This window comes from Pinus tabuliformis, chromosome 3_1 (assembly GCF_031772625.1).
Source record: "Pinus tabuliformis cultivar Carrire ecotype Pingquan chromosome 3_1, CPIR1, whole genome shotgun sequence".
In the NCBI taxonomy this organism is placed as follows: Eukaryota; Viridiplantae; Streptophyta; class Pinopsida; order Pinales; family Pinaceae; genus Pinus; species Pinus tabuliformis.
Window position 1 is genome coordinate 736,682,940 of NC_142301.1, and position 288,358 is coordinate 736,971,297.

Here is a 288,358-nt window from a genome sequence, read left to right on the forward strand (position 1 = left end):
AAATGAAGGTAGTGCAGAACTAGAAACTAGCCCCTTGATTTCACTTCGCGAGGGGACGAGCAAGAGCTCGTGAAGGTCTCACCAAGAAGTATGATCAATTTGATAAGGCAGAGGATTCTGCGCATACCACCCCCACCCACGCCACCACCATTTTCACCATCTTCACCCCCATCTTCGCCCATACCACCTTCGCCGCCACCACGAGTCAATATGGCAAGCATGATAAAGTTGTTAGTGTTCAAGGGAGTAGGAAATGAAGATCCGGACCAGTTTTGGTTCATGATAAAAGCTGTATGGGAAGCGCAGGGAGTTACGGATGACAATATAAAGAAAGAAACGTTGGTCAGCACTCTATTAGTGTCGGTATCTTCATCCCTCCGTCATAGATCAAATTCTCTTATTGCATTGCATATTAGGTGTCTCGCTCAGTCAGCTACATTCCATTAGGAGCATGGATCATCTGACGGTAGTGGCTTTTTGTACATTTTCCCTCATGTCCTTTACCTGTTGGCCCATTTCCATTCATCAAGATCATCTGCAATCACTTTTTGTCTTTAAATTTGCAAGAGTCATTTCTAGGGTTTCAGTTTCATTAGGTATAGGGTTTCATAAAAAAGCTCTTCAAAATTTCCAATAACAATCAGCAAGCGCATGAGGAGGTTGAATAAATTTCCAGTACCAATTTCATAATCACTTGCTCAGAAATGTATTTTTCCTCAAAACCCTGTTTTGAGGAAAAACAGAGTATTTTAGGTTTTTATTGTATAAATTGGTGTAATTTCAGTTCTCTCATATGTAAAAAACTTCAGTGGCAACCCTAGTCACCATGCCAAGCTTCAGCCGCTCCATCCCCTGCAAGGCAAACAAAAAATCAAGTCATTCAGTTCATCAAAGGCACAAATAAAGCAAACTGCCCAAAAAAACAGAGTTGAAAAAGCAAGTCACAATGCAAACATTACAAAAGTGGGTTTTATGAATGAAAAATCAAAAGCTCTTGTATATAAATCATTTTTCATGATTCAAAAAGCTCATTTGCATTCAAAGAAGAAATATTGAGCAAGAGAAGGCTGTGTTGAACAAAGGGAGCAAAATTGCAGCAAAACTATGCAAGTTCGTGGGCACGACGCATTGGGTGAGAGGCGCAGCACGTTGGGTCGCCCTCCACAGTGTAAAAAATACACTGGCGCGGCGCATATAAAGGGTGCGACACGTTGGGTTTGTGGCGCGGCGCATATAAAGGGTGCGACACGTTGGGTTTGTGGCGCGGCGCATAGAGCTGCAAGCCTGATTTCACCATAAACTCCCTCAAATTTCCAAAATTTCTCAACCCTATGGTGTGCAAGTAAGTCTAAATTTTTTCCCTTGCTAGTGAAAGAGTTTTTCTGAGAATTTATGGTGGTTTAGTGTGTAAAATCTCAAACCATACCTCTTTGCAATTTCGCTCAAAAACAATTGCCTAGGGTTTGTATTTATGTTTTTGTTACCAAGTCTATTTCATCACTCCCTTACTCTTTGACTCCATTTATTTTTCAGTTTCATCCACTCATTCCCTAATTCCTATATTCCTAAAATCATTCACCCCTATCCCCAATTTCCGTTTTCCCAAATCCTAACTACAAAATCCCCAAGCCCTAATTGATGTCCCTAAGCTTATATACTATTCCCTAAACCCCCTATTTCCCAAAAAAAACTTGTCATAATATTCCCAAACCCCTCATACCATCTCCCTCCACAGTGCCTCATACATTCTTACCCTTGGTGGCAGAAAACTAAAAACACCATAAATCTCTTCATACTCATCAAGGAAACTCACACATTAGCAAACATGGAATCTGATCTTCATATGACTGAGATGAAGAGACACACAGTGACTCTCCTACAAAAATGCATGCACCAAGGAGACCTCACAAGGGTGGCAAACATATACGAGAGGAGCCTACTTCACTTGTTGAGCTGCAAGCCTACCCTCTTGCTATCACATGCTTCCAACACCAATCCTGTTATCAGTTCTATGAGATGGTAGCTAGAGTCCAGTACCATCATGAGTTGGCCAGGTTGTTTGTGCTTCATCTACATAATGGCCATGCCACTCTAGTTGGTGTGACATTCACCTTGACACCGAAGTCTATTTCTCTAGAAACTGGCATTCCTAATATCGGAGAGCAGTGGAATAAAAGGCAGCAAATTGACAGGGAACATTATGAACCATACACCAAGCTCGCTTATTTGAGACAACTCAGCAGATTTTTTCCCTTTCAGTACCTGAAAGACTCATATGCTCCCTTGATGAAACTCATAATTAAGTATTTCAGCTGTGAGGGCCGGTTTTCTCGCCTATATGCCTATCATATCAGATTGTTGATGCACTTTACCAGGGTGAGAATGATGAATCTCCCCTACTTCATGTGCTGAAATATTGAGAAGATGACCACCCTAGTGCAAAAGAAAACTCCTCAGCAGCAGTATAACAGTATATATCATTTTTCACTCATCAAAATTGTGGTCATGCATCAACTTGGTTTGCAGGACATTTCATGGGAGGATTTCATTTCTCATGAGTTCTTCACAGCTCCTCAGGTACCTCCAGAAGCTTTTCATGAGACAGGTGGACCTTCACATCAGCAGGAGGGTCATGAGACACAAACCACTAGTGTGCCGGTGTTTGTCACCTATCAAAAGGGCACTAGAGGGTTGTTTGCAGCAGCAAAGCGAGTATTATCTCCACCCGGGGTGGAAGGGGTCTCACTTCCTTCATCAGCACAACAGGTTCAGGACAAGGGAAAGAGGCCATTACATGATGAGGGGCCTTCAGGTGAGCAGGAGACCGATTTCATTCTCATTCAGGATGATGACACTGATTTGGGCCCACAAAGCTCAAAGCTCAAGGAGGTCATCCAAGAGCAACAGGCGGACATCAATGCTTTTTCCCTCAACTTAGAAAGAGCTAAGTGGATAATAAAGTACTTGGAGCAAAGAAACAAGCAGCTAGAGGATCAACAAACCATTATGGAGTTGCAAAACATACGAGAAAATCGCCAAGTTGCCAAAAGGAGGAAGGTGAAGCTCACATCACTTGAACAAGAAATCAATGCTGATCGTGAGTCTTGGCTTGAGAGAGCTAATATCCACTTGGAAAAGTTGTTAGAGAAGGCTAACAAGGAGAAAACAATGTTGAGGCATATGGCCTATCATTACATGGTGAGAAATAAAAGTTACAAGGCAAGAATCAGAAGCTTGAAAGCAAAGTTGAAGAGGGCATCGAGGAGGTGAAAGGAGCAAGATAGACTTCAGATATTGGCTAAGGCTTCCTTGGCCCAACACAGCACTTGATGGAGAACACTCAGCCCAAATTTCAAAAAATTTGGGACACTTTTTGCATTTTTGAAATTTTTGGGCCAAAACACAGGTTTTTCTGCCCAATGCGCCGCGCCACCTGGCGCTCGCTTTTGATGGAGGCCTCCAAATGAGGAAAACTCAGCATTTTTGGATTTTTCATGAAGAAATATGCATGCTCACCAATGGCCAAGAAATTTTGACAAGTTTTGAGCCCCCAAAAGGGTCAAAAACACCCCAAAAATGACCTTTCTGCCCCTATTTGGACACACAGGAAGTAGTGTTGGGAAAACTTAGTTTTGGAGGGGCAAATGGAGGCCAAATTCAAAAATTCCACTTGTTCTAGAAAGTAGACAGGTAGACCTTTCCAACAAGCACACTTGGAGCAGATTTGGACACCGGGAAGGCCTCCAAAAGTGGCTGCAAACAGGTGCTACGCATAGGGAAATCAGCGTGGCGCATTGGGGAAATTTTGCTTAGTTTGACCAAGAATACTCTGTTTTTCGCCTAATTTTTAAACAGTTTGACTTTTCTCCTTCTTAATGTCAAACTTATGATGTAATTTAATGTAAATTTATGGATCTTGATGTAGTTATGTCAAATTTTCACTCATGGAGGTAGATTCATCTATTAAAAAGTAGCTTGCAACTGAATGAATCAATTCCCTAGTTTCTAGAGGCAAGCTGTTCCACTGCCTAATTTTTAGTTCTCAGTTTAGAATTAGTTGCAACAGCTCCTAAACTTATGAGCTTGACCCCTAGAGGCTAGGATGAGTTATTGTTTGCCTATATCTTGTGATTTTTCAGTCATTAGCATGGTTGGACTTTGAGAAAGCTTTGGAGCTTCATTGTATACTCATCTTAGCAGTTTTGGCTAAGGAATAGACCAGGGTTTGCAACACTTTATGGGATTCATGTGGCATATTGATTTGGTATTGTGTTTCCTTCTGTAAATTGTAATTTTATATGTGTTTTATGTATTCCATTATCTCTCTTGCTTCTTCTTAACTAAAACAAACAAGGATAAAGGTAGAATCCATTGAAATTGCAGTGCTCTACCTAGGGTTTGCTTAGTTATTGATGTTTTCAGCTGTTTGAAGAGGATCCCTGAGGTTTTCTTGCCCTCTTCAACTCCTCACCTGTCTAAATCTCTCCATTTCATTCAATTTGAAGTGCCAAATCAGTTGCCTACCTTGCCCCATAGAGATCTCTGCAAAACTGAGCCTCATTCCCCAGACCCAAATCTGCCTTTCCATTTGAGCCAACAAAACATCATTATATTCAATCAAGCTCTTTTGCACACATACCTAGCCTAAGATCAGTATTCATATCAGTCATCTCAAGCCCTCATTGATCATATTTTGCTGAGATTGATAAGGAGAGAGCCCTCTCCCGACCTGGTAGGGCTAGCTACCAGGTTAAGCGTGGTTTGATGTTATCCTAGATCCTACCTTTCTCAGCTTGAGGTAGATTTAGGCACTATCACATGCCACCACCGTTTTCACCATCTTCACCCCCATCTTCACCCATACCACCTCCGCCACCACCACGATTCAATATGGCAAGCGTGATAAAGTTGTTAGTGTTCAAGGGAGTAGGAAATGAAGATCTGGGCCAGTTTTGGTTCATGATAAAAGTTGTATGGGAAGTGCAGGGAGTTACGGATAAAAATATAAAGAAAGCAACGTTGGTCAGAACTCTGTAGGATCGTGCGCTGACCTGGTACATTAAGCATTCCAATGACAATCCGAATGCGGGGATCGCGAATATCCAAACTGCATTGAACAAAGAATTTAGCAGGCCGAAGTTAAAGGTGTAGTCAATCATTGGGTTCAAGGAGATCACAATGCTACCAAGCGAGACTCCTTGGGAGTTGGATTAGAGACTGAAGTGCACAATTCGCGAAGCTAACATGACCTTGACGATGGAAAACACCGCGAATGGTTTGTAGCATTGCTAACGCCACATTTAAGGAACGCGTTATCACAACAGAGGCTAACAACTCAAGCCAAGGCCTTGGAGATCACAATGAGGCTACATGAAACCCCGATACAGGATCCTAACCTGGGAGTTCAGTAGATCCATGTGTAGTTGAAAAACGTGTGCCTTGAGATGCAGAATCTGAAACAAGATAGGACATCTCACCCAGAAGTGCACGACGAGGTATGGTGCGTAAAGTGCAAGGGTCGGGGAGATGACAAGGACCACTGCCTAGTGTTCATGAATTACCTTGCGGGAGGAGGACTGATGTTGTTAAGACTGAAGGCACAAGCAGGACCCAGCGCAGTGCCTGCATTGTGGCGCGCAATTTTTCAAATACAAGGAAAGCATGCTACGAACAACTGCCATTTGTTACAGAAGTACACGCAGAATTCACAACAGATGTTCTGTAATTTCTGTAGGTCAGTAGGACATGATGAGTGCACCTGTAGAAGCTATGAACTGATGATGGATAGGACTCCCACCTACAGATTTTAGGTCAAGAAGCGGCCCCTTGACCAGAACGCAGGGATGGTGCAAACCAAATTTCAGGGGCACAGACGAGGCCGAGGAGGAGGAGGACCTGGAAGAGGTCGAGGACAGCTAATATGTTACAATTGTGGAGGGCCAGGACATTATACCCGCAATTGTATGAATCTGATGCATCCATCATGCTTGTATTGTACATTGTTTGATCATGAGATGGAGGATTGTCCCACACTAATAGCGAGGCTGCACGACAAAGGAGTGCTCCAACCTCCCCTGACTCAGAACCTGCAAATGATGAGGTCTGAGCCATGTGAGGAAGACCCTAACGTGAACATTGTGCTCTGAAGTGGAATTACGACAGGGGATGATAAAGGCAAGCAGCCTGAAGATAGTACTTGGGTTCGTAAGGCTCCGACGAAAGAACTAGAGTTTTATTTGGAGCGCACTAAGGAAACCTTCATGGAAGCTAGGAAGAGCTTCGTTGATGCCTCCACTTCAGGAAGAAAAGACAGATCGGAGTCAGACATGGACCCATCGATGCTCACAACGTTCCTGGAAACATGCATGAAGCTGCTATGCGACAGCAAGGCTGTAAAGGGACTGCAGGAACTCATAAATAGATGCGTTGGGACCGCACCAAGAGAACTGTGCATAGTCGGAAGATCAGAAAGCATGTGATGAGGACAGGGAGAGAAATAAGATTGACAGCGCAAATTGGAGAATATGAGATGGACCAAGTGATTTTGGACCTAGGATCGGACGCGAACGTTCTGCCAAAGGAGACATGGGAGCACATGGGAAGGCCTATTCTACAATGGTCTCCTATCCAACTACACATGGCGAACCAACAAAAGATCCTACCTATGGGAAGATTGTAGGGAGTTACCGTGGATATTGGAGGAGCAAGTACGCTGGCATATTTTGATGTGATAGAGATTGTTGATGACAGCAATACCTACCCTGCGCTATTAGGAATAGATTGGGCCATTGACATGAACGGGGTGATAAATATGAAGAAGCGCAAGATGATTTTTGAGAAAAAGTCTTTGTGCGTAGTCATACCTTTGGACCCTGCAAAAGGATCGTGCTACACGGAGCTAATGCGTGACTATGAAAGCGACGACGACTTGGACTACATCTACAAGATAACCACGCGAGAGAAAGACTGGGTAAATCCCACCGCGAATGGACGAATCTCATGGGAGTGCGAAAGCTCTTATACACCAGATTCGGACGAGGAGATAGAGCGATGGCAGAACCTTTACACGAGGTAACCACACTGAACTATAACATGATGATGAGATCGTTGCACTGCGTATTGAAAAAGGTAAGGGATCTGCCTACGTATGATCGGTGAAGCAAGGTAGATGCCTTCCTAAACAGATACGAAAGAGAAGTGTCGGAACAACAATGTTTCAAGGCTTTGAAATGGGTACTGCGCGCTACGCCCGCAAGGTAGTGGGGTACGCACCAAGGAAGCTTTGAAGATTGGCGCAAATGTAGGAGAATGATGCGCATGCGTTTTGGGAAGCCTCAGATGCGATTAACAGACAAGATTTCCGAATGGAACGATCTGTGTGCGCACCTGTCCAAATGGATACAGGCATATCTTAAAAAACCTGCGCAGATGCACACAGACTTCGCATTAGGAGACACGGTCAGTAAGCATGTGCGGGCAAGGCAATGGCGTGAATGACCCCTCCGGTTGGAACAACAGAGTATGGAAAGAACGAGTGTGCAAAAGGTTATCCACGCAGAAGCCTTTAATATATGTGAATCATTGAACAAGGTATATGATGCGTAGCGGACTGATTGGGACCTGCGCGTACCAGCGGTCTGTGTGCTTATAGGACCACGTGTAAGAAACTTACGGGACAAACACCTTTCCGGTTGATCTATGGAGTGGAATCTATCATGCCAATGGAGTATATTGTGCCTAGTTTGCGCATAATAGTGCTCACAGGTATGATAGACCGGGGACCCCTGGAGGAAAGGCTCGCGTAGTTGGAGGAACTTGAAGAGGAACGGTTTCTAGCTGGCTTCCATCAGTAGGTACAAAAGCAACGCGAAAAGGCCTAGCACGATTGACATATTAAGTTGTGCACCTTCAAAGTAAACGATTTAGTGTTACTATATGATAGTAAGTTTGATAAATTCCCAGGGAAGTTCAAGATGCATTGGCTGGGCCTGTATGTTGTTAAGGAAGTCATAGACGGAGGCGCGGTGCAACTAGTCAAGCTAAATGGAGAACCTCTCCCAGGCAAAGTGAATGGCAGTCGGCTGAAGCCCTACACGGGTGGCCCGGCTATCTGACTAGGTGACAGAAGCACAGTCGTCGTGCCTTAGGAAGCTAAAAGAAGGTGCGGGACTATCAGCAGATGCAGGGGATGCAAGAATAGATACAGGGAAGTAGTTCTGACACCACAGTCTCGGAACAACGTGTACAGGAGATTCAGCAGGAAGCCGCTCAGTGCGTTGCCGACCTTACAGTTGTTCGAGCAGAGTTGGAGGGTCTTTGCGCGAAGATCTCTACACCGATAGAGTGACTCAAGGGAAAGTCATGATGTTTGTGTTGGGGGCCTGTTGGACATGGACTCCCCCCAAGGCATGTTTTGGGGCTTAAAGCCCAAGTTTTCACTAAGTCCGTTGTAAAGACTCTGCGATTTGTGAGCACAGAGCGCGAAGTCATAATAGAGTCATAGGGTTGTCTGCCCTTGTTTTTGTAATGTAATGTCGGTTTGAAATATCTACCCATGGTCCGCGGACCATGGATTGTATAAACAGAGCGAGGCTCTAAGTGTAAGAGAGCAGCGAATCTAATAGAAGGAAATGAAGCATTGAGTCAAAGTGTAAGTCGTGTCGTTGGGTCGTAGAGTAGGAGAAGGCTATGCAGCTGAGTGCGTGGACCCCTGTAGCTGAGTGCGTGGACCCCTGCAACTGAGTGCGTAGGACAGGTTGAGTCTGTAACCCTTGGAAGTATTAATAAAAAGAAGTTTTACCATATTTTTGTGTATCTTTTCCTGTTCTATGTATTATTGGGTATGAAGTACAAGTTTACTATTTATTTGTTGCGCGAACTAATATGAATGTGTTGTATAAGTAAATATAGCATAAGGCATCCATTTACGTGAAGATAACTAACTAGTATAAGAAGATAAGTAAGATCTCGAGTGTGACTTAGGGAATTAGTACAGATCACTGCTCCAGTAGCGCGAAAGCCCCACAGCCCCTGGTTAGGGATATGTGAAGGCAAATATATCAAGGTGCGAAGGCCAGGGAAGTGCGTGAAGTAGCCCACGTGAAGGGACTAATAGTTGGATGGAATCAACCCCTTAGACATCTCCAGGGTGCGGAAACCTAGTTCCAGCACCCCCCCCATACTACTTCGGGTGAAACGTCAGTCCACGCTCCATGGACTATTTCCAAAAGGGCTAGTAGTACAGGGATTTGTTTGGCTAATTAACTCCGAACCTGGGTCAGGCCCCCACAAGCCAACAGTGCTCTATCAAGTATTCCTCCCAAAATGCCACCCGAAGCGTAATTAATTTAGCAAGGCCCATTAATAACTCAATTTTTTGAAAGTTATCGAAATGCAAAGAAATGAAAGGAAAATTGTGTGGATGATGGAATATACCAAGCGAATTCCATCGGACCTCATAAAAACTCCTCAAGACACAACCAAAAGCCTTGGGGCCTACCGATGACGTAAACATGCACCTGTGACCTATCTTCCCCCAACTCTATAGGTCCATCCTAACCATGCCATAAAGAACACCAGAAAAAGGAACATTACATGAACACTTTGTTGAAAATAGCAACAAGAAATGCTAAAAATAGAATTGCTATAAATAGCATTTCAGGATATACTCCAACTCTGTTGAAAATAGCAAAAAATAGAAATTCTAAAAATAGCATTGCTATAAATAGCATTTCAGGTTATATTCCAATTTTGATTTGTCCTTGAATCAAAATTGAGAATTAAAATTTGAATTTAGTGTCACTAGCTGTTTGAAAAATAATTAATTCATTCATCTTGAGTTAATTAGTTGGAGAAATTCAAACATGAAGTCTTTGTGAAGACATGCAACAGTTATCCCTTTGATTGAGGAATTTATCCCTTAATTAAGTAGATAAGGATGAGTTGTATTTGAGTTGTAATTATTTAGCTCAGTTAACTGTGTTAAGTCCAGTTAAATTAGTTCCAAACAGTTGGAGGAACTAATTGTGAGTTCAGTCAGTTAATGCATGCATGCATGCAACTAGTGTTCTCCAGATAACTGGATATTCTCTCATAAATAATTCATGCATGTCAGTTCAGACAGAGACCCTATTGAGATTAAAGACAAGGAAATTGTACTATCAGTTGGAAGAATTTTCATATAAAGGAAACTCATCCATGCAAAAGGAATTCATTCCTTCAGGATTGCGCAGTTACTACAGAGGTCAGAGCACTGTGTGAGGTAAGAATCACACAAGTGGCAGCTGGAGGACCTAGGAGAAACTGCACAAGAAAATAGGAGGCTTGGAGAATTGAAGGAAGGCATATGTGTTGTCTATTCTGTCTATGAGCAGCAGTGAGGGATTGTATTGAGAGCTGGATAGCTTGTGAGCTAAAGCTTTGTGTAATCCTAAGATATTTCCACTTGTATGATAATACAGATAGCGAGGTTTTTAGCTGAGGCTTTCCTCAGAGTATTCTTCTGTGTTTCATGTGTGACTGAATCTTCTTCTCTGTTATATGTGTTATGTTTGATCTTGCTCAAAATCGATTAAGCTTCCGCAAGTTTGATTGTAGAAGTAGATTAAGTATTTTTCTTTAGTACATTGCATGATCAGTTTAATCTACAGTGAGAATTTATACATGGTATCAGATCTAGCTGATCTATAGAGAAATTTCTACATGGTATCGAAGCTAAGGTGATCAAAGCGGAGAACAATATACAAAGAAGGGAGAAGTTCGAAGATTGAATTTCTTGATTGTAGGTACAGAATCGATTTCTTATCACATCTCAAAGTTCACCAATGGCGTTCAATGGCTTGAGACTCGAGTATGCCCTGGATGGCAGCTCGAATTACATAGCCTGGAAGGATCACATGGAAGTGGTATTAGAGGACAATGGGTTGAAGGACTTCATTGATAAGGAAGTCCCCAAGCCAACAGTAGCTAATGCCAAAGAATTGGTGGAATGGAAGAAATGTGTGGCGAGAGCGAGGAGGATTCTTCTGGAGGGAGTTTGAGACCATATTGTCTCGAGTCTCCATGGGAAGGAGACACCATTTTCAATGTGGAAGACATTGAAGGATCTATATCAGAACAGTAGTGATCAAAGGAAGCTGGCACTGAAAGACAAGCTTCAGAAAATCAAGTGTGAAAAGGGCGACACGATCTCTACATATCTGAACAAGATGACCACCTGCGTATATAAGCTTGGAAGTGTAGGAATCATGACAGCCGAGGATGACATGGTGAGTCTTGCTCTCCTCGGTCTTCCTAAGAGCTGGCATAACTACCAGGACTCAATGAATGGAAGAGAGAAACTACCAAATTGGGAACGAATATGGTCGGATCTGATGCAGGAAGAGATCAGGAGGAGCACTAGAGATGGTTCTTCATCCAAGGAGGATGAAGAAAATATAGCCTTAGCCAGTAAGGCAAGGAAAGGGAAGGAGAAGGATTCTCATTCCAAATCAAGTTCTTCCCATGGTGGGAAGAATATTGACAAATCTAAAGTGCGATGCTTTAATTGTCATGAGGTGGGCCATTATGCAACAAATTATCCATTGAATAAATCCAAGAAGGGATCCTCGGAAGGATCTGAAGGTGAGGCCCTAGCCTCTCAGTTCGAATTGGATTTTACCCTCATCGCATGCATGGTTTCATCGATGATGGGTTGTGGTTGGTTTCTTGACAGTGGAGCCTCATTCCAAATGACCGGCGATAAAATTTTATTTAGTATCTTGGAGGAGAAAGACCTCAAGATACTCATAGAGATGGGTGATGATGAAAGGTATAATGTTTCAGGAGTGGGCATGGTTACTTTTCAGAGGGAGCATGGAGCTTCTATCACCTTGACAGATGTGAAGTATGTGCTTGGATTGAAGCAGAACTTGGTATCGATCGCGAAGATGGAGGACAAAGACTACGATGTTGTTTTCAGTAAGGGAAAGGTTTTCCTTAGACACATCACCATGTGTCAGGTGAAACAAATCGGTTCACGGGTACAAAATTTGTATGCTCTTGAGGTTCTAGATGCATGCAAAGCCTTGAGGAGCAAGGAAAATGTTAGAGACCTGGTGGTTGAGAGGGAGAGTAATTACCTCTCAACATGAAATGCCAGAAGAAGTCTCAGACAATTGTGGAGGAGCAACAATTGGTGAAGCATCTTCAGGAGGTTGTGGAGCAGCCATAACTGGAGAAGCCGAGAGGAGACCGAGTGGAGGAATCCACTCATATAGAGATCTCCATTAAGGGGAAATTTCAAGCCAAGTGGGCAGAAGAATCACATGCAGCCATACCTCGAGGTGTGAGGTGGGGTGATGTGAAGTGATAGTCCCAAGAGGGTTGAAATAGGGGTAGGATCCTTGAGGTACCCAACCTCTTTGATTAGACCTTGCTACGGGAGCCCCAACAAGGAGTAGCAAGACTCATTGAGTGGGTAGAGACAGATGCGGATGGAGCAGCAAAGGGAGCTTCAGCATTAGAGGGTTTTTCTAGCCCAACAGGGAGGTCAAATGGGAGATCAGTTACTTACTTCTTAGTAACTGAGTTGTAGTGCAGCAGTGGGCAGCACAATGTAACATGATGAGAGGAGGTGCAGTGTGGATGCATGCTGGGAGATAGGACAAGCAGTGGCATGGATGCAACAGTAGGAATTAGTGTGATTGATGCAGTCAAAGATCAAAGTGACAGAGGTTAGAGCAGTCAAATACTAAAGAGCATAGAGGTGTAGAGTTTTCAGTCGACTGTAGAGCCTCTAACTTGCACTTGATTATCCATCATTACCTACAGTTTTCCCTCACTCATCTCTCTCTTTTGCCTTATTTTCCTACCCAGATCATTACATTTGATGTCTTTAAGCATGATTTAGTGAACTTTGCTAATGTGTGACTGTTTTGTTTAGATTTTGACATATTTACAGAGATTCCGCAGCTGTCTAGCAATTCCGCAGCCATTCAGCGATTCCGCAGCCATCTGGTGATTCCGCAGCCTTTTTGTTAATCTCAAGGTTCCACGTGTCATTTTGCAAAACGAGCCACATGGGCACGTGGGAATAAAGGTGCTCAAGGTTTCTGTGCTATTGGTTCGATCAGCCACATCATCTACACCTCCGGTCAACGAGGGTCAAGCCACGGTCAACAAAGGCAGCTTAACGGTGTTGCGTAAGCTGTTGGGTCACGTCAATGCAACTGGTGATTTGTCCGTGTTACGCAGGTTGTGGGAAACATTATCCAACTCTGGATTCAATTCCCATAACGACCAGAACCTCCAGCTCATCCACGAGGCTTATGACGTGTTGCTAAACCTTTATTACGCATGACAGATTAGTTAATTTTCAGTTTCTAGCTTTACGCATTAGGCAATCGTTTAGATGCCTATAAAAACTTGCGTCTGTGTACGCTTAATGTTATTTTTAGTTGCTGTGTTTTATGAACTCGTTATAATTTTAGTGCATTTCAAGACTCTGTTTTGATAGTGCTGTTCTAGCACTCTTGACTGTAATTTTCTGCATATGGAGTAATAGAAGGCAGTGTTGTTCTGACGTTTTCAAATCCTTGAGTCTTCTTTGGGTTGTATGAATGGAGGGCCCCTGTTCATGACTGCCCTTGTATAGTATTTTATGTTCATATTCTTGCTATTTCCTTATTTTCCATTCAGCATTTCCTTTTCTTTGAAACATGTACAGCTTGATTTACTTTCATTGTCATTTCATTTGCAGCATTCATTTTGACTGATCAGATTTGTTTTTCTGCAGGTTTTTTTACCCGGGATTGTTTTTGTCTTTATGTATTTGCTTTATATCTGATGGCATTTTCAGTTGACAGATTCAAAGTTGCTGCCTTTACTTTATTTTCATAGCTGATTTCTAGTTTAGTTTCTCAAAGTTGTCTGCTAACATATTGATGGTCTCTTTATCACAAATTGTTCATCTTTTAGAGATCAGAATACTAATAAATTTCAGCTGGCTTTGAGTACTTTTTAGACTAATCTTTAACTACTTTCTAATCGTGCTTTACATAGTACCATATGTTAGAAGCAGAGAGTTAGGAAGAGCTGAACATTATAACTAGTCTTTAAAGTAGATTTTTCTCATTTTTGATCACTTTTTAAACTCATCTTTAGCTACTTCCTAATCGTGTTTTACACAGTACTATGTGTTGGAAGCAGAGAGTTAGGAAGAGATAAACATTATCATTGGTTTTTAAAGTGATTTTCTTACCTTTTATTTGCAGCAGCATGAATGGTGTCTAGTGCCATTAGAAAGTGGTTCTTTGCTTTCAGTTCATTTTAAGTTATTTATTTCTTTCAAGCTTTTCCTTTTCAGCAAGTAGTTAGAAATCACCTTACACACACACTCACTCATCTGTTTATAAAAACTCCATTCCATCTTAGGAAGATAAATTAACCACAAACAACACCCCAAACGACAAAAAGCTCTAAGAGGTTGCTTAAGTACATATAGTACACCTTCACTTCATCAGCTTACGAGCCCCGGGTTGACAATTAATGACATCAATTTAGGAACACTAAATTGACTAAACATTTTGGCGCCGTTGCCGGGGAAGTGAAATTAAGTAGCCATATTCTTAGAAAAAAAAACATAAAAATTTCAAGGAAAGAAGTTGATAACCTATCAAAGTATGCTCTCCTCTTGCACTTCAAGGTGATCTGGAGGATCAGAAAAGAGAAAGTTATTGATTTGGTAGTTTCTTGAGTATGCTCTCTTCTTGCACCTAGAGTGAACTGGAAGATTAGAAAAAGAACTATTAACTTGACTTGAAGAAAAATAATAAAAAAATGACATGCATAGAGCTAGAGATTCTAGGGGAAGGTTTTTAGCTAGAGCTCGAAGTTCAATTTTTACAAGTCCATCTGTTTCAAGGGATAGACAAGAGACACCCCCCTTATCTCCAACCGACACTCCTAGTCCTAGAATTCCTGGAATTCAAGAGCCAAGAGTTGACTCTCCTACACCTTCTATTGAATTTGAACCAGGAAGAGACTCTTCTCTTTCTCCTACAGAAAGACCAATTGTAATTGAGGAAGTGGAATCATCTGAAGAAGAAGGAGAAATCTCTTCTCATTCACCTTTTGTAGAGGAACCAGAAGATTTTGAAATCCCTAGGAGAATCATCATGGCAAAGGAAGAAGGAGGTGGTAGAGGTAGAGGTAGAGGTAGAGGAGGAGGAGGAAACAACAATAACAATAATGGAGGAAGAGGTCCCCTTGGAGGAGGAAATAGAGATGGGGATAATTCATTTGGGTTTCCCATTGTTAATGAGGATTCCCGAGCCACTATGAAAAACATATCACCATCTGTCCTCCCAAATTTCCATGGGTTAAGGACTGAGGACCCTGAAACATTTTTATTTGAATTTGAAGTTGTGTGTCGAACTTATGACTATCTGGATGATACTCAGAAACTCAAATTGTTCCCCTCAACATTAAAAGATCAAGCTTTGAAATGGTTCATGGGGTTACTCACTCAATCCATTAGGTCTTGGGATGAAATGAAACAAACCTTTTTGGATAGGTATTTGGACTACTGTATGCCTACTAATCACAAGGACGAGGTATTTAAAATGATGCAAAGAGAAGATGAGAGCTTAGAAGATTTACTTGAAAGATTTCAATATAACTTGAAAAGAGAAAAAATGAGTACCTTGGATGAAGAGACCTTAAAAGCCCTCTTATTAAAAGCCATTAGGGATGAATGGATAGATATCTTAAACATGATGGGGAAAGGGGATATTTCTCAACTTTCACTCAATGATATAGCAGAACTCTGTATCCATCTCTCAAGGGGCAAATCAAAAACTCAAAAAGGGCCTAGAGATCCTTCTCTCCTTAGGCCAAATAAATCTGCAACAGGATCAGTAAGTAGGGCTGAAATCGGCAATATGCTTGATGAATTTAAAACTGACATCTTAGGGAGTCTTAGTGAACAACTAGATACCCTTAAGATTCACAATAAACAAAAAGCAGAAGCTGAGGCTTTGGCTATCTTTTGCCCGAAATGTAGAAAGAAACATGCTTTAAGGGAATGTCCCTTAGATGCACACGTTGTAGAAACATGTGTAATTTGCTCAGAAACTCATGAGACCAAGGATTGTCCTTCAATTCCTGGCCTCAAAGCAGTCTTTCAAGAGGATCCAGATACACTTGAATCTCTCTGTTTTATTGCAAGGAGACCTTGGCAAGGACAACAGAATCAAGGGTTTAACAACTCTATGAATTCTCAATCCCAACCAAATTGGAATCCTTGGCAACAACCTTGGCCTCAACCTCAAAATGCTTTTCAAGCATGGATGCAAAGCATGCAAAATCTTTATGGGAGATTTGCTCAATTCTATCAATATCCTCCATCATTTCAGAATCAGCAGGCTCTGCAACTTCCAAATCAAGGTCAACAACTATCATTGCCATATCCTCAACAACAACAACCTCCTCCACAAAATCAAAATTCTCAATTATCGCTTCAATCCCAGCAGAAATCAAATCAACTTCCCTCTCAGCCATTACCAAATCCAAATAATAGGAACCCTCAAAATGCTTACATGATGGAAGGTCAACCATTCCCTACCTATATGGTTGTTCCTCTCAATGAAGTACAACTCAGATCAGGTAGAATCCTAGATCAACCTTCTACAAGTGTTCAACAACCAAGCATTTCTGAGGAAGAATCTCTCAAAGTCAATAAAGGTTCTGAAGCATCACTTCAAAACCAAAATATCCAAAAAGAAAAAGAAAAAGAATCAACCTCCACAACTCCCATAGTTGAGCAACCTACACCTTTAGCTACACCTCCTTTTCCTGAAAGATTACAAATTGACAAAGGAGTGGAAAAGCAAATATGGGTGCCTGACTATAGTTTTCTAGATGAATTGAAGAATGTCTGTATCAAGATCCCCTTGTTACAAGCCATTAAAGAAATTCCCATTCTAGCGAAGACAATAAAGGAGTTGAGTTTGAAGAAAACAGTAAAAAGAACCAGAGATACCAAAAGGATACATCTAGTTGGAAAAATTGCAGACATTATGATGGGTAAGATTACCATGCAAAAGTATGTGGATCCCGGTAGCCCTATTGTCAAAACTCATATTAATGGGGTTGAAATCCCAAATACTTTGATTGACTTAGGAGCCGCTATCAACATCATGAGTAGACAGACCATGGATCAGTTAAAGCTTCCTAACCTTCTCTTTATACCTACTTTACTGCAACTTGCAGATAGATCAATCATTAAACCTGATGGTGTATTGGAAGACATTCCAGTCTCTCTAGATTCTTGGGAATATCCAGTTGATTTTATGATTTTAACTCCCAAGAACAATCTAGGAGGACATCCTCTTATTTTAGGAAGACCTTGGCTGGCCACAGCTGATGCTTTCATAAGTTGTAGATCTGGGGACATGTATATATCAGATGGTAATTCCACCAAGAAATTCAACTTGTATCCTCCAGCAAAGGCAATAACAGAAATAGGAGAAGATGAGTGGGTTGATGATGAGGATACTATTCAACCTGTTCTAACCATCTCTGAAATCAGTGAGGATAGTCAAATTCTAAATACATTAGAAAATTTTGAAATACCTTTAGAATATGACCCTACACAGTTTCAGTTAGATGCAGACATTGAATATCTCTCCTCTAGACAGATGTCTCTCTTCTCAATGGAAGAGTTTGGTAGTTCTACAGTTGAAATCCTTCCAGGAAAAACATTGAACATTAACAGAAACTTGGAAAGATCACAACAAGAAGAATTAACCAAACTTTTGCAAAAACATTCCACTGCCTTTGCATGGGAATACACTGACATGAAAGGAATCGATCCTAAGACTTGTATTCATCACATTTATATTGAAGAAAACAGCAGACCTATTAGGCAACCACAAAGAAGGATGAATCCAAACCTTAGGGAAATCGTGAAAGAAGAACTCCAGAAATTGCTCAAGGTAAACTTCATTTACCCCATTTCAGATAGCCAATGGGTTTCTCCCTTGGTTATAGTGCCCAAAAAGAATGGTAAATGGAGAGTTTGCATTGATTATCGAGAATTGAACAAGGCAACTTTAAAGGATCATTTCCCTTTACCTTTTATTGATCAGGTACTAGACACTCTAGCAGGTAAAAAGTATTTCTCATTCTTGGATGGTTTTAGTGGGTATAATCAAATTCAGGTAGCACCTGAAGATCAAGACAAAACCACATTCACTTGTCCTTGGGGAACTTTTGCCTACCGAGTACTTCCTTTTGGATTGTGTAATGCACCCGCTACATTTCAAAGGGTTGTACTAGGAATCTTTTCAGATCTGATTCATGATTGTGTAGAGGTATACATGGACGATTTCACAGTTTATGGTAATACATTTGAAGAAGCTTTGGAAAATTTGGAAAAAGTACTGGTAAGATGTAAGGAAACAAATCTTTCTTTAAGTCATGAAAAGTGTTTTATGATGTTTACTGAAGGGATTGTTTTAGGACATCATATTTCAGGAGATGGGATTAAGGTTGATAGATCCAAAGTTGAAGTCATCTCTAAGTTACCTATTCCAAATTGCCAGAAGGATGTTAGAAGTTTTCTTGGGTTTACTGGGTATTACAGAAGATTTATTGAAAACTTCACTAAGATAGCATCCCCTCTTTTCAAATTGCTTACCAAGGACTGTGAGTTCAAATGGGATCCTGAGTGTCAATTTGCCTTTGAAGCTTTAAAGACTAGAATATCTGAAGCACCCATCTTAAGGGGGCCAAATTGGAAACTCCCTTTCCATATTTCCACTGATGCTTCAGATACAGCTCTAGGAGCTGTTTTGGGACAAAAGGATTTGATCCCTTATGCCATTTATTACACAAGTAAGAATTTGACTCCCACTGAGTTAAATTATACTGTTACAGAAAAAGAGTTCTTAGCTGTGGTACATGCGATTAATAAGTTTAGACACTACATAACCGGCTATGAAACCTTTGTCCATACTGATCACTCTGCCATAAGATATTTAATGAACAAACCTGTTACCAATGGTAGAGTTACAAGATGGCTTTTACTCTTACAAGAATTCAACATTACTGTGTTAGATAGACCTGGAAAACAAAACACAGTAGCTGATTTCTTGTCTAGAATCCAAAACACTAATGAAGATTCTCCAGTAGAAGATAAGTTTCCAGATGAATACTTGTTTGCAGTGACTAACAAGACTCCTTGGTATGCAGATATGGCTAATTATCTAGTTACAGGGAAGCTTCCTCTACACTTATTTCCTAATGAGAAAAGGAAAATCATTCAGGAGAGTTCACATTATTCTTGGATTTCTAATGAATTGTTCAAAACAGGGCCAGATTGTATAATCAGAAGGTGTGTTCGGGAAGATGAAATGCCTGACATTCTTAAGGCATGTCATGATGAACCATGCGGCGGGCACTTTGCTGACAAGAGGACAGCCTATAAAATCCTTTCTCTAGGATATTATTGGCCTTCTCTCTTTAAAGATGCAAAGCAGTATGTTAGAAGGTGTGACAGCTGCCAAAGAGTTGGGAAACCAACTCCTTCAAATGAAATGCCACTACAGCCTCAGGTATGCATCGAACCCTTTGAGAAATGGGCTCTAGATTTCGTTGGACCAATTAATCCTCCATCAAAGCAAAAGAAGTATATACTGGTTTGTACTGATTATGTTACTAAGTGGGTAGAAGCGAAAGCATTGCCTTCTGCCACTGAAAATTCAGTTGTTCAATTTCTTTTTGAGGATATTTTCACTCGTTTTGGTGTCCCAAGGGAAATTGTAACAGATCAGGGCAGCCAATTTACATCTAAATTGATGGAGAAGCTGATGGAGGAATATAAGATCAAGCACAGAACATCTACTCCATACCATCCGCAATCAAATGGCCAAGTGGAATCTACCAATAAAGTTCTTGAAGGCATTATCACCAAGACTGTTCATCTTCATAGAAGAGATTGGGCGGAAAGGCTTCCTGAAGCCTTATGGGCCTATAGAACTACATGGAAGAACACAACAGGACATTCTCCCTATGAACTTGTTTATGGGAAGGAAGTCCTGCTTCCCATTGAGTTCCAAATCAAGACCTTCAAGATGGCAGTCCAATTGGGAATGAGCCTCTCAGAAGCCCAAAAACACAGAATGGACCAGCTAAATGAGCTAGATGAAATAAGACAAGATGCAATTCTAAGAACCGATCTAGTTCAGCACCAAAGATCTAACTGGCATGATCGTCATATCAAAGAAAGAAAGTTTCAGAAAGGAGATTGGGCTCTATTGTTTGATTCAAAGTTCAAAGACTTCAAAGGAAAGTTTCAAACTCATTGGCTTGGGCCATATGAGATTGATGAAGTCTTTAGCAATGGAGCAGTTCGAGTGAAAACTATTGATGAATTTCATACTCCTCTTATTGTGAATGGCCATCGCTTGAAAATCTACCAAAATCCATTCTCAAAAGAAGAGTTTGTAAAGTTGTTTAAAGAAGATTCTGTAATCAGGTTGGTGGAGAAGGATTCTTCTCCTCCATCAGCCTAATCTTTGGTTTTTGAAAAAAAAAAGAGAAGAAAAAGAAAAAAAAAAAAAGAAGGAAAAAAATAAATAAAAATAAAATAAATAAATAAATGTATAAGCCTGAAAACCAATCTCTGATTGGCAGTCTTATGCAGAAAACCTGAGGTGAAAATCAGGGTCACCTGACACCTCATGTTTTCCAAAAAAAAATCTCTCTCTCTTCCATCCCATTTCGCCATTCCATTCACTTCATTCACCATCTCATTCATTTAATCACTCTCACTCCACCTCATTTCTTTCCATCCATCCATCCATTCATTACATTTCATTCCATCAATAAAGTCATTTTTTTTAGGTAGCTAAAGTTGTTTTGTGCAGCCGGAGAGTACCACTGCAGTTTCCGCAGCTGTCTGGCAATTCTGCAGCCATTCAACCATTCCGCAGCTCTCTGCACCTGCATAAAAGAAACACAGTCTGTTTGAAAAGAAATTTACAGTTCAGAAGTCATCAACAATAAGTGGAAAAGAGTCATGCAACAGCAATAAAACAATGAAGGGTTAGTGGCAAATGATCAAAGGCAATCCAAGCGCGGATATGAGGTATGATCTGAATCCTAAACTTACGGTTATCTCATTTTGCAAAGTTTTCGGGTTATGTTTCTTGCCATTTAATGTAATGATTACCAGTCTTTCCCATCATGCGACCAAAAATCCACGTATCCCCCACACTTATCGGTCTTGTTCATCACGATTTTGAAACTCAACTGCGGCTGCTCCTCCATTAAGGTTTTCGTACCTAAGTGACGTAGACTACTGTACTATGTCTCTCTACGTCATAATCCCGCAGCCAAGTGTAAATTCATGACCGATACCTAAGGACCTAACCGTTTCTACCCATCATTTCATAACCCTCCTACTCTCGTATCATTCCATTCACGCTGTTTCATTTCCACAGTTCCCTTATTCCGCTGTGCTCACTACGCTGCTACCTTAGCCATACTCTGTTTTACTTCTTCCTCTCTGCTAATTCTGATTATCAGTGAAAGTATGTTACGGCTGTTACATTAGAGCCGCAAATTTACTGTGTTAAGGCCACTGTTGAAGCCGTGTAACCTTTTTTCCAAAAGTTTTAGAACAGAGCCGTAGAGCCAATGGGTAAACTCTTAAGAGCAGAACCAGAGGGTTCAAAATTTCTGGAGGGATATCCTCAAGTTAAAGAGGCTTTGCAGAAAGCAAACTGGCTCCAATGCATCCAGAAATTCAGAGGTTACCACAAAGAGGTTACGAAGGCCTTTGCACGTTCCTTTAGAGACAAAGACAATCAAGTGGAGATAGGGGACCTAAAGTTTACAGTCACTGAGAGCAGTATAGCACAGGCCACTTCACTCCCACAAACTGGAGAAAGATGGTTTAAAAACAGATCAGTACAAGACCAACAGTGGAAGCAAATCTTAAAGAATCCAGGTATGGATACCAGCATTTTTACAAAAGGGATTCCTGTTACTTATGTCAAGGAAGAATGAACAACTTTACTTTTATTAGTGCAAAAATTCTTTACTTGTGAGGGAAGGTTTGGAGTTTTATATGTTTACCATGCCAAAGTCATGATGCATTTCTTAGGAGATGATATTAACCTTCCATATTTTCTACTCTCAAGTCTTAGAAAAATGTGTTCAATTGTCCAAAGGAACCCAAGAAACATTGAACCACATCTGTATCATCATGGTCTTGTTAAGATGCTAGTTGAGGAACAATTGAAAGCAAAAAGAGATACCTGGGAGAGATTTCTTGTGAGAAACCACTTTGAAGAAGCGGGAGAAACCTCTGTGCCTAGAAAGAGTAGAAGAAAAAGAGAAGAGGCTACCCCTGAAACTGTCCAAGAACAGATTGAAGAAGAAACTGATGTACATCATTCTGAACATGAAATTGACCCTGAGCCTGCTGTGGACATTGATCAAACAACCCAAAGAATCATCACAGAAACCCTTTCAGAACTTGCCCAAGAAGTTGCTCAAAAGAGAAAAGAGAATAGGAAGAAACAAAAGAAAGATAAAGGCAAAGCTGCAGCCCAAGAAACTTACCTTACTCCTGAGAATTCTAGTGAAGAAGATACTCAGTCCTTAGCACAAAGGTTGGCCCAACTCCATGAAACTGCCATTTCCAAGAAGGTGGAAAAACAAAAGCAAAAAGCACAAAAAGAAAAGCAGAACATCACCACCGTGAGAAGGAGCAGAAGGATACAAGACAAAGTGGGGGCCACAAAGGGTAAAAAGTCACTCATCATTGACTTGAGCACACCTGAAAAGGTTGCTACAAGACCTGACTTTGAGAAAAGCCCTCCACACGCTGAGTATGTTGAGACCAGTCCTCCACGTGAGGAAAGTCCTTTTGAGCATGAGCCTGAATTTGAACATGAGCCTGAATTTGAGCATGAGCCTAGCCCGAAGAGGTCACCAGAGGTTGACCCAGATCAGCAAAAAGTTTATAATTACCTGGAGACGTTAGAACAAGCAGCTGCTGGTCCAAGCACTATTCAACCTTTGGAGCAACAAGTTCAATCACTGAAGCAAGAAGTATTTGAGCTGGAGGTACTAAATCGCCACATCAAACAAGAAAATGAAAGACTGAAGGAACAGAGCAATGTGGACAAGATGGTCCAAGATAATACCATGCTTCATATGGGCCTTTGGCAAAAGGAAAACAAAAAGCTCAAGAAGAGATGCAGGAAGTTAAACAGAGCCTTGATCAATTTAAAATTCAGATGTTTGATGAAAAGACCAAGAGTCAATGTGGCCACACAGAGGAAGAAGAGAAGGCTAGATGTCTTAGCAGAGGCATCTCAGCGGGTGGATTGAACAATGTTTTCGTTGCATGAGGACATGCAACACCCTCGTAGTGGGGGTATGTAGAGCCTCTAACTTGCACTTGATTATCCATCATTACCTACAGTTTTCCCTCACTCATCTCTCTCTTTTGCCTTATTTTCCTACCCAGATCATTACATTTGATGTCTTTAAGCATGATTTAGTGAACTTTGCTAATGTGTGACTGTTTTGTTTAGATTTTGACATATTTACAGAGATTCCGCAGCTGTCTAGCAATTCCGCAGCCATTCAGCGATTCCGCAGCCATCTGGTGATTCCGCAGCCTTTTTGTTAATCTCAAGGTTCCACGTGTCATTTTGCAAAACAAGCCACATGGGCACGTGGGAATAAAGGTGCTCAAGGTTTCTGTGCTATTGGTTCGATCAACCACATCATCTACACCTCCGGTCAACGAGGGTCAAGCCACGGTCAACAAAGGCAGCTTAACGGTGTTGCGTAAGCTGTTGGGTCACGTCAATGCAACTGGTGATTTGTCCGTGTTACGCAGGTTGTGGGAAACATAATCCAACGCTGGATTCAATTCCCATAACGACCAGAACCTCCAGCTCATCCACGAGGCTTATGACGTGTTGCTAAACCTTTATTACGCATGACAGATTAGTTAATTTTCAGTTTCTAGCTTTACGCATTAGGCAATCGTTTAGATGCCTATAAAAACTTGCGTCTGTGTACGCTTAATGTTATTTTTAGTTGCTGTGTTTTATGAACTCGTTATAATTTTAGTGCATTTCAAGACTCTGTTTTGATAGTGCTGTTCTAGCACTCTTGACTGTAATTTTCTGCATATGGAGTAATAGAAGGCAGTGTTGTTCTGACGTTTTCAAATCCTTGAGTCTTCTTTGGGTTGTATGAATGGAGGGCCCCTGTTCATGACTGCCCTTGTATAGTATTTTATGTTCATATTCTTGCTATTTCCTTATTTTCCATTCAGCATTTCCTTTTCTTTGAAACATGTACAGCTTGATTTACTTTCATTGTCATTTCATTTGCAGCATTCATTTTGACTGATCAGATTTGTTTTTCTGCAGGTTTTTTTACCCGGGATTGTTTTTGTCTTTATGTATTTGCTTTATATCTGATGGCATTTTCAGTTGACAAATTCAAAGTTGCTGCCTTTACTTTATTTTCATAGCTGATTTCTAGTTTAGTTTCTCAAAGTTGTCTGCTAACATATTGATGGTCTCTTTATCACAAATTGTTCATCTTTTAGAGATCAGAATACTAATAAATTTCAGCTGGCTTTGAGTACTTTTTAGATTAATCTTTAACTACTTTCTAATCGTGCTTTACATAGTACCATATGTTAGAAGCAGAGAGTTAGGAAGAGCTGAACATTATAACTAGTCTTTAAAGTAGATTTTTCTCATTTTTGATCACTTTTTAAACTCATCTTTAGCTACTTCCTAATCGTGTTTTACACAGTACTATGTGTTGGAAGCAGAGAGTTAGGAAGAGATAAACATTATCATTGGTTTTTAAAGTGATTTTCTTACCTTTTATTTGCAGCAGCATGAATGGTGTCTAGTGCCATTAGAAAGTGGTTCTTTGCTTTCAGTTCATTTTAAGTTATTTATTTCTTTCAAGCTTTTCCTTTTCAGCAAGTAGTTAGAAATCACCTTACACACACACTCACTCATCTGTTTATAAAAACTCCATTCCATCTTAGGAAGATAAATTAACCACAAACAACACCCCAAACGACAAAAAGCTCTAAGAGGTTGCTTAAGTACATATAGTACACCTTCACTTCATCAGCTTACGAGCCCCGGGTTGACAATTAATGACATCAATTTAGGAACACTAAATTGACTAAACATCGACAGAGGCAATAACAGTCAGAGACTTTGATGACAAAGGCATCATTCTGATTCAGGTTGGATATTTTTTGTTTTTGTAGTTGCTGGAGCAACAACACTTGAGAGAAGTGTTGCATGTAGAACATTCCAAAGGTTCAAGATCGGGTTCGAGTTGAATACCTTTCTTGCTGAGAGGGAGTATTGAAAATAGCAACAAGAAATGTTAAAAATAGAAATGCTAAAAATAGCATTGCTATAAATAACATTTTAGGATATACTCCAACTCTGTTGAAAATAGCAAAAAATAGAAATGCTAAAAATAACATTTCAGGATATATTCCAATTTTGATTTGTCCTTGAATCAAAATTGAGAATTAAAATTCGAATTTAGTCTCACTAGCTATTTGAAAAATAATTAATTAATTCATCTTGAGTTAATTAGTTGGAGAAATTCAAACATGAAGTCTTTGTGAAGACATGCAACAGTTATCCCTTTGATTGAGGAAGTTATCCCTCAATTAAGGAGATAAGGATGAGTTGTATTTGAGTTGTAATTAGTTAGCTCAGTTAACTGAGTTAATTCCAGTTAAATTAGTTCCAAACAGTTGGAGGAACTAATTGTGAGTTTACTCAGCTAATGCATGCATGCATGCAACTAGTGTTCTCCAGATAACTTAATATTCTCTCATAAATAACTCATGCATGTCAATTCAGACAGGGACCCAGTTGAGATTAAAGATAGGGACATTGTACTATCAGTTGGAGGAACTTTCCTATAAAGGAAACTCATCCATGTAGAAGGAATTCATTCCTTTAGGATTGTGCAGTTACTACAGAGGTCAGAGCAGTGTGTGAGGTGAGAATCACACAAGTGGCAGCTGGAGGACCTAGGAGAAACTGCGCAAGGAAATAGGAGGCTTGGAGGACTGAAGGAAGGCATATGTGTTGTCTATTCTGTCTATGAGCAGTAGTGAGGGATTGTATTGAGAGCTGGATAGCTTATGAGCTAAAGATTTGTGTAATCCTAAGATATTTCCACTTGTATGATAATACAGATAGCGAGGTTTTTAGCTGAGGCTTTCCCCAAAGTATTCTTCTGTGTTTCATGTGTGATTGAATCTTCTTCTCTGTTATTTTGTTCTGTTTGAAATTGCTCAAAATCGATTAAGCTTCTGCAAGTTTGATTGTAGAAGTAGATTATGTATTTTGCTTTAGTACATTGCATGATCAGTTTAATCTACAGTGAGAATTTCTACATGGTATCAGAGCTAGCTGATCTATAGAGAAATTTCTACAAACTTTTCTAGAGTATTTGGGAATTGGGGCTTCCCTTTTAAGTTGGAGTTAAAGCATATTATGTACTCATACAATTATTATAAATGTATTCAGTGGTTTCTCTCCTAGAAGGATTTCCACCTAAAATCTTTTGTGTAGTATTATTGTGATGTGTTGATTTTGTTTTATTTTTCTTGCTCTAATAATTTAAAGATAAACTAATTTTATGTGAGATATTGATTCACCTCCCTCTTAGTATTTCCAACAATTGGAATCAGAGGCAAGTTCCTTCACAAGTAGTTTAACCACTAGAAGGGAGATCATGGAGTGCACAAAGCCTGGAGTTTTAGAATTTAACGGACAAAACTATGCACTTTGGAGTGGAAGGGTGAAAGCATATGTGCAAGAAAAAGGATATGGTGTCTAGCAATCTGTAAAGACTGGATACACGGAAAGCTCAACACCTCTAGCAGATGATGTAGGTAAGAAGCTCTATGACAGTAATGTTAAATCTATGAGTACTATTTTGAATGGTTTAACAGAAAAGTATATGTGAAAGTGATGCATTGCAAATTAACAAAAGAATTTTGGGAAGCTCCAAAATATCTATGAAGTGGACAAGAAGGTCAAGGAAGCCAAGCTTCATACCTACCGAGGAAAATTTGAGCAACTGAAAATGAATGATGAAAATATTGTAGATTATTTTCTCCATGTTGATGAAGTAGTAAATGCTATAGAAGGACTGGGAGAACCAATGGATAACGAGGTAGTTGTCTGAAAAATACTAAGTTCACTTTCAATGAGATTCGATGTTAAAGTCTCACTATTGGAAGAAAGAGACAATTTATAAAAGGATAGCATAGACGAGTTGCATGGAATACTTATAGATTATGAAATTAGTACAAAAAAAGAGAGTTCGTCCAACTGAGAAACAACCTTCACAACATCCAATAAGACCAGGAAAAACAAACAATAATCAAATCCAAGTCTTAGTTGTTGCGATGACAAAATTTTAGATGAAGAAGTTGCCAACTTTGTGATAAATTTGAAAAGAGGAACATGTAAATACAAAGCTAAGCTTTCCTTAATATGTTTCAATTGTGGTGAGATTGGTCACTTCGCCTCCAAATTTCTTCATGAAAGGAACTCTGATGACAAAGAAGAATCTCCTAGGAAAGGAAAAAAAAACCAAAGAAGATTTAATATGCAAGATAAAAAGAAAGGCATTAAGAAAATCTTATATTCAAAAGAAGCCAACTCCTCATTTGAAGAAGAAAGTGATAGTGACAAAAAGAATGACATGGGAAGAGTCTTATTCATGGCTAGGGACAACATGAAGAAAGCTCGTAAAGAGGAAGAAGATGGTGAAGAAGAGGAAGATGAGGTTGATTTTCAAAAGGAGATTATCAAAGTTATAAAGGATCTCAAAGTTGAAAGAGGAAATGTCAAATCACTGGAAGTCAAGAAAAAAATTGAAGGAACATGCCAGAAGCCTCAATAAGAAGACTGAAAAATAAAAAAAGATCATCATCTATTAAGGTAGAGTTGGAAGAAGCCATAAAAAATGAAGAATCACTCAAAATATAACTCATAGAAAGCAACGAGGCAAAGTAAGATTTAGAAGCAGAGATAGTCTCTCTGTGGAAGGAAGCACAGAAAAGAAATGTACAACATAACTTTGTAAACAAATCCTAAGCATTGGATGATATCATCAACAGTTAAAGGCTATGCAGTGGCATAGGATTGGGATACAAGCAAACATTCATGAAAGGCTCAAGTTCCTCAAGGAAAAAAAAGGAGACGAACAAAAAACTTATGCAGAAATTATTAAAGGATCCATCACGAAGGAAGAAGGATTCGTAGTGAAACAAAAGCCAAAGAGTAATCAACCTGTTAGGTTCCTATACCAATAGGAGTCATAATTTATGAATGGCTGAGATTAAACTTGTAATATGTACATACCTTTGCTTTCTGCAAATTTTTTCCATATTCAAAAAAATAAAAAAAAATTAAAAAATGTAAAGAGGGTAGGTCCTAAAAGAAAAACCAAAGGCCAAAAAGAATGAAAAAGGTCAAAAAAGATGAAAAACGAACCCCAAGGAAAAGAAAAAGACCATGAAAGTGTGCAAGCCCAAATTCCACTACTATTTACTTTTGATGCAGAATAAAAGATTGTGTGTAGCTTGTTACCTTTGCCACAATCCATGGATGGTCAAAATGTTTAAACTTGGTTGTTTAATGTTTTCAATTTTATGCTTAGAGATAGAGAATAAAATCTGACCAAACTGTTTAATCTTGGCAGATAAGTAGATAGGTAGAGTGAATAAAAGGAGCTCAACAGTTCAATATGAGCCCTTGGATGTAATAAGGATAAATTTAAATAGATGTCCATTGTAAAAGAAAAGAAAAAATGTCAATAAGGGTTTGCCAGCTTAAGTGCACCTTAATAAAAAGTAGAAAAAATGGTAGGATGAGTAGATGGGTAAGTAGTTGAATGGTTGCAGAATTATGGTGAATGATTAGTTAAGATCATATCATTTGCTTTCATCATCAAGTTACTAAAGCATGGATGATAATTGAGCAGTTACATAAAGTCAATTGATTAATTTCCCCATTCATTTCACCCTTAATTTTACTAATTTCCCATAAGTGAAGACAAAAGTACCTCAAACCTTAAGTTAAAGGGGCTCAGAGCATTTCTTTGACTTCTGGAGGGACCAGACCCTCGACCCAATAGCTTATAAGGGTCTAAGTACTAAAGCCCCCTTACCAATATTCACCCCTGCATAATTTATTCATTTCATTTGAAAAATCCCTTTTCCTAAGGTGAAATCACCATTTACCAAGGGAAAGTTATTACCCCTATACTAAAAACCCCTCGTTCCATAAAAACCCACAAAAAGCAATTTAGCCTAAGTTATAATGTGCAAATGCAAATATGTAAACAAATGTCAAACACATTATACTTAGCACAAAAATCACTTTTCCGCGTTCATTTCATATTAACCTTTAAATTTAACTATAGTTATTAACTCCCAAAAATAAACCCTTCCCCTTATATTTTATTAAATCCCATATTATAAATATCTCGCTTCGAGGTTTCAAATATAAGCCTTATTAATGGATTAATTAGTCAATCAGGGACTAATTAAGGACCATAACCCTTCTGCACATAAAGAGAGTAATTAGTCAACCAGTGATTAATTAAATCTGTCCCCGCCAATCAAATCACCCCCGACGTCATTAAGCCTCCCTAATCCGCAGTTACTTAACCTTTCTGCTCATTAAAACCCCATCGAGCCCCTCCATTAAACCTTCGATCGAATCATCGTACGATCACCATGCGATCTGACCCCTTCAGATCCGACAGCTAACACTCATATCGGGCGGCCTCCGAAAGCCGAACATTACCCACCCGATGTGAGCGATTTCACTATTCACCCCAGCGCTACATGGCGCCTGATGAATGGCATCGGGCAGCCTCCGCCCAAAACCACTTTTTCCCAAAAGTGGTGTGATGGATTCTAATTACCGCCTTCGCTACACGCCAAAACATCACATCCCTTGTTGGCACCAACTGTCATTTTCCCAATGTACCTGCCAATATCATTGACTTTACGCGTAAAACCAAAAAACTTACAGGTTTTTTTTTTTTTTTTTTTTTTTTAAGAGCATTCTGAATTCCATGCAAAGCCTCAGAGTACGTCCAACTGTCAACTTGCTGCCAACTGTCAACTTTCCACAAGCCACCGAACTCCAGACCACCTTGCGGACTCGTGCGCTTCCTACCAACAGTGCACAATCGTCATTTCTCCGTTCAACAGCCAAAACCAGGTATTTACCCTAATTTCACCGAGAAACCATGTTTTCTTGCCAAGCCTAAAGCTGAATTTCTTTAAATACTAAGTGATTTAGTTAGATAAGTTTCCTGGTGACTCTCAAACACCCTGAAACAAACCAGTTCATCCCAATTTGTTGTAAACCCTTTGCCCCCGTCCTTGAATCCATAAGAACCAAGAATGGAAGCTCCAATCACCTTGAATATCATGCCCATTACGACTCCTCACAGATATTTAGACCACCTCCCACTTGCAGACAAAGACTTCTAGATTAAAGACACCTCTGTCTCTGAATCACCTTTGAAACTCTATTACAAGTACCAGGACCAATTCCTCAACCATGTAGACCACATAGGGCTTTAGGAATCAGGTTTACCCAAGTACTAGTTCCCCAGGGTTCATGTATTTCCAGAGATTCTACATTACTATCACATGAATTATGATCCTATCCAAAGGGCAGTAAGAACCCATGACCAATCTGTTCTATTTACTATTACTGCCAAATCTATTAATGAAATGTTACAATTACAACCAAGCCAAAGCCTGACTCCTCTTTCCATTGGAGATATGCTGAATAGATACCCTACCCTCACATCAATCAGATTGGCTCAGTTATTCTAGACCTTTATCAGAGAAGAACAGTACACCCCAAAGGACTCTCCCCCTTATCTCTGGACTATATTCTCTGACCTTGGACGAGACATCATAGACATGATTTCCAATGTGTTAGGTTATACCACAAGTGAATTTGTTGATGAAATCATTATAGCCTTTATGTCCATCTACTCTCCTAGGCAACCACCAACCATCATATTTGATTATGCCAAGTTCATTGCTGACAAAATGCATGATCAATTCATGAGATTAGAAAATGAAAGAGTGTTTAAGTATTCCTCAGTTCTGTATCATTTATTCTTGTATTATCAAGCTGATAGATTTCCAATTTCCCTCCAAAAGCTTGATACCAGAGGCAACCCCAGGTCAATACTCTTTTAGACTGTGTTGGTCCACCAATTTGACTCTCAGTACTCTTATAATGACTTCATAGACCTCTTTTTACATCCAATAGCAACTATGTTGCTAGGAAGCCCTCCACCAGAATTAGTGCAGACATCAGGAGGGTCCTTTAGTTATCAAAATAGTATAGAGTGGGGGATTGGTACTTGTACCAAAACCACACTGAGATAAGAATCTATGGATGTGAGCTGGCTCCCTACAAATTGCCCAGATACCTCCCTATGAGATTATTTTCTCTAGAGTACTACAGACAAATGATCAACTCAGATGAGGTGCACTTTGTCAAAGCCAAGAAGAAAGCACAGCTTAGAATAAAGGATCAACTTGGCCCATTCATTTGTAATAATAGGGAAGCAGGAAAAGTAGCAGAAGAGATTCTCCAAAGACTGAGATTAAAACAAAGCTTCATTTGGATATATGATCCCTGTGATTTCATTTGTAATAGGAGACAGAAGAATAAATTATCTCCTTACATCCACCATAGAATCCCTGAAATTGAACAATATGCAAATCAGTTTGAATGGAGGGAAAATACTTTGGTAGACCGGGATAGTACAGAGGTTGTTGTTGATAATGTATTGATAGATTTAGATAGAAGGCTTGATGAGGATTCGTTTGTACAGGTGCCAGAAGCAAGTCAATCACAAATACATAGTGAACACATAGCAGAGCAACCAGGCCCCTCTGAGCAAGCAGGTCCATCAGAGCAGCAACCTTCAGAGCAACCAGAATCATCAAAGCATTCAAAGAGGATAGAGCAGCCAGAGGAATCTGAACAGCCTGAAATTTCAGAAGAACTTGCTCCACCTAAGCAAATCATGAGAAATCCTCCTATCTTGCAGACTCCTCTAAATGAGGAGAGGAACCTAAAAAGAGATAGAGAGGAGGCCACCCCCTCTAGCAGGCCTGTTGCCCAAACCTATGCTAAGAGGCAAAGGCTGAACCCATTTTCAAAGTAGGAATACACTGAGGAAAAAGCAGCAACTTCAAGAGCAGAAAGGATAGAAAGCATGCATACCAGTCCTTCAAGAGGGACACAAGAACCTTCCACCTCACAAGCTCAAATGTTGGAAAGGCAAAAAAGTGTGGAGGTATCCTCCTTCAGGGCTCCTTCTGGACAGAGCCTAGATATCAAGGAAAAATACAAGGAAATCAAAGAAAGGAATGAAAGGCTAAAGGTGCAAAGTTATGTACATTATTTGGAGATGGCTCCAACAAACCAAACAAGGCTAATGTCAGCCTTTGACATTAAAGAAGGTAAGATGCAGATGAGCTTTATGAAGCCAACCATACAGCAACCTAAATCAATGGCAGACTATTCGAAAAACAATTTTGAAGTCTTGGCCAAAGAATTCATCCCATTGATCAAATAGAGCTTCATAAACAGACTGGTGAAATGGTTTATTCAACATTGACCAACAAAGCAATCACAGCCCACCAGCTCCAGAATTCATTGAACAACATATCATCAAATTTTCAATTGAAAAAGGACTCCTCATTTGCTAAAGACACCAGAATAAAGTCCTTGGAGGACTTGGTCATAGATCTGGGACATGATCCCAAAGATGTAAAAGCTGCAGAGAAGCTCATCAAGAAGAAAAATTATGATATAGCTGCACTAAAGAGGCAACTTAAAATTCCTCCACTACATCATCCTCAGACAATTGAAGTGTTAGAAATGCAAAAGGAGGAAGAGCTTATGGACTTAGTCCTAAAGATTAATGATCAGTTGAAAGAAACTGAAAAGGAGCTAGACAACCTGATACAGTCTAAGCAGAGTGAGTTGGCCACCACTCCTCAGACTGTAATTCCTACAGTCTCCACTGCAGTACCCTCCACATTAGTTGATGCTCTAGCTCCAACACTTCCACCAGCTACATCCTTGCCAGTGACAGGTACATCAGCAGGCACAGGGGCATCTACGAGCACAGGGACTTCAACAGAGAAAACAACTGAACTTGTAAAAGCCATGGAAGAAATGAGCATCCAGGCCACTGAACTTAAGAAACTAAGAGAAAAAGTATCCAATCTGGAGACTGATTGTAAACTAGCCCAGATACAGCAAAAAGAAGAAGTTCAGAAAAACCAGAGAATGGTTGAGAGGATAAAAGTCCTTGAAAAGGACTTAACATTGCAAGAACCATTGGGAGACATGAAAGAAATTCTGTGGGCCAACATCATTGATTCCATCAATGATGTTTGGCCATCTATTCAGATTATTTTTTAACAGACTGAATTAGTCAAGATGGCTACAGAAGCAATCCACAAGACAGTGGAAGAATTGGGAAATAAACCTGAAGAAGCCAATCAGTTAATCACATTTTTGAACAGCAAAAACAGATACCAGCTGGATGAATTAGAAATTGATGATAGAACAGTGACCATCATTGAAATAAAGAAAGTTCTCACCAAAAGAAACCTAATGCTCAATCTGGAGAAAAGATGTCAGAGCATCCAAGCAGACATTGACAGCTTTATGCTAAAGTATGGCATCTTAAGAGAAAAAGGACTTCCCAGTCCTATGGTGATAAATGACAAGTTGATGACCCAGGAAGATTACAATGAAAGGTTAAACAAGCTGGCCAGAGACCAAGCTAGTACTTCAAGGGTGAAATCTTTGCCCACTGGAAAAGTACTATATGATGGTCTTGAGAATCTATTTTACATAGAACATGAAGTCAAGCACTTGTTCACAAGCAAGCCAAATTTTGCTAAATATACAGAAGCTGATGAGATATACAGGAAAATGATAAGGATGAAGTTACCAGATAGTGAATGGTGGACAAAATTGACTGATTTACTATAAAGTTACTAAGGTAAATCTGTATGGTAAAACATGGCTGCCAGGTAAAACAGGTAATACAGGGTCAAAGAAGAACAAGTAAAGAGTATCAGTAGGTAGAAGATAGAAAGTGATTCTAGCACATAACTACAAAGCAACTGAAAGAGCCAAATCCAAGTTGCAACAGCCAACACAGTCACAATAAAAGGGACAGCAAGAAGACAATTCTCCATCTGTCTCTATCTTCTTGCTAAAGATCTTCTCATTCCCTCAAATAATTCTCATGTAGTTATGAGATATTTTTGTAAACATTTTTTGTATAAATACTTCACAAAATGAAGTAATTAGTGTGGATTATAATACATTTCTGTAGACATTTCATTTTTGAGCCAAGGAGCTATTGTACTCAAGACTGGACTGGTTTTGCTAGATATGAAATAAAGCTGAGGACATTTCACAGGATTCTTGTGCACAGTTGGAACAAATAAGTATCATCTCTTATGTTTAAATATTGTTTTCTCTTCATGTTATGAGTATTCATACATGTCTTTTATAAACTATGAAAGTGAACAAGGAATAATATCTCAGAATTTGCTTAAATGCTCTATGTTTTAACTGTTTGCTTTGTTTATGTTTTCTACTAAACTGCCTTGGTCTGGGAATTCTTAATTGCTCCCTTACTTCCATATTTTACCCCCCCTTTGGTCCATAGTAAAGGATTCTTCATTTCCCTTTGCTATTGATCATCCTTCCTTTCTTCATCTTAATCCCGGTTAAGGATTCTTCATTGCCCTTTGCCCTGGTTAGGACTATCTCATCCATTTAAACTTGCAAATTTGCTTTTGTTGTGCTAGCCTGCCCTGTGGACTCTTACCTTAGTGATAGATCAGATCCAGTTAAGCCTTTCTTGATTGACTCCATAGCCCAATGGCCTGAATACTTGCTCTGCCCATCTGTTTCCTTAATTCCACCACCCAATCAAAACAAAACACCTTGAGCACTAATAACTAGCGAAATCTACCCAAAACACAGATAAATCATAAAGAGAGAGCCCTCTCTGGACTTAGGTTGGCTAGAACCTGAGTCTAAAAGATTAGATTTGTGGTTACCTCGGACTCTTCCTTCTTTGATAACTTCTAGGGAAAAATTCTGAGTGATAACACAACCCACATTAAATAAATCTCAAGAAGAAGGCTCTTGGAGAACAACATCATGAAGAAGATTTCAGGTATCAAACCATTTTTCTTGGTGTTTTTTATTCTTGCAAAAAATTTGGACATAAAGTTGTAAATCCAAGGCCTACGATAGGAACAAAAGCAACATTGGAAATTACTCCAAGGATTATTATTCCAAAAATTCTAAAGACGATTGCAAGCAAAATTATAATAGGTTTGGATACTTAAGAAATGAAGTGCAATGTTATAAATGCAACAATTTTGGACATTTGGTTAAATATTATAGGTTAAACTCCCCTCCAAGGGAGTCACAACAAAATCAAAATGTCCCTCTAAAGGTCTGGAAGAAGAAAAATGAAATTGTGCACTTGCTCTAAAAGCTAAAAAAAAAAAGAATGTATGGTATATCGATAGTGGCTTCTCAACATATACGAATGAGGATAAAAAAAATTATATCTCTGAAAGAAGGACATGATGTAATAATCTCATATGGGATTGATGGTTCTGCAAACATTATAGGAAGAGGAATAGTAAAGCTTAGAGGAAAGGAGGCTACAACAAAACATGTGCTACTCGTAGAAAACATGAATCATAGCCTATTGAGTGTAAGTAAAATTTGTGATCAAGGACACACGTTGTTATTTGATTCAAAGAAATGTGAAATAAGGAAAGAGAAATTTAGCAAGCTAGTGACAACAGAAGCTAGGACTCCAAATGATATATACACATTGGATGAGGTTAAAAACAAGGTTGTTTCTTGGAAAAAGAGGATGAAAGTTGGCTCTGGAACCGAAGGATGGGACACATAAACTTGACAACCTTGTTAGAATCAGTAAAAAGGAAGTTGTAAGAGAAATGCATATTTCAAAACCAACCGACACCTCCTGCAAGCATTTCAAGCATGGAAAACATACAAGAGTTGAATTCAAGGCTAAGGAACAATCCTCGTCAAAACCATTAGAATTGGTACACGATAATCTATGTGGACCGATGAAGACCAAGGGATTGAATGGTGAACAACACTTTATGTTGATGATTGAGGATTATACCAGGATGAAAGAAGATAGATTTTTGAAGAAGAAGTTTGAAGCCTTTGAATGTTTCAGAATCTACAAGGAAATGGTTGAGAATGAAATTGATTTTAAGATCAAATGTTTGAGATCAACTAATGGAGGGGAATTCACATCTAAATAATTTCAACACTTCTATGAGGAACATGGAATAAACAGACAGTTCTCAACAGCCAAGAAACCACAACAAAATGGGGTCATATAAAGGAAGAATATAATGGTAGAATAAATGGCTAGAAACATGTTGAATGATTCAAAATAAAGCAACAAAATTTGGGTCCAGGTAGTAGATACAAAATTGTACATTTTGAACAAAGGGTTTCTTAAAAGCAACAGTGATAAGACTTCATACAAACTATGAAAGGGGAGACCAACAAATGTCAAGGATTTTGGTGTCATTGGAAGCAAATGCTACATTAAAAAGGAGGACCAAAAGATTGGAAATTTTGAATCTTGGGTAGACAAAGGAATTTTTGTTGGGTACTCATGCAAAAGTAATGAATAATGATGTTATAATATGAGACTCAACCAAATAATTGAAAGCATCAATGTAACATTTTATGAAATTCATGGACCAAATACTAAACAAGGAAGTTCATCCTCAACCAAACTAGAGACAAAAAAAGCAAAACAAGAAAAGGTTAAAGAGGAAGAACAATCAAATGAGGAAACAACTATCAACTAGGATGAGATAGGATATGATCAAGAAGCACCTTCTAAGACTCCTAAAAGATGGTATCAAGAGAACCATACTTCAGATCAAATCATTGGGGACATCAATCTAGGTATTTGAACTAGAAGAAATCGACAAATACACATGCTAAAACAAGCACATCTTGTGCTCCTATCCACATTTGAGCCTAACAACTTTGAAGAAGCTAGTCATGATGAGCATTGGATATCAATCATGAATGAAGAATTGGATTAGATTGAAAATAATGAAACATGGGAATTGGTTCCATGATCGAAGGACAAAATTTTCATTGTCACAAAATGGGTTTTCAAGAAGAAGCTAAATGACGATGGATAGGTCATCGAGAATAAGGCCAGATTGGTTTTTAAAGGGTATGTGTAGGTTGAAGGAATATATTTTGAAGAGATATTTTCTCCTATCACCAAGATGGAAGCCAACAGGGTGTTATTGGCCTATGTTTGCTCGAGAAGGATTAAGGTGTATCAGATGGATGTAAAGTCAACTTTCCTTAACGAAGAATTGGAAGAGCAGTTCTATATAGAACAACAAGAAGTACTTTTAATTACTGTCAAGAACGATTATGTTGGTTAAAGTTGGCTTTATATGGTATCAAACAGGCTCCTAGAGCTCGATATGCTCATTTAGACAGGTACTTTCAGAAAAAAAAGGGTTAAAAAATGAAAATGTTGATAGCAACCTTTATGTAAAGGTTGAACAAGATAGTTTGATTATCATCAAAGTGTATGTGGATGACATCAACTTCGGAAGCAATAATGACAGGCTAAGCAAGAAGTTTGCGTCAAATATGCAGAGCGAGTTTGAAATGTCATTACTTGGTGAGCTGAGTTTCTTCTTGGGACTTCTGATATCTCAGGAAGACAATGGTATATTCATCTATGAAACCAAGTATATTAAAGAAATGTTGGAGAGGTTTCATATGGAAGACAACAAACTAGTTAGCACTCCAATGGTGACTGGTTGCAAGTTAAGCATGGAAGAAATATCCAAGGATGGGGGCCAAAGAATGTATACATCAATGATTTGCAATCTATTGTATATGGCAGCATCAAGGCCAAATGTGATGCAGGAAATTGAGCAAGTAGCATGTTTTCAAGAAACATAAAAATAATCCCATGTTTTTGTAGTAAAGAGAATTTTTCGATACGTCAAGGGAACAACAAATTTTGTTCTATGGTATCCAAAAGGAAATAAGCTAACCATCACAACTTATGTAAATGCGGATTGAGTAGGCAGTGTTGATGATCGTAAAAGAACCAATGGAACAACCTTGTACTTAGGTGGTTGTCTTGTATCATGGTTAAGCAATAAGCAGTCTTCAACCTCCTTATCCATAACAAAAGCATAATATATAGAAACAACAACATTTTGTACTTAGGTTCTCTGGGTGAAACAAATGTTGCTCGTCCTACAGGTGAATTTTGATGATCCCATTTTGATGTTTTGTGGTAACACTAGTGCCATAAGCATCTCCAAGAATCACGTCATGCATTTGAAAACAAAACAAATTCCTATCAAATACCATTTTTTCCAAGAATAGGTTGCAGAAAGGAACTTAAAGGTAGAACGCACTAGGGCAAAGGAGAAAATAGTTGACATCTTCACCAAACCTCTACTAAATGAGCCTTTTGAGTATATTCGGGAAAAGCTTGTGATTCTACCATGTTCACATTGATGTCCATTCCATATAGCCAAGCAGATAGGGAAAGCAAACATATGTTACAAGTAGAGAGAGGCAGGTAGATTATCAGGTGGGGTCACCCTTTTCCATTGATGTCAAAGGTAGAGATAAAATAGGTCAAGAAGTTCAAAGGCATGCAGTCTGGGGGAGTAGTGATCATAGGGGGAGTACATGTGTTTCCATCAATGAAAAGGGGGAGAATGTTGAAATATGGTTCCCCACCTTTGGCAACAAAAATGACATCGAAAATCATGGTTTCTGGAGTCAAGATCACCTTTATTGGATTCTCCTCATCATGTCGATTCCAATGGTATGTGGCATGTCATGAGGGTCCTCAAGATTTGAGAGATATGCTTTTTCAAAATGAAGCCCCACCTTGTGGTCAGAAGCCCCAAACAGATGGATGATGTGGAAAATTATTTTTCATTGATTAACTTGTGATGGTCAAAGATAGAAAAGTCAAAATTAATATTTTGACCTCCAAGATTAATTTTTGGGCTCCAAAAGCAAGTCGATTTCCAAAAGTGGGATAAATCATTTATAAATCTCAAATTAGATTCAAAAATTATAAGCCTATGATAAGTTAGCCTCATATGATTTTTGGATCCAACAATTTTGAATTTCAAATCTTTTTTTTCCCTCCATATGAAATCAACCTATCTCTCCAAAAAGGGCACCTTGACCTTTATAAAAAAGAAGTGCATTTTCCCTCCAATGATCGTCATTTTTTATTTATTCTTTTGTAATACAATTATGTCCCTATGGAGTATTGGAAGATCATATGAGAAGGCATGAATTGGAAGGGTTTTGACTACATTTTGGCTTAATGGATTCATTAGGTTTTATGTTCATTTTGTTGGAAATACTGGGAGGGGGGTGAATCACTTCCAATTAGTTAATCTTTCTTTTCATAGCATTAACTATTTTCATCATTAGATTAAAACCATAAATCAATATTGCATAGAAACAAAGATAGTAGACACCAAGTTTTTAAGTGGAAACCCTTCCGGGAGAAAAACCATCAAATGCTTCTCTAATAATTTTATGAGTACATCAATGTGTGAGCTCCAAATGAAAGGGAATCCCAAACTCCCTAGTACTTTCTAGAAAGAATTCTAGTTTTATCAAGCATCTCCAACTCTTGAAAGGATGCTCTTACACCCTATTTTACCATTACCCACTAGAAGGACGCTACAACACCCTGCAAGATCCAACTTGCCCTAGCATAACTCTGCCACCCGGAAGTGTTTTCAAGCTACAACCTGAAGGTGAATTCAACCACCTACCTAGTACCACCCAACAACCCCAAAAATTATAATGATTTTGACAATAATTGTGGCCTCTTGTACCAGGAACAATGACCCACTTACAATGAATATACTTCTGCAAAATATTTGTGGGCTCCCATATTAGGGACAATGAACCACTTACAATCAATACTAAAAACCGATAATGGAAACCCTAAAAAACCCTTACTTCAAAAACCCTACTGAAATAGTGACAAGAAACAATAATAAGACATGGCAAATGATTCTTCCTTCCAAACTACTATAATATAATATATCAGTGAAGTGTAAACAATTGTACCTTGTTCAATGATACCCTTATTGATGATCGTATTGTTGAAGATGATTCAATGAGGCTTGTTGACATAAAGTGTTGCAAGCTGATGAATCTTGGTTGCAAGATGATGGAAACCCTTACTGTTGTAGACCTTAATTCTAATGACCTGGAGATATCTCTGAAACAATAACTTTGATGATGTTTAGTACAACATAAGTATTCAATGCTACTATACTTGATCCTTATTGTTGTGAATCATCTAATTGCTTTTTTGGTTGTTGTCCATGTGAGTTTTGGATCTCATCAACAACTCATATTCCATTACTAATATTGTTATTGTGATAGATTTAAATTGTTGCTTGAGTTTCCATAATTTATGAGTGACTCCAATAGGTAGACTTGATTTAAAGTTGCAGGATCATATACATATGTTAGGCTACTTCTGCATGGAATACTACTTCAATACTCGTGAATTTGTTTCAAATGGGAGGTCGCAGAGATTGCACTATTCTAAAGTTATCTTCAATCCCTTTTTCTCAATCTTCAAGGGAGGTCTTGAGAATACCAATTATAAGCCTTCAATTCCATCCACAGTTTTTCCATTGCAATTCATAAATATTGCATGAAACAACCTTCTTATGAGTCATAGGAATAGATCAAAACCATAAGATATTGCCTTCACATGATATACATTGAAGCCTGATGAGGTTGCTAATAAAACTTCTTCATTGCCCTTTTGCAATAGATCAAGGCCACATAGAAATAAAGACAAATTGATCTTATATTTAGAATCTTGGCCTGAGTATGATCATAGAGTATCTTAGTAATCATAAATTCAATACCGTGGGCTTGAATTGTTTCAAACTTGACAAATAAGTATGCCCTAATCTAGGTCAAACCAAACCACAAAATCATCGATTTGAGAGCTTAGAAAACTACCTCATAAATTGAGAAATTATTTTATTTCCTTAAACATTTAATCCTTCTTCTGAATGTCCTTGTTGTTCTAAGGAGCCACAAGGATGGACCTTTGTGCACAGAGAATAAATTCAAGGATAATAGCCTAGAGAATTTTATTTTATGCTTCAAATTGACAGGCGCATGGACTCTTGGGAGCCCTAATCAGATCAAATAAATTTTGTCACATTCTGCTAAGAAATATGCCTTAAGGAGGGCCGAAAAGTGCAAAAGAAAGAGGTGGCAAAGTTGCTTCAGGTCTTCAAATGAATTTATCTTTAGACTCCTTCAAATCAAACCCAACGAATCCCATAGATATGCATCATAAACCCAAAATACTTGTTGTTTCCTTTAGATAAACTTGACTCGGGATAGAGTCAAAGTTGACCAGATAAAAATTGATGGTTTTGGGGCACATGGTATTGTGCACCCATAGTATTCTGCCCATGGTATTATATGTAATGGAGCTTATAAAAGGCTGGAAGGACTTCATTGTAAAGCAAGGCCTGGAGGTGAGCGGTGAAGGCTCACTTGGTTGGATTGGCCAGGGTTTTTTGGCCAATGCTAATGAGATATCATTAGGTTGGGTTTTTCCCCGGATTTGGGGTTTTCCCAGATAAACATGTGTGTTTATGTGATTATGGTTGTTGCTGGTTATTTTTATATTTTTCATCTCGGTAAATCTCAATATTAATTTATGTTCTCTGGTAAATTTCTTAACAGTTTCACATATCTTATTTTCACAAGAAGAAACCATACCTCTCATTTGATAATTGTCTTCTCCTTAGGGTTGAATGTTTTAGATCTTAGATAACACAAATATTATACATTAAATGCATGCCTTATGAGATGAGATCTAGTTTCCTTGTATATTTTTTGGAGGGGCTCATAACAGCTAATCAAATTTGCTATTTTGGAGGGGGATTCACATTTGAAATTAAAAATAATGGAGGGAAAAATATTTTGAGGCTTTGAAGATTTTAAACTTCAATTGAATTTTCAAGACAAAAACCCTCACACACCCTTAATCTCTTCAAAAACAATTATTCACAATTAAGATTTTTCCATTTTAATTGATGGATAAGAACTACATTCCTTGACCATTTGACTTGACCAAAGAGGAGTTGCCACATCATCATCCACTGGGCTTTATGCCCACAAGTTGGGGGCTTCATCTTCAAACAAGCATAAATCTCAAACCATGAAGGCTCTCATGGCATTCCACATACCACCAAAATCATATTGACGAGGAGAGTTCAACAAAGATGATTTAGACTCAAAAAACTATGATTTTCCATGTGAATTTGGTCAATAAAAGGTGGGGAATCTTCTGGTGTTACTTGGGTTGACATTAATGACAACCACAATTCAAAAATATCCCCCTTTTTCATTGATGGAAACACACATACTCACATTGTGATCACTTATCCCCCTGACTCCATGCCTCTGATCTCCCTTTCCTATCTTCTCTCCCCCTTTGACATCAATGACAAAGGGTGACTCCCCCTAATAATCTACCTACTATTGTTAACCTGTAACCTACCTCTGCTCCCACTGTCTGCTTGGTTGAATAAAAAGTATTTCAAAGTTAACTTGGTATAATCCTAAGTTTTTTTCAAAGATACTCAAACATGTCACGTGGTAAAGGTTTAGTGAAGATGTCAGCTATTTTCTCCTTTGTCCCAATATATTCTACCTTTATGTTACTTTCCAAAACCTCCTCTCTATTAATTTGGCAACTCAGTGAAAAACTCCAATCATGGGATTATATTCCTCTTTTCGAGAGGACCAATTTTGATTATTGAAGCACCCAATTCAGACAAGGGAAAGTGTACTTATGAAGAAAAACCCACATATGCACATTTAGATAGGTCGACCCTAACAGGAAATTAGTCAACCTTGGAAGCCTATAAATATAAGTGACCTCAAGCTCATTTGGACATCACCAAGCATATTCCTATTCTCTTCTTCATTGTTTGGTTTGCACAGGTCTGAACCAAAGTCGAGGAAAGTGGTTTGCAGAGGTTCAAAAATATAGGGTCTGAAGCTCGCACGTGTTCTAGGGTTTTGGGTCCCAAACACAAGCTCATCACAAGAAATTTTCGGCTATAACCATAAGCTAGTATGCTGAAGGGTGTGGTTGGAGGGTCTCAACCGCATACACAACTCTTCCTCCATGCGGTTAGGCTCTAGGGCTAAATTTGATATCTGACCGCAGTTGACTGCAGATCAGAAAAGTTGTCTTTGATATATATAAAACCTTGGAACATATTTCTGAATGTTATTGGCCTATTTTGTTGTATAATTTTGTATTGGGCTCATTGTACTCTCTAAACATTTTATGACAATATAATAGAAGAATAAGTTTCAAAGGGTTTTCCTCCTTATGGGGTTTCCCTCCTTGTGGGGTTTTCCCCTGGTCTTTGACCAAACCTGGTGTCTCTTTCTGATGTATTGATTGTCTTTGTTATCATTGCATTTACTATTCTATCTTCAATTATGTTGATGATTGGAAAGATTAATGGTTATTGAAAATATTTATAATTGAAGAAGTGAATTGGGCTAAAAGTAATTGAAACAACATAGAGCAATGTGAAAATCAACATGGTATTAGAGCTAAGGTGAAAGGACAAGCCCAAAAGCAGACAAGCATTGAATAAATCATCTTTGAAAAGTAGAAGAAGCCTATCTAATCAAGTCAAGATGTCTTCCTCTTTTTTTAAGGAACATGAGAAGTTGGGTGACTCATATAACTTTGTTGCATCGAAGATCAAGTTGGAGATCATAGTTGATAACAATGATGTTTTGGAATACATTAAAATAAAAGTACATGAGCCTCCGGAAAATGCTTTCGTTGTTGCAAAGAAAAAGCACAAGAAAGGTGAGTTAAAAGCAAAGAAAATTATAGCTGATGGTTTACAAGATAATTTACTTGCATATGTTGGAAATTTGAGAAATTCTAAGGGCGTGTATGATAAGATAGTTGGCATGTATGAAATCAACAATTTTAATGAAATAATCTCCTTGAAAGATAAAATCAAAGACATGAAGATGAATAAGGGAGAGTTTGTGTAATCCTACATTATGAGGATATCTCGTCTTAGAGATCAATTGAAAAGAGTTGGGGAGACTGTGTCTGATAGGGAATTGGTGATTGTAACACTTGGACGTCTCCCTCCTATTTGGGAAACCTTCATTACTACCATAAGCAACAACAATTCCTTCCCGTCATTTGATGAGATTGTTGGAAAGCTCACTTAAGAAGAATCAAGGATGGCTTCTAGAGGTAGGATACAAAAGCATGAAAAGGAGAACATGTTGCATTCATCACTCACGACAAGAAGAAGAAGAAAAAAAAAGGAGTTCCATGAAATTCAAGAAAACCTCCCCTTCAAAATTCAAATAGAAGGTTTGGAAGATCCAAGGAATCGTTACACATTGAATGCTTTAATTGTCATAAGAGAGGCCACTATGCTCGAGATTTCCTCAAGAAAAACAATGGTCCACACTACAACACTAGAAGCAACAATAACAAGTTTTATGTTCAAAGAAGAAAAGATGAATGGAGGAATGATCACAATGGAAGATATGAAAGAAGAAGAAGGCACGCTCCAAGTGACCATGCATGAAGAAGATCATCGACCTCAAAATAAGTCAAGATACTCCAGGTATGAAAGTAATGTTGGCAATCAATTTGAATATATTCTTATTTCTTCCCTTACTAGTTCCTCTCCTTTGGATTCATGGGATAGTTGGTTGGTTGATAGTGGGGCCACTCATCATTTCTCTAGGTTTAAAGAAGTTCTCTCTAATTTGGTAGAGAGGGAGTCAAATTTGGAAATTACTCCTGGAGACAATTCCACTCATCCCATGAAAGGCTTTGGGTCTGTCAAATTCCATTAAGTCTAGGGAATATGATGTGCTCTATGATGTGATGTATGTGCCAGGATTGAAGAAGAATTTGGTATCAATGTTTGCTTTGGAAGACAAAGGGATGAAGGTTTCCTTCATCAGGGGAAAGGTTCTTACTTGGCCTGTTGGATCACCTATGAGAGATGCATTCACAATGGGATCAATATTTGAAGGGCTCTGTAGGGTTACTGGAAGACCTCTTCTATCATTGGTCCATGATACCAATCATCTAACAAATTTATGGCACCGAAGATTTGCCCATTTACATTATGATGCTCTTCTAAAATTGAAGAAATTGGTTTTTAGTATTCCTGATGTTCAAGCCCAACATGATGGAGTATGTCTAGGTTGTGCTAGTGGAAAGAAGACAATGGGACCATTCCCCTATAGCGAAAATAAGACAAATGACATCCTCCATCTCATTCATTCTGACACATGTGGAGCAATGCATGTGCATTCTATTGGTATCCATCAATACTACATTACCTTCATTGATGACTTCTCAAGAAAGACGTGGATATATTATTTGAAGCACAAGGATGAAGCCTTCGAAATGTTCAAGGAGTTCAAAGCTTTGGTTGAAAATCAAACAAGGAAGAAAATCAAGATATTTAGGTGTGACAATGGTCAAGAATACATTTAAAATGAGTTCATCAATTTTTGCAATAAGGAAGGTATCAAGAAGGAGACGATTGTGCCCTATACTCCCAAACAAAATGGATTAGCTGAAAGAAAGAATAGGTTTATTGTAGAATCCACCCGTGCCATGCTCCACGCTCAAAAGTTGCCAAAATTCCTTTGGGGAGAAGCAACAAATGTTGACATATATGTTCAAAACGAGGTGCCTCATCAAGCATTGGACAACAAGACCCCCGAAGAAGTATTCACAGGTTTCAAACCCGATGTTAGCCATATTTGTATCTTTGTTTATCCCATATATTTCCATGTGCCAAAGGACAAAAGAAACAAGCTAGAAGCCATGGGAAGAAAAGGTACGTTTGTTGGATATTTTGAAAATTATAAGGCATTTAGAATATATTTTACAGGTCAAAGGACAATTGAGATTAGTAGGGATGTAACGTTCGATGAAGTTGTTTCCCTTGGGAAAGCAAGGGACCTTCCTTCGCCTCCTCCTCCTTAAAAGAAGAATGATGATATGGATATTTTAGATGGTCCCTCCATGCCTAAATTTGAGATATATAATGTTGATGATCCCATGGAGCCCATGGATCCTTTATATCCTCCTCCATGTGATCCTCTTGCCAAGAGAAGGCCACTCTAGCTCTGTGACAAATTACAAGATGATGAGAGACGAGTTTCCATTCAAATATCATTTTGAGAAAGGAACAAACCATGCAGATACCAGGGATATGTTGTAGCCATGAGAAATATGATTCAAGCTGAACCTCCCACCTTTGAGGAATTTGTGAAAGAGAAAGTTCGAAAACATGTTATGGACAAAGAATAGGAATCAATCATGAAGAATGGTGTCTGGGATGTTGTGCCGATACCAAAGGGGAAATCTGTGGTGACTTTAAAGTGGTTATTCAAGACTAAGCATGGAGTTGATGGTAGCATTCAGAAATATAAAGCAAGGTTCGTGGCCCAAGGATTCTCCTAGAAAGAGGGAGAACATTATGATGACATATTTGCACATGTGGCTTGATATACAACCATTCGTTTGATAGTTGTTGGTGTTGCAATTCAAGGATGGACCCTACATCAGATGGGTGTGAAGACAACATTCCTCCATGGCATGTTATAGGAAGAAGTGTACATTGAGCAACAACAGGGATTTGAAGTAGAGGATCTAAAGACACATGCTTTTAGTTTGAAGAAGGCATTATATGGTTTGAAGCAGAGTAAGGTACACCCACATAGATAGTTATTTGGTGAAGTTGGGATTCACAAGAAGCAATGTCGATCCAAACCTCTAATTCAAGGTAGTCCAAGGTATGTCTTGACAAGTACTGAGCCCTTAATGATCGAGTGTAAAAGGGAGTTACCCTCTTAATTCAAGATGAAGGACCTTAGAATCATGCATTACTTTCTAGGTCTTGAGGTGTGGCAAAGGCCCAGTGAGATTTTCCTTTCACAAGGAAAATATGTCACGAAGATGTTGGAGATATTTGGAATGACAGAATGCAAGTCATTGCCCACACCAATGGAAATGAATTTCAAGAAGTTATGTCAAGAAGTTGTAGGACCCAATTTGGCAAATCCATCCAGGTATAGACAGTTGATTTGGTCTCTAATGTTCTTAGTAAACACTCGTCCAGACATATGCTATGCAGTGAACACGTTGAGTCAATTCATGACCGAGCCTATCCATGCACATTGGATTGCTTCCACACATATTTTGAGATATTTCATCGGACGATCACACTTGGTCTAAGATATTCTATCAAAGATGATCGACTTCATGGATACACCGATGTTGAATAGGTAAGAAACATTGTCGATAGGAAGAGTACGTCTAGATGTTGTTTCAGTCTTGGATCTACCATGATATCTTGGATGAGTAGGAACAAAAAGTCTGAAGCATTGAGTATTGTCGAGGCAGAGTACATTATCACTAGCATGGCTCGCTGTGAAGAAATTTGGTTCAAAAATCTCTTTGGAGAGCTATTTGAGTAGGTCCTAGACACCATAGTGATATATTGTGACAACAAGAGTGGCATCCGTCTGGCAAAGAATATCGTATTTCATGACATGTCCAAGCACATTGAGATTCGATATCATTCCATTCAAGACATGGTGTAGAGAGGAGTATATATGTGACAACACATATTGGCTCCATCACATATAGAGTCCATCACATATGAACTCTTTATTGAGTAAGCATATGCTAAGAACATCTAGATGGCTTCCATTTTGGCTACAAGAGCAAAGGTCTCTTTGAAATCAATTATTTCCATCTATGCATATCCTTTACAGACCATTCTGGATTTGTTCCTAGTAACCTGTCCATATTCATTCATTGTATTCCTTAAAAACCATTTTGTGCCTATGACATTTTTGTCCTTCGGTCTTGGCACTAGTTCCCATGTGTCATTCTTTTCAATTTGATCAAGTTCTTCATTCATGGCCTCGACCCAATGTTCATCATGGCTAGCCTAATCAGAAATGCTTGGCTCAAAAGTGGATAGTAAGACATAATGTTTTTCTTCTGCCACATGTGCTTGTTGCCTACTTTTGGTTCAAATTCCTGCAATTATGTCTCCAATTATTTGTTCTGACGGTTCATTTTTGTAACAGCCTCGGGTTAAAAGTTCATGTAATAAAAGTTAATAAAGGAAAAATAAGACCAAGGTCATGGGACACTTATTCCAAGCTGAATTTTGGGCAAAATATCGTAGTGGGCAACACTTGTTGTGTTTATGGCTAAGGGGAAATTGGCAAAGGCAATGGCAAAGGCTTTGAAAAGGAAAAGAGGCATTAATTAGCATATTTTTAATGAAAATAAAGGAAATTAGGATAAAAGGGAGTTGAAAGGTCACAGGTTGCATGTGAGGAGGAAAATGAAGAAAAATAGAGGAAAAATGAAGGAATTAGATGCATCAATAATAAAAAGACATCAGAGCATCAGTTGGTAGTCTTTTGTCGGTTCAGTTTTGGAATTAGTCTCAGAGAGGAGAAGGCATCAAGAGTAGAAGGAAAGCAAGGAAAGCAAAGGAAGGACAAGGAAGGAAAAGGAAGCAAGAATCAAGTAAGGGAAGGTTAGATTAGGCAGCTTCAGTAGGAATACTTGTAGGTAACAGGTTACAGGTATGATTTCCTAGCTGGTTTTGGCATGCATGGCATATGCATGTGTGTATTTGGTTTTCATTGTTGACGGTGGCATGGATTTTTGTTGGGTGTGTGTTATATTCTTTCCACGACTAGCCCCACTAGTGAAGCCGGGGGGTTAAAGGGGGTTTGGCTAGCCCTCCCTTAGTTGCATCGAGCGCAGGGGGGGTGGCTAGCCCTCCCTTAGTTGCGTCGAGCGCAGAGGGGGGGTTATAGGTGGGGTGGCACCCCCCCCCTTTCAAGGGGTTTAAGGGGAGCGGTATCCCCCCTCTAAGAGGTCCAAGGTAGCGCCCTGAGGAAAAAAAAGAAATTAGACTCTATATTAGGTGGGCAAACATACCTATGGTTTTGTGCTTTGTTTTCGCACATGGTTTTGGGCATGATGGTTCTTTGCCCATGGTATTTTGTAGATCCGGTCAAGGGAACTACGGTTATGTTCTAATCCGGGGTTAATGGATTGGGGTTTATGGATGCTTTAGCATGTATATATATGTATTGTAACATTGAAAGGAATATAATGAAAAATCAATATGGTAGTCCCGGTTTTGGGATCCAAAGAAAATATCTATGTATATACGTTTTATGTTTTATGCTCTCACCATTGTTTATTTTTTGTTTTTAGAATTTGTATGTAGGTAAATTCTGTACGGGGTTAAAAACCACATTTGGTACGTAGTTGTTTTGATTTCAAGGGGACACCTTTGCTACTGATGGATTTTTATTAGGCATGTGGTAGACCCTGTTCAGTGGGAGATCTGCAGGATCAATTATTGTGGTGAAAGAAGATGGTGAGTAGTGGAAAGATAAAGATCAACAAATTTAATGGTCAGAGATTTGAGTTGTGGAAACTCAAGATGGAGGATCCGCTGGTGGATAAAGATCAATGGATCACGATAGATCCAAGTACTAAACCAAGGGAAATGTCAGCTAAAGACTAGGAAAAGTTGGATCGGAAGGCAAAGATCACAATACGGTTGTGTATCTTAGATTCAATATTGTTGAATGTATCAGGGGAAGCTTCGACGAAGGCTTTGTGGGACAAGTTAGGGAATTTGTACCAATCTAAGTCTCTGGTGAGTAAATTGTTTCTATGGAAAAAGATGTATAACCTGAGGATGAAGGATGGAGACTCGGTGACAGAGCATCTGAACGCCTTTAATATTGTGGTAAACCAGTTATTATTTGTTGATATAAAAATTTCAGATGAAGATAAGTGCATCAGTTTGTTGTGTTCTCTACCATATTCGTGGGATAGTCTAGTTGTTGCAATAGGTAGCAATTTGACTGCCTTGCAGTTTGATGAAATAATCTCATCTCTTTTGTCGTAGGAGATGAGACGGAAAAATATGGAGGGTCAGAATGGTGATGCCTTGTCTGTACGAGGACAGTCCCATAACAAAAACAAAAATAAATCCTCAAGTGGGAGATCTAAATCTACACGAAAACTTGTAAAGATGTGCTGGAAATGCATAAAGGAACGACACTTCAAAAAGGACCGTAGATCTAAATCTCTGGAGAAAGGAAAGGGATCTGATGATGCTCCTTCTGCAGAGGAAAAAACCACCTCAGATGAAGGTGGGGATGTGTACTTGGCTTCTTCTTCAAGTACACATGTAGATCATGAGTCATGGTTGATTGATTCGAGTGCATCCTTTCACTTCACTCCCCACAGGGAGTGGTTATGTGAGTATGATAAATATGATGGTGGTGATGTCTTCTTAGGGGATGACAGGAAGGCTAGAATCATCAATCATGGAAAATTCAAGTTTAAGTTGCAAGGTGGAAGGATTAGAACACTTTCGGGTGTTCTGCATATTCTTGCATTGTCCAGAAATCTGATTTTTGTAAGCAAGTTGGATGATGCAGGTGTAAAAATAGTGTTCGAGAAATATACATGCAAGATGGTCCAGGGAGAACTGGTATTTATGTGGGGAGTTTATATTGGAACTTTGTACAAGCTTTAGGCTAGAACTCTTATTGATGGGTGCAATAATTATGTGGTTCCTGAAAGTGGAGCATAAAATCTAGTAGTCTCCAAAGAAAAAACCCTTCTATGGCATCAAAGGCTTGGACATATTGGAGATAAGGGCCTTCGAATACTTCATGGTAATGGTATGGTAGAAGGTATGTCTAATTTCTCTCTAGACTTTGATTTCTATGAAAATTGTGTATATGGGAAGCAGAATTGAGTGAGTTTCCCCTCTGGTGCTAAGAGGGCGAAACAAATATTAGAGCTTGTGCACAATTATTTGTTTGGACTTGTGTCGGTTCCATCATTGGGTAATTCTGTGTACTATGTATCATTATATATTACTTCTCAAGGAATACATGGATATATTTACTCAGGAAGGAATCTAAAGTCTTTGACAGGTTTAAATAATTTAAGGCTTTGGTGGAAAACCAAACAGAGAAGAAGATAAAGGTGTTGAGGACAGATCAACGAAGGAGAGTTTTTCAAGAAGGAATTTGAAGAGTTATGTAAGAAGTGTGGTATAGCATGGCAGAATACTACTCCATACACACCTCAGCAAAATGGAGTTACAGAAAGACTGAACATGAACTTGATGGAAAAGGCAAGACGCATGCTCAGTGGTGTCGGGTTAGGACATGAATTCTAGGCAGAGGCGGTGGATATAGCATGTTACCTGATCAATAGATCACCTTTATCAGTGTTGGAGGTGTTAGAGCTCAAATCTGCCTCAAGCTGAGGAAGGCAAAACTCGAGGCAACATCATACCACGCTCAGCCTCGTAGCTAGCCCTACGAGGACAGGAGAGGGCTCTCTCCGGGTCTATCTCGGCAAAAGGTTTTCAAAGGGGCTGAGATGACCAATAAGGAATACTGATATTAGGCTAGATATTAAGTGCAGAGGTTTAAAGGTGATTTTTTGGGATTTTTGTTGAATCAAAGGGAAAAGCAATTTTGGGTGCGGGGATGAGACACAGTTTCTGCAGAGGTCTGATTGGAGCAAGGTAGGCAATTGTTTTGATGCTTTTAAAGTGATGAGGTGAATAGATCAGACAGGTGAGGAGCTAAGGAGAGCAAGCAAGCGCAAGGGTTCTCCTTAAACTGAAGAAAACATGGAAAATTAAACAAATTTAAAGGCAGAGCATAGCAAATTTATGGATTCTACCTTAACACTTCATTTGTTCAATTGCAGAAGATGAGAGAGGGAAAATGATACACATAACAAACTTACAAGTACTGAAAGAAGCACACCATCAAGACATAAAGCCACAAGAATTCCAAATAGTGCTGCAAATCCCTGGTCTTCCCTTTGCCAAAATGCTGAAGTAAAATGTACAATAAAGTCTCCAAGCCTCTTCCCAAAGAGTCCAACCATGAAAATGACTAAGAAAATACATAATATAGGCAAGCTAACACATTCCCTTGCCTCTAGGGGTCGAGCTCATCATCCTAGGAGCTGTTTCAACCAATTCTAAACAAAGCACTACAATCTAGGCAGTCAAAACAACTTGCCTCTATAAGCTAGGAAACCAATTCATTCATTAAATTTTTGCTATTTTATGAATGAATCATCTAGAATAGGTAAATAAGTGTCAAGTCAACATAAAATTACATTAATTACATCAAGGAGGGTGAAAAATCCCATCACAAGTCAAAACTGGGCGAATTCCTGAGCTGGAAGGTGCAAAATGTGCAAAAAATCCTGATGCGTAGCGCGCCTGAGCCCTACGCGTAGCGCGCCTTTCCACCTACTTTTGGGGCACTTCCCGGCATCCAAATTGAGCTCAGGTTGGCTTGTTGGAAAGCCCTGGATGTCTAATTTCCAACCCAAGTGGAATTTTCCAATTTGATGTCCATTTACCCCTCCAAAAGTGCATTCTCCCAAGGCTGCTACCTGTGTGTCCAAAAAGGGGCAGTGAGGTCATTTTTTGCATGTTTTTTGACCTTTTGGGGACCCAAACCTTGATGAAATGCCTTGGCAGTGGTTGAGCAGGTGTATTTCATCATGAAAAATCCAAAAATGCAAACCTTTCGTGATTTGGACCTCCCAATCTTCAGGGTAGCGCGCGGCGCGCTACGCGTTGAGCCCAAAAACCTGTTTTTTACATAAAAATTTCAAAATTGACAAAATTTTCCCCAAATTTCTTGAAATTTGGGCTGGGGGTCCCCAATCAAGTACTATGCTTAGTCAAAGAGGCTTCGGCCAAAATTTGGAGTGGATCGGGCCTTTTCCACCGTTTTAGTGCCTTGCTCAATCGCCTCTTAAGGATCTTAATTTTTGCTTTGCAAACATGCATGCGGGCCCAGTAATGATTCTTCATGTGACGAAGCAAGTCTTTGTCTCTATTGGCTTTCGCCAAAAACCCCTCCAAGTGTCAGTTGACCTTCTCAAGCACAAATTTCCGCGCCATAGGTGTCAAGTCACCCGGTCTTTTACGGGCCAACCTACGGTCTTCACAGATTCGTTGCAGCTCTATAAGTGTGTGCTCGTCCTCTAACTGTTTATTGCGCTACTCTAGATACCTGATATATGAAGCTGTCTCATCATGACTAGTAACAAAACCTGATGGCTCACCTGAAGGCCTCTCCTCATGCTTGGGCTTCTTGCCCTTATCCTGTACCTGCGGTGCTGCTGTCGAAAGCGAGGCCCCTTCCACACGAGGTGGAGATAACACTCGCTGTGCTGATGAAGTCAACGAGACCCCTTCCACCCTGGGTGGAGATAGTACTCGTCATGTAGATGCAAATAAGGCCCTATGTCCTCGCTGATATGTCACACATGCTGGAGCACTGACATGCTCTATCTCAGGAATATCAAACTAATGTGAAGGCCCTCCATCGTCATGAACAATCTTAGGAGGTGGCTGTGGCACTGTGAAAAGGTCACGAGAAATAAAATCCTCCCAAGTAATGCCCTGCTGTGCCAACTGATGCATCACTATGATTTTGATCAATGCATAATGATAGATGCTTTTATGTTGATGTGTTGGGCTCTTCCTTTGTACTAAAGGCACCATCCTCTCTATGTTACGACACATGAAAAATGGAATGTTCATCATACGTACCCTTGTAAAATGCATCAACAAACAGACATGGTACGCGTAGAGACGTGAGAATCTGCCCTCGCAACTGAAATATCAAATGATGAGTTTCATCAATGGTGCATACTCATCCCTTAGGAATCTGAAAGGAAAAACTGCAATCAAGTGTCTTACACATCTTGGTTTAATATATGGCTCATAGTGAAATCTGTCTAACTGCTGGCGTTTACTCCATTCCTCCCCTACATTTGGTATCCCAGTGGCCTGAGCAATAGTCTCGGGTGACAAGGTGAAATTTACTCCGGCAAGGTTTACATGACCATCCTGCAAATGTAGAACAAATAAACGGACTAGTTCCCGATGATGCTGGATTTGTGAGATCCGCTCACAGTATTCAAAACATGATAGATACCGAAAACAGTCCATTGCAAGTGGACAAGCTTGCAATTGAGCCAAAGAGGTAGGCTCCTCCCTGACATGCCGACCACCTTTGCCACCTTTGTGATACCTCCTTGGCACACTTACCTCTGGTGTAGAATCACTATCATAATCCTGCTCATAAGCTGACTCGGTCTCTGACATGTTATATATGCTGATATACAACTGTGTGCAAAATTTGACTGTAGACTTTTTCTTTCTCTCAAAATGTTGTGACCAAGGGGACACAAATATACAAGGGAAATGTTAGGAAAGGGGAAACATTAGGGAAATGGGGACAATGGAAATAAAACAAGGAATTTAGGGAAGGGAAGGGACATGAAAATCTTGAAGTTTTAGGGTTTGGGATGAGGTAGGGTATGAAAATATGTTTGTAGTAGAAGGGAGGGGTTTAGGATTTGAGGGAGAATAGTGTAGGGTTTTAGGAGGAATTATTGGGGAAAATATTGGTAAATATAGGGGATGGGGAATCAAAAGGAAATAGGAAAATGAGAACCTTGGTTAACATTTACTTTTGAAACCCTACAGCAATCTTGGCATTTAAATCCTTACAGCAAATTAATGGACAAGGAGGGTTTTTATACTTGGTTTTCCATGGCAAATATATCATAATCTCTTACATAAACCGTCCAAAAACCAAGAACAAGCCGTGAATGTAAGCCTACCTGTGATTTGATGCTTGAGAAGAGGCGTTTTAGTGATTTCTGGCCAAGTTCTGGGCATACACTTCAATGCGTAGCGCGCCTCACCCAACACGCCGCGCACCCCTGATGCGTAGCGCCCGTGCAAAATTACACTGAAAATTGCGGCCTGATGCGTAGCGCGCCACCGATGCATAGCATGCCCTGGAAACGGCCCGATTTTCCCACAAACTCACAAAATCGCCTTAACACAATGCTCTTTGCTTTTGGAATGTAGAATGGGTTGCAAATGAGGATAAATATCTTCATATAGACTCCTTGTTGATTTTTGCTTAACCCAAAACCCATTTTCTTATGTTTGGTTGTTGACACTTTTTGAAAATTAATAGGCTTTGACCTTTTTTATTTCCCCTTTAAAATTGGTTGAAATAATGATTTTCTTTGATAATTTTTGCAGGGATAGCTCTGATATGCTCTGGCAAAGGAGACCAAGGCTGCACTTGAATGATTGAAGAACTGAAAATTTTGACAATTTTTACAAAAATGAGATGGCGACTTATCTTCAAAACAGAGTTTTGAAGAGAAGTCCTAATTCAGCTGTACAATGATGAAAATTATTGAAGTGATGATCTATCAAAGTCATCCCTCTGGCCTGCTAGTCTTCTAAGACTTTTCAAGACAAAATTGACTCAACCCTAGACCTAAGACCTAAAAATTTAAAACATGATTGTAAATGACCTTTGAAAACTTATTTTAATAAACAGGCCTGAACCAGCAGTGCCAAGCACGAGGGGAATGAATGACACAACCCACTCCATCAGAGTATTAGCATGCCTAACGAAATGCAACTGACCAAAACTGATGGGACACCTAATCATGAAATGCAAAAGAGCTTTGATCTCTGACGGAGGGATAACTAGACCGACTCTAACAGGAGGATAAGACTCCACAAGAGGTATGGACTGGTGAGAAACCCTCTCTTTCACATCTGAGGGTGTTTAGATGTGATGCTTATGTACATGTTCCAAATGAGAAAAGAACCAAGTTGGATAGTAAATCTGAAAGGTGCATCTTTATTGGGTATAAGGATGGTTTAAAAGGTTATAATCTTTGGAACATAGAAACAAGGAAGGTTGTGTACAGCCGCAATGTGGTGTTTAGAGAGGTGAAATATGTTATTAAACATGAAGTCCTACCAAAGGAACCTGAGAAGATGGAGTTTGAGCTAAAGGAGGAGGAATTAGACTCTACAATAGAAGAGTAATCATAAGATGAAGAGCCACAAACTCCAGTTGTGAGAAGATTAGTTCGAGAAAGAAGGCAGCCAGAAAAGTATAGTCCAACTACTTTATCTTGAAATTTTTCTTTATCTATTACTAATGATAATCCCAAAACTATCAGGGAAGCAGTAGATTCAGAGGATGGAAAACTCTGGAAAGAGGCCATGGTTGATAAAATGACATCTTTGCACAAAAATGAGGCTTGGGATCTGGTGGATTTGTCGGCTGGAAGGAAACCCATTGGAAGAAAATGGATGTTTAAGAAGAAGATGAATGAAGAAAGAAAGCTAGAGAAATACAAAGCTTGGTTGGTCGAAAAAGGTTATTCCCAGCTGTCGGGAATTGATTTTGATGATATTTTTTCTTCTGTTGCCAAGGTAGCTTCTATTGGATTAATTTTATCTGTTGTTTTTTCTTTTGATTTTGAGGTAGAACAGATGGATGTGAAGACAACATTTCTTCACGGGGATTTGGAAGAAGAGATCTACATGAAACAACCTGAAGGCTTTGCGGTGAAGGGTAAGAAAGAACTGGTATGCAGGTTAAAAAAGTCTTTGTATGGGTTAAAACAATCACCAAGGATGTGGTATCATAAATTTGATACATATATACGGGGACTTGGCTTCACTATAAGCAAAGCAAATCATTGTGTGTATTTTAAATTAATTGGTGACCGTGTTATTTATTTGGTCTTATATGTGGATGATATGTTGTTGATTGGAAATAACAAAGAAATTATCCAGGAATTGAAGACCCAATTGTCCTCCAAATTCGACATGAAAGATCTTGGTGCTGCAAACTATATTTTGGGCATGGAAATTAAACAAGATCAAGCAAAGAGGAAGCTCTGGTTAAGCCAGAGGAAGTATGTTGAGACAATACTGCAGGGTTTTAATATGCGTGATAGTAAACCAGTGAAGGTTCTTATTCCTGTAGGTGTAAAGTTATTTGCTGAACAGTGTCCCAAGACACAAGAAGAGGAAGAGTAAATGTATATATGTATTGTAACATTGAAAGGAATATAATGAAAAACCAATCTGGTAGTCTCGGTTTTGGGATCCAGCGGAAAAACCCTGTGTATATCTATTTTATGTTTTATGCTCTTGCCATTGTTTATTTTTTCTTTTTAGAATTTGTATGCAAGTAATTTCTGTACAGGGTTAAAACCTACAATTTTGTCAGGTTTTGACAGTGGTTTTTAGCCTTTCCTTTCCATTTTTGTATAGCAATGGTGTGATAGGATTCTTTCTCGGTTGAGATTTGGATTATCAGAATATTTTGGATCTGGGTGAGGTGGTCTCAGGAAAATCCCAAGGGTTGGGGGTGGAGATGGTTTTCTCTGGGAAGCCCTCAACAAGTGTGTGGAGACAGGAAAATTCCTCAAGGGAAGGTGAAGGAATTATGAGGCATCCAAGCTTGGTTTGGTTTTGTGATCTCGGGACCGACTTAGGTGAGATCATAATATGGTGAAGGTGGAGGTGGCTTAACCTCTGGATTCCCTTGGTTGTTAATGGATTGGTTTATCCCATGAGATTCCACATTCATGCTTGGAATATGGCATGGGGGTGATTGGCTAAAAGAAAGATTTGGTTCAACCCAATTTATGGTTGGGTGGTACGTGGAAGTCCCTAACTTGGTTGGATTTTGCATATGGTTAATAAGAGCTAAGTTCCTCTTACTTTTGATGAGTAAATGTACTTATTATTATGTGGCCTTAATGGTTGTTCTCTCATTTTTATTTATTTGGCTATATGTTGGTTATAAACATGATTAATTAACAGACCTAAGTATGGCTCTTAACACATTTCCATTAATGAATGTTTGGTTAGTGAATGCATGACCTAATTGGTGTTATGACAGTTATTGTGAGAAGGTATTGGCCCTTCTTGTTTAACTTCATATAAGTTTTCAGATCCTTATGTTCAAATATGCATTCATGACCCGTAGGTTGCATTTTTACCATGTGTTTGATGGAATGTCAGTCCCGATTAGGAGAAGTTAGTTCAATTCCCAGTTCAAGTTTTGGTTTATAGTCTTTGTTTTTATGTACTTTATCATTTTTGGAAGTTTCACTGAGTTTTGGGCAGAGGCCTGATTCTTGGCCCTAAAAAAGTGGCTCAGAATTCAGGGTCGTTGGCATAGAATTGACTAGAAAATTCCACATTCGCATGGAGGTAGGCTTATCATTGTGATCAGAGGGCTACAATCACTTACATCCCTTGGTGAGGGAGTGGTTCAGGCTTTAGGTTAGTGAAAAGGAGATTTATTTCAAGGGATGGACACCTAGAGGGGTTGGCTTGCTACTGGACGTCCTATAGCACGTGAGGGAAGTCGATAAGGTCTTAAGTTGTCGACTCCATTTCCTTAAGGTCTTATATGAGTTTAAGTCTTATCATAGTGACCCTCAACTCATGTTTACCCCAAGAAAGGTTGCGAAAGCAGGTAAATGTGGGAGGAGGCGATTACAATTTTTTTTGTACCATTTCTTAGGTGATTTAAAAGATGCTTGAGATGTTTGTTGATCAGTATTTTCTTGATTATCTATTAATTCCTCTGGTTCTTCTTCTAATGGATCTTCCTTCACCTTCTCTTCTTTCCTTGGTTCTTCTATCTCTGGTTTTGTTGAATCTTGTCTATTTTGTATCTTACAACCTTCATCAAATGTCACATTGATGCTTTCCACTATTTTGTTGAGTCTAAGTTTGTAACATTTGTATGCCTTTCTTTTGGTGGAGTACCCAACAAATATGCCTCCATCCACTCAAGAATCTAACTTATGAATATTTGGGTCATCCCTCTTTATGTAGCATTTACTTTCAAAGACCTTGAAGTGCTTGACATTGGTTGGTCTTCCTTTCCACAATTCATAAGGAGTTTTTTCATTGTTACTCCTAAGAATTCCTCTGTTTAGAATATGAACCATAGCTTCAACTGCTTGGACCCAAAAGGTATTGCTTGATTTTAAGTCACTCAACATGGTCCTGGCCATTTCAACTACAGTCCTATTACTTCTTTACGCGAATATGTTTTGTTGAGGTGTCCTAGCTACTGAGAATTGTCTTTCTATGCCATGTTCTTCACAATATTGTTGAAAGTTTTTAGATGTAAACTCACCTTCTTTTTCCGATCTTAGGCACTTTATATTTAGATCAATTTCATTTTCAACCATTTCTTTGTATATCTTGAAATGCTTAAAAGTTTTTGATTTCTTCTTAATGCAACTAATAGTTGTCATTCGAGTGTAATCATCAATGAACAATATGAAGTACAACTCACTTTTCATCTCTTTAGTTCTCAGGATCCCACATAATTTGATGTGCACTAGCTTCAATAGCTTTGAGGTATAATGTTCGCTAGTCATAAATTCAACCCTATTGTGTTTTCCATGTTGACAATGTTTGCATATGGCATTTGTAGGATTTGTGATAGGTGGAATTTCTTTGACTCCTTCCTTTCTACTGAGTTTGACAAGATTGTGAAAGTGAACGTGACACATTCTTATGTGCCTTAACCAACCTTTATCTTCCTTTCCTATGCAACATGTTTCCTTTCCAATTTCATACAGATAATACAAGTTATTATGTCCATGAGATGTTGTAGAAACTACTTTACCTGTCCTTTTCTTTTTTATTTCAAACCTTTTGGAGTCAAAAATAATTGTGTGCCCCTAGTCACACATCTGACTTATTCTCAACAAACTATGATTCAAGTTCTCTGATCCAGGAGAATCCATCGATCCAAATGCACAAGTGTTCGAAGTGTCATCATCAGCGTTCATGGGTGTCGTGAAATGTCATTCAGTGTTGTCATCGCTTCATTTCAGTGTCGACAGATCGACAGTGGTGGTTTATAATTAGTGTTCAGGATTTATGGTCGATATAGTTGATTATGTAAAAGGGTTCAAGTTAAAGTACCTGGTCGACGACATAGTCTTGTCATCGTCATCAGTGTCAGTTTCAAAGATGTGATGGTCGTCGTTGTGCAACGTTGACGAATGTCGCACGGAGACCACAAGGATGTTTCAAGGTCGATCGTCCGGTGAAGGTTTCAGTTTCGTCGATGTCACTGTGCAGAGTCGACATGGGTCTTGAAAGTTAAATGAAACTATTTTCCTAAGCCTAGACCTAAACCCTAACTCCTAAGCTATCCTATTATTCTTTGCTACCCTAAGAATTCTAATACATTCTTAACCTATTGCTAAAACCATGATTAAAATCCTATTCTAAACATCAAAACCTAGCCAAATGCATTGCACTACATTCAAATTCCAACCAAGTATTAAATACTATGCTATCCATTACCTAAACCTATCGCAAAACCCTAATGGCATTAAAAATCCTAAGTCCTAATACATTGTAAACAAAAATCATGTATTAAACCAACTCTTGGCCTATATATATGTTAAAAACAATATATATATATATATATATATATATATATATATATATATATATATATATATATCAGTCCCTAACCGCCAGGTGGAGACCGCGTCAGGACCGTGGTGCAGGTGCATATGAACACTGCTACATCAACCATCGGGTTATGTTGACCGCCAGCAGTTGACCGCGCGGGTACTGTATACATGTGACCACCGGAGTTTGTATGTAACAGCGGAGGTTAACCGCCAGTGTAAACTGTATCGGGAACCACAGTCGGTTGTTAGCATGTGAACGAAACCCGCTTAAACCGCGCAGTCGGCGGGACAGTTACCGGAACCACCGGAGCCCTAACCGCGGGGCTTATCCACCTGTTCACATGCGGTGTCAGCGAATTCCACCCGGTTAGCTAACTACTAACGGGTTCAACTTTATTATATAGTCTATTTTGGGTTTTTTAGTTTAAAATTGGATTTTAATTAATTCAAATACCTAATGACTAAGCCTAAGATGGCTCAACAAACCCTAATTCGACCCCAGAAGTTAGCTAGTGCATCCCAAATGCACTCAGAGGAGGTTTTATGTATCCACAGGCCTATAAAGGCAGAATTTCTCATTGGAGAACAGGAGAGAGGGAGTTTATAGTTTTGTGTGCAGATTCTAGAGAGATATAGTCTGTTTTGTTTTCAGGATTTCGGGGGCACCGAGAATCGGATTGAGTCGCCAATTCTATTAAGGTAGAATGTCCCCTAGGGTCTTGGGTTAGTACCCTAGCAGAGCAGGGGTTATCTATAAAAGAAAACATACATTCCACACAACCGTGATGCTAATATAAACAAACTACGCGAAGAGGGGTGCACCTGGGGGTCCTTCGTTTGGGAAGATCCAGCTAGGGTCCAAACCCTCTTGGAGTTCCTTTTGCTCCTTCAACTTGCAAAACAATCAATTCAAGAAATCACAACAGTATATGGACTAAAAATCATAAATAAATAAACTTCATATCATATTGAAAGTTAGTTATGCAATTGAAATAATTATTCATTTGTGAATCATAACATTGATATCATAAACATGAAGAAGATTCATATCAGGAACAAGACAAGTGTTTCTTTTATTATAGATAACTAAAGTACAGAAAGGAATGATTTCACCTGAGTCTTCCTTTTAGAGGCTCCAAGCGGAACCGTCCTCTGGATTCGTCCAATCTCAAGCCTTCAACAAGGTCCTTCCATAACTCACTCGAGGATATCTCAACAAAAAGACATCATAACTCAACGAAACAAGGGTTTCCTGTAATGGGGGAAGTGCTGGAAGCACGGGGATCTTCAGACCTGATCTGGCACAATCTCAACAGAGTGATCTTTCTCTCTATTCTCTCCTCCCTTAGGCCTTCCCATTGAAGCCTTTTTATACTTCTCCCAAAGTATTTTTTTAGTTGGGAATTCGTTGGGAACAGTTCAACCATGGGCACTAATAGGTAATCAGCAAGTAAAACCCACGATCTCCGCCTGAAATTAAGGAGATTTAATTTTTTAAGTGTTTTAATACATATACGCGGGTTGGGTATACACAAACCCACGTGCACACGCGTTTAGCTCAGGGCAATGTCGTGTATAGGGAGTAAAACAATGTTTTTTAAGTATTTGGACCAGGTCTGGAAGGAGGGATTGCCCTAGGCCATGAGTGTAGCATCACAAACATCAAGAGTGATATTTGGAGCTATAACAGTTGTAAAGCTGGTTCATAGAGCTTTCTATTGACAGAGGTTAGAATTGCCTGTGTGCAAGTTCAGTCTGACTAAATCGCTATGTAATCCACTTCTTCTTCTCATTCCTAATAAAATAGTCGCCCATCTTGAAAGCGGACCCGAAGACGTAGTCCATCAGGGACAAACTCCATAATCAATATCGTTGTCTGGTATATCTATGTTTTTGCTATTTTCATTTCAGTTTTGCATCTTTCTTATGGTTTATCAATTGTCGTAAAGTGTTCTGCTCCAGCAGTTTTCCTCATTTTCCGTGCTTTCAGTTTTCATTCAATTCACTAATGGCTAATCAACTCTACATCAGTATTTAATATATGATCATATCAGATCATATAATTTGGTATCAGAGTAGGTTTTCGATTGTAGAGTTGCCATTGAATGTTAACCAAGTCTAAGTCGCAACAAGGAGAAGGAATCCTTGAGCAGATCGATCCAGAGATTGGAAAGTGACGAGTTGTTCAGAAAGCAACCATGTCAGGATCTGATGCAGGTGAAAACATTGAGACTAAGATGAGTGAGGAACAGTTTCAGTAGGCATTCTTAATGATGCAACAGATGTTGGGAGAATTGTACGAAGACAAGAAGGTGAGAGATGCAGCATCCTCTTCGAAGGCATCGAAGAAGGACAAAGGTAAAGGAAAGAATGATAAACCTCCTTCACCTCCATCATCTCCATCATCCTCTTCTTCTTCTTCTTCTTCCAGTGCAACATCTGAAATGGATAAGAAACCTAAGAAGTCATCTCTTTTGAAACTTGATGTTAAATTTGAGTTACCTGTTTATGATGGTGAAATGAATCCTGAAAAGTTAGATAACTGGATAAAGCAGCTAGAAGTGTATTGTCGTATTCAGAACATTTCTAAAGATAAAACTAAAATTCAGTTAGGTACACTTAGAATGGGGGGAATAGCTTTAATCTGGTGGGAAAGAAAAACTCAGTTAGATGTTAAGCGTACAGGAAAAGTTATCTCTTCATGGTCTAAGTTTTTGAAAGCTCTTAGGAAACAGTTCTATCCTTTAGGATACATGCAGCAAGTTTTTATTGATTGGCAGCATTTGAGGCAAAGTAAAGGGCAGAGTGTTCAGGAGTTTACTCAGGAGTTCAGGAAGAAAGCATTGGCGCTTGGTATTTCATTGGATACACGAGAAACTTTGTTAAAATATATCGGCAGTTTACATTCATATTTGCAGCATATTTTATTAATATTTAATCCTGATGATTTTGATGAGGTGTGTGTTCATGCCATACATATTGAATCAGGTGGCAGACCATTCAAGTTGTCATCTTAGTCATCTAAAGAGATGGAAAATAGAGAATCCAAAGATAGTAAGGGGAACAGTTCGAAGAGAAAGAAATCAACGGTCATTCAGAAGGAAAGACCTACCTATTCTCATTGCTAGAGAATCGGTCATGATGAATCGAAGTGCTGGAAACTTCATCCAGAACTTAAGCCCAAAAAGTTCCTTAAGGCAAAGGATGAAAAGAAGGCAAATGCAACAATCCAGCAAGACCTTGGTTCAGATTCAAGTGATGAATGGAAAATAACCGCCATGGTTACGACAGGTAAAAATTTTGATATTGGTTCAAGTTCGAAATCTAATGTATCTTCTTCAAACATAAATCCTCCACATGAGGATAAACGAGTTGAACTCTTCCACATAAGGATAACTGCTAAGAATACAAAGATTGATACAATGTTTGACAGTGGATCGCAAGCAAATTTAATATCTGAGCATATAGTTAATCAGTTGGGATTGGAAACACATAATCATCCAAGACCATATCCATTAGGTTGGATTAATAAATCAACTCAGATACATGTCACAAAGCAATGTCGGTTAAAATTTGCAATTACATCTAAGTTCATTGATGAAGTGGAAGTAGACGTGGTCCTAGTAGATATTTGTAGAGTTGTCTTAGGGAGTCCTTATCTTTATGATAGAGATGTAGTCTTTTACAGAAGAGAACATAAATATCACCTAAAGAAAGAAGGGGTTGAATTTATTGTTAGGGCACATAAAGTCAAATCAAACTTGGATTTAATTATTTCAAATCAATTTAAGCAGTTTATAAGTTCAAGTAAATATGTAATTAAGGAACAACATAAGGTTGATTGTTTAAGATGTGAGATTCAATTTATAGATCAATTGGTTAAGGTGGTTAATTATTTTCTAAGAAGTCTTATTCATGAACAGGATAAGCAACATGAGATACATTTAATGTCCTACGAACATCTTCTTAAAGACAGAATGAATCTCAATTCATTCATTCAACTGAATTATAGAAGCTATCATCATCAACAGTGTATTTCAGGGAATGGTACATGTGAGTCTAATCAGAAACTTGTTTCAGATGGTATGTTTATTTTCAATTTCAGGGGTGCAGGTCAGTGTTGGGGAAAGTCAGTGTTACATTTCTTTGGTATTGCATCATCATTTCATGCTTTTAGAAGTAATGAAACCTCTCTTCAAGTGGAGAGGAAGTCTATAAGTTTTCATGACAAAGCATTTTCAAAAGCAGATCTAAAGTTTCCTTACCGAGGTTTGAAAACTAATGCATTAACTAAAAGTGTTAATCAATGGAAATATCAGTTAATAGACATAGTGATTCAAGTAAATCAACAATTACTTAGATACTTTTATAATCAAACTAAGTTGCAACAGTCTTTACATCACAGCTGGATGAGTTATGGGCAGCAAATTCACTTAGTAATCAGTCAACAAGAAAGTAAATCAAGTCAAGTAATTGATACAAAATCAAAATCAAAGGAGTCTTTGAATATTTTAGTTATTCCAGAAAGTAGATTGTTAATACCAATCAGATGTATTGAACAAATTTCTACAAATATTGTTTTCAAAGATGTTTCTGAATCACTAACTCATGATTCTTCGTGGAAAGAATCCAATTGCCATGTTGATAACATGTTGTTTACCCATCGTCGCAAATTGATCATAATGCAAATGGAAGAAACAGGTCACCGAATCAAAATGTATCATGGTCAGCATCATCAGGGTCATCGCATGCAGATGAATGATCGAATGTGTTGGTACATTGTTAGGTCAATGTGGAAAGAGAGGGAGTTCTACCCTCATCGACTATTTAATTAGTCAAACTTTTGTGGTCCAAAAGCTTTCAAGTGGAGAGGAATGATCCAGGAGGATCCATCGATCCAAATGCACAAATGTTCAAAGTGTCGTCATCAGCATTCATGGGTGTCGTGCAATGTCATTCAGTGTTCTCATCGCTTCAATTTAATGTCGACAAATCGACAGTGGTGGTTTATGATCAGTGTTCAGGATTTATGGTCGATATAGTTGATTGTGCAAAAGGGTTCAAGTTAAAGTACCTGGTCGACGACATAGTCTTGTCGTTGTCATCAGTGTCAATTTCAAAGATGTGATGGTTGTCGTTATGCAACGTTGACGAATGTCTCATGGAGACCACAAGGATGTTTTAGGGTCAATCGTCCAGTGAAGGTTTCAGTTTCGCCAATGTCACTGTGAAGAGTCGACATGGGTCTTGAAAGTTAAATGAAACTATTTTCCTAAGCCTAGACCTAAACCTTAACTCCTAAGCTATCCTATTATTTTTTGCTACCCTAAGAATTCTAATAAATTCTTAACCTATTGCTAAAACCATGATTAAAATCATATTCTAAACATCAAAACCTAGCCAAATGCATTGCACTACATTCAAATTCCAATGCATTTGAAAGTGGACCCGGAGACGTAGTCCATTAGGGACGAACTCCGTAATCAATATCGTTGTCTGGTATATCTGTGTTTTTACTAATTTCATTTCAATTTTGCATCTTTCTTATGGTTTATAAACTGTCATAAAGTGTTCTGATCTAGCAGTTTTCCTCATTTTCTGTGCTTTCAATTTTCATTTAATTCACTAATGGCTAATCAACTCTACATCAGTATTTAATATATGATCATATCAGATCATTCTCAATGAGAAAGGCATTCTTTTCCTTGGCACCTTTACCTCCAAGCTTAACTATTCCTTTTCCCAAAACTTTGGATGATCCATCATTTCCAAATGACACTATTCCATCTATGTCCTTTTGCAAGTCTATAAACCTATCTTTGTCTCCTATCATATGCTTTGAACTATTGTTGTCAACTAACCATTCATGTTTCTTGCATTTTGCAGTAGCACAAAGATGCATATCTCATCTTTCCTTTTCCATACTTATGAAGAAGCATTGAATCATGCCTTTGTCTCTTTCAAAGGAGCGCTCATACGATAGTCTAGTGTTATATGTCCAAAATTATTACACTGATGACATTCAACTTCGTTGTTCAGTAATGCAAAGATATTATGGTTTTGATTGCGGCCTTCACGAGGTCTTCTAACATAGTTATCATAGGTTCTCTTATTTTTAGCATTGTAGTTCGCAAATTTGTGCCCAAAATTGTTCCAAGAATAACAAGCACCAAAGAAAATAGTTTGATACCTGAAGGAAGAGAATATTTTGGGTGGTGCACTTCTCCATGAACCTTCCTGTCGTTGCTGCTTAGGCATCCTTCTAATTGGTTGATCCTGTGTTGGAAATGAATTTTGCTTCCCAATGGACTCTTTGACGACTTTTATAAAACTTTTTTGTTCATCTTCCTTCCTTATCATGGAGCTTGATACCTTAACAAAGTTTATATTATATCCTAACCCATTTTTTTCATTACATGGCCTTTGATTACCTATGATCTTTTCCAGTGTTTTTGAGTTATTCATGAAATTATGTTGAACATTTTTCTTCAAGGCTTCCCTTCAGAGGGAGACTATTTTTTCTTCCATTCTTTCTCTCATCTTAGAGCTTTCTTCCAATTTTTTGTTGAGTGATTTTTCAATCTTCTTTGCTTCTTCTAATTGTGTTTTAAAATTGATGATGATATTTTTAAAGTCCTCATATTGTTCCTTTGATTTATTTAGCACCTTTTTCAATTTCTTGACATTTTTATTTTCAACCCTCAAATAATCAAGAGTACTTAACAATTTTCCTTTTAAGTCAACTTCTCCTTCCACATTTTCTCCATCCTTGAGGAAATATTTATTTTCAAAAGCCATAAATAATACCTATTTTGAATCACTGTCGTTATCACTATCATTGTCATATGCATAATTTTCTTCCTTAGAGTATAATATTTTCTTATGAATTTTCTTTTTACCTTGTTTCATGTTCCCTTTTTTATTTTTCTTCTTCTTGGGGGATTCATCTTCTTCATAATTGTCAGATAGTTTTGCATAGAGGAATTTTGAAGCAAAATGACTGATTCTTCGACAATTAAAACATTTTAGAGGAAGCTTAATTTTCTACTTGTTGCTTCCTCTCTTGAGTTTCCTTACAAGGTTGGCTATTTCTTCCTCTAAGTCCTCGATGTTACTTTCGTTGGACTTCTATTTTGGTTCCTACTTGTTCTTGCCTCTCTGCTTTGAGGCTTTGAATGTTGCTTCACTTGTATATGTCTCTTCCTATTCAATCCTCATTTCATAAGCTATATTAAATCTCGTTTAGCTCATCCATGATAAGTTTGTCCAAGTTTGATCTATCTTCTGTGACATAAAATTTAGTATTAAATCTTGTTGGAAGAGATCTTAAAACCTTTCACACGATGAAAATAAGTTGCAATATTCTCATCTTCTCTCATCTTAAGTTGCTCAAATGTGTTCTACAAATTTGAAGTTTTTCTTCTTTGACCTTTGAGTCTCCTTCATATATGCTTTGAATCTTGCCCCAAATTTCTTTAGCTCTTTTGCAACCCAACACCTTAACATAGATAGAATCAGAAAGTCCACTTATAATGAAATTCTTGGTTTTGGCATCATTCTCGTCAAGTTTCTTACCTTTTTCATTTGTTGGAGGAGAGGATGGTATAGTGTAACCATTTTCAATAGCGTCCCAAGTATCACATCCTTGTGCAAGTATATATACTTGCATCCTTCCATTCCATAGTGCATAGTTTTTCCCATTGAACAAAGGAACTCCATTCATGGTGTGTTCTATGACCTCCCTTCAACGATTAGACTGATTGTACAGGGACCTGCTCTGGTACCAATTGGTGAAAACACTGAGAGGGAGGTGAATCAATATTTCACTTCCAATTAGTTAATTTTTCTTTTTAGATCGTTAATTATTTTCATCATTAGATTAAAACCATAAATCAATAATGCACAAAATCAAAAACAGTAGATACCAAAATTTTAGGTGGAAACCATTTCGAGAGAAAAACCACCAGACACTTCTCTAATAATTTTATGAGTACATCAATGTGTCAGCTCCCACTGAAAGGAAGCCCCAACTCCCTAGTACTATAGAGAAAGTGTTCTAGTTTTATCAAGAAGCTCCAACTACTGAAAGGATGCTCCTTCACCCTGTTTTACCAACACCCGCTAGAAGGATGCTCCAATACCCTGCAAGCTCCAACTTTCCCTAACACCACCCTACCACCCTGAATTATTTTCGGGCTATTGAAGGTGATTTCGACCACCTTCCTAGCACCACCCAACCACCCTAAAAAATGGTAATGAGTTTGACAATTATTGTGGCTTATTGTACCAGGGACAATGACCCACTTACAATTAGTATACTTCTACAAAATATTTGTGGGTTCCTGTACTAGGGATAATGACCCACTTACAATGAATACTAAAAATCGGCAATGATAACCCTCAAAAACCCTTACTACAAAAACCCTACTGCAATAGTGGCAAAAAACCCTTACAAGACATGGACCAAATGATTCTTTCTTCCAGACTATTGTGATATAATATACCATTGAAGTGTAAACGGTTGTACCATGTGCAATGATACCCTTACTGGTGATTGGAGTGTTGAAGATGATTCAATGAGGCTTGTTAACATAAATTGTTGCAAGATGATGTAGCTTGGTTGTAAGATGATGGAAACCCTTACTATTGTAGACCTTAATTCTAATGCACTAGAGATATATCTGAAGCAATACCTTTGATGATGTTTAATAATACACAAGTATTCAGTGCCACTATACTTGATCCTTGTTGTTGCGAGTGATATAACAACTTGTTTGGTTTTTGTCCATGTGAAGTTTTAGACCTCATCAGCAACTCATATTCCATTACCAATATTGTTACTATGATAGATTTAGACTATTGATTGAGTCGACATAAGTTCTTAATGACTTCAACAGGTCAACTTGATTTGGAATTGTAGGCTCAAATACATATGTTAGGCTACTTCATCATGGAATATTGCTTCAAGAATTGTGAATTCATTTCATATGGGAGGTCGTAGAGATTGAATTGTTCTAAACTTATCTTCAAACACTTTTTCTTAATCTTCAAGGGAGGTTGTGAGAATACCAATTATAAGCCTTCAATTTGACCATAGTTTTGCTACTGCAATTCATAAATGTCACATGAAACAACCTTTTGAAGGTCCACAGGAATAGATCAAACCCCTGATATATTTCCATCATAGGATATACGTTTATGTCTGATGAGGCTGCTAACAAAAATTCTTCGTCGGCCTTCTACAATAGATGAGGGCCACATAGAAATAATGAAAAGTTGATCTTATATTTAGAACACATGCTTGAGTATGATTATAGAGTATCTTAGTAACCATAAATTCAATTCCACGAGCTTGAATTGTTTCAAACTTAACACATGAGTATGCCCTAATCTAAGTGAAAGCAAACCAAAAAATCATCGATCTAAGAGCCTAGAAAATTGCCGCAAAAATTGAGCAATTATGTCATTGCCTTAGACATTTAATCCTACTTCTAAATGTCCTTATTGTTCTAAGGAAGAAAGCCAAGGATAGTAACCTAGTGAATGCTCTTTTATGATTCAAATTGATAGTCGTGGGACTCTTTGGAGCCCTAATCAAATCAAATAAAATTTGTCTCATTCTGCTCATAAAGATGCCCTAAGGAGGGAAAAAAATTGCAAAAGAAAGAGGTGATAAAGTTGCTTCAGGTATTCAAATTAATTTATCTTCAAACTCCTTCAAATCAACCCCAACAAATCCCATAGATATGCATCATAAACCCAAAAAATTTGTCGTTTCATAGATCTAATTTGCATAAGAAGAAACCAAGCCTCTTATTTGATTTTCATCTTCTCCTCAAGGCCGAATGTTTCAGATCTTAGATCACACAAAGATTATACATTAAATGCATACCTTAAAAGATGAGATCTAGTTTCTTTTTATAGTTTTTGGGGGGGTTCATAACGGCTAATCAAATTTTCTATTTTGGAGGGAGATTCACATTTGAAATTCAAAAATAAAGGAGGGAAAATATTTTAATGTTTTTAGATTTTAATCTTCAATTGACTTTTAGCCAAAAGCCCTCACACACCCTTGATATTTTAGAAAAAAATTATTCATAATCAACCTTTTACCATTTTAATTGATGGAGAAGAACCATTTGACTTGACCAAAAAGGAGTTGCCACATCATCATCCTTTGGGTTTTATGCCGACAAGTTGGGGGCTTCATCTTCAAACAATCATAACTCCCAAATTTTGAAGGCTCTCATGGCATGCCACATACCATCGGAATCAACTTGATGAGGAGAATTCAACAAAGATGATTTAGACTCGAAAAACCATGGTTTTCCATGTATTTTCGGTTGACAAAAGGAGGGGCATCAACTGGTGTTGCTTCGATAGACATAAATGACAACCACATTTCAACACATTTTGCATATGGATCTGAAGGAGCCTTTGGGAGCATTTTTCTCTAGTGCAAGATAAATATTTTGTTGGATATGTTGAACTCATTTTAGAGGTTGAACTTGCAATATTAATTTTTTTCCATACCAAGAATTTGAAGAAATGATTTGTGCCTAAATTTTGCGTCAACTATAACATTTGTCCCCTCAGTTAGGCCATGATTATGAACCAATTTATAAGTCCTCCTCAATGTATCTTCAAACTTGGTTTAAAGGAAATTCTCGAAACCTTCTTGAAGATTGAATCTAGTAAAGTTTGCATTGCTGAAGGTATATCTTCCTAGGACACATTTTGAATAGTTCAACAATCAATTTTTGACCTTGATCTAGAGCTTGAACCATGGTTACTATTTGGCCCTCCAATTCAGAGAAGTTAAGGTTAAGAGTATATCATGGCATTTGCAAGTGGAATCTCTCAAGGGCCAAATAATATGACATGTATGATGAAGTTCTGTGACAAAATATGAGCTAATTTGCTGGTATAAATTCCCTAAAAGACGAATCTTATTGAATCCCTAATTTAAAAGGTAAGATTGTGAAGAAGTACATTATATGATCTAAAGTGTTTGATGTAATCTTTGGGAATTCATCATTGAACAGACATGTGCAAATGCTTACCTCATAATATTGTTTGTTGGCACACCATAGTTGGTAACTCATTAATGTCCTAAAAGATAGACAAATTCTCAGGAATGACAAATAATCTTACTATGTTCTGCAACTATATTTCTATCTTGGAATGGTACCTTTTGAAGCCTTCAAATTAGGGTTGTATTTGTGAGGGGGAATTATTGAGACAAGTCATTGTCTGAGTGCTTCCAGATTCTAGAACAATACACATATTGACTACAATACGAGTGATGACACATACAAGTTTGAAACAACATATGTGAAGTTTGGCTTGTAAACAAAAGACATACCAAATTTGCACTCTCAAATATATCGTTGGCAACATCTTTAGTTTTTTGAAGTTCACACACTCCTTCATATTAGTAAAAGGCATTAGAGGTACAATAATTCTTTTTCAGTTTACTAGTCACATCATTTTCCAACAATTGAAGAAGTTTGGTTTTGATCCCTATTTATGCAAGAAAGAAATGAATACAGTTTCAAACAGAAACATAGAGCTACAGTGAAAACTGAACTTCAATTCATTAATAACAAATATTGAACATTGTTTATATACAAAATGGAAATAAATTAGCTCGGGCAGTGGTATCTTATCTATGAGAAGAGATGTGACGTTTACATACCTTCTGGAATGTGTTATAATGAGGTTCATAAGCATTTTTATTATTGAGAAAAAATGGAAAACCCTAAACATCCAGAAACCTAACCCTAGGAGATGAAGCACCAAAAGTTTGTGAGCCCTGCTAGGATTAGTTGGAACGCCAACTCCCCGTGATCATAATTCAGCCATATGATCTATGTTTGGCATCCACAATACCTCGTTAGAAATATATATCCAAGGGAAATAAATTTACCTGGAAATCCCTTGCCCATGTGTTATGGGCTTCGCACATTTTCCACAAAAGAAACCATTTAGGGCCTCAAAATGACTTTGAAAGTTCAGGACCTGAAAAACTACCAAAAATAAAAAGTTGTGATAAAATTAAGGAAATTGAAAGGAAACAGTGTTGGGAGTCCTATTGGAATAGGCGGGTGGCCACCTATATCCACCTGGATCATGTTTGGGTAACAGTAAGGGTTTCATTGTTGAAGAAGTCTGGTTTATGTTTAACAGTAAACATTGTATTGTTATATCAATTTGTAGCAGTCTGAATATTCTTGTAAGTGGGTCACCATCCCTAGTACAGGAGCCCATAATTGTTTATCTATTTTACTATGATTTTGATGGTTGTTGGGTGGTGCAAGTCAGGAGATTGAATTCTCCTTCAGGTTGTATCTTGAAAACACTTCAGGGTGGCAAGTTGGTGCTAGGGAAAGTTGGAGCTTACAAGGTGGTTGAACATTCTATCAATAGTAGTTGATAAAACCAAGGCGTTGAAGAGTCCTTCCAGTTAGAGATAGAAAATTGAATGCATTTATATAGTACTAGGGAGTTGGGGCTTCCCTTTTTCAGCTAGAGTTGAAGCATATTATGTACTCATACAATTATTAGAAAAACATTCAGTGGTTTTTCTCCTGGAAGGGTTTCCATCTAAAATATGTTGTGTACTATTATTGTGATGTGTTCATTGTTGTTATATTGTTATTTCTCTAACAATTTAAAGATAAAATAGTTGTAAGTGAAATATTGATTCACCCTATTAGGGTCCTATAATAATAGGATTCATAATTTTGAATTGGCTATGGTTAGTCTTGTAATATTGTACATACTTTTGCTTTCTGCAAAATGTTTTCCCATATTAAAATTAAAAAATGTAAAGAGGGTATGTCCTAAAAGAATAATCAAAGGACAAAAAGAAAGAAAAGGATAAAAAAAGTAAAAAATATGAACCCCACAAAAAGAGATAAAAATAGATCATGAAAGTGTGAAAATTCAAATGCCACTCCTTTTACTTTACTTTGCAAAATAATATTGTGTGCAGCTTGTCAAAAATGCCACAATCCATGATGGTCAAATAGTTTAAACTTGATTCATTCATGCTTTAAATTTCATGTTGATAGATAGAGAATAAAGATCTAGCCAAACTGTTTAATCTTGGCAGATCAGTAGTTAGGTAGAGAATAATAATGAGCTCATCAGTTTAATCTGAGCCATTGGAAGTTATAAGGTTATAATTAGATAGTTTGCTTATCAAAAGAAAAGGCAATGAAGGGTCAGCAAGCTTGAATTCACCCAATGAATGAAGAGAAAATGTTAGGGTAAATAAAGGGTAGGTAGAAGAAGTTTGGCAAGTGCACAAGGTTGCTAAGTCAAAAAGCACCTTCATCATGCTTAATGTTATGTTTCATGTGCAAGAGGAATTGTCAAAGACAAAGGACATTTACTAAAGCTTATTTTCTAATTTCCCCTCATTATCCCTTCACTACTTGTAAAAACCCTTTCCCTTCATTTTGACCTTTTATCCCTTTGTTTCACACATTTCCCTAGACATTACCCTTCAAAAATCATTCCCCCTTCCCAAAACCCCTTTCCCTAGTGTGAAACACATTCCCATCACAAATAATACATTCCCCCCTTATTAATTTCCTTTTTTCCCCTTAAAAACCCACTAAACCCTTTATCCTAAGTTATTTAATATACCCCCGCTTTATGTATTTAATGTCCCCCATGTCATAATTCCCCGACCCCCTTTTAACTCACCAAACCTTGGTGTATACTTAAAAACTCCGCCATATAACCCATGGTCCCCACCTTTAATTAACCCGTTGCTTATATGAAAATATTGTGATAACTTTCCAAAATAATCATGTTACATTGTAATTAAACCCTAGGCCCCACCAACCACGTCCCAACTCCTTCCGTGCAACTTCACCGCATGATATACCTCCGATTTCCCACCTCCAAATCCAACGGCTGATATCCATATCGCGCAGATTCATCGTCCGATAGTTAACGGTCCAAGAGCACGCAAGATTCGTGGTTTTGGTCTAGCACTATTTTGCTACGTGGTGGCACCAGGTTATATCGCGTGCTCGTGAAAACCCCCCACCCAAAAGTGGTGCGATATGGCATAAAACCATCTCCCCACCTAAATGAAAACTACCCACTATTCATTTTCCATTTCTCGCGCCAAAATGTAACCGTTATTGGTTAAAAGGCCGAAAAAACCCCATTTTGCTTTTTTCACTCATTTTCGCTGCAAACCTTTATTAACCAATTCTAACACCATGAACCTTTGCGCGACCAATTTAGCCACCTTTTGCAACCAGAAGATGCTCTAGACACAAAATTGAAGCAGCGAATACAAAATTGAAGCCTCAGTAACCTTTGCTGCTACCACAGAACCCTGTTTGTGCACCAAATCGTTATTCTCCAAGTATTCTTGAAAGAACCAGGACGGCCCTGTAAATTTGAGCTATGCACAGTAAATATTAAAAGGTTAATTAATTAAATTAATTGAAAAACCTTGTTAAACTCAAGAAAGCCTTACTGTGTGTCTAAAAACCCTATTCTACACACTGTAATTACCCTCCCCAACTGTTCCAGAGCTCCCAAACTTACTCCTAAAGCCAAAGAAAAGGTAGTTTAGTTGAACAAACCAAATTATGGCTTCCCAAATCTCTCTGGATGTAAGATCTTTGCAAACCCCTCACCTGGATATTGACCACCTCACATTGGCCGACAGAGAGTTTCAAATTAAAGACATTGCTTCCCCTAGCCACCTAATGAAACTCCACTACTAGAGTAAAGACAAGTTTTTGAACCAGAATGATGACATTCACCTATGGGAGTCAAATTTTCCCAAGTACTTGTTCCCACAGGTACACCTATTCCCAGAAATCATCCACTTCTGTCAAGCTTGTTATGTTCCAAGTTAAAGAGCCATAGTCACCCCTGACCAATAGGTTTTATTCACCATTACTGCAGAGTCAATAAATCAAATGTTGCAAATCCAGCTAGGCCCAAATGAGACCCCACTTTACATTGAAGCTTCACTTGAACTCTGCACCAAGCTAGACCTTCCCAACAAAGCTCAAATCTTTCATACTTTCATCATTAAAGAGTCTCATACTCCAACAGATAGTCCTCCATATGCTGCCACCATTTTCTCTGAGAGAGGCAGACAAATTATAACCATGCTCTCTTGCATTCTAGGGTACACCACTGATGAACATGTGGATGAGGTTGTTCTTGCTTTCCTTTCTATCTTTTGCCCAGGCAAGCCTCCTGCTATAGTTTACAACTTTTCTCAGTTCATAGCAGACATAATCCATGAACAGTTTATCAGATTACCAAATGAGAGAGTGTTCAAATATTCATCAGTATTGTTTCACATGTTCTTATACTTTCAGTCAGACAAGTTTCCAGTCAGCATCCAAAAGTTAGACACCAAGGGCAATCCAAGATTTGTCATCTTTTGGACACCATTGATCCAAAGATATTCCATTGTTTTTGCTTATAAAGAGTTCATTGATTCATTTGTTCATCCAATTATAAACATGCTAACCAGTAGCTATCAACCCAGGATAAGTGAGGAGATTAAGAGAGTTTTACAGTTGGATAAGAACAGTAGAGTGGGAGACTGGTATCTATACCAGGACCACACAAAAATCAGGATATATGGATGCCAACTAACTCCCTACAAACTGCCCAAATACCTCCCCATGAGGATATTTGCATTAGAGTATTTCAAGCAAATCATAAACTCTGATGAAGTTAATTTCCTGTCAGCTAGGAAGAAGACTCAGTTTAAAATGAAAAACCAATTGGGCCCTTTTATTTGTAATAATAGGGAAGCTGGACAAGAAGCAGACAAAATCTTACAGCAGATGAACTTCAAAAGCAGTTTCATGTGGCAGTATGACCCTAATGGAGTCATAAACAAACTAAGGCTCAAATTCAAGTTAAGTCCCTTCATACATGAGCCTAGGCCAGACATTGAAAGATATGCCAACCAGTCAGAATGGTTGGAAAATACTTTAATAGATGTGGAGAATACTTTGATAGATGTGGAAAAGCGGATTGATACTCGTTCCTTTCTGCAAGTTCCAGCCCTACAAGAACAGATGGGTATTACTCCCATTCTATAAACTCCAGCCAATGAAGACAGAAATGTAAAAAGAACCAGAGAAGAAGGTTCCAGCTTTGGGATGGACACCACATATGACAGGTTTGAGATCAGTTACAGGAAGAGGCCCAAGCTTAATCCTGCAACTGAGCAAGAAGACACCATTGAAACAGTTGAAATCACTGATACTGACACAATGGTTGGAAGGAGAAAAGGCCCAGTAATTTCAGAGGAAACTCATCAGCCTTCTACTTCAAACACTTAACTTATTGAAAAATAGCTTATCATTGAAGTCTCTTCATCCAGCAAGCCAGTGGATAAAGAGAAAGATATAAAAGAAAAGTACAAGGAAATCAAGTTGAGGAATGAGGCATTGAAGGCTTAACATATGCCCAGTACATCAAACAAACACCTGCCAATCAAAACAGATTAATGTCGGCCTTTGACATTAAGACTAGTAAAATGCAAATGACATTCATGCAACCTACAGTCCAGCAGCCTAGATCATCAACAGACTATAGGAAAACAGATTTTGAAGTTTTCGCTAGGGATGTTCACACTATTGACCAAATTTAGTTCCATAAATAGGCCGGTGAAACGATTTATTCCACCATGAATAACAAAGCAATGGCTATCCACAAACATCAAAGCTCACTGGATAACATCACAGCACAGTTGAAGCTAGAAAATGCATCCTCACAGGACAAGGACAATAGAATCAAGTCACTGGAAGACTTGGTGATTGAGCTTGTATATAATCCCAATGATGTCAAGGCTGCAGAGAAACTAATAAAGAAGAAAAATGAGGATATTGTTGCTTTGAAGAAGCAGCTGAAGCTGCCTCATTCAAAAAATCCACAGACCAAGGAGGTCCTAGAGAGCCAAACCCAACAAGAGGAGATGATGGACCTCATTCTTCAATTAAATTCTCAATTGAAGGAAATGGAGAGTGAATTGGAAAGCTTAATACAGTTAAAACAGGCCAGCCTTGAGACAGCCACTGCCACTGTTATTCCCACAGTAACTACAGCAGTTCCATAAACTTTGACAGCTTCATTGGTCCCCACAGCTCCATTAGCTATAGCACTCCCGGCTGCAACAACATCTACGTCAACAACAAGTTCAACAACAGTAGCATCTCAGCCAAGTGATGAGGCAAGTAAACTGGTCAAATCCATGGAAGACATGTCTGTTCAGACCACTGAGATAAAGAGACTCAAAGAATAGATAAAGAGTCTAGAGGATGAGAAGAAACTACCCCAAATTATGCACAAAAATGAAGTACAGAAGTCAAACAGGTTGATTGAGAGGATGAAGAATTTGGAAAAAGAGTTAACATTGAAGGAGCCACTTGCCCAAGCTAAAGAACAGCTATGGGCCAATATCATTGACTCTGTCAATGCTATTTGGCCATCTATACAAGTCAACTTTGAACAAAATGATTTAGTCAAAGATGTTACTTAAGCAATTCAAAGAGTTAAGGCCGAACTTGGAGACATGCCAGAAGAAGCCACAGAATAATCCAATTCCTTAACTCTAAAAATAAATATGAATTGTAGGAGTTGGACATAGCTGATAGGACTGGCACTATACTAGAGGTGAAGAAAGTGCTCACCAAGAGGAATTTAATGATGCAGCTTGAGGACAAATGCCAAACCATGGAGTTGGCTATAGGCAGGTTCATGGTTAAATTTGATGCTTTAAGACAGAAAGGTCTGCCAAATCCCTTGGTAATAAATGACAGATTAATGCCACATGAAGACTACACCAGGAAAATCAAAGAAGTGGCAAGAGAGCAAGCCAATAGTTCATCCATGAAAGGGATGCCTATAAGAAAGGTTCTGTACCAGACATTTGAGAACCTATTTTATCTCCAGCATGAGGTAAAGCACCTTTTTGTGAACAACCCCACCTTTGCAAAATACACAAAAGCAAATGAAGTCTACAAAGAATGGTAAATATCACATTACCAGACACAGAGACATGGGAAAAATTAAAGGACTTACTATAAAAATGCAAGGTAAAAGTAAATACATGGCAGTAAAAGAAAAGCAACAAGTCAGCTCAGTCAAAGAGTATCAGTCAAAGGGAAAAGTAAAAAGACAACCAGCATGGAAAACCAACAGTAAAGGAGGCAAAACAGTAAAAAATCAAATCATAAGACAACAGAACCTAATAAATAGGGACAGCTTACAGTAGTTACATATCTGTCTCTATCTTCTTACATGAAGATATTTTTGTTTCCTAGAATAATTCCCAAAACAATTTGGGATATTTTGTAATAAGTTTTTGTATAAATACTTCATAATTCAAAGTATAGAGTGTGGATTGCTAGACATTTCTATAGTTGTATTGATCTGTAACCTGAGGGTTCATTGTACCAATTTTTCAAGTCAGCAGACTAGACTGAGTAATAAAGAAATTGCATTACAGGATTCATGTGTTGGGCCACTTCAGTGAAGTATTTTCTTTTTGTAAAATTGTTATTTTCTTAAGTGTTTCAAAAACTTGCATGTTATCTAAATTGAATGAAATAACTAGAAAATTATTACAGAATTTGTTTAAGTACACTCTGTCTTGAACAGTTAATCATTTTAATGTTTTCTTTTGATATCCAGAGTAGGGAATCCTTCATTGCTCCCTAGTTTCGATTGACCCCTACCATTTCCTTCATTATCCAGTTTGAGGAACCCTTAATTGCTCCTTGACCCCGATTGAAAACCACTTCACCATCCAGCCTAAAAGATCTGAATTTACTCAGCTACCTTTCCCTGTAAACACTATCTTTAGAACTTGATCCAGTCCTATTTTCTTGACACTTGACCCCATAGCCCAATGGTAAAAGACATCCCTCTATCCATCTAAGTCAGTGATTCCACCACCAAATAAAAATCAAAACCCAATCAGATCTTAAACAACTAGCCTAAAATCAATTAACTAAACAAAGCTAAATCATAAAGAGAGAGCCCTCTCTGAGCATTAGGAAGGCTATATCCTAATCTCAAAAGTAGGTTTGTGGTTACCTCTATCATTTCTTTCATAACAGATCTAGAGAAATTTTGGAGTGATAACACACCCCACTCCTAGTATTTCCAACAAGAAACTCATGACACTAGTGTAAATTGAAATTCGACTAGGCCACTTGCATGCATCAAATTTTATCTATAAAGGGAAGGACAAAGGAACATAATTCACAGATCATTATTTGTGTGTGGAGTGCGCATAATTGAGGAGCAATTGTGCGCAAGGATTTGGGAGAAAGTGCAACAAGAAATAGGAGCTAGTGTGCAAGGAAATAGGAGCCCTAATGTGTAAGGAAATAGGAGCCCAAATGGGCTCAAGTGCACAAGGATTGTGGAGCAAGTGGATAAATATTCAAGAGCAGGTCTAGACTAACTTTAGCGGAGATCAAGAACAGAGAATAGTGAGGAGAAGCCTAGCGCTTCCTTATAGACATTTTTTTTTTTCTAAGTTAGGCTAATTCTATTACTGAAAAATGTTGTACACTGAGGCCATAGTGTATGCATAGCCATGTCTGAGAATTGGCAAAAAACAGCAGAAATAGAGTTCGGACTGCCCAAAATGGGAAACCATTCCAAATCAAAAAACAAGTGCATAGTTAACTTGCTGCCCACACAGGGGAAACCGGCAATTGCGCATAATTGTTTAGCAGTTTTTCAAAGTTAAACAAAAAACCATCCAGGGACTCTGAAACTATCAGATTTTCCTAAACCCCATTATCAAAGTTAGAAAGCATAATTCCAGTAAAAAACTGAGAAGAAGCATACACGTGGCAAGCATATGGTGGACCATGTGGTGAACACGTAGCAAGCAGAGTGTCTAATTAGGAGCGAGGCGGAGGTGACGGGTGTTCCTCCACAATGAAGCACCTGTACTCCTCCATGTCGACATCTACCTGGTGGGAAGCCTCCGTGTCGTCAGGTTGCTGCGCCAGTTGTTCTTCCTCAATAAAACATCTGTAAGGATCCACCTCATCTTCTGCCTTCTGGTCCTGGTCCGCCTCCTTCCCTGGTTGTCCCATTTCCTTCTCAATTTGCCGCATCCTAGCTCCGTGGGTTATCGTCTAAGCCATGTCCAAAGCTGCTCTGTTGTGGCCACCGCCATCAATGGTCGACTCCTTAATTGTGCTAGTTTGGCCATCACCTGCAGCAGTCTGTACCACAAATGCGACCTCCATCTCATGAAAGCTAATGGAGATAGTGGCAATAATGAGGGGCCTGTTCAGGGAAGAATGGAAGGTGAATTGGGCGGTCTGGAGATGCATTTGAGGATTTGAGGGAGTAGCCCTGGGGGGTGAAGTAGGATTGGGTGGAATACTGCTAGGAGGCAAGGCAGGGGGCATCAGATGGTGGCTGTGAGGTTGAGAGCAGCCTCTGCCTCTGCCACTGTAGGTATTTGAGTAGCCCCCTATAATTTGCTGGGCCAGAGAAGAGGTGGACTCTGAGACCGGGGAAGGTGGGGGACGAGCCAGGCTTCCTCAGCTTCTGCCTCGGCGACTACATATACGATTACACATTCTTTTCATGTTGGCTTCAAAAATTTGTGAATTTCTTCCAGAATTGGGCTCAAGGTAATGCAGAGGCTTAGTGAGATTAACGGGCGGCTCTGAGGAGGCACTGGCTGCAGAGGCCGAGTGGAAGACGTAATGGCAGGCCAGGCTCTGGGAGAAGTGAATTCCTGGGCCTAATTCAATACAACAGAGGAGATGGCAGCGCCTCCCGGTAGAAGTGTGATGGCTGGGAGCAGCAGCAGCTTGAGGGCAGAGGCATTGCAGTGGCAGAGGATGATGAACAGGTGCAGTGGTAAGAGTATTCCCGGTATTCATTTTCGCGCGGAGCCAAGGTTGGTGGTTGTAGTCAAGTTGGAGACGGCGTCCCCTTAATTGCCATTTATGGCTGTTATTAATGGCATGTTTAGACCAGTGTGTGAGATTACGGAGGGCCATGTGGTTTAGCCACATGCCATTCCGTTAGGCCGCCACCGCATTATCCCTCCTGAGCACCTGCATCTAGGGCCTTAGAGATAGATTGTTGGTTGTAGTGGAAATGTGAATTGTAATACATCCATTTGCTCAAAGAAAAATCAATTAAATACCACAACAAAGAAAGCAAGTTTTCCTTTCTAGGTTTTGTGGGTAAAAAAAAGTGTGTCAATTTTGTGTGTATGTATTTTTATCTTTGGAGTTTTTTCGTTTCTTATTGATTGTTAAGAAACTCTGTATCTTGGTGAAAGCAAATTTGGTTTGAAATTTCATTTTCCTTGTTTTTAGTAATCTATATAAGTAGTTGCATAGTTTCAATAATTTTAACACTTATGCCCAAAACTTTTACATGAATAACAACAATCAAGAAATATATTTTGGTACCCTGGTAAGTTGGATTTCCATGATGGTCTTCTGAAATTGTTTTGCCTTGGAGGAGGTATAGTCTTATGTTTCTCTTCTTAATAAGGAGCCTTCTTAAGAACATTAGCATAACTTCTTAGATTGGTAACTTCATGCTTCTTAAGTTTCTCACTTGGCATTTTGAGGAAAAAGATTCCCTTTTTTAGTTTTTCTTCAAATTTATCCTTTGGGAACTTGGTGCTTGCATCTTCTTTGCATGAAGGTTCACCTGGACTTGATTTGTTCCAGCTGACAATGTTATCCAAACACTAATGAGTTGTTCAAGCTTTTATTGAGCTTATCAACTTCAACCCTTAATGATACAACTTCTTCCTCATACTTCTCGCAATCTTCTTCCTTCCTTTTTAGCTAGATTTTGGTCACTTCTTCCATTCTTCTTTCTTGTTCAAGTTGGGACTTCAAGGAGATAATTTATTCTTTAAACCTTCTCTCTTATTGAACAAATTTAGTTTGTAGCTTGACCAAGTCCTTGGATTTTTCTTTAAGATGACTTGCCCAAATTTCTTCTCTCCTTTTTGGTTATTGTACCTCGGTCTTTAAGCGGGAAACTTTCTTTTCAATTTATCTTACGTAAATCTCTTCTAGTCTTTCCTAAAGATCTTTAGTAGTGTGCATAGTTGTTTTACCCCTTTCCCAACCATATCTAGTGTGAGAAAGGGTGTGTATCAGAGAGATAGAGAACCACACCCCCTCTATCCTTGGGACACCCCATCAAAAAAATCCCATGGAAGGCACTTGTTAACGTCCTTTGTATGGATGACTCGAGAGGGTGGAAGCTTATTCTTGAAAGGAAGGATGGTAAAAATAGCTATGATTTGTGCTACAATTCTGTTCAAAGTGGAAAGAATATCTTGAAAAGTAGCCTTGTTCCAAGGTAACCAGACCATCTATCATATTAACAAAGGGAGGGGGTTTGAATTGCTTTAGCCGAGGAGAGTACCACCACATTTTCCATGCATCCAACAATTTTTATCCTTATCACTCACTGCTAAGATCCAACTTCCCGTGATAGACTCTCCATACCACTTTTGTGAAAGGAAACTCCAAAAATAGGTGGTTTCACCGCTTCCTCCTTGAATTTACATAGAGAACACCAACTGAGCCCCTCCTTCCGTCTTTTGTGCATGTTATCCCAAGTATGGACTCTATTTTTTGTGAGAAACCACATAAAAATTCAGCCATTTGTTGGACATTTGAGTTTCCATAGATGTCTCCACCACCAAGCTTGTTCACCAGGTAGGTTTGTTGTTATAAGATGTTGATAGACCAACTTTGGAGTGTAGTTCCCAAAAGGGGAAAAATCCCAACATAGAGTGTCCTCCCTATCCCTTAGATGGATATGGGAATGCTTGAGGGTTTTTATGTAGTCATTCCAAACCTCTGAGAGAACTGTTAGAATTCCTAATTGTTCCACACTTGCTCACCCGTGCACCCAGATTGTTGTAAGTGTGGGATCCACCACGTGATTTAGTGTGAAAAGGTCATTTATTTTTAGAGAGGTCACCATATTATGTGGTAATCAATAGTGTGCTTCACATCTGAAGCATGGGTCTAAGCATGCCCTCATCCTTGTCCCATTGCCTATCTTCTAAGATAGGCTTTCCTCAATGATTGAAAAGGATGAGACGACTCCCCTTCAAATAACAAATATGTTATTCTATCTTTTCTCTGGAATCCTTACCCATTCTTCCATAAATTATGGGAAAATGCATTTCATATGGATCACTGATGTCCATAAAATTTTGGTCGTAACGAGCCTCTGACCAACTTTTGCTACTAGCACTTTCATGAAGAGTGGAATTTTTTTTATACCCCATCCCCCCAAGCTTTAGGAACTACAATTCTATCCCATTTCACCATTGGATAACATATTGTTCCTCGGAACTTTTACATAGAAAATGAGAGCATAATCTACGAATCTTCTCTAGGATGCCTTTTGGGATCCAAGTGAGTGACATCCAATGCACCAAGATGGCCTCAAGCACCATTTTGATGAGAACTAGATGTCAAACCCTTGAAATCCATCTTAGGCTCCAAAATTTTAGCCTCTTTTCCAATTTCGCTATCAACCACAATCAATCTCCTTTTAAATAACCATTTATCTTAAGATGTAGATTGTCTTTCTCATCCACAAAACATGGGAAAAGCTAGGCTAATTGTAACGACCCCTCCCACATTTACCATAATTCATCTACCTGCGAGGGTAAACATGAGACAAAGAGTTACTATGAAATGACCTAACCTCCAAGCTCCAGTTAAGGAAGTGGGGCACAAACTGACCACAAACTCACAACTCACAACAACCCTAAGTGCTATAGGACACTAAGGGGCCAAAGAACCACCCCAAGCGACCAAACCTTAAGCTAGGGTTCTTTTCACTGACTTAGGCTCCCAACCACACCCTTGACATTGCCTGCATGCGGTTGAAGGCCTCCAACCGCACTCACAAGCCTTGCTCCAAGAAGTTGTGACCTAAATTGCTCATTTCAGTGCCTGCAATCCCAAGATTTAAGCCACAATTCTAGGCTAACCTGCCCAAAACTAGCTAAGACTTCTCATAATGATAAATGACATAGGAACGATGCCAACCATATGAAACTTGAACAAGAACTTGGCCTAACCAAGCTTAACCATGGCAATCATTTCGTCAAACATATGGCGAACATGTAAGCTTCATGTCATGAATGTTGATCATAGGAGTCTAAGACTTATCTGAGAATCATGAAGAAGGTCTAATTCACTCTCATAATAGTTGAAATAACATTTGTTAATCCATGCATTCATCAACCATTCATACATTCATTAAAACATTTCAAGATCCATAAGTAATATACATCACATAACCAACAAATAACCATCATAGAAACCATGGGATCTCAGCCATAATATTGCCAATATAATCGATAAAAATATAAATGAATCACAATAGAGTAATAACACTTATTAACAAATGAAAATACGAACTAAGTCAGGGACTTTGTAACACCCTCCTCCCACATCTACCCAAGTAACCGACCAACTGGGGTAAACATGTGACGAGAAGTTACTATGAAATGATTTGACTCCTTATGTGCCAGTTAAGGAAATGGAACCGGTGGAACACATCACACAAACATTCCACATCAGCAACAGAGCTCCTAGGAGCCATCCCAACCAATCAGATAACCAACCCCTAAGACCAACTGAAGTTTTAGTGCATCAAACCCTTGGACACTCCCTTGATATGGACAAGGGTGCATCTAGGAGGCTCCAGAAGCTCCCATAGAAAGGGCAAGGAAGCTTCCGGGGAATTTTTTCCCCAGTGTTGTGCCTACGACTCCGGGATTTGTGTCACTTTTTCAAGCTTAAATACCTTGCCACTGCCCAAAACTCAACGAGACCTTCAGAAATGAAATTTCACAGCGAAACAAATATACATTTGCAAAAAAATCAACAAGGACTAGACTAGACCCCTACTAGCCATAACAAGGATTTCATTAAACATGTCATAAACATGAAAGCTACAGGTATTAACAATAGAACTGGGCATAGGGGAAACATACTTATCTGAGAATCGCTAAGAAGAATTGATGCCTCAACACATTAGCTACAATTTCATCTATTAGGCCATAGATAAATTGTTCATTCATTTGCAAGTAAAAACATGATGAGAGCCATACATAGCCACTTTCATTATACATGTTCATAACCAGCATAATAATGACAGAATTACCAAGGAAACATTAGCCATATAAACCAGTATAATACTCATGAATTAATAAGGAGAAATCACCTCATATTAATGATGCAAAGGCCAACTAGGTTTTGGACTTCCACGAGCCGCCTGACCATAGACATGGTTGAGCCAAATCTCTCTTCAACTAGTCACCCTCATGCCATATTCCAAGCATGAATGTGGGATCTCATGGAAAAATCCATCAAAACCAAACTAGGGCTTCCAGAGGCCAAACCACCTCAACCCATCAAATAGTGATTCCACCTCACGGTCGAACATCACAAACCATCACCAGATTGGTCTCTACCCAATCCTTCCAAGGCACCAAAGCATTTGTTCCAGCCAAGGCTTCCAGGATTAGTAACTCAACCCACATCTGTCATCGAGCTTCTAGGACTAGTAAATCAACCCAACAAAGGCTTCCAGATCATTTGTCCAACCAAGGCTTGCAAGACTAGTAACTCAACCCAAGTTGTTACAGGGCTTCCAGAGCATTTTTCCAACCAAGGCTTCCAAGAACTAGTAACTCAACCCAAGCTAAAGGAAACATGAGAACCAACTAGAAAAATAAAATAAAAAATGAACCCACAACACCATGGCTATCCTAGAAATGGAAAGGCTAAGAAAATCCACTATCAATCCATAAAATCATCAATGCAAATGACAGATCATGGCCAATAAACCACATGCATGCTAGAACTAGTGAGGAAAACATACATGCAACTTGGTAACTGCAAGCAAAACCCATTGTAGATGTTGATCTCGATGTCCTCTTGTGATTTCCTGCTCTTCATTTTCCTTTTTTCTCCAAGCATCCAAGTATGCCACACTTTCCAAGAGTGCTCCAAGAAAACTCTAAGTGCCCAAGAGTATGAGAGAGAGAGAATAAAATACAAGCTCCAAAATTGAACTGACAAAAAGCTACCAACTGATCCTCAAAAGTCTTTTTATCAAAGAGGCCTCTATTTTTTTCCATTTTTCCTTCATTTTCCTCCTCACATGCAACCTGTGACCTTTCACCTCCCTTTTCTCCTAATTTCCATTATTTTTATAAATAAATGTGTCAAAGTGTCACTTTGCCTTTCCAAAGCCTGTGTCATTTCCTTTATTGATTTCCTTAGCCATTAATCAATCACCAGTGATCCCCATCATTATTCTTTTGCCCAACATTCAACTTGGAATGTGTGTCCCATGACCTTGGTAAATATTTTTCCTTTATTAACTTTTACATGTATTTTTGACCAGGCTTGTTACAGACTTCTACATACCACCCGACCATAGATTGGGTTGAACCAAATCTCTCTTTCACCCAATCACCCACATGCCATATTCCAAGCATGAATTTGGGATCTCATGGAATAAATCGAACAAAACCAAACCAGGGCTTTTGGAGGCAAAACTACCTCAACCAGTGATTCCACCTCATGGTCGGACATCGCTAACACCGACCAGGTTAGTCTCTACCCAAGTTGTCTAGGGCTCCAGGAACTACTAACTCAACCCACAACCTTCCAGGGTTCTAGAACGTTTGTCCAACCTGGCTCCAGGGACTAGTAACTCAACCCACCAAGGACTCTAGAGTGTTTGTCCCAACCTAAGCTCCAGGACTAGTAACTCAACCCAAGCTATTGCAAGGCTTCCATAGCATTTGATCCAACCCATATCTATAAGGAATTATGAGCACCAATCAGAAAATAATCAAGTGGAAAACCCACAACGCCATGGTTATCTAAGAAATGGTAAGGCAAGGCTAAAACCATTGTCAATAAAGGAATATATCCATGCCAATGACAACACATAACACGAAAATCACATGCATATACCATGCATCCATAAATCAACAAGGAAATCACACATGCAATATGTTACGTGCAAAGCAATCCAGCTGTAGTTGTTAATCCACCTATTCCCTTACGCTTTCCTGCTTTCCCTTTCCTTCTTTCTCCAAATCCAAGTGATTAGTAGAGTGCTTCAAGCATGCTCCAAGAATGATATAAGTGTGCAAGAGTATGATAGAATGAGTGAATAAAAGAGTGCTCCAAAACTGAACTGATAAAAGGTGTAATGACCAAAAGGTGTGAACTGATCCTCATAAGCCTTTTTATTATTGAGGCCTCTATTTTCTTCATTTTCCTTCATTTTTCCTTCAATTTCCTCGTCATGCAAATTTGTGATGCTTCATCTCCTTTTTCTCTTATTTTCCTTTATTTGCATAAATAAATATCAATTAATTCCTCTTTGCCTTTGCCAATTCCTATAGCCATTAATTAATCACAAGTGATACCTGATCATTATGTTTTTCCCAACATTCAATTTGGAATACATGTCCTGTGACCTTAACCTTATTTTATTTACATAGAAAATCAACCAAGGGCTATTACAAACTCCTCCCCTTTGGGGGAACATTGTCCTTGGTGTTCAATGACACTTATAAACTAACAAAACACATGTTTCCCATGGAGATTTATAACACAACTTGATGCAACATTTACATAATATCATATTGTTGAGACCTTGACCATCATACCATGAACACCATACTGCTTATTGGAGCTTTATAGCACAACTCGATGTGGTATTTACATACATGTGCATATATAGACATAACCAAAACACAAAATCAAAACATATATCAAAATACATCCACTTAACCAGTGAATAGAGAAGGATACATAGCCTGCATCTGATCAATTGTCTCCCATGTAGCTTCATCGGGCCCAAAATGCTTCCACAACACTTTAACTTGCTTGATTTCTTGATTCTGGAGCATGAGCATCTTTTGCTACAAAATTCACTTAGGTTTCATCTGAAATTCTCCTTTAGGTTCCACCTGTAATATAGACTAGTCAATCACATGATCAACATCCTTCATATATCTTTTAAGCAATGACACATGGAAAACATCATGGTCTTTCACTATCAGAGGCAGTGAAATTCGGTAGGCCACTGGTCCAATCCTCTCAACAATCTTGAAAGGCCCGCAATACTGAGGTTCCAACTTGGCACATGATCCAATCCTCAAGGAGATCCTCTTGGGATTAATGTGCAAGTACACATGCTCCCCAACCTGAAACTCCTTAAATACCCTATGATGGTCTACATAACTCTTATGTCTATCCTATGTTGCCTTTAGATTCTTCTTGATAACCTACATTTCCTATTGCATCTTTGCCAACATATTTGGTCCAATCAATACCCTATTCACTGGATCACTCAAACTAATGGGAGCATTACAACTCTACCCATAAAGAGCCTTAAACAGACTCATCTTCAATGAATCTTGATACCCATTATTATATGCAAACTCTACTAGTTGAATATACTCTTCCCACTTTCATTGTTGATGCATGACGTACATCCTCAACATGTCCTCAAGAATCTTGTTAACCCTCTTTGTCTGTCCATCTATCTGCAGATGATAAGTTGTGCTAAAAGTTAATTCTATCCCCAAACCTACAAACAACTCTTTCCAAAACCTAGAAGTGAACTTGGCATCTTTGTCTGACACAATCTTCCTAGGAATACCATGCATATCTCCCTGATGAAAATATGAGCTATGTTACTAGTTGAGTTCATAAACTTAACTGCGATGAAATTAGCTACCTTGGTCAACCTGTCAACCACAACCATAATAGAATAATGATGCTTCGATGTACTTGAAAAACTTGTAGTGAAGTCCATCGAAATGAACTCCCATTTCCACTCTGGAATCATAATTGACTACAATAAACCACTTGGATGCTTACACTTTGCTTTTACCTATCAAAAATCCAAACATTTCGCAACATACTCAACCACCTATTTCTTCAAGTTCGCCCATTGATAGAATTTCTTAACTGTTGTCAATGTCTTCTGATATCCCAGGTACATGAATATGGCTTGACATGAAATTCCCTCAAGATATGCATATTGAGCTCTCTATCATCCAACACATTGATCGTGTCCCTAAATCTGACCATACCATCGCTCTTGAGATGATAATCCACATCTTGATCACATGTACCTTGTTGCTGTAACATGTGCTTAAGTTGTTGGTACCTATCATCCTGGTGTCCTTCCCGCAAGATCCGCTCCTACAAGTCTATCCCATATGAACTCATAGTTGTAATGTGATTCACCTGCACTCTTCTGCTAAGAGCATCTGCAGACCTATTCTCTTTACCCTTAATATACCTGATCTCGAAGTCAAACTCACTGAGTGTGGCCAACCACCTAGCTTGCCTAACATTCAGATTAGGTTGGTCAAACAAGTACTTCAGTCCACTATGATCACTCATCAAAATGAACCTCCTGCCAAGAATATAGTGTATCCACATCTTCAATGCATGAATTATAGTTTCCAACTCAAGATAGTGAGTCACATAGTTATGCTCGTGCTCATTCAATTTCCTTGACTCATATCATACTACCTGTCCTTCCTGCATCAAAATTCCACCAAGTCCCCTCTTGCAAGAATATGTACATACCACAAATTCTTTATCAAGATCTACAATATTCAAGGTCAGAGCATTTGTAAGCAACTACTTCAACTGCTCAAAACTAGCTGCACATTCCTCTGCCCATTCAAACTTCTTTCCTTTTCACTACAAAAATGTAAAAGGATAGGCAATTCGTGAGAAGTTCTTGATGAACTGCCTGTAATAACCTGCTAGTCCCATAAATGATTTGACCTCATCCACATTCCTAGGAGTTGCCCACTCCATGATAGCTCTGATCTTTTCTGGGTCCACTGCTATACCTTCCTTGGAAACAACATGCCCCAAGTAATGAACTTTTGTTTGAAAGAAATTGCACTTACTAAGTTTGGCATACAACTAATGCTCTTTCAATAATCGTAACATTGTTACTAAGTGTTTTGCATGCTCTTACTCATTCTTTGAATATATCAATATGTCATCAATGAATACTATCATAAACTTGTCTAGATAAGGACACAACACACTATTCATCAAACACATGAAAGTAGTTGGAGCATTAGTCAAACCAAAAGGAACCACAACAACCTCATAATGCCCATACCTGGTTTAAAAATAAGTATTAGTATGTTATCTTCTTTGATGCGTACTTGATGATATCCCGATCTCAAGTCAATCTTCGAGAACATTGTTGCTCACTTTAACTAATAAAACAAATCATGAATCTATGGCAATGTGTACATGTTCTTGATCGTTACCTTGTTCAACTATATGTAATCAATGCACAACCGGAGAGTACTATACTTCTTCTTCACAAATCATACTAGTGCACCCCAAGGTGACACACTTTACCTAATGTATGTTAGTTTTTATAGCATTGAATGTGTTCTAGCCTTGAAATTTTGTGGAGAGGCTATAATACATGAGATCTTCAAAATCCAGAAATCGTTTCTGGAAATTTCACCTAGAAATGACTTAATTAGATTATTAACCAGTTTTTGAATATTTTCAAGGTCTAAACTTAGGGAATATGGTTAATTAATTAGTATTAATTAAGTCAAAGCAAGAATCATCTAGAAACTCACACAGATCAATCCAAAGATGATCCTAGCCATTGATTGAGTTTTAATATTGGTTTTTGGTGCTCCAACAAAGGATTATAAGAGGAGATCGATGTGGTGATAGTGAAGACATTTGAGAGGTTCGATTTCTGAGTAGATCGATTTCTAGAGTAGCAACAGTTAGTTCTCGGAGAGAGAGCTAGAGATCGAAGTACTGAGAGAGGCGTGGAGATAATGAATCTGGAGAAAGATTTTCAGATCCGGTGAGTACATTTGCAGAGAGGCAGCAGAGCCACAAAGAGGCTGACACTAGGGCAATGCAACAACCTCTAGAGGGAATTCCGATTCTGTTGGGGAAAAGCCGAGTTTCAGTGCCAAAGGCTGGACAAAGATTCTGGGGGCCAAGAGGAAATTTTTCCGAGACAACAGAAAACAAGACAGAGTGAGGAGAGGATGATTTAGACTAAGTGCTGAAGGGACTACACTTAGGTGATGTAGAGCCAACGCAAAGGTAGTTTGGATGACTCACTTGGAGTTGCAGTCAGAGCCCGAATTTGCCTGTGGGGTGAAGAAAATTCCTCACTAGATTTTTGCCAGTATTTTCTCTGCAGGATTTCCAGTATTTGGCATCCAGATTGTACTAAAATTATTTCACTACTACATAATAATAAAACCCTCATTTGCTGCACCAGTTTTCCCAATTTGGGTTTTTCCTGAGATTTTTTTCCAAAAACAACTGTAATATTTTTATGTGTGTGTGCTAGCATTTCTTCCAACGTTTATTCTTCCGCAGTTTTATTTGTGTGGGTTTCATTGTGATTTATTCAATATTTTTCGTAGCAAACAACAAATAAATTGTTAAATAAAATTAACAATTACAAGAATAATTTTCAGCTGCTACAATAGGATTTCGGTTTTAGGAATTTTCACATTGTATTAGAGCGTAGTTGATCAACCGGAGATCTCAGAGGTGAAGAGAGAAGGAATTTCGCTGCTTATTATGGGGAGCAAACCGAAATTCCCAAGAACAACACAATCGTTCTTCCAGAAGGTTGAGTTACACGTGGAGGTTCGATTTTTCTAAGTGATGGGCAGAAAAATTCAATCCTACAAGATCACGTGATTCTAGAGGCAAAGGGAGCAGCCCAAATTTTTTCGTTGAGCAGATCTCTAGCTAGTGTAACAACCCCTCATTAAAAGTTCATCTAATAAAAGTTAATAAAGGCAAAATAAGACCACGATTAAGGGACACTTATTCCAAGATGAATGTTGGGAAAATATATCCTAGTGGGCATCACTAGATGTGTTTATGGCTAAGGGAAATTGGCAAAGGCAATGGCTAAAGCATTAAAAAGGAAAAAAGGTATTTTGGCACATTTATTTATGAAAATAAAGGAAAATAGGAGAAAAGGAAGGTGAAAGGTCATAGGTTGCATGTGAGGAGGAAATTGAAGGAAAATAATGGAAAATGAAGAAAATAGAGGCCTCATTGATAAAAAGGCTTCTAAGGATCAGTTCATGGCTTTTGGTCAGTTCAATTTTGGAGCTCTCTCATTATTCTCTCTCTCACACACTCTTGGACACTTAGAGTTTTCTTGGAGCATTCTAGCTTTGGAGCAAGGAAGGGAAAAGCAAGCAAATGAAGGACAAGGAAAGGAAAGGAAAGCAATGATCAAGCAACTTCAACAGGAATACTTGCAGGTAACATATTGCATGTGTGATTTCCTAGCTGGTTTTGACATGCATGGCTTTGCATGTTGGTATATGGTTCTCTTGGTGTCGGTGGCATGATTTTGTTGGGTCATGACAATGGTTTTTCAGCCTTGCCTTGCCTATTTTTCCAAATTGCCATGGTGTCATGGGATTTTTTTCTCGGTTTTGAGCTTTGGAATTGCCGGATGGTTTCAGAATCTGGGGCGGAGGTGGTCTCAAGAAAATTCCCAAAGGCTTAAGAATCCCTTGACCGGTTTTGGCAGGATACACGGTAAAGCCTGAGGGTGGTGTCTTGGTTTAGGGCCTAGTGATCGGTGTGGATTTCGGTAAAGCCCAAAAGACAAGGAAACGAAAAATTTCTCAAGGATAGTGATGGAGTCTGAAGGCATTCCAAGCTTGGTTTGGTTTTGTGATCTTGGTGTCGATTTTGGTGAGATCACAGTTTGGTGAGGGTGGAGGTGGTTTAACCTCTGGATTCCCTTGGTTTTTTTGGATTGGTTTATCCATGAGATCCCACATTCATGCTTGGAATATGGCACAGGGTAACTGGTTAAAAGAAAGATTCCGTTCAACCATGTATATTGTTGGGTGGTACGTGGAAGTCCCAAACTTGGTCGGCTCTTGCCTATGTTTAATAAAAGTTAAGTTCTCTTGCTTTTGTACTTGTTATTATGTGGCCTTAATAGTTGTTATCTCATTGTTATTTACATGGTTTAATGCTGGTTATAAGCATGGTTATATGGTTGGTTACGGTCATGGTTATTTTATGTATTTACTTATAACTGAAAGGATAATGGATGCAAGACCTAATTGATGTCAAAACAGTTAAGGGAAGAGGGTAGTGATCCTTCTTGTCAAGTCTCATATCAGTTATCAGTCATTTATTCTCTATCTCATATTCATGTCCTATAGATTACATTGATTCCAAGTGTTTGACAGAATGTCAGTCCCTGTTGGAGATGGTCAGTCCTAGTCCTGGAGTCAGTTTTTGATTTGTAGTCTTGTTGTTATGTAATTTATGGATTCTGAAAGCTACAGGGGTTTCTAGGTAGTGACCTAGATTCCGGTCTTGAAAAGTGGCGCAAATCTTAGAGTCGCAGGCACAAGTCCGAGGTGAAAGTCCCCAGACGCACACATGCCTTGTTGTGCGAGTGACTGGAGCCTCCTAGACACACCCTTGTCCATATCAAGGGAGAGTCCACGGGTTTAATGGTCTAAAACTCAGTGGGACCCATGGACTAGTCATGGATATGGCCAGGAAGGCTTCTGGGAGTCTTGTAGCATGTATAGAAGTTATGTGTTGTGGGTTTCTGTCGATTCCACTTCCTTAATTGACACATAATGGAGTTGAATCATGTCATAGTAACTTTTGATCACATGTTGACCCCGGTCGGCCGTTCACTTGGGTAGATGTGGGAGGAGGGTGTTATAGAGTGGTATTAGAGCATGGTTCACCCCTCATACTGGATGGGTTGTGTGTTGGTCATGCATTCATGATGGTTACATACGTGTTTCTTGTGTTGTAAGACCATATGCTTGTTGCATTTGTATGGTATGGGTTATGGTTGCAGTGAGGTTGCCATGGGAATTTGATGGTGTTGTTGTAGAGTGCGTTGTCATGAGTGTATGGTTGATTACGCATTGTTTATGCACGTTAGTATTCACATGTGATCAATTGTACATTGATGTGGTGGTTGTTGTCATGCATGAGGTCATGGTATGTGTAGTTAATATGATCATGCGTTGATGACTGGACTCTAGCTAGAATGATGATTATATGCTTATGTGTTATATTTCTATATGTTGTCATGATATGTTATACATGTATCACATTGATTTGTTGATCCTACAGATGAGGTATCCTCCCTGAATTATGCTAAGGTACGTTGGTTCATTGTGATTTGGTTTAGCTGACATGATATACCTTGCAGGGAGAATATCAAAGATGACTATAGGGATGGTAGAATACAGTTCCCGAGACTCTCCCTATGGATCAGATGAGCAGCGTGGTGTTGGGAATCCTTCTGACTTAGCAGACACATTAAGAAGCTTTAAGGAGAAATAAGGAGTTGTAAGGCATATAATGACAGAATCATACAGGCACAAGAGAAACAAGCAGAGGTAAATGCAGTGATACTTCAGATTTTGTCATAATTACAATGACAGGGGCCACTTCGAATCAGCCATGAGCAGTAGGACATAACTAATGGGGCATATGGAAATAGGTCTCCTGTTAGGTAGACGTCAGATAGATATGACACGATCAGAGATAGCAAGTTTTTGGACACTCCATATAGGAGGGGTGATAGAAAGAGGTATTATTCTAGTCCTAGTTCTAACAGGCATTATGAACATCATCATCCTTACAGCAGGAGTGACAAGGAATATTTGTTGGGTGAGTTTAGGAAAGAAAAGCCACCTACATTCGATGGAGAGATGAAGAAGTTAGAAGATGTTGAGGCACAATTGCTTGGTTTGAAGAAATTCTTCCGATTGCATAGCTATACAGAGAAGATGAAAGCGAAGATAGCCACTTCCAGTCTTAAAGGGAAAACATATATTTGATGGGAGGATGTGAAGAATGCTAAAGGTATTCAAGAGGATGAATTGACTTGGAATAAGTTTGAGAGGCTCTTCAAGAAGAAGTATTTGTCAAAAAGGTACTATGATGACAGATCTAAGGAGTTTTATGAGTTGCAGATGGGTTCCATGATAGATGATGAGCATACTAACAAGTTCTTGGATCTGTTGAGATATGTGCCTTACCTCAAGGAGGAGAAGGCCAAGGTTTAGAGATTCATTAGTGGACTTCCAGTAGCATACAAATACCAGATTGAGTTTGATGAGCCTATATTGTTGGAGGATGCCATTTGAAAGTTGAAACATTGTTATGAGTATTCAAAGCGCAAAGTTGAGCCTAAGCATGACTTGAAAGGAAATGATAAAATTAAAGGAAAATGGCCACCAAAGTGGGGAAGACCTCAAGATGCAAGCGAGAAAGAAAACGTGGTCCCTTACAAGAAGTTCAATACAATTAAGAAGGGACATGGAGAGCAACAGACTAGAGGCAATGGTAGAGCATTGTTGCAGTGTTAGATATGTGGCAAGGATCATCGTAAGAGGGATTGTATGCAGTATTAGGGTGGTAGACCCCAGATCTATAGTGCTCAGGAGGTGCATACAGTTGGGGATGTTGGTCATAACATTCCTCGAATTTATGCAGTTGTGGACAACAAGCAAGTGGATCATCATGCATCTATCATTGAGATGGACAGTAAGATTTGTGATCAAGTTGTTTCTAGTTTGATTGATCCTGGATCTAATTATAGTTATATTAATCCTGACATGGTGGATAAGTGTGGTTTGAGAAAAGAAGTGCATGCAGAATCTTGGTTGGTATAGTTGGCTATAGGTACAAAGAAGAGAGTTCACCATTGGGTAAGAGCTTGTGCATTTGAGTTAAATGGTATGCCTACAACAACACATTTGAATGTACTTCCATTGGGATCGTATAACATGATTTTGGGTATGGATTGGTTGTACCTTCACAAGACCAAAGTGGATTGCTTCAATAATGTCAGTGAGTGCTTGGATGATAATGGGGAAAAGAGAATTTTGCAGTTGGCACAATGCAGAGTCAACAACAATGAAAATTCTTCAGTGACAGTGCAGATATTAGCAATAGTCAAAGACTCAGGTGACAGATGCATTACATTAATCACAGTTGATTTAGTATTTTGGATGCTTTTCAGTTGCACGTGTTGTATTTGCAACAACAACATATGAGACGGAGTTGCAATGTAGATGCAGTGTTGGAAGCAATTCAACAGGGTCAACAACAACATAGATGCAGCAGTTGCGCAGTGGTTGGTGGGTAGTATGGCCAGACATCAGCAGCATGATAGGAGATGATGCAAAGACAGGGTGCTGCTACAACGTGTGCAATAGCACTAGAACACATTCCTCGCTAGGAGGGAGTGTTAGTTTTTGTAGCATCAGATGTGTTCTAGCCTTGAAATTTTGTGGAGAGGATAAAATACATGAGATATCCAAAACCTAGAAATCATTTCTTTAAATTCCGCCTAGAAATGACCTAATTAGATTATTAAACAGTTTTAAAATATTTCCTAAGTATAAACTTAGGGAATATGGTTAATTAATCAATATTAATTAAGTCAAGGCGAGACTCATCTAGAAATTCACATAGATCGATCCAAAGATGATCTTAGCCATTGCTTAAGTTTTAATCTTGGTTGTTGGTGCCCCAACAGAGGATTATACGAGGAGATCAATGTGGTGATAGAGAAGACACTTGAGAGGTTCGATTTTTGAGTAAATCGATTTCCATAGTAGCAACAGTCAATTGCCAGAGAGAGAGCCAATGGTCAAAGTAGTGAGAGAGGGGCAGAGACAGTGAAGTCGAAGGAATATTTCCAGATCTGGTGTGTGAATTTGTAGAGAGGCTAACACTGGGGTAGCAAAGTAGCCTTTAGAGGCAATTTCGATTATGCTGGGGAAAAGTCGAGTTTCAGTACCAAAGGCTGGACAGAGGTTCCGGGGGCCAAGAGAAACATTTTCCAAGACAATAGTAGACTGGACGCCTTGAGGAGAGGTTGATTCAGACTGAGCACATAAGGGATTGCACTAGGGTGACGCAGAGCCAACGCAAAGGCAGTTTGGATGGCTCACTTGGAGTTGTATTCAGAGCCCGGATTTGCTTGTGGGGTGAGGAAAATTCCTCACTAGCTTTTTGCCAATATTTTCTCTGTGGGATTGCCAGTATTTGGCATCCAGATTGTACTCAAATTATTTCATTGTTGCATAATAATAAAACCCTCATCTTCTGCACCAATTTTCCCAAATTGGGTTTTTCCAGGGACTTTTATCCAAAAACAATTGTATTATTTTTATGTGTGTGTGCTAACATTTCTTCCAACTTTTATTCTTTCGCAATTTTATTTGTGTAGGTTGAAATGTGATTTATTCAATATTTGTCGTAGCAAAGAACAAATAAATTGTTAAATAAAATTAACAATTAGGAGAATAATTTCTAGTTGCTGCAATAGGATTCTGGTTTTAGAATTTTTCACAATGTATCCCTTATTAAGTGTTTCCTTAAGCTGTAAATTCCACCAACTCCGAAGTGCTCATCCTGTAAGGTGCCTTCGATGTCGGTGTTGCTTCCAACATCAACTCAATAAAAAATTCCACTTCCCTATGAGGCGGTAACTTTGAGATCTCTGTTGGAAATGCATCCTAAAATTGCTACAAAACTGGATACCTCTTCAAGACTTCCACATCCTCAACATCCTTCCCTTTTTCACTAGAAATATGAACTACAAACAATACACATCCTTTCCTACTATTGCGCTTTTCCTGCATAGCTATAACCATTCTCACTGATGTAGGCTTCTTTTTACCTTACAAAATTCTACTTTCTCCATCATCATCTAAGCACTCAATAGCCTTATCATAAAAATCTACCTTAGACCTATGTATGTACAACCAATCCATACCCAATAGCATACTGTATGATCCCAACTGAAGCACATTTAGATGTGTTGATGTAGACATGTCATTCAACTCAAATGCATAAGATATTACCTAGTGATGAACTATTTTCTTGGTACTTGTATCCAACTACACCAACAAAGACTCTGCATGCACTTATTTATTCAAGAAACATTTATCCACTAGGTCAGGACTCAACTATAGTTAGATCCATGGTCAATCAAAATAGAAACAACTTGATCACAAAGCTTACCTTCCATCTCGATAATAGATTTCTAATGATCAACCTGCCTATTATCCAATGCTGCATAAATCTGAGGGATACTCTGTCCAACATCCCCAACTGTCTGTGCCTCTTGAGCATTGTAAATCTACGACCTTCCACCCTGATGTTGTGGACAATCTCTCCTATGATGATCCTTGCCACAAGTCCAACACTACAAAGGCTTCCTGCCATCACCCTTGTTATGCTCCTCAAACTGAAATCCCTATCCTCTGTCAACTGCATTGAGCTTCTTGTGCGACACTACATTCTCCTTGTAATTTGTATCTTGAGGTTTTCCTCTCTTCTTATCCCACTTTCCTTTATTCTTCTCATTACCTTTCCAATCCTTCTTAGAGCTAGTCTTGCACTTTGATTTCTCATAAGAGTGCTTCAAAATTTTTATGGCTTCCTCTAACGATCTAGGCTCATCAAACTCAATCCTGTCTTTGAATGATACCAAATTCTTGCTTTCTCCTCCTTAATATAAGCCACATATCTCAACAACTCCAATAATTTTCTAGTATACTCCTCATCAGTTATAGATCCCATCTTCAACTCATGTAACTTCTTTGCCTTGTCATCATAGTATCTTTCAGATAGATACTTCTTCTTGAAAAGTCGAACTCACTCCAAGTTAGTTGCTCCTATTGAATGCCTCTAATATTCTTCATATCTTCCCACCAAATGTCTATTTTTCCTTTAAGACTGAAAGTATTTATCCTGGCTTTCATATTTTATGAATAATCATGCAATTTGAAAAACTTATTCATCCCAAGCAACCAAATTTTTGCATCTTGTGACTTTTTCATTACTCCATCAAATGTAGGAGGCTTTGCTTTCTTGAACTCCTCTGCCAAGTACTGCTTCTCACTCCTCCTATATGAATGGTGGTGGTGATGACAATGATGTCTCTTTGAACCAAAACTAGAATAGAACCCATGGTCATTACCCCTCCTATCAGGTGTACCTAAGAACCTACCATCTCTGACTATGTCATCCCTATCAAACCTATATCCTGATTGAGACCTGCTGCCATATGCCCCATTGGTCCTTTCCTCCTGTCCATGACTAATCTTAAGCGGTCTCTGTCTTTGCAAATTTGATAGACTCTGAAGGATGACTGCATTAACTTTCACTTGTTTTTCCTGTGCCCTAGAAAGTCTTTCCTGTGACTGAATGATCATGTCACTATCTTCCTTGCACTCCTGATCTCTGATTTCAAACTTCCCAATGTATTTTCTATGTCAAGGGAGTATTCATCGCCATGTTGTTCATTTGATCTGTAGGGAGAATCATGTGAATTTTAGTCCACCATTCTGTTATTCATCTTGATCTTCTACTTCTTGTAAACATACCATGTCAGATAAACCAAATATAACCATGATCAAACATACCTCAGTGAAGTTTAGGGGAGGTTATATCATCTGCACAATCAATCTAGATTAGCACAACATATGTATATATAATGAAATTAGCATATCAATTATCTCAACATCAACATCATCAACCTCTACATTATGACACAACTGCAACAATGATTATCACAATGCTTGCATAGCAACACATAGACAACTGACATGCATGCATGACAAACACATTCTTCCTATCCAGTCCAAGTGTTTGAACTTGGGAGCTTTGATACCATCAAATAACGACCCCTCCCACATTTACCCAAATTCATTGCTTGGCCAGGGTAAACATGAGACCAAGAGTTACTATGACATGACCTGACCTCCAAGCTCCAGTTAAGGAAGTGGGGCCTACAAATTGGCCAAAAAATAACAACTCGTAACAACCCTCAGGGCTACAATACACTTAGGGGCCAAAGAACCACCCCAAGTGACCAAACCTTGAGCTAGGGCTCCTTTTCACTCACCCAGGCTCCCAACCACACCCTTGACACTGCCTGCATGTAGTTGAAGGCCTCCAATCGCACTCACAATCCTTGCTCCATGCAGTTGTGACCTAAATTGCTCAGTTCAATCCCTAAGGTATGAGCCACAATACTAGCCTCCAGACCCTTGCCAAGATCTACCTAAGACTTCTCAAAATGATAAATGACATAGGGACGACGCTAACCATACAAAACTTGAACAATAACTTGATCTAACCAGGCCTAACCATGAAAATCATTTCGTCAAACATATGGCGAACATGTAAGCTACATGTCATGAATGCATATTTGATCAAAGAGTTTTTGACTCATGTGATAATCACCAAGAAGGTCAAATGCCCTATCATAATAGCTGCAATAACATTTTCTAGTCCATGCATTCATCAACCATTCATACATTCATCAAAACATGTCAATATCCATAAGTAATATACATCACATCACCAACATATAACCAAAAAATAACCAACATAGAAACCATGGCAACTCAACCATAATATTGCTAACATAATCGCTACAAATATACATGAATCACAATAGAAGAATAACTCTTATTAACATATGAAAATACTAATTAAGTCAGTGACTTCCACGTACCACCTGACCATAGATTGAGTTGAACCAAATCTCTCTTTTAGCCAATCACCCTCGTGCCATATTCCAAGCATGAATGTGGGATCTCATGGAATAAACCAAAAAAAATCAAACCGGGGCTTCCAAAGGCCAAACCACGTCAGCCCTCAACCAGTAATTCCACCTCACGGTTGGACACCACTAACACTGACTAGATCAGTCTCTACCCAAGCTGTCCAGGGCTCCAAGAACTAGTAACTCAACCCACAACCTTCTAGGGCTCCAGAGCGTTTGTCCAATTCGGCTCCAGGGACTAGTAATTCAACCCACCAAGGGCTCTAGAGAATTTTTCCCAATCTAAGCTCCGAGACTAGTAACTCAACCCAAGATATTCCAGGGCTTGAAGAGTGTTTGTTCCAACCCACACCCATGAGGAATTATGAGCAACAATTAGAAAATAACCCACAACACCATGGTTATCCAAGAAATGGCAAGACAAGGCTAAAACCATTGTCAATATAGGAAAATCTCCATGCCAATGATAGAACATAACCAGAAAATTACATGCATATACCATGCATCCATAAATCAGCAAGGAAATCACACATGCAACTTGTTACCTGCAAAGCAATCCAATTGTAGTTGTTGATCCACATATTCCCTTGCGCTTTCCTACTTCCCTTGCCTTCTTTCTCCAAATCCAAGTGAATACTAGAGTGCTCCAAGCATGCTCCAAGAATGCTCTAAGTGTGCAAGAGTATGAGAGAATGAGTGAATAGAAGAGAGCTCCAAAACTGAACTGACAAAAGGTGTAATGACCAAAAGCTGTGAACTGATCCTCATAAGTCTTTTTATTATTGAGGCCTCTATTTTCTTCATTTTCCTTCTTTTTTCCTTCAATTTCCTCCTCATGCAAATATGTGACCCTTCATATCCATTTTCTCTTATTTCCCTTTATTTTCATAAATAAATGCAAATTAATGCCTCTTTGCCTTTGCCAATGCCTTTGCTAATTCCCATAGCCATTAATTAATCACAAGTGATACCCCATCACTATGTTTTTCCCAATATTCAGCGTGGAATACATGTCCCATGACCTTGGTCTTATTTTATTTACATAGAAAATCAACCAGGGGTTGTTACACTAATTGAACCGCCTCCGCAATGGAGGTTTCATCTAGGGCTTTACAGAGACGACTGAAGTGATTTTCCCCATTTTGGATAGTTCCTCAAAATTTGAGGCCTTTTCCCCCTCCTGGTTAGACAAAGTCCATATTGCATTAAATAGTTTCCTTCCTTTAGAAAAATTATGGAAGAATTTTGTGTTCTCATCCCCACATTCCAACAAGATACCTTTGCTTTTTAATCTCTAGAGGGCCTCCTTCTGCTTTAAAAGTTTCCTTTTTGTAGATTCTAGTTGCAATAATCTTTCCTTTGTGTCCTCTATGGTAAAACCTACTTCCTCTAATTCTCCAAGGATACTCAACTCCTCTTCCACCATCCTCAATTCGAGTTCATCCCTTTGCCTTTTAAGCATTGACAATTATAGGGTTTCTCTCTTAACCTTTGAGAGATTTTTTGCGAACTAGGTAGTTGCTGAAACCTTAGAAAATGGGTTATAAAGAGCCCAACTCTCTCGAACTAGGGTGAGAAAAGCCTCATCCTTTAGCTAAGAAGCATTGAGTTTGAAGGGGCTTGCCAACTTCCTTCCACACCCTTTAATCTCTAGGTCCCCCACTTCCTACCCATTTCCTTAAAAGGGGTATCTTTTCCATCAAAGGTTTCGCCAAGAGAAAACAATCCAGGCACTTAGCAATCCTTGCATTCTTAGTTCGCTTGTTCCTCTAGATTGGATTACTTTTGATAGTTCCACATTGATAAGTTTATGCTCCATTAACAAATGGGAGAAGAAAGTAGTGAGAGGGTCCATCCTATCATGCAACCCCCATACATTAGTGACTCCAATGGAGAAATTGAATTCCCCCCTATTATGAGGTTTTCTGAGGAGAGAAATTTTGTTTTCATCAATAAATCCCAAAAATGCACTTTATCCTAGAAAGGGCCATATACATTTAGAATTACCAATTCCAGGATCAACTTGATTGAGAATACTTCTACCTCGAAGGATGGTTCTAGCCCCCATGAACTAAGCAACTTCACACTCTAGCCAAAAACCAACCTACCTGATCTACCTCAAGCATCCAAGCATATGGAATTCTAACCCGAGTGTAAGGCTTCCAGTGATAGTGCTACCCTTTCCGCTTCTACCAATATTTCTTGAAGGAGTAACACATTCGAGCTACATGAGTTTAGTAAACTTCACAAGGCCAATTTTTGAGATGGCCTTGCTAAACCTCTACAATTGAAAGATTGTATGATCATGAGAAGCTCCTCCTAGGGTCCTTGTTGCTATAAGTGCCCCATCTGTGGATAACTATTTTCCAACAGCTACATTAAGTCTGGCATTTTTTTGTGCTTTTGACAAGTGGGATTTTTGCCCCGATTTATCCCACCTAGAAGGGTCAAAATAAAGGGGCCTAGGCTCCCATAACAATGAGAGGAAGTCCCTTTAGATATCCATGGCTTGAGATTATAGTGGGAGAGGGAGTCCACTGATCTTTTGTTGAATGTTAGTTTTTTTGTGATAATTTCAACTTCAAATTTATAAACAAATGCTTGTCAATTGCTTCATGTGCATGGTTCTCTTATGGTGTTTGTGATTGGAAACTGGTAAATTTTGTCAATTTTTATGTGAAATACATGAGCAAAATAACATGAAAACAAGTGTTGAATAACAACAAGTAAATGTACAAAAAACCATTCAAAAGAACACTTAACACGGTGTTTTGATGAAGGAGTTCACCCCTCCTGGGCTACATCTCCTTGGTCTAGCTTCCATGGCTTGGGCCTCTGTATTAGCTCAATAATGGTAAAAGTGATGTTTACAAAGTTCTACTGCTCTTAAAACTTGCTTCAATGTGTTCAGAATGCTCAAATAAGCTAGGAACACCTTTTCCTGAGCTCAATTTGGTCAATTTTTTCTCCAGATGTGACCAAAACTGCTTTCGCCTAGTAAACCTCCACAAAAACAAACAACTGGAGAAACTCCAGTTAACTCCACTAAACTAGAGTTATCGCCGAATTAGGAGGGCCCGCCAAAAACACCGTTGAATTAAACTGTGGGTTAATTAATGCTAAGAGCAAACTAATTAGGTGTTGATCCAGGTTGATTAGCGCTAATCGCTTGGTTAATGGATAAACTGTTTCCGTTTGCACTGGCAGTTTATGTGGAGGAGTCACATGGTGGCAATAAATGTCATGGTCTATGCTGGCAGTCTCTGCTAACCGTTAACCATGGCGGTTTGAATGGAGGTGGATACATTTCGTGGTAACCGCAACAGTTGTGGTTACAGTTTGTTGTAGCCACCGGATGAATAGTCGCGCTGTTACCACCAAGGTGTTCACATGGGAGGGCTAGCCCTCCTAACCCCCAACTCCAAACTGTTATCAATTCAAATATACACGGAATCCTATAACAGTTAAGAAACATGTGATGGTATAGCGGTAAGACTTTTGGTTTGCCTGGAGCAGGCCCTGGGTTCGACCCCCTAGCCTGCCATAAAAATATATCACTACACCATAACCGTTCCTTTCGGGAGGGACACGTGACAGCCTATGGGCTTGCCACTTGTCCCCTCCTCATTGGCCCACCTTCAACCAATAGAAATATTCCACGTCACCAAATATGATAACCCAACCACCATCTGACACTTGGCGAAACCTGATAGGTAGTTAACTGACCTTTGACCTTGCCCAGTCACCTACCAGGTCAGCAGTAAAGACTACTGACTCTGCAGTGACTGTACATTTTTTTGCAAAATTTATTCTGTTTGGCAAAGCGGACAAAACACGATATCTTCCTCATACATACTCGGTTTTCAGTGAAATGAGTTGCGTTAGGATCATTTCGTTGAGACAAACGTGGTCATTTAGGTTTCGAGCCATTCTGAGAACTTTGATTTTTGAGCTAAATATTGAGCACCTAATCATCCATCGGCTCATCTTGTCCATTAGACAAGGAGATTTGTGGGGAGGGGATATGAAGGGGAGCTAAGGGGCATGGACATTGTTCCTAAGCCAAAGATTGTAGGGAAGGAAAAGTCTCTCGCTGAGGCTCATGTTGGGAGGAAAATGTTGCACCCATATCCAAACTAGATAAAGAATCAATCAAGAAAGCAATAGACTGAAGGGATGAGGAAGTAACCTGAGTGTTAGAAGGACATGGAGGCAGAGCTATGATCTTCACCAAGGTCTATGGCTCAACTTCCTTCTCTATAAGTGGTTGACTTCCAAATTCTACTTCCCATAATGGACGTCGAGGGGCTATGGGATCTTCCATAGGTATTTCCATCAAATGTTGTGACTTCTCAGGATGATCCTTTTGTATGGGCAGGCCCCTTTTCTTACCTTCCCTTTGGTCTTGTGACCCTTAAAAGAGAGTGCACAATCTCGAATAATGTGCCCATGTTGATGGCATTGTCTGCATCTGAAGGGGATCCCTTCAAAACCCAAAATTTATCAGTGCGTCATTCTAAGATAACCTAGCTCTAATTAAGCATATAAACCCTCACGAGGGACTTTACAAGAATGTGATCTAATGACATAAGGCTTGTAGAGATGAAAGACATATCCACATCCAAAAACTCTCCCAATTTGTTCCCTATAACACAAAAATCCTCCATCGACCAGTACTATATAGGTAGCCTAGGCAACCACACCCAAAATAGAGCCATAATGATCCTCTCTCTGTTGGCGTCAAATAGGGGTGTCTGATTTTTTCATAAGTATTGGTGTTGAATCGATACTCTAGATTCACTCCAAAACCCATGTGGCCTCATCAGTTGCCTTGAACGCAAACATAAAACATCTTCGTGCTGAGGTCACCACCGATGGCTCGACTACAAACCATTGTCCCCACTCTCCATCAACCCATTCTTGTAGGGTTTTAATAAAATATGCCAACCTCTTGCTCGACCTACCACCACCAATTCAACCATATGGAGGACCTCAGGAAGTTGAATGTCTTCTCCCATAATTAGTTTAGGGTCCCCACTTTTTATCTTGTTGCACTATCCCTTTTTCCTCTTGGATCCTGAAAATTTTTTCCCTTTCGAGTTCACCAATTCCCCTTGGGTGTCGCCCATTCCTTTCAGTTGTGAATCTTGACCCTATAGAGCTTCTCCTACACAACAAATAGGAGGCTCAACTAAACCATTTGAATGGGGTTTCTCCCCCAAAAAACCCAAAGAGATGCTCCCAAAGGAGAAATCCTCTAGGTCGTGGAGATTCTTAAGGAGCAATAGAGCAGCAAAAACCCTACTACCAACCAAACCTTCCAACCTCTGAGATGCCTCCAACCCCTTCAAGAAAGAGCTCTACAACCTACTTCCCAAAGAAAATTCCAAGTCGTTCTCTGTATCCACCACAAGCTTTGATCGAAAACCATCCTTAGAAAGTGTTAAAGTGATTATCAAAACTTCTCTATGGGAGAAAGATGTGTGTTCCTCCACCAAATCCTTTGCCCCTGCTTCAAGCTTCAGGGTCCCTGTCTGAGCCTGTGAGTGTGTGTCGGAAGTCTCTATCATATCACCTGTCAAACTTGTGACATTTTCTCGAAACTAGGGCAAGCCAACCAACACTCTCACCACTTGGTTGTCATCATGCTCCAAAGACTCTTCCTCTGGACCCATATCAACTACATTCGATATATCCCTAGGTGGATTTGCCCACACTTGGCAAAACTCGTAAGTGTTGGAGGAATAATTAACGAGAATATCGTCCATCTCGATGTCCCTATTGAAGAATCTATGACATTCATAAATTAGAGAGATTCTTCTTACCATGATAACAATCTGTGAAGCATTTATACAATTTATCTTAGCTTGATATTCTTTGCATTATTAGTGTATGTGTTTACTTCATCAAAATGCTACCAAAAACAAAAGAGACAAGAACACAAAGTATTTTGACTTCTGCCAGGGCCAAAACCTCTCCCTCTTGGAGAGGAAAACCAGCACAAAAATTCTTCTTATAGAGATTCCAATTGACGAATACCAAGACCATGACCCTTGACACATTCTGCCACTCCAAGACCAAGACACCAATCCTCTTCTCTGTCACTGTTGAGATCATCTTTACCGTTGCACCATTAAGGCCATTACTTTTGCATCACTGAGGTCTTCATTACTACTGCCATCATTGAGAATATCATTGCTGCACCATGACTGCTCCTTGATATTACCACAGAGGTGATCAAGATCATGATTTTCAAGAACAAGATCATGACTTGTGATTGCACCTCATTATAGGTTGAAATAACATGTAACACTATGAAATCATAATCCTTGTAACTCTGTTGCCAAGACTGATCATTCGTGTCATCATTATCACAACTTCTTCCATTATGACAAGACCAACCATCCTTGTCATTATCATATTATGCCGAGTAATAATCATTGTCATTATTGCTTGTTACCCTTGTCACTGTGACTGCATCTTAGTATGCCGAGGTAGTGTGCTGTTGTGAGATCACTGAGATACATATATATGCCAAGGCTACTAGGAGACAGATCTGAATCTTCTTATTATGATATGCTTTGAGATCACAATCATGTCGAGATTATACTCTTGTGATACCTTCAGAAAGAGTAGAGATCTCAAGGATCTACGAGGGTTTTTGAAGTTGTGATTACTTATTGTAATCACTATTGTTTTGTCCTCATTTTATGCAGACCTTAGACCTTGTACACATTTGAACAGCATGGTGATACTTCTCCATCCGAAACCCTGAACCATTTCTTTCCTGTAATGCAGATCTGCTCCTTTAACCATCCGAATTTTCAGAGAGAAATTGTGAGTTCTGATCTGCCATTTGCGGATACCCTAGACAGGTATTTATAGTGGTTTGTGCTCAAAAAATGAGCCGACTTGAACTTGTGAACTGAGATGTCTTTTATCCAAGCCGACATGTCATTTAATTATGTATTTAATTTATTTTGGAGCCGACATGATATCCTCCTTAACGTTTTGCTTGTAGTCTTCTTGTGCTTGCTTTTGGAGGATTGTTCTTGGTCTTGGAGGGTTATTTTGGCTTGAATACATTTTACATAGGCTCTTAAAGAGCTCCTTCATATGACTTGACTCTTTGACTTTACTAATAAATCCTAAAGACATCAAGAATACGTCTTTTACCTAATGACACTTCTTGCTTATGAAACCCATGTAGCAAGGCATACAAAAATAAATTTATTCTCTTTTATTACATCATTTACAAAGATCATGTCATTATGAAGACCAAACCTAGTTACACTTTTTTCAACACTCCCTCTTAACTAGGGAGGTATTCATAATGGTACTTGGTCATTCTCAATCTGAAGAATTTCTCATAAGAAGAATCGGATTTGCAATCCATTTGTTATAACATCATTTCAACCAACATTGTTTTCATATAGCAAGGCCTTGACTAACAGCTCTATCTCTCACTTAGATCAGAGCACACAATGTTGGTGATACCAATGATTGATAGACACGCATCATCATTGTCTCTCTTAGGGTCATACCCACCCGGGTGTTCTCCAAGTATGCCCTACTAGGACTATTCTCATCTTGGGTTCCCAACCCTCAAGAATATCGGTACTCTTGCCCACTCTTGCCTTGGATGCCCCACCACATCCTCAAAGAGTGTCGAATGTCAGATGATTACATAATCCTCCATTATTTCTTCCAAACTGAAGACAAAAATGTCGTGTCTAACTCTCCCTCTTAACCAGGGATGAGTTCCAAGTTTCTCTTTACTTAGAAACTTGCTTGGGTTCCTTTACTCATAGGAACCTTCCAGAGCTCCCTCTTAAATAGGGACTCTATCATCAACACTTTACAGGGTTTTCTAGTTGCCTGATGATCCATAACCTCGATGTCATGAATTTTCATATGTAGGGTTTAGCCATCCATCACTTTCCTTCATCATGTCATTCCTTCTTTTTCCAGAAAGTATCCTCATTAGCTTTACATCTAGGGCTTCCTTCATAGGGCCATCTATCTTCCTTCAATGGTGATTGCTCTAGATCACAAGGTACATAGTTGTGACATCCTTCACAGCTATCTTTATCTTGGCCCTGCACACATACCTAGACTTTCTCCAAGAGGTCAAAAACCAAAAACAAATCACATATTACCTTTTTGGTGATGGCCTTTTCTAGTGACATCTTCTTGTAGGTATCAACATCCTGCATAATGTTGACACATCTCCCAACGATATCTGTTGTCAAGGGTCTTCATCTTTTCAGACTTCCATTAGTGTCTTCACATCTTTCCGGGAGATTTCCTGGTCAAATTCCCTTTGGATGTTGATTTCATTCATCATGGTTGCATATTTCACGATCTCTTCCATCCTCACACCTTCCATTCCCAGGAGCTTTCAATTAGAGTTTCTTTAATTGTGGTCAACCACCTCATACTTCACATGAGGACATATTATGTTGATTTCATCTAGTGTGACTTATGTCTTTCTGCATCCTTTCAGAGAAGGAGATCCTTTTTCTCTCGATCATGCTTGATCCCTGTTACCTGCAACCATATGTCATGACACTACAATATTAAATACAAATACAAGCATACATACCTCTAGGTTATCTAGGCTTCTTCCAACAACTTCCTTGATTGAAAATATCTTCAATCCCTTAATCTGCTTCATTTCTCATGTCATCAGACCATCATCTCATGAATTCCAAAAGTCAGATTTCCTAATGAAACACTTGTTGCCTCTCTATATTAGTGAATCCTCTGTTGAGGTTTCCATCAGAGAATATTTAGGATCTTGCATATCCCCATCTGGCAAGTGTTTCCTTTGACTTGGATGACTTCTTCCTTTCCTTTAATGTTCAATGAGGTTCCCATGAGCTATGTCCTTCATGATTCCCATACGATCTCTTATTTCCATGATGCCACGATGCATCTTATTATCATGATCATATCTGCAGAATATTTTGGAGCTTGTGATAGGACCCTTTTGTGAGGGACACCATCTCACTCATAGTGGAGGTCTATTACTCCCTCTTTCCTTAACCTTTTTCTTCAGCGTCCTCCATCCTTCCGACGATATGAGCTTCTTTCCATAACATTGAATCTTAGCTATGTTGTCTTGAAAACTTCCATTGCCTTTCTGCACATGTTTAAGTCTTTTTAACCTTCAACACTTTTGTCCTTGTTCCATCTTGCATATACATCGCAAGTCGACATGAGGAAACTTCCATGTCCCAAGGATACTTGCCATCTTCCTTATTAAGAATGTAGATGATTAGTTTCTTATCATCTTTCTCAGATCTCCTAATTGAGATCTCATGAAGATGACCTTCTTTATTGCATTATAGAGAGTACATCTTCTAGCATTTCATTTACTTCTTTTCTGTCCCCTTTATTGCTACATAGAGATGGGAGGACTTTTAAGAGTTCCCGCTCATGAATTTAGAGGAGACCTGTTCACTGACTTCTCTCAACTATGAGGATTATGACAATCCCTTTTATTCCATGCAAGAACCTTTGACAACCCATCCAACCTATAGATCTTCTTGCAATCATGAAGTCATAGAATCAAACTTGATTATAGAATGAAAAGAAACTTACTTGATTGTGAAGATGAAGTCTTCACCTTGATTGCTTCGATGTTGGTAAAAGAATATGTATGAGGGCTTCTTCTTGAATGATTCGCTACTTCCCTTGACTGTTTTCCTTCTAGGGTAAGGAAATGATCCTTTCTGTTATTAATGTGTTTTTCCTTCTTTGCCTTCGAGTTATCTTGATTTATATATTCAACAAACTGCTGATATAATTGGGCTACATAAGGAGCCTTGAAGTATGCATCATCGAATTGAAATTGCTTGCCATGATGTATAGAGATCCATCAGTTAGTACAACTTTTGTTTTGAGTTCTTTCCATATAAACTCCTATATCTGCCCTTGAATAAAGTTATGAGAGTCCGAGACTTTAAGACCGTGTTATTTATAGAGAAGGATTCAACCTGAGATAGTGACTATCACTAGGATGTTGTAGACGAAATTGTGAGAGGCACCAAAACTGTTGTCATGTACCCTGAGATATGAAAAGCCCTTGTTGTTGTAGGCTACTTCTTTGATCTAGGTCTTGATCTTTGAATGTAGATCTTGATTCCTTTAGCTAGCTTTGATGCCTTGCTTGAAACTTGATCCTTGCATGTCTCTTTTCTGCCCTTCTTTTGACTTCTGAACCTTGTGCTTTGATACCATGTTGAAGAATCTAGGGCATTCAGAAATTAGAGAGATTCTTCTTAACATGATAAAAATTTGTGAAGTGTTTATACAATTTATCTTAGCTTGATCTTCTTTGCATTATTAGTGTATGTGTTTACTTCATCAAACTACTACCAAAAACAAAAGAGACAAGAACACAAATTAATTGGATTTCTTCCAGGGCCAAAACCTCTCCCTCTTGGAGAGGAAAACCCGCACAAAAATTCTTCTTATAGAGATTCCAATTGACGAATACCAAGACCATGACCCTTGACACATTCTGCCACTCCAAGACCAAGACATCAATCCTCTTCTTTGTCACTGTTGAGATCATCTTTACTACTATACCATTAAGGCCATTACTTCTGCATCACTGAGGTCTTCATTACTACTGCCATCATTGAGAATATCACTACTGCACCATGAATGCTCCTTGAGATTATCATAGGGGTAATCAAGATCATGATTTTCAAGAACAAGATCATGACTTGTGACTACACCTCATTGTAGGTTGAAATAACGCGTAACACTATGAAATCATAATCCTTGTCACTCCTTGCCAATACTGATCATCCTTGTCATCATTATCACAACTTCTTCCATTATGCCGAGACTGTAATAATCATTGTCATTACTGCTTGTAACCCTTGTCATTGTGATTGCGTCTTAGTATGCCGAGGTAATGTGATGTTGTGAGATCACTTAGATATATATATATATATATGCCAAGTGTACTAGGAGAAAGATCCAAATCTTCTTACTGTGATATGCTCCGAGATCACAATCATGCCGAGATTATACTCCAGTGATACCTTCCGAAAGAGTCGAGATCTCAGGGATCTGCGAGGGTTTTGATGTTGTGATTACTTACTGTAATCACCATTATTTTGTCCTCCTTTTATGCAGACCTTAGACCTTATACCCATCTGAATAGCATGGTGATACTTCTCCATCTGAAACCCTGAACTGTCTCCTTCCTGTAATGCGGATCTGCTCCTTTAACCATCCGAAATTTCATAAAGAAATTGCGAGTTCTGATCTGCCATTTACGGACCCTAGACGGGTATTTATAGTGGTTTGTGCTCCAAAAATGAGCAGACTTGAACTTGTGAACCAACATGTTTTTTATCTAATCCGACATTTCATTTAATTATGTATTTGCTTTATTTTGGAGCCGACATGATATCCTCCTTAACATTTTGCTTGCAGTCTACTTGTGCTTGCTTTTGGAGGATTGTTCTTGGTCTTGGAGGGCTTTTTTGGCTTGAATACATTTTACATAGGCTCTTAAAGAGCTCCTTCATACATGAATTGACTCTTTGACTTTATTAATAAATCCTAAAGATATCAAGAATAAGTAATTTACCTAATGACACTTCTTGCTCATGAAACCCATGCAGCAAGGCATACAAAAATAAATTTATTCTCTTTTATTACATCATTTACAAAGATCATGTTGTTATGAAGGCCAAACCTAGTTGCACTTTTTTCAACAGTCCCCATGACGCCATCACCCCTCTATACATGATAAACCCAATTAACAACCTCCAGAGATAGTGTGAGGACTGTAGATATGCTTGGCTTTATCCTATGTTGACATTGTTGATTTATGTAGCTTGGGAGGTACTCCAAGCCCTAAGATTAAGGGTTTGGACGGAAAAGCACCATAGGGGTCACTTGTGGGCTTGGAACCCAAGGATAGGGTTTTGCACCCAATCGTGTTTGGGGAAATTCTGGTAGCACATTTATACATGTGATGACATGAGACGATAGAGGGTGGAAAGGAGAATCCAATGCTTCAAGAATCGTCAAATTCCAAGTTGTAGAAGTGGAGAAATGATTTTTTGAAGTTGAAAAATAATTATTGGTTTTCAAGTCATATAGGCTTGAAGTAAAATTTGTCCAATAGATGTGTCTCTTCTCTAATTCATGGAGCCCCTCATTTGGATATAAATAGAGGGTGATTTGATGTGTTTTAGAGCATCCATTGTGTGCAACGTTACCTCTAGAAGAGGACTCGGTGGAGAGGAGAATATCTAGCCCTAGCTGCAGCAAAAGAGGAGGCCTAGACAACGTAAAAGAGAGGGATCTGAAGCGTGTAATGAAGGCTGAGTAATTTGAGGTTGGAACGAATTGTCTTTGGGCTAGAACAGTGGTGAAAACAAGGTCCGTGATTGTTTTTATAAGGGCCAAGGCTGGTAGATGCTAAACTGAGCCCTTGAAGGGAAAAGCGCCACTGATCCGAGTATGTTTGAGCATTTTTTGGAGGATTGTCTCACTACAGAAGGGTTGTTTTTCTAGGTCGCAAGCCATAACACTACAACTGGGCTGCATAGGAGGTGTTTCAAGGCTTGACACCTATCCCTAGTGACAACGTGGGTGAGGAGGAAGTCTCTTAAGGTATGTCGCAGCCATTTGAGGGCCTGTTTGGGGACTGTCAAGTAGATTTAGCTCTGCAATAAGTGCCATAACCAGGAATTTTACAAACAACAATATGCAAACATAATTTAGAGCAGTGTTTTAGAGGAGTGTTGGGTCAAGAAGTAACCAATTTGGATCACTTGTTTATGCAGCCTGTGGGAGCCAATTTGGAGGTTTGTTTGAGTGACCATAAGCCTTCATCAGTGCAGATTCCGCAGTGATTGGAATGGGTGCAATTGATTTGATTGGAGAGGAGTGTGTTGGCTACCCAACATAGCTCTAGATAAGCATACAAGAAGGATGTTGTTTGGTGCATGATTGGGTGAAGTTTGTAGCCTTAAGAGTAGCTTCTTGATGGACGAAAGAGGCTACTAGAAGCAAGATTGGAGCTCGGGAATTAGGCCTACCCAGAGAGCATATTTATGAGCCCGTGTACATGCAGCAAAAGCGACATACAACATTCTTAGGTGGCAACCCTCTTGGAGTCTCGATGTCTAGTGGCCTTGATGAACTAAGCATTACTAGTGAGCAGTACGGAAGCGAAGGACCGATAGGACAAGATACGACATCAAAGTTGTAGTGAAGTTTGTCATTATATCTTGTATACCATAGACTTGTATTATTCAGATTTGGTTTAATATAATGAAGATTGGGGTTGTACATTATTGTATAATTTGTTAAAAAATGTGTATATTTGTGCATGTGCGATTTATTGCTTTATATTTCCACTGTGTAGAGTAGTTTATGGTTGAGATTCCTGGGCTGGTAGCATCAGTGGTTTTAAGACTCTAACCTAGACCCAAGGTCGTGGAAATTCAACATGGTATCAGAGTGTGTCTGAGCTACTTTGGAAGTAAGTAAATCATAGTTGTACACAACAAAGTACAACGTGAGAAGGAGTTGGTCACATTGTGAGTGAAGGGTTCACTACAATGTCAAAGTTGCAGGAAGGTCTTCGTTATAACGACAGGTTGGAGGGGTTGTCCAAATATAGTCCTTGGAAGGAAAGGATCAAGTTGGTCTTGCAGGTCAACAAGATCTGGGAGTTCACTGGGAAAGAGATCAAGAAGCCAACCGACCCTAAGGAGTTGGAAATATTTGAATATTTGGATGCGAGGGCGAGATTGATCATCTTAGATGGTGTGAAGAATTCCCTAATACCTCATTTGTCTGGGAAGAACAATGCACATGAGATGTGGATGGCTCTTCAAAATTTGTTCTAGAATAAGAACGAGAACTGGGTACTGGTATTGGAGGATAAGTTGAAGTCCACCAAGATGATAAAGGGTGAAAGCATGACCTCGTATCTGACAAGATTGTCTCAAGTCAAAGATGAGCTTGCTGCCATTGGTGTGACTATCTCAGATGGAGATATGGTAAGGATTGCCTTGAAAGGGTTCACCAAGGAATGGAAGCCCTTCATCAAAGGGATCGTTGCCAAGGAGAAGCTGCCAAACTGGGATAGGCTGTGGGATGACTTCATTCAGGATGAGTTGCGAGACGAGGATCTTCATGCAAAGAAGAAGTGTTTTGATGATGACATGGCACTTGCAGTGGGAATGAAGGGTAAGCAAAAGAAGGACTTGAGTAAAGTCAAGTGTTTCAACTATGGCGAGATGGGTCATTTTTCGTCGAGATGTCTGATGAAGAAGAAGGGAGATGGCGAGAAGAGGAAAGGAAAGCAGGCCACTAGTGATGCCACTTCAGATGAGATAGATGATCTCACCAGTAGATTGGAATAAGATGACTTTGCTATGATCTCTCATTTCTCATAGGGTACTATCGATGAGGATGGACGGTACGTGGACAATTGTGTGAAAAAACATATGACAGGTTCACAAGAGTTTTTTGAGACTCTGGATGAATGGGACTCGAAGTGTGATGCAGGTCCATGATGTACTGTTTGTACCAGGACTCAGATATAGCGTGATCTCCATCTCGATGATCGAGAGGAAGGGGTTTGAGGTCTTGTTTTAGGATGGGAAGGCAAGACTCAGGCCTAGAGGCTCTAAGTTCAATGGGATTGTACTTAGAGTTAGAGAGCATGGTCTCTACAGGTTGACAGGAAAGCTTGTGGGTCATGGAAAGAAGCAGGTGGAGCAAGTGCAGGTTCTAGAGAAGAAGGTACACCTTCCCAAGAAGGTCCAAGTTCCAGAGACTTAGAGGGAGTCTAGTTCGAGAGGGAGCTTGCAGATTCAGAGGGAGACTCTACAATCGAAGAAGAGCGCGTGGTCAGTGGGGAGCAAGGGTGCTCCTACAATTGCCAAGAAGGAATCATGGAGAGAGTGGAGGACATTATGGTATAAGAAGAAGAAGCAGGGTGCTTCTAGCAGTGACAATGACACTTTCGAGAAGGGCGTAGTTCATTGTACAGGGATTGCTGCGATTGTGAGCGCTAGGAGTTGGGAAAGTGTTGCGAGTAGTGATGATGATGACGAGATACTTCCTAGTCTTGGAAGTACCTCCCTCGCTAAGCTTGGGAGGTACTCCAAGCCCCAGGGTTCAGGGTTTGGAGGGAAAAGCACCACAAGGATCACTTGTGGGCTTAGAACCCAAGGATGGGGTTTTGCATCCAATCGTGTTTGGGGCAATTCCAGTAGCACATTTATACATGTGACAGCATGAGATGATAGAGGGCAGAAAGGAGAATCTAACGCTTCAAGAATCATCGAATTCCGAGTTGTAGAAGTGGAGAAATGAATTTTTGAAGTTGACAAATAATTATTGGTTTTCAAACCATGTAGGCTTGAAGTAAAATTTGTCCAATAGATGTGCCTCTTCACTAATTCGTGGAGCCCCTCAGTTGGATATAAATAGAGGGTGATTTGATGTATTTTAGAGCATCCATTGTGTGTAATGTTGCCTCTAGAAGAGGACTCGGTGGAGAGGAGAATATCTAGCCCTAGTTGCAGCAAAGGAGGAGGCCTAGACAATGTAAAAGAGAGGGATTCGAAGCCTGTAATGAAGGCCGAGTAATTTGAGGTTGGAGCAGATTGTCTTTGGGCTAGAACAATGGTGAAAACAGGGTCAGAGATTATTGTTATGGAGGCTGAGGCTGCTAGATGTTAGACCGAGCCCTTGAAGGGCAAAACACCGCTGATCTAAGTATGTTTGGGCATTGTTTGGAGGACTGTCTCACTACAGAAGGGCTGTTGTGCTAGGCCGCAAGCCATAACACTACAACTGGGCTACGTAGGAGGTGTTTCAAGAGTTGACACCTATCCCTAGTGACAACGTGGGTGAGGAGGAAGTCTCTTAAGGTATGCCACAACCATTTAAGGGCCTGTTTGGGGACTGTTAAGTAGATTTAGGGCTGCAATAAGTGCCCTAACCAAGACTGTTACAAACAATAATATGCAAACTTAATTTGGAGCAGTGTTTTAGAGGAGTGTTGGGTCAAGAAGTGACTAGTTTGGATTGCTTGTTTATGCAGCCCGTGGGAGCCAATTTGGAGGCTTGTTTGAGTGACCATAAGCCTTCATTGGTGCAAATTCTGTAGTGATTGGATTGGGTGCCATTGATTTGATTGGAGGGCAGTGTGTTGGCTACCCAAAGTAGCCCTAGAGCAGCATACAAGAAGGATGTTGTTTGGTGCTTGATTGGGTGAAGTTTGCAACCTTATGAGTAGCTCCTTTATGGATGAAAGAGGCTACTAGAAGGTAGATTGGAGCTCGGGAATTAGGCCTACCCAGAGAGCCGATTTATGAGCTCATGTACATGCAGTAGAAGAGACATGCAACATTGTTAGGTGGCAGCCCTCTTGGAGTCTCGATGTGTAGTGGACTTGATGAACTAAGGCACTACTAGTGAGCAATATGGAAGCGAAGGACCGACATGACAAGATACGACATCAAAGTTGTAACGAAGTTTGTCATTGTATCTTGTATACCATATACTGTTGTATTATTCGGATTTGGTTTAATATAATGAAGATTGGGGTTGTACATTATTGTACAATTTGTTAAAAAATGTGTATATTTGTGCATGTGTAATTTATTGCTTTATATTTCTGTTGTGCAAAGTAATTTATGGTTGAGATTCTTGGTTTGGTAGCGTCACTAATTTTAAGACTTTAACCTAGACCCAAAGTCATGGAAATTCAACAAAAACCTCCATAATAAAAGTTAACTGCCTGCAAAAAAAACCTATACTTAATTTCCCAAAATAGCAGAACTCCTATTGACTTCCAAATTTTGAATATATATTCTTAATTTAAGTTTTCTTTAGCTTTTAATTATTATGAATATAATTATCTTTTATTAAAATATTTTTATTTTTGTTAAAAAATTCATTAAAATTTTCAATATTAAATTATAAATAATTAATTATATTTTTTTAGCTTTTAGAAAACTCCAATATCAAAAAATAAATTTGGAATATAAAAAGAAAAAATATTACACAACTTAAAACTAACCAAAAAAATAAAGACTATTCAACCATTTAAGTTAAATTCAATTAACATATTCTGAAATTTTTAATAATTTATTTATTTATTAATATTAAATAAAAATAAAAATTTTAAATTTTAATATTGAGAATTATATTATCTATAGCAAATTATACTTTTTAATTATTTAAAAAAAATGAAAATTATAGAAATATTTTAGACAATCTGGTTTTTCAAATTTTATAATTTAGCGCCCACCTCAATTTAAAAGCGCACAATGATCTTATTTCAATAGTCAAAACTCCATATATTTTTATTATTTTTTGAAAATCCAACCATCTAAATAAATTTAAAATTAATTACAATGTACATAAACAAAATTTAAATATATATAAAACTTTAATTATTTATAATTCCTAACAATTAATTTTACCATAAAAACATAATGCTCCCGTTTCAAAGTTTTCAAGTAATGTGCGGCTAACCAGTTGTGGGAATCCATGACATGTTATGATTACTTACCAATAAAACGAAGGCAACGGTGTCAGCGTCACTCGCCAAAAAAAGCAGCGGTGTCAGCGTCGAGCGCGGATTATGGAACGTGGGAGTGGGAAAAGCAGCGGCGTGGTAGAGTAGTGGGTGTCTACTTCTAGGTGTGTAGTTGGCAGATATACAATCCTGTTTGCAGTGGGTATAAGCCGAATCGGCTCTGGCTGATGAGAGCAGTCCAGGTTCGTGCTGTTCATCATGGCAGACGCAATTCTGAGATCAGTGCGGATGGAAATAACAAAGGAACAACAGCCAAGGCTGTAGCCAGTCCTGCTGGCTCTCATGTGGCTGTGGATGCCTCAAGGCTGGAGCCTAGAGTTGAGGAGAGGGATGGATACTGGGTTCTCAAAGAGGAGTTGAGGAGAGGAATGTATACTGGGTTCTCAAAGAGGAGTTGAGGAGAGGAATGGATACTGGGTTCTCAAAGAGGAGTTCAGGGCTGGAATCAATCCTCAGGAGAAAGTGAGATTCCCAATTGAGCTATTCCTGTTTTGTCAATAAATGATCTGCTTGCTTATTCATTTTGAAAAGCATTTCATAAGCTTGCAGAGGTAATCGGAATTTAATGACTGTTTGTTTGGCTTTGGCCACTCAGCGAGGCAAGACTGGAAGTAAATCCCCATCCATTCTTGTCCGCTCAAACCAAGAACTATGATACTGCCAAATTCTTGTCTGCTCAAAACAAGAACTATGGTACTGCCAATTTCTATGACAGATGGTATCACTTTAGAAAGAAAATTAAACTGGATATGGATCTTTTAGGTTATCTGGATAAACTTTAAATCCCAATATGTTCCAGGCATGCTCTTAAGGTTTTGCTTGCGCTGGTGGGTGCCCTGTTGGTATTCAAACTTTAAATCTGAATATGTTGCAGGCATGGTCTTAAGGTTTTGCTTGTGCTGGTGGGCGCTCTGTACTGACAGGTAACATAACAGGTATTATTGCTGAAATTCCCTGCTCGATTCTATTAACCGGATTGGTTTGCATGTATTTACTTACCATTTACTTCTTCAGGAGAAGCTTGAATTATAAATTCGAATTCCTGCAAATGTAATTGTATCTTTTCAATGTCTTTTAAAAACGAATGACTAGCAATGACTTGTGCCGTTACAGGCAATCCTGAAATGAAATGCAAATACGCTGAGAGCCAGCTTGTATGATTCTGAAGGTTCTGCTTGCACCGATGGGCTCTATACTGACAGGTAAAATAAACTCGACCCGAATTAAAATTATTATTGCTGAAATTCCTTTGCTCAATGAATTCCTTAGGTTCTTTTTCAATTCTAATGACTGGCTTAGTATGCATTCATTTACATTTTACCTGTCCATTGTCATCTCGTTAATTAAATATTTTCTTGGATTATAGATATGAATTTCTGCAGATGTAATTCATAATACATATTTTTCTAATGTCTCTGGCAGAATCATTGTTGTCCCGTGCCTATGATGTCTCCCGCTCTCTCTTTGCGGGTCTAGTTACTGCCTTTCTCCTTGTCTATGCCTCTGCGGGATGAAACGATTCAAGGTAAACTCGCTTTCGAACTGCGCTTGGAACGAACCCGTGTTTTCGAATTCACGATCTGACACCCCTATTGGGTTATGCTCGCCCTTAGACAAGTCTATACTCGCTATCGGATAAAGAAGCCCGGTGCAAGGATTCCTAAGCGCGCCTGGAAGGAATGTGCAAAATCCCTCCACACTATGTGCAGGTACAGAGCCCGGTAGTGCAGCTGCATCGAGCTAAGAATCAACGGGAGAACCTGCTGGTAAGTGGGGAGTGAAACCCTCTACAACTGCTGTTTGAATTTCTGCAAATGTAATTAATATTTGTCTAATGTCTCGCAGAAACCTATATTCGCTATCGGATAAAGAAGCCTGGTGCAAGGATTTCTAAGCGCGCCTGGAAGGAATGTGCAAAATCCCTCCACACTATGTGCAGGTACAAAGTCCGGTAGTGCAGCTGTATCAAGCTAAGAATCAACCGGAGAACCTGCTGGTAAGTGGGAAGTGAAACCCTCTACAATTGTTGTTTGAATTTCTGCAAATGTAATTCATATTTTTCTAATTTCTCACAGAAACGAACGACCAGTAATGATTCTGGCAGATTGTTGTTCTTGCACTTTGTGGGTATCTTCTGCCAGATTGTTGACCTTGCACTTTGTGGGTAAGTGGGGAGTGAAGCCCTCTACAACTGCTGTTTGAATTTCTGCAAATGTAATTCATATTTTTGTAATGTCTCACAGAAACAAACAACCCGTAATGACAATGACTTCTACATTTCCTGGCAGGTTGTTGTTCTTGCACTTTGTGGGTATCTTCTGGTAGATTGTTGTTCTTGCAGAATGTTGCTTGATCATCTCACTAATATCGGAATACCCATTGCCTTAAATATAAATGCAGGACAACTCTGTTTTAGAAATTCGACTTTGCAAGCCTCGTATATTCTTCCTCGACATTGACATTTACTTGTGCAGTCGTGGTTCTCAATCTGTAATGGCCACAACATTCAGGTACTCATGCTTTTATATATAGATATAAATCAATTTTTATATTACTAAAAGAATTAGTCACAATAGATATAAATCGATTTTTATATTGCATCTTTGGCATAGTTCAAATTTTCAAGTGTGGAGTGAAGCCCTCTACAATTGCTTGATCATCTCACTAATCATGGGATACTCATGGGATACCCATTGTCTTAAAAACAATTGCAGGACAACTATGTTTCAGAATTTTTACTTTGCAAGCCTAGAATATACTTCCTTCGCATTTACTCTTGCAACGGTGGAAAGTGAACTTCGTTCCAGTTCTCAATTTGTGATACGCCACAACATTCAGGTACTCATGCTGATCATTCAATACTGGTAAAAGAATTAGTCACTGTAGTTGGTGAATAATTTAGGGCTCATTCCTCCATTTTCTTTTTTGTTTTAGGATAATGTGAATAAATTTATGTTAGCAAATATATCATGAGTTGAATCCAAACTAAAATGAATGACCAATGCCAAGCCCATTGCTTCAGTCATCCACTATCCCTCAGACCCTTGCCTTGACCATGCCAACCACCTAGCTGTTAATACTTGTTGCTTCCTTGAGATCAAAACTGTGCACCTTTGCTGCCCTAACATTGTGGTACGTCATTCTCTTCCCTTGTATAATTCCATATTTAGATTTAAACAATATATTATAATTCCATGTACAAAATCCAGCGTTTAGCAATGGTAACAATAACAGATACTGCACAACTTTGAGACTATGTTAAATTTTCATGATATGGTAAGTACACATGAGCTCCTAAAACAAACCCCTATTTTGAAAACGAATTAACCTATTAAAACAATGGGTGAATGAATGCTAAATAGACAAACACAATGAGTAGAATTTGGGGCACTCAATTGCATCATTACTCTAAAAAGAAAAAATCACAAGGTAATATGCCAAAAACACCATTTATCTAAAATCACAATGAAGAGTCCTAAAGATCTTTTATAAAATAAGAGACGAAGGGGAAATACAATGTATCTAGACATCTAGTGATGCGATGGAGTTGATAGAGTCAACCCTTAACATATTGTGTTCAAGGATAAGTGCACCCCACTGCATGGATAACTCTCCTTGTAATAGTGCACCCTACTAGAGAAGATTGAATGCGTGAATGCATGCACTACACCCCCAAATTGGATACCAAACATTAATGTGCCTCTTAGGGATTTGTGCCTTCCTATAATAGTTCTTGCACACACCCTCACCTCAAGCATTGAGGTTGGTGCTTACATATCTATAAATAGAAAGTTTAAAGATGGTGCATCCATGCAATCTCCATGGATGTGCCTCACTCACTCTTCGATGCCTAATAATTATTGTTGCACCCCTAGAGGATCCTCTAGTGCACCCTTTCCTTATCATATACAGCTTGTTGAACAAGGATTGAGGAATTATTATTGCAGATGTTGCTATGTTAGATTTTCTCTTCACACTATAATATTGCTAATTGAGAGTAGCTATTGAGCAATCAGGTAAACCATAACATGAACACCCTTGAAACTTTGAGGTCAAAACCCATAGGTATTGAATGTGACACATGCAAATCCATGAAACTTTGAGAGAGGCTGTAGAAATGAATAGGAAATCCATAAAATCTTTAAAAGATTTAATTGTAGAAGATGATAGATGTCGTTAACTCAAATTTTTTAGTAGAGAGACATGGAAGTAAGGCATCTGCCACACATCTTAAGAGAAATATATTGAAAACAATCCTACCTAGTGTTGTTCTTGGCATGGAAATAATGCCCATTGCCAAGGCATCCTGTGGAGGCTTTGGAAAACCTTCCTACTTTAGGCGTCAAACTGTCTCTTGGACCTAGGGGTAAACCTCAAACTATCACAAAGATAGCTATTCAGAATCACCTCAGAACAACTCTTTCAAGCACCCTCAAGTGCTAGACTCGAAGATCGATAGATGAATGACCAGAGATGATAGTCAACTCCAACTTTATCTTCAAACTATCACAAAGATAGCTATTCAGAATCACCTCAGAACAACTCTTTCAAGCACCCTCAAATGCTAGATTTGAAGATCGGTAGATGAATGACTAGAGATGATAGTCAACTCCAACTTTATCTTCAGAATAGGGCCCTTCAACTAGACACCTTTATTGCACAATGCTGATACATAAAAAGTATTAATGGAACATGAAGAAGAATTTATTAGATACCAATGGGACTAGCATGATAATCCTTGGCACTAAGGAACAAGTATCAAGATGGTTATTGTGGGTGGAAGTCTTTAAACTTCTTGGTAAAAAGGAAAGCATATTGGGCAAGTCTGGATGAAATTATCTTCACGTAAATCCAAAAGCTGAGCAACAACTACAAACCCTTCAAAAATCTTGATTTTTGAGAAATGCAATCTTCATTACTAATAGGCAGCAATGAATGCTATACCCATTCTTAAAACTTTTAAAGACAAATAATCACTCAAAACGTTGAATATCAACCAATACAAACACAGGAGAAAATGTAAATTTGATTGGTCATTGCCTGAGAAAATATTCAAGAAAGTAATAAAGAAATAACGAGAATGGGTTTGCAACAAATTATTAAGAGAAATTTGTTATTTACAAGAGAAGAATACATCAACGGAGAAGAAGACAGAATCTGCAAAATGGGTGATGAATGCAATGGTTGGTTTCTTGGTATATTGCAAAAATAATGGACCTGTGTGCTCTCAAACACTTCAGCCTCTCTGATGCACACACTTAAACCTTTTAATCCTCTTTCCTTTTATCTTTTTCCCTAATATTGATTTATTTCCTCCTATTGCATAGCTGAATTATAAATTTAGATTATGGTTGATGCAGATTGAAGTTGTTTGAACTCTTCAAGTCCTCATAAACTTATTTTAATAAAATAAAAATATTACTATCTTTCCTATTAATCATTGTTATCAAGTTAAGTTGCTCGTTGTCCTTTCTCCAAAGATAAATTATTTTATGCTTATCTCACTTTCTTTATCAAGCCTTCCTGAAAACCACTTGCAGAGTTTGACACTCTCAACTGTTATATTAGCAGATTATACTAGGTGTAATGGTAGTTGTTCTTGTATTTGTCCAGAAATTTCACATTAACGTAGAGGATTCATTTGGACTTTAAAATTGAGTCTTTAGCTTTAACTGCCAGGTGAATCTAATTGTAGACGTTTATGTTCTTTCTAATTCTGGAGCCATGAATTGTCTCACCTATTGTCAAATAGGTGAGACCTTCCTCTCTTTTTGTAGAGTCTCCAAGCATATCTTTACAATAGGAGCAAAAAATAGCTTGAGGAAGCTCTAGAGATCTGAGAATACATCTCATGAGAATCCTTTCCATGCGAGAAGACAACCCCCACAAACTATATAGACTCTAGAGAAACAGTCCAGTCAAAGGGATCCACAAAGCTATATCCAACATAATTGCAGCTCCAATAATTCCCATTCCCAACTTCTGACTGAAATGTAAACTTAAGAATATATGGATTAACAAGGTTACTTCAGAAAATAAGGAAATCATTCAGTTCTTCAATTGTGATTGTATATATTTATGAAAAGGAAGAGGGAACACATATTAAAAATGCTGAGGGGTCATACAGATTGCAAGTGTGCCAGAGAGCTGAGATATTAGTTGAGATATTTTAGTGGTCTGGCTCATGGTTCCTAAAAATAAAATTCCAAGTGTATGAAGAACTTGTGTTTCTGTATCTAGAGTATAGACTCTGAAAATTTCCCTACACGTGATCGTGTTATCATGGCATTGATGCCAGTAGAGTCCCAAGATTGGTCATCTATTCAGCAGAATAACTTGGTGACATTGAACTTATTGACGTAGCCTGCTCCATTGATTTGAATATCGGACTTTCTCACAGTGCATGAAGACATGCGAGAAATGTTTGGATTGCCTGAATTTTCATCCACAAAATGAACAACCAATGGATGGCCAAGTGCCAATCTACCATTCATATGTTCATTGGCATTTTCATCTTCCCGTGTACACTTGGTGAATCAAAATAAAAACGCCAAAGAACATATGAATGGTAGATTGACACTTGGCCATCCACTGGTTGTTCATTTTGGGGATGAAAATTCAGGCAATCCAAACATTTCTTGCATGTCTTCATGCACTGTGAGAAAGTCCAATATTGAAATCAATGGAGCAGGCTACGTCAATAAGTCCAATGTCACCAAGTTATTCTGCTGAATAGATGACCAATCTTGGGACTCTACTGGCATCAATGCCATGATAACACGATCATGTGTAGGGAAATTTTCACAGTCTATACTCTAGATACAAAAATACAAGTTCTTCATACACTTGGAATTTTATTAATAGGAACCATGAGCGAGACCACTGATCGTGTAGGGAAATTTTCACAGTCTATACTCTAGATACAAAAATACAAGTTCTTCATACACTTGGAATTTTATTAATAGGAACCATGAGCGAGACCACTAAAATATATATTTCAGCTAATATCTCAGCTCTCTGGCACACTTGCAATCTGTATGACCCCTTAGCATTTTTAATATGTGTTCTCTCTTCCTTTTCATAAATATATACAATCACAATTGAAGAACTGAATGATTTCCTTATTTTTTGAAGTAACCTTGTTAATCCATATATTCTTAAGTTTACATTTCAGTCAGAAGTTGGGAATGGGAATTATTGGAGCTGCAATTATGTTGGATATAGCTTTGTGGATCCCTTTGATTGGCCTGTTTCTCTAAATAGTTTGTGGGGGTTATCTTCTTGCATGGAAAGGATTCTCATGAGATGCATTCTCAGATCTCTGGAGCTTCATCAAACTATTTTTTGCTCCTGTTGTAAAGATATGCTTGGAGACTCTACAAAAAGAGAGGGAGGTCTCACCCATTTGAAAATATTAGAGACAATTCATGGCTCCAGAATCAGAAACAACATAAACCTCTACAATTGGATTCATCTAGGAGTTAAAGCTAAAGACTCAATTTTAAAGTCTAAATGAATCCTCTATGTTAATGAGAAATTTCTGGACAAATACAAGAACAACTACCATTACACCTAGTATAATCTGCTAGTATAACAGTTGAGAGTGTCAAAGTCTGCAAGTGGTTTTTCACTTGGTTATAAAAAGTGATTCAGGAAGGCTTGATAAAGAAAGTGAGATAAGCATAAAATAATTTATCTTTGGAGAAAGGACAACTGGCAGGTTACCTTGATAACAATGATTATTAGGAAAGATAGTAATATTTTTATTTTATTAAAATAAGTTTATGAGGACTTGAAGAGTTCAAACAACTTCAATCTGCATCAACCATAATCTAGATTTATAATTCAGTTGTGCAATAAGAGGAAATAAATCAATATTAGGGAAAAAGATAAAAGGAAAGAGGATTAAAAGGTTTAAGCGTGTGCATCAGAGAGGCTGAAGTGTTCAAGAGTGTGAAGTTATGTTATGTTCTATGCTTATAACAGTTTACTTTTTTTTCTTATTTATCATAGATTAGTAATCACATGTACATAAAGTAAAGTGTAGATAGAACATTAAACGATCGACAGAAAACAAGCCAAGACAAGAGACACAAGATGCGGCGGCTAGCCAGGGACAAATCCCATAATGTGTGGGGAAACCCTTTGATACAATCTTCTTTTATCTTCAATAATTCAGCAGAGAGAAATAGTACAATAAACCTGATTTATATCAACAGTAGCAAACCCTAGATCAACAACAATAGCATTAGCAGCTTCATCATCAAAACTAAGGCAGTGGATATCTCACAAACCGACCGTCGGATTGGCTTGATTCCACCACCAAAAGTTGCAGCCTTCAGAGGAGGTTCAGATGAACCTACAACGCAGTTCAGATGAGGAGATCTTCTGGTCCATGCAGGTCAGGCTTTATTTCTGCAGTTGCAGCTTCAGTTTCAGCAGCTTCCTTCAAAATAGGGCAGTGGATATCTCGCAAACAATCTATCGGATTGACTTGATTCCACCACCAAAAGTTGCAGCCTTCAGAGGAGGTTCAGATGAAACTACAACGCAGATCAGAAGAGGAGATTTGATGGTCTACGTTGGTCAAAGTTTGGATCTGCAGTTGTAGCTTCAGTTTCAGCAGCGTCCGGCTTCACATGTGTGAGATAGAGACCCTTTTTTGCACAGTAGAGAAGAGACTCGTTTTTGCGTAGTGGACTCATTTTTGCGCAGTAGAGAGAGAGAGATGTGATGAGATGAGATGAGAAAAAATCATAAGTTAATATGCCAAAAACACCATTTATCAAAAATCACAATGAAGAAGAGTTCTAAGGATCTTTTATAAAATAAGAGACGAAGGGGAAATACAATGTATCTAGACATATAGTGATGCGATGGAGTTGATAGATTCAACCCTAAACATAGTGTGTTCAAGGATGAGTGCACCCCACTGCATGGGTAACTCTCCTTGTAATAGTGCACCCTACTAGAGAAGATTGAATGCGTGAATGCATGCTTTACACCCCCAAATTGGATACCAAACATTAATGTGCCTCTTAGGGATTTGTGCCTTCCTATAATAGTTCTTGCACACACCCTCACCTCAAGCATTGAGGTTGGTGCTTACATATCTATAAATAGAAAGTTTAAAGATGGTGCATCCATGCAATCTCCATGGATGTGCCTCACTCACTCTTCGATGCCTAATAATTATTGTTGCATCCCTAGAGGATCCTCTAGTGCACCCTTTCCTTATCATATACAACTTGTTGAACAAGGATTGAGGAATTATTATTGCAGATGTTGCTATGTTAGATTTTCTCTTCACACTATAATATTGCTAAATGAGAGTAGCTATTGAGCAATCAGGTAAACCATAACATGAAGACCCTTGAAACTTTGAGGTCAAAACCCATAGATATTGAATGTGACACATGCAAATCCATGAAACTTTGAGAGAGGCTGTAGAAATGAATAGGAAATCCATAAAATCCTTAAAAGATTTAATTGTAGAAGATGCTAGATGTCGTTGACTCAAATTTTTTAGTAGAGAGACATGGAAGTAAGGCATCTGCCACACATCTTAAGAGCAATATATAGAAAACGATCCTACCTAGTGTTGTTCTTGGCATGGAAATAATGCCCATTGCCAAGGCATCCTGTGGAGGCTTTGGAAAACCTTCCTACTTTAGGCGTCAAACTGTCTCTTGGACCCAGGGGTAACCCTCAAACTATCACAAAGATAGCTATTCAGAATCACCTCAGAACAACTCTTTCAAGCACCCTCAAGTGCTAGACTTGAAGATCAATAGATGAATGACCAGAGATGATAGTCAACTCCAACTTTATCTTCAAACTATCACAAAGATAGCTATTCAGAATCACCTCAGAACAACTCTTTCAAGCACCCTCAAATGCTAGATTTGAAGATTGGTAGATGAATGATCAGAGATGATAGTCAACTCCAACTTTATCTTCAGACTAGGGCCCTTTAACTAGACACCTTTATTGCACAATGCTGATACATAAAAAGTATTAATGGAACATGAAGAAGAATTTATTAGATACCAATGGGACTAGCATGATAATCCTTAGCACTAAGGAAAAAGTATCAAGATGGTTATTGTGGGTGGAAGTCTTTAAACTTCTTGGTAAAAAGGAAAGCATATTGGGCAAGTCTGGATGAAATTATCTTCACGTAAATCCAAAAGCTGAGCAACAACTACAAACCCTTCAAAAATCTTGATCTTTGAGAAATGCAATCTTCATTACTAATAGGCAGCAATGAATGCTATACCCATTCTTAGAATTTTTAAAGACAAATAATCACTCAAAACGTTGAATATCAGCCAATACAAACACAGGAGAAAATGTAAATTTGATTGGTCATTGCCTGAGAAAATATTCAAGAAAGTAATAAAGAAATAACGAGAATGGGTTTGCAACAAATTATTAAGAGAAATTTGTTATTTACAAGAGAAGAATACATCAACGGAGAAGAAGACAGAATCTGCAAAATGGGTGATGAATGCAATGGTTGGTTTCTTGGTATATTGCAAAAATAATGGCCCTGTGTGCTCTCGAACACTTCAGCCTCTCTGATGCACACACTTAAACCTTTTAATCCTCTTTCCTTTTATCTTTTTCCCTAATATTGATTTATTTCCTCCTATTGCATAACTGAATTATAAATTTAGATTAAGGTTGATGCAGATTGAAGTTGTTTGAACTCTTCAAGTCCTCATAAACTTATTTTAATAAAATAAAAATATTACTATCTTTCCTATTAATCATTGTTATCAAGGTAAGCTGCCCGTTGTCCTTTCTCCAAAGATAAATTATTTTATGCTTATCTCACTTTCTTTATCAAGCCTTCCTGAAAACCACTTGCAGACTTTGACACTCTCAACTGTTATATTAGCAGATTATACTAGGTGTAATGGTAGTTGTTCTTGTATTTGTCCAGAAATTTCACATTAACGTAGAGGATTCATTTGGACTTTAAAATTGAGTCTTTAGCTTTAACTGCCAGGTGAATCTAATTGTAGACGTTTATGTTCTTTCTAATTCTGGAGCCATGAATTGTCTCACCTATTGTCAAATAGGTGAGACCTTCCTCTCTTTTTGTAGAGTCTCCAAGCATATCTTTACAATAGGAGCAAAAAATAGCTTGATGAAGCTCTAGAGATCTGAAAATACATCTCATGAGAATCCTTTCCATGCGAGAAGACAACCCCCACAAACTATATAGAGAAACAGGCCAATCAAAGGGATCCACAAAGCTATATCCAACATAATTGCAGCTCCAATAATTCCCATTCCCAACTTCTGATTGAAATGTAAACTTAAGAATATATGGATTAACAAGATTACTTAAGAAAATAAAGAAATCATTCAGTTCTTCAATTGTGATTGTATATATTTATGAAAAGGAAGAGGGAACACATATTAAAAATGCTGAGGGGTCATACAGATTGCAAGTGTGCCAGAGAGCTGAGATATTAGCTGAGATATTTTAGTGGTCTGGCTAATGGTTCCTAAAAATAAAATTCCAAGTGTATGAAGAACTTGTATTTTTGTATCTAGAGTATAGACTGTGAAAATTTCCCTACACGTGATCGTGTTATCATGGCATTGATGCCAGTAGAGTCCCAAGATTGGTCATCTATTCAGCAGAATAACTTGGTGACATTGGACTTATTGACGTAGCCTGCTCCAATGATTTCAATATTGGACTTTCTCATAGTGCATGAAGACATGAGAGAAATGTTTGGATTGCCTAAATTTTCGTCCACAAAATGAACAACCAATGGATGGCCAAGTGCCAATCTACCATTCATATGTTCATTGGCATTTTCATCTTCCCGTGTACACTTGGTGAATCAAAATGAAAATGCCAAAGAACATATGAATGGTAGATTGGCACTTGGCCATCCACTGGTTGTTCATTTTGGCGATGAAAATTCAGGCAATCCAAACATTTCTTGCATGTCTTCATGCACTGTGGGAAAGTCCAATATTGAAATCAATGGAGCAACCTACGTCAATAAGTCCAATGTCACCAAGTTACTCTGCTGAATAGATGACCAATCTTGGGACTCTACTGGCATCAATGCCATGATAACACGATCACGTGTAGGGAAATTTTCAGAGTCTATACTCTAGATACAAAAATACAAGTTCTTCATACACTTGGAATTTTATTAATAGGAACCATGAGCGAGACCACTAAAATATCTCGGCTAATATCTCAGCTCTCTGGCACACTTGCAATCGGTATGACCCCTCAGCATTTTTAATATGTGTTGCCTCTTCCTTTTCATAAATATATACAATCGAAATTGAAGAACTGTATGATTTCCTTATTTTTTGAAGTAACCTTGTTAATCCATATATTCTTAAGTTTACATTTCGGTCAGAAGTTGGGAATGGGAATTATTGGAGCTGCAATTATGTTGGATATAGCTTTGTGGATCCCTTTGATTGGCCTGTTTCTCTAAATAGTTTGTGGGGGTTATCTTCTTGCATGGAAAGGATTCTCATGAGATGCATTCTCAGATCTCTGGAGCTTCATCAAACTATTTTTTGCTCCTGTTGTAAAGATATGCTTGGAGACTCTACAAAAAGAGAGGGAGGTCTCACCCATTTGACAATATTAGAGACAATTCATGGCTCCAGAATTAGAAACGTCATAAACCTCTACAATTGGATTCACCTAGGAGTTAAAGCTAAAGACTTAATTTTAAAGTCTAAATGAATCCTCTATGTTAATGAGAAAATTCTGGACAAATACAAGAACAACTACCATTACACCTAGTATAATCTGCTAGTATAACAGTTGAGAGTGTCAAAGTCTGCATGTGGTTTTTAAAAAGTGACTCAGGAAGGCTTGATAAAGAAAGTGAGATAAGCATAAAATAATTTATCTTTGGAGAAAGGACAACTGGCAGGTTACCTTGATAACAATGATTATTAGGAAAGATAGTAATATTTTTATTTTATTAAAATAAGTTTATGAGGACTTGAAGAGTTCAAACAACTTCAATCTGCATCAACCCTAATCTAAATTTATAATTCGGTTGTGCAATAAGAGGAAGTAAATCAATATTAGGGAAAAAGATAAAAGGAAAGAGGATTAAAAGGTTTAAGCGTGTGCATCAGAGAGGCTGAAGTGTTCAAGAGTGTGAAGTTATGGTATGTTCTATGCTTATAACAATTTACTTCTTTTTCTTATTTATCATAGATTAGTAATCACATGTACATAAAGTAAAGTGCAGATAGAACATTAAACAATCGACAGAAAACAAGCCAAGACAAGAGACACAAGATGTGGCGGCTAGCCAGGGACAAATCCCACAATGTGTGGGGAAACCCTTTGATCAAATCTTCTTTTATCTTTAATAATTCAGCAGAGAGAAATAGTACAATAAATCTGATTTATATCAACAGTAGCAAACCCTAGATCAACAACAATAGCATTAGCAGCTTCATCATCAAAACTAAGGCAGTTGATATCTCACAAACCGACCGTCGGATTGGCTTGATTCCAACACCAAAAGTTGCAGCTTTCAGAGGAGGTTCAGATGAACCTACAATGCCGTTCAGATGAGGAGATCTTCTGGTCCACGCAGGTCAAACTTTATTTCTGCAGTTGCAGCTTCAGTTTCAGCAGCTTCCTTCAAACTAGGGCAGTGGATATCTCGCAAACCGTCTATCGGATTGACTTGATTCCACCACCAAAAGGTGCAGCCTTCAGAGGAGGTTCAGATGAAACTACAACACATATCAGAAGAGGAGATTTGATGGTCCATGCTGGTCAAAGTTTGGATCTGCAGTTGCAGCTTCAGTTTCAGCAGCTTCCGGCTTCACATGTGTGAGAGAGAGACCCTTTTCTGCGCAGTAGAGAAGAGACTCGTTTTTGCGCAGTAGAGAGAGAGAGATGTGATGAGATGAGATGAGAAAAAATCATAAGGTAATATGCCAAAAACACCATTTATCAAAAATCACAATGAAGAAGAGTCTTAAGGATCTTTTATAAAATAAGAGACGAAGGGGAAATACAATGTATCTAGACATATAGTGATGCGATGGAGTTGATAGATTCAACCCTAAACATAGTGTGTTCAAGGATAAGTGCACCCCATTGCATGGGTAACTCTCCTTGTAATAGTGCACCCTACTAGAGAAGATTGAATGCGTGAATGCATGCTCTACACCCCCAAATTGGATACCAAACATTAATGTGCCTCTTAGGGATTTGTGCCTTCCTATAATAGCTCTTGCACACACCCTCACCTCAAGCATTGAGGTTGGTGCTTACATATCTATAAATAGAAAGTTTAAAGATGGTGCATCCATGCAATCTCCATGGATGTGCCTCACTCACTCTTCGATGCCTAATAATTATTGTTGCACCCTTAGAGGATCCTCTAGTGCACCCTTTCCTTATCATATACAACTTGTTGAACAAGAATTGAGGAATTATTATTGCAGATGTTGCTATGTTAGATTTTCTCTTCACACTATAATATTGCTAATTGAGAGTAGCTATTGAGCAATCAAGTAAACCATAACATGAACACCCTTGAAACTTTGAGGTCAAAACCCATAGGTATTGAATGTGACACATGCAAATCCATGAAACTTTGAGAGAGGCTGTAGAAATGAATAGGAAATCCATAAAATCTTTAAAAGATTGTTGAAATTTGGTACCGGAGGACAGGTGGTTCCCTTAGGCTTTGATCTTTGGCCTAGGGAAAAGTGTCCAAAAGAATTTAATTTTTCTCCTAAAGTGACTTTATAATTTTATAAAGTTAAATCTAATTTAAAAGTGACTTTAAGTGATAAAGTTACTAAGTCTAATTTTAAAGTAAATGAAAGATTAGAAAGGAAAAGTGACTTTGGAAATAAATGACTAACTGGGTCTTTATTAAAGTGGGGTGAATTAAAAAATAAAAAGTGAGATTTAAATGAGCATTTAATGTCAACCATTGATCTAAATCTATTTCAGCCATTGGATTTAGAGATCACCCAAAAGTCACTTAGATCACCCAAAAGTCACTTGGAGTTATATTAAAGGAGGAAAAGGAGGAAAAGGTCATTCATTCTTTCATGAGCAGATTGGGAGAAGGAGAGCAAGAGAGCAAGAGAGATTTCTGAGCAGGAAGGAGAAGGAGACAGCAGCTTGGCACACATTCCAAGGCAGCAGTTGAGTAGATTTGTACAGCTGATTCAGCACATAGTGAAACGCAGATTTTTGCACAAAAATCGAGGAGCAGTTTGCTGATTTTTCTGCACACAAAACGGAGGTCGTACAGCATTTATTGCTGTCCTGTTTGCTGTAATTTCCAGATTGCTGTGAGGCACGGGAAAGGAGATAAGTTGTAAATTTGCTTGCTGATTTTTTGCTGAATAATTCTCACTGTAAAAAGACAATTTTCAGAAATAAAGAAGAGCTCTCAAACTGGTTTTCCCCAAGAGTTGTAGGGGGTTTTTCCAGGGTCAAGTTGACCAAAAATATCAGTGTTTTAATGTGTTTTAATGGCTGTTTTTAATTGCTGATTTTTAATTCTGCAATTTCCAGCATTCTGAAAAATTTCAAGAATTTGTGTTTTCAGCGATATTTATTTTTTTCAGTCTGTTAAATGTATGGTTATGGGAATGGGCATTTAACTACATGGGAGAAATAAGGAGAAACTGAAAACCGGGGTGGGAAAACAGAAATTTTTACATGGTATCAGAGGTTGAGTGCTGAAGGGCAGTTTGGGACAGCAATAGGAAAAATTACAGTTGCTGATTTTTCACTCAGAAAATTCCAGCAAGCTGATTTTTTCATAAACAGCAGTTTTATCTTTATTACAGCAGTGCTATTTTTCAGTTTTAGGACAGCATGATGTCATTGGGATTGAGGGTGGAGGATAGGCTGGATGGGCATATAAATTGCTGGATGGGCATATAAATTACAACGTTTGGAAGGAGAGAATGCAGAGTATCTTTGAGGAGGCAGAAGTCTGGGATATCATGGTGCATACCGCACAGAACCCTGTTGTTGTGCCCACTGATGTTACTCAGTTGACTGAGTATAAAAAGAAGAACAATAAGGGTAAGAGGCTGATTCTAGACGGAATCAAAGACCATTGCATTCCTCATATGAGAGGAAAGAGCAATGCCCATGAGATGTGGACAGCATTGTCCAATCTCTACCAGAGTACCAATGAGAACCGGAAGATGGTCCTGAAGGAGAAGCTGAAGAACATTAAGATGGGTAATGATAGTGCAGCCGGATATCTCACAAAGATTACCAATGTGAGAGATGAGTTGGCAGCGATTGGAGAGGCCATTCCATCCACTGAGTTGGTGCGTATTGCAGTGAATGGCCTCCCCCGTTCATGGTTGAACTTTGCTGATGGGGTTTGTGCACGTGAGACCCTTCCCACATGGGAGAGGTTTTGGGATGATTGCATTCAGACAGAGATCAGGAAAGGACAGCTTGGGGCAGCCAAGCCAGTTGAGCAGGATGAGGATGTAGCACTGGTGGCAGGAGGCAAGAAAGGCAAAGGGAAGAAGCAGGCTTCCACAAGCAGTGGTGGGGGCAAAGGCAAAGGTAAAGGTAAACCGGGGAACACACAGAAGGACTATTTCAAGGTGAAGTGTTGGAATTGTCAAAAGATGGGACACTATGCAGTTGTGTGTCCGGAGAAGAAGAAGAAGAAGGGAAAGAACCAGGACGTGGCAGCTTCAGCTGAGATTGAGGACTTTGCAGGTCGTTTTGACCGGGAGTTTGCGTTCACTACATGTGAGTCCTCTAGTGCAGGATCACCTGCCACACAGGTTCAGAGGGAGCATGCTTTTCCCTCGATTAGCGGAGCATCTACAGGTATTTGGTATGTGGACAGTGGGGCTTCACGTCACATGACAGGAGTCCGTGAGTACTTCTCAGAGCTTTCAGAGAGTGGCACTGATATTGAGGTAGTTCTCGGTGATGACAGAGTTGTTAGAGCAGTCGGGGTGGGGACAGTGACATTTCAGAGGGAGTCCAAACCTCCCTTGAAGGTGTCAGAGGTTCTTTATGTGCCAGGGATGAGGAAGAACCTCATATCCGTCTCAGCTTTGGAGGACAGAGGATATGACGTACTGTTCAGGGGAGGACAGGTGTTGATGTATCCCAGGGACACTCCAGCTGATTCAGCTAGAGTGATAGGTGTACGCCATGCAAAGGTGTACAAGTTTGCATTTCAGCCCCTTTTGGCATTGAGCAGTAGTACCGACAGCAGAGCTAGCAGTTCTGAGCTGTGTGAGATTTGGCACCGCAGGATGGGACATATGTATCATGGAGCCTTGAGGACATTGCGGGAGATCACTACAGGTGTGCCAGATTTCAGTACTGATCACTTTGATACTTGCAGAGGTTGTGCGATGGGCAAATTTGCCAAATCCCCTTTTCCCAGCAGTGACAGCAGAGCGACGGGGATACTTGATTTGATTCATTCCGATGTGAGCGGTCGGATGTCTCATGTTTCCTTGAGTGGGTATGAGTACTATGTTTTAGTCATTGATGATCACTCCAGGAGGACCTGGATTTATTTCTTGAAGACCAAGAGTGAGGTCTTCAAGCGGTTTCAGGAGTTCAGAGCTCTTGTGGAGACACAGACAGGCCGAAAGATCAAGTCCTTGAGGTCGGACAATGGAGGAGAGTACACCCTTGGAGAGTTTGTTGACTATTGTGCGGAGGCAGGCATTAGGAGGGAGTTCACTGTTCCTTACAACCCCCAGCAGAACGGGGTTGCGGAGAGGAAGAACAGATCCATCATAGAGGCTGCCAAAGCTATGTTACATGATCAGGGGTTGCCATTGTTCTTGTGGGCAGAGGCCTGCAACACAGCTGTTTACTTGCAGAACAGGAGTCCGCATCGTGCCTTGGGGCACATGACTCCGGAGGAGGCTTTCTCTGGGAAGAAGCCTGATCTTGGTCATCTTCATATCTTTGGATGCATTACATACTCCTATATACCCAAGGAGAAGAGGACCAAACTAGAGCCCACCGCAGAGAAGGGTATCTTTGTGGGCTACAGTGAGACCTCAAAGGCCTTTCGGATTTACATTCCTGCACAGAGGAGAGTTGTTGTCAGACGGGATGTGAAGTTCGAGGAGGACAGGGCCTTTAGGAGGTCACGGGAGTTAGAGTATCTGGATCAGCCAGACCCTCAGCAGCAGTTGAGTCAGTCGCAGGGATCCAGTGGGCAGGGATCAGGAGGATCCGGAGGTACATCTATGAGGATGTCAGGTCCGTCAGTGAGCAGTGGCTCATCGAGCCAGAGGGGTGGTGCTCCGGGCAGCATGCAGAGCAGTTCACTAGGGAGTCCATTGATGGACAGTTCACACGGTACCTCAGCTTCTACAGGTTCAGGTGCAGGCAGGAGGACAGCAGACAGACAGTCAGGAGTTCAGGCTACTGATGATGATGAGGAGGAGTTTCATTCTCCGGTGGAAGAAGTGCGCTCAGGGAAGAGGAAGCCCAAGTGGCTTCAGGACACCTTGAGAGATGCCACATCTGTTGCTGAGCCGAAGAGGCCGGTCAGAGAGAGTAGACCACCTGAGAGGTTTTGTAGTTATATGGCGATGGTTACCAGCATCCTTGACTCTGAGCCTTCTAGCTATGAGGAGGCAGCTAGCCAGCAGGTCTGGAGAGAGGCCATGCAGGAGGAGTATTCTTCTATCATGAAGAATGATGTTTGGGAGGTGGTGCCGAGGCCTGAGGGCAAATCCGTGGTTACTTCCAGATGGCTTTACAAGGTAAAGCATGCTGCAGATGGCAGCATTGAGAAATTCAAAGCGAGGTTTGTGGCTAGAGGGTTCTCCCAGGTAGAGGGAGTTGATTATGAGGAGACCTTCGCTCCCGTGGCTCGATATACTTCGATCCGCTCCATTATATCGATAGCAGCAGAGATGGGTTGGAAGATCCACCAGATGGATGTGAAGACCGCATTTCTCAATGGCTTCATACAGGAGGAGGTGTACATTGAGCAGCCACAGGGCTTTGAGGTGCATGGGAAGGAGTCCCATGTGTGCAGCCTGAAGAAGGCCCTTTATGGCCTGAAGCAAGCTCCCAGAGCTTGGTACTCCAGGATAGATACATACTTGCAGGGGATGGGTTTCACAAAGAGTGAGGCAGATCCGAACCTTTACTTTATTGTGATTGGTGAGGAGCCTCTCATTCTGGTGCTGTATGTGGATGACTTGATCATTACAGGTGCAGAGAGACTCATAGAGCACTGCAAGAGAGATCTTGCGGCGGAGTTTGAGATGAAGGACATCGGCTTGATGCATTACTTTTTGGGTTTGGAGGTGTGGCAGGAGGAGGGGCATTTCTTCCTGGGGCAGGGGAAGTATATTGTGGACATCCTTAGCAGATTCCACATGGAGGATTGTAGACCCATGTCGACACCGATGATCACCAACTGGAAGAAGCTTCATGCTTCGGATTCCGAGTTGGTGGATCCCACATTGTACAGGCAGCTGATTGGTTCCTTGATGTATTTGGTCAACACTAGACCAGATATCTGTTTTGCAGTCAACACGATGAGTCAGTTTATGTGTGAGCCTAGGAAGGTTCACTGGGTGGCTGCAAAACACATTTTGCGGTACTTGCAGGGGACAGTGGATTATGGTCTGGACTACAGGCAGGGAGATGGAGTGAGATTGGCAGGATACACTGATTCTGATTGGGCAGGTTGTGCTTCTGATAGGAAGAGCACTTCAGGGTGCTGTTTTGGGTTGGGTTTAGCAGTAGTGTCATGGTTCAGCCGGAAGCAGCAGTCAGTAGCACTGAGTTCAGCGGAAGCAGAGTATATGGCAGCCAGTCTAGCTAGTTGTGAGGCCATCTGGCTTCGCAAGATGTTGTTTGGCTTATTTGGTCAGCCGTTGAGACCTTCAGTGATTTACTGTGATAATCAGAGTTGCATTAAACTCACGGAGAATCCAGTATTTCATGACAGGTCAAAGCATATCGGGATCAGATATCATTTCATCAGAGACTATGTTTAGAAGGGAGCTGTGAAGCTTGAGTATATTTCCACTGATGAGCAGGTTGCAGATATCCTTACCAAAGCCTTACCACGGGGCAAGCATGTCTACTTCAGAGACAAGATGGGTGTGGTGAGGAACACCTTCCTCGGTAAGAGGGAGTGTTGAAATTTGGTACCGGAGGACAGGTGGTTCCCTTAGGCTTTGATCTTTGGCCTAGGGAAAAGTGTCCAAAAGAATTTAATTTTTCTCCTAAAGTGACTTTATAATTTTATAAAGTTAAATCTAATTTAAAAGTGACATTAAGTGATAAAGTTACTAAGTCTAATTTTAAAGTAAATGAAAAATTAGAAAGGAAAAGTGACTTTGGAAATAAATGACTAAGTGGGTCTTTATTAAAGTGGGGTGAATTAAAAAATAAAAAGTGAGATTTAAATGAGCATTTAATGTCAACCATTGATCTAAATCTATTTCAGCCATTGGATTTAGAGATCACCCAAAAGTCACTTGGAGTTATATTAAAGGAGGAAAAGGAGGAAAAGGTCATTCATTCTTTCATGAGCAGATTGGAAGAAGGAGAGCAAGAGAGCAAGAGAGATTTCTGAGCAGGAAGGAGAAGGAGACAGCAGCTTGGCACACATTCCAAGGCAGCAGTTGAGTAGATTTGTACAGCTGATTCAGCACATAGTGAAAGGCAGATTTTTGCACAAAAATCGAGGAGCAGTTTGCTGATTTTTCTGCACACAAAACGGAGGTCGTACAGCATTTATTGCTGTCCTGTTTGCTGTAATTTCCAGATTGCTGTGAGGCACGGGAAAGGAGATAAGTTGTAAATTTGCTTGCTGATTTTTTGCTGAATAATTCTCACTGTAAAAAGACAATTTTCAGAAATAAAGAAGAGCTCTCAAACTAGTTTTCCCCAAGAGTTGTAGGGGGTTTTTCCAGGGTCAAGTTGACCAAAAATATCAGTGTTTTAATGTGTTTTAATGGCTGTTTTTAATTGCTAATTTTTAATTCTGCAATTTCCAGCATTCTGAAAAATTTCCAGAATTTGTGTTTTCAGCAATATTTATTTTTTTCAGTCTGTTAAATGTATGGTTATGGGAATGGGCATTTAACTACATGGGAGAAATAAGGATAAACTGAAAACCGGGGTGGGAAAACAGAAATTTTTACAAAGATTTAATTGTAGAAGATGATAGACGTCGTTAACTCAAATTTTTTAGTAGAGAGACATGGAAGTAAGGCATCTGCCACACATCTTAAGAGCAATATATAGAAAACGATCCTACCTAGTGTTGTTCTTGGCATGGAAATAATGCCCATTGCCAAGGCATCCTGTGGAGGCTTTGGAAAACCTTCCTACTTTAGGCGTCAAACTGTCTCTTGGACCCAGGGGTAACCCTCAAACTATCAGAAATATAGCTATTCAGAATCACCTCAGAACAACTCTTTCAAGCACCCTCAAGTGCTAGACTTGAAGATTGATAGATGAATGACCAGAGATGATAGCCAACTCCAACTTTATCTTCAAACTATCACAAAGATAGCTATTCAGAATCACCTCAGAACAACTCTTTCAAGCACCCTCAAATGCTAGATTTGAAAATTGGTAGATGAATGATCAGAGATGATAGTCAACTCCAACTTTATCTTCAGACTAGGGCCCTTCAACTAGACACCTTTATTGCACAATGCTGATACATAAAAAGTATTAATGGAACATGAAGAAGAATTTATTAGATACCAATGGGACTAGCATGATAATCCTTGGCACGAAGGAACAAGTATCAAGATGGTTATTGTGGGTGGAAGTCTTTAAACTTCTTGGTAAAAAGGAAAGCATATTGGGCAAGTCCGGATGAAATTATCTTCACGTAAATCCAAAAGCTGAGCAACAACTACAAACCCTTCAAAAATCTTGATTTTTGAGAAATGCAATCTTCATTACTAATAGGCAGCAATGAATGCTATACCCATTCTTAGAACTTTTAAAGACAAATAATCACTCAAAACGTTGAATATCAGCCAATACAAACACAGGAGAAAATGTAAATTTGATTGGTCATTGCCTGAGAAAATATTCAAGAAAGTAATAAAGAAATAACGAGAATGGGTTTGCAACAAATTATTAAGAGAAATTTGTTATTTACAAGAGAAGAATACATCAACGGAGAAGAAGACAGAATCTGCAAAATGGGTGATGAATGCAATGGTTGGTTTCTTGGTATATTGCAAAAATAATGGCCCTGTGTGCTCTCGAACACTTCAACCTCTCTGATGCACACACTTAAACCTTTTAATCCTCTTTCCTTTTATCTTTTTCCCTAATATTGATTTATTTCCTCCTATTGCATAACTGAATTATAAATTTAGATTAAGGTTGATGCAGATTGAAGTTGTTTGAACTCTTCAAGTCCTCATAAACTTATTTTAATAAAATAAAAATATTACTATCTTTCCTATTAATCATTGTTATCAAGGAAAGCTGCCCGTTGTCCTTTCTCCAAAGATAAATTATTTTATGCTTATCTCACTTTCTTTATCAAGCCTTCCTGAAAACCACTTGCAGACTTTGACACTCTCAACTGTTATATTAGCAGATTATACTAGGTGTAATGGTAGTTGTTCTTGTATTTGTCCAGAAATTTCACATTAACGTAGAGGATTCATTTGGACTTTAAAATTGAGTCTTTAGCTTTAACTCCCAGGTGAATCTAATTGTAGACGTTTATGTTCTTTCTAATTCTGGAGCCATGAATTGTCTCACCTATTGTCAAATAGGTGAGACCTTCCTCTCTTTTTGTAGAGTCTCCAAGCATATCTTTACAATAGGAGCAAAAAATAGCTTGATGAAGCTCTAGAGATCTGAGAATACATCTCATGAGAATCCTATCCATGCGAGAAGACAACCCCCACAAACTATATAGACTCTAGAGAAACAGGCCAATCAAAGGGATTCACGAAGCTATATCCAACATAATTGCAGCTCCAATAATTCCCATTCCCAACTTCTGACTGAAATGTAAACTTAAGAATATATGGATTAACAAGATTACTTTAGAAAATAAAGAAATCATTCAGTTCTTCAATTGTGATTGTATATATTTATGAAAAGGAAGAGGGAACACATATTAAAAATGCTGAGGGGTCATACAGATTGCAAGTGTGCCAGAGAGCTGAGATATTAGCTGAGATATTTTAGTGGTCTGGCTCATGGTTCCTAAAAATAAAATTCCAAGTGTATGAAGAACTTGTATTTTTGTATCTAGAGTATAGACTGTGAAAATTTCCCTACACGTGATCGTGTTATCATGGCATTGATGCCAGTAGAGTCCCAAGATTGGTCATCTATTCAGCAGAATAACTTGGTGACATTGGACTTATTGACGTAGCCTGCTCCATTGATTTCAATATTGGACTTTCTCATAGTGCATGAAGACATGCGAGAAATGTTTGGATTGCCTGAATTTTCATCCACAAAATGAACAACCAATGGATGGCCAAGTGCCAATCTACCATTCATATGTTCATTGGCATTTTCATCTTCCCGTGTACACTTGTTGAATCAAAATGAAAATGCCAAAGAACATATGAATGGTAGATTGGCACTTGGCCATCCACTAGTTGTTCATTTTGGGGATGAAAATTCAGGCAATCCAAACATTTCTTGCATGTCTTCATGCACTGTGAGAAAGTCCAATATTGAAATCAATGGAGCAGGCTACGTCAATAAGTCCAATGTCACCAAGTTATTCTGCTGAATAGATGACCAATCTTGGGCCTCTACTGGCATCAATGCCATGATAACACGATCACGTGTAGGGAAATTTTCAGAGTCTATACTCTAGATACAAAAATACAAGTTCTTCATACACTTGGAATTTTATTAATAGGAACCATGAGCGAGACCACTAAAATATCTCGGCTAATATCTCAGCTCTCTGGCACACTTGCAATCTGTATGACCCCTCAGCATTTTTAATATTTGTTCCCTCTTCCTTTTCATAAATATATACAATCGCAATTGAAGAACTGTATGATTTCCTTATTTTTTGAAGTAACCTTGTTAATCCATATATTCTTAAGTTTACATTTCAGTCAGAAGTTGGGAATGGGAATTATTGGAGCTGCAATTATGTTGGATATAGCTTTGTGGATCCCTTTGATTGGCCTGTTTCTCTAAATAGTTTGTGGGGGTTATCTTGGTTATCTTCTTGCATGGAAAGGATTTTCATGAGATGCATTCTCAGATCTCTGGATCTTCATCAAACTATTTTTTGCTCCTGTTGTAAAGATATGCTTGGAGACTCTACAAAAAGAGAGGGAGGTCTCACCCATTTGACAATATTAGAGACAATTCATGGCTCCAGAATTAGAAAGAACATAAACCTCTACAATTGGATTCACCTAGGAGTTAAAGCTAAAGACTCAATTTTAAAGTCTAAATGAATCCTCTATGTTAAGGAGAAATTTCTGGACAAATACAAGAACAACTACCATTACACCTAGTATAATCTGCTAGTACAACAGTTGAGAGTGTCAAAGTCTGCATGTGGTTTTTAAAAAGTGACTCAGGAAGGCTTGATAAAGAAAGTGTGATAAGCATAAAATAATTTATCTTTGGAGAAAGGACAACTCGCAAGTTACCTTGATAACAATGATTATTAGGAAATATAGTAATATTTTTATTTTATTAAAATAAGTTTATGAGGACTTGAAGATTTCAAACAACTTCAATCTGCAACAACCCTAATCTAAATTTATAATTCAGTTGTGCAATAAGAGGAAATAAATCAATATTAGGGAAAAAGATAAAAGGAAAGAGGATTAAAAGGTTTAAGCGTGTGCATCAGAGAGGCTGAATGTTCAAGAGTGTGAAGTTATGTTATGTTCTATGCTTATAACAATTTACTTCTTTTTCTTATTTATCATAGATTAGTGATCACATGTACATAAAGTAAAGTGCAGATAGAACATTAAACGATCGACAGAAAACAAGCCAAGACAAGAGACACAAGATGTGGCGGCTAGCCAGGGACAAATCCCACAATGTGTGGGGAAACCCTTTGATCAAATCTTCTTTTATCTTCAATAATTCAGCAGAGAGAAATAGTACAATAAATCTGATTTATATCAACAGTAACAAACCCTAGATCAACAACAATAGCATTAGCAGCTTCATCATCAAAACTAAGGCAGTTGATATCTCACAAGCCGACCGTCGAATTGGCTTGATTCCACCACCAAAAGTTGCAGCCTTCAGAGGAGGTTCAGATGAACCTACAATGCAGTTCAGATGAGGAGATCTTTTGGTCCACGCAGGTCAAATTTTATTTCTGCAGTTGCAGCTTCAGTTTCAACAGCTTCCTTCAAACTAGGGCAGTGGATATCTCGCAAACCGTCTATCGGATTGACTTGATTCCACCACCAAAAGTTGCAGCGTTCAGAGGAGGTTCAGATGAAACTACAACGCAGATCAGAAGAGGAGATTTGATGGTCCACGCTGGTCAAAGTTTGGATCTGCAGTTGCAGCTTCAGTTTCAGCAGCTTCCGGCTTCACATGTGTGAGAGAGAGACCCTTTTCTGCGCAGTAGAGAAGAGACTCGTTTTTGCGCAGTAGAGAGAGAGAGATGTGATGAGATGAGATGAGAAAAAATGATAAGGTAATATGCCAAAAACACCATTTATCAAAAATCACAATGAAGAAGAGTCCTAAGGATCTTTTATAAAATAAGAGACGAAGGGGAAATACAATGTATCTAGACATATAGTGATGCGATGGAGTTGATAGATTCAACCCTAAACATAGTGTGTTCAAAGATAAGTGCACCCCAGTGCATGGGTAACTCTCCTTGTAATAGTGCACCCTACTAGAGAAGATTGAATGCGTGAATGCATGCTCTACACCCCCAAAATGGATACCAAACATTAATGTGCCTCTTAAGGATTTGTGCCTTCCTATAATAGCTCTTGCACACACCCTCACCTCAAGCATTGAGGTTGGTTCTTACATATCTATAAATAGAAAGTTTAAAGATGGTGCATCCATGCAATCTCCATGGATGTGCCTCACTCACTCTTCGATGCCTAATAATTATTGTTGCACCCCTAGAGGATCCTCTAGTGCACCCTTTCCTTATCATATACAACTTGTTGAACAAGGATTGAGGAATTATTATTGCAGATGTTTCTATGTTAGATTTTCTCTTCACACTATAATATTGCTAATTGAGAGTAGCTATTGAGCAATCAAGAAAACCATAACATGAACACCCTTGAAACTTTGAGGTCAAAACCGATACGTATTGAATGTGACACATGCAAATCCATGAAACTTTGAGAGAGGTTGTAGAAATGAATAGGAAATCCATAAAATCTTTAAAAGATTTAATTGTATAAGATGATAGATGTCGTTAACTCAAATTTTTTAGTAGAGAGACATGGAAGTAAGGCATCTGCCACACATCTTAAGAGCAATATATAGAAAACGATCCTACCTAGTGTTGTTCTTGGCATGGAAATAATGCCCATTGCCAAGGCATCCTGTGGAGGCTTTGGAAAACCTTCCTACTTTAGGCGTCCAACTGTCTCTTTGAGCCAGGGGTAACCCTCGAACTATCACAAATATAGCTATTCAGAATCACCTCAGAACAACTCTTTCAAGCACCCTCAAGTGCTAGACTTGAAGATCGATAGATGAATGACCAGAGATGATAGTCAACTCCATCTTTATCTTCAAACTATCACAAAGATAGCTATTCAGAATCACCTCAGAACAACTCTTTCAAGCACCCTCAAATGCTAGATTTGAAGATCGGTAGATGAATGAGCAGAGATGATAGTCAACTCCAACTTTATCTTCAGACTAGGGCCCTTCAACTAGACACCTTTATTGCACAATGCTGATACATAAAAAGTATTAATGGAACATGAAGAAGAATTTATTAGATACCAATGGGACTAGCATGATAATCCTTGGCACGAAGGAACAAGTATCAAGATGGTTATTGTGGGTGGAAGTCTTTAAACTTCTTGGTAAAAAGGAAAGCATATTGGGCAAGTCTGGATGAAATTATCTTCACGTAAATCCAAAAGCTGAGCAACAACTACAAACCCTTCAAAAATCTTGATTTTTGAGAAATGCAATCTTCATTACTAATAGGCAGCAATGAATGCTATACCCATTCTTAGAACTTTTAAAGACAAATAATCACTCAAAACGTTGAATATCAGCCAATACAAACACAGGAGAAAATGTAAATTTGATTGGTCATTGCCTGAGAAAATATTCAAGAAAGTAATAAAGAAATAACGAGAATGGGTTTGCAACAAATTATTAAGAGAAATTTGTTATTTACAAGAGAAGAATACATCAACGGAGAAGAAGACAAAATCTGCAAAATGGGTGATGAATGCAATGGTTGGTTTCTTGGTATATTGCAAAAATAATGGCCCTGTGTGCTCTCGAACACTTCAGCCTCTCTGATGCACACACTTAAACCTTTTAATCCTCTTTCCTTTTATCTTTTTCCCTAATATTGATTTATTTCCTCCTATTGCATAACTGAATTATAAATTTAGATTAAGGTTGATGCAGATTGAATTTGTTTGAACTCTTCAAGTCCTCATAAACTTATTTTAATAAAATAAAAATATTACTATCTTTCCTATTAATCATTGTTATCAAGGTAAGCTGCCCGTTGTCCTTTCTCCAAAGATAAATTATTTTATGCTTATCTCACTTTCTTTATCAAGCCTTCCTGAAAACCACTCGCAGACTTTGACACTCTCAACTGTTATATTAGCAGATTATACTAGGTGTAATGGTAGTTGTTCTTGTATTTGTCCAGAAATTTCACATTAACGTAGAGGATTCATTTGGACTTTAAAATTGAGTCTTTAGCTTTAACACCCAGGTGAATCTAATTGTAGACGTTTATGCTCTTTCTAATTCTGGAGCCATGAATTGTCTCACCTATTGTCAAATAGGTGAGACCTTCCTCTCATTTTGTAGAGTCTCCAAGCATATCTTTACAATAGGAGCAAAAATTAGCTTGACGAAGCTCTAGAGATCTGAGAATACATCTCATGAGAATCCTTTCCATGCGAGAAGACAACCCCCACAAACTCTATAGACTCTAGAGAAACAGGCCAATCAAAGGGATCCACGAAGCTATATCCAACATAATTGCAGCTCCAATAATTCCCATTCCCAACTTCTGACTGAAATGTAAACTTAAGAATATATGGATTAACAAGGTTACTTCAGAAAATAAGGAAATCATTCAGTTCTTCAGTTGTGATTGTATATATTTATGAAAAGGAAGAGGGAACACATATTAAAAATGCTGAGGGGTCATACAGATTGCAAGTGTGCCAGAGAGCTGAGATATTAGCTGAGATATTTTAGTGGTCTGGCTCATGGTTCCTAAAAATAAAATTCCAAGTGTATGAAGAACTTGTATTTTTATATCTAGAGTATAGACTGTTAAAATATCCCTACACGTGATCGTGTTATCATGGCATTGATGCCAGTAGAGTCCCAAGATTGGTCATCTATTCAGCAGAATAACTTGGTGACATTGGACTTATTGACGTAGCCTGCTCCATTGATTTCAATATTGGACTTTCTCACAGTGCATGAAGACATGCGAGAAATGTTTGGATTGCCTGAATTTTCATCCACAAAATGAACAACCAATGGATGGCCAAGTGCCAATCTACCATTCATGCACTGTGAGAGTCCAATATTGAAATCAATGGAGCAGGCTACGTCAATAAGTCCAATGTCACCAAGTTATTCTGCTGAATAGATGACCAATCTTGGGACTCTACTGGCATCAATGCCATGATAACACGATCACGTGTAGGGAAATTTTTCAGAGTCTATACTCTAGATACAAAAATACAAGTTCTTCATACACTTGGAATTTTATTAATAGGAACCATGAGCCAGACCACTAAAATATCTCGGCTAATATCTCAGCTCTCTGGCACACTTGCAATCTGTATAACCCCTCAGCATTTTTAATATGTGTTCCCTCTTCCTTTTCATAAATATATACAATCGCAATTGAAGAACTGTATGATTTCCTTATTTTTTGAAGTAACCTTGTTATCCATATATTCTTAAGTTTACATTTCAGTCAGAAGTTGGGAATGAGAATTATTGGAGCTGCAATTATGTTGGATATAGCTTTGTGGATCCCTTTGATTGGCCTGTTTCTCTAAATAGTTTGTGGGGGTTATCTTCTTGCATGGAAAGGATTCTCATGAGATGCATTCTCAGATCTCTGGAGCTTCATCAAACTATTTTTTGCTCCTGTTGTAAAGATATGCTTGGAGACTCTACAAAAAGAGAGGGAGGTCTCACCCATTTGACAATATTAGAGACAATTCATGGCTCCAGAATTAGAAACAACATAAACCTCTACAATTGGATTCACCTAGGAGTTAAAGCTAAAGACTCAATTTTAAAGTCTAAATGAATCCTGTATGTTAATGAGAAATTTCTAGACAAATACAAGCACGACTACCATTACACCTAGTATAATCTGCTAGTATAACAGTTGAGAGTGTCAAGGTTTGCATGTGGTTTTTAAAAAGTGACTCAGGAAGGCTTGATAAAGAAAGTGAGATAAGCATAAAATAATTTATCTTTGGAGAAAGGACAATTGGCAGGTTACCTTGATAACAATGATTATTAGGAAAGATAGTAATATTTTTATTTTATTAAAATAAGTTTATGAGGACTTGAAGAGTTCAAACAACTTCAATCTGCATCAACCCTAATCTAAATTTATAATTCAGTTGTGCAATAAGAGGAAATAAATCAATATTAGGGAAAAAGATAAAAGGAAAGAGGATTAAAAGGTTTAAGCGTGTGCATCAGAGAGGCTGAAGTGTTCAAGAGTGTGAAGTTATGGTATGTTCTATGCTTATAACAATTTACTTCTTTTTCTTATTTATCATAGATTAGTAATCACATGTACATAAAGTAAAGTGCAGATAGAACATTAAACGATCGACAGAAAACAAGCCAAGACAAGAGACACAAGATGTGGCGGCTAGCCAGGGACAAATCCCACAATGTGTGGGGAAACCCTTTGATCAAATCTTCTTTTATCTTCAATAATTCAGCAGAGAGAAATAGTACAATAAATCTGATTTATATCAATAGTAGCAAACCCTAGATCAACAACAATAGCATTAGCAGCTTCATCATCAAAACTAAGGCAGTTGATATCTCACAAACCGACCGTCGGATTGGCTTGATTCCACCACCAAAAGTTGCAGCCTTCAGAGGAGGTTCAGATGAACCTACAACGCAGTTCAGATGAGGAGATCTTCTGGTCCATGCAGGTCAAACTTTATTTCTGCAGTTGCAGCTTCAGTTTCAACAGCTTCCTTCAAACTAGGGCAGTGGATATCTCGGAAACCGTCTATCAGATTGACTTGATTCCACCACCAAAAGTTGCAGCCTTCAGAGGAGGTTCAGATGAAACTACAACGCAGATCAGAAGAGGAGATTTGATGGTCCACGCTGGTCAAAGTTTGGATCTGCAGTTGCAGCTTCAGTTTCAGCAGCTTCCGGCTTCACGTGTGAGAGAGACCCTTTTCTGCGCAGTAGAGAAGAGACTCGTTTTTGCGCACTAGAGAAGAGACTCGTTTTTGCGCAGTAGAGAGAGAGAGATGTGATGAGATGAGATGAGAAAAAATCATAAGGTAATATGCCAAAAACACCATTTATCAAAAATCACAATGAAGAAGAATCCTAAGGATCTTTTATAAAATAAGAGACGAAGGGGAAATACAATGTATCTAGACATATAGTGATGCGATGGAGTTGATAGATTCAACCCTAAACATAGTGTGTTCAAGGATAAGTGCACCCCACTGCATGGGTAACTCTCCTTGTAATAGTGCACCCTACTAGAGAAGATTGAATGCGTGAATGCATGCTCTACATCCCCAAATTGGATACCAAACATTAATGTGCCTCTTAGGGATTTGTGCCTTCCTATAATAGTTCTTGCACACACCCTCACCTCAAGCATTGAGGTTGGTGCTTACATATCTATAAATAGAAAGTTTAAAGATGGTGCATCCATGCAATCTCCATGGATGTGCCTCACTCACTCTTCGATGCCTAATAATTATTGTTGCACCCCTAGAGGATCCTCTAGTGCACCCTTTCCTTATCATATACAACTTGTTGAACAAGGATTGAGGAATTATTATTGCAGATGTTTCTATGTTAGATTTTCTCTTCACACTTTAATATTGCTAATTGAGAGTAGCTATTGAGCAATCAGGTAAACCATAACATGAAGACCCTTGAAACTTTGAGGTCAAAACCCATAGGTATTGAATGTGACACATGCAAATCCATGAAACTTTGAGAGAGGCTGTAGAAATGAATAGGAAATCCATAAAATCTTTAAAAGATTTAATTGTAGAAGATGATAGATGTCGTTAACTCAAATTTTTTAGTAGAGAGACATGGAAGTAAGGCATCTGCCACACATCTTAAGAGCAATATATAGAAAACGATCCTACCTAGTGTTGTTCTTGGCATGGAAATAATGCCCATTGCCAAGGCATCCTGTGGAGGCTTTGGAAAACCTTCCTACTTTAGGCGTCAAACTGTCTCTTGGACCCAGGGGTAACCCTCAAACTATCACAAAGATAGCTATTCTGAATCACCTCAGAACAACTCTTTCAAGCACCCTCAAGTGTTAGACTTGAAGATCGATAAATGAATGACCTGAGATGATAGTCAACTCCAACTTTATCTTCAAACTATCACAAAGATAGCTATTCAGAATCACCTCAGAACAACTCTTTCAAGCACCCTCAAATGCTAGATTTGAAGATCGGTAGATGAATGATCAGAGATGATAGTCAACTCCAACTTTATCTTCAGACTAGGGCCCTTCAACTAGACACCTTTACTGCACAATGCTGACACATAAAAATTATTAATGGAACATGAAGAAGAATTTATTAGATACCAATGGGACTAGCATGGTAATCCTTGGCACTAAGGAACAAGTATCAAGATGGTTATTGAGGGTGGAAGTCTTTAAACTTCTTGGTAAAAAAAAAAGCATATTGGGTAAATCTGGATGAAATCATCTTCACGTAAATCCAATAGCTCAGCAACAACTATAAACCCTTCAAAAATCTTGATTTTTGAGAAATGCAATCTTCATTACTAATAGGCAGCAATGAATGCTATACCCATTCTTAAAACTTTTAAAGACAAATAATCACTCAAAACATTGAATATCAGCCAATACAAACACAGGAGAAAATGTAAATTTCATTGGTTATTGCTTGAGAAAATATTCAAGAAAGTAATAAAGAAATAATGAGAATGGGTTTGCAACAAATTATTAAGAGAAATTTGTTATTTACAAGAGAAGAATACATCAACAGAGAAGAAGATAGAATCTGCAAAATGGGTGATGAATGCAATGGTTGGTTTCTTGGTATATTGCAAAAATAATGGCCCTGTGTGCTCTTGAACACTTCAGCCTCTCTGATGCACACACTTAAACCTTTTAATCCTCTTTCCTTTTATCTTTTTCCCTAATATTGATTTATTTCCTCCTATTGCATAACTGAATTATAAATTTAGATTAAGGTTGATGCAGATTGAAGTTGTTTGAACTCTTCAAGTCCTCATAAACTTATTTTAATAAAATAAAAATATTACTATCTTTCCTATTAATCATTGTTATCAAGGTAAGTTGCCCGTTGTCCTTTCTCCAAAGATAAATTATTCTATGCTTATCTCACTTTCTTTATCAAGCCTTCCTGAAAACCACTTGCAGACTTTGACACTCTCAACTGTTATATTAGTAGATTATACCAGGTGTAATGGTAGCTGTTCTTTTATTTGTCCAGAAATTTCACATTAATGTAGAGGATTCATTTCGACTTTAAAATTGAGTCTTTAGCTTTAACTGCCAGGTGAATCTAATTGTAGACGTTTACGTTCTTTCTAATTCTTGAGCCATGAATTGTCTCACCTATTGTCAAATAGGTGAGACCTTCCTCTCTTTTTGTAGAGTCTCCGAGCATATCTTTACAATAGGAGCAAAAATTAGCTTGACGAAGCTCTAGAGATCTGAAAATACATCTCATGAGAATCCTTTCCATGCGAGAAGACAACCCCCACAAACTATATAGAGAAACAGGCCAATCAAAGGGATCCACAAAGCTATATCCAACATAATTGCAGCTCCAATAATTCCCATTCCCAACTTCTGACTGAAAAGTAAACTTAAGAATATATGGATTAACAAGGTTACTTCAGAAAATAAGGAAATCATTCAGTTCTTCAATTGTGATTGTATATATTTATGAAAAGGAAGAGGGAACACATATTAAAAATGCTGAGGGGTCATACAGATTGCAAGTGTGCCAGAGAGCTGAGATATTAACTGAGATATTTTAGTTGTCTGGCTCATGGTTCCTAAAAATAAAATTCCAAGTGTATGAAGAACTTGTATTTTTGTATCTAGAGTATAGACTGTGAAAATTTCCCTACACGTGATCGTGTTATCATGGCATTGATGCCAGTAGAGTCCCAAGATTGGTCATCTATTCAGCAGAATAACTTGGTGACATTGGACTTATTGACGTAGCCTGCTCCATTGATTTCAATATTGGACTTTCTCACAGTGCATGAAGACATGCGAGAGATGTTTGGATTGCCTGAATTTTCATCCACAAAATGAACAACCAATGGATGGCCAAGTGCCAATCTACCATTCATATGTTCATTGGCATTTTCATCTTCCCGTGTACACTTGGTGAATCAAAATGAAAATGCCAAAGAACATATGAATGGTAGATTGGCACTTGGCCATCCACTGGTTGTTCATTTTGGGGATGAAAATTCAGGCAATCCAAACATTTCTTGCATGTCTTCATGCACTGTGAGAAAGTCCAATATATAAATCAATGGAATAGGCTACGTCAATAAGTCCAATGTCACCAAGTTATTGTGCTGAATAGATGACCAATCTTGGGACTCTACTGGCATCAATGCCATGATAACGCGATCACGGGTAGGGAAATTTTCAGAGTCTATACTCTAGATACAAAAATACAAGTTCTTCATACACTTGGAATTTTATTAATAGGAACCATGAGCCAGACCACTAAAATATCTCAGCTAATATCTCAGCTCTCTGGCACACTTGCAATCTGTATGACCCCTCAGCATTTTTAATATGTGTTCCCTCTTCCTTTTCATAAATATATACAATCACAATTGAAGAACTGAATGATTTCCTTATTTTCTGAAGTAACCTTGTTAATCCATATATTCTTAAGTTTACTTTTCAGTCAGAAGTTGGGAATGGGAATTATTGGAGCTGCAATTATGTTGGATATAGCTTTGTGGATCCCTTTGATTGGCCTGTTTCTCTATATAGTTTGTGGGGGTTGTCTTCTCGCATGGAAAGGATTCTCATGAGATGCATTTTCAGATCTCTAGAGCTTCATCAAACTATTTTTTGCTCCTGTTGTAATGATATGCTTGGAGACTCTACAAAAAGAGAGGGAGGTCTCACCTATTTGACTATATTAGAGACAATTCATGGCTCCAGAATTAGAAAGAACATAAACCTCTACAATTGAATTCACCTGGGAGTTAAAGCTAAAGACTCAATTTTCAAGTCCAAATGAATACTCTACGTTAATGAGAAATTTCTTCACAAATACAAGAACAACTACCATTACACCTAGTATAATCTGCTAGTATAACAGTTGAGAGTGTCAAAGTCTGCAAGTGGTTTTTAAAAAGTGATTCAGGAAGGCTTGATAAAGAAAGTGAGATAAGCATAAAATAATTTATCTTTGGAGAAAGGACAACTGGCAGGTTACCTTGATAACAATGATTAATAGGAAAGATAGTAATATTTTTATTTTATTAAAATAAGTTTATGAGGACTTGAAGAGTTCAAACAACTTCAATCTGCATCAACCCTAATCTAAATTTATAATTTAGTTGTGCAATAAGAGGAAATAAATCAATATTAGGGAAAAAGATAAAAGGAAAGAGGATTAAAAGGTTTAAGTGTGTGCATCAGAGAGGCTGAAGTGTTCAAGAGTGTGAAGTTATGGTATGTTCTATGCTTATAACAGTTTACTTCTTTTTCTTATTTATCATAGATTAGTAATCACATGTACATAAAGTAAAGTGTAGATAGAACATTAAACGATCGACAGAAAACAAGCCAAGACAAGAGACACAAGATGTGGCGGCTAGCTAGGGACAAATCCCAGAATGTGTGGGGAAACCCTTTGATCAAATCTTCTTTTATCTTCAATAAATCAGCAGAGAGAAATAGTACAATAAATCTGATTTATATCAACAGTAGCAAACCCTAGATCAACAAAAATAGCATTAGCAGCTTCATGATCAAAACTAAGGCAGTTGATATCTCACAAACCGACCGTCGGATTGGCTTGATTCCACCACCAAAAGTTGCAGCCTTCAGAGGAGGTTCAGATGAACCTACAACGCAGTTCAGATGAGGAGATCTTCTGGTCCACGCAGGTCAAACTTTATTTCTGCAGTTGCAGCTTCAGTTTCAGCAGCTTCCTTCAAACTAGGGCAGTGGATATCTCTCAAACCGTCTATCAGATTGACTTGATTCCACCACCAAAAGTTGCAACCTTCAGAGGAGGTTCAGATGAAACTACAACGCAGATCAGAAGAGGAGATTTGATGGTCCATGCTGGTCAAAGTTTGGATCTGCAGTTGCAGCTTCAGTTTCAGCAGCTTCCGGCTTCACATGTGTGAGAGAGAGACCCTTTTCTGCGCAGTAGAGAAGAGACTCGTTTTTGCGCAGTAGAGAGAGAGATGTGATGAGATGAGATGAGAAAAAATGATAAGGTAATATGCCAAAAACACCATTTATCAAAAATCACAATGAAGAAGAGTCTTAAGGATCTTTTATAAAATAAGAGACGAAGGGGAAATACAATGTATCTAGACATATAATGATGCGATGGAGTTGATAGATTCAACCCTAAACATAGTGTGTTCAAGGATAAGTGCACCCCACTGCATGGGTAACTCTCCTTGTAATAGTGCACCCTACTAGAGAAGATTGAATGCGTGAATGCATGCACTACACCCCCAAATTGGATACCAAACATTAATGTGCCTCTTAGGGATTTGTGCCTTCCTATAATAGTTCTTGCACACACCCTCACCTCAAGCATTGAGGTTGGTGCTTACATATCTATAAATAGAAAGTTTAAAGATGGTGCATCCATGCAATCTCCATGGATGTGCCTCACTCACTCTTCGATGCCTAATAATTATTGTTGCACCCCTAGAGGATCCTCTAGTGCACCCTTTCCTTATCATATACAACTTGTTGAACAAGGATTGAGGAATTATTATTGCAGATGTTGCTATGTTAGATTTTCTCTTCACACTATAATATTGCTAATTGAGAGTAGCTATTGAGCAATCAGGTAAACCATAACATGAACACCCTTGAAACTTTGAGGTCAAAACCCCTAGGTATTGAATGTGACACATGCAAATCCATGAAACTTTGAGAGAGGCTGTAGAAATGAATAGGAAATCCATAAAATCTTTAAAAGATTTAATTGTAGAAGATGATAGATGTCGTTAACTCAAATTTTTTAGTAGAGAGACATGGAAGTAAGGCATCTGCCACACATCTTAAGAGCAATATATAGAAAATGATCCTACCTAGTGTTGTTCTTGGCATGGAAATAATGCCAAGGCATCCTATGGAGGCTTTGGAAAACCTTCCTACTTTAGGCGTCAAACTGTCTCTTGGACCCAGGGGTAACCCTCAAACTATCACAAAGATAGCTATTCTGAATCACCTCAGAACAACTCTTTCAAGCACCCTCAAGTGCTAGACTTGAAGATCGATAGATGAATGACCAGAGATGATAGTCAACTCCAACTTTATCTTCAAACTATCACAAAGATAGCTATTCAGAATCACCTCAGAACAACTCTTTCAAGCACCCTCAAATGCTAGATTTGAAGATCGGTAGATGAATGATCAGAGATGATAGTCAACTCCAACTTTATCTTCAGACTAGGGCCCTTCAACTAGACACCTTTACTGCACAATGCTGATACATAAAAATTATTAATGGAACATGAAGAAGAATTTATTAGATACCAATGGGACTAGCATGATAATCCTTGGCACTAAGGAACAAGTATCAAGATGGTTATTGTGGGTGGAAGTCTTTAAACTTCTTGGTAAAAAGGAAAGCATATTGGGCAAGTCTGGATGAAATTATCTTCACGTAAATCCAAAAGCTCAGCAACAACTACAAACCCTTCAAAAATCTTGAGTTTTGAGAAATGCAATCTTCATTACTAATAGGCAGCAATGAATGCTATACCCATTCTTAAAACTTTTAAAGACAAATAATCACTCAAAACGTTGAATATCAGCCAATACAAACACAGGAGAAAATGTAAATTTGATTGGTCATTGCCTGAGAAAATATTCAAGAAAGTAATAAAGAAATAACGAGAATGGGTTTGCAACAAATTATTAAGAGAAATTTGTTATTTACAAGAGAAGAATACATCAACGGAGAAGAAGACAGAATCTGCAAATGGGTGATGAATGCAATGGTTGGTTTCTTGGTATATTGCAAAAATAATGGCCCTGTGTGCTCTCGAACACTTCAGCCTCTCTGATGCACACACTTAAACCTTTTAATCCTCTTTCCTTTTATCTTTTTCCCTAATATTGATTTATTTCCTCCTATTGCATAACTGAATTATAAATTTAGATTAAGGTTGATGCAGATTGAAGTTGTTTGAACTCTTCAAGTCCTCATAAACTTATTTTAATAAAATAAAAATATTACTATCTTTCCTATTAATCATTGTTATCAAGGTAAGCTGCCCGTTGTCCTTTCTCCAAAGATAAATTATTTTATGCTTATCTCACTTTCTTTATCAAGCCTTCCTAAAAACCACTTGCAGACTTTGACACTCTCAACTGTTATATTAGCAGATTATACTAGGTGTAATGGTAGTTGTTCTTGTATTTGTCCAGAAATTTCACATTAATGTAGAGGATTCATTTCGACTTTAAAATTGAGTCTTTAGCTTTAACTGCCAGGTGAATCTAATTGTAGACGTTTACGTTCTTTCTAATTCTGGAGCCATGAATTGTCTCACCTATTGTCAAATAGGTGAGACCTTCCTCTCTTTTTGTAGAGTCTCCAAGCATATCTTTACAATAGGAGCAAAAATTAGCTTGAGGAAGCTCTAGAGATCTGAGAATACATCTCATGAGAATCCTTTCCATGCGAGAAGACAACCCCCACAAACTATATAGACTCTAGAGAAACAGGCCAATCAAAGGGATCCACAAAGCTATATCCAACATAATTGCAGCTCCAATAATTCCCATTCCCAAATTCTGACTGAAATGTAAACTTAAGAATATATGGATTAACAAGGTTACTTCAAAAAAGAAGGAAATCATTCAGTTATTCAATTGTGATTGTATATATTTATGAAAAGGAAGAGGGAACACATATTAAAAATGCTGATGGGTCATACAGATTGCAAGTGTGCCACAGAGCTGAGATATTAGCTGAGATATTTTAGTGGTCTGGCTCATGGTTCCTAAAAATAAAATTCCAAGTGTATGAAGAACTTGTATTTTTGTATCTAGAGTATAGACTGTGAAAATTTCCCTACACGTGATCGTGTTATCATGGCATTGATGCCAGTAGAGTCCCAAGATTGGTCATCTATTCAGCAGAATAACTTGGTGACATTGGACTTATTGACGTAGCCTGCTCCATTGATTTCAATATTGGACTTTCTCACAGTGCATGAAGACATGCGAGAAATGTTTGGATTGCCTGAATTTTCATCCACAAAATGAACAACCAATGGATGGCCAAGTGCCAATCTACCATTCATATGTTCATTGGCATTTTCATCTTCCCGTGTACACTTGGTGAATCAAAATGAAAATGCCAAAGAATATATGAATGGGAGATTGGCACTTGGCCATCCACTGGCTGTTCATTTTGGGGATGAAAATTCAGGCAATCCAAACATTTCTTGCATGTCTTCATGCACTGTGAGAAAGTCCAATATTGAAATCAATGGAGCAGGCTACGTCAATAAGTCCAATGTCACCAAGTTATTGTGCTGAATAGATGACCAATCTTGGGACTCTACTGACATCAATGCCATGATAACGCGATCACGTGTAGGGAAATTTTCAGAGTCTATACTCTAGATACAAAAATACAAGTTCTTCATACACTTGGAATTTTATTAATAGGAACCATGAGCCAGACCACTACAATATCTCAGCTAATATCTCAGCTCTCTGGCACACTTGCAATCTGTATGACCCCTCAACATTTTTAATATGTGTTCCCTCTTCCTTTTCATAAATATATACAATCACAATTGAAGAACTGTATGATTTCCTTATTTTTTGAAGTAACCTTGTTAATCCATATATTCTTAAGTTTACATTTCAGTCAGAAGTTGGGAATGGGAATTATTGGAGCTGCAATTATGTTGGATATAGCTTTGTGGATCCCTTTGATTGGCCTGTTTCTCTAAATAGTTTGTGGGGGTTATCTTCTTGCATGGAAAGGATTCTCATGAGATGCATTCTCAGATCTCTGGAGCTTCATCAAACTATTTTTTGCTCCTGTTGTAAAGATATGCTTGGAGACTCTACAAAAAGAGAGGGAGGTCTCACCTATTTGACAATATTAGAGACAATTGATGGCTCCAGAATTAGAAACAACATAAACCTCTACAATTGGATTCACCTAGGAGTTAAAGCTAAAGACTCAATTTTAAAGTCTAAATGAATCCTCTATGTTAATGAGAAATTTCTGGACAAATACAAGAACAACTACCATTACACCTAGTATAATCTGCTAGTATAACAGTTGAGAGTGTCAAAGTCTGCATGTGGTTTTTAAAAAGTGACTCAGGAAGGCTTGATAAAGAAAGTGAGATAAGCATAAAATAATTTATCTTTGGAGAAAGGACAACTGGCAGGTTACCTTGATAACAATGATTACTAGGAAAGATAGTAATATTTTTATTTTATTAAAATAAGTTTATGAGGACTTGAAGAGTTCAAACAACTTCAATCTGCATCAACCCTAATTTAAATTTATAATTCAGTTGTGCAATAAGAGGAAATAAATCAATATTAGGGAAAAAGATAAAAGGAAAGAGGATTAAAAGGTTTAAGCGTGTGCATCAGAGAGGCTGAAGTGTTCAGGAGTGTGAAGTTATGGTATGTTCTATGCTTATAACAGTTTACTTCTTTTTCTTATTTATCATAGATTAGTAATCACATGTACATAAAGTAAAGTGGAGATAGAACATTAAACGATCGACAGAAAACAAGCCAAGACAAGAGACACAAGATGTGGCGGCTAGCCAGGGACAAATCCCACAATGTGTGGGGAAACCCTTTGATCAAATCTTCTTTTATCTTCAATAATTCAGTAGAGAGAAATAGTACAATAAATCTGATTTATATCAACAGTAGCAAACCCTAGATCAACAACAATAGCATTAGCAGCTTCATCATCAAAACTAAGGCAGTTGCTATCTCAGAAACCGATCGTCGGATTGGCTTGATTCCACCACCAAAAGTTGCAGCCTTCAGAGGAGGTTCAGATGAACCTACAACGCAGTTCAGATGAGGAGATCTTCTGGTCCACGCAGGTCAAACTTTATTTCTGCAGTTGCAGCTTCAGTTTCAGCAGCGTCCTTCAAACTAGGGCAGTGGATATCTCTCAAACCGTTTATCAGATTGACTTGATTCCACCACCAAAAGTTGCAGTCTTCAGAGGAGGTTCAGATGAAACTACAACACAGATCAGAAGAGGAGATTTGATGGTCCACGCTGGTCAAAGTTTGGATCTGCAGTTGCAGCTTCAGTTTCAGCAGCTTCCGGCTTCACATGTGTGAGAGAGAGACCCTTTTCTGCGCAGTAGAGAAGAGACTTGTTTTTGCGCAGTAGAGAGAGAGATGTGATGAGATGAGATGAGAAAAAATGATAAGTTAATTTGCCAAAAACACCATTTATAAAAAATCACAATGAAGAAGAGTCTTAAGGATCTTTTATAAAATAAGAGACGAAGGGGAAATACAATGTATCTGGACATATAGTGATGCGATGGAGTTGATAGATTCAACCCTAAACATAGTGTGTTCAAGGATAAGTGCACCCCACTGCATGGGTAACTCTTCTTGTAATAGTGCACCCTACTAGAGAAGATTGAATGCGTGAATGCATGCTCTACACCCCCAAATTGGATACCAAACATTAATGTGCCTCTTAGGGATTTGTGCCTTCCTATAATAGTTCTTGCACACACCCTCACCTCAAGCATTGAGGTTGGTGCTTACATATCTATAAATAGAAAGTTTAAAAATGGTGCAGCCATGCAATCTCCTTGGATGTGCCTCACTCACTCTTCGATGCCTAATAATTATTGTTGCACCCCTAGAGGATCCTCTAGTGCACCCTTTCCTTCCATATACAACTTGTTGAACAAGGATTGAGGAATTATTATTGCAGATGTTTCTATGTTAGATTTTCTCTTCACACTATAATATTGCTAATTGAGAGTAGCGATTGAGCAATCAGGTAAACCATAACATGAACACCCTTGAAACTTTGAGGTCAAAACCCCTAGGTATTGAATGTGACACATGCAAATCCATGAAACTTTGAGAGAGGCTGTAGAAATGAATAGGAAATCCATAAAATCTTTAAAAGATTTAATTGTAGAAGATGATAGATGTTGTTAACTCAAATTTTTTAGTTGAGAGACATGGAAGTAAGGCATCTGCCACACATCTTAAGAGCAATATATAGAAAACGATCCTACCTAGTGTTGTTCTTGGCATGGAAATAATGCCCATTGCCAAGGCATCCTGTGGAGGCTTTGGAAAACCTTCCTACTTTAGGCGTCAAACTGTCTCTTGGACCCAGGGGTAACCCTCAAACTATCACAAAGATAGCTATTCTGAATCACCTCAGAACAACTCTTTCAAGCACCCTCAAGTGCTAGACTTGAAGATCGATAGATGAATGACCAGAGATGATAGTCAACTCCAACTTTATCTTCAAACTATCACAAAGATAGCTATTAAGAATCACCTCAGAACAACTCTTTCAAGCACCCTCAAATGCTAGATTTGAAGATCGGTAGATGAATGATCAGAGATGATAGTCAACTCCAACTTTATCTTCAGACTAGGGCCCTTCAACTAGACACCTTTATTGCACAATGCTGATACATAAAAATTATTAATGGAACATGAAGAAGAATTTATTAGCTACCAATGGGACTAGCATGATAATCGTTGGCACTAAGGAACAAGTATCAAGATGGTTATTGTGGGTGGAAGTCTTTAAACTTCTTGGTAAAAAGGAAAGCATATTGGGCAAGTCTGGATGAAATTATCTTCACGTAAATCCAAAAGCTCAGCAACAACTACAAACCCTTCAAAAATCTTGAGTTTTGAGAAATGCAATCTTCATTACTAATAGGCAGCAATGAATGCTATACCCATTCTTAAAACTTTTAAAGACAAATAATCACTCAAAACGTTGAATATCAGCCAATACAAACACAGGAGAAAATGTAAATTTCATTGGTCATTGCCTGAGAAAATATTCAAGAAAGTAATAAAGAAATAACGAGAATGGGTTTGCAACAAATTATTAAGAGAAATTTGTTATTTACAAGAGAAGAATACATCAACAGAGAAGAAGACAGAATCTGCAAAATGGGTGATGAATGCAATGGTTGGTTTCTTGGTATATTGCAAAAATAATGGCCCTGTGTGCTCCCGAACACTTCAGCCTCTCTGATGCACACAATTAAACCTTTTAATCCTCTTTCCTTTTATCTTTTTCCCTAATATTGATTTATTTCCTCCTATTGCATAACTGAATTATAAATTTAGATTAAGGTTGATGCAGATTGAAGTTGTTTGAACTCTTCAAGTCCTCATAAACTTATTTTCATAAAATAAAAATATTATTATCTTTCCTATTAATCATTGTTATCAAGGTAAGCTGCCCGTTGTCCTTTCTCCAAAGATAAATTATTTTATGCTTATCTCACTTTCTTTATCAAGCCTTCCTGAAAACCACTTGCAGACTTTGACACTCTCAACTGTTATATTCGCAGATTATACTAGGTGTAATGGTAGTTGTTCTTGTATTTGTCCAGAAATTTCACATTAATGTAGAGGATTCATTTCGACTTTAAAATTGAGTCTTTAGCTTTAACTGCCAGGTGAATCTAATTGTAGACGTTTACGTTCTTTCTAATTCTTGAGCCATGAATTGTCTCACCTATTGTCAAATAGGTGAGACCTTCCTCTCTTTTTGTAGAGTCTCCAAGCATATCTTTACAATAGGAGCAAAAATTAGCTTGACGAAGCTCTAGAGATCTGAGAATACATCTCATGAGAATCCTTTCCATGCAAGAAGACAACCCCCACAAACTATATAGACTCTAGAGAAACAGGCCAATCAAAGGGATCCACAAAGCTATATCCAACATAATTGCAGCTCCAATAATTCCCATTCCCAACTTCTGACTGAAATGTAAACTTAAGAATATATGGATTAACAAGGTTACTTCAGAAAATAAGGAAATCATTCAATTCTTCAATTGTGATTGAATATTTTTATGAAAAGGAAAAGGGAACACATATTAAAAATGTTGAGGGGTCATACAGATCTCAAGTGTGCCACAGAGCTGAGGTATTAGCTGAGATATTTTAGTGGTCTGGCTCATGGTTCCTAAAAATAAAATTCCAAGTGTATGAAGAACTTGTATTTTTGTATCTAGAGTATAGACTGTGAAAATTTCCCTACACGTGATCGTGTAATCATGGCATTGATGCCAGTAGAGTCCCAAGATTGGTCATCTATTCAGCAAAATAACTTGGTGACATTGGACTTATTGATGTAGCCTGCTCCATTGATTTCAATATTGGACCTTCTCACAGTGCATGAAGACATGCGAGAAATGTTTGGATTGCCTGAATTTTCATCCACAAAATGAACAACCAATGGATGGCCAAGTGCCAATCTACCATTCATATGTTCATTGGCATTTTCATCTTCCCGTGTACACTTGGTGAATCAAAATGAAAATGCCAAAGAACATATGAATGGTAGATTGGCACTTGGCCATCCACTTGTTGTTCATTTTGGAGATGAAAATTCAGGCAATCCAAACATTTCTTGCATGTCTTCATGCACTGTGAGAAAGTCCAATATTGAAATCAATGGAGCAGGCTACGTCAATAAGTCCAATGTCACCAAGTTATTCTGCTGAATAGATGACCAATCTTGGGACTCTACTGGCATCAATGCCATGATAACACGATCACGTGTAGGGAAATTTTCAGAGTCTATACTCTAGATACAAAAATACAAGTTCTTCATACACTTGGAATTTTATTAATAGGAACCATGAGCGAGACCAGTAAAATATCTCAGCTAATATCTCAGCTCTCTGGCACACTTGCAATCTGTATGACCCCTCAGCATTTTCAATATGTGTTCCCTCTTCCTTTTCATAAATATATACAATCACAATTGAAGAACTGTATGATTTCCTTATTTTTTGAAGTAACCTTGTTAATCCATATATTCTTAAGTTTACATTTCAGTCAGAAGTTGGGAATGGGAATTATTGGAGCTACAACTATGTTGGATATAGCTTTGTGGATCCCTTTGATTGGCCTGTTTCTCTAAATAGTTTGTGGGGGTTATCTTCTTGCATGGAAAGGATTCCCATGAGATGCATTCTCAGATCTCTGGAGCTTCATCAAACTATTTTTTGCTCCTGTTGTAAAGATATGCTTGGAGACTCTACAAAAAGAGAGGGAGGTCTCACCCATTTGACAATATTAGAGACAATTCATGGCTCCAGAATTAGAAACAACATAAACCTCTACAATTGGATTCACCTAGGAGTTAAAGCTAAAGACTCAATTTTAAAGTCTAAATGAATCCTCTATGTTAATGAGAAATTTCTGGACAAATACAAGAACAACTACCATTACACCTAGTATAATCTGCTAGTATAACAGTTGAGAGTGTCAAAGTCTGCATGTGGTTTTTAAAAAGTGACTCAGGAAGGCTTGATAAAGAAAGTGAGATAAGCATAAAATAATTTATTTTTGGAGAAAGGACAACTGGCAGGTTACCTTGATAACAATGATTATTAGGAAAGATAGTAATATTTTTATTTTATTAAAATAAGTTTATGAGGACTTGAAGAGTTCAAAGAACTTCAATCTGCATCAACCCTATTCTAAATTTATAATTTAGTTGTGCAATAAGAGGAAATAAATCAATATTAGGGAAAAAGATAAAAGGAAAGAGGATTAAAAGGTTTAAGCGTGTGCATCAGAGAGGCTGAAGTGTTCAAGAGTGTGAAGTTATGGTATGTTCTATGCTTATAACAGTTTACTTCTTTTTCTTATTTATCATAGATTAGTAATCACATGTACATAAAGTAAAGTGCAGATAGATCATTAAACGATCGACAGAAAACAAGCCAAGACAAGAGACACAAGATGTGGCGGCTAGCCAGGGACAAATCCCACAATGTGTGGGGAAACCCTTTGATCAAATCTTCTTTTATCTTCAATAAATCAGCAGAGAGAAATAGTACAATAAATCTGATTTATATCAACAGTAGCAAACCCTAGATCAACAACAATAGCATTAGCAGCTTCATCATCAAAACTAAGGCAGTTGATATGTCACAAACCGACCGTCGGATTGGCTTGATTCCACCACCAAAAGTTGCAGCCTTCAGAGGAGGTTCAGATGAACCTACAATGCAGTTCAGATGAGGAGATCTTCTGGTCCACGCAGGTCAAACTTTATTTCTGCAGTTGCAGCTTTAGTTTCAACAGCGTCCTTCAAACTAAGGCAGTGGATATCTCGCAAACCGTCTATCGGATTGACTTGATTCCACCACCAAAAGTTGCAGCCTTCAGAGGAGGTTCAGATGAAACTACAACGCAGATCAGAAGAGGATATTTGATGGTCCACGCTGGTCAAAGTTTGGATCTGCAGTTGCAGCTTCAGTTTCAGCAGCTTCCGGCTTCACATGTGTGAGAGAGAGACCCTTTTCTGCGCACTAGAGAAGAGACTCGTTTTTGCGCAGTAGAGAGAGAGAGATGTGATGAGATGAGATGAGAAAAAATCATAAGGTAATATGCCAAAAACACCATTTATCAAAAATCACAATGAAGAAGAATCCTAAGGATCTTTTATAAAATAAGAGACGAAGGGGAAATACAATGTATCTAGACATATAGTGATGCGATGGAGTTGATAGATTCAACCCTAAACATAGTGTGTTCAAGGATAAGTGCACCCCACTGCATGGGTAACTCTCCTTGTAATAGTGCACCCTACTAGAGAAGATTGAATGCGTGAATGCATGCTCTACATCCCCAAATTGGATACCAAACATTAATGTGCGTCTTAGGGATTTGTGCCTTCCTATAATAGTTCTTGCACACACCCTCACCTCAAGCATTGAGGTTGGTGCTTACATATCTATAAATAGAAAGTTTAAAGATGGTGCATCCATGCAATCTCCATGGATGTGCCTCACTCACTCTTCGATGCCTAATAATTATTGTTGCACCCCTAGAGGATCCTCTAGTGCACCCTTTCCTTATCATATACAACTTGTTGAACAAGGATTGAGGAATTATTATTGCAGATGTTTCTATGTTAGATTTTCTCTTCACACTTTAATGTTGCTAATTGAGAGTAGCTATTGAGCAATCAGGTAAACCATAACATGAACACCCTTGAAACTTTGAGGTCAAAACCCATAGGTATTGAATGTGACACATGCAAATCCATGAAACTTTGAGAGAGGCTGTAGAAATGAATAGGAAATCCATAAAATCTTTAAAAGATTTAATTGTAGAAGATGATAGATGTCGTTAACTCAAATTTTTTAGTAGAGAGACATGGAAGTAAGGCATCTGCCACACATCTTAAGAGCAATATATAGAAAACGATCCTACCTAGTGTTGTTCTTGGCATGGAAATAATGCCCATTGCCAAGGCATCCTGTGGAGGCTTTGGAAAACCTTCCTACTTTAGGCGTCAAATTGTCTCTTGGACCCAGGGGTAACCCTCAAACTATCACAAAGATAGCTATTCAGAATCACCTCAGAACAACTCTTTCAAGCACCCTCAAGTGCTAGACTTGAAGATCGATAGATGAATGACCAGAGATGATAGTCAACTCCAACTTTATCTTCAAGCTATCACAAAGATAGCTATTCAGAATCACCTCAGAACAACTCTTTCAAGCACCCTCAAATGCTAGATTTTAAGATCGGTAGATGAATGATCAGAGATGATAGTCAACTCCAACTTTATCTTCAGACTAGGGCCCTTCAACTAGACACCTTTATTGCACAATGCTGATACATAAAAAGTATTAATGGAACATGAAGAAGAATTTATTAGATACCAATAGGACTAGCATGATAATCCTTGGCACTAAGGAACAAGTATCAAGATGGTTATTGTGGGTGGAAGTCTTTAAACGTCTTGGTAAAAAGGAAAGCATATTGGGCAAGTCTGGATGAAATTATCTTCACGTAAATCCAAAAGCTCAGCAACAACTACAAACCCTTCAAAAATCTTGATTTTTGAGAAATGCAATCTTCATTACTAATAGGCAGCAATGAATGCTATACCCATTCTTAGAATTTTTAAAGACAAATAATCACTCAAAATGTTGAATATCAGCCAATACAAACACAGGAGAAAATGTAAATTTGATTGGTCATTGCCTGAGAAAATATTCAAGAAAGTAATAAAGAAATAACGAGAATGGGTTTGCAACAAATTATTAAGAGAAATTTGTTATTTACAAGAGAAGAATACATCAACGGAGAAGAAGACAGAATCTGCAAAATGGGTGATGAATGCAATGGTTGGTTTCTTGGTATATTGCAAAAATAATGGCCCTGTGTGCTCTCGAACACTTCAGCCTCTCTTATGCACACACTTAAACCTTTTAATCCTCTTTCCTTTTATCTTTTTCCCTAATATTGATTTATTTCCTCCTATTGCATAACTGAATTATAAATTTAGATTAAGGTTGATGCAGGTTGAAGTTGTTTGAACTCTTCAAGTCCTCATAAACTTATTTTAATAAAATTAAAATATTACTATCTTTTCTATTAATCATTGTTATCAAGGTAAGATGCCTGTTGTCCTTTCTCCAAAGATAAATTATTTTATGCTTATCTCACTTTCTTTATCAAGCCTTCCTGAAAACCACTTGCAGACTTTGACACTCTCAACTGTTATATTAGCAGATTATACTAGGTGTAATGGTAGTTGTTCTTGTATTTGTCCAGAAATTTCACATTAATGTAGAGGATTCATTTGGACTTTAAAATTGAGTCTTTAGCTTTAACTCCCAGGTGAATCTAATTGTAGACGTTTATGTTCTTTCTAATTCTGGAGCCATGAATTGTCTCACCTATTGTCATATAGGTGAGACCTTCCTCTCTTTTTGTAGAGTCTCCAAGCATATCTTTACAATAGGAGCAAAAATTAGCTTGACGAAGCTCTAGAGATCTGAGAATACATCTCATGAGAATCCTTTCCTTGCGAGAAGAGAACCCCCACAAACTATATAGACTCTAGAGAAACAGGCCCATCAAAGGGATCCACAAAGCTATATCCAACATAATTGCAGCTCCAATAATTCCCATTCCCAACTTCTGACTGAAATGTAAACTTAAGAATATATGGATTAACAAGGTTACTTCAGAAAATAAGGAAATCATTTAGTTCTTCAATTGTGATTGTATATATTTATGAAAAGGAAGAGGGAACACATATTAAAAATGCTGAGGGGTCATACAGATTGCAAGTGTGCCAGAGAGCTAAGATATTAGCTGAGATATTTTAGTGGTCTGGCTCATGGTTCCTAAAAATAAAATTCCAAGTGTATGAAGAACTTGTATTTTTGTATCTAGAGTATAGACTGTGAAAATTTCCCTACACGTGATCGTGTTATCATGGCATTGATGCCAGTAGAGTCCCAAGATTGGTCATCTATTCAGCAGAATAACTTGGTGACATTAGACTTATTGACGTACCCTGCTCCATTGATTTCAATATTGGACTTTCTCACAGTGCATGAAGACATGCGAGAAATGTTTGGATTGCCTGAATTAAGAATATCCACAAAATCAACAACCAATGGATGGCCAAGTGCCAATCTACCATTCATATGTTCATTGGCATTTTCATCTTCCCATGTACACTTGGTGAATCAAAATGAAAATTCCAAAGAACATATGAATGGTAGATTGGCACTTGGCCATCCACTGGTTGTTCATTTTGGGGATGAAAATTCAGGCAATCCAAACATTTCTTGCATGTCTTCATGCACTGTGAGAAAGTCCAATATTGAAATCAATGGAGCAGGCTACGTCAATAAGTCCAATGTCACCAAGTTATTGTGCTGAATAGATGACCAATCTTGGGACTCTACTAGCATCAATGCCATGATAACACGATCACGTGTAGGGAAATTTTCAGAGTCTATACTCTAGATACAAAAATACAAGTTCTTCATACACTTGGAGTTTTATTAATAGGAACCATGAGCCAGACTACTAAAATATCTCAGCTAATATCTCAGCTCTCTGGCACACTTGCAATTTGTATGACCCCTCAACATTTTTAATATGTGTTCCTTCTTCCTTTTCATAAATATATACAATCACAATTGAAGAACTGAATGATTTCCTTATTTTTTGAAGTAACCTTGTTAAGCCATATATTCTTAAGTTTACATTTCAGTCAGAAGTTGGGAATGGGAATTATTGGAGCTGTAATTATGTTGGATATAGCTTTGTGGATCCCTTTGATTGGCCTGTTTCTCTAAATAGTTTGTGGGGGTTATCTTCTTGCATGGAAATGATTCTCATGAGATGCATTCTCAGATCTCTGGAGCTTCATCAAACTATTTTTTGCTCCTGTTGTAAAGATATGCTTGGAGACTCTACAAAAAGAGAGGGAGGTTTCACCCATTTGACAATATTAGAGACAATTTATGGCTCCAGAATTAGAAACAACGTAAACCTCTACAATTGGATTCACCTAGGAGTTAAAGCTAAAGACTCAATTTTATAGTCTAAATGAATCCTCTATGTTAATGAGAAATTTCTGGACAAATACAAGAACAACTACCATTACACCTAGTATAATCTGCTAGTATAACAGTTGAGAGTGTCAAAGTCTGCAAGTGGTTTTTAAAAAGTGACTCAGGAAGTCTTGATAAAGAAAGTGAGATAAGCATACAATAATTTATCTTTAGAGAAAGGACAACTGGCAGGTTACCTTGATAACAATGATTATTAGGAAAGATAGTAATATTTTTATTTTATTAAAATAAGTTTATGAGGACTTGAAGAGTTCAAACAACTTCAATCTGCATCAACCCTAATCTAAATTTATAACTCAGTTGTGCAATAAGAGGAAATAAATCAATATTAGGGAAAAAGATAAAAGGAAAGAGGATTAAAAGGTTTAAGCGTGTGCATCAGAGAGGCTGAAGTGTTCAAGAGTGTGAAGTTATGGTATGTTCTATGCTTATAATAGTTTACTTCTTTTTCTTATTTATCATAGATTAGTAATCACATGTACATAAAGTAAAGTGCAGATAGAACATTAAACGATCGACAGAAAACAAGCCAAGACAAGAGACACAAGATGTGGCGGCTAGCCAGGGACAAATCCCACAATGTGTGGGGAAACCCTTTGATCAAATCTTCTTTTATCTTCAATAATTCAGCAGAGAGAAATAGTACAATAAATCTGATTTATATCAACAGTAGCAAACCCTAGATCGACAACAATAGCATTAGCAGCTTCATCATCAAAACTAAAGCAGTTGATATCTCACAAACCGACCGTCGGATTTGCTTGATTCCACCACCAAAAGTTGCAGCCTTCAGAGGAGGTTCAGATGAACCTACAACGCAGTTCAGATGAGGAGATCTTCTGGTCCACGCAGGTCAAACTTTATTTCTGCAGTTGCAGCTTTAGTTGCAGCAACTTCCATCAAACTAGGGCAGTGGATATCTCGCAAACCGTCTATCGGATTGACTTGATTCCACCACCAAAAGTTGCAGCCTTTAGAGGAGGTTCAGATGAAACTACAACGCAGATCAGAAGAGGAGATTTGATGGTCCACGCTGGTCAAAGTTTGGATCTACAGTTGCAGTGTCAGTTTCAGCAGCTTCTGGCTTCACATGTGTGAGAGAGTGACCCTTTTCTGCGCAGTAGAGAAGAGACTCGTTTTTGCGCAGTAGAGAGAGATATGTGATGAGATGAGTGAGTGCAAATGAGGAAAAGTTCTCTTGTATTTATACACAACTGTTGATGTTTGAATAGATGCGATTGTTGGGCTTCTGAGCCTACATGAGTTGTAGGCCGACTTGATAATAATTCCATAATCAAAATAAATTCATATCTCCATGAATACTTATTGGAATCGGAAGATCTTTCGATCAATCCTACACCTTTCTACGAGAGGAATCCAATGAACATATTATCAGCCATGAATAAGATGACCCACATGAAGTTTGGCCCTAGTTGCCAATTTTAACACTCCCTCTCAACTAGGGAGAACTTCATCTGCAATCTGTCTGTCGGTCGCTACTATTCATCCATCAAATGCATTGCCCTGTACAACCTGACCCTTGCCCTGCTTTGCTCTATTCTGCTTGTTCTGCTTTGTCTTGTTCTGCCTTGTACTGATCTGTATGGCTCTGCTCTGTTATGCTCTGCTTTGCTTTGTTTTATTCTACTCTGCTTTTGTCCGAATTATGAAGAAGAAGAAATGATCGAGGATGTATCATACTGACTCAAAGTCAGTTTCAGAGTATGTACCATTGATCCCAGACTAGTCTCAACCAACCCGAAGTCAATGTCATAGTGAGTACAACTCCTACCACTAGTCCCAGACCAGTAACATCTTCCATTGACTCAAAGTCAGTCTGAGAGTGTGTACCACTAGTCCCAGACTAGTAACAGCCGACCCGAAGTCAGTGTCATAGAATGTACCACTCCTACCACTGGTCGCAGACCAGTATCATTGATCCCAAATCAATGAAGGTCATCCTAGCGTAGGGAGTACAGTAGATACAACGATGCGTCCATCGGTACTACTGTGGTCCCTAACTTCATTTCCCTGCTCACTGATCAGATGATAGGTACTTCCCATGAGTCCTAGATTGCATGGGTAGGATGTCTCGACAGGAGAACTTAATCAATCCCGTCCTCACAGGAGAACACATCAATCCTGCTACAATCACCATGGAGAACACATCAATCCAGGCCGCCATGGAGAACACATCAATCTTGCTACAATCACCATGGAGAACACATCAATCCAGGCCTCACAGGAGAACACATCAATCCTGCTACAATCGCCATGGAGAACACATCAATCCAGGCCTCACAAGAGAACACATCAATCCTGCTACAATCGCCATGGAGAACACATTAATCCAGGCCGCCATGGAGAACACATCAATCTTGCTACATAGGAGAGCGAATCATCCTGTTCCACAAGAGAGCGAATCATGTTGTCCCACAAGAGAGCGAATCATCTTGTTCCAGTGTGCACCACCAGGGGAGGGTGAGTCACCCTGTGGTCGTATGTTGCTTCAGTAAGAACCACAAGCCCTCAGAGCTCCCAGAGCTCAATGTATGCAACATGCATGACCCTTGTACATGGGTTTCTTGACGACTCCAAGTTGTTTGGGAAAATCACAGATTAGATCTTTCCTCGGGGCTTTGACAAGGTGTATCGACCTGTACATCATCTTAATGTGATGGAGCCTCCTTGCTCATCGACTTACCATATCCCAGATGATGTCTATCTGCTGGAGCAATCGACGAATACAGGATTCCTCAATAATCGAATCCCACCTCTGGTTGTTACAGAGAATCACAGTGGTATGTGATCAAACAGCTCACTGAAGAGCTTCCCCAACCAGGCAGCTTCATACGAGATCATACTCGTAGATATGTATCCGGTCTCGGTGGTGCTTATGGCAACCGACTTTTGCTTCCTGCTCATCCATTATATCGAAGCAGAATCCAAAGAGAAATAGCACTAAAAAGTGCTCCAGTGATCCTCCACACTACCTGTCTAATCAACATTCGAATAATTATGCAGTTTCATATTTTCGGTAGTGTATCTCAATCCATGAGAGGTTGTGTCCTGAAGACATATTAGAAGATTCTTGGCACCAATCTAGTGAGGCTCAACCAAATATGAGCTCACAATGCTAATTGCCAAACATATGTTCGGATGGAGGTTCACCAAGAACATCAACGCGAATGAGTTTTTGAAACTCAGAGGCATTTCCCAAATCTAGTCTGACATCACTACCATATAACTTCTGAAAGTTAAGATCCTCGAGGTAGTCACAGGCTTGCAATCCACCATACCAAATCTTTTCAGAATCTTCACCACATATTTTCCTTGAGATAGGAAAATTTCCCTTGGCTTCTGCCACACTTCAAGTCCTTGGTTCTTCATTTCAAATTCAGAATCCAACTCCCTCTTACATTTGTGAATGAGAGGGTATGCACGTGTTAGAAAGAGGTCATCCACATACAACACCAGTATGAGAGGCTTGTCATCTTCAACCTTAAAGTAAAGGTTAGGATCGACTTCACTCCTAGTGAATCCTAGCTTCATCAAATAGCTATCGATCCTCTCATACCATGCTCGGGGTGCTTGCTTCAGCCCATAGAGAGCCTTCTTCAACCTGCATACATGAGATTTTCAATCATAAATCTCAAATCCTTCGGGTTGCTCCACATAGACCTCTTCTTTGATCGAACCGTGCAAGAATGCAGTCTTTACATCCATCTGATGTAGGTTCCATCCTTGTGAAGCCACAAGGGCTATGATTAAGCGAATGGTCGTATATCAGGCAACAGGTGCAAATATCACATCATAGTCTATACCTTCCTTCTAGGAGAAACCACGAGCAACAAAACGAGCCTTATACTTTTCTGTACTTCCATCTGCTGCATGCTTTATCTTGTAAAGCCATTTTGAAGTAACAATTGTCTTGTCCTCGGGTCTGGGAGCTACTTCCCAGACATCATTCTTCATGATAGACTCATATTGTTTGGTCATAGCATCCTTCCATATTTGATGCTTGACGACATCTGAGAATGATGAAGGCTCATTTTGTATGATTGTGCTCATGATGGTCAGGTATCCTTGATACCTTTTAGGTTTCTTACTTTCACGGAAGGTTCCTCGGGGTGTAGCATGTCCTTCAGCATCATCAAGTATCCCCCTAAGCCATGAAGGCCTCTTCCTAGAAGAGGAAGGCTCAGGTGGATAAATAGGATCCATGGGTTCCTCCACTTCAGGCATTGTTACATCATCTACCCATAGAGACAACTTCCACAATCGTACGGTGCCACACCATTCTGCTCTGGAGTATGTGGTGTAGTAGTCTCCCTCTTAATGCCAACCTCAGGTATGCCTGAGTGAACCAACTGTAATAAATCGAAGGTCTTGCTTAAGCTTGAGGGGAATGGTCCCCTTTTGAGCTTTCCTTCGGCACATCCCGAACATACACCTTCTTTTTTCCTACTCTGAATTCGGGCATCCCTAATACCATATGTCTTACATCGGGTAGATCTTTGTAATGAAGGTGGGCAAACCTCCAATGCCAAAGTTCGAATTGAAGAGATGTGTCATAAGACATGACACCTACCTGACTTTCATCGACCTGATATAATGAATCAACACGAAACCCAAGAGTAAAGGCATCTGTAACATTATTTTTCGATACACGTACCTTGCCGTCATTGAAGGTTACCTTGTAGCCTTTGTCTTCCATTTCCGAGATGGACACCAGGTTCTTTCAGAGGTCAAGTGCATTTAATACATCCTGGAATTTCCAGTCTACTTGAATGGTTGTCCTCTTCCTTGATTTCCAACACTCCTTTTACCTTTTCTATTGGATTTTCCATCCCTTCGATTACCATGAGAGGGATTTTGATCATCATCTCGGTGAGAGTCCTTTCTATCAGGGCATTCCCTCGCATAGTGACCTGATTTATTGCAAATGTAACATCGTCCTTTTCTTCCACCCTTAGGTCCAACCTTTATTTTTGATTTAGACCTGGAATTATTTCTTTTCTTAGCATGAGAAGAAAAAGCAACAGGAGGACCTTTAGGCAAGGGCATTTCTTGCTCTTCTACCCTTGTTTCTTCTTGAATACATCTAGCCATTAATTCCTTGAAACTAGGAATTGCATGATTGTTCAGAAGAGTAGTACACGTACCATTCGGATGGTAATCCTCCAAGAGTTGTGAGTGCCATTTCCCTGTTAGTAATAGTTTCCCCAATAGATAGGAGATCGTTCTTGATCTCGGTGATTCTTAAGAAGTATGCTAGCGTACTCTCATCTTTATCCTTCTTGATTTCCCTCAGCTTATTTCTAAGAAACAAAACTTGATTTGCATCATTGACTTTAAATAAATTCACCAGTCTATTGTAGATTTCCTTGGAGGTGTCCAGTTCAGAGATGTAGGCCACCAAGTGCTTGTCGATAGAGTCTCTGATGATCTTTTTTGTTTTGACTTCTTCGGTTTTCCATTTTTTTTAGGCAGCAATAGATGCATTTGATGGAGGCTCAACAATATTGCCTCTTACATGGTCCAACACTCCTTGATCTTCTAGGGTTAGATCGATAGACATCTTCCATCCGTGATAGTCAGCTTTCTCACGGAGCTTGTCTTCGATAGGAAAGAGTGTTGAGGACCGCATAGTTCTTTTAGGATAGCCTTGCCAATCTTCTTTTCGGTGATTTCTCTTTCTCTTGCTCGGGCTTTGTCTTCACCTCACCTCTGATACCATGTTAAGTTATGGTATGTTCTATGCTTATAATAGTTTACTTCTTTTTCTTATTTATCACAGATTAGCAATCACATGTACATAAAGTAAAGTGCAGATAGAACATTAAATGATTGATAGAAAACAAGCCAAGACAAGAGACACAAGATGTGGCGGCTAGCTAGGGACAAACCCCACAATGTGTGGGGAAACCCTTTGATCAAATTTTCTTTTATCTTCAATAATTCAGCAGAGAGAAATAGTGCAATAAATCTGATTTATATCAACAGTAGCAAAACCCTAGATCAGCAGCATCAGCGTTAGCGGCTTCATCATCAAAATAGGGCAGTCGATATCTCACAAATCGACTGTCGGATTGGCTTGATTCCACCACCAAAAGTTGCAGCCTTCAGAGGAGGTTCAGATGAACCTACAACGCAGTTCAGATGAGGAGATCTTTTGGTCCACGCAGGTCAAACTTTATTTCTGCAGTTGCAGCTTTAGTTTCAGCGGCTTCCTTCAAACTAGGGCAGTAGATATCTCGCAAACCGTCTGTTGGATCAACTTGATTCCACCACCAAAAGTTGCAGCCTTCAGAGGAGATTCAGATGAAACTACAACGCAAATCAGAAGAGGAGGTTTGATGGTCCACGCTGGTCAAAGTTTGGATCTACAGTTGCAGCTTCCAGCTTCACATGTGTGAGAGAGAGACCCTTTTCTGCGTAGTAGAGAGAGAGAGATGTGATGAGATGAGTGAGTGCAAATGAAGAAAAGTCCTATATTTATACACAACTGTTGATGTTTGAATAGATGCGACTGTTGGGCTTCTGAGCCTACATGAGTTGTAGGTTGGCTTGATAATAATTCCATAATCAAAATAAATTCATATCTCCATGAATACTTATCGGAATTGGATGATCTTTAGATCAATCCTACACCTCTCGATGAGAGGAATCCATTGAACATATTATCAGCCATGAATAAGATGACACACATGAAGTTTGGCCCTAGTTGCCAATTTTAACAAAGAGCACACAAGGCCATTATTTTGCAATATACCAAGAAACCAACCATTTCATTCATCACCCATTTTGCAGATTCTATCTTCTTCTCTGTTGATTTATTCTTCTCTTGTAAATAACAAAATTTCTCTTAATAACTATCTTAATAACCGGATACTCTATTTTTACGGTGTTCTCCTCGAACACATAATAGACCAGTTGAACTCAAAACTAGTGGATATGTAACCTCCACATGTAATGTGTGCAACCCTAGAATATAAAGTTGCTTGTAACATAAGTCAACCTAAAACAACTTGCATGGTGTGTAGGTCACTTTGGAGAAAAATTGGAGTGCAAGGAAAGTGAACCACTCAAGTTAGAGTGCACTACCCAAGAATAGATAAACAAGGAAATTACTTGTAAAGCAAGTCCTCCAAGAAATATCGCAAGTGGCATGCATCCACAAGTAATGTGTGCAACCTTAGAATAGAAAGTTGCTCATAACATAAGTCAACCTAAAACAACTTGCATGTTGTGCAGGTCACTTTGGAGGAAAATTGCAGTGCAAGGAGAGTGAACCACTCAAGGTGAGTGCACTACCCAGTAATAGATAAACATGGAAATTACTGGTAAAGCAAGTCCTCCAAGAGACCTCCAAGAAATAGCGCAAGTGGCATGCATCCACAAGTAATGCGTGCAACCTTAGAATAGAAAGTTGCTCATAACATAAGTCAACCTAAAACAACTTGCATGTTGTGCAGGTCACTTTGGAGAAAAATTGCAGTGCAAGGAGAGTGAACCACTCAAGGTGAGTGCACTACCCAGTAATAGATAAACATGGAAATTACTTGTAAAGCAAGTCCTCCAAGAGACATGCGTCCCTCCTTCGATCAAAATAAAACATGGAAATTACTTGTAAAGCAAGTCCTCCAAGAGACATGCGTCCCTCCTTTGATCAAAATAACCTGTCATTGATCAACATAACACACTTTTTCTAGGTTTGAATAACATCAAGAAAATTCACATGCCAAAGATAAAGTAGGGAATTCATTTTATTGTTAAAAATACATTGCGTTGAAAAATATCAAAGTATTTGGAATCTTCTGAAAACTAATACCCCGTCTACAATATTAGAAGGTCAATTCCAGGGTACTCATTATATTTAGAATTGGTAGAAACCCTAGTTTGAGCTAATGTACCATGTGTTTTGATCTTCTCCAATTATCATCAAAACTAAGTATATGGATACCTCCATAAGGGGTATAAAAAATATGATCAGATTCCAAAAATTTGAACCTCAAATAAATATAATTTTTTTGATCTTCTCCAATTATCATCAAAACTAAGTATATGGATACCTCCATAAGGGGTATAAAAAATATGATCAGATTCCAAAAATTTGAACTTCAAAAAAAATAGAAATTTCCCAAATTCATAAGTCTTGATTTGAAACTCTCTCCCATGCACATGCCAAGTATTACACGTTACATGCAATTGTGGGAAACCTAGTCTTACACGTTACATGCAATTGTGGGAAACCTATTTAACTGAAGAAAAATGTCAAACTTTATATTAATATGAATGTGGGTTGTCCTCTTAAGAAAATGCTTTGAATATCATTTGCAAGAAGCATGTTCAATCTTAAACCTTGAGAAGTAATTTTTGTGACCATGTGTTATGTCTGGTTATAACACTCAATTTTTAATCAATCAAGATGTATCCATGAACTATGGATGTTGAATCCACTTCTAATATATCCACTAACTATGACCAGAGCCTGATCCCTTTCTAGCCTAAGTGGCATCATCATCCAACTCTATGCATGTTCTCACACATGGCAAGGGAGCTGATTTTTCCTATTGTTTTACACACGCACACACCCACAAAGCATGTCCCATAGAGGAGGAGGGTAAAGTTGAGGAATTAAGCATACATAGCTTTCAATGAATCAACTATTATGCTAATAAGCAACACATAGAGGAGGAGGGTAAAGTTGAGGAATTAAGAATTCATAGCTTAATTCAGCAACACTACTCCCTTGTGGCTTTTTCCATTGCATTCTAGGATTTTGATTATTCTATATGTTTAAATATGCTTAACTTCCTCTTCCAGAAAGAATGTTTGTTTTTTTAAAGAAAACATTGATTCTATTTTTCCTAATAGAAGTACATTTAGTTTGGAAAATTTATATTATTTTAAATATAGTGTGTAACAACCTTTTCATTTCACGCCATGGTTGTAAATATAATTGTGTAGCACCATTGTGGGAGCCATGGCTAGCCAAGACAACTGATTTTGAACACAAAATTAATTAAAATTTAATTGGTGGTTGACTGAAGGAGTGGGCAACACAGATCCACAATCTGAGGGGAGGGTTGTTGTGTACCTTGAAGAAATACGAGCTAGCTCGAGTTAATGTCTGAGGTTGGTTATTGGCCAATCAATCTACTCTTCTTGACAAAAATTCATGAGATGGGATTGGGCGATGCAAACAAAGGACTGTGCCCATCCCCATTCTCCTCGTGGATCGAGGAGTGCCACAATCTCAAAGGGACACACAATGAGAGGCCATAAAGGACAAGCAAGAGAAGAGAAAGAGGAGGAAACACACAACTAAGAACATATAGTTTTTTCTCACATTTGTGTTGTAGGCAAGAGGTCGATCAAGGCAAGTTGTGAATTGCGTGGAGCTTTGGAGCAGTGTTAGTTGCAGATAGAGCAATGCTGGCGTTGGTCGCTGAGCCTTGTGCTCTATGATTGTTGGGGTGTTATTCCCCATAATGTTGTTTGAGGCCCCTAGACTGAGTTTCCATGCTTGAGCGGTCCGTGGGAGGCTTAGTGGATTACAAAATCACCATGGTGTTGGTTGTATAGTTGATAAACCACCTGGATGGGGCAATCTAAGTCACTGTGGTGCTTGCTATATAGTTGATAAACCACCTAGACAGGGCAATTGGAGTCATTGCGATGATTGCTGTATAGTTGATAAACCACTTGGACAAGGAAATCCGAGTCATTGTGGTGCTTGCTAGGGAGCCAATAAACCTCCTAGAAAATGGACTGTAGATCCTTGTGGTGCTTGCTATGAAAAGACCTCTAATAAACCACTTGGACGGTGGATTCAATCTCCTAGACTAAGAAATACTTCACCTGGACCTTGGGTGAAGCCTCGTGAATGAGTTTAGAGGAGTGAGTGGGTCGTTGTGGTGCTTACTGCCAAAGAGCAGTGGATAAACCACTTGGAAAGTGGACTCCATCACCTGAGTGTATGACCAAGCCCTTGGTGAAATTTCCTTGATAAAGCATCCCCTCAGACTTTGGATCTAGCCTAGGGGTGATCAGTTGCAAGAAAGTTGTTGTGTAGTTGGCATATGGTTGGGTGGAGAGTGGAAGTCCCTCCTTTAGTTGCCAACCATCTCAAAATACATAGATGAGTATAAATTTCATATGCACATTTGTATTATAGACTAAGATGTTCCTTGTCATGTTTATTACTGGTGCAAGATCTTGTGTGTTTATGAATGTGAATGAATGCTTGAATTGTGAAGTTTAGTGTTATGCTCATGATTGGCAAGATATCTTCTGTCTATGGTTGTAATGAAAGACTAGGATATGTTGTTCAATAATTTAGTTCATGGTAGGGATATGAACATGTATAATTATGCTCAAGTAGCTTGGTTTGTCTCACTCAACACTGTGTTTTATCAAGGCCTTGTGTGCTCATTTAGTCTAGACAATGTTGTTGATTGTTATGTTTATGACTGAATTATAAGTATATGCATTTCATGTTTGGTTAATTGATAGATCAAATGCCTATGAGTATGTTTAACCAACCTGCAACAGGTCGGTAGAGTGGGAGTGATTGTGTAATTCCCCTTGTACAACATTGCAATCTTGAGTGAAATTGGCATTTGGACCACACCCCTTTCCTTATTTATGAAACTAGTATGTTTTGGGACCTCTGCTTTTGTCACCAATCATTGCACATAAATGAAACACGAGGCAAACACCCCTTTGATATATATATATATGCACCAAAATTTGAGGTCTCATGAGTCATGACCTTGGAGGGGGGGGCGTGAGCCTCAATACCCTGAAATTTGAGGTTCAAAGCTTCAGGCCCTTGGGCCACAATGCTTAGGAAATTGGTTTGGGGTGGTCGCCCCTCCTAATTTTATGCACACTCCCAACTTTGCATTGATATTGGTCGTTGGGATTGGCAGAATGAAATGATTCAATATACGTATATATGGGAGGCACCCTACACTAAGCGGTTGATGGTAGAACCTCGACCCATCAAAACTATGACTAGTGTGGCCCATCAGGCCATTGGACCCTTAGGATAGTTGCAAGATGTTGGAATTTCTAAGTCTAACTTGTTAGAAACCCTTCATGTACTTTCTGATTTATTCTTAACCTACTTGTTCTGTTAATTAACAAGTTATTTACCATGTAAATACTGGAAATAAATACAAGTACATGCTCAACATATTACAAATCATCAACTGAAGGAAACAAAACAAGCACACAAGTGACACTGTTGCTTTTGGACCAATGTCCCCAGAAAAACCCAATGCGGGAAAACCGGTGCAACTATTTGAGTGTTTGATTTATTAAGCAGTTTCAGAATACAATCTGGGTGCCAAAGAAAAATCTTGGCAGTAGTACCTCTCTACTCGGAAGCAGATATTTCGGCTGAAACTCCGGATACACTCTGGGAGCTCCACAGCTCCAATCTGCTTCATGAAACCCCATCATCAGCCTCTAGGGACTGCGTCAGCCTCTCTATGGCCCAATGTTAGCCCAACGTCACTTTGGCTTGGCTTGCGTCAGCCTCTGGAGGCACTGCGTCAATCCTCTGGCCCTCTGCGTCACCCATGCTGGCCCTTTGAGGCATTGTGTAGCTCCTGACTGTCTTTGTGTCAGCCCTGGCTGACTCTGCGTGAACCCTTGGCTGCTTCTGCATCCCTCTCTCTGGCTATTGCGCTGATCCTCCTGGTTCTATCTATGCCTCTCTGCTTCTGTATTCATTGCCCCTTAGCTGCAACTCTGATCACTCTTTCAACTTTCTCAGCAAACCCAGCCCTAGAAAGCTGAAATCTTGATCTCTTGGTATGTTCTCCAAGTGACCCTGAAGCCTCCTCTTCTACTTTTCTCGTTGACAAATCAAAGGCTGAGATTAAGTCCCTAATCAATGGCTAAGATTAGATTTGGCTTGATCCATGCCTTTTGGATCATTCTAACACAGTTTTATATTAATTCACATTAATATTTTATATAAACTTAGGGACTCCATTAAAAATATAAATTATTTTAATATCTCCCAAAATGTTTAGAATCTGCCCAAACCCTTTATGGGTATTGGAGATCTCATGTGCCTTAGCCTCTCCACCAATTTTCATGGCTAGATCACATCCGATGCTACGCCAAATCAACACTCCCTCTTAGCGAGGACCGTGCTCTAGCAATACTCCTCACTGAGTATCACCCTGATCATCCGGCATCGGTCCCTGTGCCGATGCTAGGCCTGCTGCCCATCATCTGCACTGTTGCATCCTGTATTGCTACCCATGGCCCTGCCACTGCCACTGCTGCATCCGTACTGCAACTCCCTCTGCATCCGTGCTGCTTCCCATGGCCCTACCACTGCCACTACTGCATCTGCACTGCAACCCCTCTCATCATGTTGCATCGTGCTGCCCATAGCACTACCACTGCTAACTGCTGCACTACAACTCAGTTACTGAGAAGTAAGTAACTGATCTCCCAACTTTGACATCTCTGTTAGGCTAGAGACACCCTCGATGCTAAAACTCCCTTTGTCACTGACAAGTGCTCCCTCTCTAACCTCTGCGCTGTTGCAACAACTCCATGCATCTCGCACCGTTGCACACCTCTCTGTGCCATCCTACACTAGTGCAACACTCCCGTGCTTCTCGCACTGCTGCCTCACACTGTCTTGGGAATCCTGCACTGTAGCTCCCTCTGTCGCTCCATCCGCATCCGTCTCTACTGACATCCGCCAGTACTGCTACTCCTCTTTGGGGCTCCCGTAGCAAGGTCTAATCCAAGAGGCTGGGTACCTTGAGGATCCTGCCCCTCATCGCTTGTAGTCCGTCTAACTACAGCTCGATGTCTCCCCACTTCTGCTCAAGTGGTGTGTGCGCACTCATGGAAAGTCATCGTCTGTCTCCACTAACTTGTCTGCCCTTGTTGGCGCAACCTTGGTCTCGGAGGCCTCTCCCTTGCGCTTCTTCCTTGGACACTGGGTCGCATAATGACCCAGCTCCCCATAGTGGAAGCATTTGACCTTGGAGAGGTCCTTCTTCTTCCGTTTCTCCTGCTTTCCTTCAAATGCTAGGGCAACATCCACCTCCTCCTCCTTCTTGATTTGATCCCCTTGTCGCTGCTTCGCGCCTTGTTCAGCCTTCTGATCTCTTCTTGGCGAAGAGCAGCCCACATTTCCTCCCAATCTGGAAGGGTTTCTCTGCCTATTATGCTATGGACAAACACCTCCCACTCTTCTAAGACTGTGTTCAGGGCTGTTCTCACCATCAATTCTTGTTCCGGCGTGGCCCCTATGGAAGTCAGTTGATCCCGGATCTCCTTCAATCGACCGAGGAAGGGGTCAATCTGTTCTCCCTTCTACATCTGGTATGATCGCATATGATTTTCTAGTAACATCCTTCTCTGCACAGAAGTATACTGGTACAATTTTTTTAGGGCCTCCTGTTGACCCTGCCGCCTACACCTACCTACAAGTCAGTGAGAAAAGCCTTCAACCCCACAAGGTGTGGTTGATGGCAGGGAACTTAAAGAAGGGGCTGTCACACTAATCCCGACTCTCTCCGTTTGAGCTATTTCCTAGGTTAGCTAAGGGGGGTGGTCCCTAATTAAAAGTTAAGTTAGAAAAGATGTGAGTTTCTAGGAGAATTGTTAGAGTTAAATAGATTATTTATTTAAGATTTATAAGCAAACCTGATATGAGCAATAACCATAAACACATAAGATAAGCATGAAATACATAAACAACCAGTGCCTTCAAAGTATTGCTCTTTAAGAAATGAAATTGTTTTTTTTGCTTAGAATGAAGTGAAATGCTTTCAAATGAAAGCCCAAATAACCTTGGACTTGGGTTTCCAAATGGAAAAGGGTTACTTAGCTTATGCTTTAGCCTTCTTTCTTTGAACTTGAATTGCCTCCAAGAAAACCTGTAGGAAAGCAAGCAAAAAAGTTAGCATGCAAAAGAAATAGGGCCTCAAATGCTAGATAATACCAATATGCACACAAATGAAAGAAGAAAATATATGATATTTTTTCAAGATAGAAAAGAAGCAAAGGGCTCATGAAACCCACTCTTAAATAAATCTCTTGATGTCTTATTAGATTGTTGGCTTGAACAAATTGTGGGATCTTTGATATCCTTAGAGGTGACTATTCCAACCGAAGAAGTCCTCACACTCCAATAGAGTTGGCAACCTATCCTTTGAACACAAAAATGCTTTCTCAACCAAAGAATGCACCACAAGAGAAGCTAGTAACCCCAAAGACTTTTATTTATTTATATGAAAGATGAATACAAAATCCAACAGAGTCTCCGCAAGCCCAACAGCTCGTTCTATCGATACAAATGAGAGCTCAAGACTCGTATAAATAAGAAAATGGGAGATGATCCCAAGGAAAATTCCAATGACAAGTGGAGATGGATTGACAATCCCAATGTAGAAAATCAAATCACAAGTGGCAAGATGACTGGCTGTAGGTGGAAAACTTGACTCCTTGACTGTCCATCGAATATCCTCAAATCTGCTGTGTGTTTGGCTGCCTCTAAACTGCTGTTGACACCTCAAACAGTCAAGCCAACCAACTGCTGTGTAAGCTGTTATGAAGATCTGCGTGTAGCTGTTATGGTGATTGTGTGTTGACTGCTGTTCATTGTGCATATAGGTTGGTTTCATTTGCTGCAAGTTCCTTATGCTGGCTACTTGGTGCATGTGTTCAGTTCGGTGGAGATATGTCCTTGATTTCATGCATTTAAATGATCTTTCCAAATCTGTGTTGAGATGCCTTGCTGTAGCGTTGCTCTTTGACCGCCAACGTGCACCTAATTTGCCCATACGTGGACTTGTCTCCTTGATTGCGAGCGTAAATATCCTCTTAAAAATCTGTTGTGTAATATCAGGAACCTAAAACTGCCTATAATTGCTGCGTACAAGCTGAACTAAACTGCTATTGGCTGATTTGCGTGGAGCTGGAGTGGCTGTGTTGACACTTTCACTGGGCCAGCGTGGATCTCTTTTATGGCATGTGCTTATTTGCTTTTGGCTATACGTAGATTATGGAGAGTGAGTGGGGTCCATTCCCCACTCATTTTATTAGAATCTGAACTTTAATCTCCAACATCAATTAACAATATAAAATATTTCAATGTGGCCTCTTTAACACATTGTGGATCCTTTTGACTTACCATTTGGAACTTTGACTTTGACTTTCCTCCATATGGTGGGCCACCCTTGATATTCCCTTATATTTCCATGTCAAAATTTGACTTATTTTGAGTTTGGAAAAATTTAGAAATTTTTCACTTATTGAATTTTTTTTGAATTTTTTCTCATTTTTGCTATTGTCACTAGGAAAATCGGCTTTTGAGGGACTATAAGTTGCCTTTTGACCCTAAAAGTGGGTTGTAGGCAAGGTTGCACGAAGCGGGGAAACGGGTACGAGTTTCCGAAACGGGAAGTGATACGAAACGCGACCTCCCCAAATTTTGGAAACGGGGAAACGCGAATATATATATATATATATTAGGACATTTAAGAAATATGTGCAATCATAAAGCATATATGATACATTCTAATTTAATGCGACCTCCCCAAATTTTGGAAACGGGGAAACGCGAATATATATATATATATATTAGGACATTTAAGAAATATGTGCAATCATAAAGCATATATGATACATTCTAATTTATTACATTATGATAAAACTGTCAATTGTCAATGCATAAACTATAAGTATCTAAATTTGCATCACATTTACTCATGAATAATCACATAATGAAAATAGAAATATCCAAAATCAGCCACGAGAAATTTCTAATTTCTTGTCTCGTGCTTGATTGGGAGTCTCCTCCTACATAGTCGAATGACCTTAATGCTCTGGATTAAATACAAGTTTCATACCCTAGTACTCTACAGTCTCTTGATTATTGGGAGTCTCCCCTGCATAGAGGGCTTGGTTCTCTCGATTAAATACAAGTTCCATACCCTAGTACATGATAAAATCCAATGGAAACATTGCAATCCCCCCAATCCTGAAATCCTGAAAAACAGATAAGTCTGCTGGATTTTGAGTGAGATCTAAAATTCTACTTTCTCCATATGAAATCCAATGAGGGCGAAACCACTCTCAAACATCCTGAGTCATTTCATGGTAATGTTAAAAATTTAAGTAAAAGGATGAAAATGAAAAATAAAGGAGAATATCACTTTTACTTTAAGAATTTAACATTACCATGAACTGCATATCAACACTAGGGCAAAAGTTAACTTTTATAACTTTAGACAGGCATCTGGAAGCACCTAGAAGTCACTAGGCTAACGTAAGAATAGATTAGAAAACAAATAAAAAAAAAACACAAGTAAATGCTGAAACGTGGGTCGTACGGCCCTGAAACGTGTTTCAGGCCGTACTGGCCATGTTTCAGTTTCGTGAAACGTGGCAGTACGGCCTGAAACGCGTTTTAGGGCCGTACCAAACGCTTTTCAGCGTTTCGTACCCGTTTCCATATGGAAACGCCCTTTTGCCCCACGTTTCCTGCACATAGGTCGTAGGATAATGTTGAGCCTCTGAGGATGAATTTCGAGTAGTCACATGCCCCAGACATTTCTTAAGGCCACTTATTTACATCATTACATAGAAAGTAATTAAGAAATCCCGTTTTGCGGGAAATTTTTAATTATTAAAAAATCCTACTTAGACCTAGCCAAAGTCCATGAAATTTTTTGTGTGATCTAGTATGGTAATATACATCGACTCTAGACACTAAGATGTGTTGGGGGCTCAATCTTCAAACCGTCACCCCGACTTTGGGGTAAAACGTGAGTGAAAATACCTAGAAAATTATTCGCCTTTGAAAAAGAAGGGATAATTAATTAGATAAAAAAACACTCCAAGGTGTACTCGTTTGCTGATCGAGTCCGAACATCCTAGGTCTATTACAGACTCAAAACTCATCATTATTAGTATCACTTATTACAATTCCCCGTAGGGTGTGGAATCTGGGTATGAGAAAGATGATAAGAAGATATAAGTAGAATTAAAAAACTCTGTTGACTGATGACATCTGATGGTACAAGTGTCCTCTAGATCATCCTTGGGCATGGAGTCTTCATATAATCATCAGGTGCCACTCCAGTGGTCAACATTTGGCTCCATATGGGGATGCATGCTAGATACAAAGTGATAGTGTGCAAGAACCTGGAATCTGCATCAACTGACAAAAGACATATATCAACAATATCCATTCAAAATATCATCAAATGAAATAAAGTACAGAAATGAAGAAATGGAAATTTATTCGAAGAACATAAATGAAAATTTATTCATGAAATAAAACTAATTAAACAAAAATGACACGAGATAGGGTAAGAAATATGATAAAAAAGATGCCCCATGGCATCAGATGTCTTTGGTGAAATCCATCTTGAGAACGTGCCTACTCATAGGCAAGTCCATAGGTTCTTTCTTTGATGTGCCTTGCCCAATTCTGACTATCTTGGGATTATGAATTGCCTCAATTTTAACATGTTTGCGGCCATCAGATATACCAAACCTCTTCCGACTATTGATGCGTTGAGGCTTGATCCTGCTCAAAACTGGTGGTTCATTTTTTATATCTTTTTTCTTTTTTCTCGCTTTTTTCTTTTCTTCTTGGTTAGTTGCGATGGTGATGATGATGCATTTATTGCCAATCCTAATGCTTTGTATTGAAAATGCTCTATGGAAAATTTGAAGTACCCAATCTTTTTGACCTATGCCTAATCTCTTCGATTTGAATCTATTTTGTTAAGGGGGGAAGGAAATTTGTCAACATTGCATCACTCCCTGTCTGGCATGATCTATAGATAATCTCATTGTTGGGTTTCCTTGGATCATCAACATGATATCTTTTCTCTAACTCTTGATCAAGTCTGACAAAGGTATTATCAGGCATGGGGATGGTGGCATATGATAAGTCCATTTGAAGGCTGCCACCTAGATCTGATGCCCATTTTCTTGATAGGAGCATTCCCCATGAATCTGGAACATCTATCACAACAATATCCATAGTCATTATTCTATCTGTGTATGCAGCTAGGAAAACTTGTAAATCTTTAATTATCCCACACACTTCAATTGTTTTAGAATCCATTGAACATATGTTGTGATAGGGCCTAGAAACCCTTAAATTCAGTTGCTCCATGACCAATGTGGAAAAATTCGAAGTCAGGATTAATTCGGCAAGGGTCCAAAAGTTGAAAAACTCGGCAAAGTCGAGAGTTTTTTGAAAAAGTCGGCAAAATTAAAAAAACACAAAATTATTCATTTTTATTTTTTTATTTTTTTTAACATCTAGAGTATCCACAACATCAAATAAATGCATTTCCACATAAACATGTAAAGAAAGCTAATATATAATATGTATATGAAGTCTAGTGCTACATTACATATCAAAATAGTGAATCAACTTCTGAATTTTGAGTCCTGTCTGAGTCTCAACTCTCAAGAGTCAAAATATCAACAAAAAATATAATAAATGTATATCATGAGTCATCTAAAAGTCATCAAGTAATAAAAATATCAACAAAAAATATATTAAATGTATATCATGAGTCATCTAAAAGTCATCAAGTAATTAGTCACTGAGATCCTCTTCCCCTTTTACGGGAATAGGGAATGGCTTTGCCTTTTCCTCTAGAGGAAGAAGGCCCTGCCCCTGGGGATACAAATGGACTCAATCGTCCTCTAGAAGCTGATGGAAGAGGTGGCCTCTGTCCTATGCTGCTGCTGCTGCTGCTGCTGCCCATCCTAGATGGTGTCACCTCCTCCTCATCATCCTCATCCAGCTCTGCTAGTGCCTCCTGACCCTGATGTTGCTCCTCCTCCTCTACCTCTGGCTCTCCCTCCCCTACAACTGCTACATCCTCTAGATCTACACCTAAACAATCTGGGATAGAGTCCATGATCGGCCTCTCAGTCTCGACTCTCCATGAAGAGGTGGTATCAATATTGTCCAATGAGATGGCATCCACATCAGTAGGTTTCTGAAGCTGTCTCACCCACAATCGAAGATTGTAGTAGACGTAGACCATGTCATTGAGGCGATGGGACTCCAATCTGTATTAGGGTCATAGATTGTAAATTAGTACTTAGAAAATTTAAATATTAAAATTAATCAAATGAATTCAAAAACTTAATTTGAAATCTTTTTACCTGTTGTGCCTTTTGCTGTGTATTTTGTCAAATACACTCTAGTTGTGCTCACACCCAGAGGAACTGCATGTTTGGCTGAGCACTCGAATGGAAAGCTTTTAGAGATGGGGTACTCTGGCACCATAGCTTGTCCACCAAGCATCTACAAGTTAAAAGAAAAATGAGAAACATAAAAAAAAAAACATTGAAATTCTAAACTTGAAAGTTTGAAACAAACTGAAGCTTACTTGGCATTTTGGTCGTCCTATTCTTAATAGCCATGTTAAAACCAAATGTGCCACCTCCCATCCTATAGACCTTTATTTCTTTAGAAATCTCTTCACGTTCTTGCTCAGATGACACCATCCTCTCGACACAAGTGAAGAATCCATCCATCACCTCGGCATCAAATCTGAAACCACAGACGTAAGAAAATGCAGGGTTGAGGTAGATACTTGCAGCATGAATGGGGTGATGGAGGGTATTGTTCCGTCGTTGATCAATCACTCTCCATGTGACCTGTTGTTTCTCTAACCCCTCGTCTCCCTTATCTGCATAATAAGCACGAATGGCTTCTTTGGCCCTATCCATGGCGGGCTTGTCTCCATCAACCAACCGAAGAACCCTTACCAAAGGTTCTGAAATGGCACACACCTCCTCTACTCCTGCCCAAAAGCTCTGATCATATGAAACTAGTCTGCATATGTCCTCTCCCTCTCGTTTGCGGCTAATAGATAAAGAACGTCAATCCGCTGAGAGAAACATCCCACATAGAATTCAACAGAGACTGAAGAGATATGAAAGTAGTGGCAAATCGTGTAATGGCAGGACGCACCAACTCTTTGTTGTTGGTGAATGTTCTCATCAAATTAAGCACAGATGCATGATTATATATAAATTTTGTTATGCTCTTGGATGATTCAACAATATCCCTCACAGTAGGAATCTTACCTATATCCTCCAACATCAAGTCAATGCAATGAGCAGCACAAGGTGTCCAAAACAAGTTAGGATACCTCTCCATAAGCATTTTGCCAGCTGCAACATAATTTGCAGCGTTGTCCATTATGACTTGGACAACATTGCTTGGGCCTACTTCCTGAATGAAGATTTCCAACAACTCACATAATAAACATGCATCTTTAATGTGTGTAGATGCATCAACAGATTTCATAAACATTGTCCCCTTGGGACAACTAACCAAGAAGTTAAGAAGGGTCCTACCCTTCTGGTCAGTCCAACCATCTGACATGACTGTGCATCTAGTGTGTTCCCATGATGCCCTAAACTCCGCCAATCTAGCAGTTCAATCAGTCTTTTCATCTTGAAGAAGAGGCCCTCTCAATTTTGCAAAGGTGGGGGCTTTGTACCCCGAGCCAACGACAACAACAACATCAAACATAGGCTGGTAGAATGGGTTTGTCTTGGCAATGTTGAAAGGAACATCACTCCATAGAAGACACTTACTGACCAACCTGTCAGCTTCTGCCTTTTCCTTTTTTTCATTGCTGATTTGATCCCAGGTTGTGAACCAGCTGTTGTTCTAGGAACAAAAAAAGATGAGATAGATGAGGGGCTGGGACCCATGGGTGAGGAAGGTGATGCTGCTGAAGAAGCACTGCCACTCTCAATTCCCCCCACTCTTGAGCCCCCTATAAGTTGGTTTTTTAGTGTTGCCCTGGTATCCTTTCCATCCTCTTTATCCATCAATGATTGAATGGCCTGTCGGATGATTTCTGGAGTTGTATTTGTGCAAAGTTCAACATTTTGCCCCGGAATTTGCCCCAAATGGAATTTTAATCTGTTGATACCTCCTGACATATGCTTGCCACACAACTTGCAAGTCAAATACATTCTATTGACCCCCCCAGTTTCGGGTGTAGTATCAGGTTCACCAAACTCCCACATAGCGTCCAAAATCCTTGGCATTTTGTTTTAAACTTTGAACTTGAATTTAAACCTGGGCACAAAAAAAAATTGAAACAAATTAAATTGCTTCAGCCTTCAAATCAGCAAAATATAATTTAATACTGACAGTTCATAAATCCAATAAAAATAAGTACAAATTCCTGAAATTTGTTTCAAAGAATAAAACGTGCAATTTAACTACAAAAGGGTATAAAAGTTTGATCTACAGCCCAATGGTATCTCTGTTTGTGGGCTAGCAAAAGGCTGATAAAACTTAAAAGAGATGATATATGAACTTTTAAGGGTTGAGCTGAGCATTATAATTTATTTCCATCTCTAGAGGCTGAGTTCCAGACTACTATCCTAGTGCCATTCTATAACCATACTCTTTGAATTTATAAATTATCGCTGATATTTATTGTTTAAAATAAATTACAGTCAGTTGGTTTGAAGCATTTTCATGGTGGTCTTTTATGGCATAAGATGCATGTTTTTCAAATCGGATAGATAAATAATAAAGTTATAAACAAGAGAAAGGACACAACAGGTAAAAAGATTTCAAAATACACAACAAAATATTGTAATATTGCTTGGAGCGATCATGATAGCAAAATACACAACAAAATATTGTAATATTGTAATATTGCAAACTTGTCTGCATATTGTAATATGACTTTAAAAAGGTGTAAAACTGCATTCCATGGGGACGCATCAAAATATTGAATTAACCCTTTAAAGTTTAAACTATAAAAAACGTCTACAGCGGCAGTTTACAGGTATGATATTCCAATGCGGCTATGCGGCTATGGCTATGGCTATGGCTAGAAACATACCTTAAAAGTTAACGCTGGCAGCTGAGCTCCTCCCTCCTCGTAACGCAATGGCAAGTTGCAAAGTTCAAACCCTTGTATCGCCACAGCCGAATGCCAAAATGAAAATACACAGCGAAAAAACAAAGAAATTAACGTTTGCGGGTCTTTTATCCATAGGTTGAGAAGGGATGGCGATTTTTTGGGTCGACTCCCGATTTAATACGAAAAAATCGCGATTTTTTCCTTTACCAAAAAATCGCCAGAAAATCACCCGATTTAATCGTTTTGCCCAAAAAATCGGATTTTTAGGAATAAATCGTGATTTTTTCGAGACTTTTTCCACACTGTCCATGACTTTCTTGGTCATAACATTTGATGAAGCCCCTGAGTCAAGCATGTAGTTGTGTAAAAGATGATCATTCACTATCAAAGAAACATAAAATGGTAGATGATCTTCATTCCCCACATAACAGTTCATACTTTTCAATACAATTTCCTCATCTTCCGGTTCGTCACTAGGCTTTTCTTCCCTTTGAGTAACTTCAATGGCACTTAGTAACTTGGCCCTTTGAGATGGTATCTTTAAAAGTTCTATCACTGGAATAGAAACCTTTGCATTATTCAACCAATTGCCTAAGTCAAAATTCAATTCTAAAGTAGGAGGAGAAAAATTTCTGTGATTATTCTGGTCTTGGATATCCCTTCTCTGATAAGTCATCCCTTTGTGTTTTGCCATAGCAAGAATCTATCCAGATGTAGGTTTTTCCCCAAAAATCTTAGTGACCTTGTCAAAATTTGCAATCATATTGTAAACCCCAAGATTATTAGGCATATGGTCAATCTCTTGATTTCTCTCAATGGTGTATATCTGATCCTCCATGGAGAACATATTGATTTGACCAGTTGTCCCTACATGTTCATCTCCTAACATGCCACTTTCCATGATTCTCTTCACATATGGGCATGTGGCTTCTTCATGGAACTGATTACATGGCCTACAAAAAGGGGGAATCTGATCTACCATGTTGGTGGATTCCAATGGATTTGGAGGCCTATGCTCCTGTTGAGGGCCTTTATTATTTTGCCATCTATCATTTGGCCTAGTTTGGAATCTTTGCACTTGTGATCTCTCCATGGCTACCAACCTATTTTGCATGTTTTGCATTTCTTTGATGTGATTTGCTTCCATGCTCTTGATGAGTTGAGTTAATTCTTTAATAGGATCATGTGTAGTCTCTTCCTTGGCATTTCCTTTGTAATCATTTGATTTTGATGGCCCTCTATTGAAACCAGGAATTTCAGATTTTCCTGATTGCTTTCTATCTTCAAGGCTTCAGATTGAGCGACACTTAGATTCGTAGGCTCCTTGCTCCTCAACTCATAGGCAGTGTCAGCCCCAAAAGCATCTAGATATGAGCATAAAAGAAATTCATCAGGAGGTTTAACAGTAGTAGGCATGCTTTTTACTAATTCATTGAATCTCTTGTTAAACTCCTCCATGGTCTCATTCTCATTTTTCTTCATGTTGCTAATGGCTTGTAAAGAGTTATATGAGTTAGTAGGTTTCTCAGTGAGCCAATCAAGAGTATCCTCTTCTAAAGATAAAACAAAAAGTCTCATCTTCACATCCTCATAATTAGCAGTGTTACACCATTTAAAGATACAAACATTAAAGTTTTTCACATGTGATGTAGCACTAATGGCATTGTTACCTTGAAAGGAAGGCAACTTTTCAATAGCCTTGTCAGGGATATTGTGAGGATAGCCATTTATGTTAGTGAAGTCACAAGGAGCAAAAAGATCATTCATGATGCTAGGCTCTACTTGTTCTTGAAAAAACAAATGAATATCAGAAATAGCCTCTTGCCCAAGACTAGCAAGAGCTCTACTACGAGAAAGTCTATTCAACCTCTCTCTAAAAACCCTTTCAGGATCAGAAGAGGGGCTAACTAGACCACTTGAATTTCTCCTAGTAGAGACTCTTGCAAAATTTGGATTGAGTGGAGTCGCCACTTGAGCAAGAATCTAAATCTAAAGTTCAAAAATGCTAAAACCAAAAGGTTAGTCGATTTCCCAGGTACAAGAAAGCTTGTCCCCGGCAACGGTGCCAAAGATGTTGACCCTGCCGCCTACACCTACCTACAAGTTAGTGAGAAAAGCCTTCAACCCCACAAGGTGTGGTTGGTGGCAGGGAACTTAGAGAAGGGGCTGTCACACTAATCCCGACTCTCTCCGTTTGAGCTATCTCCTAGGTTAGCTAAAGGGGGTGGTCCCTAATGAAAAGTTAAGTTAAAAAAGATGTGAGTTTCTAGGAGAATTGTTAGAGTTAAATAGATTATTTATTTAAGATTTATAAGCAAACCTGATATGAGCAATAACCATAAACACATAAGATAAGCATGAAATACATAAACAACTAGTGCCTTCAAAGTATTGCTCTTTAAGAAATGAAATCGTTTTTTTTTTTTGCTTAGAATAAAGTGAAATGCTTTCAAATGAAAGGCCAAATAACCTTGGACTTGGGTTTCCAAATGAAAAAGGGTTACTTAGCTTATGCTTTAGCTTTCTTTCTTCAAACTTGAATTGCCTCCAAGAACATCTGTAGGAAAACAAGCAAAAGAGTTAGCATGCAAAAGAAATAGGGTCTCAAATGCTAGATAAAACCAATATGCACACAATGAAAAAAGAAAATATATGATATTTTTTCAAGATAGAAAAGAAGCAAAGGCCTCATGAAACCACCTCTTAAATAAATCTCTTGATGTCTTATGAGATTGTTGGCTTGAACAACTTGTGGGATCTTTGATATCCTTGGAGGTGACTATTCCAATCGAAGAAGTCCTTACGCTCCAATAGAGTTGGCAACCTATCCATTGAACACAAAAATGCCTCATCAACCAAAGAATGCACCACAAGAGAAGCTAGTAACCACAAAGACTTATTTATATGAAAGATGAATACAAAATCCAGCAGAGTCTCCGCAAGCCCAACAGCTCGTTCTATCGATACAAATGAGAGCTTAAGACTCATATAAATAAGAAAATGGGAGATGATCCCAAGGAAAATTCCAATGACAAGTGGAGATGGATTGACAATCCCAATGTAGAAAATCAAATCACAAGTGGCAAGATGACTGGATGTAGGTGGAAAACTTGACTCCTTGACTATCCATCGAATATCCTCAAATCTACTGTGTGTTTGGCGGCCTCTAAACTGCTGTTGACACCTCAAACAGTCAATCCAACCAACTGCTGTGTAAGCTGTTATGAAGATCTGTGTGTAGCTGTTATGGTGATTGTGTATTGACTGCTGTTCATTGTGCGTATAGGTTGGCTTCATTTGCTGCGGGTTCCTTATGCTGGCTGCTTGGTGCATGTGTACAGTTTGGTGGAGATATGTCCTTGATTTCATGCATTTAAATGATCTTTCCAAATCTATGTTGAGATGCCTTGCTGTAGTGTTGCTATTTGACCGCCAATGTGCACCTAATTTGCCCATACGTGGACCTGTCTCCTTGATTGCCAGCATAAATATCCTCTTAAAAATCTGTTGTGTAATATCATGAACCTAAAACTGCCTATAATTGCTGCGTACAAGCTGAACTAAACTGCTATTAGCTGATTTGCGTGGAGCTGGAGTGGCTGTGTTGACACTTTGACTGGGCCAGCGTGGATCTCTTTTATGGCATGTGCTTATTTGATTTTGGCTATACGTAGATTATGGAGAGTGAGTGGGGTCCATTCCCCACTCATTTTATTAGAATTTGAACTTTAATCTCCAACATCAATTAACAATATAAAATATTTCAATGTGGCCTCTTTAACTCATTGTGGATCCTTTTGACTTACCATTTGGAACTTTGACTTTGACTTTCCTCCATATGGTGGTCCACGCATGGCTGCCACATCACTCTTGATATTCCCTTATATTTCCATGTCAAAATTTGACTTATTTTGAGTTTGGAAAAATTTAGAAATTTTTTCACTCATTGAATTTTTTTGAATTTTTTCTCATTTTTGCTACTGTCACTAGGAAAATTGGCTTTTGAGGGGCTATAAGTTGCCTTTTGACCCTGAAAGTGGGCCTCAGGATAATGCTGAGCCTCTGAGCATGAATTTCGAGCAGTCACATGTCCCAGACATTTCCTAAGGCCACTTATTTACATGATTACATAGAAAATAATTAAAAAATCCCATTTTGTGGGAAATTTTTAATTATTAAAAAACGCTACTTAGACCTAGCCAAATTCCACGAAACTTTTTGTGTGACTTAGTATGGTAATATACATCGACTCTAGATACTAAGATGTGTTAGGGGTTCAATCTTCAAACCGTCACCCTGGCTTTGGGGTAAAACATGAGTGAAAAAACCCAGAAAATTATCCGCCTCTGAAAAAGAAGGGATAATTAATCAAATAAAAAAAACACTCCAAGGTGTACTCGTTTGTTGATAGAGTCCGAACATCCTAGGCCTATTACAGACTCAAAACTCATCATTACTAGTATCACTTATTACAATTCCCGTAGGGTGTAGAATCTGGATATAAGAAAGATGATGAGAAGATAGAAGTAGAGTTAAAAAACTCTGTTCACTGATGACATCTGATGGTACAAGTGTCCTCTGGATCATCCTTGGGCATGGAGTCTTCATATAATTATCAGGTGCCACTCCAGTGGTCAACACCTCCCACATCTCATTTGTCGTTTCCTTTTCGGCAATATGTGGTACTACATGGTCCTTGACCCCGTCAAGAATGATGCTTTTGCCCTTCCCCATTGCCTCCTTGTACTTGTCGTTATCATCTGGGTCAACTGCGATAGCTATCGTCCTCAAGGCAAAGTGCTTGATACAATTCATGTCTAAAACGGATAGGATTCTGGCCTTCCAGACTACGAAGTTTGAGGCTCCGTCCAGTCTGTCCTAGTCTCTTACCCCGTTCACTGCCATCTCGCTGCTCCTATACTTCCCTCCTGGAAGTTCTTGGTGTGACTCCCTCTGAGCCTCGATTTCCCTCCTGGAAACCCTTCTGCTAATGTCGAGATGCCCCCACTCCGATTGTTAGTGCAACTGCACCACTGATTTGGATTTCTCGGCTAGAAATCCTCGGTAGCAACTCCCTCCTCCTTTGCCTTGCCTTGTTAGGTACTGTTCTGATTACAATACCCTACCAGCTCTGCTCTGCCACTTACCCACAACCTCCTAAACCTCAATATACTGAAGGTTAGAGCTCATAGGCTCTGCGCAATCCTGACACCGGCAAATCAGCTTCCTCAACCAACTGCGTCAGCCCTCTTGGCCTCTGCGTGAGCCTGTCTTTGCCTCCCTCAGCCTCTGCGCTGCCTCTTCTTGGCTCAATCTTGATGACACAGGCACTATGTCACCCCTTCCTTGCTGCTACTCTGCTAGGAACAACTTTTGTCACTCGAGACAACTGTTTTCTGCCACTGTTGCTCTGCTCGACTGACGTCTTCAGTGTTCCTGTGATCTGCAACCATGCTCTGATACCATGTTGGAATTTCTAAGTCTAACCCATTAGAAACCCTTCATGTACTTTCTGATTTATTTCTACCTACGTTTTGTTAATTAACAAGTTATTTACCATGTAAATACTGGAAATAAATACAAGTACATGCTCAACACATTACAGATCATCAACTGAAGGAAATAAAACAAGCACACAAGTGACACCGTTGTTTTTGGACCAATGTCCCCGGAAAAGCCCAATGCGGGAAAACCAGTGCAGCTATTTGAGGGTTTGATTTATTAAGTAGTTTTAGAATACAATCTGGGTGCCAAATCCGACTCACCGAACAGAGGAAAATCTCGGAAGTAGTACATCTCTACTCGGAAGTAGATATTCCGGCCGAAACCACGGATAAACACTCCGACAGCTCCACAACTCCAATCTTCCCCACGAAACCCCAACGTCAGCGTCTCTCTAGCCCAGTGTTAGCCCAATGTCACTCTAGTTTGGCCTGCGTTAGCCTTTGGAGGCACTGCGCCAATCCTCTGGCCCTCTGCGTCACCCACTCTAGCCCTCTGAGGCACTGCGCAGCTCTTGGCGGCCTCTGCGTCAGCCCTGGCTGGCTCTACGTGAACCCTTGGCTGCTTCTGCGTCCCTCTCTCTGGCTACTGTGCTGATTCTCCCGGTGTTATCTCTGTCTCTCTGTTTTTGTATTCACTGCCCCTCAGTTGCAACTCTGATCACTCTCTCAACTTTCTCAGCAAACCCAACCCTAGAAAGTCGAAATCTTGATCTCTTGGTATGTTCTCCAAGTGACCCTCAAGCCTCCTCTTCTACTTTTCTCGTTGACAAATCAACGGTCGAGATTAAGTCCCTAATCAACGGCTAAGATTAGATCTGGCTTGATCCATGCTTTTTGGACCATTCTAACACAGTTTTATATTAATTCACATTAATATTTTATTTTCTCTAAATTTAGACTTGGGGACTCCATTAAAAATATTAATTATTTTAATATCTCCCAAACTGTTTAGAATCTGCCCAAAACCTTTATGGGTGTTGGAGATCTCATGTGCCTTAGCCTCTCCACCAATTATCATGGCTAGAGCACATTTGATGCTACCCCAAATCAACACAAGAACCATTCTATGGAGAGGCCTAATGCTAATGGGTCAATATTGACCATTGGCCATTAGCCACAAAACATATGTGCGTGAGGAGGATAATAGACCCTGATGCTGAGGTGACATATGTCAGGGCCAAGGTGATGTATATTGGGTGGGCCTTGTCGGGCCCTCAGGCCACCAACTGTCAAAGGAGTTAAGTAGGGAGCAAGCCCGACTCAACATGATGTAAGAAGGTGGGCCCTATCAGGTTATGGAAGAGCTGCATTGATGAATCTGTGGTTGAAAACCCAACCCAGTGTGACATTTATTGGGTGGACCATAGGGAAGATTTGTCAGGTTTTTGGGACATTGGGGTATGATGAGTGTAGGTAAATGAACCCATGACCGATAAGCCCAGTGTTGAAGGGCTGATGTTGGCCTTTGGTCATTGGCCCTCTGCTAGTTACCTCGAAATTTTAACGCATCAAGTAACCCAATCACAAGGGTTTGGGTACCCTGTAGGCCCCACCTGGTGGTGGTGTGGCAACACATGGGCCAGATGAGCCACATGGGTGCCACGTGTAACTTCTTGATGACATGGCCTTGTCTAATAGGGCTAAACTTCTAACATACATAACTTTCTAACCGAGACTCAAATTGAGGTAAATTTATATCGCTTGAAAGCTCTTGGCGAGCTAAATATAATGGTGGTATTAATGTTAAGATTTGAAGAATGTGATAAAAAGAGGTTGTGGTAACCCCATATTCATAACATATCCATAATGTTAAGTATTGTAAGAATGTTGATTTTAATCTTGTAGTTGATGTGGTTGCTAACCTTGATAGAGTGTTGATATGTCTTTTTGTTTCCCAGAATATGTAACTGACAAATGTTGTGATTGCATGAACAACTTCATATTAGCATGTTTGGTGTTGATATGCCAAGGTGATTAATTAATATGTTTATACTTGATTAGTTGACAGTTATGTGTGTGTGACAACACATAAGATGACACAAATTACAGTAGAAAATAGAGGAATGAGCAGCAGAATGGTACAGTACATGGACATAACCCATCATGAGAACTGATGTGTTGTTCAACATCTCTACAATAGTCTCGAGGATATTGGTTGGCCTCCTAAAGGGGAGGATGAGGGGAGACCTAAGGTGTCACTGTTCTACTATCTGAAATACTCTAGAACTCAGCTCATCGCTTGTTGCATGATCAACAAGATCAACCTAAAAGTATGATGTGATCATCCTAATTGTTCCCGAGTGAGCCAAGGTATGTAGGATTTGAGATTTGTGTTTGAATATATTCTCGATGAAGAGGGCTAGGCATCTCTAGTCAGGATATCAGAAGAAGGTAGAGAGGGATCCTCCTGAATCTCTAGAGGCAGTGGTAGTGCCCTCTGATCTTGTAGTATAGGGGGCACCTAAAAATTAGGTGTTTCTTTGTCTCTGGCTCCTAAAGGTGACACACTTGGTAGATCCTATTAGATCTTGGTATATAGTGGTCAGTATCCACTTGGAGTTGATGAGAACCAACTCGAAGTTGTCCCAAAGGGATCCTAAGTGAGTGCATCCAATGTCTGCATGTGTATGGGTCGGACAATGATGCCATCCTGTAACTTCAAGAAATGCTCATCCGAATCGTTCCCGAGTGAGGTAGGGTATGTAGGATTTGAGATTTGTGTTTGAATATATTCTTGATGAAGAGGGCTAGGCATCTCTAGTCAGGATATCAAAAGAAGGTAGAGAGGGATCCTCTTGAATCTCTATAGAGGCAGTGGTAATGCCCTTTGATCTTGTAGTATAGGGGGCACCTAAAAATTAGGTGTTTCTCTTTCTTCGGCTCCTGAAGGTGACACACTTGTTAGATCCTAGTATATAGTGGTCAATATCCACTTCGAGTCGATGAAAACCAACTCGAAGTTGTCCCAAAGGGATCCTGAGTTAGTGCATCAAATGTTTACACATGTATGGGGGTGGACGATGATGCCATCCTGTAACTCTAGGAAATGCTCAAGGTAAAAGGACATCTTTGGGCCCAAGCCTGTCGGGGGGAAGTCCAAGTGACTAGAATGTACAATTTGTAGATATCCTCTTATGGACTGATTTAATACATGTTTTGGCGGCATGAGATGGGTCAGTGCAGCAAGGGAGAATATGAAGGGGGAAAGACACTTCTGGGGAGATGGTCAATGTTTGGAGAAGTCGAAAAACATCTGAGAACCAACCTCATGTCCAGCCTAAGGGGTGATTCGAAGCGGGGGCCTTTGAGGAACAAAGTGCAAGGTGGGGTACCAATCTCTCTCGACAGATGAATCTCTAAAATATTTGACTTTGTGGAGGAAAGAAACTAGGCAAAAGATGATTTTGAGGCAGAAGGGGTGGGCACCAAACTCTGCCTGAATAATGGGTTGCAAGACTATACGTTTACATTCCAAACTCTGCCTGAATAATGGGTTGCAAGACTATACATTTGCATTTGATGACGCGCTTGAGAAGCAAGGTTTAGACTCTCTTCATCTAGGCCAAGTCTATTTGTACCAAGCTCGGTCCCCAAATCTCAAATCCATAGGGGATCGTGGGTGTAATAATCACATCCATGAGGTAGAGTTTGGATGAGATGTCTTGAAATTGGTTTTGGAAGCACTATCTCTTGAGAATGGCCACGAAACCATACCCTTTGCTAAGTCGAGACTGGAGGGTTTGCCGCATACCAAATTGAGGTGCTGTGAACTATACTCCCAAGTAGATGTTTGATGTGGTGACTGTTGCTGCAAAAGCTAGTTGGCCTTGGAGAGGAGTACCCTACAAGGCTATAACTAGACCAAGTGACAACAATGGGGTAATGGCCCACTGTCACCACAAACAAAACCCCCTACTCTTTATGTACTTTCACTAATGGGAGGAGTCTTGATATAAGGTCACCTATGATGGATATTCTAAGTATAAGGGTATTAGGATGACCAAGAGGCTTCTAAGGGCCAATGGGAGGAGTCCTGGTATAAGGTCACCTATGATGGATATTCTAAGTATAAGGGTATTAGGATGACCAAGAGATTCTAAGGGAAATATTTGGCTTAAGTACAAGGCTCCAATCAATGAATGAAGGCAATTTTCTTTCCTTACAAAGGCCAATTTTGTAACAAAAGACCTAGGGCTTGATTGATAAGTTGATAGTTGGGATGGCCAAAGGTCAAGGTAAGAAGAAAGGGTTTCCCACATTGTTTTCCAACAAGGGCAAGGAACATGAAACCCTCAAAAAGCCCCTAAGTATTCTCTTGATGTTTAAACGCTCCAACACCAAAATTTCTTCTTCCTTAGGAATTCACACCAAGCCTTAGCTTGGTCGCTTGGCTTTTGTCCACCAAAAGGAAGGATTCTATGGCAACCATTATTCTCTTAATGTTTAAACTCTCCAACACCAAAATTTCTTCTTCCTTAGGAATTCACACCAAGCCTTAGCTTGGTCGCTTGGCTTTTGTCCACCAAAAGGAAGGATTCTATGGCAACCACTATTCTCTTAATGTTTAAACTCTCCAACACCAAAATTTCTTCTTCCTTAGGAATTCACACCAAGCCTTAGCTTGGTCGCTTGGCCTTAAAGGGATCGAATTAGGTCAAGAGAGAAAGGGAGAAAATTTATGGATAAAAAGTTGAATTGATCACCAACAAGGAAGGCCAGTGGCTAGTCCTAGGGTCAATGGAGTCTATGGGTTCTTAAAATTGATTTAATATTGCAAAGGAGTAAGGATATCTTGATGCCCTTGCATCAAAACCCTAACTCTGACCTTTGTGGGGGATCAAAGATCACTTGGGAGAGATAACATGAGATCACCAAGGGAATTGCCATTCACATATCATACGACATGTAATGCATCCAATAATATGACTTAGTTTTCATTCAATTGATATCCAACAAAATTAGGGCACAAAATTTAACCTAGATCATTAATTCATTCCATACATTAGACATGAAATCAGAAATTTGCAATAAACATGGTACTTACAAGACAATATGCATGAAACAATCCAATTATCGATCCAAAGTGACTTCTCCAAAGACAAGAACAAATGCTCAAGACAAATTTCGCTCCATAGATCACATCTTTCCCATTAGAACAAGAGGTCGAAATCTTCAAAGAGGATGAATTCACAAGTCCAAGTGATGATGATTTACAAATTGTTATATACCTAGGGGGGATAATATGGGGTACCAAGGGAGGTACCCAAGGTAATAATGTAATAATGGGATGGGCCATAGTAATAAATAAGGTGGTTAACCCACATCATGTAAGGGACCACAAGTAGTTAGTAATAATGTAATGGGCCCATGGTATTAGTTGATGGTATGAGGGAACCATGGTAATGACCCATGGTATTGTATGTATGAGGCCTATATAGAGGCTAGAGACTCCACATGGAGATAGTGAAGGATTATTGTATGAACAGGCATATGGCTTGTGGAGTGTTCTCCTTCCTTAAGGAGTGAATGTATGGTGTTGCCCTACCTTAAGGGTCTTGATATCAATAAAGAATCATTTCATATTATTTCTGGGTTTATTTGCATTATCTTATATTTTCATATCAGATCTATAATATTTCCGGGTTAGATCTACAACAATTGGTATCAGAGCCACAACAAGTGGTATCAGAGCTACAACAATTGGTATCAGAGCCACAACAAGTGGTATCAGAGCTACAACACAAATGATCCTCTCCTCTATTTATATGAGGAGGCATAATGTCTAATTAGCCTAAAAGCATTGAGGAAAACAAGTATAGTCACAATGATGCATAGGTTTATAAGACAACCCACTAGTTTAGATAAAAAGTCACATTATTTTCCCTTATGTGTGTTTCCTAGGGCTAAAAATGCTGATATCATCTAGCGTTGAGCTCTATGTGGCATGCATTGAGGCTTTTGAGTGCCAAACAAGGTGTAGAGCCTCTAAAAATCATCTTCTAAGGGTTGGCCCTCAGGTCTCTGTCAATACTCCTCCATGGACCCCAAAATCCAACTTGGGGCACCAAAGGTGGTCTCATGGGTCTCCAACCGGTCATAGTGTTAGTCTCTACTCCAATGTTGAGGGCTTCCAAGGTGGTGCTAGCACTCCATGTTTCAAGGGGTGAGACCATCCTCATCTGGGCCCCGAATCAACTACCATCCCTCACAAAGTGCTAAGGCCGACTGGGGGAATGCTAGGTCTAGGTGCATCATCCCAAAAAGTCATCAAATGTAGGGAAAAGTGCCAAAACACTCTGTGCTAGAGGTGCCCAAGGGTGTGCATGATGCTTTGCTATTGCTTGGAGTCCCATGGCTCTCAACACTTCATTTGTGGGTGTTAATATGCTTCCCTAGAGGCCTGGGTACCTATGGGTGAGGTGCCCAGGTCATGGCTATGGAACCACCTGACAATCACAACATAACGTCTAGTGCAAGCAACCAGTTGTCAAGTACAATAATTATTTTTGCATCTAATTGAACCGAGCTTGAATATAAAGGGCTTCTTAACACTTCAAATAAGGCTTCCCTTTCAAAATTGAGGCTTTGTACTGACAATGATGTTTCCTCCCTAAGTAGGAGTTGCTAAAGGACAAACCTATGTGTTTCTAGCCCCCAAGGGGAAGTAATATTTCCTCAATCCACCACTCAATCAATAGGTGTTATGTGAACAATGATGGTAATAGAGGGGATAAGACTTTGGGGCAAGGACAAACCTATGTGTTTCTAGCCCCCAAGGGGAAGTAATATTTCCTCAATCCACCACTCAATCAATAGGTGTTATGTGAACAATGATGGTAATAGAGGGGATAAGACTTTGGGGCCAAGTGCTGTTGGAAAAGTAACTAGTTTCGGTCTTCATTATTGTTGTTGTACTCATTTCAAAATGTATCCTCTGTAACAAACAATAAATAAAAGAAAAAGGTATTATTATTATTAAAGCATGGGTTTCATGCTCTTTATTGATGGTCTTCTAGGTAAAAGCATGTTCTTCATGCTTCTAGGGTTTGTTAGGTCTTAAGATTTATTGTCACGAGTCGAATAGTCAAAATCATGTTTATTAGACCCTTTCGGGCAAAATGTATCTTGTAAAAAAATTATTTTTGAGTTTAGAAAGCCCTGGAAACTCCAAAAGTACAAGTTGGCCCAGCATCAAATCAGCCTGAAGGAGGGAATTCGACCCCTTGGAAAGGCTATATAAAGGAGTAGGACACATCATTTGGCGCACACTCACTTCACAAGTTCGATATCAAAAGAAGTTTGATTTGTAGTTGGGAGAAGTAAAGAAAGGAGAGAAAAAGTCTAGAATAAGAAAGGATTATGAAATATCTTGTTTTATGGGCTTTACCTCTTCTCACATGTGCGAAATTCTAGGGTTTCTAGGGTGTAGAAAGAGGTCGAAGCTGTCAGTTCAAGTTGCAGTAGGACAAAGTGTAGCATCTTGTAGCTGGAAGGAAGGATATTCTATCTGGACCTCGTTGACCTTCATAGGAGTTGTCTTGGTCTAGGAAGGTCTCAGGAGGAGGCTAAATTAGAGTTTTCTTGGAAGATGCAAGGCCGAAATTGCAGTGTCGAAGTTGCAGTATTGAAGTTGGCAAGTCAAAGTTGCAGTTTGTAGCTGGTTGATGCAGAATGAAATGAGGACTTGGAGTAGGGTTGACTTGGTACTAGGAGAAGAACTTAATCTAGGGTTTGGGTCCTTGTATCTCATTTGAAGCAGATGCTAAGAAGAGAAGAGTTTTCTGGTTTTTCCCCATGGAGGGGTTTTGTCGTGGTTGAGACCTAATATTTGTGTCCTCTATTGTTGATGTTTCTATTCTTGATATTTGTTTGATGAAAAGATCCAAGTAAAGAACAACAAGAAGACTAATATGTTCACAAGAAAATATTAAAGTAAAGGGAAATAAGAATTAATTGCTGCCACTTTACATTTTACAACATGTTATCAGAGCTAACGTGAACAAGGAAGGTAGCTGGAAGGACACTAGAAGGAATTACTTGTCAAGAAGGAAACTCTCAAGAAGACGATTCTCAAGAAGAATTATTTGAGAAAAGACTCAACGAAGGAGGTAGAAAACCTATCAATCAAGAAGGAAGGTTTAGAAGGAAGCCTGCAAGAAAGTTGTTGATCTCTCCTAGAAGAAGATTGTGAAGGCATCAAGAAGGTTGGAGACATCATCAAGGAAAATCTTGGCTATCAAGTAAGTATCATTCTATTACATCGTGTCTGAATCTACAGGTCATATGGGTTCTTTCTACAAGGAGAGCAATATGCTCGTTAGATCATCAAATTACCTAGCATGGAAGAAAAGGGTTGACCTGATACTAACAAAACAAGAAGTAATGGAGTATATTATCGGGGAAATTATTGAACCTAGCAAAGACAAGACACAAGAACTAGCAAAATACAAGAAAGGGGAAGTAAGGGCTCAAAGGATCATAGTTGAGTCCAAATACAAGAAAGGGGAAGTAAGGGCAAGGATCATAGTTGAGTCCATTAAAGATTCTCTTGTTCCATTTGTTGCAAACTTAAAAACTTCCAAGGCCATGTATGATAAGCTAGTGAACTTGTACTCTTGTTGATGGTGTTGGACTCGCCAACATTTAAGGGGCCTCCCCTATGCGTGGTCCCAATTAGACCTCACACCGTTTGGGATAGGAGCCCCATCCAGAATATGGTCTGCTTGCCGGTTTTTTAAAGATTTTCCTTGGCTCTAACTCTCAACAAGAGAGAGGAATGCAAATGTGCCTTCGAAAAGCAAGTGAGTGTGCATGATGAGTGTTCGGTTGTAAGTGTGTCAAGGTTCTTCTACTGTGGAGGGGAAAAGAAAGTAAGCCTCTAAGAGAGAGGTAATAGTACCAACGTAGTAGAGACACACGTAGCCAAGAAGGATCTGTCTATAACATCTTGTGGAATAGTCCACAACGATGCGACAGTCAATACATCCAATCAACAAGAGGGATCTGTCTAATATCTAACGGAATAGTCCACAAGGATGTGACAACAATAGTATCCATTGAAACACATTCTCGTTATGATAAGTACTAAAATAATCGAAATAGTTCAACTACTTTAGCACAGATGAAAGCAAACATGAATTACAAACATCCACAAAATAGTCTAACAAATATTCATAATCCATGCATGAAGAACGTGCTGGCCATGAGGCTTCTTATATTAAGTAAAAGTTCCATGACATATATATACAATAAACACCACTAGCTCTAATAGTGCAGCGTTGGAGCCACTCCTTGCTACCCAAAAGAACTAGCTTGTCTCTCTAATGCCTTGCAGGAGGAGCCAAGGTGAAAAGTCCTTTGCTCATACAATGAGGGTGTATATATAACCAATGAGGTGATGCTTCACCTTCCTTGTGACTCTTTGACTACCCTCATGACTCTTTGACTTCCTATGACTTTTCGACTTTACATGACTCTTCATATTCTAAATGTGTCCTTTGGACTTCCACTTTACAATACATTTTGAATAGATAATTACATAACCCACAATGATGATGTGGCATATGACAACTCATGACATGACATGACACTGCTGACATAGATTGCTTGATGACATGGCAATGTCAAGCCACTTTTGCTGTTGCTTGCTAAATACCTTCTTTGAGGATGCTCTTCTATCCACCTCCTTATGGCTTAGAGGTAAGGAGTCTTCAATGATATCAAGTCTTGAGTTGTGGTTGCAAACTGGTGTCCCTTTTGTCTTCTCTTGATTGATTAGCTTGCATAATTAACTACAAAGGTGTCTTTCAGCATGTTTCCCTTCTCCATCTCCTTCTTCATCATCTTGTCATGGTATGATAGAGTACTTGCATCTGCAATTCACTCATGACAAGACGACATCAGTCTGAAAAACCCTTAGTCTAAGATGGCACATGTTGATCCATTGATTGAGTCAGAATCGGGTTTCAGGTTGGGAGAGAGGCTCAATGACTGCGCAATTGCGTAGTTCAGGAGCTTAGCGGTAGGCTTGAGATTGCGCAATGTGTAGTCCAGGCTAGACTGAGGAAGGAATTGCGCAGTCTGGGAGATCAATGTGACAGGCTGAGGGGATGGGCACTGGTTCATCCCATTGCATAGTTCCAGGAGGCAAAAGAGGCTGGGTGACTGCGCAATTGTGCAACTTAAGAGCTGAAGGGTTGAGCTTGAGCTCAAAGACTATGCAATGGGCAGTTAAAGCCAGGCTGGAGGATTGGATTACGCAATTATGGGGGCCAAGGTCTAGGCTTGAGCACTGGAACTGCGCAGTCCTGGGAGGTAGGAACTGTGCATTGCACAGTGGCAAGGGACAAGGCTGCAACTTACGCATTGCGCAGTTGGGGAAGGCCGGATGAGGCTAAGTTGCTGGGAAATTTTTGAAAATTGGCTAAGTGTGGGGTCAGTGAACTGATGTGATCAATGACATGACTTGACTGTGACCACACTTAAACACTTGATGACACAACAACATAGATCATCCATGACACATAAACCACACATTTCCCTCAGTGTGACAACTTTGTGATGACTTATGACAAGTGTGACACCAAAGGTACACTTTGTGACAACTGTGACGACACTTGTGCGACAGTGCTTAAAACTTTGGGAATGAGTGCGACAAATGTTTACATGGTTAGATCAACTCATTCGCACAAAGATAACCCCTTGAAACCACCAAAACAAGCTTCTACACATTGTGCGACAACTAACATGCGAAAAGACAACATTTTGCCTTTCTTGCAAAAGGGACCAAAAAACTTAAAGAAAACACATGGAATGGACTTCAATGTTTGCGACGAAAAAATGCAAGACCAAGGTAGGCTCCAAAATTTGGTGCAGGCTAAAATTTTGGAGGGTGTTGTAGCAACGACAACAACTCTCTAAGTACATCAGACATAAGATGTCTTTGCACAATAACTTATATAGGATGAAGAAATCAAAGCATGAAGAAATGACATCCTTTCTCTTGAGAGTCCCTCAGCTAAGAGACCATCTGCAAGGGCTTGGGGAATCAATTACTGATTCGGAAGTAACCATCTGTGTATTAAATGCATTGCCACTAGAATGGAGCAAATTTGCAACAAGCATCTACTCCAAGAAAGATTCAACTCCCTTTGACGAGTTGTGGGCTCAATGCATATTGGAAGAATCAAGGGTCAAAGATAAAAGATGATATTGGTTCATATGAGCAGTCACAAGCCTTTCTAGCTCGAGTCAAGAAGCTGAAGAAGGGAAAGTTTGGTAAGTCCAAGAAGAAAGACATGTCCAAGGTTCAATGCTTCAAGTGCAATGAGTTTGGACACTTTAAGAGGGATTGTCCAAGCCAACAAAACAACAAAGAAAGGAAAGGAGTGAAGCCCATGTAGCTGAGGATGTAGGAGAACCTGAGAAGAAGTCGAAGAAGAAAGAAGTAAAGGATCTTTACTATTAAAGGAGGCACTCTGTTTGGCAGGTTCTTTATATAGAATGTTCTTTCCTCTAGGATAAGTATGCATTGTTAAATCTTGATTATGTAGAGCAAGGTTACTTGGGAGCAGGAGCGAAAATGGGGAGCAGGAGCGACATTTTCAGAAGCTCCCGATTTGGGAGCGATTTCGGGAGCATTTTTTATATTTTGATGCATATATGTCAACAAAAGCATGTAGAATTATGAATTAGATATTAAAAAACATAAAAAACATAGATTGAACCATATAACAACAATCATCTAGAAGTTATAATCTTCATCAAACACGTCCACTAGTTAGAAACATAGTAGCATACAACATATTGAGTCTCATGATTCATCAATCTTAAAGTTTCAAGCTTTTAATTTTCAATATATAACAGTTATCATCATTGATCACCAAAGTTGTACTTGTAAGCTAAGTGTAACCATTACAACAGATAATATCTAACATGAAATGAAATGTTATAAAATGGAATGAAATGAAACAACTTTCAACTTTCACGAAGCATCATATTCATAATTCATTACTAATGAGTTATAATTGCCAACTTCAAACTTAAATTGCCATATATTGTTTACAAAAAATATCATAATAAATATGAAAGAGTCAATAGTTATAAAAACTACTAGAAACATAAAAACTACTAGAAACTAGAAAAGACAAGTAAATCTATTATCTATTGCTAATGCTTGGGCCTCTTGCCACCACGAGAAATGTCTAATTTTATAGTCTTGTTGGAAAATTGGGATCTTTGTCATTAATATCATCCTCTAAGCATTAATATCCAAATGTATCTTTGTCATTACCTCTGGATCTGTATAGGGATCTTTGTCATTAATAGCACCTTCTAAGCATTAACATAAGATAGAAAAAGCATAGCATGTCAAGTCAAGATTTTGTTTGAGTGATGCGTACATTTTTAGGAGGGTCATGATAGAGCAGTTCAACAACCAATGTCACTAACATCAAGGTACATAGAGGGATTGGTGCTCTTTGGTAAATACGAGTTCCATAGCCTAATACATGACAAAATCCAATGGAAACATTGCAATCCCCCCATCTGAAAATCCTGAAAAACTGATAAGCCTGCTGGATTTTGAATGAAATATAAAATCCTACTTTCTCCATATGAAATCCAATGAAGTTGGAACCACTCTTAAACATCCAGAGTCATTTCATTGTAGTGTTAAAAATTTAAGTAAAAGGATGAAAATGAAAATTAAGGAGAATGCCACTTTTACTTTAAGAATTTAACATTACCATTAATCGCATATCAATACTAGGGACATAAGCAGGGCCATAGGCTTGATCATTAGGTTGCCCCACTCAAAAATTATTTGTTTATTTGAAAAAAAATTGCATTTGGAATATCACTGCAAGTTTTTTTTGCAAAAAATACTAAATGCTCCCAAAAACGCTCATGAAAAGGCAGGGAGCATTTTTTTTAGAGAGCGCGATCCCGCTCGGAGCACGAATTGGGAGCGGGAGCGGGAGGGGTAGGGGGGAGGCGCTCCCCCACAACCCTGATGTAGAGCATGATAGAGAGAAGCATGTGATAGTAGCATATTTAGAGTTTACATGAATAAGTTGCTTTTAGAACCCATCTAGATGGATAGACCTTTTTTTTCTTTTCTGCATAGTGTTCATCCAAGTGTTATCTAACATTATGTTAGAGGTTGTCATCTTGCTTAATGGATCATCATGATCTAGGAAGGACCATCATTTTGAAATATCCTTGGGAAAGCATCATGACAAGGGAAGTAGACATTCCATGTAATGTGGAATCAATACCCTCAAAAGGATGAGGGAATGCAATATGCCTGAATAAAGAAGATAACTAGATGGGAAAGCATCATGACAAGGGGAGTAGACATTCCATGTAATGTGGAATCAATACCCTCAAAAGGATGAGGGAATTCAATATGCCTGAATAAAGAAGATAACTAGATGATTGGATAAAAGCATAGGAATGCATGTTGAAAGTAAAACTTTGGATAAGATTCATATGTTCAAGAATCTTATTGAAGAAAGTGGTTATAAAAATATGCTTAAGTATTTATGATGCTAGAAGAAAATAGAATTTGACTTACTTTAGGTTGAATAAATAATTAATACTCTATCTAGAATATATAACAAAGATTAACATCCAGTATAATTTCCGGAAGGTAAGTTCTAACTTGGTAATCAAGTTCAATCCTTAGGCACTCTGATGTAAGAAGGAAATTTCAAGTGGAGATAGTTGATGAGGATGTTGATGGTTCAAGAAGGTCATCATGATGAGGTAAATCTGATTTTTAATTGTTGGTTATTTGTTTAACATATAATCTGCTACTTGGAAAAGGTTGTCGTAGGAATACATGATGACAAGTTGAGGCAAGTTCAACTGTATGGATAAAAGAATATTGAGGGAAGCTCAATATCTAGTACCGGGCAACTATGAAGTCAAGATGTGTTCATCTTGGAAGGTAGCAATGCAAGTAGATAACCTAAAGGTCAAAGAAGACCACTTTCATAATTGGCTTGAAGAATTGGAAAGGCTCAATACAATGCCTTCATGACAAACATGAAAGTGATGAGCAAAAAAAATGACCTGGATCCTGTCACAAGATTGAGAAGATGGCTCCATGATACCTCAGAAGGAAGCAAAGCTCGATGCAAGAGATGCGGAAGAAAGAGGGAGCCATGTAGCTATGAAGAACAAGTAGTTGATACTCTCATGAAGACAAGCTATGGGGCTTGTGATGTTGACTTTCCAGTTTAAAAGGAAGTCAAGAATCTCCTCTGGTTTTGAGAAAGAGCAAAAGAATCTCCTTGTATAGGATCAAGGATCGATTCTCCAATCAAATTGGAGAATTGGAATGTCCTCTCAGTGTGAGGGGGAGTGATGTTGGACATCACATGTGCATTCTCCTCTTCAGGTGATGTAGAGAGAATGACGAAGGATTGGATAAGCATTTGTGGTTTCCTTGAGGATATAACATCCAAGAAAGGAAAGGTACCGACACTCTTTGAGAATGAGACATGCATTCAAGAGAAGAGTGGTCGAAGAGGACTGATATTCTTTGAGGACTCAAGTGTGGCGATCCAAGATAAGAACAATCCTTAAAGGACATGCCTCGTGGACATCCGGATCGGGTATGTGCCTTGTAGAGGTAGTGCGGTATCACACATAAAGCCTCTCAACATAATGCTCTTGAATGAGGAAGAGCTTGTCTAGTTAGGCCTCAGAGACAATGTTGGTCATAATGGTGATGCTTACAATATGGCTTATCAATCCAACTCTTGTTGAGAAAACTCTTCAGTTTGAGATATGATGTTGTACTAGTTGTAGAATTATGAATTCGTCCCTAGTTAAGAGTGAGTGTTGGAAAAGTAACTAGTTTTGGTCTTCATAATTGTTGTTGTACTCATTTCAATATGTATCCTATGTAACAAATAAGAAAAGGAAAGAAGAAGTTATTATTATTAAAGCACAAGTTTCATGCCCTTTAGATGGTCTTATAGGTAAAAGCATGTTCTTCACGCTTCTAAAGTTTGTTAGGTCTCAGGATTTATTATCATGAGTCAAAAAGTCAAAATCATGTTTACTAGACCCTTCCGGGCAAATTTTATCTTGTAAAAGAATTATTTTTGAGTCTAGAAAGTCTTCGAAACTCCCAAGTGCAAGTTGGCCTTGGCAGTATCAAGTTAGCCTAAAGGAGGGAATTTGACCCCTTGGAAAGGCTATATAAAGGAGCAGTTCAACCTTTTGGCGCTCACTTACTCCATAAGTTCGATGTCAAAAGCAGTTTGATCTGTATCTGGGAGAAGCAAAAAAGGAGAGTGAAGGTCTAGAAGAAGAAAGGATGAAATATCTTGTTTTTTGGGCTCTATCTCTCTCACACATGTGAAATTTTAGGCTTTCTGGGTTGGGGAAAGAGGCCGAAGTTGCAGTAGGATGAAGTGCAACATCTTGTAGCTGGAAGGAACAATACTTTATATGGACCTTGTTGACCTTAGGAGTTATCTCGCTCTAGGAAGGTTTCAAGAGAGGAAGGTCTCAGGAGGTGGTTGAATAAGGGTTTCCTTTGTAGCTGCACAACCAAAATTGCAAGGTCGAAGTTGTTGAGAAATCTAGGGGTAACTAGATTTGGTGATTTCTCTTACTTTGGTAATTGCTTGTGATGTATTTTTACTTAACTTGATTAGCTTCTTCTTTCACTTTATTAATATTATGTTCTTATCATCAAACAAATACCAAACAATGAAAGAACAATGAGATAAGAGGACACAAAATGTAGGTTGCTAGCTAGGGCCAAAACCTCTCCTCTTGAGAGGAAAACCCACAAAATTTCTTCTCTTATTATATAATCTTCAAATGACGAATTCCAAGACCTAAGACCCTTGACAAAGACCCCTCCAAGACCAAGTCAACCTTCCTTCTTGATGAGCTCTCCTTGCACAACATACAACAACACCCTTTTACCTTCCAACAACAACTTCAACCCCAACAACTTCTCCAAGAACTTCGACTTGCCCAACAACTTCCAACAACTTTAGAAACCCTAAAACAAGAGAGAGAGGTCCAAAACTTTGATCTTGCTTCTTTTTCTTCTTATCCTTGATTTTTGTCCATTTTTCTAGCTTCTTTCCCAAGGAGATCGAACTTGCTTGTCTTCTGCATAAATGAGGTCTAGTTCCTTCTTATATATAGGCTTTCCAAGGGTACAAATTGTCTCTATGAGGCCGACTTGATCTTTCATGTAGGCCGACTAGTTTTAACTCGTTGACAAGGTCTTGGAGGGTCTTTTGTGGCTCAAATGAATTTCTTTTACATAGTACGTACAAGATGTCTAAAGGGGTCTTACATGTATGACCATGACTCTTTTGATTTCATAATTCTATGACAAACTTAGAAGCACTCAATGGGTGTTTGACCTATAAATAAATTTATCTTGAGTATGAAACCCATGCATCAAGAATGACAATAATAAATTTCTTTTTTCTCTTTTCATCAAATACATAAAATCCTTATTACAATAGACATTATGAAGACCGAACCTAGTTACATATTTCAACACTCCCTTTTATCTATGTAGGTATTCATAATCCATACACAATACCTGGATATTCTCATATTGAAGAATTCTCATAAGAAGAGTCAAATTGGTAAGCCATCTCATAAGCTATTATTTCAGCTTATCTCATTGCATCTCATCATACCAACCAACATTGTCACATAACAAGGCCTTGACTAACAACTCTATCTCTCCACAAGATCAGAGCACAATGTTGGCGAAACAATGACTGATAGACACCATCATCATTGTCTCTTAAGGCACATACCCCACCCAGATGTTCACAAGGTATGTCCTTCTAGGACAATTCCTATCTTGGAATAACACATCCTCAAGGAATTTCCTCTTCGACTACTCTTACCTATTGGATGCCCTACCACATCCTCAAAGAGTATTGGAAACCAGATGCTTACCCAATCCTCCATTCTTTCTTCATAACATGAAGACAAGAATGATGTGTCTATCTCTCCCTCTCAACTAGGGAGGATCTACACATTCCTATAAAAGGAATATTCCCAAGCTCCCTCTCAATTAGGGACTTGTTTCCAACAACAACTATCTTCTCTTTGGTGGAGATCATGGTACTATCAGATGCTTGTGGGGCTCCTTTTCTGCATCATGTCATCAACTTTATCTTCTTCATCATCACTTTGTCGTAGGGAATTGGCCATCTTCTCCATCACTTTCTCTTCAACAAACCATAGTGTTGAACCAATAGTCATGTCATCCTTCTCTTCATCGGAAAGTGATCTTCTAGTCCATATCTGCCTTTTCTTCATACACCTACCTTTTCCAAGTCATGTTTCTTTCAGGATCTTTCATCCAATCACATGAGTATTAGTTGTAGGTGACTTCTACAACGTTCTTTTGGTAGTCCTGTAACAACCCAACCAAATGTTTTCAAAAATCAAAATGAACATCAAATCAAAGTTACCTTTTTATGATGGCCTTTTGTCATGACATTAGCTTCTTGCAACATCAACATCTTGCACATGTATGAATCCATCTCCAAGACACATAGTACCAAGGTTTTCCTTTTCCAGCATACCTATCAAGGTCTTCATACCTTCTTCATGGAGATGTCATAGCTAATCCTTCTAGTTATCGGATGTTGATCACTTATCTTACATGACTATAGTTGTATCTTTCACGAACTCTTCTTCCTTTCTTCACATATTGCTTCCCCAGGAACTTCTATACATAGTTCCTTCATTATATGAACCATAATTGTCAACCACCTCATCTTCCATATGAGGTCATATTATATTGATTTCATCTCATCAATATGTAGAAGAGTTCAAGGCACATTGTCTACATGCCTTCATGCGTCATTCTAATGTAAGAGATCCTTCTTATTCAATCATGCTCATGAGATAGAGCATTCAACCATGCTATCAAAAACTATATGATGACATGAATTTTCTATCAAATATATACATACCTCTTCCTTCTTTTGGTCATATAGACATCCTTCTAGCAGCTTCCTTTCCTTGCTTAAAGATGAAAGTACTTCAACCAACTTGACATGCTACACTCCTTTGTCACAATTCTTCTAAACAGTGGATGCCACACAAGGTGGAATGCAGACAATCAACGAGACACTTGCTTCTTCCAAGTAGAGGTGAATCTTCTTATAAAGATTCTAGTGGAGGATCTTGATGATCCTCATTTTGCAAATGCTCCTTACTAATAATGATGATGTATGAAGACCTTTCTTTAGCTTTTATCTTGCTAGATGATTTTCCTCCAACCATATATACTTCTTCTTTGATTGTCCTTATATGCCTCCATTGGAGATGCCATTTCTATCATGATGACTACTATAACCATGTAGACTTTCTACTTCAACTATCTTTCCATGCTTCTATGATGATGTCATCTCTATCTTGCTATAATGCATCCTATCATACTTGTGATGCTTTCTATTCTTTTCTATAATTGAAAATAACTAAGTGAAGGAGATTATCTCAATCATAGTAGAGATCTTTCACTTCCTCCTTTGATTTCTTCTTTTTTGATTCTTCCACTTCTTCGGTAACATGGGCTTCATTTCTTTCCTTTCTCTTTTTGTTGTCCTTCTTGAGTTTGGGACAATTCTTTTTAAAGTGCCCATATTCATTACACTTGTAGCATTGCATCTTTGACATATCGATCTTCTTCTTTTTCCGAAGATCAAACTTTCCAAACTTTCATTTTCTCCTAACCATGGCCGCATATGCTTGAACTTGTTCATTTAATCCAATATCGCTCTTTTCCTTCAACCCAGTTTCTTCAATCTTACATAATGACCAAAGTTCACTGAATGGAGTGGCTTCCTTCTTTCCATAGATACTCGATACAAAGTTGCCCCATTCATCAAGTAGTGCATTGAGCACAATGGTGATCATTTCTTGACCAAACATTATTTCTCTTAGTTCTTGTAGTTGATCTCTTATTTGTGATACCCTCATAAGGCATGAGGCTATCCCTTCTTTCTTTGATACCTTCATTTTATATAATTCGGTTCTCAATAATATAACTTCCCTTGCAGTGCTTACGGAAAACAATTCTACCAACTTTTCATAGATATCTTTTGATTTCTCCAACTTTGCTACATAAAGGATGAGGGAATCCTTTATTGATTATATGAGGATTCTTTGAGCCCTTATTTCTCCTTTCATGTACTTCGATAGTGCTTGAGCTTGCCCTTGAGATGGTTTGGAGATTGAACCCTTAACATATTCAATAACTTCATTCTCTATGAGGATCAAACCTATCCTCTTCTTCCATGCAAGGAAATTTGATGACCCAACCAGTTTGTTGCTTTCCTTGCAGAATGAAGTCATTTTGATAGTAGATTCAGGCATAGATATAAAGATACTTAATTGTCAAGTGAAGAGGCTCCTTTGATGATGATATCTTCAATTTGATGCCTTCTTGATTTTGATGATGATTGATGATGTTTACTTCCTTGAAAATGACAACTTCTTCTAGAGATGTCTTTCTTCAAATGGGCTTGAGATGTGATCCTTTCTTCAAAGAGAGGGAGATCACCTTGATTTCTTTGATGATGATGGCAATGCTTTTTCTCGCTTCCTTGGGATGTAGAATATGGAGACTTCAAGATGCTTCAAATGTGTAGTACTTCTTTCTTTGAGTGGAGATAGGGTCCTTGAGGTCTTCTTCTCTTTGCGATGATGTGATCTTTTGAGATGAGTACTCCTCCTTGGTGCTTCTTAGTCCCCTTAAGTGATTTCTTTGTTCTCGACCCTTATGTATCCTTCTTCAATGATGTGATCTTGAAGCTACCTCTTCTTAACTTGTCACCTTAGCTTTGATACCATGAGAAATCTAGGGACAACTAGATTAGGTGATTTCTTTTACTTTGATAACTACTTGTGATGTTACTTAACTTGATTAACATCTTCTTTCACTTGATTATTATTATGTTCTTATCACCAAACAACTGCTAAACAATGAGAGAACAATGAGACAAGAGGACACGAAATGTAGGCTGCTAGCTAGGGCCAAAACTTCTCTTCTTGATAGAAAAAGCCACAAGAATTCTTCTCTTCTTATAGAATCTTCAAATGACGAATTCCAAGACCTAAGACCCTTGACAAAGACCCCTCCAAGACTAAGTCAACCTTCCTTCTTGATGAACTTTCCTTACATAACTTACAACAACAACCTTTTACCTTCCAGCAACAACTTTGACCCCAACAACTTCTCCAACAACTTCGACCCCAACAACCCCAACAACTTTTCCAGCAACTTCGACTTGCCCAGCACTTCCAGCGACTTCGACTTGCCCAGCAACTTCCAGCAACTTCGACTTACTCAACAACTTACAACAACTTTAGAAACCCTAACACAAGAGAGAGAGAGGTCCAAAACTTTGATCTTGCTTCTTTTTCTTCTTATTCTTGATTTTCGTCCTTTTTCCAACTTCTTTCTTGAGGAGACCGAACTTGCTTGTCTGCTGCCCAAATGAGGTCGAGTTCCTTCTTATATATATGCTTTCTAGGGGTACGAATTGCCTCCATGAGGTTGACTTGATCTTTCATGTAGGCCGACTTGTTGTAGCTCGTTGACAAGGTCTTGGAGGGTCTTTTATGACTCAAATAAATTTCTTTTACATAATACAAGATGCCTAAAGGGGTCTTACATGTATGACAATGACTCTTTTGACTTCATAATTCTATGACAAACCTAGAAGCACTCAATGGGTGTTTGACCTATAAATAAATTTATCTTGAGCATGAAACCCCTACATCAAGAATGACAATAATAAATTTCTTTTTCTCTTTTCATGAAATACATAAAATCATGATTATAATAGACATTATGAACACCGAACCTAGTAACATATTTCAACAGAAGTTGTAATATTGAAGTTGGTAGGTCAAAGTTGCAGTTTGTAGCTGGTTGATGCAGAACCAAAGAAAGACTTGGGAGTAGGGCTGACTTGGCACTACGAGAAGGACTTAATCTAGGGTTTGGGTATTTGTATCTGTTAATATTTAGGATAACATGTTCTTTGCTTAAGACAATTGCTTCAATTCTCATATTAGCCCAATTATTAAACCATTAGCAATCACGTGAAACATTATCATATTGACAGTAACTGAAGAAAGAACATGTACAATAAATAACGAAGACAAGCCAAGACAAGAGGACACAATAATATGGCTCAAGCCAGGGAAAAACCCCAAGATGGGGAAAACCCTTGATCAAATCTTCTTATTATTAATATCGAATGTTCAACAGAGAGAGAGTACAATAACTTAAAGTCAAAATGACTTGCCAATTTGAAGATCCAACCTTAGACAAGAAGATGGCTCAAAAGGCTGCAATTCCAGCACTTTGTCAACGGTAGTTACCCATGGTCTGGTTAGGGCTTCTTACAATATACTGTTGTCTTGCTCAACTGTTCCAAAGCACCTTCTTTTAAGTGCGGCTTACCCTAGCACACAAGGAGCTGTCCTTCACTGGTCTTTAGGGCTGATCTGGGCTAGTTTCAACCCTCAAGCTTACCTCAAAACCCTCCTGATGTATGTGACTTATCTGAGCAGTCTTGTGACCTCAGAACAAGCTTCTTTAGGCTTGCAACCCACCTGCACAAGAGGAACTCCATACAAGACAACCCTAAAATATCTTCCAAACAACCCTCAGACCTGCGGCTACATTCTTGTTGGATCTTGGTATATACTATAAATACAACCCAAAATTTCCTTTACGATCTGAGGCCTACCCAACAGAAGAATCTCGACCTTGTTGTAGAAGAGAGACCCAAAAACAAACAACCCTTCATCCTCCTCCAAAAGCTCGACTGTCTCAGACATAATGAAGCCCTTTCGATGTGTCAAATGAGGTTGGAGGACACCTCTATTTATATAAATTGGAGAGGGTCAAGAGACATGTCGGTTGGGCTTTATGAGCCTACATGGAGTAGAGGCCGACCTTGACAATTTGCATATGAGAGGGCATAAATTCAAAAACACATTTCTCCTTATCTGAATTTGATGTTCTTTAGGTCTATTTTGGTCCTCTCGAAAAGAGGAATTTAACGCAAGAATTATCTTCATCAAATGAGCTGTCCAAAGTGGAATTTCACCCTAGTTGCCAATTTTAATGCTCCCTCTCAACTACGGAGAATTCCATTCCACCTCCCAATCCATCCATCATCATGCCATCCTATCATCATATACCATCTCAACATCTCGACTCCACTTTGCTGAACATTGATATAGATAATGAAGAAGAATTGATCAAGAGTGAGTCACAAGACTTTGGCACTCTCCACTGACAAAAGTCAATCCACATAACCAGGGGTTGAACCCCAATCGGACTTGATCCCAAGTGATCAAGTTGTTTGAAAATCATGCATCCTAGACATATGGAGTATACGGAAGTACACGATGCATCCATCAGTACTACTATGGTCCCTATCCACTTTTCCCAGCTCATTGGCCAGATGAGATGTACTTCCCATTTGTCTCAGATTACATGGGTAGGATGATACAGGAACACCAACAGGGAAATAATATATCACATCTTGCTCACAACCACACGTAGGGAAAGGAGAAACCACATTCTACAAACACATGTAACAACCACTCGTAGGGAAAGGATAAACCACATCCTACAAACATATCACAACCACACGTAGGGAAAGGATAAACCACATCCTACAAACACATGTCACACAACCAGACATAGGGGAAGGATAAATCACATCCTACAAACACATGTCAACCACACATAGGGAAAGGATAAACCACATCCTACAAACACGCTAACCATCAATCGTAGGAATGATCCTACATGTGGGGAAAGGATGAACCACGTCCCACCGACATGTCAACAATCAATTGTAAGAAATGAGCATCCTACATGTGGGGAAACGATGAACCACGTCCCACTGATATGTCAATAGATGCCTATATGCATCTCTCACTAGGGTATCTGCAGGAGAAGGTGAACCACTCATCTTGCTCATATGCCATAGAAGGTGAACCACTCATCCTATGCATATGTCATCAATAGTAGGAAAAGGTGAACTACTCACCCTACACACATGTCAACCGCCATAGGGGAAGGTGAACCACTTACCCTATATGTCATTAATCATCATGAAGTATCACAGGGGAAGGTGAACCACTCACCCTATGTGTCATTTATCATCATGAAGTATCACAGGGGAAGGTGAACCACAATGTTGCATTAATCGTTATCGAGATAATATCGGCGCGAGGAAAAAATCGAAATTATCGGGAAATAATTGTTTGGTACAAAAAAATCATTTTTTTCAATTTTTTTAATTTCTAAACCATCTACAACATAAAATAAATACATTGACACATAAATATGATAAAATAACTAATATATAAGATGTTTAATATCATTTCTAGTGCTAAAATTACGCATAACATTGAAACATGTCCTGAATAGTAAGTCTTGACTCCTGAGTCCCAACTCAACCTCAAAATATCAACAAAAAATATGATAATGTATCTCATCATGTCATAATGTCATATACAATAAAATGAAGAAAATAACTAAAGTCTAATCCTATTGATTTCCTCTGCCCCTCTTGCGGGAAAATGCCACAACTTTCCCTTTCCCTTTAGATGTAGCTGCTGGTGCCCGTGTTGGTGGAGATGGCAGTGGAGTCTGATGTGCTCTAGAAGCTGAAGAACTAGAAGTAGGAGCTATAGGAGGTAGACCACGTCCTCTACTGGTGGCAGTGGTAGCCCGGGCAGGTGGTGTCACCTCCTCCTCTTCTAACTCTTGCTCCTCCTGCTCCTCCTCCCCCTCCACTACATCCTGCACTAACCAATCATCAGCAGACTCCATGAGAGGCCTCTCGGCCTCAACCCTCCATGTAGCAGTGGTGTCAATCCCATCCAATGAGATGGCATCCACATCAGGTGTCCTCTCAAGTTGCCTCACCCACAATTGAAGATTGTAGTAGATGTAGACCATGTCATTAAGTCGCTGGGACTCCGACCTGTACAAAGATCATGAAATAATAATTAATAATTATAAAAAAAATATTGTTTAATGAATTCAAAAATTTATTTGGAAATTTGCAATATTTTAAATGTTTAAGTGTTAACCTGTTGCGCTTCTTGTTGTTTATTTTTTCAAATACACTCCAGTTGCGCTCACATCTTGAGGAGCTACATGTTTGGCTGAGGATGCGAATGGCAAGCTTTTGCAGAAGGGGTACCCTGCCACCATACATTTTCCACCATGCATCTACAACAAAATTACAAATAAAATTTTAAATAAACATAAGAAAAAAATGGAATTTGAAGACAATGAAATTTGAAACAAAGTTACAAACTAAAAAATACTTGGCATTTTAATCGTCCTATCAGTGACAACCATCTCAAAGCCAAATGTGCCACCTGCCATCCTATATGTCTCAATTTGTTTAGAGATCTCTATACGTTGTTCTGGAGATCGCACCATCTTTTGGACACAGGATAAGAATCCATCCATGATCTTAGCATCAAAATCAAACCCACATGCATAAGAAAATGCAGGGTTCAGGAAAAGCCTAGCAGCATGAATGGGACGATGGAGTGTGTTGTTCCATCGCTCATCAATCACTCCCCATAGGAGGAGTTGTCTCTGAAACCCATCATCTCCCTTACCATCATAGTAGGCCCGAATGGCTTCTTTGGCCCTGTCCATGGCTTTATACAAATAGCCCATTGCAGGCTTCTCACCATCAACCAACTGAAGAACCTTTACCAAAGGTTCAGTAACAGCGCACACCTCCTGCACTCCTGCCCAGAAGTCTTCCTGGTATGAAACTAGTTTGCATATGGGCTCTCCTTCTGGTTTGCGGCTCATTGGCAAAGCACACCACTCCTCTGAAAGAAACATTCTCTTCACATCCCACATAGAATTCAAGAGGGATTGAAGAGATATGAAACTGGTGGCAAACCGTGTAATGGCGGGGCGCACCAACTCTTTGTTGTTGGTGAATCTTCTCATCAAGCTAAGCACAGATGTATGGTTATATATAAATTTTGTAATGCTTTTGGATGAATCAACAATATCTTTGACAAAGGGAATTTTCCCTATGTCCTCTAACATCAAATCAATACAATGGGCAGCACAAGGTGTCCAAAATAAAGTAGGATGCCTGTCCATAAGCATCCTGCCAGCAACAACATAATTTGCAGCATTGTCCGTTATGACTTGGACAACATGTTGTTCATCCACCTCCAAAATAAACACATCCAGCAAATCACATAAAGTTCTTGCATTTTTGATTTGTGTAGATGCATCAACAGATTTGATAAACATAGTCCCCTTGGGACAAATAACCAAGAAGTTTATAAGGGTCCTCCCCTTTTGGTCAGTCTAACCATCTGACATAACAGTGCATCCTGTTTGTGCCCATGATGCCCTAAATTCCTCCAATCTTTGGGTGCAGTCACACATTTCATTTTGAAGAATTCGGCCTCTGAAATCAGGATAAGAAGGGATTTTGTACCTTGGGCCAACACTGGCAATAACATCAACAGTAAGTTGGAAAAATGGATTATTCCTTATAATGCTGAAAGGAATATCACTCAAGAGGAGCAATTTTGCCAGCAACTTGTCAGCTTGTTCTTTCTTAGTTCTTTTTAGCATTGAACCGATAGATGGCTGTGAACCAGGTGTGGTTCGAGGAACAAAAAATGATGTGGCAGCTACCGGATTGGTTGATGCTGCAGTAGAACCAGTGCCACTTGGCCCACTTCCTTCAGCTGACCTTTTTAGTTGCCTTTTGAGTTCTTCTTTGGCCTCTCTAGTCTGCTCTAATTCTTCCAATGCTCTCATGGCTCTTTGGATAAGTTCAGGATTTGTATTTGTACAAGGCCCCACATCTTTTCCAGGGATTTTTGCAAGGTGAAACTTCAACTTGTACACCCCCCCGGACATAGGGTGGCCACACAACTTGCAACTCAAGTTTAGTCTATCATTCGGAGAATCAGGTACACCATATTCCCAGAAAGGATCCAATTTCCTTGGCATGTTTGTTTTTGAACTTTGAAGTTGCAAACTTGAAGTCTTGACTCTTGAATGGTGTTTTGGTGCAGTTGTGAACCTATGGGAAAATAAGGATTACAATTTAGCATTTACAAAATTACAAGTTACAAATTTACAATTTAGTATTTTAATTTTTAATTTTTAACATTGTACATTGAAAATCCAAGTTACCCAACCTAAAACAACCATTCCAAAGTTCAAAGTTTCAAACACAAGTTACCCAACCATTCCAAACCCAAGTTACCCAACCAAATGGCAAAAACAATGAAAAATACATAAACAATATTTAAAAACAATGAAAAAAAAAATTTGGTTCCCATAGTCATACCAAGTTACCCAACCAAAAACAATGAAGAAATACAAAAAAATCTTTAAAAACAATGAAAACAAAAGAAAAATGGTGCCCATACCAAGTTACCCAACCAAAACAATAAAAAACATACAAAAATAATGTTTTTAAACAATGAAAACAAAAAAAAAAATTAATTCACATACCATTTCTATGGAGAAATCGGTGTTCTCCTCTTGATTTTCTCCTCTAAGCACTTAGATTTAGCTAAAAACCCTCTCCAGCTTGGTCTCCAGCGCTTCTCTGCCCTTCGCGCGCGACTGTCCAAATGAATTCATAACAAAAAACCAAAAAAACGTTATAAAACCTCGCTGCCGCGAAGCCCTGCGATTTTTTCTGTTTTTATCGCGATAAAATCGAAATTATCGCGATAATTTCAATAAAAATCGGCAAAAAAAATTTCCGGCGATAATTTCGTATAGTTATCGCGATTTTATCGGGACAGCGAAAAAATCGCGATTATTTCATTTTATCGTGATATTATCGCGATTTTCACAACACTGGTGAACCACTCACCTTATAACTAGTGTACCTATAGGGGAAGGTGAACCACTCACCCTATGGTTGTTCATAGCATCAAGAAGTACCCCCAGGCCTCTAGGAGCTCCCAGAGCTCAATGTTCAACCGAGACCCTCTTAATACAGTCTATTCATGACTTTCAGCGCTTTCTGAAGGAAGATAAACTTGACTTTAAAATTCAACTTCCTCTTATGTAGGACATACATCATCAATAAACATCATAGCTCTGTCTGAAGTCTTGCTTTAGGTGGATTATGGTCCTTAAAAAAATCTTCCCATGAGATTATTTCAACACAACTGTATGATCCTTCATTGTTAGATGACAGCTACTAGCGTATCAATTTACCCAATCCATGATGAGGAAGGGTCTTTCTGGCATCCATACCTATAGGACCTGACTTAATGCATCCAAGATGCCAAAATCAAGATCTTCTGCTCATCGCACTTTCTTCTTTGTTTTCATGCTGATAGGGATCGATACAAAGAACTGTTCCAAAGTGCCATGCACTTCTTCTCCTAGCTGATCTGAAAGCTTCAAGTGTGCTGCACCCCTTATCAAAGTCAAGGGTGCTGCAATTTCTTATACTGTCAGATCCCTGTAGCTTCTTCATAGTAGATGATCTTTCAAAAGATAGGCTATCCAAAGATTACATTTGTCTTGTTCACAACTTGGTTTGTGAGCAAGACTATAACACTGTCATCAATATATCAATATATCATATTGGCCACTGGACTTGTAACCATATCATACATGATGCTGGACTGAAGAGACAACATAAATGATGCTGAGCTGCATATGCTGAGATGTTATACCTAGGGCAGTGCCACAAATAGTAGAACTGATGCTGCATATAACCAAGAATCTTCACTGCACAGGGTTCTATCCTTGATAGCTACAGGTCTTCATACTTTCAGGAAGACCATTCCTTTAGAGAAATTCAAGATCTTATCCTAGACACTTGTCTTCAGCAGATTCTCTGCTCTGCTACTGAAGTTTCCTGTGACTGTATTAAAGCTTACAATTTTTCTTCTCAAAACAGAAGGAGGATTCATTCTGTTACTAGAGTCAGATGCTTTCACTTCTTGATGCCTGTAGCTACTATAAGACAGAAAATCTCCACAAGTTGGCTCAACTGATATTGAGCTGATTATGTCAATGTGCAAGTCATTGATCTCATACAGAAACGTATATTGACATCATTTATCTCAGTGGAATGTACAAATGCATTAATGCTTTTGCGCTACTGTCCAAAACTAAAGAACAAGGTGATGAGCTTTTACTAATAATCCATTGTCCTAGGTCTCCTTTACGCATAGGAGACTAGACTCCTTTTTCTTTATGAATGCAATTTGGCTAGGAACAATAGGAGAACTATGCCTCTTCCTTTATTTGTATGATGAAAATTTTGAAGAGGAGCTGGAAGTTCAACAGAGAGATAAATGTCCAAGGCCATGACTTGATCCCAACTTTGATCAGAATTTCCATATGACTTGCCAAAATACCATAACGACTTCTGGACTACAAGGATGCCACATACCAATACTTTTTCTATTGCTGACTGTATGTATGAATATATATATGTTGATGCCAATATAGGTTTGACTTGCAAATATGATGCCATCTCAATAGTACCTACCTCATGCAAAAATCATACCTCATGTGTTAAGTACAGATGTAATTAGAAATGCTTGAGGATGACGTCCTTTGATGTTTGATCTGTCTTGGTGAAGATGATGTGCCTCTAATATTGCTTCAGATGATTTGCCTTCACTTTAAGAACTGATACTTCTGCCTAAATTGTTGAAGATGGATCCTTGACCCTTATTCAATCAGAGACTTATATAGATGCCTGAGCAGTCAACTGATGTACAAGGTTGACTTCACACATGAAGAAACTACAAATGCCCAACAGATACCATTAAACCATCATTCATTAAAATTGTTCAAGCCAAAACTACAATTGCTCTAGTCAACCATTAAGCTCAAGAACTGTTCCTTGCAAACAGTATCTCAGAGATCTCAGAATTATGCTTTAGAATGGGCAAAAATATGTCCATAGACGTGTCTCGGTTTAGTATACTGAGCATCTAATTAGGACATCACCAATCAACCTTAAATTCTTGGATTAGCCTCAAGGAATAAGCTCCAGACACGTGCTTCAGCCACAGATCAGTCAACCAACAAATATCTAATTCTTTGAAGTGACTTTCCAAAACCCTGCTACTTCAAATTAATGTAATAATTAAGCTTGAAGCCCTTACTGCTACGAGGATGATAGAATGATGAAAATCTATTGTGTAGCAAATGATGCACTCTGTCCTTACTGTAGGCAATGGTGTTGAAGCAGATGAATACATATCAAAAAGTCTCATAAAAGACCATCATCTGAAGCTGTAATTACTTCAATACAATTCGTCTAGGACTACACGAGTTGGCTTAATCTGAGTTAAGGGTATATACGTATTCACGCTAGGATGGATTGATGCCACAGTCTTTTCAATGCAGCTTCCACCATGCAAAAATTCTGAATCACTAACTAGCACGTTTGGCTTAGATTGTTCAGTCAAGTCGGCTTTACTTCCCTCAAATATAAATATATATATACTAGTGAAGACGTCACTATAAATGAGCTAGCATGTCACTGATTGGCTAGTCATGATTTTTGATGTACAGTCCTCACAGGTCTGCAAAGATTAATGAGATCTTCACAAAACAATTCGAATTTGGCTAGACCTTAATTCTTTTCAACAATGTTATTTGCTGATCCACGTTGATCTTGAGATCACTATAAATGAGCTAGCATGTTACTGATTGGCTAGTCATGATTTTTGATGTACAGTCCTCACAGATCTGCAAAGATTAATGAGATCTTCACAAAACAATTCGAATTTGGCTAGACCTTAATTCTTTTCAACAATGTTATTTGCTGATCCACGTTGATCTTGAGATACCATACAAATGCGAATGCCTGGGCATGAAACTTGTCACTCTAGTTTTATGCCTGATGATTTTGGTCCTCCAAAATAAGTACTGTAACCTTTCAAGCAAGGCATCATAGTGGTTCAACCCTATCTCTAGAGTCACAAAGATTTTGATCTCCATACAAAATATCCTTCCACAAGTAAATGCACAGGAGAGTCTCCAAACTCAGTTAGAAACAAAGAGATAGTTCTACTGTCACAGACTCTTTGATTAGGATTCCAACTTAGTCATAGTGATCATGGCTTGAGATCATACCCAAAATTTGATTTAATGCCACAAGGAGCTCGGTTCATGAAGCCTTAAACTGAGGGGATCTTCTTTTAGAGATTACTTTTACTCTTGCTTGGGCTTGTCCTCTCCATAGCTCTGATACCAATTATTAAACCATTAGCAATCACGTGAAACATTATCATATTGACAGTAACTGAAGAAAGTACATGTACAATAAATAACGAAGACAAGCCAAGACAAGAGGACACATAATATGGCTCAAGCCAAGGAAAAACCTTTGATCAAATCTTCTTATTATTTAATATTGAATGTTCAACCGAGAGAGTACAATAACTTAAAGTCAAAATATATGTGTCCTCTATTGTTGATGTTTCTATTCTTGATATATGTTTGATGAAAAGATATAAGTAAAGAACAACAAGAAGACTAATAAGTTCACAAGAAAATATTAAAGGGAAATAAGAATTAATTGCTGCCACTTTACATTTTATAACAAGTGCCGCTGTCAAAGGGACCAACAATGACAGGTATCCACATCCAGAGTGTATAGATGTGAGGAGGTAGCAATCATGGATGCATGAGTTACCAACCTAGCCTTTATTTTCCCACCTCTCTTGTGGGCCTTTTACTTTTGCTTGATTTTTTCTTTGTATTATTGCTTGTAGCTCAAAGGGTTAGAGCTTGCTTTGTATGATGTACATCAATTGTATCACCCTTTAATGATGAGGCAACTCATTGCCCATCAGGGTTGGGACATGTAAGGATTCCTTTCATGATGTATAGGAGCAATATGGTGCTTAGGAACTGGGTGATGGCCACAATAAGTGAGGTAGAGCTCATGCTAGGCTTTTGCCTACATGCTAATGTGTATGTCCTAGCCATATTTTGCATGTTGATATTCTTTCTTTTATTTTTCTCGTGGCAATTATATGCTTTTTTCCTTTTGTTTTAGCTGCATCAACCTCACAGGGAAAATTTCCAGGCTCTACCCAAGTATGTGGATGTATGGGTGCCAAATTCTAGAGAATTAATAGTCAGTTGAACTTGAAGAATGGAGGTGGTATAAGGGTTTGTAATGTAAGATGGAAAGTGGTAAGTATGGAATATGGATAGATGGAACATGCTATCTCAATCAAGGCTTCCCGAGTAGTGCCCCTCCTATACCCATTGGGCCATTAAGGGAGGTGCCATTCGACTAGGATCGACGATTAACCCCCCATTTAAGGTGAGGGAACAAGATCACGGTCAAAACCCCTCCTTCACCATCACTCCATAATCCATATCAAAAGCCCAAATTCACAAGCATAAGCACCCAATTGCAAAATGAATAAAGTACCTTTTGATTGGAGGTCCACCTTTGTCCATGTGCTCTTACTAGATGGATGAGGAGGCATATGATTGATGTAGGTGGTGGAGATAAAATGGCATGTCATAAGCTAGTGGTGGCTGTCAAGTGCTGATACCTAGCTTGCTGGATGCGAAGTGTGGGAGAAATTTTTTCTCCTATGGGGTCACCCACTTATGGTGGGTAACAATGACCTCGATCTCTTCCCCCCAGAAGTAGAAATGCATGTCTGTAAGAGTTTAATAATTAGAATCTTTTTTTTTTTTGGTATTGTAAATCCTTGATTGGGTTCATCAATTCTAGTGACTCAATTGTCATATGCATTTATGCTTGTTCATGTGTGGTTGTAGTGTGATGGAAATTCTTCTCTCTCTTCATTTTTGTTAATAGTCATCCAAGTTCATTTATTTTTATGTTATTTTATTAGTCATCCATCTTTTGTTTTTTAATCATTTTGATTACTTATCTACTTTTTATTATATTTGTTTGTTTTCTGATTCATCTATTCTACTTGCTTGTGAATTCCTTGGAGTTAGTCGATAATGTTTCCTCTTCACATTTTAATGATTCTGGAATTACTAGTTGCCTTTAATAAAAGTCTTTATAAGAGTAGATTGGATTAAATTTACAATTAATAATATGTTACCTTCTCTAGTTGCAGCCATCATGACCTCGTTTTACTCTGTAACTCACCCCCTTCTCTGTTGAGAAATCTATAGGGCAATGATTAAAGTAATTTCTCTTTCCTTGATAATTGCTTGTGATGTATTTTTACTTTTTCTTGCTTATTAGCTTCTTTAGTTATTATTATGTTTGGATATCATCAAACAATTAGCAAAACAAGAAGTGCAAGAACACAAAATATAGGCTGCAAGCCAGGGCCAAAACCTCTCCAGTTGAGAAGAAAACAAATTCTTTAATTGACGAATTCCAAGACCTTTAGACTAAGATCAATACCGTCCAAGACCAAGTCCAACCTTTCCGGATGATGTACTTTCCTTGAACAAGTCAAACCTAGTGAAATCTCTTCCAGTAGCACAACTTCAACCCCCAAATGTAGAATTTCGGCCTCTACTGCAGACTTGATTTTTTTGACCCCCCTACAGTGGTTGCTGCCACATGTGTGAGCTTCCTTTAGCCTTTCAAGGCTTCCTCAGACCTTTGCTTGGTTTTCTCTTCGTTCTGGAGCTTGAGGATGACTTCTAGTGACCTTCGCTTGACCATCTTTCCTTCCCTTCATCAAGATCAAACTTGTAGAAGAAAACACTAGATCTGCTGCAAAAACCCTAGCCTTCCTTCGCATGTGTGAGAGAAAGATCCCAAAAACAAGTCTCTTTTGTTCTTTTCCTTCTTCGCTGCCTTCTTGTTCCTCCTTCGCTTGGACGAGTCAAAGATGGATGTGCTTCAAGGAGGTCGAGTTTCCTCCTTTATGTAGGCTTCTCAAGGTGGACATGGCTCCCCAAATTAGGCCGACTTGCCAGTTGCTAGGCCAACTTGGTCTTGAAGGGTATTTTGACACTTTTAAGGACAAAAATAATTTTCTTTACTAGTTACAATGTGCCAGATGGGGTCTTCAACTTATGACAATGACACTCTTGATTTCTTGACCTAGGACCAACCCTAGAAGCACTCAATGGATGCTTGACTTATAAGGTCTTCAACTTATGACAATGACTCTTTTGATATCTTGACCTAGGACCAACCCTAGAAGTACTCAATGGATGCTTGAATTATAAAATAAAAGACCTTGAGCATGAAACCCGTGCTCGAAAATAATAATAATAATTTTCTTTCATTTTACAATTCACAAGAATCAAAAGTACATTTCATATTTATGAAGACTGAACCTAGTTACACATTTTTCAACACTATCTAACTGGAGGTGGTTACTAGGTTACCCGACTCTTTTTGCATGGTTACTAGAATGGGGTATACCATTTGTTGTTTTTTTTTTTTTTGGGCAACATTAGGGATGTATGCTTTCACAGCATGCCTTGTTATACTATACTAAGAGGCCTTGTTCAATCATTGTGGGTATCATATTGCCTTTTGTTTCAGTAGCGGGCAATCCATGTTTGTATTATTAACTACAACGAGAAAGGTTTTCTCAGAGCCACACTACTAATCCTGATTCAGGGCACCAACTAAGGATCCTCTATTGACATACCTCTAGTTTTGAGGAGGAATGGAGATTTCCTCGGGCACAATTGTTCCTTAAGGCTCTTGTTCCATGAAGAGAAATCAAAATGATGCCTCCAACACTTGTAATCCAATCACTTGTACAGATACTTGGAGGATCCAAGGATAAAACCAAGTGTTTCAAGTACAGATCCAAAGATAAAGAATAATAAAATTTACACTTAAAATTTGAGGCCCATAGGCATGATTTTGAGTCCAAGTTCCAAGCCCTAAGAATGATTTAGACACGAGTAAATGTCAAACTCTATATCTATACTCTAAATAAACTTCCTTTGGAAAATTGCATGCATATGCACCCTTGCCATTGGGAACCAAGCTTCAGGACCTATAATGTATACAAAATTTGCACCCTTATGTTAAATTACAAGCTGAAAGAACCTTAACCAAGCTTTTTGAACAATTAGTGCGGCCTGAAATAGTGAGAATAAATGAAAGATGGTATGCGTTCACAATCAAAGGTGTTAATCTATGATGCACTGGACATCGATCCTTTTACCTTGAAAATCAAAACATCATTCAAATAAAATTTAACTGACAAACAAGCCCAGAAACATTTGGTACTCAACAGACTTGTACTAAAAATTGAGACTTGTGACAGGGCAAGCCATATTCAACAGAATAAGAATTCGTTGACTGAAAGTGACCAACGCCACTCATTTTACTACTCATCATATCATCAAATTATAGTTCCACAACCATAAAAAGTGGTAAGTTGCTCAAAAGAATGCTGCCAATAGACAAAAGAGAATGGGGACAATATAGTACCTTTAGGTACAGAGAGCACTTCAATCTTGTATATTGTTGGGTGTTATAGTAGTCATATCGTGCCACCAAGATGTGTGAAATATGGTCCAAGATATGATTTCTGTTATCTATGAAGCTCAGAAATGAGGAGCCATCATCACATGACTACTAATGAAAGTTACCACTGTTCTCAATGCAAACCTATACCATTCAAACTTTATATTTAGGAATAAGTCAAGTAAGAGTGCCAAGTTTCATAGCAATAGTTTTTGGTGTTTGTATTCCACTATTATCAAGTGGCAATTAAGATCATTGAAATGGCTCTGCAAACAGTGTCACATTAAGTATTGAAAGACACCATTCAAAGAGATGCTACCACAGATTTATAATATGTCCAAGAATTAGATGTGAATTGTTATTAAATGTGCCATCAATTTTGCCGATACTAGCACCTTTCAGATTTGAATGAGTAGGATCCTTGGACAAAAGAACTAGCTTCCTAGTCAACTTGGAATCATGTTCAACTTAAAACATCACAAATCTATTATAGACCTATGACATACCACTTTGTTTTCCTGTATTTAGTCTTCCTTGCTGTGTAATTGTTTCCTCTTGGGTCTTTACTTCCCTACAAATTCTCCTCTCAAATTCAACCTCTTTAACAAGAGTTTCAACACCCCATCCCCTGTCCAGGGTTACTACAATCTCCTTAACAGACCAATCATCTCAGAAGAATGCTCACAAGCAACACAACTTAAGTACATTTCTCTGGTCTAAGGTTACCCACATGATCCTTAAAATGATTAGTCACAATGATGGATAGCAAAATGGAAGTATATATATTGTTGGTAGAATTTTGAGTGCAACACTAGAAATGTAAACCAGTCATTGGAGAGGATGAGAACATGCTTAAATGCTTATTTTTGTCTCTATGATGGGGACGCTCTCCCACCTGTTTTCCACTTCACCTATTAAGGAAATGGGAATCATTAACCAAGTTTGGTCTATAGTTTACAATGGTCACCTATGCATAGACAAATACCAAGGCCTCTAGGTTCATTATGCAAAAAGAAAAGATTGTATGTGCACAGGTTGTAAGGAAACGACCTATATGGCATGAAGATACCGGTTGGGGGTACTAAAATCAAGATAGGCTACCTGTTCATGGAGCTGTCTCAGGTTCTCAACTTGGAACAAAGCTCATCATCTTGTCATCAATAGTATGATAAGAGATGACATGTACTCTAGGGAGTGATCAACTATATCGACCAGACCAAAAAGCATCTCTCAATATTTATCTCACACTCTTGCGAAGTTTAGAGGAAGTTGCTGAAATAGACAATTAAAATAGGTAGTATTGTAGCTAAGTAGATCCATATTCTCTCAGGCTGCAGAGGATTGGACCTGCTGGTGATTGTGATATTATAAGGATGAACAACGAGCCTTATCCTTTAATAAAATTGCTAAGAGTGGCTCCAGAATTTCATGTATTCTAATATTCTTTTGGTTTGTTACTCTTATCCATGTTGAGCTTGGTGCGTTCCTGCAGCTGGTAACCTTTTGAAAATCCTATTTGTTGCTGATATGAATGATTAACGGGTCTCTTAGGAAGCAAGGTTAGTTATGATGTTCAATTAATTGTTGCACAAGGTACATATGAAGGTGGTGCAATCTAGGTTATCTTAGAGTATTGTTCCTCTGCAATTTCATTCCTAAAAATTGAGAGTAGAGGAAAGCCAACAAATTCGGGCATTAACTCACACACAGGCTGAATGTCGGTTTGGAGACTAGTCTCTTCAGCAAAATTTATGTTAACCACATTATATTACAGAATATTGTATGTGCCTTGTTTAAGCATAATCCCCGAGACCACAACACAGAACATATCTAGCACACTACTAACATCATTTCAATTCAATTGGAGTTAACATGCAACTCATTACACAGGTCAAGCATGAGAGGAACTTATCTCAATCAGAGTTGGGCAATTGAGTCAGGGACTGTATCTCTTTGCCCAACCATATATTGGGTTGCATGGTGGTCTTTCGTGCGGCCCAATCACCCCCGAGCCGGATTCCAGAGCATGAGTGAGGAATCTTGTATGGATTTCTTGGATAGAATTGGGTCTCTAGAGGGACGAACCCCTCCATCCTCCAGCTAAATCTGTAATACCTCAGGGCTGGTAAGATGAACCATGTCCTCGGGAATAATCTTCGATTTAATAATGAATAGTGTCGCCAATTAAGGCCCCACCCCCCAAAAAAAATAAAAAAATAAAAAAATATGCAACTGGTGAATGCATCACGTCATTTCCTCTCAAGTCTAGTAACTAGGCAATTTCATCAAGCATGGAGATAGGAATTACATTAGCCCTGACTTCTATGAGACTACTTATCAGTAAACTCAGTTTTGAGGATACTTCTGAACTAGTGTACTTCGTAACGAATAGTTTTTTTTTTAGCCCATCCACATTGGAATCTGAAGGAAATACTGTCCTCCGACCTTGTTGAAAATCTATCTTAGTGCTCGACTTTCCGTTGACGAATTCCTCTACAAGTATGTTCCTACCGTCAGATGAGACGACTTGGCCAACATAATGCACTCCAAACTTCTGACATTCATAGACAATGCTGTGAAGTTTAACCTCAGCTGCTGTTGCTACCATGGTACCATGAATTACTTTGCCTCCCAGTTGCGTCTTCCTAACTTGAAAGACGCGCCCCTTGTCTCTCCTACACCACCTCTAGCTTGAAGATAAAGTCGAGTCCCAAGCTTCCCGCAGTGCAAATTCCCTCATTTTTGCCATCCTTAGCCATTCTTTCTTTAGCCGGTGAGATCATGCCAGCTATCCACTATTTCTTTGATTTTTTTAGTTGGTTTTGCTTTGTCATCCTTAGTCTGCTTGTGTTTGCTTGCCAGAATCTTGTAGGCCAATCATCATGGTGCCACCTAATCATGGTGCCTTTGATATTTTTGCAATCTGTCCTTTATGCATACATGTCAGCATCCCTGGGTGTGACCAAATAGGTCAACATCCCAAGCAATCTCCCCCCTCCACCTTAGCTCTAGAATTTGTAGTCCCCAACTTGACCCGTTAATTTATTTAATTTAATATAAAACGTTAAATGGTAATCAACGTTGTCATAAACCCCTCCCCGTTGGGTGAACACCACCCTCGGTGTTCAATAACCATATACAATATTAAAATGAAAGCTTGAACGACTGAACACAACTGATAGGGAGCTTTATATATACAACTCATTTCAATTTTTTACATTAAAGTTTATATTTAAAGTGGCTCGCCCAACCCCTCAGTAACCTTTATTTTTTAGCGATTTACCAATGGCCCCTTTATCTGTCTTTTTAGTCTTGCCAATCTTGGATTTGTTCCCTTTCCTTGGAGTGCTACTTGCCTCCAATGTTTGGCACTCCTACCTTGCACTCCTTGTTCCTTCAGTGAATAGTTCCTGACTTTTGTTTCCGGGCACTCCTCAATGTGCTTCCAATTCCACCCAATTATGCTCATGACCAAAACCAATTTATGTTCTGCGCTTTCCCTTCTTTGCTTCCCAGTGCCTTGGTTACTCCGGTCACACACCCCCCCCCCCTTCTGTGCTTCCTTGCATTAGAGGGGTCTCAAAACCAAAGCATATCCTTGTCTCAAAACTATCATACTGGTCATAACATGCTTTATGGCAGTCATTTGGCACCATTGGTGCTAGTGCCCCACAATGACCCCGTTTTCTTGAAATCTCCGACTTTTGCACACTGCTGTTGTTCCATCTTGTGGCCAACTTTGTTCATCTGAAGTGAGAAATCTCATGTCTATTCCTTATTAACAGTCTATCCCTGTAGTGGATGTGGGATTTTCCATAATTCCTACAACAAACCATGTTAGTGCATAATCAAATCATCATAACTAGAACATATCATTAGGTTAACTCAAAAATCCAAGCTATCATAAATCATGCCCATAATTTTAAAGATTCAGAAGATCAATAAAGCATTGGTACTTATCTTGATTTGATGGCTTCTTCTTTTCTTGTACACACATGGGGTCGATTACTTATCCTGGTAAGCACCTAGACAATAACATGTCCTCCACGGCTAAAGTGCTGATCCAAAGTGGCTGCTCCCATGCTTTACGTACCTTCTAGACTATTTGTATAGGTACCAGCTCAACAATCATGCTTCTCTAGGGATCTAGGTACCCTTTAGGCTAACTGCCCAGGTACCCACCCCACAGTCATGCTGGATCGGTTTCCAAAGCAACAAGGGAATCCATAGGCTCACCTCCACCTTGAAGCCCATTTGCAACTATGGGCACTACCAAACCCGATAGTATTTAGTCGACAAAGTTATTGGGAATCTAGAGGCTATCTTGCCTCCACCCAAACAAAAATAATACACAGTATCCAAGCCCAGACAAGTAACAAACACACATACATATACATGTGGCACCATACCACATACACATAACATGATGCCATGTACACATATCACAAACACACATATGACACGATACAACATATATACATTTACACATGTATGACACATGCACATATACACAAGAATAAGGGCATCCAGAGGCTTATACCTCCACCCTCAAATCAATACAGGAATCCGAACTTTGCTTGAGCTCCATCTAATACATAGCAAGAGTCCAGAGCACTTGCTCCACCTGCGTGTCTTTTTCCTCATTGTACCACGTGCATCCTTCATTCTTCCACAAGAATGACTACTAACAAACCTGTCAATCAATCAAGATGGTATCTTCATATCAGTATAATCATGTATACAATATATATGTACATGTGCAAATAAAATTAGGGTTAAGAGAACTCCCTTTTACCATTTTTTTGTCCACCACCCTTATGGACTCAACCAACCTACTTGGTTGTCATATCACATGCCACTTACCCCCACTTATCCTTTTCTTTACTTGGCTGTCATATCACATGCCACTTACCCCTACTTACCCTTTTCTTTTGCAGATGCCTTTTGCCATGTTTCTTGCCATCTTGCCTCATGATGTTCCATGTTACCCTATTTTCCTCAACATGTTCTTACCCATGCGAACCATACATTGCCTCTTCCTTAAAAATCTGTGGCTTCCCTGCCACCCAACCATCTTGCCCCAAGGTCCCCATGTTGAAAATAGCAACAAGAAATGCTAAAAATAACACTGCTATAAATAGCATTTTGGGATACATTCCAATTTTAGTTAGTCCCTGAACTAAAATTGAGAATTAAAATTCGAATTTGATCTTAGCAACTATTTGTAAAATAATTAATTAATTCATCTTGAGTTAATTAGTTGTAGGAAATCAAACATAAAGTCTATGTGAAGACATGCAACAGTTTCTCCATTGATTGAGGAAGTTATCCTTTGATTAAGGAGATCAGGATGAGTAGTACCTTGAGTTGTAATTAGTTAGCTCAGTTATCTGAGTTAAGTCTGGTTAGATTAGTTCCAACAGTTTGTTGAACTAATTGTGAATTCAGTTAGTTAATGCATACATGCATGTAACTGTTGCACTTCAGATAACTGAATATTTTCTCATAAATAACTCATGCATGTCAGTTCAGTCAGAGACCCAGTTGAGATCAGGTGATGGGGAAAATGTACTATCAGTTGCAGGAATATTCCATTGAGGATATCTCTTGCATGCAGAAGGAATTCATTCCTTGGAGATTGCGCAATTACTTTTGAGTTTGATGAGTGTGTGATGAGGCCAATTCACACAGGTTGCAGCGTTGGACCCCACGAAAAATTGCGTAAGGAAATAGGAGGCTTGGAGGTCTGAGGAAAGGCATATGTTGTGTCTATTTAGTCTGTGAGTTGTATTATAGGATTGTATTGAGAGTTGGATAGCTTGTGAGCTAAAGCTTTGTGTAATCCGGACATATTTCCACTTGTATGATATTACAGAGATCGAGGTTTTTAGCTGAGGCTTTCCCCAGAGTATTCTTCTGTGTTCATGTGTGATTGCTTTCTCATTCTCAGTTATATGTGTTCTATATGATCTTGCTCATAATCGATTAAGCTTCCACAAGTTTGTTGTAGAAGTAGATCTTGTATTTTGCTTTAGTGTATTGCATAAAAATCATGAAGTGTCAAAATTATTATTATTATTAAGTAATTTGACCACTTAAAAATGTTAAACATGGCTGGACAAAACATTACAACATTTATACCATACTCAGCGAGAGAGCACCTCTAGGGGCAATAAACTTTTAAACTTTAGAGTATTTTTAAATGATTATCTAACTTTATAATATGTCTAAAATAATCGTGTTTCAAATTCTTAGTAAAAGCCCAGTTTAGAGAATACCATGGGAAAACCATGGGTTGGGAAAATTATTAATTTTATTTTTGTTTTTAATTTAATTTTAATTTTTATATGTTTTGACCAAATCAAAATGTTAAACGATAGAGGACTTAACTTTATAATATGTTAAGATAATCATACTACAAATTCTTAATAAAAACCTAGTTTAGAGAATACGATGGGAAAAACCGTGGGTTGAGAATACCATGGGAAAATAATGTTATTATTAATTTCACTTTTATATTTATTTAATTATTTTAATTTAATTTTATGTTTATTTTTATTATTATCTAATTTGACCTCATGAAAAACATTACCCAAGCATAAGAAATTTCTATTGCAAATAGATGTAAATGATGAGTTGGCTTGTTGGGCAGTTATTTGTAAGCAATCATACAAAGATAGAATTGGAGAAGATGCTAAAAAATAATATTTGAATATTGGATGGAAAATTCACGTGTTTCACCAAAAACAAGGGATGTGATGTGACAAAGAATAACATGAAATCAATGTGAAGAACATTCAAAAAATATCTTGGACACCACTCACATACAATTCTTCAATAATTTCATAGAAGAGAATTGTGGAATTAATGCTTCAATCATTTCTTTTGTGCAACAAAAACCATGGCATGTTAAACCTATCATTGTATGCGACACTTTTCGTTGTCATTATCATGTGGAATTTGAATTATATTATGATACCTTCCTTAATTTTGGTATAACATTTTGGAAAAATTCACCTCCTTCCACTATCAATGGTTTCATATCCGAAATTCTATGTGAAAGAGAAAGTCATGAATTATTTTACCAAAAGAAATGTGTTGGTGGTAAAAAATGTGATCATTATGGAAAATTGAATTTATTTCACAACAAATATTCTATTGATATAAATGATCAATCATTGTCAAAATTAAAAGAGTAATGGAAAAGATATGAATATATGCATACATTGATCAGTTCAAATAATAGTACAAAGTGCTAAAAATATTGATCTACAAGAAAAATAAATTTATGTGAGAGTTTTTGAAGAAAGTTGAGACAAAAATTTATAAGTACACCAAGCATTCACATAGCGCTCGATGGTAGGACCTGAAATTAAAAAAATCCCGTGAAATTTTTCCACCAAGGACCTTTTTGTCAATAGTTTATTTTGCATAGAATTACACATTTGGTGCAACAAATGAAATACATAGTGAATATTATCATTCTGACCAAGTCTCTATGCTTTTCCATGTTCTATATAGACGCGATGAACAAAATGTTGATGATATAGAAATCACTAGTGAGAATCGACATGTTAATAAAGAATATCACTTTTATATCAGCGATGGTCATGCACATGATACACATTTTCTACAACATTGTTTTGATAAGATTTATGACTCATTGAGAGGTCATGGAATAAAATTCAACGAACATTGGATATGGTCAGATGGATGCACAGGTCAATTCAAATATTCACGATTACACTTTTGGTTGTGTTGTCTTCAAAAGAAAACCCACAATAAACATCGTTGGAATTTCTTTCAGACTAGTCATGGAAAATGAGAACATGATGGTGCAGGGCATGTATAAAACGAGCACTTCGAAGATATCAAATGGACCACACTGCAAACATACTTGTCTCAGTTGGACAAGTTGTTCAATGGTGCAATGCTGCACTAAGTCATAAGACTAACCCATCAACGGAGGTATGGAGGTATGCACATATATACAAATTAACTTTAGTTTTAATATATGATAACTTTTATTATTTTTCTATTTTTAAACATTTATAAATTATGTAGTTGAAATAGTATGAGGATGATTATCTTTGATATATAAACTGTATTTTAAATAACATATTTAAATTCTTGTTTGAATTTACTATAGGTTTTTTTGGCACATTGGAGTTGAAGAAGTAGATAAATCGATTACATATGAAGTTGAAACAGTAACTTGAAAATTGCATTCAATTAAAAGAAAGGATTACCGAAATGTGTTTGCATTTAATAAAAGAAAATATTCCTGTTTTTTTCATGTTTACATAGAGGACACATAATCCAATGATGTTTGTGAAAACAATATGTATGTAAAACATGGGCAACATACCGAACTAAATACAAAGGGGAAAATGTCAGTTGCAAGCTTCGAAGAGATGGAATTAGAGGACACTATAGTATCATCTGAAGATGATCAAATTTCTAATCTTGTTAGAGAAAGGTGCCATTTCAATTGATTTCAAAAGATACATATATGTTTTATGTTTTTAAAACCAATGCATATAAGTATTTAAGTAATAGTTGAAATAGATATCTAGAAATAGATAATAGAATCAAGTCCATATTGATATTTAGTTAATTTCATATTAATTATTCTCTGGACTTACACTTGTTTTATTGTGCAGGGGATGTTTTTGTTATACTTTCACCCATTAACAACATATAAAATGCCAAGTATTATTTGATGCGGTGCACTAAACGAAAAATGAAATGAAGTTATTGGAAGACTATGATGATAACAGTTTTATATGTGAAAGAGGGTCTATTATACTGGAAGGTTATTTTTCCCAGAAACTCACCAAACTGATAATAATGTTTACTTTCAAGACTATCAAACCGATATCATAAGTCGTCAATATAGTCATGTAGTGTGTGCAGCGCGCATAAAGTTGATAGAAGTTCAATTAAAAAAATAATTGAAAGTTAAAAAATGGAGAATGTCAAAAGCTAACCATGAACGATCATTGAAGATGGAATTCCATTAGAGTTTTTTTAATTGAACTAACCAACAATTTATTCTAATTGGATTCCTCTTTGAGAACTTAGAGTTCAAGTACATTGTTAGCATTTCTTTTTGTGCACTCTTAAGTTATACATTCTTAAGAATGTGATGATATGAAAGAGATATTCATGGGGTCTCATATTGAGTTACAAATTTATATGTATATTTTCTGTTATGTAGATTTGTATTGAGGATTTACTTCTATGTTAATTTGTGATGTGTATTGCGTTGTTACTGCTCTGTTAATTTTTTATTGTGGTTGGTTGAGACAAGTATTGTTACTGCTTTGTTAATTTGTGATTGTGGTTGGTTGAACCATTTACTAGCGTTATAAGCATGATTGAATGCAAAATGTACCAAATAAATGCAAATTTACTTTCATTTCTACATATTCATGAACTTAAATTATATGTAAAACATTTAAAAGCATCAAACCATGCATACATCATGCAAAATTGTAGGCCATGTTTTATAATGCAATTTTATCTAATTTATGTAAATGTGCATTCAAACAACTTTATATTAAAAGTTAATTATCAACCAACATCCATAGTAGCCTTTCTATACATGAATGCAAAATGTACATAACATATTTTATAATGCAATTTTAAGTTATCATTGTTTTAGACATTTACACCGAATTATAAGATTCATTCAAATGCAAAATGTAAACTTCACATTCTGTAATTTGCAATTTTAATAGATTCATTTTAAATAACTTGACAAAACAACTTAAAAAAAAACTTATGAATCATCTAATATCATTATAGGAATGATTGAATGCAAAATGTACCAACTAAATGCAAATATGTAAAACATTTGAAAACATCAAACCATGCATGCATCATGCAAATTGTGGGCCATGTTATATAATGCAATTTTATCTAACTTATGTAAATGTGCATTCAAACAAATTTATATTAAAAGTTAACTATCAACCGACATCCATAGTAGTCTTTCTATACATGAATGCAAAATGTTTATACCTTATTTTATAATACAATTTTAAGTTATCATTGTTTTAGACATCTACATTGAATTATCAGATTCGTTCAAATGCAAAATGTAGAACTCATATTTTGTAATTTGCAATTTTAATAGATTCATTTTAAATAAGTCAAGACAAAACAACTTTAAACAAGACCTAAGAATAATCTACTAATATTATAGGAATGATTGAATGCAAAATGTACCAACTAAATGCAAATTTACTTTCATTGCTACATATTCATGAACTTAAATATGTCAAACAAAGTGTTAAGCATCAAACCAAACTTCATGCAAATTGTACCACGAAAAGTGTACATAAACTACATGTATTAAATCATAATAAAGAGTTCAAGATTTAAAATATGTCGAAAACTTTAAAATATATAATAAAAAGTTTCAAATAATAAGATGCATCAATTCATAATAAAGAGTTTTACTTTAAATACATCCACAATTTATATCACGATAAACGTAAATATAACATTAAAAGGCTATCAAATAAAAGATTGCATCAATTTAGACAATCTTGCTCAAATATATGATCTATCAACCTCCTTGTGATCTCATTTGAATCATGGGTGCCCTGCACAACATGTGTAATTGCATATATACATAAGATTATGTACTTTAAAATTAAATTTTAATGTTTTAAAATTAAATGAGAATGTAATATCATCAAAACAAAATTATAAAAAGTTTCAAATTCCATGCAATACCTCATGGTGTTCCCCCTCCATTGTGCCCTTTTGGTGTTCACCTTGCATTGTGCCCTCCTGGATGCCCTGTACAATACATGTACATGTATATATTAGAAATTTTAAATTTCATGTATGAAAATGTATAAACTCGCAATATTAAAAAAATTGTTACACAAAATTTTCAAATTGTTTAGATGATTTTATCCCCATTGTCGACTCCATCGCTAAAGTCCCCTGACAATGGAAATCGTCTCCCCAAACCTAAAATTCCAAGATTTTAAAACTATAAGATAAATCTATAAATCATTTTTAAATGAAACTTGCACTTCAATTTATAACAAAACATAAGTGAAATATTCAATGCTTGTGGCACATATTCTAATAGGGAGGAAGAGGGTGGCACTATGTTTAAAACATCGGTTAGAATCAGAATCTGTTAACAGTTAATGATATATACATAATTATTTATTTTAAAAACATGTCCTCACAATATATAGATATAATAAAAGTATAATACTAACTGAGTCAACATGAACTCTTCAAAAAAACTAACATCTCCCAAAATATCTTCATTGAAACCTTAACTTGGGACCTTGAAATTATGAAATTTTCGTTCAACAAATGAGTTAACTGCAAATGGTAAACATATGATACATTTGTGTTAGATTATATCTGAAAAACAATAAAAAAATGTATATGAATTGACATTAACACATACATTTAAAATTACATTAAAATATCCACCATAACCATTAACACATATTGATATCACACCCTCTTCTTCATGAACAATTAGGTCTTGCCAAATATTACAAAAAACCTTTGCATATGCTTTAAGCTCCTCAATATTCATATTATCTATCTCCTCATTTGTTTTATATACAAAATCAACACGTGCATCAGCTCGTGCTCTTTGCCGATTTAGACCGATATCAATTCCGGTCAATGCACTATGTATGTTGTCTATAATGGAATCCTTTCCTTCTTGACTAATTTCAAAAGTGGCATCCATCTTTGACCGCAAAGTTACCAAATGAGGAGGTTGGCGTACCAAAGGTGGCTGAGGGTGAGGCAATTCAGTATCACGTAATGCACCCTTATGATCATATAACTGACCTTTCCTAGTACCATAATATTCAGATGGAAGGTCATTATAATCGGGTTTCATACCATAAACAAATTCTACATAAAATAATTTTGCAAAATAAACTAGAACCTCATCATTCCATGGCAACTTTCCATATGCTGCAAGGAACCTATCATACGAATGACTAGTTATATCAAGGTGCTTGAAATATTTTTTGTTAACCAAAATGAGAAGATTTTTTATTTAAATATGGTGCACCCGTTCACAAACAAAACTGAGATTTTACATAGTGATTTCTAACCTTCTAAGGACAGGTGATACAGTGATTTCTAACCTTCTAAGGACAGGTGATACAACATTTGGTTTGCATAACCACTATATAAGTGTTCTCTATAGTGAATGCAAAAATTCCCATTCATAGATCTCTTATCATTGGAAATTCTACAAAATCGAAGCAACACAAATTTACATTTACATTTTGTCATTTAAAAACCAAGAGCGAACAGAAAAGACAAAGTCTAAAACTCCAGAGGCACTGGAATGCTTAGGTATAACCTGTTGGAGACTACTTTGGTGTTGTTGCATAGGTCATATTCAATGGATTCCTCCTTGTTGTTCTTGCCGATCTTCGCCACTGTGAGTTTCAGCTGCTCAATTTGTTGATGCAGTGCTTCCACTTCATCCTCCAACCGACAGATTCAGTCCCTCTTCTCCAACTGTCTCTCCTGCATTGTGATATTCTCTTGCTGCTGAAAGTACACACTACACTGCAAAGCCGCTAGGCCTTCTTTAAATTCCAAGTGCTCTCGCTCGCAACTGGTGCAGGTTGGCTGATTTCTCCTTTCAGCCTGAAGACATCCAGCACACTATCATCTCGACCTCGGCCTCCGACTACCCTAGGAGCTCGACTAAGGATTGTCATTTGCATTCTACCCCCTCAGATCCATTTTCTGACATCTCAGAATGTCCTAATTCCTTCTGTTTCCCCACTCAAGTCTGGGATGTCCTTGACCCACCAGTCCACCTCACAGGCTAACCACACCGCCCCAAGGATATGTCCCAAGACCCCCTCACAAAATAGGAGAGTAGAAGGCTTCTCACCAGCTGCAGACTTAAAGATGACCGGGATCAACCAAACTTCCCAATTCAGTGGAATGACATTACCAATCCCAACAACTGCACCCTGCTTGTCAATTACACTCAGGCCCACTACACCACGAAGCTTCTCCTTCGGGATCACTGCTCCAGGGTCTTGGCCCTAAAACCCCTCCCAGTCAAGAAGCTTGATAAATTTTACAACAAATGTATTATCAAAGACTGTCGAATTCTGACGGTCCTCCATTTGCTGGTCGACTTCCAAACCTTTCTTGAGGGTCTGATCCAAAGTCCCCTCCTAGTTCAACAGAATAACAATTCCCAACACTGTGCTACCCCTCAGACCAACCACAACACTTAGACTCGTGAACCCTTGCAGCTTCCCACCCAAAAGTTCCGACTCACCAAGCTCCCTGGGATTCTTTCCAACAATCCAGTCCCCACTACAAACACTCAACAACCTCAGCTTTAGCCTCAAGCCCTGCACATAGGCCACCTAAGCAGGAAGGAACATTAACCCATGCAAACTTCTACGACCGTTATTCCTTATATAACAATAATTGTGTCGCGAGATGTTGCAGTACCTATTGAGGAAATTGATGGGGCTATGATCCCGATGATCTTCCATTATTTCCTAGCCTTCTGCCTTAATTTCCCAGCATTGATCATTGTTAGTCATTCTCCTTCTGAGTTTCCTCCCATGAGTGTTCAGGATCGATCTGTGTTCAGGAAATAAATGTTGCTCCTCTCTTCCCCTTATCCCACATAAATAACCAGAGCAAAGGAACTGAAAATGTACTCAGAGATCCTTGTTATTAATAAAGATAATACCTGGGTGACGATAAAATACACATTGCGGGTGAAAGCATAGGATGTGCCTGCCATAAGGCTCCTGAACAAGCCAGGGATGGCAAGGAGATATGTTGCAGGGCCTAAGTGGTGGGGGGGTGAGGTGGGCAAGGAAGAGGAGTATGGCAGAAGAGAGGGGAGGTGGGACAAAACAAAAGAGGGGAGAGACAGGGGAAAAGAAAGGGGAATGTCAGAGGGAAGGGATGGGAAGGATATATAGGGGAGAGAGGGAGCAAAGGGAGGGGGAGGGATAATGGGTAGGAGGGAAGACCAGGTAGTCAATCCAATAAATCTAAAGTCAAATTCCCTAATTCTAAGGTTTGTTATTCTTCAAGAAAGGCTTAGAGAAGCCTCCACTATCCAGGAATTGTAAATCATTAACTAATTTATGGGATACTAGTCGTGCCCACGACATCATTCACCATGCTCCTTTCTTCTATCAACTGGAAAGCAAGGTTAGCCTGTTTTTTGGCTTCTTGATTATTTCCTCTTAGAATATGGAAGAAGGTCACTGAATCAAAGGATGGGATCATCCCTTGGGATCTCTTGATAATTTGGTTTAAAATTGTGTTTTTTGCAGATGAGGCATAGTTCATATGTTGTATTATAATCATGGAGTCTCCCATCACATGCAAGGTTTTTGTTCCTTTATTTTGAGCCTAGGTGAGGCTGAGAAACAATCCATACACTTCATCTTGATTGTTTGTCTTCCATCTAAGCCCCCAAGCATATATATATTCAATGATTCCTTCGGGATTAATGAGAATCCCTCCCCCTCCTGCCACCCCAGGGTTACCTTTTGATGCCCCATCGAATTGAAGGGTATATTTATTTGTGGATTTGAGCCAGCCCACTAGAGCTTCCAAGGACAACCTAAGAATCCACTTTTCCCAAGAGGGAGAACTGCCCCTCGGAACCTGAGAGGCCAGGGGAGACACCCACAGAGCAAGCCATATGGATTCAATCTTATCCAAGGATGGGTCTGAATCTAGTTTGTGCAGTTCCATACTGACGCAGGGTCACCCCCGCTTATACCCACTGTATGCATATGCCATGCATAATTACATTTGTCTTGCTCGAGGAATATCATTTCCCCTGCCTAATCAAACCTTCATTCGATTAAGGTTTAAGGCTCCTTAATTAATCTTCATTTCAGAAACATGTTATTTGACTAAGCCAAAGTCTCAACCTTCAATTGCCTTTAAGCGGAACTTAATTCAACCTTATTGCCTTCCATAAAACTTATCCGTGCATTATTTCTATTATAACATTCGTATAATAGGAATATACATAAATACACGTAAACCCACCTTTTCTTCCAATCTTCGGCCTTTGCACAATTCTCGATGCTTACCTTTATCTTTATCGCAATCTCGCTTCATCGCATATCACTGTGTCCACCGTTCACCATCACTTGACTTCTACGAAATGCAATTTGCGATTAAACCTTGACCGTTGATCTGACCTTACGATCCAATGGTTGACGTTACACCCAATCAACGAAGCTAATCGTTGGTCCTCCACCATAGATCAAACCCCATTTGGTCCGATGATCCACAATCATTTTGGGTGGACCACTTGCATGATGGTTACTTGCCCGAAATAAACGGTTTCCTCTCTCCTCGGCGTGCTAGGTGTCACTTGGTTAGTGGAATTGGGTGACTCCCACATATTACCACTTACCACTATTTCTCCGTTCGATAACACGCTTTCACTTATAAATCCGCTTTTCTTCTTGGTTAACGTCTGGACTTGTTCGCACTCGATGACCATAGATCTTCAACCATTGATGACTACGATGGCTCCTCCAGATTCCTCTTCCACCAACGCTTCTGGTTAATCTCCACCGTTCATTTCTTTATTCCAATCTACACAATTTAATCTTGGCTGCTTATCATCTGAAAAACTCGTCTGTTGATCTCTGAGATCCAACGGTTCCTGTGTATTGACACCTCACTTCTTTGTTCATCCCTTTTCTTGACTTCGCTATTTCTTCAATGTTTTCTTGTGGTTTTGGGTTTCTTCAGGGTTTCATTCTTCCGCTCTTCCACTGCTCAACTCTCTCTGAGCTTAACTCCGCGAATTCTCACTTCGCTGCCTCTCCATAGCTTCACTCTGATCCTTTGATTGGATTCGATGATCCATTATGATTTATCTGAATCATTCTTCTCCTCTACGTATTCTACAGAACTCTGCTTGCACACATATATTATACAAAATTTCAATTCACTCATAAAACATCATTCAATACTCGAAACACACACATTTATACAGTTTCAGGATAAACCTCTGTATTATATAAATACAAACAATTGATTACATATCGAGACTCTTTGTCTCTCTGGCCCGATCTTCAATATCAATGGCCTCTGTATTATAGTCTGCCCATAGGCTTACAATCAAACCTATCTAACCTCTCTCTTTTTTTCTTTTCAATAGATTATTAGCAGTTTCTTTACAGTTGAGGAACTATTCCTCAGTTACTTTTTAGTTGCTCAACAATTTCTTCAAACTAGTTCCTAACTAATCCTAATCCTCTCATGTTCTCCTACATTCGAGAACATTTACAAATATTTCTGACAATATCTAATTAATTCCTATTCTCATTGAAAATCACTCAAAGGCCTAAATATTTACATTAATTCAATACTTAGGAAACCAACTGCCATAAAACACAAGACCCCCATGTCTACTAAAATACAATGATATTGTTGAGTTGAATGCTCCTGCATATGACTCCCAAAGTAGAAAATATTCATGATCTCCTGATCATGTGTCTTCATATGCTGTTAGAAAATCTTCAAGGTCCCAAACTTTAGTTTGCAACCGCCCAAATGCTTTGCTCCTTTGTTGTTGCTGCATGTCTGTTGTCTTTTGCTTTATCTTTCTCTCCTTGTCAATTAGGTTCATACTCTAATTGATCATCTTTCTTTTGCTTTATCTTTCTCTCCTTGTCAATTAGGTTCATACTCTAATTGATCATCTTTCCTGTTGCTGTCAACCTCCTCCATATGGACTGCTTCATCATTATCTATCATAAGTCTTCAATCTCCATCTCTAGTATATCTTTGGGCTGGTCCATATTCTGCCATTCACTGTTACCTCTTTCTCTCTGCTTCAGGTTGTTGCTGCTGTCCACTAACTCTTCAAATTGCTCTTGGTTACTTCCACCATGTAGTTGTTGGTTCCTTACTGCCACCCTTACATCCTTACCCTCTTTCATGATTATCTCTTTCTGCATTGAATCATGAATTTCCAACGTTTTCTCCAGTAATTGAACATCTATGTTCCATGGATTAAATTCTTCCATAAAATCTTCTTCTTTCATTTTTATTTGGCTGCTCATCTGTGCCAAGTTTCCTCCAGCTTCTGCAACTAAACCTGCACTCATAAAACAATTGTTAAAATAAAAAACACAAGGCCTCAGTGCCTCTTCTTCCTTTAACAACAACTTAGTTTGCTGCTCTAACTCTTCCTCCTTTGTCAGCACATCAGTGTGCTGTTTTGAATTCTCAAAAGAATTCTTGAGACTGTCAGCTAATATCTCCTCCACATCATCTGCTCCAATGATGTCTTCTTGTCTTTGTTCACTGTAGTGAACTTGTTCGTCTGCAATCACACTGTCATACTCTGAATTTCCCAGTAAATAATCCAACAATTCAATTTCTCTGTGACACTTCATAAGTACTTCATCAGTACTTATGATTCCTCCTTCTTTCACAAGGAATTCTTCATGTGTTTTCACAACTTCAAACATCAATGCATTACTGTAATAATTCACTGCTCTTCTCATTTAAGAGACATTCTCCATCCTTCTTTGCTTCAGAGTTTTCATCTTCAGAAAGTTGCTCTTCCATACTTTTGACAGCTTCAAAATATTGCTCACCCTCCTCTGTAAAACCTGTAATCACATCAAAATTATTAGATTCAGCAATATAAGGTTTTACATCCTTCTGTTGGTCTATCCAACAGTTCAAAAAATCATCAATGGTTCCTACATTTTCACTTAGAACTTCACTCTGTTCTGGTTCACAAATGGATTCTTCCATTTCCAACTCAGCCTCCCTGAGTTCTTCCACCAGGCTCTTCACTTTCCTCTGTTGTAGTCTCCTCTACAACTTATGCCACTTCACTGGCTTCTTCTTCAAGACCCAACCTAGTCTTTGGTTTTCCTCAAGTATCATCCTCAATATATTGAGTTGTTCTTTTAACTCAACAATTTCCTTGTCAATTTCCTCTTGACTCATCCTCTTGCCATTTGCCTTGGCAACCTCTTTCTTCATCTTTCTTCTAATGTGGTCTTCCTCAGAACCTCTGCCATGACTATCAGTAGCCATCTTCTTATCCATCTTTATGAGTTCTTCATTCATTCACTATGAGCACCACTAAAGCCTCTGCAACAACAAGTCCTCTTTGTTGCAACTTACCTCACCAAGCTTTCCTCTGTACTTGGTATTTTGGCAAGTACTTGGTCCTCTATCTTTGGAACCTCCTTTGAGTACTTCTCTCTACTCCTTCTATGCTTCAACTCATCTGCACCTCTTAAGAACACAACTGTCCTCTTGTATTTCAATCAACATTGAAATACTAGGTTCTGAACACCTATTTTTTCACTCAAAAACTCTTACCAACGTTCTTCATCCTTTAGCAATTCTACCCACATTCTTTGTGGAATTGCCTTTGTGAGCTGCAACACTACCTCTGTAGTAACAAGTCTCCTTCTTGCTACATATGCCTCACTAAGCTTCTCTCCTCTAAGCTTAGTCTGTTAGCATTTCTCTGGTTCTTTCCTTTTGAACCAATTGAGCACTCCTTGCTCTAGGTTGCTGCAATCTTCTCACTTTCTTATGTTGTTACCTGTGTATTAGTGTAAAAACAGACATTCTCCAATCTTCAATCAGATCAAAACAAAACATATCTCACCTTTTCAGGATCTCTGCATGATCTTGTTCCACCATTCTCCTGCACTTTGAATGGATTGTCCTCTTGTCTTCTTGCATCTGCAAGTTCTGCTGCACATCACCTCTGTGTGCTTACTGTTTGTCAGATTAAAATTTGATCTCCTCTTGCCTGCATAAACATCTTTACACATAACTCTGTTCTAAGTTTTCTACAAAGAACTTTAACTGCTCTGATACCAATTGACGCAGGGTCACCCCCGCTTATACCCACAGTATGCATATGCCATGAATAATTACATTTGTCTTGCCCTAGGAATATCATTTCCCTTGCCTAATCAAACCTTCATTAGATTAAGCTTTAAGGCTCCTTAATTAATCTTCATTTCGGAAACATGTTATTTGACTAACCCAAAGTCTCAACCTTCAATTGCCTTTAAGCATAACTTAATTCAACCTTATTGCCTTCCATAAACCTTATCCATGCATCATTTCTATTATATCCTTCGTATAATAGGAATATACATAAATACACGTAAACTCACCTTTTCCACCAATCTTCGGCCTTTGCACAGTTCTCGATGCTTACCTTTATCGCTATCGCAATCTCGCTTCATCACATATCATTGTTTTCACTGTTCACCATCACTTAACTTTTGCGAAATGTGATTTGTGATTAAACCTTGACTGTTGATCTGACCTTACGATCCAACGGTTGACGTTACACCCGATCAACGAAACTAATCGCTAATTCTCCACCGTAGATCAAACCCCATTTGATCCGATGATCCAAAATCATTTCGGGTGGACCACTTGCACGATGGTTACCCACCCAAAATAAGCGGTTTCCTCTCTCCTCGACGTGCTACGTGTCACTTGGTTAGTGGAATTGGGCGACTCCCTCCTATTACCACTTACCACTATTTCTTCATCCGATAACCCGCTTTTCTTCTTAGTTAACGTCCGGACTTGTTCACGCCCGATGACCATAGATCTTCAACCATCGACGGCTGTGACAACTCCTCCAGATTCCTCTTCCACTAGCGCTTTTGGTTAATCTCCACTGTTCATTCCTTGATTCAAATCTACGCAATTTAATCTTGGTCGCTTATCATCTGACAAACTCGTCCATTGATCTCCGAGATCCAACGGTTCTTATGTACTGACACCTCACTTCTTCGTTCATCCCTTTTCTTGACTTCGCTATTTCTTCAATGTTTTCCTGTGGTTTTGGGTTTCTTCAGGGTTTCATTCTTCCACTCTTCCGTTGCTCAAATCTCTTTGAGCTTAACTCTATGCATTCTCACTTGCTTCCTCTCCAGAGCTTCACTTTGATCCTTCGATTGGATTTGATGATCCATTATGATTCCTTTGAATCATTCTTCTCCTTTGCGTATTCTACAGAACTTTGCTTGCACACATATATTATATAGAATTCCGATTCACTCATAAAACATCATTCAATACTCGAAACGCACACATTTATACAGTTTCAGGATAAACCTCTGTATTATATAAATACAAACAAATGATTACATATCGAGACTCTCTGTCTCTCTGGCTTGATTTTCAATATCAATGGCCTTTGTATTACAGTCTGCCCGTAGGCTTACAATCAAACCTATCTAACCTCTCTCTTTTTTTCTTTTCAATACATTATTAGCAGTTTCTTTACAGTTGAGGAACTGTTCCTCAGTTACTTTTCAGTTGCTCAACAGTTTCTTCAAACTAGTTCCTAACTAATCCTAATCCTCTCATGTTCTCCTACATTCGAGAACATTTACAAATATGTCTCACAATATCTAATTAATTCCTATTCTCATTGAAAATCACTCAAAGGCCTAAATATTTACATTAATTCAATACTTAGGAAACCAACTTCCCTAAAACACAAGACCCCCTATGTCTACTAAAATACAATGATATTGTTGGGCTGAATGCTCCTACATCACATACAAGCTAAAAGGGAAGTCATGGATATTACCCTAGCCGAAGGATGATACTGTTTAAATATTGCTTTATTTTTTTATAACCATATTTTCCAACAAACATATTTTGGAAGAGCCAACCAGATTTCTTTGAAATTTCTTTTGGCCTTAAGGGAGCCCAAATAGGATTTGAGCCAAGAGCTAAAGAAGATCAGGGGTCCAAAGGCCAAATTGTTCTCCAATAAAGAGGCCCAATGACCATAACCCAAAATTATTTAGTCACGTGGATAAAGAGGTGGGGGATTATTTCCTCCTCAAATTCACATAACGCACATCTTTAGGGGCCAATCAATCCCCTCTTTCGAAGATTTTCTGCTGTAAGAATTTTCTTATGTGTGAGTAGCCAACATAATAAATTGACTTTTGGGATCACAATCTTTTTTCATATTTTCCCCCAAATAGAGTTTTTTGGAGGTAATTGGGAGTTTAAGAGCATATGCGAATACCCGCCTTTGACTGTGCAACTGAAATTCTTCCAAATATTTCACATTGAAATATTGCACCTTGAACATCTTTCTTTTCAGCCCTTCTTTGAAATTAAACATAGATTTTTCATTTTATTTTATAACTGTTTTATTAACCTCAACCCATTTATTGAGACCCATCATTGCTTCCTTTCTGTGATTCATCATATCTATAAATGAATTCGTGGTTGGCCCAAGCTTTTATAAATATCAAGAAATTAGGTTAGAGAGTGCACAACTATTTCTAAGCTTTCTCTACTCTCTGCACGGAGCTCCAAACTCCCAAGATCTTTCCCCAATTTAGAACAATGAGTTTTCCACCTTTGTAATGTGCATTGTTGGAGGTTTCTCTCACAAATAATCTCATCTGAAATATTAGATGGATAAATGGTAGTTGGTGTCCGACCTTCTTCTTGAACTATCTGGCTTTGCTTACGTCAACTTGGACCAACATTTTCACCCGCTGGATCAGTATATAAAATTACATAAATATAAAATCATGTGAACAAATTTATTCATACATGTATGCAAGATAGACATGTATATGCATATGTACATACAATTCATTTACATGTACAAATTTGTTTTAACATAATTTACCAAAATTATGTTGACCACCCGAAGAATTTTTACCACTCGGAGAATGTTGATCACCATCACGCGACAACATTGTGAGTGAAGTATCTAAAAAAAATAGAAAATCAATTCACTATTTATGTGTACATGGATATGATTCTGCTTATTTATCATTCAAGTATATATATATATATATATATATATATATATATATATATATATATATATATATATATATATATATATATATATATATATACCACAATGTGAATGATGGACCTCCCCCTATTCATTTGATATTCTCTTTGATCCATGACCTTGACCTCCCGCTCTAGTAGATGCATGAGACTCTATTGATGTTCACCTCGAAGAATCATGTGGAAAATGCTCATCCATGATATATATATATATATATATATATATATATATATGCATGATATTTAAAAAGTTACCTCATGCATTTTAAAACTTTGAAATTTCTGTTTAAAAAGATTAAGAATTCAGAAAATTGATATAACCCTTGAAGTTACCTCATGAATTTAATTGATGTAACCCTTGAAATTACATCATGCATTTTAAGATCTTAAAATTTCTATTTAAAAACATTGAAAGAATTCAGAAAATTAATGTAACAATCTGAAGCTCTTCATTTAAAATATACTTAAGACTAAAACACAAATGTTGAAGAACATACATTTTGAAAATTAAATACAAGATTTTCTAAATCATGTAAAGTTCATCAAGTTGTACGTACATAGTGGGGGCACACTTGGTAAAGAATTGAAAAAACACATGGTCATTAAAAATGCCACATTGATAACTAAATAACACACACATATCAAAGATATCTTACAATGTCCATCAATAAATATTGATGGAGAACTTCTCAACACTAATTCATCTTTCACACATAAATCTTGAATTTGCATTGCCCCATACAATAAATCACTAGACATCCTATTTACATTTGCATAATGTCTTATGATAAATGATTGAAATTGATTGACAATATTTTTTGTTTCTCCATGCAGTTGTTTTAACTTCTCTTTTTTAACTTGGTACATGCCTTTCATCTGGTTGCACACAAGTTTGGAATTGGTGAAGACTACAATTCCATTAGATCCATACTCCCTAGTTGTTCATAAGCCTTCTATCAATGCAATATAATATGCTTCATTATTTGTTGTTCTTCCAGGTACATTCATTTTCCTTTGGAGGACTTTGTTCGTCACAATATTGCATAGTGCATAAGTAATCACTGCTTGCCCTAGATTGGGATAACAAGAAACTTATATGCATAATGTCCATTTTTCAACTATGTTTAATGGGTTTTCTGATCCATATAAAAAACAAATTCAATAAAATGAATTTAATATATTTATATAGGTATCGTTAGGTTGTGCAAAAGATCATTGTTTAGACAAATTTGTTGAAAGGCTAGGTAGCAAGAAAGGTTGTTTCTACTTGGTTGGATAATGGATAATTGCAAGAAGAAAACAACAAGAGATATCTAATTCAACTCAACTACAAATCTCTAATTCATTCAACATAGATTCAACTCAATTGAAGGTTGAAAGTATTTCCTAATTTATTTTTATGTTCATTTCACAGATGCAAATCTTTCTAATTCATCTTAGTTTCAAATCACCCAAGTTTGAAAGAATTTCTTAGTTTATTTTTATTTACATTCTCGGAAATTTAACACTTATTCTGTCTTGTTATAAAATTTGTTTATCAAAGCTATAATACATGTTTATTTATATGCCATACATGGGTCTATTTATATGATTCTTTAAAAACTATAATTAACAAAGGAAAAAAAAATTAAAATAAAAAATGATAGACATGTTTTATTCTAGTAAATTTAACACTTATATTACCTTGTTATAAATTTTTCTTACTAAAACTATAATACATGTTTATTTATATGCACTAAATGGGTCTATTTATATATGCTTCTTTCAAAATATAGTTAAGGAGGCAAAAAAATTAAAATGAAAAATGATAGACCCAATTTTATTCTAGGAAATTTAATATCTATGTTTCTTTCTTAAAATTAAAACACTAACATTAAAATTAAAACACCAAAAATATATGACAAAGCAATGCCAACACTGTAATTAACTTCAATCTCATGCACCCAACAACAAGAAATGAAAAAGATGTATCTAAAAAAGAAACTACTAATTGAAAAGAGAAAGTAGAAGAACCTTCAATTAAGTGTATTCTGCCTTATCTTAGGAAGCTAATAAGACCCATGTTCCAAGAAAATAGGGAAGCAAAGTGAATTACACATAATGAAAAAGAAAACATAAATAAACATATAACAATAGAAGCAAAGGAATTATGTTACCAAGAAACATCAAGGTAGAACAAGTCAACCCAATAACATTAAAATTAAAACACCAAAAATGGATGACAAAGCAATGCCAACACTCTAATTAGCAGTCCAATGATATTAAAATTAAAACACAAAAAATATGTGACAAAGCAATACCAACACTCTAATTAGCTTCAATCTCATGCACCCAACAAAATAGAAATGAAAAAGATGTATCTCAAAAAGGAACTACTACTTGAAAAGAGCAAGTACAAGAACCTTCAAGTGAGTGTATTTTGCCTCATCTTAGGAAGCTAATAGACCCACGCTCCAAGCAATTAGGGAAGTAAATTGAATTACACATAATGAAAAAAGAAACATAAATGAACATATAACAACAAAAGAAAAGAAAGTATATTACCAATTTACAAGATAAATCAAGGTAGAACAATTCAACCTCAGAACATTAAAATTAAAACACCAAAAATAGATGACAAAGAAAATGTCAACACTCTAATTAACAATTCAATAACATTTAAATTAAAACACCAAAAATAGATGAAAAATCAATGTCAACACTCTAATTCTCTTTAATCTCATGCACCCAACAAAATAGAAATGAAAAAGATGTATCTAAAAAAAAAACTACTACTTGAAAAGAGAAAGTACAAGAACATTCAATTAAGTGTATTATGCCTCATCTTAGGAAGCTAATAACAGCCATGTTCCAAGCAAATAGAGAAGTAGAGTGAATTATACATAATGAAAAAAGAAACATAAATGAACATATAACAACAGAGGCAAGGAAAATATGTTACCAAGAAGCATGAAGGTTGTTCTACGATATAAATTAAGTTAGAACAAGTCAATCCAATAACATTAAAATTAAAACACCAAAAATAGATGACAAAGCAATGGAAACACTCTAATTATCAACTCAATAAAATTAAAATTAAAACAAAAAAAATAGATGACAAAGCAATGCCAACACTCTAATTAGTTTCAATCTCATGCACCCAACAAAATAGAAATGAAAAAGATGTATCTAAAAAAGAAACTAGTACCTAAAAGGAGAAAGTACAAGAACCTTCAATATAGTGTATTTTGCCTCATCTTAGGAAGATAATAAGACCCATGTTCCAAGCAAATAAGGAAGCAACGTGAAATACACATAATGAAAAAGGAAACATAAATGAACATATAACAACAAAGCAATGAAAGTATTTTACCAAGAAGCATCAAGGTTGTTCTACAAGATAAATCGAGGTTGAACAAGTCAACACAATAACATTAAAATTAAAACACCAAAAATATATGACAAAACAATTCCAACACTCTAATTAGCTTCCATTGCACACACCCAACAAAATAGAAATGAAAAAAATGTATCTCAAAAAGAAGCTACTACTTGAAAAGAGCAAGTATAAGAACCTTCAATTGAGTGTATTCTGCCTCATCTTAGGAAGCTAATAAGACCCATGTTGCAAGAAAATAGGGAAACAAAGTGAATTACACATAATGAAAAATGAAACATAAATGAACATATAACAACAGAAACAAGGAAAATATGTTACCAAGAAGCATCAAGGTCATTCTACGAGATAAATCAAGGTAGAACAAGCCAACCCAATAACATTAAAATTAAAACACCAAAAATGGATGAAAAAGAAGTGCCAACACTCTAATTAGCAACCCAATAATATTAAAATTAAAACAAAAAAAATAGATAACAAAGCAATGCCAACACTCTAATTAGCTTCAATCTCATCCACCCAACAAAATATAAATGAAAAAAATGTATCTCAAAAAGAAAATACTACTTGAAAAGAGCAAGTAAAATAACTTTCAATTAAGTGTATTCAACCTCATCTAGGGAAGTTAATAAGACACATGCTTGAAACAAGTAAGGAAGGAATGTGAATTACACATAATGGAAAAGGAAACATAAATGAACATATAACAACAGAAGCATGGAAAATATGTTACAAAGAAGCATCAAGGTTGTCCAATGGCCATGATATCATCTTCTTTTTCATTGGTGTCCTCTTTGTTGATCAAATTTTTCATTTTTCCGATTAAAATGTTATGTGCTGAGAAGATGAGGATATGATACTAACATTAATGATAGGTAGATCATTTCTAGTTCTTTGGCATTGTATCATATTCCCATATTCTCAGGATAGAACATTTTGATCAAGTAGGGGCTGTTGATAATCGCAGGGATTCTCCTCGGAGAATTTTGGTACATTTGAACCATAGTTCTACGAGATAAATCAAGGTAGAACAAGTCAACCCAATAACATTAAAATTAAAACACAAAAAATAGATGAAAAGACAATGCCAACAATCTAATTATCAACGCAATAACATTAAAATTAAAACAACAAAAATAGATGACAAAAGAATGCCAACACTCTAATTAGCTTCAATCTCTTACAGCCAACAAAATAAAAATGAAAAAGCTGTATCTCAAAAATAAAATACTACTTGAAAAGAGCAAGTACAAGAACCTTCAATTAAGTGTATTATGTCTCATCTTATGAAGCTAATAAGACCCATGTTCCATGCAAATAGGGAAGCTTGAAGTGAATTACGTATAATGAAAAGGGAAACATAAATAAACATATAACAACAGAAGCAAGGAAAGTATGTTACCAAGAAGCATCAAGGTTATTCTACGAGATAAATCAAGGTAAAACAAGTTTTGGTTTATATTTTGGAAACTTTTTATATCTCTTTAAATGATATTTTAATTATTTCAAAATTTTTAAAATAATTATAAGATATAAATTAATTGGTATGTGTGGAGTTAATCTTTATACGCTCAAATTTCATGAGATATAGATTTATTGATATGTGTGGAGTTAATCTTTATACGTTCAAATTTCATGAGATATAAATTTATTGATATGTGTGAGATTAATCCTTGTACATTAAAATTCCATGAAAAAATTGAAATAAAACCATTTTCAAGGAAATTAAACTATCCTAATAGACTTTCCAACAAATTTGAGCTAAAAAAAACTTGACCTAACTTTGTTGTAGAAAAAGATACCTCTAAATTAATGTTATACTGTTCTAATTACCTATAAGTGTTCTATTGTTTGTAGTTATTTATAGCTACTTAGTTACTGAACCTTTGGGCACGAATGTTTTAAATTTGATGATTGATGTGAATGAAATCACAAATCTGTTTCTGAGTTTCATATTCATAATTATTTTCTCTTCGCCATGTTTGTACACCATTTTAAACGCTGTAAGATATCCTTGAAACTCTATAAATTTTGAAATGTATTTAAAGTAAAAAACACCCTACGACTTAAAAAATATTAAAGTGAATGATAAATTCCTTTCGAACATGAGTGTGTCAATTTTCCTCCTATAATGCATCTAGTCCCAACTCATTTCTTTCTCAGTTCATGATTCACTTGCCTTAGAGCAAGTCAATATTTTCATTATCAAACATTTGATCGCTCAATTTTTGATTTCTGGAATTGAGGATGTTTCCACCGCTAGTTATTCATGCTACTCGTGTGCTTATTAAGGTATCATTGACCGAGCTGCTAGGAGTGGTTAAAATCATTGCTTCCAGCAAAACATGGGGTAAATAACTCAAGGAAAAGCTCTTGTCTGTAAAGCCTACCATTGATCAAATTTCCAAGAATATTTAGATACATCACCAGATAAAGGTAATCAGTTCAAAGACTTTCAAGTTGTCCTGCAAGAAGGCATTAAGTTGGTAGAAATCCTAGAAATTCTAGAGAAGGTACACAAATTTGATATATTTAGAAAGTACCGATATGGAAATAAAATCTGTAAGTTTCAAGGGAAAGTCTTTGATTTCCTTACTCTAGTTCCACTTGATATCACCCTTGATGTGCAGAAACTAGATGCAGATTTTAGGGTTTATTTTCAATGATTTGAAAGTGAAATTAAGAATGTCATTGCTGGAATGACTACCAATCCCATTTACACAACCTCTAGCTTCTTTGCTTACGCTTAGGGAGGGGAAGGGACTAAGATTCTTCACTAAAGTAGGTTTTTCAAACAAGGAAGGGCTTTTGGATTTCACTTCCTTTTAGATTTTCTCCATATGTTCCTCCATATGTCCAAGAGTAGAATCTAGCTTGGATAGGATAATTCAACATCTTCTTGGACAATTAAGACTTAATCAAATTCTCTGGAATAGAATCCAATTTATTAAACAAACATTTGAGTGCAATGTTATGCCAGTTTTGGAGTTGTAATGAGGTTGACAATTCCTCATTCTTTTTGCAGGCATGGAAGTATTTGTCTTGACACTTTCGGGAGAGCCTTCCCTACTGAGAGAGCCTTCCCCTACCGAGAGTCAGTCACGCTAAGGCTGGATAATATAGAATTCATGCAATGGTTAAAGAGATATTATGATACTGTGTATGTCTCTTTAAATGATACTTTAATTATTTCAATTTTAATTTCCTTTACATTGCCATTTTACACTAAGATTAAGGTCAACTGTGGGTATAGAGTTGGTATGGAAAGGGAGATAAGTTACTATCTTTTACAATGTTCTGGTTGTATCCCCATTAGGTCTCTGAGGTAAAAATGTAATTAGAATTCCCCTTAAGTCAAGTTATTTTTGGGTGGTAAAAGCATTTCTACATAGTTACATAGTTAAGGTGCTAGATATAAAATCATTTCTAAGCATTTCTACATAGGTACATAATCAAAATCATTGTCATTATCATTATCAATTGATTTTAGTTTTTTACCAGAGAAATGAGCCTTGGGTGACTTACTTGGTCCAGATGAGGAGGTTGGAAAAGGGGGCTGAGAACACTTCCAGTGCAGAGTGCAACCAACCAAAATTCCTCTTGCACCACGCTGCAAAAAAAAAAAAACATTATAAAAAATCCCAATTAAAAGATTCTAGTATAAAAAAAATCAAATTACGAATGAAACGAACAAACCTCACAATGCTCAACTCCGAGAAATTAAATTACGAATGAAATGAATGAACCTTACAGTGCTTGGCTTCAACTCGGCTCAACAGAGCACAATCCACAGACTTGGTAAAAGAGATCGGTTCAACAGACCATAGTCAGAAATCAACAGATCAGAAAACTTTGCAGCAAGGTTTGGCCCATCATATATATCAATGTTTTTTCAGTGGTTCGGCCGAATCATTTATTCAGCCGAATTATTTATTCAACCAAATTATTTTTTTATTTTTATTTTTTAATTTTTTCAACTTCGACAAAAATTTTGTTGAACGATTGGCATTAGGATAAACGGCCAAAAGTTCCGCTGAATGTTTTTATAATAGGTTGGATGAATAAATTTAGGAAATTCGACGGAATTTATTTTTTGTTCTGCCAAAAAATTAAGATTATGAATTTTTCAGAGACATTTCTCACAAAAGTGTAACTAGCGGCACATTTTCACCCTATCATTTATGAAAATTACAAATGAGGAGAGGGAAGTTTTATTTATTTTCTTAGTGGAAAATAAGATTACAAAAAAACCTACAAATATAACACTAGATACATACAATAATAAAAATACCCTTAAAAGAGAACCAAAGTATAATAACTATTAAACTGAAGAATTATTCCACATTTTGGATTGCAGTGTCATTGAAATAAAAACAAGTTGTAAAACCCTGAAGGCATATTAGTCGTAGACTTCATAGTTGGTAACTAGAACACAAGAAGAAGATTTCAACTCTAAAATCGGTTAGAGTTTGAAAAATAATATAAATTAAAAAATATAAATATAAAAGAACTCGGTCCGGAACTGCAAGAGAGATATTAAAATCGGTGTCCAAAAGAATAACAGAACAGGTTAAAAAGGCGAAAAAACCTGAACAAATTAATTGTGAAGAAAAAAGATGAGAGAATGTCAAAGGAAACCATGGTTAACAGAAACCCCAAATGGATTCGAAATGAATTAAATGAATATCAAAGGAAATTTGTCACTAAGGGTTTTAAGACTCTCTTCTCCATTTGCAACAACATGAATAAATCTATAATAGAGCAATAAATTCTGAAAAGGTTTTAGTTCGCCCTTGAATTCAAAAAGAGTCCAAGATTAGCTCATATAAACTAGAAATATTACCTGCAGTGTCGTCAAAATGATAAACAAAGTCGTGATTCTAGTAGTTGAATCCTATTAGGGCAGTAACAAAACTTCATCTAAAATAAAAATCTTTTGCAAGTATTTTAAGAAAAGTAATGAAAAGGCCTCTGATAAATGTGAACATAAACAAAGATACCATCAAATTTAATCCAATCGACATAAAATATAAACTACGAGTAAAATGCATTTATGTTTGTCAAAATGGCTGAAGCATTGGAAATGCCACACCACTCGACAGGCAAGAGGTCAAATGGTAAGATGAACCATTGGAGTGGAACATTGATGTGAAACTAAAACCCTAGTTACAGAGCAGCATGATCAGCATGAGAAACACAACCACAGTCATTAACTCCATATGAAACCCTAGAACACCTTCCATCGTCAATATTACAGAGCTTCATCCAAACCATTAGTTTGTTAGGTCAAATGCATTATATGTGGATCCACGAATAGGTTCGATGTGTAGGTGGAGAAAAATCCAGAGAGTTCTCCATAAAATTACATAAACCTTATGTTAGATGACGATAGGGAAATAAAATATAATGCCACATCTAAAAAATAACAAAATGGATCGATTTGTTTATAAAGTATAGTGTAATCACTTTGTTGCGTTGAGCCATTTACATGGCAGTGTAACCAATCCATTGCATCGAGCCATTTATGTGGAAAAAGGGTTAATAATCTACAGTGACTAATATTTTTTATTTAACATGTTACAAGTTACAACTATAATCTCCAGTGTTAACAGCATAGACAAATAACGATTATGAAATGGATTAAAGGCCATAATTTTAATAGATAAGATAAAGTATTAAGGGATAAATATATGTAAACTTTTATTCCTCTCACTAGAATTATGAAATACAAAATTATATAACGAGCACTTCTAAAATTAACATAGTGCATATTATGAATAAATCATTTTGATAAAGGTGAGTAGTTAAATGTTAGATTGAAAGGGAGAGCATCTATATGAGAAAAACTTTTAGATAAGGGTACATGTCGTTTAAGTTCAAAATAAATTAGAGGAACAATATATCAGTTCCTTGGATTGTTTAGTTCCTTTTTATCAACAATAAAATAAAGTGTTACTGGAAAATGAAGTAAACCTTTGAGTAGTAGAAAATTATTGTTTATTATATCAAAAAAAAAAAAGTGAGTTTGTATGTGAGGGCCATTATATTTTTTCACTCAAAAATAAGTTTGTATGTTCAGAAATTTGATCCCAGCAGGTTGACACTCTAATACTAAGAGTATATCCAATAGCCCATAGGATAGACTCCTTGAACCTAATCACAATATGCCAAAGATGTCCCCTGTGAGATTTGAAACCAGGTGAATGGGATAACATCCCATTGTGCCAACCATACGGTTGTTCTAGAGGACAAAATGGGTAGAATTAATAATATTGTTAGATACTTTGGAATCAATGGGTATTTTATTCACTAGATTCAAAAATCTCTAATCAAAATCTTTAATTTTCTCCTTAGCATTCATTTTAATCCTAGATAACTCTAACACTAATGCTGTTGGAGACTCTGCTTCACCAGACTCTGAATGAGACCCTAAGAGGTGGTAAGGAGAAATACCTTGACATGGTGGAGGTTTATTAGTAACCAAAATGGATTCAATCTCTATTTTGTCAGCTTCTTTCCAATAATAAGCCTAGTAAAAAAATGCATTATTCCTAGTAGAGAAAGGGGAACTACTTAGAGCCTCAATTTGAGTTATTTTACCTTTTGTGGATATAATATACTCAATTGGAATTTGGTAAATTTTCTTATTTTGTTCTACAGTTAAGACTCCAAGATATTGGATTTGATTAGGAATATCTAGAATAGATTCCCTAATAACAACAAAATCGAATAATTATTGTTGTAATGATTTTACCCAATCAAACGATTTAACTAGTGAAGGTTTCCTTGGCAATTCTAAAACTTGTGATTCTTTGGCAAGTACATGAGATTGGGAAACCAACTCTAGTACCTTTTGAGTGAACTAGGAAGCTACACTAGAAAGTGTTTTTATAGGTTGTGTTGGAGATGATTTTGGTCTAGATGAATGAGTTAGCTAAGATTTGCATGAAGATTTTACTACAATTCATTATCTGAAGCCCTCTTTCTAGCACCAAATTGTTGAGAGATAGGAATATCCCTCCATCAACTAAAGGAGAAATAATCGATGGTAAACTTTCCTGATTAAACCTGCTCTCATTTGAGATGGTAGTTTTTTATTGACATGTGGGCTTGGTTATTCATTTGAAGAAGAAGAGATAAAAACAATTTCTCCAAAAGGAAAAAATACTAATCTAATATTCTTCTTAGAAGACATTTATAATTAACTAATTAATCTATACAAAACAACTATCCAAGCCATGGGCATAAGGCTATTTTAGAAGTCAATGCAAGAGAAAATATGGGTTATTAAGACTGCATAAACAATTCATAAACTCAATAACTGTTTAAGCACATGCACATCAATTGTTAACCAATAATAAATTATTGGGATAGATGATATGAGAACTTATATTAAACTCATGAAAAATTAATGAATATTATCATATTATGGAAATTGATTTCTCATAGAATTAAATAAATGAAAAACCATACAACTCATAGAAATGCTGTTATATAACATTCAATAATAAAGGACAATATTCATCAAAAGGTCGTGGTCTTTAGAAATTATATTCAAATTGATATTAGTATGTATTCTTGAGTACAAAATTTTGCAACCATTCAAAATAATGAAAATGTTTATTAAATAATAATTACAACTAAAACTAAGGCCTGCTTCATGTTTTCCATCAACTTTCATTCCAAAAAAGAAAGATGATCCTCACATGTTAATTCAGAATAAGAACCTTCTTTGTTTGTGGTAGATTCTTTATTTGACCTACTCTTTCATATGTGACTATCATAAAGAGACTTTTTTTAATATTTGAGAAATCAGTGGAGGTTTTGGAATTTCCATAATATGTTCACATTTGTAAAGTCTAGAAGTAATATTTACATTCTCTTTTTTCACTATTGACATATTAGAGATAATTAATTTTGAACATTCCATAGGTTTTGCAATAATTTCTTCAACTAGGTCAATATCCCTTCTATCAAGTCGAGCAATTGTCTCCATTTTAGCATCCCTTTATTTCTTTAGATAATTTAGGAAAGATGGCATGGAATTATTAGTCCCAAGAACTGAAAGTTTGGCATATGATATTCTTCAATGATATATAAAGCTACATCCAATAACTCTGTATAATTCTTGCTTGCTTCTTTAACTATTTCCTATAAATAGTTATGATTATCAAACAATGTGTCTAATTATACCTACAAATGGAATTGATCTTTGTGTGATGTTTTTGGAATGTTCTTTATAAAATTATTGGCTTTGGCTTCCAAATTCTTCATTTTTTAAAAGAAATTTGCACTTCTGTGTGATATTTTAATTGAGATTGAATTTAGTTATAAAAATCATACAACTTATCTTCTTGTTGTTCTATCTCATTTAGCTTGCTATAACATTTATCTTGCAAATCAAAGAAACTAGAATTGATTTTGATGGATTCAACTTTTATGAATTTAGAGCTACCTTATTTTGCTAGTAATTATAGAACACTAATCTAATTCTAATATTTACTAGTAATTTCATTCAACAAAGAGATTTGTTTTCTTAAATAGTGACCAATTCTTTTGAATGGTTTTATTTAAAAGAATATGTCTCCTTTTTATAGAGAGATTCTATTTGAACTACATTTGCAATGCGTTTTTTGGTAAATAGAACTATTTGTTGTTGGTATTCTCAAATAACACAACCTCTCAATTTTTCAATTGATTTTGTAATTTTAAAACTCACTAATTTTCTCTCTTTAGTTAAATAATGGATTTTCTCACTAGCCATATGTTTGCATTAGCAAAGGCTTCTAGTGGATCAACAATCTCTTCAACAAAATCTTCATTAATTAAATGGGAAGCATTCCACAATAGTGCTTGTTCTTGGGAGGTTTCCTCAAGTTTCCCCACTTTCTCTTTATACCCCTTTCTTTACTTCTCCTTGGGGAGATGTAGCTTAAATATGATATGTACATATTTTGGTCTAAATGAGCCAACTTTTTTGGAAGAATTAACTATAATTTGTGTAAATTCTAACATCAATGTGAGAAATGATGAGCTGTACCATATCATAATAGAGAAAAATGGCTATCCAGGTAGTGATTTTTGTAGTCCTAACTTACTCAGGCTCATGAAATTATCCTTGTCCTCTTCATATTAATTCATATTCAAAATCACCCTCCTCTAAGTAATTATAAATCTTGCTCGATTATGTGTTGTTGTTTATCCTAGTATTGTGTGAAGTATTTGAGAATAAAAATGAATTGGGATTGTTATCCTCGTCTTAATTTACAAATTTGATTCACTTACCCTTACCATTCTTCATCATATTGTGATATATGAACCTACATTTCCAGAAAACTACCCAAAACATAAATTATATTGAACCAATTAACGTGATGTTACCAAGAATTTGTTTTTTTTTAAATATAATGGGAATACTAAATAACCTTATACCAAAAGACTACTATGTTACACTTTAGAATGGTGACTAGAAAACTAACTATTTATAAGTATTTTTAGAACATAATGAGAGGATTGAATGAGAAAATTGTAGAAAAATATTTGATAAACGAGTGTTTAAGTTGTGACTTGCATGTTTTAGGAGCATATCATTTTACTACTAGTGAATTAATGGTTCATTATCCAAAGTTTAAATATGGGACAAGATAGTTTGAGATTTCAAACTAGTAGGGGGAAGTATTGATTTTTTCGTTAGCCGACCTTTCAGGATATTGGACTGGTGTCTAGAGTTTCCAATTAGTCATAAGTTGACTGTGTCTTGATATATAATAGAAATATATCACCTTTTGACAAACGATGGAGAAATATCTATTAAACTACTAACAATCTACAAGGTTATCGATCTACTACATTACTAAGATATTGGAGTATTGGATTACCAAGATGTCAGAGTATCAATTGATCGGGATGTTAGAGTATTAAGTGATTGGGTATCAAGTTATCCATTAAATGTAAGCATTAAACATTCTCCTAATATTGACTTACTGGATCACCGGGCTATCAAGATGTCAGGTTTCTGGAGATCAAAACATTAGGTGATTAAGTATTATGATATTTATGTAATCAAATAATGTCTCAATACTAATATGACCCACTATTGTGCTTTAAACATTTCCATTGTTTGCTTGAAAATATCCATTATTGGGACTTTGGGTATTGGATTTGTTTATTATAGGATGGTATTTTGATAATGTCCACACTAAATAACCCTAATCAAATAAAAAATGTTTTCCCATTAAGTGGCTTTAATAGTTTATCTGTTATCAAGATTATAAAGTATCAGGAGATGTTTCTGATTAGGAATCTTTAGGATGCCCTTTTCCTTTTCCGTTTATAATGGATTAAGGCCTTATTGATTTCTAATATAAAATCAAAACCTAAGCACTTAAGATTTTTCATCATAAAACTAAAAAGAATAAAAATATCAATTAATAGATAAAAATAAAAAAGCATATAGAAAATAAATAATTCTATAGGAACCCCGTAATTTCATTAAATATACAACGATGAGGGGTTATTGTACGAGCCACAACTCTACTTGGAAGGAAGTTTCAAAATAATTATTCTAGCCTTAAATTATTTGTCGGTGACAAATAACTCCAAGAAATTGGAATTACAATGATTGATCAAGAAAAACAATTTATCTATCACCTACCTACAAGAACTAGTGTCAAGTTTAGGTACTGATTCTGTAAAGGAGGTACACCCATCCTTGCAAGGGCTGGGATAACAGTGCCTGAGCTTGTTTGTCTTGAGGATGGATATCCATGAAAATGAGTGTGTTATTAGGAGTGTTTATTGTACCCACCCTACGCTCTTTTTGACAAAAAATAGCCCCTGTAGAAAAGCAGAATCACTTACCCTTCAGGTAATACCACCGACCTGAGCAGAATCACTTGCTCTTCGGGCAATACCACCAAATTTATCTATCACCTACCTACAAGAACTAATGACTAAGGGGGGAAAATTGTATAACATTTTTCCAAATTATTGAAGGCATGCTATTTAAGTTATTTTAATGCAATAGGACATTCTGGAGGGCTAACATGTGATGGAATATGGGATTCTTCACTTTATCTAACGCATGGGATTTTTCTTCAGGGATAGGTGTTAGACTTTTCTCCTCAGAAATAGGTAAAGAGCTCACCTTTCTAAACTTATATGAACCTTACTCAATATAAGGAAATTTTGGGAAAAATTCCTCATTATTATGTAAATTCATAAAGGGTTGGTTATCTTGGCGGGGGTGGGGGGACTTAAATTTTTTCACTTTGTGAATTTGACATTTGGGGAACTTGACTCAAGTGACTTCCCTCTTGGAATTTCTCATTAGAAACTTGGAACAAGCTAGTATTTTGGGATATTGAACATGCCAAACTCACCCCCATATTGGACAAATCAAAGTATTATAGAGGCCCAAATTGCCAAAATACTTAATGTTTTTTTGTCTCATAGGATTTATTGGAGGAGAATCTAAGCTTATGTTAAGGGGTATCAATTAGAGGGTATTTTCATCGTAACATGGTACTTTTAGAATTGGTTGTATCATAAGGGAAATATCAAGCCACTTTAAGCTAAATCATGAGTGACTCAAAGAAAAAGACTTCATTCAAAACTTAAATAATACTTTGGTACATTTAAACAATTCCCTAAATGAATTAGTGGCCATCCAATTTCACAAAAACTTGAAAAATTGTAAGCAATAGTAAATCTGAAGGTAAAAGGAAATGCGAGAAATATCATAGGTTCCTATTAGAGGTAGAAGAGTCCCTAACCACTAGGATTTCCTTGAAAGCATTTGGTTCCTTAATGGACTATTATAAGGTCAAGCTTACTCAACTAGAACATAAAACAAATAGTTAGTTACTCTTCGATAAAGAGAAAGAATGGTCACACAAGAACAAGCTAATTTGGCTTGAGGTAGGTGACATTAACACCTAATTCTTGTATCAATTTGTAAATAATTGAATTAACATCAATTATGTCTAGAAAATAACTCCAGAGGATGGGACTTAGGCCAAAAATTTCCTAGACATTACAGATGAGGGAGTTAGTTATTTCAAAATATCTTCAAAGAGAACAATCATTGCATATAGTTTCCATATTACATTTGACAAGTTTCTTTCCTAGATTCATGGATCCTAAATACAACCAAAAATCTTATCATAGATGAGGGAAAAGAGGAATTATATTTTTTTGTTAGTTATTATGATTTCATTTAAAAGGACCTTTGAGGGGTAGTGTAGGCCTCAAGACAATATAGGGGAGTATTAAAAACTTTAAAATAACATTCATAGAACTCATACCAAAGATAGACAACAAAAATCACTATGAAAGCTTTCATCCTATATCCTTATGTAGGATTATTTATAAAATCATCTTGTATCGACTGAAATAAATTTTATCGAGATAGGTATTGCTTAAGTAGTTTGGCTTCCTCGAAGGAAAGAAAACAGTGGGAAAATACGTGATGCCATTAGTGTGTCCCATTAAGGCATAAAACATAAGAAACAAAGACTCTTGATTTGTTAAAGTTGATCTACCCAACCATTTTATAGAGTAAGTTGGCTCCTTCTCCACCACCTTCTCATTCACACGGGATTAATTTTATATTTTGTAGCATGGGTCATGGAATTTATGATCTTATTATCTTTGTAGTTTTAATTAATGGGGTAGAGTCACCCTTCTTTGTGCTCAAAAGAGAAAATTGGAAGATATTCACATTAACTCCACTCCTCTTTCTCCTTGTATTTGAATATCTTATTGGAGCACTCAAGGAAACCTTGGAAAATGGTTCCTTCAAACGTATATTAATTTCATTTCATGTTTTCTTTCATATCTACTATTTTACAATAATGTTTTTTTTTCAAAGACTAAAAAATTATGCTGGATAACCTTAAGGAGGTCTTGGATCTTTTCTATTCTACTATGGGAATATTCGTAAATTCTTCCAATTCCTTGGTAAACTGATGGGGATTTCTAAGCCATAAAATATTTACATTATGCACATGATATTCACCTTACTCGTAATAGTCCTTGACATAGGTTGTAAATACCTTGGGTTCCACAATGGCTAATATGTATCAATAAGGTGATTGGTAATGGCTCATAACAAAGTCCAAAAAAAAAGAAAAAGAAAATTGAACACTTGGTGCAATAGATGGCTATCTTGACGTGGTCATTTATATTTAGTTAAATGTGACCTTGAGGCCATTATAGTCTACTAGATGTCTCACACTTGGATTTTGAAAGGAATATTTGATCATATAGGAAAGCTTTGATAACACTTTAGTTTGTAATGGATGAGAAAAAATTATGGGCATTGGTATCTTGCAAAAAAGGTCGCTATGTTAAAATTTCAAAGAGGTTTACAATTAAAATAATTATTTGTATTTTCCAAAGCTCTACTAGCCAACAATGTTTGGAGATTACTACAAAGACAAGGTCTTTTGTCTCAAAATACTAAAGATAATTATTGTAGTCCCATTTCCAATAATGAATGGATATGATTAGCCATTAAAAAATCCTAATGATGAGCCACAGTCGATGGTTTGAAACGTTGATTCAAACAATTATGGATGCAATGATTCTAGAAGAAAAATCCTATAAATCTTATATTATTTGGAAATTCACAATGACAACCTTCCTCACTCTTTCTCTAGAAAAGGGGTCTCACAAATCCAAGTTATGGGGATTCCTTCCTAGTGATACAATGGATGAATAGGGTCTCTACTTTAAGGAATTTCATGCTTAAGCCATTGTTTAGAGACATTAAGAAATTATCGATATATTTTTTTTCTCACATCACCTTTAAACATATATACAAGGAGAAAAACATTAAAATGGATAAGTTTTCCAAAGTAGGTGGAGAGAAACAAAAAGGAATATGGGAGATCATTGAGTCCCAATAGGGATAACTGCATTCTTATATTCATGAATTTGAGTTCTAACTTTTTTCTATTTCCAAATTATTGGTTGATTGTCCTAGAATTATCTAAGATCATTGTTATCACTTTTTTCCACCAAGAATTTTGTACTCGTCATATATCATGTGTAGATGGCGGCTACTCAATAGCTAGACATATCCCTAATCTACTTAAAGATAAACAATTTCTTTTATTTTTCTTTGACTCTACACACAATGAGAATATTTTCTTAGAAAAAAATCCCCATATACATGATGATCTCTTCAAAGTGATTTACAATGATTTTTGGTGTTTATAGGACTTTAGGAAACATTGATGAGACATTTTTATGCTTCATTCTCAAGGCACATGTTTATGGATGACTATTATATTACTTTTATGATTTCCCATGTGACCTCCATCACAAAAAAACTAATCGTAAAATGTTTAGAGTTTCTTTGTAAAGAACAGATTCAACACTTCAGAAAACGATGTGGAATGTAAGCAGTAGGGTCATGCTCAGGCTCAACGCTTACATAAGTAACATGGACTGCATAGATAATGTCTGCACTGTTTTATATGGATGAGGGAGTTTAGGTGATGTGGTGGGTACTATTATTATTCTCTTCATTTAGGTTTAACGATAGAATATAATTATTTATTTTAATTTTGGACTTTGACATGTTTGACTATGTAACACATATGTTTAACTATGACATTGTTTACAAAGGCATCAAATTTTTTAAGAAGGAAAAAAATAATATGATAACTTTTTTTTTTTTAAATTGACAATAGGAGTGTTTGAATTGTGCTTTTTTTTATGATGGAAGTGAATTCGGTACCATCAAAAACTCTTGAAACAACTAAAATCTTGAAAATTGAAAACTATAACTTAGATTTACAAAAAAATCTGCCATCATATCAAAATTTCCTAATTTTCCCCCAAAAATTTGAAATAACAAATACGACGACAATCTACCTTAGTTTCCTCATAAGTAAATGTGGTTTGACTTAGCAGCAACCATTCGACTAGGGAGTGAAAGGAACCTTATTCACACAAAATAAAATTTAGTATTCGACTACTTTCAACCATCCATGTGTTTATTTATCCCTAAACTCCTTCAAATACGACACCCCTCTCACATTGCCACTCATCATCACATCTTCATTCTCTCATATTTCATTCATGATGCTCTGAAGTCTGAAGCCTCAATTCTCATTAATCATTTTGTTGTTCATACGCAGGATTTCTCTCTTAAAACCATAGGGATTATTCAGGTTTTCTGGGTACTATGGTTTTTCTGTACTCACGAATTCTGAAGAATTCGAGCAATTTTTGATGTTATACCGTTTCGACTTATCTTAAATCTGGATCTACCACACTCTATAAGGAATCAAATCTCTTGAGGAGTAAAACTTTTTTAGATTAAAAAGAGATTTGATCCATCTAAGATAGTTAAGATGGATCCAGTTTGGTTTAATTATTAATTATAATCATTTTAAAAAAATATAATTTTAGCAATTAAAACTGTTTTATTTACTTGATATATGAAGTCTGTTTAGTTAGTTGGGATTTCTCTTTTGTTAATTTTTAAATATTCTATTTAATAATGAGGATTGTTTACTATTTAGTCTATTGATTTTTTGTATGTTATTTTCAAATACAAAATTTAATTAATACTTATTTGATAAAGAAATTAAAATTTAACGTGAAATCAATCATATTATTTGGCGAGGAAAGAAACAACCTACTAGTTTGATTCATTGTCGAGTCTTCTATTATGTATCCATGAGTAACCCTCATTTTAGTCTTCTATTATGTCTCCATGAGTAACCCTCCTTTTAAACATGTTGCGGATGTCAGTAACAAATAACTGCAAAAGACAATTAAAAAAACCCATATTTAGCTAAATTACCTTGTTATGTACTGTAATAGTTAAAACCCTTGCAATTTCCTACAATGCTACTATAACTTATAAATTGAAAAATGGTTAAAGCAAGACAACAAAGAAACTCTTCAACTTTTGTGGTTACCTCCGTAGGAATCCAAAATCATTGGTTAGACATCTCTCTTCTTCTTTGCAACCAATGAAAACTGGCTAGGAAGATAGACAGGGTAAAGATGAGGAAACTAATATTAATCACACACTGTAAATTGAGTAAATTTTGAAAATTGTAATTTTAAAAAATACTATGCACTTGTTTAAATATGTTGCATTAGAGAATAATACTATGAGAAAAACCATGCATTAAGAATACAGTGGGAAAATCATAAAGTGTCAAAATTATTATTATTATTATGTAATTTGACCACTTAAAAATGTTAAACATGGTTGGATAGAACATTACAACATTTATACCATACTCAGCTAGATAGCACTTCTAGGGGCAATGAACTTTTAAACTTTAGAGTATTTTTAAATGATTATCTAACTTTATAATATGTTTAAAATAATCATGTCTCAAATTCTTAGTAAAAGCCCAGTTTAGAGAATACCATGGGAAAACCATGGGTTGGCAAAATTATTAATTTTATTTTTATTTTTAATTTTTATATATTTTGACCAAATCAAAAAAGTTAAACGACAGAGGAATTACTTTATAATATGTTAAGGTAATCATAATTCAAATTCTTAATAAAAACCTAGTTTAGAAAATACGATGGGAAAAACCATGGGTTGAGAATACCATGGGAAAATAATGTTATTATTAATTTCACTTTTATATTTTATTTATTTTTTAAATTGTATTTTATGTTTATTTTTATTATTATCTAATTCGACCTCACGAAAAACATTGCACAAACATAGAAAATTTTGATTGCAAATAAATGTAAATGACGAGTTCGCTTGTTGGGCAGTTATTTGTAATAGATCATACAAAGATAGAATTGGAGAAGATGCTAAAAAATAATATTTGAATATTGGATGAAAAATTCACGTGTTTCACCAAAAGCAAGGGATGTGATGCGACGAAGAATAACACGAAATCAGTATGAAGAACATGAAAAACATATCTTGTACACCACTCACATAGAGTTCTCCAATGAGTTCATAGAAGAGAATCGTGGAATTAATGTCTCAATCAATACTTTGTGCAACAAAAACCATGGTATGTTAAACCTATCACTGTACGCGACACTTGTTGTTGTCGTTATCATGTGGAATTTCAATTATATTATGACACCTTCCTTAATTTTGGAAAAATTCACCTCCTCCTCCCACTATCCATGGTTTCATATCCGAAATTCTATGTGAAAGAGAAATTCATGAATTATTTTACCAAAAGAAATTTGTTGGTGGTAAAAAATGTGATCCTTATTGAAAATTGACTTTATTTCACAACAAATATTCTATTGATATAAATGATCAATCATTATCTAACCTAAAAGTGAAATGGAAGAGATATGAATATATGCATACATTGATCAGTTCAAATAATAGTAAAAGTGATAAAAGGATTGATCTACAAGAAGAAGAAATTTATGTTATAGATTTTTTTGAAGAAATTTGAGACATAAATTTATAAATACACCAAGCATTTGCATAGAGCTCGATGGCAGGACTTGCAATTCAAAAAATTCTGTGAAATTTTTCCACAGGGGACATTTTTTTCAATAGTTGATTTTGCACAAAATTACGCATTTGTTGCACAAAATGAAATACATAGTGAATATTATCATTCTAACCAAGTCTCTATGCTTGTCCATATTCTATATAGACATGCTAAACAAAATGTTGATGATATAGAAATCACTAGTGAGAATCGACATGTTATTAAAGAATATCACTTTTATATCAGCAATGATCGTACACATGACACATATTTTGTACAACATTGTTTTGATAAGATTTACGACTCATTGAAAGGTCATGGAATAAAATTCAATGAACATTGGATATGGTCAGATGGATGCGTAGGTCAATTCAAATCTTCATGATCAGTCTTTTGGTTGTGTTGTCTTCAAAAGAAAACCCACATTAAACATAGTTGGAATTTCTTTCAGACTGGTCTTGGAAAAGGAGAACATGATGGTGCAAGGAATGTATAAAGCAAGCACTTCAAAGAAATCAAACGGAACACACTAAAAACAGACTTGTCTCAGTTGGAAAAGTTGTTCAATGGTGCAATGCTACACTAAGTCATAAGACTAACCCATCAAGGGAGGTATGAAGGTGTGTACTATACAAATTAACTTGTACATAGTTTCAATACATGATCATTTTTATTAATTTTCTAATTTTAAACATTTATAAATTATGTATTTTAAACAGTATGAGGATGATTATCTTTGATATATAGATTGTATTTTAAATAACATATTTAACTTCTTGTTTGAATTTACTATAGGTTTTTTTGGCATATTGGAGTTGAAGAAGTAGATAGATCGATTACATATGAAGTTGAAACAGTAAAAGGGACTCAAAAATTACATTCAATTAAAGCAAAGGATTACTGAAATGCGTTTGCATTTAATAAAAGAAAATATATATTATTATTATTATTATTTATTTATTTATATTTATTTATTATTTATTATTTAATTTATTTATTATTTATTTATTTATTTAATTTTATTTATTTATTTATTTATTTATTTTTTTTTTTTTTTTATGTTTTCATAGAGGACACACATTCTAATGATTTTGTGAAAACAATATGTATGTGAAAAATCGAGTTTCTGATATTGTTAGAGAAGGTAACATTTCAATTGATTTCAAAAGATATATATATATATATATGTATGTATGTATGTATGTATGTTTTATGTTTTTAAAATCAATGCATATAAGTATCTAAATAAGTGTTAAAATATAGAGATTTAGAAATAGATAATAAAATAAAGTCCATATTGATATTTAGTTAATTTCATGTTAATTATTATCTGAATTTACACTTGTTTTATTGTGTAGGGGATGTTTTTGTTATAGTTGTACCCATTAACAACATATAAAATGCCGAGTATTATTTGATGCGGTGCATTGAACAAAAAAGAAGTTATTGGAAGACTATGATGATAACACTTTTATATATGAAAGAGGCTCTGTTATACTGAAAGGTTATTTTTTCCAAGAAACTCACCAAATTGAGAATAATGTTTACTTTCAAGACTATCACCCTGATATCATAAGTTGTCAATATAGTTACGTGGTGTGTGAAGCGCACATAAAGTTGATAGAAGTTCAATAAAAGAAATATTTGAAAGTTAAAAAATGGAGAATGTCAAAAGATGACCATGAATGAATCATTGAAGGTGGCATTCCATTAGAGTTTTTTAAATTGAATTGACCACCAATTTCTTCTACTTGGATTCATCTTTGAGAACTTATAGTTCAAGTACATTGTTAGCATTTCTTTGTGTGCATTCTTAAGTTATACATTCTTAAGAATGTGATGCTGTGAAAGCGATATTCATTGGGTCTCATATTGAATTACAAAGTTATATGTATATTGCATGTTATGTAGACTTGTATTGATGATTTACTGCTCTGTTAATTTGTGATGTATATTGCATTATTACTGCTCTGTTAATTTTTTATTGTGGTTGGTTGAGCCGAGCACTGTTACTGCTTTGTTAATTTGTGATTGTGGTTGGTTGAACCATTTACTAACATTACAAGAATGATTGAATGCAAAATGTACCAACTAAATGCAAATTTACTTTCATTTCTACATATTCATGAACTTAAATTATATGTAAACAATTTAAAGGCATCAAACCATGCATTCATCATGCAAATTGTGGGCCATATTTTATAATGAAATTTTATCCAACTTATGTAAATGTGCATTCAAACAAACTTATATTAAAAGTTAATTATCAACCAATATCCATAGTAGCATTTCTATACATGAATGAAAAATGTACATACCATATTTTATAATGCAATTTTAAGTTATCATTGTTTTAGACATTTACACCGAATTATAAGATTCATTCAAATGCAAAATGTAGACCTCACATTTTATAATTTTCAATTTTAATAGATTCATTTTAAATAAATTGACAAAACAACTTTAAAAAAACTAAGAATCATCTACTATCATTATAGGAATGATTGAATGCAAAATGTACCAACTAAATGCAAATATGTAAAACATTTAAAAACATCAAACCATGATTCATAAGGACCCGGAGAGAAGCATCATCGATTTCGGGAAAGCGTTAGAGCCAGGAGGAAAAAACTGCAGTGATGTCCCGATTCCCAGCGCGAACAGGGCTTTCTCATGGCGGCGTCGTCAACAGCTGCAGAGGAAGGGGGCACAGTGTGATATGCGGTCCAAGAGGCACGAACACGAGGGCCGAGGACGAAGATTTGGTCACGAGCCCGCGCCAGAGGTTGGAGAAAAGCGGCTGCATGGTGGAAGCCTGCAGGGTTTTCAACCAAAAGCCCAAGCGCGATGGGTATGTTAGCACATTGATGAATGGATCTTCCGCAAAGATTGGCCCTCCCCAGGAGGTCCTATATCTCTTCCACCAGATGATAGAAACAAACGTATCCCAGAATCTCTTCATCTTTGCCAATGTTCTACCGGCTTGTATCGCTTGGCCATCTCTGCATCTTAGCATGGAGATCCATGGCTGAATCAGAAGAAGAGGGTGTAAACTCCATGCGGCTGTGGTGAATGCCCTTCTGGATTTTTATATAAAACGTGGAAGGGTAAAGATCGCACGCAAACTGTTTGATGAAATGCCGGAACGAGATGTCAAGAAAATTCTCAACAAACAGATCGGCCAAGATCTTGCAGGTCCAACACCCCGGATGGGAAATAGCCACGGCAGATCTGCTCTAGGAAGCACAAGAAGCCCTAGCATGGGGTCAAGACTCATCTCTGATCCCTTTCAGATCCAAATTTCTCAGCCTACAGGCAGAACCATCATGCAATGGGTCAGCCCTTCAGATCTGGTGCAAGAACTCAAACTGAATCTAGAGCCCGGATGGGGATCCCATCAAGCTTTCAGCGACTTCTCTTTCAAGGTAAACAACTTGAAGACCCTCTTCCCCTCTCTTATTACAGCATTTCCAGGAACAACTCTGTGGTGGTATCCCTTCGTCTGAGAGGAGGTGCAGCGGGACAATCATCATCTGCTCGGCCCTTCTCATACAAAGCTGCAGTGCACGCTGAGAACCCCAAACCCCCGGAAGCCCTTAAATCTAAGGCCTTCTTGGTTGACAAGATTGAAGAAGTTCCCTTTGCTGAACTCACCCATGAAGATCTAGCAACCCAACTTCAAGAATTTGCAGAAAGAGCCATCATTTGCAGATTTAATGGACTGTGGCCGCGATCTCAGGATCTCTATGCATGGATCCATGCAAACTGGACACATCATTGTAAGATCTTTTTTTGTTCAAAAGGTTACTTCATTGTTCTATTTGATAACAGTAAGCATTATGAAAAGGCTTTAGAAGAGGGCCCTTGGTTCATGGGAACTGTAGGGCTCTTCTTGACTCCTTGGTTCCCAGATTTTGATCCAGCTACTGCAGTCATTACCAAGACCCTTGTATGGATCAGGCTTCCAAACTTACCGGCACACCTATGGAATACGCATGTCTTTAGAGCTATAGGCGATACCTTGGGCAGCTTCATTAAGGGAGATTTATGGCGGGAATCCAAAGGTCTCTACTCATATGCAAGAGTATGTGTGGAGTTAGATTTGAGCAAAGGACTTCCAGAACAGATCAATCTCAAGATAAACGACTTTGTCTGGAACCAGACATTGGATTACGAGAATACCGCATTTCGTTGCCGCCACTGTCACCAATCTGGGCATTTGCAGAACACCTGCCCATCTCGTCTGGCAAAAAAGAATAAGGCCAACGTCTCCAAGCCTAAATCCAAACGATGGGCGCCTTGCTCTCCACCTCCAGTTGTGGATTCGGATTCCTCCAGCTCTGAAGATGAAGATAGCGATGAAGAACAGAATCAGGCCCCTAATTTCGTGGCCCCTTCCACCGATGGTCTGGCGCCTTCCTCCGATACAGCCACTGCTCAGAAACGTGCCCATTTGTCCTCCTCCTCTGATTCAGAAAAGGAGGGCTCCCCTGTGGAGAGCCCCAATCTTCAAATTGTTATTGCTCATCCACCCCAAAATGGTTGGGTCGAAGTCAAAAAAAGGAAAGGGAAAAAGATTCGTGTTGAGGCCTCTACCCTTTCAGGGTAGAAGTCAATGTTTCTTTTGGCTCCCAGCCTCATGCTGTAGCTCCTTGTTTGTTTTTCTCCTTCTCCGGAACCGAGGTTGATAGTCCTATCATTTCCGGTTGCCGATTTTCTGTCTCTCTTGAATGTATCCTCTTGTACCATATTTTTGCTTAATAGAATTAGTCTAATTCAGAAAAAAAAAACATCAAACCATGCATGCATCATGCAAATTGTGGGTCATGTTTTATAATGCAATTTTATCTAACTTATGTAAATGTGCATTCAAACAAATTTATATTAAAAGTTAACTATCAAGACAAAGCAACTTTAAACAAAACCTAAGAATCATCTACTAACATTATAGGAATGATTGAATGAAAAATGTACCAACTAAATGCAAATTTACTTTCATTTCTACATATTCATGAACTTAAATATGTAAAACCAAGTTTTAAGCATCAAACCATACATCATGCAAATTGTACCATGTAAAATGTACATAAACTCCATGTATTAAATCATAATAAAGAGTTCAAGATTTAAAATATATCCAAAACTTTAAAATATATAATAAAAAGTTGTCAAATAATAAGATGCATCAATTCATAATAAAGAGTTTTACTTTAAATATGTCCAAAATTTATATCATGATAAAAGTAAATATAACATTAAAAGACTGTCAAATAAAAAATTGCATCAATTTAGACAATCTCGCTCAAATATATGATCTATCGGCCTCCTTGTGTTCTCATCTGAATCATGGGTGCCCTGCACAACATGTGTAATTGCATATATACATAAGATTATGTACTTTAAAACTAAATTTTAATGTTTTAAAATTAAATGAGAATGTAAGATCATCAAAACAAAATTATAAAAAGTTTCAAATTCCATGCAATACCTCACGGTCTTCCCCCTCCATTGTGCACTTTTGGTGCTCACCTTGCATTACGCCCTCCTAGATGCCTTTTACAATACATGTACATGTATATATTAGAAATTTTAAATTGCATGTATGAAAATGCATAAACTCGCAATATTAAAAAAATTGTTACACAAATTTTTCAAATTATTTAGATGATCCTATCCCCATTGTCGACTCCATCGCTAAAGTCCCTAGACAATGGAAATCATCTCCCCAAACCTAAAATTCCAAAATTTTAAAACTATAAGATAAATATATAAATCATTTTTTAATGAAACTTGCACTTCAATTTATAACAAAACATAAGTGAAATATTCAATACTTGTGACACATCTCCTAATAGGGAGGAAGAGGGTGGCGCTATGTCTAAAACATTGGTCAGAATTGGAATATGTTAACATTTAATTATACATACATAATTATTTCTTTTAAAAATATGTCCTCACAATATATTGATATAATAAAATTACAATACTAACTGTGTCAACATGAACTCTTCAAAAAAACTAACATCTCCCAAAATATCTTCATTGGAACCTGAACTCGAGACCGTGAAATTATCAAAATTTTTGTTCAACAAATCAGTTAACTACAAATGGTAAACATATGATACATTTGTGTAGATTATATTTGAAAACAAATAACAAAATGTATGTGAATCGACATTAACACATACATTAAAAATTACATTAAAATATCCACCATAACCATTAACACATACTAATCTCACACTCTCTTCTTCATGAACAATTAGGTCTTGAAAACTATTATGACAAACCTTTACATATGCTTTACGCTCCTCAATATTCATATTATCTATCTCCTAATTTGTTTTATATACAAAATTAACACGTTCATCAGCTCGTGCTCTTTGCTGATTTAGACTGATATCAATTCTGGTCAATGCACTATGTATGTTGTCTATAATGGAATCCCTTCCTACTCAATTAATTTGAGAAGTGGCATCCATCTTTTACCGCAAAGTTACCAGACGAGGAGGTTTGTGTACCAAAGGTGGCTGAGAATGAGGCAATTCAGTATCACATAATGTGCCCTTACAATCATATAACTAAACTTTCTTAGTACCGTAATATTTAGATGGATGGTCATTATAGTCGGGTTTCAAACCCAAAAAAAATTCTACATAAAATAATTTTGCAAAATAAACTAGAAGCTCATCATTCCATTGCAGCTTTCCATATGTTGCAAGGAACCTATCATGCAAATGGTTGGTTATATCAGGGTGCTTGAAACATTTTTTTTTAACCAAAATGAGAATATTTTTATTTAAATATGGCACGCCCATTTGCAAACAAAACCGAGATTTTACATAGTGATTTCTAACCTTCTAAGGACAAGTGATACAACATTTGGTTTGCATACCCACTATACAAGTGTTCTTTGTAGTGCATGCAAAAATTCCCATTCACAGATCTCTTATCACTGTAAATTCTACAAAATTGAAGCAACAAAATTTACATTTACATTTTGTCATTTGAAAACGAAGAGAGAATAGAAAAGAGTAAAAGTCTAAAAGTTTAGAGGTGCTGGACTATTCAGGTGTAGCTCAATGGAGACTACTTTGGTGTTCTTGTATAGGTCATGTTCAATGGATTCCTCCTCGTGAGTTTCAGATGCTCAATTTGTTGACGCAGTGATTCCACTTCATCCTCCAGCTAGCGGATTCAACCCCTCTTCTCCAACTATCTCTCCTGCATTGTGAGATTCTCTTACTGCTGAAAGTACACACTACACTGCAAAGCCGCTGGGACTTCTCTAAATTCCAAGTGCTCCTACTCGCAAGTGGTGTAGGTTGGCTGATTTCTCCTTTCAGCCTGAAGACATCCTGAACACTGTCGTCCTGACCTCGGCCTCCGATTAACCTAAGAGCTCAACCAAGGATTGTCATCTGCATTTTGCCCTGTGAGATCCATCTTCTGACATCCCAGAATATCGTAATTCCTTCTGTTACCCCCGCTCAAGTCTTGAATGTCCTTGCCCTACCAGTCCACCTCATAGGCTAACCACACCACCCCAAGGGTATGTCCCAAGACCCCCTCAGAGACTAGGACAGTAGAAGCCTTCTCACCAGCTACAGACTCAAAGCCGATTGAGATCAGCCAGACTTACCAATTCAGTGGAATAACATTACTAACCCCAACAACTACACCCTGCCCATCAATTACACTCAGGCCCACTACACTCGAATCTTCTTCTTCAGGATCACTACTCCAGGGTCCTGGCCCTAGAACCCCTCCCAGTCAAGAAGCTTGATAAATTTTACAACAACTGTATTATCAAAGAGTGTCGAATTCTGATGGTCCTCCCTCTGCAGGTCAACTTTCAAACCTTGCTTGAGGTTTGATCCAAAGTCCCCTCCTAGTTCAAAAAAATAACAATTCCCAACACTGCGCTACCCCTCATACCAACCACAACACTTAGACTCGTGAACCCCTAAAGCTTCCCACCCAAAAGTTCCAACTCACTGGGCTCCCTGGGATTCTTTCTAGCTATCCAGTCCCCACTACAAACACTCAACAACCTCAGATTTAGCCTCAAGGCCTACACAAAGTCCACCTGAGTAGGAAGGAGCATTAACCCATGCAAACTTATAAGACCATTATTCCTTATATAACAATAAATGTGCCGCAAGATGTTGCAGTTCCTATTGAGGAAATTAATGGGGATATGATCCCGATGATCTTCCATTAATTCCCAGCCTTACAACTTAATTTCCCAGCATTGATCATTGTTAGTCATTCTCCTTCTAAGTTTCCTCCCACGAGTGTTTAGGATCGATCTGTGCTAAGGAAATAAATGTTGCTCCTCTCTTACCCTTATCTCGCACAAATAACCAAGTCGAAAGAACTGAAAATATACCCAGAGATCCCTCTTATTAATAAAGATAGTACCTGGGTGATGATAACATACACGTTTCAGGTGAAAGAATGGGATGCGCCTACCACGAGGATTCTGAACAAGCTAGGGAACACAAGAAGATACGCTACAGGGCCCAAGTGGTGGGGGGGTAAGGTGGGTAAAGGAGAGGAGCATGGCAGAAAAGAGAGGAGGAAGGGAGAAACATAAGAAGGGAGTGATAGGGGAAAATAAAAGGGAATGTCAGAGGGAAGGGATAAGGGGTAGGAGGGAGGACTATGGAGTCAGCCCAATAAATCTAAAATAAAAGTCCCTAATTCTAAGGTTTGTTATCATCCAAGCAAGGCTTAGAGCAGCCTCCACTATCCAGGAATTGTAAATCATTAACTAATTTATGGGATAATAGTTGTGCCCATGAAATCATTCATAACACTCATTTTTTCTATCAATTGGCAAGCAAGGTTAGCCTATTTTTCTGCTTCTTGATTATTTCCTCTTAGAATATGGAAGAAGGTCACCGAATCGAAGGATGAGATCATCTCTTGGGATCTCTTGATAATTTGGTTTAAAATTGTATTTTTTGCAGATGTGGCATAATACATATGTCGTATTATAAACATAGAGTCTCCCATCACATTCAGGGATTTTATTCCTTTATTTTGAGCCTAGGTGAGGCCCAGAAACAATCCATACAATTCATCTTGATTGTTTGTCTTCCATCCATTCCCCCAAGCATATCTATATTCAATGATTCCTTCCAGTTTAATGAGAATCCTTCCCCCTCTTGCCACCCCACAGTTACCTTTTGATGCCCCTTCGAATTGAAGGGTGTATTTATTTGTGGATCTGAGCCAATCCACTAGAGATTTTGAGGACAACCTAAGAATCCACTTCGCTCGAGAGGGAGAAGTGCTCCTCGGAACTTGAGAGGCTAGGGGAGACACCCATAGAGAAAGGCAGATTGATTCAATCTTATCCAAGGATGGGTTTGAAGCTGGCTTTTGCAGTTCTATTCAAGATGAAAGGGCAGCCATGGCTATTACCCCACCTGAACACTGAGACTTTTTAAATATTGCTTTATTTTTTGATAACATTAATTTCCAACAAACATATTTCAAAAGAGCCAACCATATTTCTTTGAAATTTTAATTGGCATGAAGGGAGCCCAAATAGGATTTGAGCCAAGAGATAAAGAAGATCAGGGGGTCCAAAGGCCAAATTGTTCAACAATAAAGAGGCCCAATGACCACAACCCAAAATTATTTAGTCACGTGACAGTGCAGAAAGAGGTGAGGGATTGTTTCCTCCTCAAATTTACATAGCGCGCAGCTTGAGGTGTTGATCAGACCCCTCTTCTGAATATTTTCTGTTGTAAGAATTTTCTTATGCGAGAGTATCCAAGAAAATAAATTGACTTTTGGGATGACATTTCTTTTCCATATTTCCCCCCAAATAGAGTTTTTTGGAGGTAATTGGGAGTTTAAGAGCATGTGCAAATACCCGCCTTTGACTGTGCAACTGACATTCTTCCAAATATTACACATTGAAATACTACACCTTGAACATCTTTCTTTTCAGCCCTTCTTTGAAATTAAACATAGATTTTGCATTTTATTTTGTAACCGTTTATTAACCTCAACCCATTTATCAAGACCCATCACTGCTTCCTTTCTATGCTTCATCATATCTATAAATGAATTCGTGGTTGGCCCAAGCTTCTCATAAATATCAAGGAATTAGGTTAGAAAGTGCACAACTATTTCTAATCTTTCCCTACTCTCTATAGGGAGCTCCAAACTCCCAATATCTTTCCGCATTAGAATAATGAGTTTTTGTTATGGAACTAGCTCAAGAAAAGATAGAAAAGATAGATCAATGCCTTAGAATTCAGCCTCTTCGAGGGGGCAACCTCCTTTACATTACATAAATGAACAATTCTTCGATGATTCAAATGACAAAACCTCCTTTCTATATATAGGAGCTTAAGGAGTCACAATATAACCTCGCCGACCTAACAATAATAATATAAAGCCACAAAAATAACAATAGAGGGATTCTATGGGGCACAATAATAACAATATGGGGACAATAGGGGCACAACAATATTAATAAGGGGTACAACTACAATAGTAATGGGGTAATCACTAGTATTATAGGGACCCAACATGCCCCTCTCCTTCAAAAAAGTGTTGTCCTCAACACTTGAGTAGTTTTGGATACTTCTGTATAAAATTATCATCCTCCCATGTGGAATCTTCAGCAGATAATTTCTTCCATTTGACAAGATACTCCGAAATTGATCGATTTCGTAGCTGTCAAGTTCTTGTTTCTGTGACTGCTTCCGGTTCCAATATAATTTTTCCTTCCTCGTCAAGTTCTGGAAATATTGTTTGAACTGGGAGCTTGTTGCCTATAACCTTCTTTAAACATGAAACATGGAAAACTAGGTGCAATCGAGAAGCTACAGGAAGCTCCAATTTGTATGCCATAGTACCAATCTTTTGCAACACCTTGTACGGACCATAATACTTTGGTGATAATTTATTATCCTTCTTAGCTTGCTTGAGGGACATTTGCTTATATTCTTGTAGCCGTAGGAATACCCAATCACCTACATCAAAACTTCTTTCGCTGCGATGTTGATCTGCCTGTTGTTTCATTCTATTCTGTGCCAACACGAGGTTATCCTTAAGAGTTGGAGGACTTGTTGTTGATGTTCGATGTGATGTTCCACTGCTTGAACCTTAGAATTTTCTCTTAAATATGATGTGATGGATGGTGGATGATACCCATAAAGTGCCATAAATGGGGTCATTTTTGTTGCTGTATGGAAGGAAGTGTTATACCACCATTCAGCCAGAGGCAACCATTTGACCCATTGTGTCTGTTTATCAGATACAAAGCAACGAAGATATCCTTCCAAACATTTGTTTACTATCTCAGTTTTCCCATCAGATTGAGGATGATAAGATGAGCTATGAGCTAACTGAGTACCAAGACAAGAAAATAATTCTGTCCAAAAATTTCCAGTGAAAATGGGATCTCTGTCACTTACAATAATCTTTGGGTTTCCATGTAGCTTTTGAATTGTTTCCATAAATGCAGTAGAAACTGTACTGGCTTTAAATGGATGTGATAATGCACAAAAGTGTGCATACTTGGTAAGTCTGTCAACTACCACCATGATGACACTCTTTCCCTCAGACTTGGGTAAACCTATGATAAAATCCATTGAAACCTCCTCCCAACGTTGGCTTGGAATGGATAAAGGTTGTAATAGACTCGATGTCTTAATTGTTTCAACTTTATTTTGTTGGCAAACCAAACATTCCGCCACAAACTTTTGAATATCTGATTTAAGGCCATCCCAAAAAAATTCCTTCTTAACCCTGTGGTAAGTTTTTAAAAATCCTGAGTGCCCTCCTAAGGGAGAAGTGTGCAATTCCATAAGAATCTTTTGTTTTAGCTGGGAATTCTTACAGAGGTATAAGCGATCTTTGTACCATAACGAATCATTTTGCCAGCTAAATGTATCAGACGTACTGGAATCTTGTTGTAACTTTCGAATAAGTGCCCACACTTCTTCGTCATTCTTCCATTCCTCCCTTGCTTCGTTTATCCAATCTGGTTGGATAATAGAAATGGCGCACAACAATGCTTCCACATCCTCATCCTTTCTTGAGAGTGCATCTGCCACCACATTTTGCTTCCCTTTTTTGTAGATGATTTCAAAGTCATAACCCAACATCTTTGTGACCCACTTTTGTTGCTCTTCAGAGGATAATCTTTGTTCTAAAAAGTATTTAAGGCTATCATGATCCGTTTTTACCTTGAAGTGTCCTCCCATTAGGTAGGGTCGCCATTTCTTAAGTGCATGGAGTATTGCCAACATTTCCTTCTCATAAATAGCTTTGTGTAAAAACTTTCCCTTGATTGGACGACTTTCAAAAGCAATGGGTCTTTCATCTTGCATTAAAACAACACCAATTCCATTTCCTGAAGCATCACATTCCACAATAAAGTTTTTGTGAAGTTCGGTGTAGCTAAGACCGGTGCTTGGCACATTGCCTCTTTAAGATGTTCGAAGGCCTTTGTTGCTTCTGGAGTCCATGAAAATGCATCTTTCTTCAATAATGTTGTTAGAGGTGCTGCTATTCTCCCATAATTCTTAACAAACTTGCGATAATACCCTGTCAACCCAAGAAATCCTCGCAGATGCTTTATGGATGTGGGGATTTTCCATTCCTTAATGGCTTTAATTTTGCTAGGGTCTACCTTAACTCCTTCATGAGATACAATATGACCCAGATATTCCACCTCTTGTACTCCAAAGAAACATTTGGATCTTTTTGCATATAATTGTTTCTCCTCCAATAGTTGTAGCACCCTGTCAACATGTTCAACATGATCCTTCCAAGACTTGCTGTAGATTAGTATATCATCAAAAAATACTAACACAAATTTTCTAAGGAATGGTTTGAAAATTGAATTCATCAAACCTTGAAATGTTGAAGGTGCATTGGTAAGGCCAAAAGGCATGACCAAAAATTCATAATGACCCTCATGAGTTCTAAATGTTGTTTTCGGAATGTCTTCAGTCTTCATTTTGATTTGATGATATCCTGAACGAAGATCCAACTTGGTGAAGTAAATTGATCCATGCAATTCATCCAGTAATTCATCAATGACAGGAATGGGAAACTTATCTTTAATAGTGAGCTTGTTGAGCTCCCTATAATCCAGACACGTGCCATGATCCATCCTTCTTGTGCACCAATACTACTGGAGCAGAGAAAGAACTTTGACTCGGTTGAATTATACCAGCCTCTAGCATTTCTGCAACCATACATTCAATTCACTCTTTTGGGCATAGGGATATCTGTACGCCCTGATGTTTGGAGGAACACTTCCTGGAATCAGATGAATAGCATGATCATGATCACGAATAGGTGGGAGACCTTTGGGAGTCTCAAATACCTTGGAATGATTGTCCAAGACTTTTTGGAGATCTGGAGAAATAGATGATTCCAATGTGGAAACATCTAGCAAACATAATTGTGCAATTACACCTCTTTGTTCCTTTTTTAGAAGCTTTGTCATACCGTTAGAGCTGATTATCTTTCCTGGTTTCCCTGCAATACCCCTTAATTCAACTTCCTTTCCTTCTACAGAAAATTTCATGAAAATTTCTTGAAAATTAAAAGCTATTGTACCCAAGGATTGTAGCCATTGGACTCCTAGTACAACATCAACACCTCCCATTGGAATGGAAAGCATTGGGCTAGTCAATACATATTCTCCCATGGATAGCTTGATATTATGGCACTTTCCAGAGAAATTTATTGTTCCTCCATTTGCAACCATCACTTGACACTCTGGTGCTGGATATAGAAGCAATTCAATTCTTTTGCTACCTTACAATGAATAAAATTGTGGGTACTTCCTGAATCAATCAACACTATTACCTTTTTCTTCTTGATTTGTCCTTCTATCTTGATGGTTTGAGGAGTGGTAATTCCTCCTAATGCATTACAAGATATGGTCAGATTTATTTCTTCTTTATCTAGGCTTTGTTCCTGGAGTATATCCTCTTCTTTTGACCTTTCTTGCTCCTTTTCTTCTTCCTCTTCACAATCTATGTAGAATAATTTCTTTTCAGCACACTTATGACCTTTAGTGTATTTGCTATCACAACTGTAACAAAGCCCTTTTGCTCTTTTTTCTTCCAATTTTGTGGTGTCAACCTTATAGGTTGTGGAAGACTAGGGGCAACAACACTTCCATCTTTATAGTTGTGAGTGGTATGCTTCCTCGTTGCCATAATTTTGCTTTCCATTTTTCTTGCTAACCTGAATGCCTTCTCTAATGAATCAGGTTCCCAA

General features: G+C 37.9%; 3 long non-coding RNA genes across 5 annotated transcripts; all 3 read left to right on the forward strand.

Moving 5' to 3' along the window:
* The first annotated feature begins 119,492 nt into the window (after positions 1–119,492).
* Positions 119,493–120,306, forward strand: LOC149189438 (uncharacterized). The gene is made up of 3 exons (XR_016256365.1): positions 119,493–119,566; positions 119,979–120,039; positions 120,218–120,306. It is a non-coding gene; the product is annotated as an uncharacterized LOC149189438 (long non-coding RNA).
* Positions 120,307–120,519: 213 nt separating this feature from the next.
* Positions 120,520–121,609, forward strand: LOC149189439 (uncharacterized). Of its 2 annotated transcripts, none has more exons than XR_016256367.1 (5): positions 120,520–120,629; positions 120,718–120,870; positions 120,950–121,100; positions 121,209–121,268; positions 121,393–121,609. It is a non-coding gene; the product is annotated as an uncharacterized LOC149189439 (long non-coding RNA). The 2 variants fall into 2 exon arrangements; XR_016256366.1 differs by having other exon boundaries at positions 121,505–121,609.
* Positions 121,610–121,818: 209 nt separating this feature from the next.
* LOC149189440 (uncharacterized) lies at positions 121,819–240,449 on the forward strand. 2 transcript variants are annotated; one of them, XR_016256368.1, is made up of 3 exons: positions 121,819–121,942; positions 239,178–239,346; positions 240,034–240,449. It is a non-coding gene; the product is annotated as an uncharacterized LOC149189440 (long non-coding RNA). The 2 variants fall into 2 exon arrangements; XR_016256369.1 differs by having other exon boundaries at positions 239,212–239,346.
* Positions 240,450–288,358: the final 47,909 nt, after the last annotated feature.